This window comes from Ursus arctos, unplaced genomic scaffold (assembly GCF_023065955.2).
Source record: "Ursus arctos isolate Adak ecotype North America unplaced genomic scaffold, UrsArc2.0 scaffold_3, whole genome shotgun sequence".
NCBI lineage: Eukaryota > Metazoa > Chordata > Mammalia > Carnivora > Ursidae > Ursus > Ursus arctos.
Window position 1 is genome coordinate 91,234,056 of NW_026622985.1, and position 271,053 is coordinate 91,505,108.

The 271,053-nt window shown below is 40.4% G+C and overlaps 9 protein-coding genes and 2 long non-coding RNA genes across 18 annotated transcripts; 9 read left to right on the forward strand and 2 right to left on the reverse strand.

Moving 5' to 3' along the window:
• Positions 1 to 13,472: 13,472 nt before the first annotated feature.
• Positions 13,473 to 40,392, reverse strand: TCAF2 (TRPM8 channel associated factor 2). Of its 5 annotated transcripts, XR_008956278.1 has the most exons (9): positions 39,676 to 40,118; positions 37,209 to 37,845; positions 21,153 to 22,129; positions 20,760 to 20,857; positions 19,535 to 19,748; positions 18,976 to 19,215; positions 17,762 to 18,099; positions 17,182 to 17,387; positions 16,251 to 16,337 (listed from the first exon to the last, which is right to left on the reverse strand). XR_008956278.1 is itself a non-coding variant. In XM_026513052.4 (8 exons), the coding sequence occupies exons 2-8, from the start codon at positions 37,829 to 37,831 to the stop codon at positions 16,083 to 16,085; spliced, it is 2,745 nt and encodes a 914-aa protein (XP_026368837.2). In that variant the 5' UTR covers positions 37,832 to 37,845; positions 40,143 to 40,392; the 3' UTR covers positions 13,473 to 16,082. The 5 variants fall into 5 exon arrangements, 4 of the variants coding, with proteins under 4 accessions (XP_026368837.2, XP_057160129.1, XP_057160128.1 ...); XM_026513052.4 differs by lacking the exons at positions 17,182 to 17,387; positions 39,676 to 40,118 and adding an exon at positions 40,143 to 40,392 and having other exon boundaries at positions 13,473 to 16,337; XM_057304146.1 differs by lacking the exons at positions 17,182 to 17,387; positions 39,676 to 40,118 and adding an exon at positions 40,143 to 40,369 and having other exon boundaries at positions 13,473 to 16,337; positions 37,209 to 37,842.
• A 9,076-nt stretch (positions 40,393 to 49,468) lies between these two features.
• TCAF1 (TRPM8 channel associated factor 1) lies at positions 49,469 to 98,968 on the reverse strand. Of its 4 annotated transcripts, none has more exons than XM_026513077.4 (9): positions 98,819 to 98,968; positions 78,109 to 78,742; positions 58,206 to 59,200; positions 57,854 to 57,951; positions 56,344 to 56,557; positions 55,794 to 56,033; positions 54,480 to 54,817; positions 52,923 to 53,173; positions 49,469 to 50,294 (listed from the first exon to the last, which is right to left on the reverse strand). In XM_026513077.4, exons 2-9 carry the CDS (start codon positions 78,726 to 78,728, stop codon positions 50,285 to 50,287), a joined length of 2,766 nt encoding a protein of 921 aa, XP_026368862.3. In that variant the 5' UTR covers positions 78,729 to 78,742; positions 98,819 to 98,968; the 3' UTR covers positions 49,469 to 50,284. The 4 variants fall into 4 exon arrangements, with proteins under 4 accessions (XP_026368862.3, XP_026368871.3, XP_026368881.3 ...); XM_026513086.4 differs by lacking the exon at positions 98,819 to 98,968 and adding an exon at positions 87,497 to 87,660; XM_026513096.4 differs by lacking the exon at positions 98,819 to 98,968 and adding an exon at positions 85,264 to 85,594.
• LOC123001762 (uncharacterized) lies at positions 68,031 to 105,417 on the forward strand. The gene is made up of 7 exons (XR_006411015.3): positions 68,031 to 74,256; positions 84,287 to 84,395; positions 87,158 to 87,595; positions 88,817 to 88,984; positions 97,095 to 97,361; positions 98,084 to 98,290; positions 105,291 to 105,417. It is a non-coding gene; the product is annotated as an uncharacterized LOC123001762 (long non-coding RNA).
• Positions 105,418 to 120,701: 15,284 nt separating this feature from the next.
• On the forward strand, positions 120,702 to 228,567 carry LOC123000562 (uncharacterized). The gene is made up of 6 exons (XR_006408659.3): positions 120,702 to 120,899; positions 129,052 to 129,212; positions 130,057 to 130,192; positions 144,237 to 144,435; positions 227,592 to 227,803; positions 228,435 to 228,567. It is a non-coding gene; the product is annotated as an uncharacterized LOC123000562 (long non-coding RNA).
• Positions 124,255 to 125,208, forward strand: LOC113249592 (olfactory receptor-like protein OLF3). The gene has a single exon (XM_026491060.4). The coding sequence runs from the start codon at positions 124,255 to 124,257 to the stop codon at positions 125,206 to 125,208; it is 954 nt and encodes a 317-aa protein (XP_026346845.3).
• LOC125281082 (olfactory receptor-like protein OLF3) lies at positions 147,158 to 148,147 on the forward strand. Its single transcript, XM_048212774.2, has one exon. The coding sequence runs from the start codon at positions 147,169 to 147,171 to the stop codon at positions 148,120 to 148,122; it is 954 nt and encodes a 317-aa protein (XP_048068731.2). The 5' UTR covers positions 147,158 to 147,168; the 3' UTR covers positions 148,123 to 148,147.
• Positions 166,792 to 167,745, forward strand: LOC125281083 (olfactory receptor-like protein OLF3). The gene has a single exon (XM_048212775.2). The coding sequence runs from the start codon at positions 166,792 to 166,794 to the stop codon at positions 167,743 to 167,745; it is 954 nt and encodes a 317-aa protein (XP_048068732.2).
• Positions 194,260 to 195,213, forward strand: LOC113266677 (olfactory receptor-like protein OLF3). The gene has a single exon (XM_026514412.4). It carries the CDS (start codon positions 194,260 to 194,262, stop codon positions 195,211 to 195,213), a length of 954 nt encoding a protein of 317 aa, XP_026370197.2.
• LOC113267187 (olfactory receptor-like protein OLF3) lies at positions 216,645 to 217,580 on the forward strand. Its single transcript, XM_026515168.4, has one exon. It carries the CDS (start codon positions 216,645 to 216,647, stop codon positions 217,578 to 217,580), a length of 936 nt encoding a protein of 311 aa, XP_026370953.3.
• An 841-nt stretch (positions 228,568 to 229,408) lies between the features above and the next one.
• LOC113266687 (olfactory receptor-like protein OLF3) lies at positions 229,409 to 230,350 on the forward strand. Its single transcript, XM_026514418.3, has one exon. It carries the CDS (start codon positions 229,409 to 229,411, stop codon positions 230,348 to 230,350), a length of 942 nt encoding a protein of 313 aa, XP_026370203.3.
• An 18,764-nt stretch (positions 230,351 to 249,114) lies between these two features.
• Positions 249,115 to 250,041, forward strand: LOC113266690 (olfactory receptor 6B1). The gene has a single exon (XM_026514429.3). The coding sequence runs from the start codon at positions 249,115 to 249,117 to the stop codon at positions 250,039 to 250,041; it is 927 nt and encodes a 308-aa protein (XP_026370214.1).
• The last annotated feature ends 21,012 nt before the right edge of the window (positions 250,042 to 271,053 follow it).

The window sequence follows — 271,053 nt, forward strand, 5'->3', positions numbered from 1 at the left end:
TCTTGCCATTTGCAACAACATGGATGGACCTACGGAACATTATGCTAAGTAAATAAATCAGACTAAGAAAAACAAATACCATATGCTTTTACTCATATGTGGAATCCAAAAATCCAAACAAATAAATAAACAAACAAAAAGCAGAATCAGACTTATAAATACAGAGAACAAACTGATGGTTGCCAGAGGGAAGGGGTTTGGGGAATGGGCAAAGGGGTGATGGGGTGAAATGGGTGAAAGGGAATGGGAGGTAGAGGCTTCCAGTTCTGGAATGCATAAATCACTAGAGTAAAAGACACAGCATAAGGAATACAGCCAGTGGTACTGTAATTCTGTTTATGGTGACAGATGGTGGCTACACTCATGGTGAGCATAGCATAAGATAGAAGTTAAATCACTATGTTGTACACCTGAAACTAATATAACATTGTGTGTCAACCATACTAAAAAATGAAACAAAACAAAACAACTCTTCCCTTAATCACCTCTTTCTTTGTTTCCTTATCAAGAAAAATTTATCAAGAGCATTTTGAATATGGGTGTCTCAAATTCTTCACCTCCCACTCCTTCAACCTACCCCACTTGGGTTTCTGACTCAGCCACTGCCTCCCTTGACAAGATCATCTCCACAAGGACTGATCCCAAAGTCACATCTCCACCCTCCTTTTACACAACTTTTTCATGAGCAGTCAACAACCTATGACTGTGGATATCTCCCTCTTCCTCCACTTTAAAAAAAAAAAAATCTTTCTTGTAGTTCTGTGATACTATAAGAAGTTTGGGCTTTTATCTTACCAGGCTAGTCCTTCCTAATCTCATTCACTTGTCTCAAAATGTAGGCTGGTAGCATTCTCGATGTTTTTCATAGGGAATTCAGTGTGGTCTAAAATTTTGAATACCATCTATATTCTGATGAGTTCTAAATTTATATTTCAGACCTGACCTCTTCTCTTCTATCAAACTGCCTAGTTGATATTTTCTCTTAATCCTATATTCTCGTTTCCCACTATCTCAGTTAAAGATATGAAAAACACTGAGGGCTCCAGCCAGGAGCCCAGGTATCATGCTTGATCTCTCTTACCTGTCCCCGCCACATATGATTCATCAGCCAACTCTGTTAGGTCCACCCCCAAAATATAGAGGGTTGTATTTTCCGAAAATAATGATTATTTTATTTCTTTCTTTCCAGTTTGTCTTTTTTTTCTTATCTTCATGCATTAGTAAGGACCTCCAGGGATATGCTAAAGGTAGTACCAAGAGTGAACATTCTTCTCATGTTCTTGAATTTAATGTGAATTCTTCTAACTTTCCACTAATGAATATAATGCTTTGCCAGAGGTTTCTGGTAGGTACATTATTTGTTATAAGAAGTTTCTTACTACTATCCTGTACTGCAAATGTTTAATCCTGAGTGGGTCTTGGAGTTTTCAAGTTATTTTCTGTCAAGATCATGAAGTTTTCTCTTATAATCTGTGAAGTCAGTGAACACACTAGTTGTTCTAGAATTGTGTCATTCTGCATTCTTGAGATTTATCTGTTCCCCCAATCTACTTCCTCTAGACTTGGAGAATTCCCACGGCCGCTCCTGTATAAAGCACTTTGCGCTGAGCAGGTTCTCGGTTACCTTTTACCATGTGATACCACCTTCCTGGGTCTTTTAGGGTGAGCCATCCTCTGGCTTTCCAGCAATGTGTTGGAGTTTTAGAAATGATCTTGTCTTTCTAGTAATTTAGAGCCAGGGTTTCCGAGAGGCTGGAGGCTGTGCTTCATGTGCCATCTTGAGGACAGACAGGGAAGGACTGGAGTTATTTTGGTTGATGCTGTAAAGAGATTTGGGAATCATTCTGATTTAAAGGAATGCCTTTGATCCAGAATTTAATGACCTACAGCAGGACCAGGGAAGGTGACAATTCAGAAAAAAGAAAAGCCTCTCCAAAATTAATGTTGAAGTTCAAGTGAGGAGAAACAGGTGTGGGAAGAATGAAAGACCATAAAAATGTCAAGGCCTAAGGAATTTAATTAAAAGCTGATTATTTTGGGGCACCTGAGTGACTCAGTTGGCTAAACATCTGACTCTTGGTTTCTGTTCAGATGGTGATCTCGGGATCATGAGATCGAGCCTCATGTGGGTCTCTGCACTGGGCTCAGAGTCTGCTTGGGATACTCTCTCTCCCTCTACCCCTCCCCCTGCTCTTGTGCGCACACACACACTCCCTCTCTGTAAAATAAATAAATAAAATCTTTTTTTAAAAACGGATTATTTCCCTTGAAAGTTTCCATCATCATCCCCCACAAAATTTTTGCTGAAAACATTTTTGTCAGTACTGAATCTTGAATATATAGAAGGGGTGGGGGAGGAAACCAGTGGAAAGTTAACTTCTCATTTAATCTGACCACCAATATGACCAACACTTATGTAGAAAGGAATGAGGTAAAAAAAAAGAAGAAATACTAAAGTCATATTGCAGCTTCCCTTCTAGAGGAATGGAAGAATGCCTTTGAATTTTATTAAATACCATCGGCTTGTATAGGATATTCAGTGGAGGCGGGAGTTGGGAAACTCAGTCTTGTTTAGCTTCATCCAGTCAACAAATACCTTTTGGTGTGCCAGGCCCTGTGCTAGGAGTTGGGGGTAAAGCTCTGAGAAATGCAGACATCAACCCCACCTTCATGAAATGTACAGGCCAGTTAGGGAAGAGAACATCAAACAAACAATGCTGCAAATGTGATGAGAAGTAGGAAAGGAATCAGGGGGTATGACTGTAGGTAACAGTGCCCATAGCCAGGACACAGCTGGGTGTAGACTTTGCTCTAAGAGGTGGTTTTTAAATTGAGACCTACAAGAGGAGACAGAACCATTGGTTAGCTTTACTAACCAGACTCCTGTATCTCCAAAGCAGGAAAAAAACAAATTCTTTGCCTGTCTGAAGATTCTTTCTAACCAAGGCTACCTTTAAAATCAAGAGTGTATGGTTTCAGAATCATGGAATTCTAGAGGTAGAATCTGTGTTCATCATTGACTATCTTTACCATCAGTCGAAAACCAGCTTGTGTTTTCACTGTCCTGACTCAGGTTGTGGTGGCATCCATCCACTGTGAGTAGAGGAAAGAGATGTGACACCAGAGCAAATCCTTGGTGAGAAAAGATGGGAGTCACACTGCTCTATCAGCAAACTGGAGGAAAGAGAAAATATTTCAGTTGGACTTTTATGAGGACAGGTGATGGGAACTCAACTCAAACTGGTAGAAGCAAAAGGAAGCAACTTACTGGTTTAGGAAACAAAAAAGCATGGGAGTTTACGTAGACTACTGGCCATAGAGTCTGGAGCAATATCCCTAGGGACCCTGAAGAATCACAGCCTTATGACAAGTGAAAGTAGAGTGTCTCAACCGGCACCACTGTCGTTCTTCATTATTGCTCAGCTGTGATCAGTCTGTGTCATTAGGAGATATCTCATACTAATTATAACCAAGCATTCATTGGCCATGTACAGGGCACCACGTGCAGTGCTGAACACCGGGGTCACAGAGATGGAAAAGGAGAAGACACTGTTATATTGCCTGATAAGAGACACCACTGCTTAAACAAACAACTAATAATGTGGTGTCATTAGGACGCAAAAGTGACATCGGGGAGCAAGTAAATAATATCTCAAAGGAACACATTCAGGGAAGGCTTCTTGGAGAAGGCAAAAAATGAGCTCATCTTGAAAGATGAATGGGAGTTTTCCTGGTGTATAAAGAAGGCAAAACTATTTCAGAGAGAAAGAGCAGTATCTGTAAATATACAGAAATGTGAACCATGGTGTTGTGAAGATTAGGAACAATTTGGATTTGCTGGCAAATGAGAGGGTGGGATCTGGAACTTGAGGTAGGAAGATAAACTAGAGCCAGAAACTGAAGATTCTGGCGTTCTACCTGAAGGCAGCAGGGGGTCAGTGAGGGCCTTTAGCTGGAGTGTGTGCTTTATTTGGCAGCAGTTTGGAAGACATGTCAGCTGGGATCATGCCTACAGGTAGGGAGCCCAGTGAAGCCTGGAGGGATGGAAGTCTAGGTAGAGAGCAGTCAAGGACGTCTACCCCCAGGGGCTTTAAAGTGAACTTGCCCATCAAGCTTCTGGCTGGGACTGGGACTCTTTCCTGCTGACGCTCAGATTCTTTACTGCCAGGGGAAATGGTATAGCCCAAAGCTACCTTGCTGTCTGAAGTAATATCAGACTCTGGAATTGTGAAGGCAGTGAAAATCCAGAGACAGTTTGCTGTAAGACAAAAAGCAGGGGATCAGGAGTCAGAACACTGAACTTGAGTTCTAGGTCTGTCTCTTTCTGGTTAGCTGAAAGGTTGATGACAAACTGCTTATGCTCTTAACCTTCGGTTCCTGCTCCTGTAAAATGAGGATTGTATTTTCCACACCTGGCAAAGATTGCATTGAAAAATGGAAGGGAAGATTTCAAAATGCTGTAAAACATTGTGTACATATTATTTATTGTATAGTGAAACCAGAGTTTTGGATTTGAGTAGAAAGGTACCATTTTGAGAAACTTGCTACCAGGCCCCTCTTCCCAAAATATGCCCTTGTAATGCATTGTGCTAGTGAGGTGAAGTCATCATCTTCTGAGCTGTAAAGATAACTCAGGAGAAACCACTGATCTTGTATTTGGCAAAACTGAGAGTCTACCTCAAGGTTGTCTGGCCAGAGCTGTATTATTGTATATTTTCAATAACTCCACCCATTTTCATTTATTTCCACAAAGTTTGGAGGTAGAGGAGAGGACCAGGACACATTATCATTTTCCATTTTAGACACTTAAAACCTGGGCCACAGAGAGACACCACCATAGCATCCCTGATGAAGGGATCATAAGGTCAGAAGGCATTTGGGTTCCCTTCCACAAGCTGGACCACAACCAGCAGTGACTGGATGGGATATCTGTCCCCACACCACTGAGGCCATGGGGAGGTGGTGTACCCATGGCTGGTGTGGGTGATGCAGGAGTTGTGGGGCTCCTGGGGTCACCAGGATGTTTTATACCTTGTGTGTGGGGGGGGTCTGGTGGTCCCCATCCCTCCATTTTTACTCAATACCTGAATGTATATTTCTAGAGCTGTCCACATGTTCCATTCATGCAGGGTCTCCCTTGTCCATGTGGATTTTAATCCTTGGCTCCCCACTTAGACCTCAGAGCAGAGTTAGCCTGAGCTGGGGATGACCAGGACCATCTCATGCATATAGACTGGCCAGAGGTTGCACATGGCCTCAGTGATGTGGGGACAGATATCCCATCCAGTCACTGCTGGTTGTGGTCCAGCTTGTGGAAAGGAACCCAAATGCCTTCTGACCTTATGATCCCTTCATCAGGGAACACAGGCACTGACTGCACATGGCACATGATAGGATATCCTGAATGCAACCAACCTGAAGAAAACGATAGGAAAGAAGAGATGATGTGATGTGCATTATTCTTTGTAGAGTATATCTCCCCCACCAGCCCAGAAGACCTTAAACATTTTGAGTAATTCCAGATTAATCAGAGAAGCATTTGACTTTATCTCCCTGCCCAAGTTTACTTGCAATCTAACTGGTCTCCTTCCAAGTTGCTTAGAGTTTGATACTCTCACCCCCACTTGACTCTGAAAAGTACACAAAAGAAAGAGAATCAGAGTAAAGGAGTCAGAAACAGAAAACAGACCAACAAAAAGGAAACTTCTCTCATGCACTTTGGGTACCTGGAGGCTCCAGTTCAAACACACACGTTTATGTCCTTGATCAGTGCAAGCATCCAATAGCTACATCCTCTCAGTGTTACCATAAGCTCTAGGCACACAATCCCAGTTCCAATACACAAGGAAGGAATCTCAGTAACACCTCCCTCCTCCATGCCTGGGGCATTCACATTCCAGAAACAGCCAGAGAAGTTCACCTGGTCATCTTGTGACTATAGCTCAGGTCTAGTATGAGGGAGAAGAGTCATCTGTGTAGAAGTAGTAAGTGGATGGTCTGGAGATGCTATACACAGGGAAGAGGTATGATTATCTTTTGGAATATCCTTCTTCCTGCTTCCTTTTGGGAAAGTGGTGCTTGGCTGGACAACTTCCCCCGAACACCTGAGTAACACTCAAGTAGTGCTTGTTGAGTCTGGGTCTGTAACTTGGACGGAAGTGATTTAGGCTGAGACCTTCCTAGTCAAGTGTTCTCCGCATGTCACCATCATGCTCTGCCTGATAGTATTTCCCTGTCGTGAGCAGGGGGGGTCTCTGTAAAACTTCCGTCACTTCCAGTGAGAAACCTGAATGACCCAAAATGACAGGAAATGGTGACTGGCTGAGGAAAACAAAATGAGGTCAGCAACTGCTCATGGCATGTCCCATTAGAGAGTTTCCTTGGAGACTTGAGTCTTCATCTTTGTTCTTTGATTCTGGGTTAGGAAATTGGAATGCCACTACTGACCATATGGGGCCAGACTGGACATTCTGTGTTGGGCAGGTTCCTTCTGGTGAGAGGCAAGGCAATACGTCCTGATGCAGGTGCAGTCAGCTATGAGGCCTCACAAGATACCTGGGCTTAGTGCTGCTGATTTGGGAAGAGCCATAGAGCTGAAAGCTGATTCACCAAGAGCTAATGTTTCACTGGAAGCCAGGGTGGTGAGTGATGAGTTTGGTGAATTTATTTGTTCCTTGTAACTATTTGCATAATGTGTAGCACTTTGTATCAGATGGGGATGGGTTTTAATGGCTTATGAAGAAATCTGTCTAGTTTAAGGTTTGGTTAGTTTTTATTTTAGTTTATGACAGCATCTGAAAAAATTTTCATTTGTCCTTTTTTGCCAAAGCCTCGCTACTGTACATGGAGGGAGACAGGGCAGAGAGAATGAACTCTGCTTGGGAAAGATGGAGTGAAAAGTGATCATTAACAAATGCACATTCTTCAATGTTAATATAAGAGAAGAAAGACTGAAAATAAATTGAACTAAACATCAACTTAAGAACTTAGAAAGTGGTAGTAAAATAATGCCTCCCCTGAGAAGCAGAAGAAAGGAAATAATGAAACTAAGAGTAGACATTACTTAAATAGAAAGAAAGCGGAAATAACCAAACTTGAAAGTCTGAAAAGATGAGTCTGTGGTGAGACTGATCAAAGATAAAAGAGGTGAGTGAAGCACAAATAATAATGTCAGGAATGAAAAGGGCAACAAAGGGACAGATGATGTGGAGATTAAGCAATCACATAAGGATGTTATAAACACCTTGAAGCCAACACACTGGAAAAGTTACATACACAAATTGTTGAAAAGCAGAGTTTCAAAACTGAATTGAGAGGGAAGTTAATAATTCTGTAACCATCAAGGAAATTTTATAAAAACTTCTTATAAAGAAAATTCCAGGCACAATGTCTGGTGAGTTCTTTCAGACATTCAAGGAACAAATAATTTTAATTTTATGAAACCTTTCCAAAGAAAGAGAAAGAGGGAATGTTCAGTAACTTATTTTGTGAGGAAGGATGTAACTTTGAGAAGAAAACATGTCAGGGACACTAAAGAAGGAGAATTGTAGCTCAATCTAGTCTGTAAATATAGATGTGAGAATCCTAAAAACAATATTAAACTTATAAATAATATAATGCACGTGACTAGTTAGGTTGATACCAGGATGCCATATTGGTTTAACATTAGAAATTCAATTTATGAACCCACCTATGTTAACAGATAAAAGAAGAAGAAGTACACAGTCATTTTAGCAGTTGAACAAATGCTTTTTGTTAAACTCAAAGTGCATTCAGTATTTTCTCTTAGACAATAAGGAAAGACAAACTTTCCTAAACTGATCATCAAACCCTATTGTTAGACATTGCTTACATGAGGAAATATTCAAACATTTCCCTTTAGGATCAGAGTAAGAGAAGGATATACACTGGTACCATTTTTATTCAACATTGAAGGTCCTAGCCAGCACAGAACACTAAGGTAAAATACATAAACAAACAAATAATAAAGAGACAAGTGTTATAAGGACTGGAAATAAATTTATAAAACTTTAAGAACTTACAGGTGATATGAGTGTGTATACAGAAAATATTTAGAAATTCTCAAAGTTTGAAAGCTATGGAGTTCAGCAGTGTTGCTGGAGTTAACACAAATATTAATATTTTGTGATATTGCTGGAGTTAATATATAAATATTAACTGCATTCCTATATACAACCAATATTCCAGTTGTGAAATGAATACTTTATTCACTTGGAATAATGGAAAAATCCACTTATATTAAAAATTATTCAAGGAGCACCTGTGTGGCTCAGTCATTAAGCACCTGCCTTCGCTCAGGTCATGATACCGGAGTCCTGGGTTCGAGCCTATGTGGGGCTCCCTGCTCAGTGGGGAGCCTGCGTCTCCCTCTCCCACTCCCCTTGCTTGTGTTCCCTCTCTCACTGTCTCTCTCAGTGAAGTAAGTAAATCAATAAAATCTTTAAAAAGATTATGAAGGATTCAAGAATGAAGTAAAGTATCTAGAAAATGTTCTACAGCTTATGGGAAAAATTGGAAAAGTATACAGAGAATCACTAGGAATACCTAAGGAGATGCAGAGATAAAACATGGTCATAGACTGAAAAATTAATTTCTTAAAAGATGTCAGTTCCCCACAAATTGATCTATATTTTTTAAAAAATTTCTTAGAATCAAATCACAGCAGGGTTTATTATAGTAGTAGTTGTTTGCTTATTTGTTTTGGTGGAACACAGTGAGCTGATTTTAAAATTTAAATGGAAGCAACAAAGAGCCAAGAATGGTTGAGTGTTCTAGAAGAAAAATAAGAATGTAAAAAATATTACAGTATTGTAGCATTGACACAGAGATAGAAAAATCAATAGAAAAAAACAGAGAGTCTCCAAAAACCCACAGTATACAGACACTTGACCCAGCAGATGAGAGGAAAAGAGTAGACTTCAGCGAACAGTGCTATGGTAACTGGGAATCCATATTTTTAGACACTGAAGTTGTGTTCCTATGTCACGTGACCCAGAAAACATCTGAACTTGAAAGGAAAATTGCAAAACTCTTGGAAGATAATATAGAAAAGTATCTTCATGGAATTTGGATAAACAGAATGATTTTTAATCAAGATACAAGTGGCATTAACCATAAGGAAGAGATTAATAACTTTGACTTATAATGTTTATCAGAAAAAGTAATCTTTATCAGATGATACCAGAAGAAGAAAGAAGGGGCAACCCAGAGTGGAGAAGCTGTCGGCACACACGTAACTGACCACGGTTATATAAACAGAATATCAGGACATGCAGAAAATCCAACAGAAAAATGCATAAGAGGAAAAAACAAAATCTAAATGTCAAGTTAATCTATGCAAAGCTGCCTAACCTCAGTAACCAGGACAGCATCAATTAAAACCACTATAATATGCTATTATGCACCCATCATTTTGGCAGAAAGGGGGGGGCACTTCTATTAAGTGTCCACAGGATCGAGAACAATGGTAGCTTCTCATATATTCAAAGTGCTACAACTTGAACTCGCTATTGTTTGTAAGTTGTTTTCGTCTGGTACAGTTGAAGCTGTGCGTGTTTATGGCGTGGCAGTTCCATTCTCAGGGTATACCAAGAGAGACCCTTTCACATGTGTGTACAGAGACCCATAGAAAGAAGTTCATGGTAGCAAATGGACTCCAAATAAAAACAATCAAATATCTATCAACAGCAAAGTAGATTATGTTTCGTATACTATATTCGTACAGTGGACTATTAGGCAGAAATAAAAATAAACTATAGCTGTAGATATCAATGCAGATGAATTTCACAAATATTGTACGAAAGAGAGAATCCATAAAATATTACATAAAATACAATCTTATTATATTTACATAAAGTTCAAAATCAACTAAAACTAAACTCCCTCTCTCCCTCTCTCTCTCTCTCTCAGATGGAGGTGGGGGGAGGAGTAGGCTGGGGGAAGGGCAGAGAGAAAGAGAATCTTAAGCAGTCTCTATGCTGAGCACAAACCCGACGCAGGCTTGATCTCACGACCTTGAGATAATGACCTGAGCTGAAAGTAAGAGTTAGACACTTAACGGAGGGAGCCACTTAGGCTCCAATAAACTATCTAGTTTACGGTTGTGCATAAAGGGCAGGAAAACTGTAAAGGAAGGCAAAGGATGATCGCAAAGGTCAGGTTAGTGTTCCATCCTGAGGCAAGGGAGGGGCTATGTTCTTGGAAGGACGCGTGAGGGGCTTCAATTACTGGTGATATTCTATTTCTTAGCCTGGTGCTGGTCTGAGGGTTCACTTTACAATTATTACTTACATTGTACATATCTTTTGTGTACGTTTTTTCTGAACATGACATATTCCAAAATAGCAAGAATATTGTTGGGTTACATCTTCTGTCTCTAAAAGGCCCCACTTCAGTTATTAGAGCACATTATAACCTGTGTAGATTATAACATGACAGTGGTCCTAAAAATACTTCCTTTTTTCAGTTTTAAAGTCGATATTATAACAAATGGATTATGGCAAGTAAAGTTCAAAGTTCTGCCTGCTTCTGAGTTGTAACTTATTGCTTCTTCCTTCAAATTGGCTTTAGCAGAGATTCAAACAACTTCCATGTTTCCTTTTAATTTGATCTTTAAAAGCCGTAAGCCAGTGTCCCAACTCCTACCCCAAGATCTCATTATCTCTGGAAAGGGTCCAAGAGGATGAAATCTTTTTGATAGAAAATCATAATATCCTAGTCACGTTAATTTAAATCACTTATTACTTGTGACTCAGAACTGGAGTCACACCAAGTAATCTTGCTTCAAGTAAAGGCAAAGAAAAGTAGGATGAGAATCTCCCTCAACACTGTTTTTCTTTTGTTTTCTTCTAGCTGAACATAGGATTTGAATATAATTAAAGAGATATACTGGCTCAAATCCTTTTAAGGGCAACCACCTATCCACATTCATACACCAATTTCCTGCCATTATAGGAGTAGCTAGAGCTCCCAGCGGAACATCAGCTCTAATTAAGGCATCCACTGCATAATTCTGCTTAGAGTCTTTAATACTCATGTACACACACACACACACACACACACACACACACACACATTTGGTTGGCATCTATATGTGAGACTAACATTTTACTTTATATATTTGGCCAACACTTTTCAGATTGATTTGCTCTGTTACTTTGGATCCAGTATACCAGTTCCCATGGCCGAGTGCTTGACCCCAGCCAAGTTATTGGAAGTGGTTCAGGAATTGTGTACTTAAGTATTTTATTCTGGAACCTTTCAAGACCTTCAGGCCTGACATAGTTGCTGCCTTTAAGAGCCCTCATTTAGTCCTACAGCAGGCTCAGAGTCCTTGACAGGATGTTTGAGAACAGAGATTCAAAAGAAGTAAAGATCCATGAGGTCCAAGACTCTGGTCTTCAAGGTACAGTCAGAATTCCCCGATTGTGGCCCCCATCTGGTGACGTGATTTTGACCCCAGTATGGGTGAAATGCCTGGTAAATTGAGTTTTATTTCCTAGTATCCTTTTTACATTTTTTTTTGGGGGGGAGCTCTTCTTAGTCTTAACTATCTTGTGACTGACTATCCTATCATTATTCAATTTTTGATAAGTAGTTTGTAGCACTTGATATTCTTCTGTGAGTAGACTTTTTTTTTTTTAACCAAGTGGCCATGTTTCCTTCTCTGTGTGGTATGTGTCAAGTGGAAAGGCAGAGTCTGTACAAGGATCCAAAGAGATCTTATTGCCTCTTTTCCCCGGTGGGTGGTCACTAGTTCATGTATGTCCCCAGTGATTCGGCTGAAGAAGCCTGCCCATATATTGAGTGGCTTGACTCCATCAGTTAAAAAGAGTACTCATCTCTGAGCTTCTTTCTTAGAAGGGGGGTTTTAAGTGAGTGAAAGGTAATGTTTACTTTGGGAGGATATTTCTCAGTGGTCTAGATATCTCTATGGCCAAAAGGGTATCTTTTGGGAAGGTTCTTGGGCTTGTTTTAATGATCAGCTATTTTATGAAAGTCATAGATTTAATAAGAGGTATTAATTAAAATTTCATATGTGTGATTGATAAAGGCAGTGACTCTGTTTAATGTCAAGAATCTAAATCCATTCTAACAATATTATGAGCGAAACAGTAGAATGAATTTGTTTCTATTTGTGTAAGAGCAAATTGATTTGGGAGATTTTTCATGGATAGTACAAGTGAAACTTGGCCTCCCTTGTGTATCTGTATCCAAAGATCAAAAGCCATGGGGTCTTTTGCTGAGATATTTGCCTTCATGATAAAGGCAAACTCTCAAAGACGTTAAAGTTTTGGATAGTAGGTTTAAATTACCCCTTCAGGGAATTTGTGTATTTGTCCTCTTCTAAAAGTTATATTTCTTCGCTTTAAAAAGTTCACTTAGAATATTTTTTAAAAAGTGAAGAGCATATTGACTGTCAGTTGTTTTATGGGAAGAGTAGCATGGATAGCTCTTGTAAACAAAAACTAGGGCAGGGACTGAGTTTGCCACTATGGGAACAGTACTGTTAATAGTCAGGAGTTGTAATGTTTCGGCGTAACCACAAGGAGGAGACAAAGAACAATATAGGTGACCCCAGAATCCATGACAAGAGGGAAATTAATTTAATTCCCTTTAGCGGGCTTTGTTATTTCATTTTAAAAATATTTGCCAGAAGTAAGAGGTTTTATGGTTCCATTCAGTGTGACAAACCACTAGAGCTTTAATGGTTTTGAAATTAATTTCCTATTCTTCTAATAAGTCAGTGGCTATATAGTGCTGAGGGGAGATGTAGGTAGAGTTCTTCTTACTGCCTTTAAAACTGTAAGGCAGCCATTACTATTTCCCTAAATTACTCTAGGGTGATGTCTTTCCTTTGAAATTTGTCCAATTTTCTAGGAATGTGGGTATTTCAGATACTGGATCTTATAGCCTATAAGAACATATGTGGTTCCTTGTCCCACACTCTGAGACATGAAGATGGAAGTTTGGGTATCCCTCAGAATGAGCAAAGGACACTTGGATACAAGTCCTGTGTTTAAGACAAGCTTCTAGGACTCCGCCAAGCTGTTATTTTGAAACATCGGATCTTAAAATCCTCCAGACTAGGTAGGGCAGGGTTGTGGTATTAAAGGATGTGTGCCTTGGATGAATGACCCTTATCGTTAAGAAATTTCTTTTGAGTAACTAGAAGTAACATGTTGGGTTTTTAGCAGTTTGGATCAAGTTGGCCATTTGTGGTCAGTAGCCATGTACGTGTAAATAGAGCCGCAGGTTGCAGCAGACCTGGTAAGTGTCTGTAGTGTGTTGGCTCAAAGTGTGGGTTCTGGAGTCCCAACAAACAGCGTTGGAAACGTGGCTTCACCACTTACCTTTGTATCTCTGCTTCCTTCTCTGCAAAGTGGAGACAGTAATAATACTTATTCTGTAGGACTGTTATGAGCATAAATAAATAAAAGCACTTATAACAGTTCCTGGCAAACAGCATTTATTTTACTTTTTTGTTTTGTTTTTTATTTTTATTTTTTGGCAAACAGCATTTATTGATGATTCACCATGCTACATTCACATCCTTGTGAGCAAATACACCTGGACTACAGAATGCCCTGAGACAGTCACAGTTACAACTAACTGTGGACTTAGAAACAAGCAGCAGAGCCACTTGTAAGAAGGGGAAGCCTCCAGTTTCCACTTACAGAGAGTGTGGGGAAGAGTCAGGTTTTGTCTTTGTCTCTGTGGCAACCTTTTAAACCCAGTATTACCCATCCATGTTCTCCTCCTTAACATCATGCTTAAGAACACCACTTCTGAAGTTGAATTTCCTGGGTTCAAATCCTTCCTCTACCTATAAGGAGGGTAATCATATGCTGAGACAACCAGAAAATCAGGTACCAATATCTTTTTGGAGGTTAAATTTGATATTTAATAAAATTTCAGTAGTTAACATGAGATAAATCAGAAGTTTGGTGAGCTTCCATTTTCTAGGTGAATTTTTGTTTAAATTCTAAATCTTCATGGAGGATTTTTTTCATTGCTGGGGGTTTCACTCAAGCCCTGGCTCTCCCTCTTCTTAGCTTGGTTACTTCAGAAGTTATTTAATATCCCTCAACATCCGTCTCCTCAACTATGATTTGGGGATAATAATAGTACCTACTTCAAAGGTCTGTTGCGAGGATTCCATGGCATAACTCACAGAAAACACCCCACACAAAGCCTGGGACAGAGTGACTGTCATTGTGTGCTAGGTGTCATTACTGTTCTTTCCATTCACAAATGTTTATTGAGTGCCTTTCATGTGAAAAGCACCTGGCAAAGGATAATAGTGGAATAAAAGGAAATTATCGTAGAATTAGGAGAAGGAGGATGGGATTCAGAGAAAGACATTCCCTAAGTCACTTCTCTTTCTGGGGAGTCACTCTGCTCTGAACACAGCTCATGGAATGATATTCAACACAACAAAAATATGGTTTAAAAGCAAGCTAGAGAAAAATGGTCACACCCCATCATTAATCCTGGAGACTGAGCTCTAATGAGAACTCCACCTAGCCAAAGAATTGGGATGGGTCGGAATGGATTATGTGAAAGCTCAGGGAGGCTGCATTGTGGGTTAATTTGGTCTGCTGTACCCAGTATGATCCTGATCCCCAGTGAAACCTGTCATGCAGGCGGACTTCTCGTCATGGCTGCTGTTAAGACCAGACACTGCCTTGATTCTGTGGTGACCAGAGGGGTCAGTCACCTATTCTGTGCAAAGAACAAATAGGCTGGTGGACTTGGTAGGCATTGCTACTGTGACACTTACTTTTGGTTGAAACAAAAGTACTAGAAGATGGAACTAACCAAGAAGACTAAGTGCTTTGTAACATCCAGTTTGAGTTTATACCATCTCTCTCTCTCTCTCTCTTTTTTAAGATTTTATTTATTTTGGAGAGAGAGAGAAAGAGTGAGTAAGCAGGGGGAGGAGCAGAGGGAGAGGGAGAAGCAGACTCCATGCTGAGCGTTGAGCCTGACGCGGGGCTCGATCTCACGACCCTGAAATCACGACCTAAGTCGAAATCAAGAGTTGGACACTTAACCAATTGAGCCACCCAGGTATCTTCATACCATCTGTTTTGAGTTTACACCATTCTTTGGGTTAGGTCATACCCAAGAATCCTGCTAGAGGGGGGAGAAGGGACAGAAGACAGGCTAGGATCTCAATAACTATCAGCGTTATCATGTCTGGAACAACACTGATAATGCATTAAATACTCTTAGAGACTTCATGCCCACCCCAAGGTGGCCAACTCTGAAGTGGGATTCAGTTTTCAGGGTGTCCACACAGGTCGTCCACCCAGACAGGCCACCATGGGCCCTGGCAAAAGCTAAAGAATACCCTTGCATATGTATGCATATTGCAGGGGATGAACACGTTTACCATTCTCAAACAGTAGACTTTTATCCCCATGTCAGGGATGACAATACAGAAACACAGAGACCTTAAGAGATTTTCCATAGAACCAAAGCAAGTTCAGGGCTCTCTCTACCAGCCTGTCTCTTGCTATTAGAAAACTTCCCAAAGCATAAGAAATTGACAGCCGTGTTCAGGGCTGGCAGGGGTGAGGGAGTGATATCAGACTATTTTGGCTACCCATAGTCTTTAGAACTGTTGGTCAGGGGGCGCCTGGGTGGCTCAGTCAGTTAAATGTCTGCCTTCTGCTCAGGTCATGATCTCACGGTCCTGGGATCGAGTCCCACATCAGGCTCTCTGCTCAGTGGGGAGTCTGCTTCTCTCTCCACCTCTCCTTCTGCCCTTCACCCCTGCTTGTGCTCACTCTCTTGTGCTCTCTCTCTCTCTCTCTTAAATAAATAAAATCTTAAAGAAAAGAAAGAACTGTTGGTCAAAAGTAGAAGCTGAGAGCTTGCAGGACTTTAGGATGCACAGACGTAAGATTCTCCGCTGGAGGATTTGGATGAAGCAAGTCGGTGAGAGCAACAGTATAAACAGGGGAACAGAAACAAGGGCATTTTCCTGAGGAAGTTGGTGTCATTTTGTCTTATGACTTAACTGCCTCTCCCCCCACCACCTTGCTGCACATCATTTACTCCTGAGGATGCGTGTGCACCCGCATGGGGTTTTCCTGCCACTCAGGCAGACAGGCCAGGCTGTTCGCCACTTCCTTCTGGACAGGCCAGCCCCAGGCCTCAAAGAATGGAGCCAGATTCCTCTGCACCTTTTCAGAGAACTTCTTCACCCATAGGTTCATCTTGCCATCCTTGTCTTTGGGGATGCCAGAGAGCGTCTGGTACTCAGCAAAGAGCTGGGTGAATGGCTCCCACCCAAAGGCCTCCTGGAGCTGAGAAGAGAAAGAAGGGACAGGATGAGGAACCAGTTTGTGGAAGTACCTGCCAGATGCACGTTCAAAGTGTATTTCAGTTACAGTGATTCTTTCCCCTTGATCATTCATGAGCTTCCCTCCTATGATTTGCCCCTGTGTGCCCACCCTATCCCTGCACATAAATACAATCCTGTTGGCTCATTCCACCTCTTGGCCACAGAACCTATACCCCTTGAGTTTAGTAGGGCACTTCACAGGGAAGCGAATATCTCAAAAGACATAAATACTCAATAAATGACAGTTATTATAATTATCTCTAATTTAAAAAAATTATATGCCCAGGTCCCAAGTGTTTTTCTAGGCATCAGACAGGTCTAAGCCTGATTGAGATGGGAAACCCTCATATCTCACGTGTTTGGCCTTTGGGGCTCTAAAGGCTGGGAACTTCCAACACTTTCCAGACATAATAAAATCCCTGGTTTTGTACAGCCATCTCAGATCTGTAACTATTTTCAAGGCTACTATTTTGCTCTGTGGAACACTCCCTTTGGGGCAAAACAAGGAAGAAGCAGGCACATCACAAGGGGTTCAAAAGGAGAGTGACTCATGTACACGGAGGGGCAGCCCACCTGAAAGCCATGGGCAGGAGGCCCTTGTCAGCTAAGATAATAGAGGTGTAGAATGAGCAGGGATCCTGGCATGTCCCAGACCTCTCGCCCTTTTGTGGAGAATTCTGACTCTGGAGTGTAAATCCTAATGACAGATGACATCTGGGGAACAGCTTTGACAACTCGGAAACGTTAATGTTCGGAGCAGTTTGGGAGGGGGGCAGGGCTTCGTGTGTATTTCTCGGGAAGCCCACCTGCTTCAGGACTTTGGTGTTCTCCCATTGGATTGGTTGGTTAGTCATTTATTCATTCTAAAACATTTCAGGTTCAAGTAGGGTGACTGAAGGCAGAGAACCTTGACAACAGTTATCTCCTAAAAAGCCTCTTGTAGTTGTCCTGGAGACACACCACTGTTATCATGAAGGGACGAAGGAATGCAACACTCACTTGATCCACAGAACTAAGGTGAAGAGAAACAAAGCACAACAAAACAATACCCATTTCTGGAGCACTTATTAGGAGACCATGGTCAAGACTGGTGAGTGGAAGTGCTGGGCTCCAATCTCAGGAATGACTAACTCAGAACTTCTGCTTATGACCGGTAGACCAGTAAGCTGAAATACTTGGTTTCCAGATACTTTTCATTTCCTCTTACTTAACATCACGAAGTATAGGGAGCCAGTGGGACAGGTGTTATTTCCTCCATCTTAGAAAAGTCCCATTATGCAGTCAGGTCCCCTGTGCCCAGGCCGGAGGGGGTGGTGAAGGGGGTCCAGGATGCTACATGATGGAGGGGTCTGCTGGCCCTTACCTCCCCGCTTTTCTGCTTTGTACCTGTAGATATGTTTCCAGAGCTGTCCACACATTCCAGTCATGCAGGGGGGCTCCCTTTCCCAGGTGCGTTTTGATTCTCTTCTCTCGTTCTGGAGGGCTCAGAGCAGGGTGGGCCCGAGCCCTGGGGATGCCCAGGACCGTTTCATGCACGTAGACAGACCAGAGGTTGCAGGTGGCCTCAGTGGTGTGTGGCGGGAACTCCCACTCTTGTCGCTGCTGGTTGTGACCCAGCTCGTGGATGGGGCCCCACAGACCCGTGCTCCTTATGCCTGCCTCATTGATGAGCTCTTGCACCGACTCCAGGTGGCACATGATGGGGTATCCTGAGTGCATCCAGCCTGGGAATGCAGAAGGAAGAGATGAGGCATGGTGGAGGCTGGGGGCACCCAAACTATCTCCCTTCATCCCTCTCTGCTAGGTAACTTTCCTTCACCATCCTGGTTGCCCCCAGTAATGCCAGAATCTCCATGCTGGTTGGAAAGTAGATGGCTTTTCTGCTTGGTCAGAAACTGAACAATCCCCAGCCCCCTTCCCAGCCTTTCATGCCAGGTTATGCCCTCCTCCCCACTCTGGCCCTGAACAAGACAAATACACTTGACATAAGCATTCTCGCTACAGTTTAGTGCTTCGTTTTGTGTGAGTTTCCTATTGTGTGAGTCTCTGACACTATGTCCTGTGTCTGGATTTGGGATCCCTGAGGCTAGAGCGATGTCAGTTCTTCTGCAATGTAAGCCCCTGTTGTAGAGATTTATGCTCTTTAGCAGAGATAATCTTCTTTTTTAAGGAGAAGAACTCTGAGCTCCAAAGGAATGTTCTCTATGTCAGAACCATGTTTCCTTATTTTTCTTTCATGTAAACCACTCAATACTTAACATAAACTTCTTTCCTTACTCCTTCCTTCCATTGCCAACTCTGACTTCTGTTTGAAGGAATATTTTTGTTTCTCCTTAAAACAATGAAGAGATGGCTCATTGCTGTCTGTGAACTCCTAGTAGCATTTTTTTTTTTTTGAGATTGTTCCACCATCCTGTGAAATCTCACCTTGTATATGTAAATGATTCACCTTTTCATATGGGAACATCTTTGCACCCCCATCAAGGTCTATGTCTGTTATGTCTTTTTTCCTTTACTGGTGAGATTATGCCTTTCACACATAGGGCATTAAAAAACCACAAAATAATGAATAATGGTGTCCACTGACTAGGAGCACCCACCAGCTGAGATCTGCACATCAGCAACGATCCTCTCGGGACGGCAGAAAGGGAAAGGCCGGGCTGCTAGCTGGGCTATAGCGCCCATCATCTCATCCCAGAGGCGGAGTGCAGGCTCGGGGTCCTCCAGGTCTTTCAGGTTTGCACTCGGCACCGTCAAGATGATATTGTCTGTTGCCAGCTCTCCCCAGGGAGCCTGGCTCTCCTGGATACAGTTCCTCCACTCCTCCAGAGATGTCTTACCTGGGAATAAATATCGTGGGCCTGTCACCCATTTCCCCAACTTACCTTGAACTCCAGGAGGAGGACACTGAAATAATGAACTATTAACATGTGGGTCTACCTGGTATGAAGTGAAGGACAGGCCTCTAGACCCTCCCTTCAGTTCTGCCCAGAAGTCTCCATGGACATGGTATTTCATAGCTCCCGCCTCCAATTACATCTTGAACAGTTCTTCACTCTTCTCTCTGCCAATCCCTACCCTACCCTTCCTTAGCAACCGGCCCATAACTATGGTGGCATCCCCGGCGCCCCCTCTTCCCTCAGCATTCGGTTCACTCACCCAACTTGTAGTATGGGGCAGGCACAGCCCCCTTGATGGTGATAGATATGGGGCCCAGTTTGCTGCCCGTTGGCACGATGACATAGAGAAGGCCACCCCAGAGGCAGGAGACGGATCGTATGGCCCTGTCCATACAGCACTGATGCGTCACCACAGGGGCTCGAGACAGCTTGCTGGCCTTGGTCAAGTTATCGGTGTGGCAGCCAATCTGTACCTGGGGAGGTGATTCCACCATGTGTAGGAGGAACTAGGTCCCCTTAGTGTGTGTGTGTGGAGGGGGGACAGGGGTCTGTGCTGTTCTGGGTGAATGGCAGGTACTAGAAAAACACCAGCCTCTTCCTTTGATGAGCTATGCATGGAAACCTATGAAATTTTAGTACTCCAAAAGTCATCGGGACTGAAAGGTATGTGGAACCATTCTTCCAGGGATTTAAACAGCTCCACAGTGGATTGTCACCAGACAGACCAGACAGGTTAACCCTGAGGCCGAAACTGACTAGGGCCCCGCGGAGCCTCTGTACTGGGTGGAATCTGGACTCTCGTGGCAGGGCCTACGCCAATGTGGTGATTCCAAAGCCAGGATCAGCCAGAGGGGATCCTGGTCACCCTCTGTGCGCAGATAGGAGGCCACCCATCCAGAGGCAGCAGGATCTGGCCTGAGCGGGGAGGACTGATTCTTGCTTCCCCCTTTGTCGAGGGCTCCCCTTCCTGGTCAGGTGGGTTGAGGGCTGTTTTGTCCGGAGTCCTGGGGTTACTTTTCTTAGGTTTAATGTAAAGGAGCTCCAGAAAGGAAGTTGACACAGAAGACACCCTGTGACAGGAAGTGACCCTCAGAGCTGACGCAGGACAATTTTAATTCTGCCTCTAGGGCCTATTTTTGTGGTCAGATGAAGCACACCCTTCAGGTGTGAAGGTAATGACGTACACCGCAGAAAGGCCGTGTGCTGTTGGCGATGCGGCAGGTTCTCCTGGCCCCCCTCACATGCCCGTGGGGACGTAAAATCACCATATGTGGATATCCAGGGGCTTAGGTTCGAGTACCTGATATTAGCTCTGGCATCTCAGTCCCTCCTTTAGGCTCCCTGAAATTGAGCTGCTTTGTCTATGAAATCTGTGAAATGGGCAGAATCATCCCTTCCTGGCCCCCTGGTGGCACTGCTGAGAGCTGAGGAAGAGAAAGTGGCTCTGTGGGTTGGGGTGTCAGCAGGGGCGGTTCTGGCCTTACCTTCAGGCCGGCACAGGCCGCAGCGTCAGACAGCGAGACCTCTGCACTCTGTCCACGTGGGAGGTAGAGCCTGGTGCTCACCCACGCATCACAGGGGCCTGACAAAAGCCAGAGGAAAGGCTGAGTTCTTCACCCACCTGCCTCTGCTGCACCTGGAGCCTCACAGCGCCCCCCCACAGGCACAGCCCCTGCCCTGCCTACCTCAGCTCATCCCTGCTTCAGGCGTGCACCCCTCCACAACCCTCAGCAGGGCCCCAACTCCGTCTTCCCAAAAGTACGTGACAGAGACTGAAGCGGGCCCACGTGAGCTGTAGTACCTGCACTGTCCTGTGAGCCCGGGAACCCCACCGTCCCCCGGGTTCTGATGCTTTGGCTACACTCCTCACTCCGTACCTGGGTTGCTCCCATCGATCTCCACAGTGATGGGCTGTCCGGAGCTGCAGCTCCAGGTTCCGAGCTCCTGCACCAGCTGGGAGCAGTCGGTCCCAGAGCGTGCCAGCTCCGTGGCCAGGCAGAGCGCTGCAGCCTCAAAGGAGTCACCAGGCACAGGGTACTCCCGGCTCACAGCTGGAAGGCCCGACACACGCAGCATCTTTCTCAGGAGTCGGTGCAAGGATATGTAAGCAGGGACCCCCTCTGCAGGGATCTGTAGGAAGCCTGCGCCATCGGCTCCCAGCTTCGCCAGCCAGTGCTTTTCCAAGTTGCCAGCCCCGTGATTCAGTGCAGATTGGAATTCAGAGAGTGCCTTGCGGAAGTGGTAGCTCTGCATCTCGGGGGTAGGGACGGGGAAACAGCCCGCATCCAGAGTCTGAGCTAGGATGCTGAGGCCGAAGCCATTGAGGATGACATTACCGGGGAAACTAGCCAAAGCAGAGCGACCTGGGTTCTGGGAGGCCCACCACCAGGCCTGGCCCCCGATCAGCAAGCCCCCGCCCTCGGCCACAAACTCCTGCAGCTGCTTGGCCTCCTTGTCACTGTAAGCCCCACAGCAGTAGACACGGACGTCAGGCGTCAGATGGGGCTGCAGACTGCACTCCAGGCCGTGCTCTGACAGGAGGGCACACAGGTTTTTTAGACCTGTGTTCACCCCAAATTTGCCCGTCTGGCCTTTGGCCAGCCAGCGCACAGCATTGAGCAAAAAGGGCCCCAGCTTGGGAGCACAGAGCATGCTCTCGTGGGCAGCCAGGACCACCCGGCCCCGGCCACAGCGGGCGGCTGCCAGGAAGCAGCGGAGTGAGGCGTCCAACCCCAGAGGGAAGGCCAGGGCCCCGTGCACCAGCAGCTGTGAGGGCACTCCGCCCGTCTTGATGTCCAGCTCTGAGATCCCTTCCAGGAGCTGCTGCTGGTCCTGCCTGAGATCCTCCACACAGCTGCAAAGTGACAGGGGGACATAGGGGTTCTGGTCAGTCAAAGCAGCACTGAAAGAAGCTCGCTGGCTGGGGAAATCTGTGCGGGGTGCAAAGACGACCTCGTTCATGCCCATCTCCGCGCTCTCACTAATAACTGCTAGGGCTGGAGTATGTGATGCCATTGACTTTATTGAGTCTGAGGCAGGTTTTTTCACCTTTCCACAGCTAAGCGATGGGATATCATTGTCTCATTGGCAGTGTTTGCTCTTACTTCGTGACACACAAGGTAATGGTGCTTCTTATAACCGACGTGGTCACAGACTTGATGAGATACCGAGGAGTGTGGTAGCGGCCTTACGCGCACATCTTAAAGCCCATGTTCTCCACGTGAACCCTTCCAGGAGTTCTTCCCATGCTAGTCAACTGAGTGGTGGATATTCTGGCTTGACTTTCATGTCTTTTTTAAGTAATTACACATATAAACAAGTTAGGAAAAAATAGTCCATTCCTATAGAAATTAGTCCTACGTCTACATGTCTCAGAGCTAATTTTCTGCCAAAAAAAAAAAGGAGCTGTGAAAACATCAAATTGCTAGCTCTGAGGTAGAAACACAAGTAAATTGTTTAATACTGCACTTAAAGATTTATGCAAACACATACTCTTTTAAAATTCTCACTTAAATCTGATGAGAATATTTACCACTTTTATTAAGAAATGGTCTAAGCGTAATAAATTCAGAAAAAGTTTGTATTTCAAGATTTTTAAAAAAGATTTTACTTATTTATGAGAGAGAACAAGCAGGGGAAGGGGCAGAAGGAGAGGGAGAAGCAGACTCCCCACTGAGCAGGGAACCTGATGCAGGACTTGATCCAAGGACCCCGGGATCATGACCTGAGCCAAAGGCAGACGCTTAACCAACTGAGCCACCCGGGCACCCATCAAGATTTTTTTAACCAATTTGTAGGTACTCTAAATGTCAAACAATGGGAAATTGGTTAAATAAGTTACAGTTAACTATAGATGGCATACTATATAGTAATTAAAATAATTATTAGATAATATTGGAAAATGCTTAATGGAAAAAATTTCAAAATCAGATTCCAAGATACTGTACTCTAAATAAACCAAATTTTGTGAAATGAACCATCAAAAACAAAACCCAAAACAAACAGAAAACACAAAACCAGACATAGAAGCAGAATCTAAAGAATACTTATCAAAATGTCTTCAGTGACCATCTTGGCTAGTGTGATTATACCCAATTTTAAGTAGCTTTATAAAACTGTCTCATACTAAAAAGCAAATGTTGTTAAAAAATAGTTTATTCAAGTAACAAAACATTATTGAAAAAAGTACCTCTTGTACAGTTTCTCCTTAATTTCTCTTCAGCATAAAGGAGGAGCAAATAAAAAATTGGCATTAATCATACCATGGCTTGGTGTTTATCGATTAAAAACAACAGGTAGATGCATGTGAATTAATGTGGACAGGTGTCCAGAACATTCTGCTGAGCAAAAAAATGTCTAAAATAGCATAACTTGGTGATGCAGTTTATGTAAGACAAAAATAAAAGTTAGTATATGTCAATGTAAATGTCAAAAAGTCAGGGTGAAACCACAGTAAACTTTTGGATTGTGGAATAGAGAGACATTGAAAGAGTATTGAAAGAGATGGTCAAAAGAACTTTAGCCTCACTGGTATTTTTTTTTTCAAACAGGGAGAATGTACGAATGTAATTTCTCAGGTAATTAAAAATTAAAAATGAAATTTAAAATGTTAAGGTAACGGCTGGAAAAATAGAAATAAAATGTATAATCTACAAATGTGTTGGGGAATTTAAGAATAGAGAAAACTTTGTCAAGAAAGAATGTAGAAAGAAACAAAGCATAAAAACAAAAGAAAAAAGGCAACAGGAAGAGATACACTGAAATTATCACTATATATAAATGGGTTAAACTTCTATATAAAAAGACAGAGGCTCTTGAATTGAGCTAAGAACATCTAGGCATAAGCTGCTTGTAAAAGACAGACTTGAAACTCACACAGAAGCACTGAAAATGAGGAAATCTATATATCATCAAAGCTGTGTCTGAAAAACACAGCAAAAAGAAAGCAGAAGTACCAGTATTAATATGAGATGCAACTGAATTCAAAGAGGAGAGAATTAAAATACACAAAGATAAAAGGGTATTTTTTTCCATGGGTAAAAGTTACACTTTACCAAAGATATAATCATCATTGGTTTTTAGGGTCCTAAGAACAAAGCACCAAAAGCAAAAACTGCTACAAAGCAAATTAAAATTTGATGAGCCCATAATTGCATGTGGGATGGTAATGGCTCTGTCAGCATCCAGTGGATCAGTGACATTTAAAAAAAAAAAAAAGAAGAAGAGATGATTTGAACAGAAAGAAAAACACACTTGATTAGAATCAGAGGACAATGGAGCAATATTCTCCCAGACTCTGAGGACAACAGAGAGCCTGGATGCCATATTCCACTAGTTTGTGGCGTAAATATACAGAAAAAGCAGACTTTCTCAAACAGGATACATTAACTAAAATACCAGTTTTCAACTCACACACATGCACAGATGAGCAAATTAGATGATCTGTATCAGGCTTCTCAGAGTGGTAGCTTCCTTAGTCCAGAGGAGTGAGACTGGGGACAGTGGTATGGGATGGAGCACAACTGGCCTTTCTCCTCTGTATATTTCTCTGTTGTCTGTATGTTTTCATGGTAAGCTTTAATTCCTTTAGAAATATTTTTGTAAAAAGATGGGATGTTTCTCAAAAGAAAAATGAAGGAAGGAAGTGGAAGCATAGTAGATCACAGCAGATGGGACACCAAGTAATTCTCAACAGATGGACAATGTTTTAAGGGCAATATTAATGATCTCCGATATCTATTTACCAATATTTAAAATCTTGTATACTATCTATTTACAGTATTGAAGCCTGAAAAATAATGAAAGTAGCTATTACTTAATGAGACTTAATATATGCTAGGTATTTACACATATGGATTATGTCTTTTAATCATTATGATAAACCTGAACTATATTATTCTTGCTTTACAAATGAGGCTTAGAAAAGTTAGGCAGCTTGCTCCATGGTTCTTAGCTAATAACTGGTGGGAATGGGAAGCAAATCCAGGGTGGTTTGCTTCTAAGGCCAATGTTGTCCACACAGCAGAAACTTTCCTTCAATTATTGAGTCTTTGGATTAAGCCACAAGTGGGTATATGGCAAGCAACACATATAGGTTGTGCAAAGGAGCCTTTAAATAGATGTGAAGGTTGGGGAGCCTGGGTGGCTCAGTCAGTTGTGCATCTGGCTCTGGATTTCAGCTCAGGTCATGATCTCAGGGTCCTGGGATCAAGTCCCACGTTGGGCTCCAGGCTGAGCAGGGAGCCTGCTTGGGATTCTTTCCCTCTGCCCCATAAATAAATAAATCCTTAAAATAGATGATAGATAGATAGATAGATAGATAGATAGATAGATAGATAGATAGATAGATGTGAAGGTGCTAATAATACAGCACTTATGAAAAAGGAAACACATGTGTCTCTTCAGAGTGCAGGAGGCACTGAGGAAGAAGGGCAGCATGAGGGGCTGGTGTTCAGGAAAGACACCAGATTATTGATGTAGGAAAAACGTTAGGGTTCGAAGCCCACGGCCAAGAAAGAATTCTTGAGATGTTTTTGGTGCAAAAAGTTGGTTTTATTAAAGCATGGGGACAAGATCGGTGGGCAGAAAGAGCTGCACTGGGGTTGTGAGAACCAATTGATTATATACTTGGAGTTAGGGGAGATAAGGGAAAAGGGAGGGTTTCAAAAGAACTTTCATAAGCTCAAGAAGACCTACCAGATACCAGAGGCCTTGCCATTGTCAAGTTAAGGTTATTTTTCCCTCTAGTAAAGCAGTAACATTAAGACAGTTGGGAATTTCCTTGCGGAAGTTACGTTATTGACAAGAATGCTTTTTTCTTGTAAATCACTAAGACATTTGTAAATTGAGGGAGACTCTTGTCCTGTTGGACTGAGATCTCTATTCGTTAACCATTTGTTTTTCCCTTACCTTAGTTTTAGGGCAGGCAGGAGTGCCTGAGGAATGTCACACAGATCCCACCTGGGAGTGGGGAGGGGGGTGGTGGGGTGTCAGCTTGAGCTTTGTCCTCAGCATGCCTTCTGCTCCTTCATCATAGATCACGTCTGAGCAGCAGGAGACTCGGGGAATGACTTTCTAAAAACAGCTTAAAGAGCCCTCCCAGTCATGACAGCCATGACTCAGTGGGAAGTGAGCCACTGTCCCGTCACCATACCCTGGCCTCGCCTATTCTATTCCTTGTGGTGCCTAATTGGCTTATTTTTCCTGAGGTGTTTGGTTCTTAATTGGTTTTCTTTGCTCTGAAATCCTCCTTTTCATCTCATTCTGTTGCTTGTTTTATTTAACATATATTTTTAAATAAAACTGTCATGGCTTGAACCGTTCTAAGGAATCTGCTTCTGTTCACTGGGTCACATGTTTCTTCCAGGCATGACTGATTCTGTTGTCTTTCCATACTAAATTTCTGTCTCTCTTATACTTCCCTTTCAAATTTATTAGTGTTTTTATAGTTATTATATGGATTTCTTCCCAGTTAGGGTCCGCAGATCTTTTCCATGTTCTGCAATAGTTCTGGTCAATTCTCCTTCCTGTGCTTTCTAACTTACCTGTTTGTTTGTACACACACCCCACATCCATCCATCTTCCCAGATATATGGAGGTTGATGTATTTCTGCTTTCCACTTTGTCGCTTGAGGTTCGTAGCCTGAACTGAAGGGCAAAGGTCACCTGGGCCTCCTGCTGTCCTTGCTGGGAGCTAGTCGGGGAGCTGAGGCTAAGCCCACTCCACCCTCCAGGGGTGGAACACACCGGAGGGGTTCCACCCACCACTGTGCAGGGAAGATGGCCACTCCAGCATCCTTTTCTGCCTCCCTCAAACACTGAAGTAGCTTTGCTGCTTTCGTACTTGTGTTTAATCTCACCCAATGTGTTCATTCTTCTAAAACATGCAAAGGCATTAATGATAGTTCTTGGATTTGTGGTGTCCACTGTTTTCTTGCATCTGGGGTGGGAGTGGGGTCAGGCGATGCCACGTGCCTGCCACATGTGTCACCTGTCAGCCTCAAAACCTCCACATTCAGCTCTTTACTTAGCATTTTTCATTCATCTGGTCAGATTGGTGGAGAGGGCAGCTCCAGGATCTAGTCTCATTTCACACAACCTGGAAACTCTCTGGGATTGTGGTGAGGATCACATGACTGAACATGAAATCTTCAAGAAATGCATAAGCTGCTAGCATATGTTTACTTTCACGTGAGCCGTTCCTAATATATTCTAGACCTTAGAGGTGACAGCATGTGTAAATGTATTGAGCTGTTGTTCTGGGAGAAATGTTTTCGCTAGATTCTTCTGTGTCTTGATATAAAAGCAGTGAGCGCCTTTGGATCTGACTTTGCATGTTAAAGCAAGTGCAGTGTCCTCTTAAGCACAGAAGCATAGGTGTGCTTCATAGAATGCCCCTCCCCTTGGCAGACAGAGTATTTCCTGCCTCCAGCAGGAATTTGAAGTTAGCAAACCTGCTGGGTCAGTCCAGGAGCATTTGACCAAGATTTGTTGGCAGGAAAGTTCCCTAAAAACCTCTAAGGGAATGCCAGGTGAAGAAGGAACAAATCTGAGCTGAGGGCCTAGGCTTAAAGTAAGCGGGCCTTCTTAGACTTTACAGCTGACCTGGTCAGCCAGCTTCAGCTCAGTTTTTGGCTGAGTTCTCCTGGCGGAACATTCCTTAACGTGAAGTTAACCGTGGGGTTAACACTAGTATAAGAGGCCACCCTTTCTTTTTTATGGTTTTGGATATGTATTCACTTATGTATTCATTAACTTATACGATGTACAAATTATCTCTTGATCTCTACTACATTTCACACAGCAGGCACTGAGAATAAAGCGGCAAACAGGACAGGCAAGATCAAGGCATTCCTGCAGCTTTAAAGTCTGGCTGGCTGGACAGGCCTTAGCAAATGCACAGGTGGGATATAATGTACAGATTGTGGTCACTGATGGTTAGGCTATAAATGGGGGAACAGTGACACCGGAACGTCAGTCCTAGATTCAATAGGGTCATCAGGGAAGACTCCTCCGAGAAGTCTGAATAAGGAGAATAAATTGGCTTTTCAAAAGCTGAGGGAAGATCCAAAGTAGGAAAAGAAATTTGCAAACCAGGGTTTGAAAATAACTTTGCCATCAAACTGCCAGTGTTATTTTTCTGAGTCACTGGATTTGCAAAACTCTTAGAATTTTATAAGACAAGAAGCCTAAGGTTACACTTGTGGTCTTTGAATTTGGGGGGATTTCTAAAATATTTTATTTTTTTATTATTTTTTAAATGTTTTTTAATTATGTTAGTCACCATACAGTACATCCCTGGTTTCTGATGTAAAGTTCGATGATTCATTAGTTGCGTATAACACCCAGTGCACCATGCAATACGTGCTCTCCTTACTACCCATCACCGGTCTATCCCATTCCCCCAACCCCCTCCCCTCTGAGGCCCTCAGTTTGTTTCTCATAGTCCATAGTCTCTCATGCTTCATCCCCCTTCTGATTACCCCCCCTTTCTTTATCCCTTTCTTCCCCTACCGATCTTCCTAGTTTTTATGTTCCATAGATGAGAGAAATCATATGATAGTTGTCTTTCTCTGCTTGACTTATTTCACTTAGCATTATCTCCTCCAGTGCCGTCCATGTTGCAGCAAATGTTGAGAAATCGTTCTTTCTGATAGCTGAGTAATATTCCATTGTATATATGGACCACAACTTCTTAATCCAGTCATCTGTTGAAGGGCATCTTGGTTCCTTCCACACTTTGGCTATGTGGACATGCTGCTATGAACATTGGGGTGCATATGGCCCTTCTCTTCACTACGTCTGTATCTTTGGGGTAAATACCCAGTAGTGCAATGGCTGGGTCATAGGGTAGCTCAATTTTTAACTTTTTAAGGGACCTCCACACTGTTTCCCAGAGTGGCTGTACCAACTTGCATTCCCACCAACAATGTAAGAGGGATCCCCTTTCTCCACATCCTCTCCAACACTTGTTGTTTCTTGCCTTGTCTATTTTTGCCAATCTAACTGGCGTAAGGTGGTATCTCAGTGTGGTTTTGATTTGAATTTCCCTGATGGCTAATGATTTTGAACATTTTTTCATGTGTCTGTTAGCCATTTGTATGTCTTCATTGGAAAAGTGTCTGTTCATATCTTCTGCCCATTTTTTGATTTGTTTATTTGTTTCTCGTGTATTGAGTTTGAGAAGTTCTTTGTAGATCTTGGATACCAGTCTTTTATCTGTAGTGTCATTTGCAAATATCTTCTCCCATTCCGTGGGCTGCCTCTTAGTTTTTTTGACTGTTTCCTTGGCTGTGCAGAAGCTTTTTATCTTGAAGTCCCACAAGTTCATTTTTTCTTTTGTTTCTCTTGCCTTTGGAGATGTGTCATGAAAAAGGTTGCTTTGGCCGATGTCGTATAGGTTGCTGCCTATGTTCCCCTCTAGGATTTTGATGGATTCCTATCTCACATCGAGGTCTTTCATCCATTTGGAGTTTATTTTTGTGTATGGTGTGAGAGAGTGGTCAAGTTTCATTCTTTTGCATGTAGCTGTCCAATTTTCCCAGAATCATTTATTGAAGAGACTGTCTTTTTTCCACCGGATGTGTTTTCCTGCTTTATCAAAGATTAGTTGCCCAAAGAGCCGAGGGTCCATTTCTGGGTTCTCTATTCTGTTTCACTGGTCTGTGTGTCTGTTTTTGTGCCAGTACCATGCTGTCTTTGTGAATACAGCTTTGTAGTACAGCTCGAAATCCGGCAATGTGATGCCCCCAGCTTTGTTTTTCCTTTTCAAAAGTTCCTTGGAGATTTGGGGCCTTTTCTGGTTCCACACAAATTTAAGGTCTATTTGTTCCAGTTCTTTGAAAAATGTCATCAGTATTTTGATCGGGATAGCATTGAAAGTGTAGATTGCTCTGGGTAGCATGGACATTTTAACTATGTTAATTCTTTCGATCCATGAGCATAGAATATTTTTCCATCTTTTTGTGTCTTCCTCAATGTCTTTCAAGAGTGATTTGTAGTTTCTAGAATATAGACCCTTTACATCTCTGGTTAAGTTAATTCCAAGGTAACGTATGGTTTTTGGTGCTATTGTAAATGGGATGGATTCCCTAATTTCTCTTTCTTCAGTCTCATTATTCGTGTATAGAAATGCAACTGATTTCTGAGCATTTATTTTGTATCCCGCCACATTACTGAATTGCTCTATAACTTCTAATAGGTTGGGAGTGGATTCTTTTGGGTTTTCCATATAGAGTATCACGTCATCTGTGAAGAGAGACATGTTGACTTCTTCTGTGCCGATTTGGATACCTTTTATCCCTTTTTGTTGTCTGATTGCTGTTTCAAGGACTTCTAGTACTATGTTGAATAATAGTGGCGACAGTGGGCATCCTTGTCGTGTTCCTGATCTTAAAGGGAAAGGCTTCCAGCTTTTCCCCATTGAGAATAATATTTACTGTAGGATTTTCATAGATGGCTTTTATGAGATTGAGAAATGTACCCTCTCTTCCTACACTCTGAAGGGTTTTAATCAGGAAAGGATGCTGTATTTTGTCAAACACTTTTTCTGCATCAATTGAGAGGATCATATGGTTCCTGAGTCTTTTCTTGTTCATATGATGTATCATGGTGATCGATTTGCGAATGTTGAACCACCCATGCATCCCAGGGATGAATCCCACTTGGTCATGATGGATAATCCTTTTAATGTACTGTTGGATTCTATTAGCCAGGATCTTGTTGAGGATTTTGGCGTCCATATTCATTAGGGAAATTGGTCTGTAATTCTCCTTTTTGTTGGGGTCTTTGCCTTGTTTGGGGATCAAGGTAATATTGGCCTCATAGAATGAGTTTGGTAGCTTTCCTTCTGTTTCTATTTTTTGAAATAGCTTTAGGAGAATAGGTATTATTTCTTCTTTGAATGTTTGGTAGAATTCCCCAGGAAAACCATCCGGGCCTGGAGTTTTGTTATTTGGAAGGTTGTTTATCACTGACTCAATCTCTTCATAATTAATTGGCCTGTTTAAAAAATCAATTTCTTCCTGTTTCAGTCTTGGTAGTTTATAGGTTTCCAGGAAGGCCTCCATCTCTTCCAGATTGCTTAATTTATTGGCATATAGCCGTTGTTAAAGTTTCTAATAATCCTTCCAATTTCATTGGTGTTGGTCGTGACCTCTCCTTTTTCATTCATAATTTTATTAATTTGGGTCCCTTCTCTATTCTTTTGGATAAGTCTTGCCAGCGTTTTGTTAATTTTATTGATTCTCTCAAAGAACCAGCTTCTAGTCCTGTTGATCTGCTCTACTGTACTTCTGGTTTCTAATTCATTGATTTCTGCTCTAATCTTGGTCAACTGCTTCCTCGTGAGTGTATTAGGCCTGTCCCTCTGTTGCTGTTCCAGCTTCTTGAGGTGAGAATATAAAAACTGTATTTTAGATTTTTCTGTTCTTTTGAGTGAGGCTTGGATGGCTATGTATTTCCCCCTTAGGACTGCCTTTGCAGTATCCCATAGGTTTTGGACCGTTGTGTTTTCATTCTCGTTGGTCTCCATAAATTCTTTAAATTGATTTTTGATTTCCTGATTTATCGAGTCATTCCTGAGCAGGATGGTTCTTAGTCTCCAAGTGTTTGAGTTTCTTCCAAATTTTTCCTTGTGGTTGAGTTCCAATTTCAGAGCATTGTGGTCTGAGAATATGCAGGGAATAATTTCAGTCTTTTGGTATCGGTTGAGACCTGTTTTGTGTCCCAGAACATGGTCTATTCTTGAGAATGTTCCATGGGCATTAGAATAGAATGAGTATTCTTTGGTTCTGGGGTGTAGTGTTCTATATATATCTATGAGGTCCACCTTGTTGAGTATGGCATTCAAAGCTCTTGTTTCTATGTTGGTTTTCTGCTCCGGTGCTCTGTCTTGCTGATAGTGGAGTGTTGAGGTCCCCTACTATTAACGTATTTTTATCTATATGTCTCTTTATTCTGGTTAAGAGTTGGCTTGTGTATCTTGCTGCTCCCCTGTTGGGGGCATATATATTTATAAATGTCATATCCACTTGTTGGATACATCCTTTAAGAATAATATAGTGTCCTTCTGTGTCTCTAACTGTAGTCTTTAGTTTAAAATCCAATCTGTCTGATATGAGTATTGCTACCCCAGCTTTCTTTTGAGGTCCATTGGCATGAAAGACTGTATTTCATCCCTTTACTTTCAGTCTGAATGTATCTTTAGGTTCAAAATGAGTCTCTTGTAGAGAGCAAATGGATGGGTCATGTCTTTTTATCCAATCTGCAACCCTGTGGCGTTTATGGGACCATTTAGGCCATTTACATTGAGACTGATTATTGAGAGATATGATTTTAATGATGCCATGTTGCCAGTAAAGTCTTTGTTTCTATAGATTGTGACTTTCTGTTCTGTATCACTCTTGGGGCCTTTTTACTTTTATAGAACCCCCTTTAGTATCTCCTGTAGGGCTGGTTTCGTGGTTACGAAATTGGTCAATGACTGGCAATTCTGGAAGGTCTTTATTTCTCCATCAATTCTGAATGACAGCCTTGCTGGATAAAGGATCCTTGGCTGCATGTTTTTCTCTGAAAGAGCTTTAAAAATGCCCCCCCCCCAACCCTTTCTCTCATTCCAGGTCTGTGTAGACAGGTCTGATGTAATTCTGATACCTTTGCCTTGGTACGTGAGAAATTTCTTTGCCCTTGCCGCTTTCAATACTGTATCCTTGGATCTAATATTTGCGAAATGCACTATGACGTGACATGGCGTAGGTTTGTCATGGTTCAGCTTGGGAGGGGTCCTCTCTGCCTCTTGGACATGAATGTTTGTTTCCCTTGCTAGATTAGGGAAGTTTTCAGCTACAATTTGTTCAAATATCTCTTCTAGACCTCTGTTTTTCTCCACCCCCTCGGGTATGCTGATGTTTCTGATATTGGAACGTTTCATTGAGTCAGTAATCTCCCGTAACCTACATTCCTGTGCGTGGATTTTTTTGAGTCCAGATTCTATTTTAGTTTTCTCTTCTACTAACCCATCCTCCAATTCGCTGATTTGTTCCTCTGCCTTTCACCCTGGCCGTGAGAGTCTCTAGTTTTGACTGCATTTGGCTCATAGAATTTTTAATTTCTGCCAGATTCGCTCTCATTTCCGCCCTTAGAGATTCTATATTCTCATTAACATTTTCATTAATACTTTTTCCAAGTCTACACATCATCTTGACCATTGTTACTCTGAATTCCATTTCTGATTATTTGGTTATATCCATATCCATTAGTTCTGTGGCAGAGGCCACAGACTCATTGTCTTTTCTTTGCTGGGGGGGACTTCTCCTTCTCGTCATTCTGATGAGGAGAGGTTACGGGGTTGTCCAGAGCCCAAATTATTGACTGAGACCCAGGCCGTGCGCCCTTGTTTTATAGGGATCTTAGGGATGTGGTGTCTTCTTCTTCTTCTTCTTTTTTTTTTTTTTAAGATTTTATTTATTTATTTGAGAGAGAGAGAGAGACAGCCAGCGAGAGAGGGAACACAAGCAGGGGAGTGGGAGAGGAAGAAGCAGGCTCCCAGCGGAGGAGCCCGATGAGGGACTCGATCCCATAACGCCAGGATCACACCCTGAGCCGAAGGCAGACGCTCAACCACTGTGCCATCCAGGTGCCCCTATCTGCAGCAATTCTGTTGGTCATTCAAGTTTGGACTAAACACTACTATAATAAACTATATATAGTTAAACAGTACCGTAAACCCCCAGGGCCCAAAATAGTGTCTAGAACTTAAAGTTCTATCTATCTATCTATCTATCTATCTATCTAATCTATCTATCTAATTTTTATTTATTTTGAGAGAGAGTGTGTGCGTGTGTGGCAGTAGGGGCAGAGGGAGAGAGGGAGAGAGAATCTTAAGCAGGCTCCATGTCCAGCAAGAGTCTGTTGTGGGGCTCGATTTCATGACCCTGAGATCATGACCTGAGCTGAAATCAAGAGTCAGAGCCAGCCAGAAGCCCCAGAATACATTTTAGATGAATGAAGGAATGGATAGGTACTAGAAAGAGGGAAGGAAAATTGATATGTTAAGGAAATTTACTTCTTTATCCATTTCATTGCCAAATTAATAAAACAATAGAAGATGTGAGGTTAAAGAAAGACATCTTAGTGTAACCTGAGGAAATTTTTTCCATTGTTTAAGATTTTATAAAAAGGCAAAAAAGTAATGTAAAGAAGTTTTTTTCAGGTTATAATTATAGATAATTTGGAGATTACAGAAATGTTTAAAGATGAAAATGATAATCAACTATAAACCTGTCCCTAGAGATACACTATTAATAGTTCATTTTATTTTCTTCTAGTGTTTTTTCTACTTATATACGTAACATGTTTTAACAAATTTGGCATCATTTAAATATAGTTTTATATCTTACTTTTGTCTATTGTATTATGAGTATTTTCTTATTTCTTTAAGTAATGAGTCTTTAAGGAGCTGAAGAGTAAGATATACCATAATAATTAAAGCAGTGTTCCATTTATTAGACACTTAGAGTTTTCCCAGTGTTTTACTTAATAGTGAAAATACCATTAAAAATATTTGCTACTAAATATCTGCCTCATGGCCCAATCTCTCCCATCCAACCCTTCCGTCTTCCCTTCCCCCACAGGTGTTGATTTGGAGAGTCCCTCCTAGTAAACGTCCTGTACACTGTGTCGGTCTTTGAGTTGGGTTCCTGGGGAACCCAATTCTGGGGAATTTGGTAATGTTTAGCAGAAATTACATTTGCATTTCTCCTTTGACTCACCAATCCCATTTCCAGCGATATGCAAAAATATGAAGACCTATGCACATAAGCATTTTTGTAGTACAGATGTAATAGTAAGAATTTTGGAAAAACATTTTAAATACTAGAAACTTGAATGTCTGTCAGTAAAAAACTAACTGGATAGACTACACTGCATCTGTACATTTCAGTGAAATAAACTCTGTAGTGCGTATCTATGGGCTGGTATGCAGCCATATCCAGAAAACAATGTGGGCTTTTTAAAAAGATTTTATTTATTTATTTGAGAGGCAGAAAGACAGAGAAAGAGAGAGCATGAGCTGGGGGGAGGGGCAGGAGAGGTAGAAGAGAGTGAGAAGCAGATTCCTCGCTGAGCAGGGAGCCTGATGCAGGACTCGATCCCAGGACCCTGGGATCATGACCTGAGCTGAAGGCAGACGCTTAACTACTGAGCCACCCAGGCGCCCCCAGAAAGTAATGTTAAGTAAAAAAGTACGGTGGAGAAAGTATGTATAGTATACTATTATCTTTTTCAAGTGTGTGTGTGTGTGTGTGTGTGTGTGTGTGTGTGTTTATATACGAACTAACAGTGGAGTAAAGATAATTTTTTTAAAAAAGGGAGAGAAGAAAATTATATAAAGGGAATAGGGATAGAATATTGGCTTCTTAGGATTTTACTTTAGATCCACATAGCTATGTTACATAATTATAAAATAATATTGATTCACAAAAGCAACTCCCAAAAGCGGAAGTAAGATATCCAAATGAATCTACATGTGTGTCCACTCAGTGGAGTAGCCATAAGAGGGGCGCTAGCCTAAGTGTCGTTCAAGGGTGGTAGTTTGACTTTATATACCTCATAAAACATATCATAAGGATGAAAGGAACTGAAAATAACCTTTGTGCTGGTAGTACTGTTATTTTGCAACTGTTACGTGTGTGTTGTGGCATAAAGCCAATGAGTCATGAAGGTGCTTCCTTTCAGAGCTGGGCTTTTGCATCATGGGGAAAAAAGGAGACAGACGTAAGATTTTTAAAATTATTTAATTTCGGGGGGGAGAAGCCTGAAGGCAGGCAGGCAAGAGAAGGAGCCAGGGTCTTTGTCTCTCTCTTCAGGCTGTGTTTCTGACAATCACTGTGCCTCCTCTGCGACCCCAGGTCCCACAGACAGGCCCTCCATCGGGGGTCCCAGCTCCTGCTAGACAGGCCTAGCTTGGCACCTGCATCCAGCAGGTGACTCAGCACCTGGGCTCCAGGGACACTCTGACCTCCCTCTGCTGGTCGGGCTATTGCTAAGGCCTCGGTTACCCTGCTGTCTCTCCTACAGGTTTTCAGCCCTTGCACCACCTGCCTGGTCAGTTCCTTGTGTTAAGTGTCTCTGTTTGGAACACCAGCCAGTCCTGACTGGGCCTCACTGATAAGCCTTCCCGGATGACCCTAAATACCCTCCACTCCCTTCCCTGTCACTCTGGTCACTTTTCCTGCTTTTCTTTCCCTATAGCTCATATCAACACCTGCTAGAGTTTCTATTTATTGGTGTCCTCAATTGCCTAATTCTCACTGGATACAAATGAGCAGGTAGCAGGGCTCGGTCTGCTGAATGGGGCCTGGCACACAGCCGGGCTCACAAAGAAACCAATGTTCTTTCATCTGTTTGAGAGACACCAATAAACACTCTCGCCGACCCCGGCATAGACACCGGAGACAGAGACGTGAGTAAGATAAGCTTTTCTATTTGGCCCAGGACAGAGTACTACTGAGAACCCAGCTGCCTTTGGGCCTCGGTGCATTTTAATTATCCTGTTTTTGGTTTGTGGTGCTTCCAAAGTAGAGTGGGGAATCACGCGTATTAAAATGGAAGTACAATTGAGAGAACCAAGCAGACTCCATGCGGAGTGCAGAGCCCAACACTGGGCTTGATCCCACAACCCTGAGATCATGACCTAGCTGAAACCAAGAGTTGGACGCTCAACCGACTGAGCCACCCAAGCACCCCTGAGTGTCCGACTCTTGATCTCAGCTCAGGGCTTGATCTCAGGGTTGTGAGTTAAGCCCCATATTGGGATCCACGCTAGGCATGAAGCCTACTTTAAAAAAAAAAACAAAAAGAGGAAGCTCATTGAAGAGGGAGATGGAATCAATTGTTAACAAATGTCAGACTCCCTGTTGGGAAATACCACTCACCTGACATGGAGTGGGATCTTGGGTATCTTCTTAGAGATCTTGAACCGGGCTGTGTCCCCACAGATGTCGGTGAAGTACACTCCAGCCACACTCGTCACCTGGTTCCCAGGAAACCTGGACAGCACGTTGTCATGACCGTGCTGACTGGCCCAATACCAGGCTTGGCCTCCGATGAGCAAGCCGCCTCCACACTTCACAAACTGGATCAGCTCTGCAGTCATTGTATCATTGTAGGCATTGATGCAGTAAACCCCGAGGGAGGCCCCCAGTTCTGGCTGAACTTGTGCCTGAACCCCACAGCCCTGCAGGATGCTTACTAGTGATGCCAGGCATGGGTGCACTCCGGTGGGAGCCCCAGGTGAGGGACAGAGCCAACCCACTGCATTACGAAGAAATGGAGCCAAGCCAGCATCCAGCAGGTAGCCCTCATGGGACACCACCACAAGGCGGCCTCGGCCATAGGTGGAGGCAGCAATGAGGACCTGGCCCTTGTCATTCACCATCACTGGGAAGGCAGCCTCTCCAGTAAGAAGCAGTTCACATGGGATGGGGCCTTTGGGGACATTCCAGCTGGTCATTCCGTCCATGAGGGCCTCGAAAGCACTGGCAGGAGTTGTCGCCATGGTTCAACTAGCTGCTGTAGAGAAAATCAAAGACTCAGGTTGGTCAGAACTGATGAAGGGCTGAGTGAAAGCACAGCAACTAAATGCATGCGAACAAAACCCATTTACTGGGTTCCCCACTGTGCGCCAACCACTGGGGGTGCTGCAAGGAACACAGCAGACAAGGGCCCCACTTTCATGAATCTGATATTTCAGAAGGGAAAGGACAATAATAGGGAAACAGTTAAATGAAATGCAGTAATTAATAACTTATGAAAATAAACCAGTGATGTGTTATCAAGCAACTGGAGAATTTGGATTAGATGACAGGAAAGGCCTAGATGAGGACATGACCGCGAAGATGGAACTGACATTTCAACTGAGATCCGAAATGCTGCAGGAGAAGAGCACACCCAGCCCAAAGAAGCACCGGGCAGGGCGGCCGGCGAGCGCCCGGCAGGGCAGCCAGAGAGCACCGGGCCGGGCGGAGCAGGCCCTGAGCGGCCAAGGGAGGGGCTGGGTCCTGCAGGGCCGGTCAGAGGTGAGAAGTGGTGTGTAGGAGTTGACTTCGTATTGTGCTGCAGCTCTGTGGACAAAAAGGTCAGGTGACCTTTCAGAAACTGCATTTTTGGGGACAGTTTTGACAAAATGAGTTGAAACCCCTCCCAATTTATCATGTCTGTCCTGACCTGTATGTGGGTAGCTTTCTGTGGTTTCCAGAGGTCTTTTAAAATTCAGTGTGCCTAAAATTGAGCTTATTATTCCCTTAAAGCAGCTCCTTTTGGATAAATGACTTAAGCCTCAGTTTCCCCATTTATAAAAAGAGAGTAATACACCTCTTGGAGGATAGTTTTTGAAGATTAAGAGAATGTGTATAAACACACCCTGTTGTGAGTACACAGTGAGCACTGAGGAAACACGAGGGTCTGCCCCTATGCTGACCTTTCTAGCTCCCCCATGACAAGGGCCATGCCCTGGGTCCCCTGTTGACTCCCCTCGGCCCACCTCTGACTTCAGCAGCTGCCATGGAGGAATTTCCTGAGCACTCAGATGCCTTCTCACTTGGGCAGGTGCACAGGGGCAGCTCCGAAGTGGCAGAGAGCTGACAATGGGGAGTGGGGGGCGTCAGGGACACATGCCACGGTGGTGGACCTCAGGTGCGTTCTGGAGTTCCTCACAGGAGGAGCTGAGCTCCAGCTGCCCACAGTGGTAAACAGCTCAGCCATGTGCCCTTTAATGCCTCCTCTCCTTCCTGGTCTCTCCCTCCCCACATCCTCAATCTGGCATTCTGGGCTCATTTCCCAAACAAAGTACCAGACTCAAGTTCTTGTAGCAGACTTTACTTTGGAGAAGAAACTAAACTAAGACACCAAAGCTCTCTTCTATCTTTGCCTCTTTTCTCCCTCTCTCCTGTTTCCATACACAGCAGCCACCTGCCTCACTTTGTTCATCATCTGTCATCGGGGTCTCTCAAACATCATTGCCTTCAGCCTGTATTCACATCTAGACTAAATGAGTTTGTCTTTAGTCCCAGGATGGATTTTCACCCACAATCTTCCTCAGCCACCCTACCCACTTTTCTTTGTAATAAAAACCCTCCAATTTCATCCACTCTCAATAAGGTAAAAGCTGAGTGCCTCGCCCTAATCTTAAGGCCTCTGGGGTCTGGGCTCTCCCCTGTTTTCCAGACTTTTTTCCTGCTAAGTTCCCCACAAACCTCTAGCAAGCTTGGCATCCCTGAGCATGCCCTGTATTTTCTGTACAAGGCCAGCTCCTTTCCATCTCCTAACTTCCCTCCCCATCTAACCACTCGTTTCTCAGCAATGCTCCCAGGAAAGTGAATTCCCAAGAGAACCAATACTCACATGGAGCATCATGGGGCATGTGGGTGATCTCAGCTTTCTGGTGTAGCAGTGGGAAAAAAACCCAGCGAGGTCAAGATCATGTTAACTAGCTTTGATAGAGAAGTCTTTCACTAATCTGGTCCTCTATAGTTGAACAGGAAAACAGACACCCCCCCCCCCAGGAGATGAGTAATAATTCCTCTGAACTCTGACTTCCGTTCTCTAGAAGTAGGTGAGCGCGTGCGCGCAGACACGCACACATCCATCAGATTCCTGACTAACAAGTTCAAAGAGGCAAAGAAATGTGTTTTGAGACAAATAGCAAATACCACCAGACCGGGTAAACAAAACGAAACCCTGGACCTAAGAAGAGAGAAATACGCTAAGGACACGTCCTTCCGCAGGCTTCTGGCACCTCCGGGCGCGCCACTGTGCCCAGGTCCTCGGTCCCCGCCCCAGCCGCAAGGCTCTCGGATTGGCAAACTCACGATCAGTAGTCGGCTTGTACAGCGTTGGCTCCGGGCGCGGTGGACTTTTGCAGTGGCGCAGCGGGCGGTCTGGGGGCTGGGTGAAGGGGTGGGGCGGGGCGCAGTTGGGGACGTCCGGGTGCCGGGTGCAGGGGGCGCGTGGGGCAGGGCGCGCGAGGGCGCGCAGTCTAGAGGTGGAGCTGGCGGGGCGCAGCGGGAGGTCTGGGGGGCCGGGTAGACAGGGTGCGGCGGTAGTCCGGGGCCTGGGGGGGGGGGGGGGCGGAGCGCGGCGGGAGGTCCAGAGGCGGGCGGGGCGGGGCGCGGCGCTGGTGGGGCGGTTCAGGGGCGGGGCGCTATTCCCCGGAGTCGCCTCCGCTAGGCACCTCTCGATCGGACGCACTTGGGGCGGTGTCGCGCCTTGCGGGGCTCCTTCGGGTTGCGTGGCTAGTCCTCCCAGGAGGCGGGGTTCCTCAGTCTGCAGGGGTCGGGGCCGAAAGCGATTCTCTCAGGCCTTCCGAGGGTTCCGGAATATGAGCGGGAGCTTTGCAAAGTTGCTGTTATACTTGATGCGAAAAGCAAACGCCAAGTCCCCAGATTCGGGATGAATAACGCTCAACCGCAACGTAACCCGTGGCCGAGAGTTCGTCGCGTGGAAATGCGCCCCTCCCCTCCGGTCGTGGGGTGCAGCTCCGGAGACCGCGCCTCCTGCGTTGCAGGGCTGCCCCCTGGTGGTCAGCATCCGCCTGTGCGCCCCATGCGGGCGGAGATTCGAAGCTGTCTAGGGAAATCAAGTTAGGGAACTGGGCCTGGGAGATGGAAAAGATACTCAGTCAATAAATCTAAGAAGACAGTAGACGTGAAAGAACCATAATACCATCAGGATTTATGCTGTAAAATAAGTACCAGGGAAGAAAGGAATGGGTTCTAGTCATCAGAGAGGAACTTACAGGGAAGGGAACACTAAAACTTAGCTTTGAAAAAACGTAAATGTTGTTCGTAGGCAGAGAAGAGTAGAGGGCATCACACCATGAGGCCACATCATGGTCCACAGTGTGGAGATGTCAGTGTGAAAGCTTGATTTGAGAAAGACATGAAAATGTTCACCGTGACCGAAACTTGTTAACAGGACTTGCGGGAGCGAATTTGGATGGCATCCAAGGAGTTTGAATTGGAGTCTGTAGCCTGGAGGAAGGTTTTTAAGAAACTCCAGGTAGTAATCACTGAGATTCCCTCCCCAGCATCTATTCCCTACCCCACTTCTACTGTCCTTTCTAAGCAGATCCCAATTTTGTTCAGATAATCTTTCCCTTACGAGATCCAGTTCCAAGGGTAGGTGTATATTAGCTGAAGCCAAGCATGCAAATCCCTGTCCTTCGTGCTGCAATGATTGGCTCTTTCTGGGTTATACATAATAAATATTCATGAACAATATGATACTCAATTGTCCGGCCTATGCAAGAGGCATACACAAATCACAACTGTTACTGTTATCAGTGGTACATCAGCCCATTTTTGTCAAACAGGAAAATCCTTGCAGTAATTCCACTTTCTCACTAAACCAAATACAGGGGTTACTTCATACGTAAGCTTTCTAATTATGGGCTAGCATTAATAGCCACTGACTTCCTTCTTCAATTATTTTTAGTTATGAGTTAAACTTAATGTGGTCCCATTTTTCTTTCCCTGAAGGGCCTCAAGAATCTGGAAAGGATTAGCCATGGTCTAATTTAGGACTAGGGATGGTTGAATCTACCTATGTGCATTTACTGGTATGAGTCACTGGCGAGGTTTACTCAGTCACTATTTAAGATGATCCAGAGCAGGTGTCTACAGCTGTTTTAAGACTAAGTACTGTGGTGGCCATGGAAATGCTCCGCTCAGATCTCCGACTGCAGGGAGCGGCTATGCACTTGACAGACAGCCCCAGCTGGTGCCTCTGGAATTCTGGTACTGGGCCATGCTGCGATTCTCCTGGCTTCCCTGACTGGTGATTAAGGGGACTAAGGCAGGCCCATTCCTGGGAGACATGGGACTCTTCTGGTGGGCGACTGTGGCTCAAGGACTCCCACTGGCCTTGAAGAGATTTTCTGAGACCTGCCCTGCAATGTAAGCCTTTCTTCCTTTGCTCTCTCTTTCATGAGGGTTACACCGACCTCGAGGTCTGTTGGCGCCCCCAGCCTCCTCTGGTCCCTCTCTGTTTTCTCTTACAGATGTTTTCCTTAATAAATCTCTTGCACATCTGATCTCATCTTGGCTTCTGCTTCTTGGAGGATCCAGGCTAACACAATCTTACAATTATGTCTCCTCAAGTTCAAATACTCTGTGCATTTATTAAATTTGTGTTATAATGGAAGTCAAGAGCAAAGTCATTCACTTGAGAGCATTTAGGAAAGACTCACTCACTACATTTTTCATTCTTTAGTACATTTTTGACAACCTTTGTTCAAATTATAGCATGGTCTTTCTCTAGGGCAAGTTCCTGCCTGCCTGTTTATTTAAAGCAATGAAGCTGGAGTTTGCTGCCACTCCTGACAGGTGGCCAGTGCTTAATCAGAGTTAGAAAAGCTTTCGTATTCTCCTTTGGTGTATTTATGAAATTAATCTGGAACTCTGGTTTCTTTTTGGATCATAAGTACATGGAACACATACTGTAGGAGTGGGTGATATTGCAGTGAGGAACAAGCAAGGAGTCTTAGTTTCCAAACTTGGCCCATCTCCAGGTCAGACGTTAATTTGGTTTTGTACTGAAGAGTTCAGTTGTCTGGGAGCCAGGGGAGCTTAGTCCAAGGCTGAGTGTGGGTGTTTTTCCTCTGGCTCTAAAATATCAGACCCATTGGGTAGACACACCACAGATCCTGTTTCTATAATTGCACCCATACCAGCGTGGTTTATATGTCTTCACACACAAATTTACAAATGTTGTCAGGATGTCAGAGGGGCTAGTGTATGGGAATTGGGAGTGAGTAAAGGCCGATCTCTCTACAACAAAATTCCTACAAAGAGTATCAAAACTCCTAGTCCTATGGGACCAGCAACATTATTTTTTATGTTTCTCTACAAATGTACACAATTATTTCCAAATTGATTATTCCAGAGCTATGTAACATCAAGGTCTTCCTTCTCAAGGCTTTTCATTTTATGTTGAGACCTGTGATCCAAGCATCTTTTAATTTTAATTGAGGTCGAATAGATACTATGTATTTTAGTAGGGGAAGAGGGAAAATGGAGTAAGAAGCCAAGGATACCTGAGGCTGTTTCCCGTGACTCCCTGCAGGTTTGTCCTGATGGACGTGTAAGTCAGAAACTTTCATTGCTGTGCAAATTTAGTCAATTTTTTCCAAATCAATTTTCTCCCTATAAACAAGGTTCCAAATTCTACTTGTTACTGGGTCTATCAGGCCATCAACAGGGGCCCAGAACTTAGAGGCATGTCTTCACACAGTACCTTTGGTAGAGGTCACAGCAACTACTGAGATGAGCCCCTCTTCTCCTAAATTTCAGAGGGACAAGCTCCTGTGAAGTGCACCTTGACTTTGAAATTTGAGGAGAGATAGTCAAAAGTTGTGAGTTTCTATTAGGTCAGTAGATCCTATCATAAGGTTAAGGTCAGAAATCAACACTTATCTCTGAGAGAGTAACTATTGGCTCCTATAGGGATGAAGCTCTTGTCTGTCTTGCTGCTGTCAACATGCCAACTATAGTTTTACCTCTCTTTGCCTTGAGTTGTCTGCTTGGTTTGCTCCATCATTTCCTTCAAGGATTTGCCAAATGTCCCCTTACCAAAGAGGCTTTCTAGGACCTCACTACATAAAATGCCAAACATACCCTTTGTCCAGTCCCCCCACCGCCCAGAACACTCACTTCCCTAACTTTACTTTGTTTTATATTCCTTCATAGTGCTTATCATACTTGATATATGTTTATTTGCTCATTTTATTTTATCTATTTTTGCAATAAATGGTGTTTTATTTTTTTTAATTAAAAAAAATTTTTTTGAGAGAGAGAGCAAGTGCATGTGTGTGCATCGGAGTGGAAGAGGGAGGAGCAGAGGGAGAAAATCTTAAGCAGGCTCCATGCCCAGCACAGAGTCCAACACAGGGCTCAGTCTCATGCCCTGAGATCATGACCTGAGCCAAATGCTTAACCAACTGGGCTACCCAGGCTCCGCTATTTATTCATTTTAATGTTCAAACTGGAACATAAGCACTTTGAGGGCAGGTGCTTTATTATGTTTATTGTGTATTTCCAGCCCTATAACAGGAACTAGCATTGTAGTAAGTGTTCAATAAATGTTTATTGAATGAATTTATAGGTGACCCAATGACCCGATTGGAAGGGGATGCCCAAATGTGGAACATGCATTTTACAGATTTTATAAAAATTTTATAATGATTTTATGAATGTTTAGGAAACTTTTCCATGAGCATTTCTTAAAAGAGGGCAGATAAAACATGAAGGATTTTAATTTAACGTAGTAAAGTATTTTTCTAGTGACTTCATCTAGTTTTATGCTTAAAAATATTTAAAATTCAGTGAGTCCACAGATCTTTACTACCTTACTCTCCGTCTCACAGAGACCATAAATTCAAAAGGGGGAGTTTGAGCGCTGGAGAAAATAGTTTCCGCTACTCCTTTTATCAAAACATTATATATCTAATGTAAAGGCATCTTTAGTTTCTGTTTTAAATTCCAGTTTTTTTCTGTGTGGCTCAATTAGCAAATGCATTTACACAGATTGTGAAGGTATATTATTGTTGCATTATTCCTGCGAGGTAAAAACAAACTGCTGCCCTAATGCCTACTTTCTGTTCCTCCTGGGAAGGGCTCAGGGAACCTACATTTCAGAAGCGGGGATGTTTCAGACAATAAGTAAGTGACCTGTTAGTATTGACTTGTGGTCCCAGCTTCATTTTGAATTACAACCAAGACTTCCATCCTGTCTAGGGAAGCATTAGGGAGTCATCCTTTCCAGGGGTCATTCTTGGGTACCTTGTGATACTAATTTTGCCCCAGTCTATCCCTATGTTCAGTCAAGAGGAGTGCATGTTTTAATATTGTGTAGGAGCAACAAAAGCTCTTTATCCATTCTTCTGGGTTGAGAAGGAAAACAAAAGCAGGTCTTGGCATGCAGGAGCTTGTCTGACGCACTTGCAGCTGCCACTGTTTCTCCCCTTTGTACGTAAACAATCTCATAGAACATCCACATCAAACAAGACAAGGACGAGATCCCTGGACAACCACGAAATACCAAAAATTCCTCTTTTTTGTCTATAATGAGGGCCTGCTTTTTCAGAAACCAATTATGGGTTTATGGTCACTTCAGTCATCCCCACCAATAGATGAGATTTACTGAGACGATCATAGAATTGCCTTTGCTTCTTTAGACCGTCACCAAAATTATCCTCAAAAAGCCCAAATTCTCTGGTAGTTTCTTTTAACACCCTTTTCCTGAGGTGCCCGGTTTCCTGCAGTGTTTTACTGTCACTGCAATCCAACTTGTTCAACTACAGGTGTATTGCTAGTGGTCTTTGGCTGGAGGGCACTAATACCATCATCTGCTTTCCCTGAGGATATTCTCTCCTCCCCATCCCATTAGACTCTTTATCTGTACCAGAGATCCACTAGGCCTTATCCAAAGGTCACTCCAACACTACTGACACGAGTCAGCTGTTTGCCTTTTTATAGTTTAATCTCAGTTTCCTATGAGGATTGAGATTTAAGTCTGCTCTAGGTTTTGACTGTTTGTTACCAATGGACAAGCTCACAGTGCCGCAGATCTTGTGAATAACTGTCAAAAGCCTTATTTGAGGCTTATTTTTGTGTCCTTGGTAACAGTTTGGTCTCAAGGCTGCTCTGACGGTAAGAAAAAAAAGGAGAAACTTGATGTCAAAAAACAAAACAAAAAGTTGGAGTTGCCTCTCTCTTTATCTTGATGGACGCTGTGGGAAGAGTTTATGAACTCTTTCAGGTACCTGGCTCTTATTTAAAGCACAGACGCTTTGTAGATAACAGCTTTGTAGATAACAGGACCAGGCATAGGTAGAGCCTGTTTTACATATATTTGGGCCCTGGATTACAGGTTGTGTTGAGGAACGGAGAGATGTCTTCTGTGTCTGTGGGGACTCTTCTGGACCGCGTGATTTCATTGTTTTTATGTTGTACATTTGATCATTTTGCCCTCCTGGCTCCCACCCTTACTGTCTCTCTCCCACCTGCACTATTTCAGATCTCAAATTATACTAAATAATTTTGGCAGTCTGTGAAAGTGAATTTTATGACAAAATTTTGGCGGTTCATGCAAAGAAATTTTTAGAACCTATATGTATGTATTCCTTAATTATGTATATTTGAGTTCCTTTATAGTTCAGATGAACGGAAGTAACATTTTAATGGCCCTCATGTACACATATTTGTATTAACATAATCCTTGGCTCCTGGTACTGTCATCACTGGTCAATGCATGGTTTGTTTTTAATTTACTCATTCATTTATTCTATTTTTTCCTAATATACTGAATACCTATAAAACCATCCAACATGCAGATAGAACATTGATAATAACTTAATCTTTACAATCTTTCCTCACAAAGAAGTGCTTCTTCTTTATAGTGTTCAAATGTACAAGAATCCAAATGCATAAATAGCATTCCTATAGCTCTCTTGAATTAGATGTGGAATGTGTGTGTGTAGTTAGAAGATGTCTGAAAAGTAGAGGATCACCCACCACTCCATCTCTACCACACTTGGAAGATTGACTTCAGTGATTAGGGTCAAAGAAAGAAATCCTTTTCAAAATGGAAGCTGAGCAGGGGACCAAAAGCTTTGAAGGAATAAAGAACATAGATATGATACAGTCTTGAAAGAAAGGATAGCATGTGTTTTGTCAGCAAAAATAGTCAACATCTAAGGCCGTATCTGGTTACCTGTTGGCTTGCTAGGCATATACATTAGGTGAGGTTGGGACATCAAGTGGGGACATTGGTTTAGGGACTAAATACATCAGACTGATCCGTAAAGCCAATATGTAAGGATGTAAGGCCAATATCCTTAGGGAGCTCTATCTGGCCTTGGGAGTTAGACAATAGAAGAAAGTAAACTAACAGAAAAGGAAGAGCCACTGAGAGTAGGAATAGCATGACACAAGAAATCTGGGAGCCTGAAGATCTTCCCTAGATAGCTGACTGCTTCTCCAAAATAATGTAGGAGAGGAGAGGGATAAACAGCAGAAAGCAGATTATGATGTTCAGGCAAAGAACATAACAAGGAGACTGACAGAAATCCTCTGACTCCATCTGGTCTCATATAGGACTAAAACTTTCTAAAATTGTCAAATGAATAGGAACAAATATCATACGCCTTTTTGGGAAAGAACACTGGTTGGCCATCTTCATGCAACACCTGTTGAGTGTTCCTTCACTCAACAAACATTGAAAATCTGCCCGAGAGTAGGCTAAATCTCAGATACATGGTGAGATCAGGGCAGGCTTTGCTTTTTGTGGAACACTCGTAGAAATGAGAAGGTGAAGTGTGAATAGCTGGAAGGTATTTAGTATGGCTAGAACCAGAGAGTAATGGGGCTATACGATGAACCGGGACACATCAGGTAGATGCAAATATTGGAAGGCATCATAAGCCATTTTAAGGATTTTGGTTGGAGCATATCTTAGTCAATATGAGGTCACTGGAGAATTTTTATTTGAGTTTATTAAAAATTTTTCAAATACATGCACAAGGTAAAAAATTAAATAGTACAGAAGGACTTGAAATGAAAAACACAGTTTCCCACCCCACCCCCTTTAACCCTAGACCCATTCCCTAGAGGCAATGCATTTAACAGTTTCTATTTTTAGATCTTCTGTTGACTAACTTGCTAACATTAAATAATATGTCTGAACAATAATTTTTGACTTATTAACTTTAGACAATCTTTAATAATTCCCCATTATAAAAGATAAGGATTTAACTTACACTATCCCCACCTTTCCTTTGCCTATCCTTTCCCAAATTTTTGATAGATATGCCATTTTTAAGACTTCTATTGATTTAATTTATAACTTTGGACAGTATCCTATCCTTCAGTTCTTGTTCCATTAACTGCAAACTTTATCTTCTCATTCCCATCGTGAATATCTAAGTAGCCCCACTCTTCCTGCTACATCTCTTCCCCCAACCAATTCTCAACCTCTTTCTGCTCTCGTTTCTTAACTTGTCAGGATTAATTATTTTCAGTTTCAGTTCTGAATAAAACAGTAAGCCTTTCATGTTTTGTCTCTAGGCTGGTCAGAACACTGAATACCAACAAACAGCATCCACATTACTTTGGCTAAGTAAATCCTGTTTACTGAGAGCTGAGTAGAAGCTAGGCCATTTTCTCCCATACATATCCAGTGTTCATGAAGCCTGTGCCACTTCTAAGGAGAGGTACCTACCGCCAATGTCCATTGAGTCACTTCTTACATCCCATGAGTTTTTGTTGTTGTTTCACAATTGGACCTGAATGTCTTGATATATTTCTGTTTTCTTTTTGCTGACTAAAGAATGTGTGTCCTCCATATATTCAAACACCCCAGCTTCTCAATGAAATTATCTATGGAACAGAATGCATACTTTCCCCAAAGAGCCTGAGACTGTGTACTCTTATCTGAAATGGGTCTGGTAGAGTGACACATCCTGGGTGGGATCCACTGTTTCCTGGATTCTATTTTTTTCCTCTTCCCCAGTTTTCCTCCTCATTTTGCTGGAGAACTTCCTTGAGGTACTTTCTCAGAAAGGGTGCAAAGTAGGTAGACTTTCTGAAAACTTGCATGTCAGAAAATGTCTTTATTTTGACACTACTCTTGACAGTTTGGCTTGCTATGTTATTCTGAGTACGAAGATTTTCCAAAGTGAAGAAATTGTCCCACTGGCTTCTAGCATTCAGTGTTGCTAATGAAGAATCTGCTGCCAGTCTATTTCTTACTCCTGTTTTAGTCGAGCTAATTATGATGAATTGACTTTATTTTCTCTTTGGGCACTTATAGTATCTTCCCTCTATCCTTAATCCAAAATTTCACAAGATTGTGTCTAGATATAGGTTGTATTGGGAGCCCCTCAATCTGGAGACTTGGTTCTTTATGTTCTTCATTTTTTGTCCTTTTTACTTCTTCACCTGTATTTTTTTATGTTCTCTTTTCCAGAAAGTCCTAATGCTTAGATATTGATTGTCTAGATCTTTTCCTTTTTTTTTTTCTTCCCGTTATTTCTTTTTGTTCTATATCTAAGGAGTTTCCCTCAACTTTATTTTCCAGCTTGTCTGCTGAACATTTTGGGCAGTTTAATTTCACTTTTAAGGGCTCTTTTTATTCTCAGTTTTTCCTTTCTTTGTAGCATTCTGTACTCATCTTACAAATACACCTCAAATCTCTCTGAAGATACAGATCTTAAAGTTATTCTTTCCATGTTCACTTTGTTTCCTCTAGAGTTTGTTGTATTTTTCAAGTCTCCTAATTCTAGCTGGTTATTTTCTTACATGCTCCTCCCCTGGTGCTCCCCCTCCACCCCCCGATGCCCAAAGACTGGGGATTCCTAGCTGACTGTTTGCATTTAAGAATCAATGTAACCGTTAACTTTTATAGGAATTGGTGTGGTTGTCCTCTGCCAGTGTATGGTTGGTTCTGATTCTCCAATAAGCCTCTTCTAGGACTAGATGCACTTGGGTTACTTGAGGAGGAGTTTCAACAGTCAGAGAACTACCTGGTAAGCTACAGGGTCACTTATTTCCACAAAAAGAGAAATTTTATTCTGGGGCACCAACTCCCACCTCTCCCCAGGCAGTTTATTCCATTTCTATACAAACAACAAGAACAATCAATTCTTAATGGATACCAATTATAGACTGCCTGTATTCTATGCACAATGGTTGGGGCAGAATAGGATAGGGTTCAATTTTACAACTGGTATAACTCTTTACAGATTTTTCAGGTGCTCATGTTTCTTTGGGATTATGTTGTTCAGATCAGCTTCTATTCTGTCTGAAAGATACCTTCACTCTTTCATTCATTCTCGTGCTTCATCCACTTTCTCTCTTCCAGACATGTGTTGAGATCTTCTTCAGTGAAAATCAAATCTGTTCATTTTTCTTTGCTGAGATGTGTCAATTCTCTTTTGCATTTCTTGACTTCAATTTCAGTGGGGCCTGGGGAGGGAGGGGAGGTAAACTTATATGCTCAGTTCATCATCTTATATTCAAAGTCCCACTGGAAGCTTTCAGACAGGGGAGTGACATGAATAGCTTCCTATTTTAAGAAGGTCCCCGGGGCTATAATGCTAAAAATGAACTAAAGAGGGCCAGGATGGATACAAATATTATTGCAAAGGACCAAGAATCCGATTTCCTTGCTGAGAACATGCAATGTCTGGGACTTTTGGGAGTCAGGCACTTTACCAAAATAACCCACCATTCAAAACCCAGTACACTACTAGAATGCTTTCATGGTGCCCTAGAGATGATAAATGAAACCTGAATAGACTGGAATCTAAAAGACCTGGATGATGCTAAAGGACTCACTGTCTTTGGGATGTACCTTAGGAGCCTACCTCACGTTCTTCCTTTGAACTGGATTTGGGAGAAACAAAGGGACTTTCTGTTCTGATAAAATTGGATGAGGGGTGAGTACAAGCAGGCAAAGAGCTGGCAAGTAGGGACATAGAGGTCCTTCTGTTTGCTGGCTGACTTCTTCATTTTCTTATTTATTTGAGTATTCAAAGCACTGTAGTTACTAACACCCATTCTGTAATCAGAGTGCCTGGGTTCAAATCCCAGGTCTACCATTTATTAGTAGTAGAACAGGGTAGACTTAGGCAGTTTACTTGATCTCCATAAAATTCAGTTCACTTATTCCTAAAATGGGAATGATAAATTTCCATCTCATAAGATTATTGTGAAGATTAAATCTATATAAAAGAACAAGTATAGTATTTGGCACATGCTATCTAATTGATAGAATTCTATCTAATTGATAGAATTTTTTCAAATGTTGAATGCATGTCCAATATCATCTATATTTAAAGCATCTAGATGATACACATTCATGAAATAAGGGAAAAGAATTCTAGGATTAAGAAATGACAAAATAAAGGAATCCACAGAAAAACACTCTCTAGGTCAAATCTTGTTGTCTCTGCATCCAGCCAATTCTTAATAAGGCAAACAGAATAGTGTATTAAAACAACTAAATAAATAGAAGTGGTCTAAAAGGAAACTGGCTGGATGTACGCATTATTCCCAGAACCTCAACTCTAGTTAAAATTACACAGAAATGGGAGGTTTTGAGTAAGATTAGAAGAAAAGTTATGAAAACCTTTGCATTGTAATTAAATAAAATTTTTTGTCAGTCGTATCCAGTTATCTGGTTCTGAAGTCAAGATTTCTCTCTGTGTGTGGACTTTACCTGCCAAACTGGTAAGGAACTCTGGGCAGTGATAGGGATCTGTGTCACTACAGAAACATAAACACCATCTCTAAGCCGGATGCCCACTGTTAGCTAAAGACAAAACGCCCTCATGGGTTTGTTCTGATTTTTCAAGTGACTTACACTCTTGATTTAATCAAAGAAGGAATTTTACCTGAAAGATGGAACTGAATAAAGAGCCCAAACCCCAGGTAGCTGTTAAGACCCCCACTATGAATTTAGAGCCCACGGATTCTGTAGCCCCTGTAGCTCATAAGGCAGTGGACCCCAGTCCTTTGAGAGGCTGGTGTCTGAAGTGTAGGATGGGACGGGGTGGGTCACACCGCCTCTGTAAATGCCGTCTACAGGGTAGTCTAGCTCTGAAATGATCAATACATATTCATTAGAAATAATGGCAGCTGGCATTTTCTCAATACCTTCCAACTGCCAGGCACTGTTCTAATTCCTTTTAGAGGGACTAGAATTTAATCCTCACAATCGTTCTATGAAATAGATACCATTTTATAAGGAATTTGCCCAGAGTCATATGACTAACAGGTGAAAGAACCAGGCTTTGGATGCAGGGAGTCTGCTGTGAGAGATGACAGTCTTAACCTCCAGGCTACGGCAAGAGAAGGGGAGTACTCAGCTCACTACTCTGTGGACCAGTGGAACATGGAAGAATCGCTTAGATGTGCAAGCGCTGCATTCGCTAACCTCTTCAGAGCTATCCGTTTGAGTCTTCACGACATCCCTGTGAGGCAGGGATTTCTGTCCTCATCTCACACACAAAGAAATGTGAGCAGAGATACAGTGACTTTCCCAAGAGCTAACACTAGCTACGGGCTCTTTCTACTACACCAGATTGCTTTTCAAGCTCTTTGAAAACCACCTAAGACAGAATATCAGGGAACTGTCTGGTTATCCTGGTAAATTTGTGTTTCAGTGGATTCTGTGCTCAGGTTTTTGGAACAACCGGTGAAAAACAAAAGCCCAGAGAGTCCTCAAGATGTCAGGGTGAGAACCACCCCCAAGGGCCATGGCCCATAATGGTGAACCAAAGGCTGGCATAGAAGCAGATGCCAAAGCTCTCAGAACCAGGCCAGTATAAGGCCAGGAGGGAATGTGATAGCTGAGAGCAGAGGAACGAGACCCCTAAACAGAAGGCCCTGCTCCTAAGAAATCCTGATTCCCCTTTTTGCTGTTTTCTTAACCCACTTTCTAGAGATGGAACTACTAGGTATTAAGATATGGGGGTAATGAGGCAAGAGCACAAGGCTAGAACCCTAAGAGACAGAGGTCGAGGAGTGAATCCCCATCTCTGCCTACCTCCCCAAACCTCTCTACCTGCCACCTCGCTGGGCACTCCTTACATCTGTGTGAGGAGGTATAATTTCATAATATTTTCCTTCCATTCAGGCAGATAGGCCAGGCTGGTAGCCACTTCCTTCTGGATAGGCCAGGCCCAGGCCTCAAAGAACGGAGCCAGATTCTTCTGCACTTGGTGGGAGAACATCTTCACCCACAGATTCATTTTGTCAACATTGTCTGTGGGCAAGTTGGTCTGGTTCCTATACTCAGTGAAGAGACGGATGAACGGCTCCCAACCAAAGGCCTCCTGTAGCTGGGAGAGAAAGCGGCAGCAGGAGGAGACATTTAATCACAGAAAGGAGATCCAACAAAAGCTATAATAAATTTATGTAATGTATTTAACCCCTAAAACATTAGTTTCATTTCTGTCACTGGCCCTCTCTCCCGTTCTAGCTGCTGGCCTCATGGGCTACTCTGTCTTCTCTTGACAAGGGCCTGTGAGCTATTGCGGTGCTCAGTGCAGAGCAGACACTCGATAACGGATGACTGTGGTAATCACGGTCATGAATATTATCAGTATTTCCTACCAATGTCATTCATGTAGCTCTCTCCATCGTGAAGGTGTCAACAGGCTATCACACAAGGATTTAAAGCCAGCTGATGTGAAAAAATCCTTGTATTTTTCACAGCTGCAAAGCTGAGCCCCAAGAACTGGGGAATTCCTCCCCTAACCCTGACATAACCTGCATCGGTCAGGTCTGTGGCAATCTGCAAGGCTACTAACATGGCCTTTAGGAATAAAAGTGAGTCCGGTAGAAACAGAAGATGGAAGGTGGTTGGAATGAAGTTAAGTAAGGCATAATTTTAGGAAAAGGCAGCTGTCCCGAGGCCACGGGAAATAGCCCGTGTGAGGCCGGGTTATGGTGCTTTAAGGTTAGGACGGACATTGGCAGTTCTCTGAGACAACCTCAGCTGGATTTCACAGGTGAACAACTTTTGTCCCTGGAGTGAAATGGCCCCAGCGATGAGGTTAGAGCCTCTGGGCAGTTTTGCTATTGCTCTTGGGGCAGTGAGTACCACAGAGAGGAATTCGGGCAGGTGGAAGAACCTAGCTGGAGACTGAGTTCCAGAATCCTAGGAGGTAAGACTGCACGGTGGCCTGGGAGCTGCTCTAGGGACTCAGGGGAGGGAACTGGGGTGCTGGACAGTTGTTCAAAGGCAGAGGCAACCTCGTGTGCAGACCAGTGAGGCATCTTGGATTGCCTCTGAGGGAAAAACTGAGGCAGTTTCTAAGGAAAACCATGAGTCCCATCCCATAACGTGTGTGTGTGTGTGGGGGGGCAGGGTGTTTGGTGTTAAGGTAGCTATGTCATGACATGGTTTGGCTTCTGTCTCAGGCACGTCTGGGTTTAAAGCCAGCCATGGTGACTGTAGAGTACTGCCTTCGCCTCTGCCTTGGTGCTTTCTATCTACTCTCCTGAGTCTTCTCAAAATCATGGTGTGAGGGTGCGGCTGAGGCAATTAAGTTCACTTTGGAGTCACTAGAGTGTCCCCTAACGAGGTTGCGCTGGCGGTCCCCGCAGTGGGGGTTCCCCTCCCCCTCCCTTCTTGCCCAGTACCTGTAGATATGTTTCTAGGGCAGTCCATGCATTCCAGTTTTTCACATTGGGACCCTTGCCCAGGTAGATTCGGACTCTCTTCTCCCGAACTGGAGGCCACAGAGCAATGTTGGCACGGCCTCGAGGGATGCCCAAGACCGTTTCATGCACGTAAACACACCACAGATTGCAGGTGGCCTCGGTGGTGTGCGGGGGGAACTCCCACTCCTGCCGCTGCTGGTTACGGCCAAGCTCGTGGACAGGGCCCCACAGCCCCTTGGTTCTGATGAGCTTCTCATTGATGAGCTCCTGCACAGATTCCAGATGGCACATGATGGGGTACCCTGCATGCATCCAGCCTGGGAACACAGGAGGGAGGAAGAGGGGTTAGAACGCTCCCCACCCATCTTTACCAGGACTTCCAGAACCCCGTAACGCTCAGAAGGGCAATCCACATGAGACCCACGAGGCTCTCCCCCATCTTCTTTCTGTAACTCCGCCTCCACCCTCACTCTGGCCCGACAGTAATGGGACTAACGCACGTGACAAATAGCCCTTCATGTTACTCTTCAGCTTTTCACTTTTGTGAGACTGCCCTGTCGTGTGAACCTGTCTCATTATACTCTTTTCTCAAAATGGAGAACTCTTGGATGGTGGTTCCCCTTCTCATTATTTAGATACGGTGTTGCCCACATTGACACTACTTTATAGTGATCTCTATAAGGTAAGAAAATAAATTTCCATCATTCTTTCATTTCCACACACCCCCTGACTTGTTAGGCTCTTGACCCACTGGCAGAGATCTCTTCATTCAGTGTCTTCTCAACATTGTTAAATTCTTTCTCCCAACAACTGTGACCTGGGGGGATACCCCACACCACTTTTAACTTTCTCCCTGAAGCCCCCGATGGGACCCCTGTGAAAGCCTAGCACTTGGTTCCTGCACTGTTCTGGCTGTTGGAAGACAATTCTGGACATGCTGACTTAAACTGTTCATAATTTCACATACAGTTCCACAGCCTACTTTTCTCGTGTCCCATAATCCCATCGTATTTCCTTATGCCATCAAAATATCACTTTAGAAGTTTTCCTCAGTGTCCGTTGATATATTACTTAACCATTCCATACTACTGGACACTTAGGTAGTTTCCAATTTTTTCTTGGGGGATATGGCTGAGTCTATTTTTTTAAAATACATATTTCCCCCCTTTCGTTTAAATAGCAAGACTTATATCTTCTAGTCTGCTAGAAAAACGTTTTTACCATGCTGGCTGCCCACTGCATGGCTGTGGAAAAAAAGGAAGGCCGTCAGGGCAGCATGCACAGAGCACCTACCAACTGAGATCTGCACGTCAGCCACGATCCTCTGAGGCAGGCGCAGAGGGAAGGGCTCGGCCCCCAGCCGCGCCACAGCCTGCATCACCTCGTCCCAGAGGCGAAGCAGCGGCTCGGGGTTCTCCAGCGTGCGGAGATTGGCAGTTGGCACTGTCAGGATGATGTTGTCCGTAGCCAGCTCTCCCCAGGGACCTGGATTCTCCTGGATGCGCCTCTTCCACTCCTCCTGGGAGGTCTCCCCTGGGAAGAGAGTCCATGGGGCTTGAAACTCACTTTCCTAAATCCCTTATGTTGAAACATTCCACTTGAACCCCAGAAGGAGAACACCGAGGTCATGAGTGACCATATCCCCCCCTTTATCCTTCTTCTAGGAAGTCTCCAAGAATGTGGTTTGGTCTACATCTCTTTAGCCCAGTGCTGAATCGAAGGAAACTTAGCTTCCTTCCCTCTACCAACCCAGAGTTTCTCTCTTCCTATACCAAACAGTCCAGATGATCTCCTGACCCAGTTCTCACACTCCCCTGGGGTTCACCCCATGGCTCCCACTCACCCAGCTTGTAGTACGGGGCATGCACGGCCCCCTTCACAGTGATGGGCACAGAGCCCAGTTTGCTGCTCTGAGGCACGATGATATAGAGCAGGCCGCCCCAGAGGCAGGTGATTGACTTGGTAGGTTTGTCCAAGCAGCACCGGTTAATCACGAGCGGGCCTCGGAACAGCTTGCTGGCTCTGGTCAGGTCATCCGTGTGGCAGCCGATCTGTATCTGGAGCAGAGAGATCCCCCCACCCCCCCCCAGTCACCTTGGGGTGTGTGCAGGTAGAAAGGGAGGGCTCCCAGGAGCTAGGGACAGGAAAGGTCACTGAGCCTTGACCATGCAAGCCCACGCCATTCCATCATTCCTCGGGGCTATGTGGACCGAATCGTGTGTAAATGTCCTCCCAGGGGAGTCAGCTTCACACAGGGTCACGTTGAGAAGCTGAAGTGATGCGCACCAGGTGTAGCCCATAGGCTAATGCTGAGGAGGGCTGACTCCCACAAAGGGCCCCTGGGTGTCTCTGGAACCCACAGAATCCTGGGTTGCCTATATCATGGTGGTGACTCTGGCCTTGGAAATGGGGCAGAGGGGACCTTGCTGACTTTGGCCTTTTGCTGACTGGAGAGGAGGCCCAGGGGGAGGCAGTGGGACCGGCTCATGAACTGGAAGGTGGATTCAGTCCCTCCTGTTCTCCAGGGGTCCCCTACTGGGCAGATGGAGCGGCTCCTGTACTGGGTGGAGTCCTGGGATCGTTCTCCCAGGTTTATGCTAAATAAGTTCCAGAACAAGGGCACAGAACAGGCCCTACCTGTCACAACGACTCTTCAGGGGGACAGAGCAGAATGGCTACTTAATTTTCAAACAGAGAGTGTGTGTGTGAAAGTGACAGAGCCGGAGGGGGACCAAGGGGAGCAAGGAACAGTCTTCGGTGTCACAGGACAGAGGCATTAAGACCTTGCGCTCCAGTGGGATATTGGATGGGCACAGAAAGGGAATGGAGATTGAACACTTCTGCATGCCAGGGCGCCCTCCATTTGGTGCCTTTTGTTTTTTTAGTTTTAAGAAAAATTTTTATTATTATTTTTTTAAAGTAGACTCCACACCCAACATGGGCTTGAACTCACGACCCTGAGATTAAGAGTCGCATGCTCTACCAAACTGAGCCAGCCAGGCGCCCGTGTTTGGTGCCTTTCTTACTCCCCACTCTAGGACCGAAGCGAAAAGCAGAAAACTTAAGAGCCAGGAGCTGGGTAGGTTTGAGTCCTGGGCTCTGAAATGTATCAGATCTAGGGGCTGATTGATCGGAGTATGGTGGACACACAATGTTACATTAGTTTCAGGTGTACTAGATCGGTATTTTCAATCCACTTGCATCTGCAGCTCTGTTGCTTCATCCTTAAAATGGGGTGAAAGTACATGCCCCACGTTGCCAGTAGGGTTTTTTATGAGGATCAAATAAGATGGCGACCGTGATAGCAAGAACATTTGGGTTCTGTGCCACGAGGAGATGGGGTACGGCCTTACCTTCAGATCAGCGGAGGCAGCAGCTTCAGGCAGTGAGACCTCGATAATCTGCCTCCCGGGAATGTAGAGCCCAGTGCTCACCCAGCAGTACCGGGTGCCTGCCAAAGCACAGAAGGGCGGGCTTTATCCCTCCTCCCCAACGCCATCTCCGTGCGGCGTATCCATAGCCCCTTCGGGAGCTGGGCACACCTCTCTCCCTTCATGCTGCCCTGACTCAACCCTTGCAAACGTTACCCAAACCCCTCATGCTCATCTCCTTGCAAGGGCACGGCCAAGGGTGGAGACGGCCTTCTGAAGCCCTCCACCCTGTTCCTGCAGCCCCCACGCTGAGTGCTGCGCCCCTGTTCCGTACCTGGATTGTTGCAGTTGACCTCAACGGTGATGGGAGACTCCGAGGGCCGCAGATAGGGGCTGCTGTACATGTCTTCGATTTCCGGCACTAACAGAGAGAGGTCACTTCCAGAGTGGGCCAGACCCGTGGCCAGGGAAAGCATAGCACCCCTGCAGCAGTCATTGATAACGGGGTTCTCTCGGGTTGCGACGGGGAGCCGGTACCGACTGAGTAACTTCCTCAGGAGCCGATGCACAGACATGTAGGCAGGAATCTCCTCTGCGGGGATCTGGAGGAAAGCTGCCCCATCCGGCCCCAGCTTGGCCAACCAGCCCTTTTCCACGTTCCCTCTCTTCCTGCCCATTATGACCTGGAATTCGGCCAGAGTGGAGCGGAAGTGATAGGTCCTTATCCCTGCTTTAGGCGTACGGAAGGGCCCTGGATTGAGGCTTTGGCTTGTGATGCTGATGCCAAAGGGGTTGAGGAGGAGGTTTCCTGGGAACCGAGCCAAAGGGGACACTCCAGGGTTCTTGAAGGCCCACCACCAGGCTTGGGCTCCAACAAATAGTCCCCCGCCCTCGGCTACAAACTCCTGCAGCTCTTTGACCCCCACATCACTCACGGGTTCAAAGCAGTAGACACTGGCATCACTGGTCAGGTGGGGCTCAATGCTGGTGTCTATGCCTCCCACCGCAAGCAGGCCACTCAGTGTCCTCAGTTCCGTCTGCACCACGATCTTGCCTCGGCGGCCCCCGTCCAACCAACGCACGGCATTGAGCAGAAAGGGGCCCAGTTTGCCCACAGTGAATAATACCTTGTGGCCAGTCACGACCACCCGGCCCCGGCCATAGCGGGCAGCCGCTATGACACAGCCATGGTAGGAATCTAACCCCAGGGGAAAGGCTAGAGCCCCGTGCACGAGCAGCTGAGACGGGAAGCAATCCGAGTTGCTGATGTCCAGCTCTGAAATCCCGTGCAGGAGCTCCTCTCTGTCCTCGGAGAGATCATCTTCACAGCTGCAAAAGACACAGGTGTTCTCTATTAAAGGAGTGGCCACAGAAAGCTCAAAACAGCACCCTCCATACAGCAAGAGTCAGCTTGACTAATATGATCGTGTTTAGCTCTCGCGGAAGAGCCGGGAGAACAAAGTAGACATATCTGACCTCACTGGGTGGGCAGGCTGGTCCGAGGGAAGACAGAGGGACATTCATTCTGGTCTGCTCATTCTTGGAATGCAAAGTCTCCAAAGGAAATCTCAAAGGAAGCCCTGTGTGTTTACCCAATACCATGTCTTAACTATTCTAGATTTAAGTGTTTATTTCAGCCTTTTGGGCATTATATAGATAACTGAATGGGCAATCATGTTTTCATTCTTATAAAGAGTCTTATTTATAAATTTCATGCTGCCAATTTTCAAGTAAAGTCAAGGGAGGACTGGGCTGGTGGCACCACTGAAGAATCACTATTATCTCAAAAGGTGGGGCAGGGGAGCTGGCCAGCTTCAACTCTAGTAGAGACCCTCTTGTTACCTGAACCCAAAAGGATTGACTGTCTACGTCCAACACTCCACCCATTTCTTGCTGGCTTCCAGGAGGCACATATCCATGCTATAAGGTGTTTCTCAGCACCATCTGGACATGTCTGTGGGCATCAAACCCCTGTAAGACCTCAGGACACCCATATCCTCCAAATGGGAGATGTGGCCCTGGGTACCTAGGGGGATCATTAGCAGGGGGAGGTAGAGTGACCTCTAGAAGCTGGAGATCCCAGAGCTGGTAATGCCACCTTTGTTAAGTAAAGATTGGCGACTATATGGTCAGAAGGCAATGCACGCACACACTGAAAAACTGGGAGTCAGGTAGACAGCGTGTCTGTGTTGTGCTCTCTGCAGCTGCAAGAACTCCAGTTAACTGATGGGAGACTGTGGTGCTCTTCGTAGGTACGATCCTTTTCTGAAGACAAAGGTTATCACCTTACTAGTGACTCTCCAGCTCCTCGAAGAACTAACCACGGAAATCATTCAACTAGCTCTTCTTGCTCTGATTCCAAGTTTACCAAACCACCTTGTGATGATAATCTTGCTTCCGATGATCATCTGCCTACACAAAGAAGTCAGGGGCCAGGCCAGGCAGAATGTTCTAGTTCCGTGACATATCTATTTCTCAAGCAATATCTTGCACAGTCTATCTTTAATTTGGTGATTCTAAAATTAAAAATATTAATTGTTACAAGTTTTTATTACTTTATACCTGTATACAAAATTAAATGGAAAATATATTTTAATTCTCATAATAAGGAGTTCTGTTTATAAATTTCACGCAATTAATTGTTTGACAAGTGAAGTCAGTGAAAAGGTAAGCTACTGTGTTTAGATTAATACACTGGCATCAAGGTTTATACACTAGCCTATTATGATAAGATGGGCGATACTGAATGTGCGAACTTGAGGCCCAGACACTGAATCACTAGCATATCGTCTAGACAATGACCCTAGGTGAGGTCCTGCTAATGCTTAGCCGAGACATCTGTTATTTCTAAGAGCTATGACTTATGAACAGGAGGAGATAAATTTTTGTTTCATAAACTGAAAAAATAATATGAACTGGATTTTTATTTTTCTTTCCCATTCTCTTCTGAAATGAAACAAAAGTTTTAAAATCAGAATAAATCCATGATTGCACTGGGTTTTGAAAAGAGCACAATCAGTAAACTGGGCTAGTGAGAAATTTATCGAAAATATAAATCAAATGGAATCAGACTGGTCAGAAACCCATGAGCACAGAAGAATCTGTAACTGCATATATGTGAAAGAAAAAGATCAAGAAAAAAGAATAGGATTATCATTTGTCCTGAGAAAATACACTTCAGTAACCGATAATGATCAATATAGAATTTCAATGCCATTTAACATTTAAATAAACAAGAATTGCCAAATATTTGAAAGAGAAGCACCAAACTAACCAGAGAAAACCAACACCCAAGGAAGTAACAGTGATAAATGGAGAAGAAAGTCCTAAATAAATATTGTATATCATTGGAGAGTTTTGAGATTACATATTATCTCTCTCTTCAAAAGGAAAAAAAAAAAATAAATTCCTGCTATAAATAGTTACTCTTTAGAATAACAATATAATCGCCAAGCAGATCATCTCAATTTAATACATGGACAGAAAGCAAATCTTGATGGAGATAAACACTATGAATAAGTCAATGGGAAAACTGAGTCAAGTGATAATTCCAGAGAGCAGTGTTAAAAGGCAAAAAGATAAACATTAGCAGACAAAAGTTAAGAGAGAAGGAAGGACAAAGGAGATCTAGCAAGTAGGAGTTTAAAAAGGAAAGAAGAAAGAGAAAAAAGCAGCAACAAACCTACAATTACATTCAACTTCCTTGGACTGAAAAACAGATTTTCGTTCTTAAAGTGATAGGACTCCCTGAAGGCAAAGCAGGGAAAATGAGATGAAGTGCAGGATCTAGCTGATGACTAATACGCTAATGAACTTCAAACATAAAGAAAAAGCCTTGAAGGCCCCCCGGAAAGAAAACAAAGCAAAAGAGAACAATTTACCCACAAAGACACAAGTGTCCTAAAAACAAAGGATATGAGAGCAGTGAAGACACTGTATGACAATTAGCCACCTAAGATTCTGTGTTGGAACAAGGAAATACTGAATGCAATCAAGGGCTTAGAAAATGCACCACTCATGAAAGTTTTCCCAAAAAGTTACTTGAGGTTTCCCTGTAGGTCTAGAGAAAGGAAAATAAATACAGCAGAGGAACAAATTGGCGTCATGAAGCAGTGGCGGGCAAGGATACCAGTATCATTTATAGCTAATGCTGAGAAACTGCTGATAAAGGTCGAGTGACACTTGCACCAGTTGCTGAGAAATAATTCCAAGCTAGCAGAGCCATGATATTAACACAGAGGAACGAAACTCGGGCAAAACCAAACTGGAACCAAAATACCAGATGATTTCAACAAAACATGGAAGGTAGGGGGTGAGCATGGAAAGTGCAAGAAAGAGACAAATGAAGTTCTTAATTTGAATTGGAGATGGAGATTATAAAAACTAGTTAATTCTCAACTCAGATCTAAAACTATAAGCTTATTAAAAAAATAAAAAAAATAAATAAAGGCATCACAATAAATATGGCTATTAGTGTATAATAAAGGTGGCATCTTACTGTGAATAGACAGATACTTTCACAACTGTTGTTGGGATGACTGGATAGGGATTTCAAAAAAGATAAACTGGATACCTGACATCATGTAACACACCAGACAAGATTCCAAATGCATCAGGAGGTAAATTTTGAAAAGGAAACCACACAAATACTAGAAGAAACCAAGAGTGAAATTTCATAATCCGGGTTTGAGGAAAGGCTTTCTAACTATGACTCCAATCAGATGTAATAATAGAAAAGATTGATAAAATTAGCTACATAAACATTTTTGATTGGCAAAAATACTAAGCACATTCAAAAGGCAAACACATTATAAATCACAGGTAAAAGATGAAATTTCTAATCAGCGAAGAACTCTTAAAGTGGGAATACCAAAAACACATCAGAAAATGGGCAGAACATGTGAAAAGACAGTTGGCAACCACAAAAAACCACAAATGACTCTTGCACACACTGTTTTACTTAGAGAAAAAATAATGCAAATTACAACTACATTGGAATACCATTTCCCAGTTATCAGACTAACAAAAATTCAGAAGTCTGATAACTGTTCCGTTGGAACTGTGTGGGGAAGTCGGCATTCTCTTTCCATTGCTGGTGAGAAGGCTAAATGGTACAACCCACTATGGAGATGAATTTGACAATTTCTAACAAAAGTATACATATATTTATTCTTTGACCTAGCAATTCTACTCTAGAAAATTAGCCAAAAGGCACAACTCCAATAAAATGAAAACATGCAACACAGAGTTACCCATTGCAACTTTATGATAGCAAAAAAATGGAATGCAACATGAATGCCCATACATCTGAGATTGGTTGAATAAACTATGGTATACTTGCAGAGAGGAACAGAATGCCACCATGGGAAAAAAAAATAACAGAGGGTTCTAAATATTGTCAAAGAATAATTATAAAGATATATTAATTGAAAAAAGCAGGATGCGAAAGAGTTTTCATAGTATGCTACCTTTAATTTGTAAAATACTGGGAATGATATGTATCCACACACATACACTGTTGCAAAAAGAAACACAGAAGAAATAATCAATAAACTAATTAAATTGGTTATCATACAGGGGTGGGAACAGATTACACACAGAGGGAAAGGGAATGAGAGGGTTTTTTTTTTTTCCTGGATTTAAACATGTTTTCAATTAAAAAATTAGGCTTTATTCTTTTAGAGCACTTTTTTTTTTTTAAACTAGTCTTCATGCTCCTTATGGGGTGCAGACTTATGACCCTGAGATCAAGAGTTGCATGCTGTACTGACTGAACCAGCCAGGGGCCCCTAGAGCACTTTTACATTCACAGCAAAATTGAGGGGGAAGGTACACAGATTTCCCAAATACCTTCCGCCCCCACACATCCATAGCCTCTCTTGTTACCAACATCCCCACCAGACTGGTACATCTGTTACACTCAAAACTACAAGAAAACATTATCGCCTAAAGTCCATGGTTTACATTAGGGTTCACTCCTGTTGTACATCCTGTGGGTCTGGACAAAGGTATAATGACATGCATCCATAATAATGGTATCACACAGTATTTTCACTGCCCTAAAAATACTTTGTGTTCTGCCTATTCATCCTCTCATCCCACCCCTAGCAACCACTGATCTTTTTACTGTCTCTGTACTTTTGCCTTTTCCAGATGTCATTTAGTTGGAATCATACATTAATCATGCATTTAAGGTTCCTCCATGTCTGTTCATGGCTCATTAGCTCATTTCTTTTTAGCACTGAATAATAGTCCATTGTCTGAACGTACCACAATTTACTTACCTGTTCACCTCCTGAAGGACATCTTGCTTGCTTCCATGTTTTTGCAATTATGAACAAAGCTGCTACAAATATCTGTCTGCAGGTTTTTGTGTGGATATAACTCCTTTGCATAAATAGCAGGGAGTGTGATTGCTGGATCCTGTAGTAAGAGCAGTTTAGTTTTGTAAGAGACTGTAAGAGACTGCTAAACTGTCTTCCAAAGTGGCTGTACCGTTTTTGCATTCCCATCAGCAATGAATAAAGAGTTCCTGATGCTGAGGATGTGCCTCATCAGCATTTGGTGGTGTCTGTTTTGGATTTTCAGTTTAGTGACATCTCATTGTTTTACTTTGCATGTCCCTGATGACACATGGTGTGAAGTGTCTTTTCATATGATTATCTGACATTTGTACATCTTGTTGGTAAGATGTCTATTAAGGTGTTTGGACCATTTTTTTTTAATTGGATTGTTTTCTTATTGTTATTTTAAGGGGACTTCTTTGTATATTTTGGATAATAATCTTTTATCAGATGTGTCTTTTGCAAATATTTCCTCCCAGTCTGTGGCTTGCCTTCTTATTCTCTTGACTTTGTCTTTTGCAGAGCAGAAGTTTTTAATTTTAATGGAGCCCAGCCTATCAATTATCTCTTCCATGGATCTTTGGTATTATTTCTAAAAAGACATAGCCATATTCAAGGTCATCAAGGCTTATTTCCTGTTATCTACTGGGAGTTTTATAGTTCTGTTTTACATTTAGATCTGCGATCTGTTTTGAGTTATTTTATGAAAGCTATAAGGTCTGTGCCTAGATTCACTTTTTGGCTTGTGGATGTCCAGTTCCATCATCATTTTTGAAGACTTTCTTTACTCCATTGTATGGCCTTTCCTCCTTTGTCAAAGATCAGATAACCATATTTACGTGGGTTGATTTCTGGGCTCTCTATTCTGTTCAACTGGTCTGTTCTTTCACAAATACCGCTCTTGATTACTATAGCTGTATAGTGAGTCTTAGATAATGTCAGTCCTCCAACTTTGTTCTCCTTTAATATTGCGTTCAACACGCCAATTTTGAAAAATCAACTTCCCACTGACATGTGGTAAAATTCATTTAAAGTGTACATCTTTATGAGATTTTGTTACATTTATATGCTTGTATAATCACAATAAAAATATATAACATTTTCGGGGCGCCTGGGTGGCACAGCGGTTAAGCGTCTGCCTTCAGCTCAGGGCGTGATCCCGGCATTACGGGATCGAGCCCCACATCAGGCTCCTCCGCTATGAGCCTGCTTCTTCCTCTCCCACTCCCCCTGCTTGTGTTCCCTCTCTCGCTGGCTGTCTCTATCTCTGTCAAATAAATAAATAAAATCTTTAAAAATATATATATAACATTTTCATCACCTACAGAAATATACCTTTGCCCCATTTCAGTCAATCCAGTCTCCAGGCAACCACCGACGTGCTTGCTTTCAGCATAGATGAGATCTGCCTTTTCTAAAGTTTCATATACATGGAATCACAAAGTACATACTCTCGTGTTTGGCTTCTACTCAGAATACATTTTTGAGAGCTATCCATGTTATTGAGCCTATCAGTAATCCATTCCTTTTTATTGCTGAGTAGTATGCCACTGGGTAGATATCCCACATTTTGTTCATCCATTCATCTGTTAATGAACGTTTGGGGCTTGCTGCCATGAACACTCACACACAAAATTATTGTGTGGACATGTTTTCCTTTATTCTGGGTAAATACTTAGGAATGAGATGGCTGAGCGGTATAGTGAAAGTAGGTTTCAATTTATAAGAAATTGCTAAACTGTTTTCCAACATAGTCATATCATTGTACATTCCCAACAGTAATGTAGGAGAGTTCCAGTTGCTCCACATTCTTGCCAACACTTTGTGAGCCTTTTTAGGAACAGTTCTAGTGGGGGGTATGTGGTATCTAATTGTGATTTTAATTTGCATTTCTCTGATGACTAACGATGTTGAGAATCTTTTCATGGGCTTATTGGCCTTTCATCTTTTATCTTCTATGAAGTATGTTAAAATATTTTTTCCTTTTATTTTGTTTTATTTTTTACTGGGTTGTTTATCTCATTGAGATGTAAGAGTTCTCTGTGTATGCTGAATGCAAGTCCATTGTCAGATGTAAGTACTGCAAATAATTTTTCCAGTCTGTAGCTTGCCTTTTTGTTTTTTTAATACTGTCTATTGAACTGCAGAAGTTATTAAAATTTTTTTTGATGAAGCTCAGTTTATCAATCTTTTCCTCTTATGGCTCATGTACTTTTTGTGTCCTATCTAAGCCATCTCTGCCTATGCTAAGGTCACAGATAATCTCTCCTGTGCATTCATTTAGAAGTCTTTAACAAACAAACAAAAAATATAGAAGATTTTGAATTTTAGCCTCTGCATTTAGGTCCAGATTTTTTAAATTATTTGTTTAATGTGGAGTGGGATGAGTGTCAGGATTCACTTTTTCTCCCTAAGGGTGTCCATTTATTCCAGAATCAGATGTTGAAAAGTTTCTCTTTTCCTCATTGAATTACCTTGGCACCTTTGCCAAAAAAATAACTGAGCATGGATCTATGAGTCTATTTCTGAACTTTGTAGTCTGTTTCATTGATCTGTATGCCTATCCTGCCAAAACCACAGTATTTTGATTACTTCAGCTTTCTAATAAGTATTGAAATTAGGTTGTTAGTTCCTTTCATTTGCATTAATTTTAAAGTCCACTTGAACTTTGGTTGGGATTGCATTGAATCTATACGTCATTTGGGGGAAAACTGACATCTTAAAAATACTGAGTGTTCTGATTCATCAATGTGGTGTATTTCTCCATTTCTTTAGGTCTTAATTTCTGTCAGTGATATTTTATAGTTTTCAGGGTATAGGTCTTGTAATATATTTTATTAACTTTATTCATTAGTATTTCACAATTTTGTGTTCTGTTTTAACTGATAATTGTATTTTTAATTTCAATTACCAATTTTTGGCTGCTAATATATAAAAATGTAATTGGAGCACCTGAGTGGCTCAGTCAGTTAAGCGTCTGCCTTTGGCTCAGGTCATGATCACTGGGTCCTGAAATCAAGCCCTGCATTGGGCTCCCTGCTCAGCGGGGAGCCTGCTTCTCCCTCTCCTGCTCCCCCTGCTTGTGCACATGCTCTCTCTCTGTCAAAAAAATAAATAAAATATTTTAAAAATGTAATTGATTTTTGTATATTGACCTTGTATCCTGCAACCTCGCTAAATTCATTATAGCAGGTTTTTTTTGTAATTTTAAAGAATTTTTTACATAGATGATCATGTTTTCTGCAAATAAACATAGGTTTACTTCTTAATTTTTCATATCTGTGCCATTTTTTGCCTGCCTTATTGCACTGCCTGGAACCGTCAGTACAATGTTGAATAACAGCAGTGAGTGCAGGTATCCTTCCTTGTCTTGTTTTCAGTCTTAGGGTATTTCACCATTAAGCATATTCTTAGCCATAGCTTTTTCAAAGATAGCTAATTATATGGTAGAAGTTCCTTTTTATTTCTAAATAAGATATTATCATGATTTGGTATTGAATTCTCTCAAATGCTTGTGTGTGTGTGTGTGTGTGTGTGTGTGTGTGTAATGAATTATATGGTTTTCTCATTCATTCTGTTAATTTGGCGAATTACTTCCACGTTAGAATGTTTAAACAGCCATGCATTTCTAGGATAAGCTATACTTGGTCATGATGTAGTATCCTTTCTATATATCACTTTTATTCTTTTTACAATATTTTATTGAGAATTTTTGCATCTTTGTTCATGAGGGATATTGTTCTGTAGTTTTTTTGTAGTGTCTTTCTCTGGCTTTGGTATCAGAGAAATACTGGTTTAATAAATCAAGTTGCAAAAATTTTCCTCCTCTCCTATTTTCTTTAAGGGTTTATGTAGGGTTAGTATTATTTTTTCTTTGAATGTTAGATATAATTCATCAGTGAAGCTATCTGGATCTTAAGTTTTCCTTATTGGGATTTTTTTTTTTGCATTGTTGATTTTAAATAAAATTTTTATTTTAAAATAAAAAAACCATAAAAATTGCAAATGTAGTACCAAGTTCTATAAGTCCCTCACCCAGTTTTCCTAATGTTAACATGTTAACAATCATGGTACATTTGCCAAAACTAAGAAGTTAAAACTGGTAAAATGCTATTAACTCCAGACTTTATACAAATTTCATCAGTTTTCCCACCATTTTCTAGGATCCAATCCAGGAAACCACATTGTATTTAGTGTTGGGATGTTTTAAATTACAATTCCAACTCATTTAACACATATTTTCTGTTTCTTCTTGTGTCAATTTTAGTAGTTCGTCTCTCTCTGGAAATTTGTCCGTTTCATTTAAGTTGTCAAATTCATTGGCATACAGTTGTAATATTCCCTTATTATCCTTTTAATATCTGTAGGATCTGTATTAATCATCCATATTCCATTCCTAGAATTTATCATTTGTATTATCACTCTTGTTTTTATGATCAATATAGAGAGAGATTTACCACTTTAATTGATTTTTTTTTCAACTAAGCAGCTTTTGATTTTATTGATTTTCCCTATTGTTTTTCTTTTTCTGTTTCCTGTTTCATTGAATTCAGCTCTCACCTTTATTATCTTCTTATTCTTTCCACATATTTTGGGTAAGGTTTTCATTTTTTGTTTAGCTTCCTGATGTGGAAAACTTAGGTCACTGAATTTAAACTAATCTTTTCTAATAAAAGCACTTAAAGGCATACCTTTCTCTCTAAGCACTACTTTAATTGCATTACACAAATTTTGACATGTGTTTTCATTTTTATTCAGGTCAAAATATTTTCTAATTTTTTTTGTAATTTCTTTTTTGACTTATAGGGTATTTACGTATTTTTTTAACTTACAAATACTTAGAGATTCCAGATATGTTTATGCTACTGATTTCTAGTGTAATACCACTGTGATCAGAACATACTATATATGATTTCAATCCTTTTAATCTTGTTGAGACATTTTATGGCTCAGCATATGGTCTATCTTCATGAATGTTTCATGTACACTTAAAAAGAATGTGTACTCTGCTATTGTAACCATGCTAATAGTTTACACATTCAAAAAATAAAGTTAAATAGACAATATGGGCAAAAATCCACATTAAATGAAAGTAGGACCAAATGATAAAAAAAACACCAAACAATCCAAGTACCTTTTGAACATAGTACTCAGACTACGTTCAGTGCAGTATATTCTGAGGACAAAACTAAATACAAATAAATCTTTAAAACTTATTATTTGTGCTGTTGGTAATAGTATGGGGACAGTAGTCATGAAATTATTTTGTGTGCAGTGTAGGACTGAGCAAATGAGTGAATACTAAAGTAGTGGAAACCAGTATTCTCATTATGGGAGATGGAAGATACAAATCAGGAATGAGGGAAGAAGAAGAAAGCCTGTGGTTTTGGGGTAAACTGGGGGTATCAGTCTGAACTTATTAAAAGATAAATATTTGCTGGCTGTCTTCTGAGGAGCCCAGGAATGATGACAGTCCAATAGCAATGAGCACACTGAGGTGATCCTCGTTTCTAAATACCATTCACCACTAAAAGGAGCTAGGACTCCTGGAAGAAATGGCCAGATCCAGGTTTTGGACTAGAAAAGAACAAGATAAACTTGCAACATCTTATTGTACCAGACATTGAGTAAACACTGAAAAATGATGGGTCATGTCAAATGATTTAGCAGTCAGCTTAACAGGGCTTCCACTTGCCAAATTTGAGACAATATGACCTTCAAAAAACACTGACTATAAATAAATTATAACACATTTGATTTTTTTTTAAAGGGTCCATGACATGAGTACAGAGTGATACTAAAACAAAAATTTAAAACCACCACAAAATCAACAACAAATGTTGTGGGGGGTGGGGAAGGAAAGCTCTTCTTGAAAGAAGGATCTCAGCCAATTCTGGGAGAAACCTACAAGCAGAGCTGCACTTAGGTAGAATGTCAGGTGGCTATAGGTGCATGGAAGAGAGGCATCCATATCAGAATGGGAGCGGCTGGAGGAGGTGACATGTCACATGAATCTTTTAAGAAAGGAGCAGGAGCTACCCAAGTGCAATAGAAGTAACCACTTTCGTAAATATCGACTCAGGCACAGATCATCAACAAATGGTAAAACCAGTGGGTGGAAGGTTGTTGGTGAACAGGACATTAATACTCTCAAATTATCACACCATAGATTAAACTAGTTAAAAAAGGGTGAAAGGCACTGTTACAATAGGAAAATCTGGCTAACTCCAATTTAACTAAATGGGCCAACTCTATCATCACCAGTAACAGTAGAACTGATGACACATGCCTCCTGATTTGATATATTGTAATGAGCACAATTTCACCTATATAGTTTTCTTGCCAAAAATGTTTGGACTGAATACAATCATGAAAAAACAATTAGACAAATCCAAACTGAGGGGCATTCCATAAAACAACTGGGCCAGATGCTTCAAAAACACTAATGTCCTGAAAAACAAGAAAAAATGGCAAATGTTTTGGTGGGATCCTTCCTATATTTAAAAAAAAATCTAAAAAAGACATTGTTGGGACAATTGCAGACATCTGAACATGGACATTAAATAATAGTGTTGTATCAATGGCACATTTTTTGAGATCATTGTATTATGGTTATATTGGAAAATACCCTTGTCTTTAGGAGATGCATGCTGAAGTATTTAGATGTGAAGTGTTACTTTGTCTATCGCTTACTCTCAAATGGTTAGCAAAATAATTATTCCTGTATGTTTATATAGTATATGTGACAAAATCTAAGCACTGATGTATGTAGGTGAAGGGGGTGGTAATCTTTACATTATTCTTGCAATGCTCCCATAAGTGTGAAAAATTTTAAATAAAGATCTGGGGGGAAAAAATGAAAGAGGACTACAGGAAGAATAGAAAAATCGTGTGTAATTTCTAAACAGTGAAAAAAGATAAATAACTCAACCAATGGAGCAAAAGGCGTAAAGGGAAAAATTTTAAAAGAAGCAATAAGAAAGTATAACAGAAAATGTTGAGCAAGATGATAGCAACCGGAGCATCAATTTTCTCGATTATATAAATGGACGATTTCCCTTGTAAACAATGGCAGAGGCTCTCTGATTGGTTAAAAAATCAGATTTATACTAAGGGACAAATCTTTTGAAAAAGATACAGAAAGAGTGAAAGGATCAACAAAGAAACAAAACAACAAAAAAATAGGAATAGCAATTACCATATTAGACAAAATAGAGTTCAAGGTGAAAAATACTAGTTGCAGGAAAGAAGGATACGTTTAGACTGACAAAACATACACACCAAGAAAAAGTTCATGAGTTTTTAGGATACCAAAATATAGCTTTGATATTTGGAAAGTAAAAGCCAAATTCAATTCTAAAATCACAGTGGGAGTGCGGAACAATTGTTTCAGAAATCTCTTTTAGATCAAATATATAAAAATTAAGTAATTTATGGAAAATATGAATAATCCAGTTGATCTAAGCAGTAAGTTTAGACATAGGTACATAATAGAGAATTTACAAATGCTCTTAAAAAAAAAACAATACTGTTATTGATATTTTGCCAGGTCAGAAAAAATAATGCTATTGAAAATACGTGGTAACAGTATTGTGGTTATATTTAGAGATCTACCTTATCTTTTAGAGATACACTATTTTATGGATGGAATGATACAATCTCAGGGACTTGCTCAAAACAAACCGGAAGAGGGAGGGAAGGGTAGGTGATGAGTTGAGACCAGTTAGCATGAGTTGATAATTGTGGCACCTGGGTAACGGGTACATGTTTGTTCACTGTTCTAATTTCTATTTCTGTATATGTTTGAAGATTTCCAAAATAAGTTTCTAAAAGGAAACTGACAAGTGTTAAAATGAATAGGTATACATCTAGCCTGTGTGGGTTTTAGTGACAGGATATTCATTATTTATAGGAGGAAAATTAGAAAATAACTTTATTATGTACTAATAGGTGAATGGTTAAGTAACTTAAGTAACTGTGAAATGCTATATAGCTGTTTTGAAGGATGATGTACATTTATTAGGTGCACATGGAAAAATGTTCAAGATACATTAAGTGAAAAATCAAGTTGCAGATCTGTTTCTCCTTCTCCTTTCCCAGTTCTACCCCCCCCACCCCGTACACACACACACACACACACACACACACACACACACACAGAAGAGTAAAAGATAGAGTGCAAACACTGGGGAAAAGAACAAATTAGCAGGGACAGAGAGGGAGGTGGAAATGAAGATCTTTTACTTTTTCCTTTGCGTATTTCTGGATTATTTCAGTTATTTTTCAACAAGCATGAATTTTGAAACTAAAGAAAGGAAAATGTTCATAAAAAGGGAAAGAGATCTGAATTGTGATTGAGCAATTACTCTTCTAAAGTGCCCTGTCTTCCCACTTGGATTCATTCTCTACAACTTCTTGTTTATTTTTTGAGAACCAGTTGATGCAATTTTAGTCTACAGAACTAAGCATGCAGTGAGAAGGGTGGAGTAGGAGTTAGGTCATTATATTTACCCCCACCATGCCTGGTCATGATCCTGACATAAAATTCTGTAGTTAGCATTCTGAAAATTCCTAACATGTAACAAGCAGTGACCTCCATCGATTTGTGGATCCTTGTTATAAATAAGCTTATTAATTAATGTTTTCCAAACCACTTGGGAAGTCATATTCATGATTATCTTCCATAAACTGACAGTTTCCTTGCTTCATTTGCAAGTAGATTTACTTAATTTCAAGTAGATTACTCAATTTTCAAATTCTGAAATTTTAATGATCTGTAATTCTAAGACTTTATTGTGTGTAATATCCTTTCATGATCTTTCAAGATGAAGGGAATATAAATTGTTATCAATGTGTGATGTTTGTCAATTCAGGTTTCACAGGGGTGTTTTCAAGCCAAGGAATTTGGAGCACGCAGGCATTTCAGGGCATGACCATTTGTACAACATTCTTTTCTATGCATCTCTGATGACTTTGAGTATATATAGAGATCACTGTAGACAGAAAACCACAGTTTCAATGGTGTATAGCCAAAAGAAGGACAAGGATGTTCTATGCCAGTGCTTTCCATTTAGAGGGAAAAAGAGGTGGAAGGATATGCCAAGGTCACGCTGCATTTACTGGCAGTAAGATCCTGGGTTTCCAGGTTCCAGTGAAACTCAATATCACAGCCCTCTTCCTACAACAGTTGTTCGGTTTTTGTAATTCCTTCCAGGTCTGGTTACTGGAGATGTTTATGTGCTTTTAATTCTCAGGTCTTCGGAAATCATTTTCTTGACATAAGACATAATGTCTGGGATATAGAACATACTCAGTAAATGCTGGCTATATAAATGGATGAATGAACAACAGAGTTGAAGCCTGAAATTTGTGTAAAAATGAGACAAGGGACTTCTATGCAAAAGAGGGACTAGACAAACTATTCTGGTTGATTCTCCTAAAACCTCCCTAAGATTGATCATCTAATGATGCATTTTATGTGCATCACATCTCTTATTGGTGGAACCCATTCGGTCTCTGGTGCCTGTTTTATTAAATGTATAAAGAGGGTAAAATGTGGCAGCTGATCATGATGATGCTGCCTCATGTAAAAACATGAGCTGAAATGCCAACACTTTACACAACTGGGACAACATACATGATCTGAAGTAAGGCACCATAATGATGGATGCGAGGTAAGTTTCAATGGTTGGGAATGATATTCATGACGTCACACTCTTATATACCATAGTGTGGAGGCTGGATGTGAAAATAATCCAAGTGTTTTAGGTATTTGAGTGTGTTTCTTAATTCACTGAATCCTCACAACCAGCCTGAAAGGTAGCCATTATTCATCCCACTTCAGAGATGAGGCTTAGAGAGGGCAACTATGACACCAGGTTATAGAGCACACACTGGACAGAGCGTGGCAACTTACTGAAGTCTTCCTTCTCAAAAATCTGTGCTTCTTCCAGGTTATATGAATCCTGGGTCCTGCAGTGAGACTGGGAGTAGTTTACGACAACGGACCCCGTGTTTCGTCAATGACATACTTCATAGAAGGTGAGTCCCCTTTTGCACATAAAGTACAATGCCATTGGCCTCCGAGCTGGAGGCCCAGTAGAGACACTGAGGATGAGGCTGATAGGAGAGTAGAAATCGCTCAGGGAACAGACTACAGGTGGCGTGGTCTCAGAGGGCATGGAGGCTAGCGTTCTAAATGCAGATGATGACGCTGTCCAGGCAGGAAGTGAGGGCAGTGACTAGGAGGCTCATGTCCTGGCACCTGTAGGTATTCTCACCAGGCTAAAAGTAGATCATCTGGTTTTATTACTTAGGGATTTGTTTTTCTGATCATAAAGGAGACTTCCTTTAATAAAAATTTGATTCATCTTGATAAGACCTGCCAGTTTACTCTTAGAAGGGTGAGAGGATTCCAAGATCTTATTTAGAATTTAGTAAGAAATATGCAAGTAATAAGATTATCTAGCTAATAAAGTTATCTTAATTCAGACTCTCATGTGTAAGTGAGGGTTTAAAAATAAATAAGATCCTTTGACAGAGTGACTAAATCCATAGGGGTTTTCAATCTGAACTTCGCTAAGCATGTGATGGAAATCATCTTCCTTCTTGAATTCTAATAGAAGCATCCTGGTGTCTTGCATTGTCTAATGTTTCTCAAACGTTCTGCAGATATTCTGTATAGAACCACCTATTCCAACAAGAGTGGAGAAAGATCCACATGCAGGCAAATGATTAAATGAATGAGGCATTCTCATGAAGTGAATCAAATATAACTCTGAAGATTATATAGAATAAAAAATACTTGTGACTGGGATTCAAAATAGTATGTATACTAAGATGATAACAATGTGAAATTATGGATGAATGGGGAAAATAATATGCAAAAATGAAAAGAGTTGTGCGTTTATGACCTATTGCTTTTTAAAATGAACATTTAAAAAAATAGGAGATATTGAAAAATATTGAAAAAGTGGTGTAAAAGAGTACCCCGTGAAGAAGAATCATAATTCAAAAGTATTGGCAATTGGTAATACACACACATAGACATATTTTATGTATATCAGAGATGTTAAAAAGGTGAATGAGAAAAAAGTGAATCATTTGGAGAGTCAAATTTGGTTTTACATTTTCTGTTTATGTCATAAAAAGTATTTATGCATTGACAGATGTGGAAGGTCTTTAATGTGACTTGTGAATTATTTTTCTTGTCTTTTAATGTTCTTACGTGTGAAGTGAGGTAATGAAATATATACCTTATTAATAAAATTTGGTAGAAAGTTTGGAAAATAAAAGTTTAAAAGTAAAAATCATCTACCATTATTCCATGACCCAGAGTTCTACCCATTACTGATATTTTGACATTTTCCTTCTATAATATTTTCTACACATAGCTCTATTTTTTAACAAAAGTGGGAACATATTAAACAACAGGTTAGCATCCTACTTTATTTCATTTAATAATACCTCCTAAAAGATTTTCTCCATGCCCTTCATTATTCTTGAAAGCATAGTTTTAATGGTTGTTTAATAAATCTATAATTTTTTAGCCATACTACTCTTCCCTATTACAAATAATGCTGAATTGCATATCCTTGTACATGAATCTGATTATATCTGATTCTTTTTTTTTTTTTTTAAGATTTTATTTATTTGACAGAGATAGAGACAGCCAGCGAGAGAGGGAACACAAGCAGGGGGAGTGGGAGAGGAAGCAGGCTCATAGCAGAAGAGCCTGATGTGGGGCTCGATCCCATATCGCCGGGATCACGCCCTGAGCCGAAGGCAGACGCTTAACCGCTGTGCCACCCAGGCGCCCCTATCTGATTCTTTTTTAAAGTCCTATTAAAAGACGTATTAAAGGTCTATTAAGGCCTAATTCACATAAAGTAAAATTCACTTGATTTAGATTTATAATTAATGGATTTTGATATACAGTTTGGCAACTGCAACAACATCAGGTGGGAGAAAGATCGCTCAATGTCTACCTTTCGGTATTTGCTATGTGAGAGTAAATTTTTTTTTTTAAGATTTTATTTATTCATTTGAGAGAGAGATAGAAAGAGTACAAGCTGGGGGGAAGGGCAGAGGGAGTGGGAGAAGCAGGCTCCCTGCTGAGCAAGGAGCCAGCCGGTGCAGGGCTCGATCCCAGGATCCTGGGATCATGACCTGAGCCACCCAGGGGCCCCCGTGAGAGTGAATATTAAGAAAACTATGGGGTGAGGAGAAGAGGGTTTTTTGCTTTCTCTTTTTCCATACTAATCTCAACCCATGCATTTAATCAGTATTTCACATCTCTTTCTCTTTCACACACACACACACACACACACACACACACACACGCACACCCTCTTGTGCCTTTTACTTTCTCCTCCATACTTCAAGTCAGCCAGTCAGCCCAGGAAAATCACTACTGCCATCTTCAATCCATACACAAGTCAAAAAATGACCCACCTAACATAGGAGCAATGCTATGCTATACCTACCTGTATAAGCAAAGACAGTCAAGAGTTGTGATGCAATCTTACCTAGTAAATAACCAATACTAATAACCCACAATCTCCACAACAGAGTCTGCATACTTCCCTTATTAAATCTGATTTTTCTCAAGCATTAGTCTTCAAGTTGATTTTACATGTGTGCACACATATACATGAGTACACGTACACACACACGTACAGCCTAACACCCCCAACCCCCCAAGCTGAGAATCATTGATGATAAGAGAGGATTTAGGCATAACCAAAGAAAAAAGAGGTATGGTTTTGGTAGAAAAAAACATCTGTGAAGGCAAGTAAGGGGGATTAGGTTGTTTAGAAATAGAATTATTGTCAAGTCTTACCTCCCTATTCCTTAGGATGAAGATCATTGGTAAGCTGAAAAGTTGATCAATTTGGTCAATCACTATGCCTCAGAAAACTGTGTCTTTCCTCATTGCACATGTGGGGTTTTGTGTCAAAAGTTCCATGGCAAGAAGAGGCCAGAGCCCATTCCCTATGTGTCTATACTAACCCTGGTATGCCTTCCTCACCCAATCCTACTTTACTCTGCTCCTGCCAGTCAGAAATTCCAGTGCTCTCTGCTCCAAGGATGCTGCAAGTTTTAATGTACAACAGGGCATAGCCTGGTACACTTCTTATACTCCTGGGACTACTCCAGCCTCTAATCTCCCTCATTCCTCCATCCAATCACCAGCCAACAAATGTTTCCTGAGCACCTCCTCACCTGCCCTACATTCAGCATTGTATGAGATGCTGGAGCACAGTGTGAACAGAACAGACTGGGCAATGCTTTTAAAGAACTTCCATGTAGCCTGTCTCTGTACCTGTCGCCTGTCTCCCTCGTTCTCCAACATCAGGTCTTTTGCCTGTAGACATAAAATCCTCCCCTAACTCCAAGATTTAGCACAAACAACTCATGCTATCTTTTCTTCTGTATCACCTTCTGAATCCTCTAGTTCTTATTTCTATCCCAATCCCATCTGGCTGGACATTTCAAAGCCTTTCCCACAGCTTTTTAGACTTTGTCTTATGGGGTCCCTCATGTCTGTTTTCCTTTTCCTCACATTTCATTTGAAAGCAAACTTCTGCAGTGACCCTTCCTGGATTAGCAATGCCAGCTCTGGGATTTAGCAATATATTTTAAGCTAGACACCAGGGAACTAAGAAGTTTCTCTGCTCAAAGAGCTGAGTGGTCTAGTCTGGGGAGGCAGCAGCAATGGGGACCTTGATTGATTTATGGTAATCTGGCTGACTTAGGGGGAAATCTGCTTGATTTAGGGTGAGTCCATGCCTAAGTGCCAAGTTCTTTTCTGCTAGCCTAGGAGCAACCTAAAGACAAGAACCGTGTATTTTTTAACGTGGGACCAAATCTCCACTGGGGTAATGGACTCACCTAACTAAGACTGGAATCTTGGGCATCTTCTTGGAGACTTTAAAGAAACTTGTGTCTCCTTTGTTGTCAGTGAAGTACACGCCGGCCACGCTGGTCACAAGGTTGCCAGGGAACGTGAAAAGCACCCTTTCATCATCACCCTGGTTGGCCCAGTCCCAGGCCTGGCCTCCAATGAGCAAGCCCCCTCCACGTTTCATAAACTTGACCAACTTTTCCGTCATGGTTTCGTTGTAGGCATCAATGCAGTAAACCCCCAGGGAGTCTTTCACTTCCGGCTCAATCTTCGCCTCCATCCCAGAACCCTCAAGGATTTTGGCCAGGGGTGCCAAGGATGGGTGTACACCAATGGGAGCCCCAGGGGAAGAACAAAGCCAACCCACTGCATTGAGGAGAAAGGGAGTGAGCTGGGCTTCTACCAAGTAGTCCTCGTGGGACACCACCACCAGGCGGCCTCGGCCATAGGAGGAGGCAGCAATGAGGACCTGGCCCATGTCATTCACCATCACTGGGAAGGAGGCCTCTCCAATTAGAAGCAGTTCACATGGGATGGCATCTTCGGGGACATCCCAGCTTGTCACTCCATTCATAAGGGCCTCAAAGGCAGCAGAGGGAGTCGCCATGGCTGGATTGACTTCTGTAGAGAAGAAAGCAAAGACTCAGTTTGGTGAAGAATAGATAAATAAATAAAGGAGCCGAACAGTTCGCTCCTCCCCTAGCAGGGGCAATTCTTCCCACGACGCAGATGAGATTGACTCTGTGAACTGACTCAGGGACTCACCAGGGATGTCAAGGTGCCCAACCCAGGAGACCCCCTCACATCCCTCCTGGTCCTCCTAAACTCTTGTGTCCAAACTAAAAGAATGTGACACTTTTCCATCTCAGAAGGAAACAAACAGAAGTGGAGAATGTGGGCAGAATTGTGCCCCCAAAGAGTTAACTGTAATCCTAACTCCCAGTACCTGTGAATGTGACCTTATTTGGAAATAGGGTCCTTGCCAGTACAATCAAGTTAAGATGAGGTCATGGTGGATTTGAGTGAGCCCTAATCTAATGACTCGTATCTTCTAAGAAATATCTGGATGTAGACACAGACGCACAAGGGGAAATGCTAAGAGAAACTGGAGCAATGCATCTATATGCCAGGGGAGGCCAGAGGTTGCTGGTAAGCACCAGAAGGTCTGGAAGAGGCATAGGAGAGATTTTCCTTCAGAACTTCCAGAAAGAACCACCTTGCTAACACCTGGACTTCAAACTTCTATGCCCCCAGGACTGTGAGAGAACATATTTCTGCTGTTTTTGGTCACCCAGGTTGTGGTCATGTGTTACAGCAGCCCCTGGAAACTAATAGAGTGGTGCCACATGCTGTCCCCGCCCCACTCAGCACCCACATTGATCTTATTAGTCCCAGTCTGGGGATCCCAGAATTTCAGTCTGCAAAGTCTGGGTCCTCAGAGAAGATTCTTTGGTCGCAGTCAGAGGCTGCGGAAGAGGAAAACATAAGTCCTCTGTGGCTTGAACCCAGGTCCCAGACAGCCAGAAATTATGGCAGATTCTTACTTGTACCTGGACAGTGGAGAAAGGTGTGTATGTCTGTGGATGCATACTCACATAAATGCTTCTTCACCATGGGCTCCCTGCTCAGGATGCTTGACGTCTGACCTCCACTATACACACTTTACTGAAGCAGTTCCCCCAAGAGCAGATGTGTTTTCATAATCAGGACATCCGGGGGTTCTCACTGACCACCCGGTGGCACCGGCCAGTGCTGCTCTCCTGGTCCCTGAGGCTATCACCACCAGTGACATTATGGCCAAAGCCAACCTCTTCATCTTCAACCTGCTGACCCATTCACTTTCTACCCTTCCCTTACCTCTTCTGAAAATGCAGATATTCCTTAAGTTTTTATCTGTGGTGCTTCACGTCTTTCCTTCTATTTCCCTTGTCAGAGAATATGCTCACTGTCAGGGTAACATGGCTAAGCAGTTACAAGCTCAGGCTCTGGAGTTAGGCTGCCCGGGCCTGAATCTTAGCTCTGTTTGCTCACTAACTGTGAGATGGGGCAACACATCTCAGACTTCATTTCCTCATTCATTCAGTAGGGATGAGAGTGTCTAGCACGTAAGGTTGTCCCAGGGACTAAAGGAAATAACAGGTTAAGTGTCTTTCAATTATTTATTATGTACACTTATCAGTGTACGTATGTATGTATGTATGTTTACTCATAATTATTTGGTTAAGAGTAAGCTATTTAACTTGCAAATGTGCATAATAGAAAATTCTTATTTTTAAAAAAGATTTATTTTAGAGAGTGAGTGAGTGAGTGGAGGGAGGGGCAGAGGGAGAGAATCTTCAAGCAGACTCCCAGCTGAATGTGAAGCCCAACATGGGGCTCGATCCCATGACCCATGAGATCATGACCTAGAGCCGAAACCAAGAGTCAAACGCTCAACAAACTGAGCCCCCCAGGAGCCCCATAGAGAATTCTTGTAAAGTGAACAAAAACCAAACCTAATGTCAGATTTTATAAATACTGCACTAAGCATTTAATGATTCTGATTTTATAGTTTTCACATTTTGGAGCCCATGCTAACACTAATATTAATTATTATTACATTTAGCTCTCAAGTGTTTCCTTGGGCCCTTGAGAAAGTCCTGCACACAGGCATTGTGCCTTCCCCAGGCACAGATGAAAAGGCCCTGGTTCTGAGGTAATGAATAAACTCAAGATCGCTCCTGAAAGAGCACACTCTACCATTTGCAGTGGTCTCTAAAACTAAAGTCTAAGATTCAGTCTGTCCCTTCCAAACTAGCTCCTCTTCGGCACGTCACATGAGCTCAATGTCCCTAGCTGCTAAGGAGGGTGACATTTACCTCAGAGAAGCTTTGAGATGATAGAATCAGCAGGCAGCTGGTTCACAAGAGCTTGTCCTTTCCCTGCTCCTCCTGGTGTCCACAAATAGCCAGGACGGCAAACCGCACAGAGTCACAGTTGTGCCCCTTCTTCCTCCTGTCCCATATCCAGCTGGTCACAGTCCTGTCAATGTCATCGTTCTCGGTTTCCAACCACACTGCCAGGAACCTAGTTCAGACGCTCAGTATTTCATTCCTCGACTAAACTGACCCAGTTTCTGAGTCACCAGGGTCTGTTCTTGCCTCTATTCTTCTTAAGCCACTGATAGCATTATTTCCCAAAAGAGAACCCCCTCCCAGAGCTTTACTTTTTCCCACAGGGTTAAATCTGACACCTTCATCCGGGGTTTAAGGTCTCCAGAGCTGGCTGCTGCTTATATTTTCCAGCCATGTCTCCGGCCACCTAACCTCTCTGCAGCTTCCAGAACACTTGACATCCCTGGACATGCCCTGCTTTCATTTTAGAGTCCCTTTCCATTCTGTTCCCTTTCCCATCTCTTTCTATCTGTTGAAATCCTACCCTTCTAAGAGAAGATACTCACAGAAGAGGAAATTTAAACGCTCAATTAGTCTATGAAAATATGCTTAATCTCACTAGTCAGGCAATTGAAAATAGAATGCATGATGTTGCCCACAAGATGGTCAAAAAGGAAGAAGGCGAAGGAGGAGAAGGTGAAGAAAATGAAGGCAGATAATAATGCCCAATGTCCAAAAGGCTAGGAGGAACACAACCACCATTTGCTGGAAGGGCCGAGAAGCTGAGAGCTAGCTGTCTGACAGTGGCAGCTTCATTTCAGAGGTGAGCAGCAGTCCCTCTTCTGATTACCTTTCTTACAGAAACAATAGCAGCAGTATTAAAGAATGCTCACTGCCACACGAAACTACAAATGGAGACAGATAAGTGCAAACCTAGAAATGGAGATAGATAAACGACAAGGAGTGTTTTCCATAACCATCTATGACTTCTGTGGGTGCAGCTCTCTATCCCAAAGCCATACCTATCCCACTTCGCATACTACCCCACCCCACAGCCTGTTGTTACAACTTGCTAAGACCCTGGGGCGTAGCCCCCAGCCAGCCACGCACCCCCTAAAGAACTGCCCATCAGAGCCCTCCCCTCTGGGCCCTTGTCGCTGCCAGGGCTGGTACTCCAGAAACACTCAGAGCAGAGAACTCACATTTCTGTCTCACTAGTTGCCTCCTTCTACCTGCAGGGGTTTGGTAGGAAACACTCAAGCTCTCCCGCCTCGGTCAGTTTCCCTGTCCTGCACTACCAGTGGGCGAGCGACGCAGCCTCAGTCTGATACCAATGCTGCGTGTGTGGCAAGCCAATGTCTGAGAGGGAGAATGTTTGGATAAAGGATGATAATCTATATTACAGAATATCATGTCACTATTACAAAGAATGAATTAAATCTGTTTTGCATCTACATAGAAAACCCTATATATACTTTAAGTGGAAACCTCAAATCACCGTAATATATAGGACACAAACCCATTTTTGTAGGGATGAAGATAGAAACAGTAGTACTAGTAATTTTAGTAGGAGTAATAACAATACGCTGCTTTCCAGGTACCAGGAATTATTATAAGTTTTTTTCCTAAAGTATTTAATCCTGACAACAAGCCTGTGAGGTATGTAGGTGGTTTTATAGGTGGGCAAAAACAAACAAAACAAAAAAAGTGATGGCCAGAGAAGGTGTTACTTGCTCAAGTCACATAGGAGTGAGTGGTGGATCCAGGATTCAACGCAGGGAATCTTGTACTGAGTCTACATTCTTAAGTACCACAAATATATAAGCCTGTTAAGGATCAGGATTTTATACACAGAGAAAAATCCATGGAGGCCCCATTTCAACATGCTGACATTAACTGCATTAGGAAGGGAAGAGGTGAACAGTATTCTTTCTCTTTTTACAAATCTGCATCCTTTGAATTGTATATATTACAGTTACAGTTAAAAATAACATAGGTAATATAACTTCAAACAAGCAAGTAAACACACATTAAATGATTGAGTATATGTATTACTGGATTGCTCAATCTCACCTAAAACATATTTTTTTCATCTCCCAATCGGCTGAGCTTTTACCCACTAAAACTTTTGATTTCCTCTTCTGTGCGATTCTTTGAACTTTGCAGCTGGTTCTGTTCCCACTTTAACCAGCTATACCCGTGACTCCAACACTTAACTTTTAAACCAAGTGCTTCCTGTTTATGCCTGAATCCCTGTTTGCTCTGCTAGCTTGGGGAATGCAGAGGGACAAGCCGGGGGGCGGGGGCGGGGCGGGGAGGGGAATCCTTTCTCTTTCTCTCCCTAAGTTCTTCATCCTCGGTGCTCCTTCCATGGCTTCTGCTTTCTCTCCTCTGGGTCAACTCTGGCCTCTTTCAGCTTGCTGGAACCCAAGGCACCTCTAACGCAGAAGTTACCTCCAGGCCTACCTTGTAACTCAGGCAGAGAGCTTTACAAACCTCCTACTCCTATCACGAAGAGGCCCCATTAGCAAGGGGTTTCCCTTTAAGAGATGTATTTGGAAGGGCAGGAGGGTAGCAGGCCTGTCTTGAATACTGCACCACATCCTGCATTATAGTTTGATTTCAAATCCAAGTAGGGTAAGGGTCTGAGATCAGGGGTATGCGTGGTTCTTTGGATTCTCAAGGAGAATGAAGAAGTGCTCTGTGGGTGACTAACTGAGTGATGGATGTGGAGGTCAAGGGCAGACCTAGGATCACTTTTTCAGCAAACAGCTACCCTGGCCTTGACAAATCATTAATAGCACAGACATCCAGTCCTATAGGTCTTCTCTTCTTCCTGCCATTTTCTTCCATGACCCCCTTGTTTCTTTTTTCCTTATACATCCAATACCCTGTCCCATGTCCGTCAACTTCTACTAAGCTAGAACTGGGGTGGGTTCACCCTTCTTTTGCATTCTGTCCTAAATATTCCCAGATCTGTTATTTATTTTTCATTGAAAAATGGTTTAATTAATATATTTAAAAAGAATATGAAATATACGTGGAAGAACATTAATGTAAAAAATTTAACAGATTCCTATGTACCTACTACCCAGCTTAAAAAACAGACCATTACCGATATTTTTGAAGGCCTTCTTGTGATCTCTCCAATACCTCCCCAAAAAAGTAAGCACAATTTTAAAATGCTGCTTTTCCATTCCCCTATTCCTATCTTACTACACTCCCTTCTCAATTCTTGAGTCCCCCAGGGGCTGTCTTTCTCTCACTCATGTTTGCTCATTTGTCTCGCCAGGAAACTCCCAGGAGAAGAGTATCACCAACAGACAAGCCCCGGAGTGTTGACGAGCCTGCCTCCCATCCCAAATCACAGCGTTCTAGGAAATGGACAACGTGTGACACAGGTCGTTCTTAAATTCGAGGGCCTGTCCATACTGAGTTCTGGTGCGGGATCCTCTCGGTTCCTCTCCAGGCCCTCACCCCAGCCAGACTTTCCTACACAGGCCCAGAGCCAGTCCGCAAAGAGCTTGTCCGTGACGTCAGAGGAGGAATGGAGAGGGGCTGGGGGTGGGGGCAGTAGGGAGAGGCGGGGAGCGAAGCGGAAAAGCTCTGCCTGCCAGGGAATGCTCCAGACCCGTTGGCACGGTTTGGGTGAGGTAGGGGTACACAGACCACTGGCGCCTCTTGCGTGCGCGCGCGCGCACACACACACACACACACACACGCGCGCACACACACACACACACACACACACACACACATCTCCCGGCGGCTAGTGAGAGTGGGTAAGGGAACTCAGTCCCAGAGCCGGTGTTTGCAAAGATCAAAGGGCAGTAGGACAGAAGTGATGCTCTGTCCCCAGCCACCTGTGTGACCCTGAGCAAGCCCTGCCTCCTCCCTGGGCTGCGGCATTCGCATCCCACGAAGCTGCGGAGGAGATGCTGCTCTCCCGGTCGGGCCCATGCGTATCTCGACCACACAAAGCATGCAAACACAAACGTCAGATGTCAGAACCCGGAGAGGGGTAGCAATGCGGCGGCGGCGACGCGGAGCCCAGTCAGCAACAGGGGCTAGGACACAATCAGCGAGGGACCCATCCCAGATCCCGGCGCCCCCAGCCCGCTGCACGCCCCTCCCGCAGGTCCCGCAGGTCCGCCCGCTCCCCCCTCGCGCCCCCTCAGCCTCCGGCACCGCCCTCCCCCAGAGCCAGGCCGAGTTCCTCACCAGCCGCCCCTTCTCCGGCCTGCGGGGCTTCCACCGAGGGCCACTCACCGGGTCGCGGCGGCCGCTGGAGGGGGCAGGGCTAGGTGCAGAGGGGACGCACAGTGCGGCGGGGAAGGGGCTTCCCTGCAGGCAGCGCCCCGGCGGCGGGTGGGCGAGCGAGCTGGTAGCGGGGAGGAGGCGTAGCCGGGATGAGGGGTGGGTGGGTAGGAGGGGTTCCCGAGGAGTCTCCTCCTTCCCACTTCCTCCCGGGCGCGAGCCCGAGGGGCGGCGCTTGGCAGGGGACAGCGCTTCTTTGTGTCGCCGGCCCTGCTGGCTCGGCATTGCGGCGGCCCCCATCCTGGCAGAGTGGACGGCCGTTCTAGTAGAGATGTAAACTGCTCTGACTATTCATTACCAAGGGAAAGACTGAATAAATGACAGGACACCTTCCGTGCGATATTATTCAGTTCTTAGGAAGACCTTAGATGTCCATTTGGTTGGGAGCGATGTACCTGACATACTGCGGGGGCGGGGGGGCGGAATACAAATTGTAGAAAACTGTTAGCTATGCTTTCATTTTTATAATTAAAGATAGCCCTTTACGTATTTGTACTATGATGGGAGAAGGGAAGGCTACATCTCTACCTGTTAATATTGTTTGACCTGAGGAGGAGTGCAGGGCAACTTTTATATAGCTCTGCATTGTTTTGCATTGTTACATATGTGACTTTTTAAGTTAAGAATGTATTATATTTGAAACAGACAATAGATAGCTAGCTTCTGTGTATATTTCAGTTCCTATTTCTTTCTTGAAGTCTTTTCCCATCAGCAGTTGACAGTTGCTCCTCCCTTCTGTGAATTGTGAGTTCTACTTTGGTGACTTCACCGTCCTCAGGTGCTAGGTCTAGCGTGGGAAATGCAGGCTAGGAGAGCAGGTAAAAACTCAGACTGTCACCAGATGTCCTGCATTCAGATCTCAGGGCTACAATCTAGAGGCGGAGTGACTTCTGGCAAGTTGCTTAATTCCTCTGCCCCTCAGTTTTACCTGTACAATGGGAATGATAAAATTAGTGCCTATATTACAGATTTATTGTAAGGCTTAAATTAGGTAAGTGAATACTTGTAAAGTTCTTAGATCAATGATGGGCATACAGTAAGGCTGTATCAGTGAAATAAAATAAATATTCAGGCTGTCCTAAGATTCAGTACTTCGTATTCCAGGAAGATGCATGCCTTTGAATACTGACTAGAGTGTTGGTCCAAATCCAAGTCATATTTCCTTTCTCCAGCCCCCTTCAGCCTCCTTTCCTCTTTCCTTTCTTCTTTAAATCTTTCCCCAACTTGAATCATATAATTAATAGCCAATAGGAGATGTGGGTAGGTGAGCTCAGTGGCATAAAACATAGAGGGAACACCAGGAATAGAAATCAAGAGAACCTCAATTCAGGATCCTGCCCAGTGAAGGACCACCTGAGCGACAGTGAGCGCGTCCTTTATCTCCCTTATGTCCCGACAGGGCTTAGGGTTCTAAGCTAATAAAGAAGGAGGGCAGGAGACTTGCTTGCTAAGTCCCTTTCCAGTCTGAAATGACAAGACAAATAGCACCGCAAGGCAAAACCCCCCAAAACGGAGTTGCGTGGAAAATTTTAAAATGCAAAACAAAAATGCACCTATTGCTTATGTAAAAATAAATAATAAAAGGACAAAAATATACATGAGAAGGATAGACCCTAACTTAGTATCTGAGGATGGTCATGAGATTTGATGGGGAAAAGATTTTAACTATCAGGTTTTGTTTCTTAGAAAGGAGAAGACACGTACAACATATACACATAGGCGCGGGGGGTGGGGGGAGACACACACACACCCACGGGTGGGGGGGCGGGGAGAGCAAGTGCGCTGAAGCGAAGGTAATAAAATGCCCGCATCTGATAATTATATTATTTCCTGTATGTATCTGCAGCTTCGAAACATTTCATCATGAGAAGTGCTGTAAAAGAGCAGAAATTCCTGGAGAAGAAGAATGAAGCACGAAAGAAATAAGAGCCAGAGTGGTAGAAAAAACAGAACCAGACACAGAGATGGAGAGACTGCAGGGAATCCTCTTTGGAAGACATCTGCCTCCTTAGGCCGAAGCGGTCTCAGGCCCAAACCCAGACTACCTTCGCAGCCCGGCAGGCGCCCTCTCCCCCACGCTCCCCAGGACCCGGCCGGGTGTTCCTTCTCCCACCCTGGCTGCGCGGGCTTGGTTCGTGCGCCGGGGCCTGCTCCGGTTCCAGAACGATCTTTGGACGATACTCACCCGTTATCCAGCAATTTTCCCACAGGGCTACTCTGGAGGGGGAAGGGACTGCTCTGCAGAGACGTGACAAGGAGACCCGGCAGTCAGCCTGCGGACTCGGTAATTGGTGGAGGTGGCGGCGGGAGGCGTCCAGGGGGAGATGGGCCGCAGTGCAGAGAGGGGCTGGGGGTGGGGGTGGGACAACCGGGGAGCTGATTGGCGGCTGCGGCGTGCGGGGGGGGGGGGGGGGGCGGAGCCTGGCCGGCCGCCCCCAGATCTCAGAGGCCCGGCTTTGTGTTGGTTTCTGCGACAGGATGCAGCCCCAAATCCTGGATGGAGTACTGGAACGGCTCCGGGAGTGCGCCAGGGCGATTTGTTAAAAAAAACAAATCCTTAAGACTATTTACCAACAAGGGAGGGGTTGATAGATAAAGATTTGTATATAAAATGATACATAACTATTTACAAGGATATTTATATATTTATGTGCCAGGGGTTAGGCTGTGTCTATATTCACATTTTTAATGAACATTTAACATGATATAAAAATAGCTTGCATTTTTTGTAGGAAAAGCTTTTAAAATATTTATATATGCTTATATAAACACAGAAATTATATGGCAAACATAAATCAAACTATTAGAATCAGTTACTTCAGACAGTTAAGAGTAGATTATTTTTAAGTATGTTTTCTTCATATACCTCATTAACATTTCAGTAGAAATATATATTATTTTGTGATAAAAATTTATAAATTTAATGAACTAGAATAGATAAAATATCCTTGCTCAAATAGCTGGTAGTGACACATCTGTAAATATGATTTCTCTCTGTATGGGGGATTCTTGAACTTTGTCCCTAGTCCTGTCTCATGTTAGTCAAGTAAGAGCAGGATATTAACAGTTGACTTTTGAGCCATAACCTGACTATATTGTCCCACCTAGAACCCATGTCTACTCATTTAGCTCGGTGAGCTCAACTTTAGAAGCTGGGGGAAAACCACTTGTCCCTTTTATGGCTGCTTCCAAAGGCCTGAAAGCTTTGTGTGGCCTCTGTACATTCTGCTGTTTCCTCACTCCTCACCCATCACTGCACTGGCCCCTATTCTCTGGGTGCCTAAGGAGAAGGAGAAGGTGTCCCTGACCAAACTATTCTCAAGAAGTGACCATTAAAAAGCTTTCTCCCCTACCACAAAACAGTGTCCAGGCTGGACCTTCCACAGGAATGTGGATTCAGTGGTAAGCGGATAGATTACTACATCCTGTATCATTTCGGGGTTTCATTACAACTCCCCAAACTGGAGTAAACATAAGTCAAGAACTGTGTTTTATTCTTCTTTAGATTCTCCACTTCATGTGGCCCCAAACAGGTGCTTGGTAATGTCCATTTGATGGATGGCTGGACAAGATACGTGACTGTGGGGTGAAGAAGGTAATCTTGGCATACTCCTCCACAAGACAAAGACCTGCTTAACAGTGAAAACCAATCAAATCACAGCTTTCCTATGTTGTGAGTTTTTTCCTCTTCTTCATATTCTTTTCTTTTCATCTTCTCCCATGAGCCTTTTGTTTTCTTCCTTATATCTGTGAAAATTTCAGCTATTTGTAGCCTCTCTCTCTGTTTCAGACTTCACATCACTAGCTCAGTTTTAAATCCTATATCCTTCTAGAGTTTCTGTTTTTCTTTCCAGTTTCTACCTTGGGACTGCCATGAAATTCTGAACATAATGAAATAACTTTTGAAATATTACATTCTGTAAATACTCAGCTAAATTGGAATGAACAATTTATTAAAAATCCGTACTATAAAATATTACGCAGTTCTTAAAAAGGATAAGATTAAGTCATACCTTGAGGAATGCTCTCAATATATATTTTCAGCAAAAAAATTGTAATGCTCCTAATGTGTGTTTGTTTATCTAAGCAGGAAAAATAAGGACATATTTGGCTATCTTAGGAAGTGGAGCAGGTTGACCAATAATTTTTTCTTTAGACATTTTGTATTTTTAAAATGTTGCAAACATAATTTTGGGGGAAAAAAAGGACTATTTAGTAATACCACTCTTAGGTATACACCCAAGAGAAATATATATATGTGTCACCAAAAGACATGTGCTAGAATGTTCAAGGCAGCACCATCCATAATAATCTAAAACTAGATGCTACCCAATACTACCCTCCCTTCTTTCTTACCCCTACTGCTGCCCTGGCACTATCTTCTATTACAGGTGTCTTAAAAATGTTATTTTCAGATAAATTTGAGAATTTATTTTCAAAGAATCTTTAAGGAAATTCTAAAGAATATCTCAAGAAGGAATAAAATAATCTTAGATAAATTATCTGAAATGTAAGACAAAATGGTAAGAGACTTCTAAATCTGGCATTGAGAGAATATCGTATTTGGAACAACCCTTCCATTGAAAATTCACATCAATAAAAGTTGGACAAAATATAGAAAACAATGGAAGACTCTGAAGAGCAAACAACACCAGGAGAACTTGAGAAGCTATAATCCCAAGGGAAGAAACACACAGGACATGAGTTCTACATCCACTGGGGATTTTCTGTTTAGGGCATTTTCCAGTTTACAATGCAGAAAAAGTGAGGCCAAGCAGAAAGTGTCAGTCTTACTGATTCAAGATTCTCAAACCAACTGAACTCAGAGGACAAAATTTCAGACAAGAAGGTATCTCTGAGAAGTGAATATAAAAAAAAAAAAATCTATGTACAAATTCCCCTTAATTTGTCACTGGCTGACTCTTAAACTGCACACACAGAGAAGAACCACCACCTCCAAAAAAATCCACCAAAACTTGCTGAAAATAGCAGCTAAAATGTTAAACAGGTGACAGTTATTTCAGTAGCTGTACTGTTCTAGGAATAAAGTGGAGGTCAAGTCCCACAAAAACAATACACTCTTATCACCACATTCTGCTTTCAGTTGAGACGTGAGAGAATCCATGGCATATCAAAAGAATGACACCTTTCGAGTAAGGATTATGGTCTTGGGTAAGGAAAAAATTAAAATGCACCAGTTTTAAGAAAGATTAAAACTAACCTTTGATAGCATGAAAGTAATCTTCTGGTACTTTATCCATTTCTCACCCCCCAAAAAATCCTCTTTGAAAAACAGTAACATCAACCATACTTTATAATTTTTCATTCATGATGTCCTTCACCCAATCAAAAATTTAGGGGGAGGCTAAAAAATCAGATTACATTGCCAAGAACTCAGAAGAAACAACAAATAATAGAAACAGACTCACAGGTGGTTTGGACATTTGCATTCTTAGGGACTTACTTTAAGATAACTGAGTCAATATGTTAAAAAATTATAGAAGCAAGGCTGGAGAATTTCAGTATAGAATTAAAACTCAGAAAACTCACATATAGAAAACCCTGAAGACTCCACCAAAAAACTGTTAGAACTAATAAGCATATTAAGTATATTCAGTATGGTTGCAGGATACATAATCAAAATACAAAAATTAGTTGTGTTTTTATAAACTAATTATGAAGTATCTGAAAAGGAAATTAAGAAAACAATCCCATTTTCAATAGCATTAAAAACAATAAAATACTTAGGAACCAATTTAACCAAGGACCTAAAAGATCTATACACTGACATCTATAAAACATTGAAGAAAGAAATTGAAGACACAAATAAATGAAAAGATATTCCATATTCATAGATTGGAAGAATTAATAATGTTAAAATGTCCTTACCAAAATTACCTACAGATTTAATACAATCCCTATCAAAATTCCAATGGCATTTTTTACAAAACTAGAAAAAAAAAAAAAAACCCCAATCCTAAAATTCATACGAACCACAAAAGAACTCAAATTGCCAAGGCAGTCTTCAGCTAGAAGAATAAAATTTGAGGCATTACAAATGCCTGATTTCAAACTATACTGTAAAGCTACAGTAATCAAAATACTATGGTACCTGCATAAAAACAAACATATAGGCCAGTGGGAAAAAATAAAGAGCCCAGAAACAAACCCACACATTTACATTCAACCTACTGTCAACAAAAGTACAAAGAACACACAACAGGAAAAGGATAGACTCTTCAATAAATGGTGTTGGAATAACTGGATATCTACATGCAGAAAAATGAAATTGGACTCTTATCCCATACTATATATGAAAATCAACTCAAAATGTATTAAAGACTTAAATGTTAAGACCTGAAATTGTAAAGCTACTAGAAGAAAACATAGGCTTCTTGATATTGGTCTGAGCAATAAATTTTCGAATATGACCTCAAAAACACAGGCAACAAGACCAAAGTAAACAAGTGGGACTACTTCAAACTAAAAAGCATCTGCACAGCAAAAGAAACAATCAACAGAGTTAAGAGACAACCTATGGAATGGGAGAAAATATTTGTAAACCATATATCCCCAATAAGGGGTTAATAAGGAATTCAAACAATGCACTAGCAAGAAAATAAATAATCCAATTAAAAAAAATGAGCAAAGGACCTAAATGGACATTTCTCAAAAGAAGACATATAAATGGCCAATAGATATATGAAAAAGTACTCAAATCCATTCATCATCGGGGACATACAAATCTAAACTATGACATATCACCTCACACCTGTTAGAAGGACAACTATCAAAAAGATAATAAGTGTTGGTGAGGATATGGGGAAAAAGAAACACTTGTGCACTTTTGGTGTGAATGTACATTGGTAAAGTCATTATAGAAAATAGCACAGAATTGAAAATAGAACTGCCATATTATCCAGAACTTCTGGGTATATATTCAAAGAAAATGAGATCAATATCTGGAAGTGATATTTGCATTCCCATGTTCATGGCAGCATTATTCACAGTCGTCAAGATATGGAAATGACTTAAGTGGTTATCCAATGAATGAATGGATAAAGAAATTGTTGTATGTATATACAATGGAATTTATGTAGCCATAAAAAAGAAGAAAACCTGGCCATTTGTGACAATATGGATGAATTTTGAGGGCATAATCCTAAGTTTCAAAATAATTCAAAGACAAATATTATGTGATCTCATTTATATGTAGAATCTAAAATAGTTGAACTCAGAAGCAGAAAGTAGCATGGTGCAGGGAGATGGGAGATGTATAGGTCAAAAGTTGCAAAATTTCAGGTATGTAAGATAAATAAGTTTTGGAGATCTAATGTATAGCACAGGGACTATAGTTAATGATATTGTATTATATACTTGAAATTTGCTAAGAATAGATCTCAATTGTTCACACACACACACAAAAGGTAAACTATGTGAGGTGATCAATATATTAATTAGCTTGAAGTGGTAATCATTTCACAATGTATACATATATCTAAACATCACATTGTAGATCTTATATATATGCAAGTTTTCTCAATTATATCCCAATAAATGTTATGAATTAAATATGTTATACAACTAGAGTATTCCTAAAACATTCAACCTAAAACATTACAACATATAATTTCCAAATAAGAAGAGCAATAAAATGGGGAAACAAAGGAGTAAAAAGGGGAGGGGAATGAAAGACTGAGATAAAGCACAAAAAAATAATAAGCAAAAAAAAATAATAATAAATGAGAGAGAAATAAATCTATTTGCATTACTAATCACAATAATATAACTGGAATAAATTATTCAATGGTAAGTTATAAATTGTCAAACAATAATTTTATTTTTTTATTTACTTATTTTTAAAGATTTATATATTTGGGGAAGGGAGGGGTTGAGGGAGAGGGACAGAATCTCAAAGAGAATCTCCGCTGAGCATGGAGCCTGATGTCAGGCTCAATCTCATGACTCTGAGATCCTGACCTGAGCCAAAATCAAGAGTCAGATGCCCAACCAACTGAACCATCCAGGCACCCCTCAAACAATAATTTTAAAAGCAGCATTTAAAAAATACAGATAAGTTTATGACCTATATATGACTTAAAACATAGATTTAGAAATATTTAAAGTCAAAGGATGAAAGAAAGATAAATCTTTCTCGGAGGTAAACACCAATCAGGGTAAACACTAGTCAAAAAAACCTTGATTTGATAGCTGAGCAAATTAAGAATTTAAGACAAAACGCATTAAAAGGTAGCCATAATATTGAATCCTTACATTATGTTAAAATTTTCAATTTACTCCAATTCACTAATAACATAGCCTCAAAATATATGAAGTAAAAATATACAGATCTACAATGAAAAATATCAAAATATACCATCATAGTGAGACATTGTAGCATACCTTTATTGTAACTGATAATTCAAACAGAAAAAAAAATTGTAAGGATATGGCAGATCTGGATTGTATAATTAACACACTTGTTTTAAAGATGTATATGTGACATTATATAATTAGACACTACACATTATCTTCAAGCACACAAATGAAACTGACCATGTGCTAGGTCTTAAAGCTAGCTTCAGTAAATCCAAAGGAATTGATATCATACATTCTCTGACATCAGACATTATGAATTAGGTAACACTTACTGCAAGATAATAAAAGAATCTTCATGTGAGTAACTGGAAATTAAAATACACTGTTCTAAAATATGCATGGCTTAAATAAGAAACCATAATGAAAATTATAGATACTTACAGCTACATCATAGCAAAATATTCATATCAAAACTTGTGAGATATAGGTAAAAAGTAGTGACACAAATTTAAGAGCCTAATGAGCTGAGCATATGAGCTAAGCATATACCTTAAAAGCTTAGAAAATAACAAAAATCTAAAGAAGAACTAATAAAATAAATAACAGTTAATGAAAAAAAATGAAGTTTCGTGTGTGTATGTGTAAGTATATGAAAGAGCTAATAAAGTAGTCCAAATTCTGGCAAAATTAGTCAAAACAAAATGAGAAAGTATATCTACATACATTAATAATAAAAACAGGTCATAATAATAGATGATGAAACTAAACATAATGAGAGAATATTATGAACCATTTTCTATTAAGTTTGAATTATATATATATATACATAATATATATGTATAATATGCATATATATGTACATAATACATATACATATGTATATATATATAAAACAAATATCTTAGAAAATAAATTCATGAGAGTTGCTTCATAAGGAAACCTAAATAGTCCTATAATCCTTAAAGTAATTGAACCAACAAGTTTTATACCTTTTGATAAAATAAACTCCACACCCTGGGTTTTTGCTGGTGATTTGAGAAAATATTCAAGGACCAGATAATTCCAACCTAGCCCGAATTCTTACATAGAATAGCAATAGTGAGAATACTACCCATCTTATTTTATGAGATGACATCAACAAATAATAAAGTTAGAATCAAAAAGGATAATTACATGCCATTCTCAATTCACATATATAAATGCAAATATCTAATGCTTATCTTTATATCTTTATATAAAAGTTATTGCATATTTACCATAGACAGTTTATTCCAGGAATGCAAAGTTGATTAAATATTAAAGATTGAACACTATACTTCATCATATTAACATATTTAAATGGAAAAAATATGAGAAAATCAATAGCTACAGAAGAAGCGTTCAATAAAACATCTACTCATATTAAAAGCACTTCCTCGAAGAAGAATCAAACTTTCTTATCATGGGACAGAGCATTTACAAACTAACCATTGCAAATGCAATATTTAAAGCTGACATAATGAAATCTTTCTCTTTATTATCTTAAGGATGAGACAAGATGCCCTTTTCACCTTTATCAGTTTTATACTGAATGTCCTAGCCAATGCAGTAAGACAGGAAAAAGAAATTAAAGGTATAAGGATTGGAAAGGAAGAAACAATACTGTCGATTTTCAGGTGTTATGACTGCCTGTGTAGCAAATCTGAAAGACTGTACAGGTAAGAATTATTAATGGAGTTTGTCACATTATAGAGTCAGTATATAAAAGGCAACTGAATTTCTATACACCAGAAAAATAAGCTACAAAATATAATTTTATAAAAGAAAACATTTACAATAGCAGTAAAAATATAATGCATTTAGAAATAAATTTAATAAACATAAGCAGAAGGAAAACAATGGAAAATATTACAAAACATTAAAAAACATTAAAGTTGAACTAAATAAATAGCATTATATATCAAGTTGATAGACGGAAAACTGTAACATCTTAAAGAGGCCTTTTCTCCCTAAATTGATACATAAAATTAATGCAATATCAAGCAAAATTCCAGCGGGTTTGTTTGCTTGTTTGTTCCTTGTTTTGGAGAATTTGAAAAGTTTATTTAAATACTTATATGGAGGCGCCTGGTTGGCTCAGTTGGTTGAATGTCTGACTCTTGGTTTTGGGTTGGGTCATGACCACAGGGCCATGGGATTGAGCCCCACATCAGGCTCCATGCTCAATGCAGAGTCTGCTTGAGAGTCTCTCTCTCCCTCTCCCTCTGCCCCTCCCCCTGCTTGCACTCTCGCTCTCTCTAAAACAAATCAATAAAATCCCTAAAAAATATATTTACATGGAAAATCAAAGATCCAAGAATTGCTAAAAACTCTTGAAGAAGAATTAAAAAATGTGAAGATCTTTACTACCGTATTTCAAGACTTATTATAAACCTAGAATCATTAAGGAAATAGATAACTATAGGTTTAGGAAACTTAAAACAAATTCATGCATATATGAAAAACCGAATTCTGGTAGATCAGTGGTGCTGGGACAATTGATTATCCATATGGAATAAACAATATAACAATCAGTTTCCAGGTGGATTAAGACGAATTGCCAAATGCAAAACTATAAATGCTTTTAGAGGTAAATATAGTAAAATTAATTTATTTTCTTGAGAAAACAATTTTCTTTTTATAAGAGAAAATATTGGTAACTTGAAATTAAATTTCAAAACTTAGTTCATTGAGAGAGATGGACATACAGAGAAAGAAAAACTAAGCACCACACTGAGAGCAGATATTTGCGGCATATACAGCTGACGAAGAATTGATTATTATCCACATTATATAAGGGAAACTTTCCAATGAGTCAATAAGAAAAAGACAAACAACCCAATATGAAAATGAGTAAAAGACAGGAACCAGGATTTCAGAGAGAAAGCACAGTAGTTCACCAATGTATTAAAAGATGGTCACTTCATTAGTTATCTGAGAAATGCTAATTAAAATCACAGTGGAACACTATTTCATGCCCACCAGACTGGCTAAAAATGAAATTTGATAATATCAAGTTATAACAAGTATGTAGAGTAATAGAAACTCTCATCTAGTGCTACAGGGAGTAAAAACCAGCTCAATACTTTGCAAACAGGTTGGAAATAACCTAATAAAGCTGCACATACACAAATCTTACAACCTGGTAATTGTATACCTGGGTGTGCAATCTAGGGAACCAGAGTGAGCCTGTGCCTGTGAACCAGAGGCGCGTACAAGAATGTTAGAGAACAACATTATTTGTTAATATCCCCTGTAGTAGGCGGACTTTAAAATGGCCCCCAGTGATCCCTGCCTCCAGATGTTCGTGGTTTTGCGTAAGCCCTTTTCCTTGAGTGTGAGCTACAACTAGTGATTCACTTCTAATAAATAGGAAATCACATGTCACTTTTGAAATTAGGTTACAAAAATAATCTGGCCTTCATCTTTTTCTCTCCTTCTCTCAGGTAGCCTTTATCCTGGGGGAAGCAAGCTGCCATATTTTGACTAGCTTCTAAACAGAAGCCCATTTGCCAAAAACCTGATGTGTCCAACCAAAGCCAGTGAGGCCAAGAAGCTTGCCAATCGGCACTTGAGGGAACTTGGAAGGGGTTCTCTCTACCTTCAGCCTTGAGACGACTGTAGTCCCAGCCGATATTGCTTACAGCCAGTGAGAGATACTGCATCAAACACTCCCGGATAAGCTCCTCCTGGATTCCTGACCCACAGAAACTGTGAGATAATAGGTTTTGTTTTAAGCTGCTAAGTGTTGGGGTAATTTGTTACACAGCAATAGATAACTAATATATTTACCAAACCAGCAACAACCTAAATGTAGAGTGGGTAAATTATGGTATATTCATACCATAAACAGTGAAAATGAAGGAATCATCAAGGGCGAATCTCAAAAACGTGAGTATGTACAGTATAATGCCATTAATATGAAAATTTAAAAAATAGGGAAAGCAAACATGTACCTGTATATGTTTTCGGAATACACAATCACAAAGCTATAAAGAAAAGCAAGGAAATGATTAATCCAAAAACCAGCTGTCACCTCTCATGGAAGGGAGAAGGATGGGCTTGAGGGGGACACGCAGGGGGCTTCTGTGGTACTGCAATGGCACTTTTTCCGGTCTAGGAGATGGTCAGGCATTCTCATTATTCTTTAGAATGTTCTTAGATGTTTTATATACCCCTTTCTAATAAATTTTAAAAAATCGAGCCAAAGCAAAAATAAAGCAAGGTATTGAAATGAATTCAATGAACAAATAAATAATTTGGAATATGAAAGGATGGATGAAGGGATGGATAGATGGATGGAGGGATGGTTTGCTAGACAGATCATTCGGTCTTTTATGTCTAATTGGACTTGCACTTCTTTCAAGAAGTTTCATGATTATCTGTTTCATAAATCTTTTTCTTCTATACTTAAGGCTATTTCCGTTCATTTCAGGTTTACCCAACTCAACTGGCCAGCTCGGGCTGTTTACCTGGGAACTGTATAATCCAGTACTTACAGCTTCAGGCCAAACGCATTCCAGACTAAACGTTCCGCCCGCTCACCGCACCTACTCTGAACACCACCCATTCCGCGCCCCACACCTCCCTCCACCAGCGCAGACACACTCAGAGCCCTTGGGCGCCTACAGCACTAGAGTCGGTGAGGACTTTGACCTTTCGAGGGGTTGGGGGGTGGGTGGGAGTGGTCCTGCAGAGGCCAGCAGCACCCCGATAATTTAAGAGCAAGGCCCCCGGAGATGGGGTAACATTACCTCCCGGGTTCCCTTTTGGTTAAATCTCAACGGCTCCTCGCAGAGCACACGCACAAAAAAAGCACAAAAAATGGGGAGGAGGAAGGTCATCGCCTCCTGCCAAGCAAGGGTGACAAACACTGCGGCAAGAAGAAAATTGAGACCGAGTTGCAGGGAGACAGCAGAGAAGAATCCGAGAGGTAAACAGCAAGAAATTCTGTTAAACACGTCTGCCACCCTCCCCTTGAGGACAAGTAGAGGCCCCACACCAGTCCCCAACATTCCCTACCCCACAGCACGCACGGTCTCCTCGGGCATTCCCTCTGTCCACCAGTCCCCCCATCCCACCCCACCCCCGGGCCACAGCGCTCCGGGCAGTGGCCTGTGCCGCTCCCAGGCCTCTTTGGGTCCAGAATCCATCGCTGAACCCCACTTACCTTTTGCCCCGCTTTCCCTGCGGCGCGGGTTCAGGGCAGAGAGGACCGGCTTGGCAGGGGCAGCGGCAGTTCCCTAAGGCAAGGAGCTTCTCAGGTGAGAAGGGACTGGGCGGCGGACGAGGCTGGGGACGTGGAAAGTCGCAGGCAGACGGGGGCGCGCGGGGGAAGGGGGGCGTCCCGGGAGCTGATTGGTGGCCGTGGCGCTGGGGCGGAGTTTGGCCCGCAGTCCCCGGACCGTAGAAACCTTGCTTTGTATCATTTCTGCCGGAGGATGTGGGCCCCAAATCCGGGATGGGGACCCCAGCACCAGTCCAAGAAAGTGCGCAGGGCAGTTTGTTAAAAAATAAATCTGAGACAATTTATGAACAAGTGAGCAATTGATATACAGTATTATATTTTTATATAAGACAATACACAATTATTTCTAAGAATGAGTTAAATCTACGGGTCCTCAATACATTTTTAATTAAAAGTGTCAAGTTGCATTAGAATGGAGCATATGATTACATTCTTGTAAGAAGAAACAATCTTGCCTTGCTTATATAAGGGGCAGGGCTAATAGTTGTCTATTGATACTTATCTTCATAACCACTGAGTCATTTTAAAATAGCACATGTATTGTTTTATAAGTTAAATAAAAAACAAGAAGGTGTTAAAAATTTTAATAACGAACAAATAGGTGACAGATATTGGGCATGAGAGAAAGAAAGGTGTAGCTATTATAAACCTAGATTCTGAAGCCTCTGGCTCATCTCCTTACCGTCTGGGGACTGCATTCCCTCCTCTGGCTGCATTAACAAATGACCACAAATTTAGTGACTTGAAACAATATTTATTATCATACACTTCTGTAGCTCAGAAGCCCACTGGCTGAGATCAAGGTGTAGACAGGGCTGTGTTCCTCCTGGATGCCCTGGGGGAGAATTCATTTTCTTGACTTTTTCAACTCCTGGAGGCTGCCCAAATTCTTTGGCTTTTGGGTTCCATCTTCAAAGCCAGATCTCATCACCTGGACCTCTATGGTGGTCCTCCAATTTCTCTTACTTCTCTTTCACTTATTTCTGAGCGACTTTGACCTGTTAGCACCCTTTCCACCCTGGATCCCACAGGCCACTCTCAGTTCTGAATCCCACTTCCCTTTTTTATGTTTATTTCTCTTTCTGTTCATCTTCTCTTCTGCTTTTGTTTGTCTTTGTCCCCCCAGATAATTTCCTTCTTTACAGGTAGAAAGTGTAGTGGGTAGAGCACCTTATCAACAGAACACTTGGTTGTGCCCTCTTACTGTCACTTAAAACTCTGTTGCTTTTCAGGCTTGTGGAAACACACGCAATACCCTGTGAGACAGGGCGTTCTTAACTCTGACGGCTGTCAGTCCTAGTTCTCCGCCTCTCGGCGTTCCTCTCTGGACCCTCACCCGGGCCTGATTTTCCTTCCCAGGCCCAGAGCCAGTCCTCAAAGAGCATGTGGGTGACGTCATAGAAGGAGGGGCACGGGGGCTGGGGTGCGGGGAGGCAGCTGTGGGAGGAGAGAAGCTGAGCCAAACAGCCAAGCCCCCCATTGGCAGGGAATTTGCTGGCTGAGGTCCGTGCTTGTCTGCCTGTGCTCCGGTGTTGGAGGTTTGCAGGCTGCAATGGCCCTGTCTCCTCCCAGACCCTACACACACACACACACACACACACACACACACACACACACACACACACGTTAGGAGCAGAGCCTAGAGGACTGGGCCAGTGATTTCGGCCTCTCACACACTGGCCTTAGTGGGCATAGAAATGTTAAGGTCATGCTCCATCTCCACCTGTGCTAACCCGTTCTGCTGTCTGCACTCAGTATTTCTTTTTCGAGAAAGGAGGAGATTGGACGAGATGTTTTAACTCCCAAATTCTGTGACCAATTGCACAGCAAAAACAGCACCAACTGAAAATGGTGGTTTTTGTGAGTGTCAGGGGAGGGAGTGGGGGCGGGCAGGCATGTGTGTTGTTGACTCTTCGTTTCTGAGAAGAGGAGGATATGGCAAGAGAGAAATGCAGCTGCCTTGGCAGAGAGAATGAGAAAGAGACAAAGCTCCTCGCCAAGGCACTCCGGGTCTTCTAGGAGCACTCAGTCTGCCTCCACAGAAGCCCCCGACACCCCACTCAGCTGCACAAACATGCCCAGACGTTGGCTTTGTCTTTCACCCTCAGAGGACTTTCTAGTCAGAAACTACCCCTCTGTGTCTGGGAAGCCAGTTGCTCATTTCTAGAAACCTCTGAGAACTGAGCCCCATGTCTGCCCTCCTCTCTGTGGCCAGGCCTGGCAGGGCAGTTCTGAGGGAGGCTAGGTTTCCGCAGGGAGGCGAGGAGAGGACAGGTGGCTTGCAGATTTCCAGGCAGAGGGGGACAGTGGTTGTACCAGTGAACAGAAAGGCCGACCCTCTCCGGAGGGAGAGAATTCTTCCTGCCTTTGAACTGATCCTTCTGTCCTTTTTCCTGGATCTTGAGCCTGTTGGCCTTCGGACTGGAATTCCACTATCAGCTCCTCTGTCTGCAGCTAGCTGATGGCAGAGCTCAAGACTCACTGGCTCCACCATCGCCAGAGCCAACTCCTTGTAATCAGTCAATGTCCTCTATCCCTATCTATATGATATACCTATCTGTAGCCCCTCCTCTGGGGCTTTATTTACCAGGCAGGCCTCGCTCCTCTTGTGTTTTCCTAAAGATTTTTTTTTTTCTCCTCACCACCCCTAAAAGCTCTATGTCGCATAACAAAGGGACTTCTAGGGTGGGAGGGGGACATTTAAGTACTGGATGTAACTCTTCACTATAGTCCCGTGGTAAAAGCCTCAAGGAAAAGAAATCAGATACTGGAGTGCCTTTATGGTTGATTCCATCTTTCCCCATTTTCTCCTTCATGTCCTCATATGTCCCTCCCTGTGGGCTTTAATAGGGACTAAAATCAATTTTTTAAATGGAATTATTACAAACGCAAGTACAAAGAAGAACATTTTTAAAGCTTATGCTTGGAACATTCTGTGCTTAGAAATCAAGTGTAGGAACTTCATTGAGAAATAAATATAATCAAAATAGGAACAGTGGGAGGATGGAGGAAAACCGAGGGAAGACTAGTAAAGCAGGAGATTTTTTTTTTTTTTAAAGAATGGTTAAGTGCTATCTTCTGTTTTAAGGACAATGACTTCCTTATTTTTAGGAAAGCAATACAGTGCAGTAATAGATGGGAATACAAGAAAAGAGGAACGATTATACTGCATGTTCTATTTTTATTTTTTAAAGTTTTACTTACGTAAGTAATTTCTACACCCAACATGGGGCTCAAACTCACTACCCTGAGATCAAGAGTCGCACACTCCACGGGCTGAGCCAGCCAAGCGCTCTGCATGTGCCATTTTCAATTTAAAAGGTATTTAACTTGTCCCAGTCACGTTGGGCTTCGGTAACAAAAATATCATAGCTGGGTGGCTTGAAGAACAAATATGTCTTCTCTCACAATTTTCTGGAGGCTAGGAAGTAGGAGATCAAGTTGCCAACATCCTCAAATGGCAAAAAGAGAGAGCTTGGATTTCTTCATCCCTTTCCAAGGGCACTAATCCCCGTCATGAGGGATCCACCTTCATGACCTATCCCCTCCCCAAGGCTCTCCCTGCCAATATTATCAACATTAGGTTAGGTTAGGATTTCAACATATGAATTCTGGAGGGACACAAACATTCAGTCCACAAAAGGGTCACTTTTTTTTTTTTTTTTAAGATTTTATTTATTTATTTATTTGAGAGCGTACAAGTTGGGGGGAGAGGACAGCAGAGGGAGAAGGAGAAGCAGACTTCCCGCTGAGCAGGGAGCCCCACGTGGGATTTGATGCCAGGACCCTGAGATCATGACCTGAGCCAAAGGCAGATGCTTAACCTACTGAGCCACCCAGGTGCCCCGACAGTGTCATTTTTAAGTTAACTCGAATTCAACTAAGAAGCCAAAGAATTGCTGAGGTAAATGTTTCTCCATGAATATCTGAAATATTGCCAAGTGTTCTGAGCCAGAGTTTTCTGCATTTGGTTGGATGTATCCTCTTCTTGGGGTGCAACACTTTTGAACCCCAGGAAGCTGCTAGTGCTGCAGGTTTCTTTGGTCTCTGTGTAGACTAAGCTGGAGGTAGAGAGATGTTTCTGCGTTGAAGGATTTTACTCTCTTTTTCCAGGGCTACCCACCTTGTCAGTCCATTATCTCAGGATTGGCCAATAACAGCAAGAATTCTTAGCATTTTATCAACTCACCTTCTATGAAGGAGCCCTTGGCAGAACCAGTGGGGGGTCGGGTTTTAATATCATTCCAAGATGCAGAATCTTATTTTTTGCAGCGGATTTGGGGCCAAGCATCCTGGCTTCAGATACTCATTCTTACATAAGACATGGTTTGAAGAGAGCCTAGTACATAGAAGGTCTCAGTAAATGCCATGCATTTATTAAATTATATGCACTTTTAGGTTTTATGGAATGATGTTGTGCCCCATTCCTTCTTTGTTTTATGCCAGAAGTATGTTTTTTATGCTCTTTACAATTTTCTTTTTTCTTTTTCTTTTATTTAAGTTCAATTAATTAATATATACCGTACTATTAGTTTCAGAGATAGAGTTCAGTGATTCATCAGCATCATATAACACCCAGGGCTCATTACATCGCGTGCCGCCTTAATGCCTATCACCTAGTTACCCCAACCCCCCCACCCATCTCCCCTCCAGCAACCCTCAGTTTGTTTCCTATAGTCAAGAGTCTCTTATGGTTTATTTCCCTCTCTGATTTCGTCTTATTTTTCCCTCCCTTCCCTTATGATCCTCTGTTTTGTTTCTTAAATTCTACATATGAATGAAATCATGCGATAATTGTCTTTCTCTGATTGACTTATGTTGCTTAGCATAATACCCCTAGTTCCATCCACGTGGTTGCAGGTGGCAAGATTTCATTCTTTTTTTTGATGGCTGAGTAATATTCTATTTCACACACACACACTCACACACACACACACCCCAAATCTTCTTCACCCATTTATCTGTCCATGGACATCTGGGCTCTTTCCATAGTTTGGCTGTTGTGGACATGGCTGCTATAAGTATTTGGGTGCAGGTGCCCCTTCCAGTCACTATGTTTGTATCCTTTGGGTAAATACCTAGCAGTGCAATTGCTGGATCATAGGGTAGCTCTATTTTTAACTTTTTGAGGAACCTCCATACTATTTTCCAGAGTGGCTGCACCAGCTTATATTCCCACCAGCAGTGTAAGCCCTTTTTCCACATCCTCACCAATATTTGTTGTTTCCTGAGTTCTTAATTTTACACATTCTGACTGGTGTGAGGTGGTATCTCATTGTGGTTTTGATTGCTCTTACAACTTTTTTAAAACTAATTTCATTAGATGTTGATGGAAGGGAATTTTGTGACGGCCTCCTTCTGCCATCTTTACATGGAAATTCCTGCTTGTGCTTTCTAACAGAAGCAAGCATTTATGCTAACCAGCATGTTCCTGGAAGGATTTCACTTATTTTCCTTTATAGAATTATCAAATGTTCAGCTTTTACATTAACCTAAAAACATTCATAGACCTTTTTTCCTCCTATTCACTGAAATATATAGCCCACACACCCTAAATCTGTGGTCTCTCTGTCTCTTTGTCTGTCTCTCTTTAAATCCCATTTAGGAAATGCAGATAGGGTGGTTTGAAGAAAGAAAAGCAAAATATGCTAACATGTATCTAAAAGAAGAAAAATAAGCTATTTTAAGGGATCCAGAAACAAGTCTTGACATGTCTGACACAGGCCTAGACACTCTTAGGGGGCACTTGTGGACACTCCTTGGCTTACATGATGTTCCTTGGTGATGACACCAACAGAGCCTGGGGGCAAGGTAGCCTCCAAAGCCACCCATTTCCTTCAGCTAGCCTCCTGCTGGGCCCCCTTTCCCTCAGATCCAGGGCCTGGAATTCAGGTGTATAACCCTTGAGCAAGTCAGATATAGGCTGGCCATTTGTGGAGGAAGCTCCCATATCCTGAAGACACTAGGGGGCAGCCCCAACAGAGCCAGGGGCAGCAGAAACCTCCCAACCCACCTACCCCTCCTTAACCAGCTAGGGGTTCTGTCCTCCTGTTCTCATCCCCTTTTTTTTTCCAGGGCCTAGATGCTAGGCTGGAAGTCCCCAGAGAGGCTGGAAGCTGACCTAGGTTCCTGCATTCTGAAAGGCAATAATAGATCCTTGGGTGTGGGGAAAGCCTCTTTTCTCAACCCAATCACACCCATTGAGCTAACTGCCAGTTCTGCTCCTGACCCACTCGAGGGCCTCTGTCTGACCTACAAGCGGTCTAGCTATGGCCAGGCGGTGCTCATAGAGATCTCTCTGTCTGTCTAGAAGGTACTGGGGCCTGTCCTCCACCTCTGCTATTGCCAAGGAGTGAACAAAACACCACAGCCCCTGTGTTTTATCTGCTTGTAGATAGAAGAATAAACGTCCCCACGAAGTTGGATACCCACTGGACTACTGAAAAATATCCTCCAGAAATGGACTGGTGTACTTTCATCGGCAAGTGCAGCAGGGCTGAAGAAGTCAAACGTAAACACGGGTATGTAACCACTGTGATTGTGTGAGGTTTTGACATTAGAACTGATATAAATCCTATTTATAGTCTATTTATTTTGTTTACCTTAAATATCATATTTTTTCATTACATTCATTACATTTTCCAACTGATCAGATCATGCTGGTCTGAAGGAATGCTACTGATCTTTTTTTTCCCTGAGATTTTATTTATTTATTTATTTACTTGAGAGGGACAGAGACAGAGAGAATGAGCACAGACCTGGGCGCGGGGGTTGGGGGGTGGTGGGCGTGGAGGGAGAAGCAGACTCCCCGCTGAGCAGGGAGCCTCACATGGGGCTGATCCCAGGACCCTGGGATCACGACCTGAGCTGAAGGCAGATGCTTAACCGACTGAGCCACCTAGACACCTCTCTACTGGTCTTTGTTTAAAGAAACTATTAAGTGTGTTGTTAGCTATTGATTTAAAATGGAGAGATAATACTTATCATGTTAAGGAAGTATATTTTTATTTCTAGTGTACCAAAATATATAAAATCTGGAATGAACAAAACATCTTACTACATTTCTTCTTCTTCTTTTTTTTTTTTGAGCCAGTAGGTTTTAACTTCTTACATTGGTGGAATTCGTGGTTTTGATTATGGGAAATTATGTTTTTATTAAGGTGTTAAAATTACTTTAATGCTTTATTTAAGAGTTTTGATCTATTTCTTTTTTTTAAATAAACTTCATCAATACAGCAGTCCTAGGTTTTTATTCTATGGAACATTGGTCAGGAACATTTTAGTAAGTGAACTGCTCAAATAACTTTGAGAAATTCCATATGCTACATCTATTTTTGCAGATTCAAAGTCATATCAGCATATTGAAGGCTCTGAGCAGTCCTGCAGTAAATAGTACTCCTTACATTTATTTAATGTAATACTACTTCTATTTATTTAAAAATGAAACTTTTTTCCTGTGATATTTATTAGCATTCTGATCAGTTATTATACATCTATATCTATAAAGTATTTATATATTTACATATATTCAGGTATTTGTAAAATTGGCATGCTTTTGTATATTGTATACAGTTCCAGGTTGCATTCTTTTCCCCATGACTTATATCTTGAACATTTTATCATGTTCTTAAACATTCAAACATGGTTTTTTAACGGCTGTATAACGGTTCACCTTATTTACTGAAATTATATTTGGTCGTTTTCCATTTTGGAAATTAGATTATTCCAGAACTTTGCTAATCACAATAATTGTGTTAAAAATACCTGTTTTACCTACCTCTTGATCTGCATTTCTGGTTATAGGGTGGAGTCCTTGAAGGAGAATGGAAACAAGCCAAAAGATTAGCATTTAGAGGGTTTTTTGATACATAGTAACAAATTATCCTCTAGAAATGTTTTGTACATTTATACTCCCGGTTCCTGGATATGTGTGTACCTATCTGAACTTCTGATGGACTCAGTATCTTCTTCTTTTCCAGACATTATGCAGGCTGTCCACATGTTAACTGAAATCCTTTTTGGTACAGATCAAAGCATGTGTGGCAGAATGGGTTTTTCTCTCCTTTCTTTCCTTCCTGGAACCTGACACATATAGAGCCTTCAATGAGAGAGAGGCATATTTTAAAAATATAAGCCAGGGTGTGGGGAATTTAGGAAGATTTACCAGCTTAAAACTAGTATCTGCAGTTTATAAGTCCATATATCTCCTAGACAGTCCTTGCAGAGGCTGCTCTTGTAAGGATCCCGCTCCCTGTCCTTTCTCATCTCCTTCCTGTCTCAGCCTTGGAATAAGTAGGGGAGCTGAATGGAGCAAGAGAAATGACTGGAAACTCAAACTGAAGACTGGGCACAGAGGACTTGTGGTGGGCGGTTGCAGGGAACAGGGCCAAGGTGCTGGGAAAGAAGAGGAAGAAGACCTAGGAAGAAAGTTCGTGCTAATTACAGGTGCTTGCTTAGGATAAACCTTGAGAATATAGGACTAAAGCCCCGTGCTCATGGATGGAGTTTGGAAACAGGCTGAATACAAAAAGTTGCTCCAAAATCTCTGCATGGATTGGAATCTATCGCACACACTTGTAATAAGAAGTGATTAGTCTTTCTCTGGGATTATGAGTGTGTGTTGGATAGGTCACATGAAGGCTGCTCTCTTGTGCATTGCCCTACAATGTTTGAATAGCATCAGGTCAGAGGACTGAGCCAACGGCATTGCTTAACCATGGCTGCTAAACTGTTAGAAAAATAGTTTCAAGAAGCTGAAGTAGACCCTGAGAAAATGATAATGGTACTTAAAATGTGTTCTGAGGGGAAAAGAGGATGCTGTGCTCTCATTTCTAAAGATTAAGTCTGTAATTTAAAACCAATGGTTCAATTGAAGAGTCAGGATTATTCTGTGTTGAGAAAGATGCCAGGGAATGATAGCTCGTAGCGTCGTGGGGGATGTGTGCTGGTGAGGACAAGTCCATATCGATTAACATATTTTGAGGAAAACGTTAGATCGATGGGTAATATGACAAATCCAAACAGAATGAGATTTGCTGATTTCTTTTCCAGAATCCTGGGCTTTGGGGCTATGATGGGCAACAGGACAAGCAATCCCATCCACATGGGATCACATCCATGTCTTTCTACCAAGTCCAGAAAGCCAAGGATGTTTTTAGGGTACAGAAAGGCAGAGCAGAAGTAAGGAGTTTAAACTATGGAACAAATACAGTAGGGGTCTGAGAGACAAAGGACTCTTCTGGCAGAATCTAGAGGTGATGCCCGAGTTGAAAGCTGTGCCAGCAATAGCTCAGTGCGTTACTGGGTGCTGGTCTTAGAGTCTTTGGAAGGGTGGCGAGGGCTGAGAAAATGCATGCCAGATTTCTGACTATCTATCAGGGGATGAGCAAAAAATTTGAACTATCTGATGAGATTGCAAAAAGTTTTCTGTAAGGCAATAATAAAGACCCTGGAACTATGGCCCGGTTCAGCCAAGCACAGCGTCAAGCTTGACTCATGACTCTGCTTGCATAACCAGCCTGAGAGCTGCCTGGAGTTCTTTTTGCTGATGTGTAATGGAAGTGGCAGAAGAGGAAGACAGAGCCAGGGAGAATTACAGGACTCAGGATGGAACAGCTGAGCCTGCATCTTGGACCCTAGCTCACGTCTTGGAGTGTGATGAACGAGCTGACAGGTGGAACAGGTGGCTCTTCTCTTTTAAGGACAGAGAGCCCTGAGAGGCAGCAAACCCCATTTTGGCCCAGGGAGGATGAGGTGGAAAGGACACCTCAACTTTTGTTATTGTTGAAAACTTGATGGGCAGGAGATCACAAACTTTACTCTCCTGGAGGGACTTCACTTCCGTGTTGAAGTTAAAGAAAAAGTGTTAATAGCCAGTTGGGTGATTTCGGTAAAAAGATGTTGGACATTTGAGTCAGAGTCTTGCCCGACTCATTATTGATCCCACAGCCTCCCTGACCTCTGGAGATCCCATGATCCCCCTGGAGGACTTCGCAGTGCCCACTCCAAGGGATCACACGTGTCGTATTTGTTATTGTTTTAGTCTTCTTCAGTCTTTCCTTCGTGTTATAACCTTGACACTTTTAACGACTACAGTCAGTTACTTTCTATATCCTCAATTTGAATTTCTCTGCTATTTCCTCATCATGAGTTTCAGGTTATGCATTTTGGCCAGAGTATCACAGAAGCGACGTGGAGTTCTTCGTTCTATCAGATGTCACGTGATTTCATCTTCTCCCATTACAGATGATGTCCATGCCCATTACTTGATTAAGGTGATGTCTGCCAAGCAGTTTCTTTTGCAAAAATCTCTCATTTAGCTCCTCTATAATACAGTCCTCCGGTGCTATTTTAATTTAGTGTATAACCCCATAAACTCACTTTTCCGGATGTGGTAGCGATGGCATACCTCAGGCCACTGACCTGGCTTTATTTGTATCGGCATAGTTGTCATATCACATTAGCCTTTCTTTATTTGATTATTTAGAACATTTCTCTTAGCTTTTTTAATGGGAGGGTAAGGAGAAGGTGGGATGGCAAACGCGGATGGGAGAGGAAGGGCTGTGTCTGCATCTGCCGTCATGAATCAAGCTTGCATCCAAGCCTGGGTACCAAGTGTGTGAGTGCTGGCTGGTGGATTGCCCTTGCCTGTCCCCTCAACACGTGGAACCGGTGGGTGAGTTGCTGAGCTCCAGAGGTTGTGCCACAGAAAGAACAGATGGAAGGCAGGGCATCTGGGGAGCTGGGCCTGAGCTCTGTCATTAATTTGTTGTGACGTGGAGCAATCCTCGTTCTTCCCTGGAGCTCAGTTTTCATGTCATGGAAATGAACAGAGACTGTTTCTTTCAACACAGCTAAAGAAAAAAGGAACGTGTCGGGACCGTGAGATTCTGAGATGAGAAATACGGCACGAGAGTAATACAAGTGGAGTAAAACAGAAACAGATAATCCTCAAGGAAACTTTGGCCCCTTTGGGCTCCCAGAGAGTCTCTAACTCATAAACCTACTTCCTATGCCTCACGGTCACAAAGATCCACCATTGCAACCACGTGCACCGTCCATAACTGCGCCCCCCTCCCCGCCGCCCCACCCCAGGGAAGGGCCTCCTGCCCTCTCATCCTTGATGCCTGGTAAGCTAACCTTGCATATTCCAGAAACTTTGAAAGGTAAAAACTCCCTCATCTACACAATTTAGGATTTCAGCTCAGAATACGCTTAGGAAGAGGCTCACCCTCAGAGAAGTGATAAGGAGACAGATAAACAGCCAAGAGTTTTTAAAGTAAGAAAAGAAAGTGAAAAGGAGAATTATTGTCCATAAAAGCTCCCTTTCTTCCTTCTGGGCTTCACTGGAGGCCCGAGGGGCTGGAGAGCTTTGCAGTGGAGACGCTCCTGACTCAGTAAGATTTATAGATGCAGCTTGTAGAGCTGCTAGGCTCGGGCAATTCACAGAGCTGGGTGAAAAGAAATTACAAAATCACTTAAAAATCTTTTAGTCTTGTTAAAAGGTACTTTTTTTTTTCCCCTTTAAAGAATCAGATTCTTTCTTAGCTGTTGGTTCTGACACAGCTTTCTCACTGAAGTGCTAACGGAGACATTTTACACAATTGGAGGTTGCTAGTTCCAAAGGCTTCTGAAAATTATTACCAAGGGGCTATCGGGTAAAGAAGCATAAAGGAGAAGGAAGGAGGTTGTTTTGCATTAAAATAAAGAAGTGCAAATTAAAAAGCTAAGCTGCCTTCTAGGAATGGAAAGAATGAGTCATGGGCATGGCTTTCCAATGGCATTAGGAGCCCTGTGCCCTTACATGCTCACAAAACTTCTCTTTCTGCTTCAGGTGGGAGGGGCGAGGAGAAAATATTTCCATTAGGCCAACTACCTAAAAGCTACAAACCAGATCTGTTCTTTCCTTGAGCTTCCAATGCCAAGCAAGACAAATCGACTACTCCGGTGGCAGAAGGCAGCACGCAACAGAGAGACTGGCTGGAGAGACCATGGCTATCTAAAGCCCAGAACAGCTTTGCTAGCCATCCACGTGGTTCACTGTGTTCCAGGGACATGTTCTCACCTTAGGACAAACTGGGAGCTCGGCTTAGGGGGCTGGGAGTGAGGCAGGGTTGATGCCTTTACATTTCAAAGATTGTTTGAAACCTCTTTCTTTCTGTGCCAGGAGACTCAAAGAATGTCTAAAGGAAAACAAAAACAAAACTGAAAGCCTGAATTTTTTTCCATTAGGAATTTAAACATCTAGATAGATAAAAATAAATCTGCCATCATTACTAGATCCAAAGAAAGCTGCTCTTAACATTATTAAATATTTTCTTCCTTTTTCAGCCCCTATTTTTAAAAGCATAGCTGCATGTTGTGCTTAATTAAATCGTTCAACAATTTGAAATAATTATAGATTCACAGGAAGTTGTTAAAAAAAATGTACAGGGAATTCTTGTGTACCCTTCACCTAGTTTTCCTGAATGGTGACATCTTGCGTAATTATAGTGCAATATCACAGCCAGGAAACAGACATTGGTTCAAGCCACAGAGCTTGCTCCGATGTCACCGGTTTTATATGCACTCCTGTGTGTGTGTGTGTGTGTGCGTGTGCAAGAAGACTAGTATCTCTTGTGATAAAGATCCGAAAGTGTTTGCCTCTGTGGGAGTATATTGGCTACAGAGGAGCACGAGGCACAAAGGGAGTTTCTGGAAATGTTTTATATCTTGTTTGGGTGCAGATTATATGGGTATATATGTCAAAACTCACAGCACTGAACATTCAAGTCCATACATTTTATTGTATAAAAGTTAAATCTCATTTTTAAAAAGTAACATACAGTGATAGAAAATATTTGGCTAATATTAATCCTCAAGCCACTGAGCATATCAGATTAGAGTGTTCAAGGTAATCAGTTCTAGGCAAATGATTAGTCTTTTGGTCAATATTTCTATTCTAGATTCCAGAGGCTACAACTTACCTTTCAGGTGTGTCTTGATTTCTGACCATGAAAAGCAGGATGATACAGTTTTTGCAGTATAGTCCCCATGCATATGCACATTTAAAATGACAGTTTGGATGTCTTCACTCATGAATGGACTTGCATTTTGACCTTAAGTCTCCTTTTAGGATGCTTTTCATTACCATGTTCCTCAAGCTGTAGATTAAAGGATTGAGCAAGTTGAAAATGCTATAGAATTTGAGTTTGTCATTTTAGTTCAGAAAACATAAGCAGCTGGCTTTGACATGTACAAAATTCAGCAACATGAAAACAAACACAGAAAGTTCACATGAGACACGAAGATAAAGAAAGATTTCTTTGGTATTTGGTGAGTCTCATCATCAGGATAATGGTGATAATTAATATATGCCTTCTTCATTTATTCATTCCTCCATCGACTACTTATTGTGAACTTATGTATTCTAGGAGCTGGTGATAGATCATTGCATGAAAGAGACTAAAATCTTTTTCCTCATGGTGCTTACATTCTATTGGGAAGAGACTTAATAAACACAATAATAAAAAAAGGATATGTTAATTTTAAGGGTTGTTCAAAGATGATCAGTCTATTGAAAAAAAGGAAAGTAGGAAGATCAGTTGTGTGGATGAAAGGGAGATCGTGGTTGTCTCAGTGAGAATACGGTATTTGGGCAGATCTTTGAAGGAGATGTGGAATGAGCCATGTGGGTATTTGGAGAAGAGGGTCCCGGTTGAGAGAGCAGCCCAGGCAAAGATCTGAGGTAGGAAGTGCCAAACATGGTCAGGGAATAGCAGGTACTGAGAGGGGGAGATAAGATCCATTCATGAGGGTGCCCGAGTGTGTGCAGAACCATCCAAGATGAGAATCAAGAACTCAATAAAGAATTTGCTGTGAGTGTCACGTCAATGCATAATTAAGCCACATCAATTTCACCTCCTAGATTTCAAATTCATTTCCTTTTCTCCATGGCCATATCTTGCCCTAATCCAACCTGCTCTCAGTTCTCCCTAAGAATGGCCATACCTCTCACCTGGTTGGCCCTACATCTATTCCTGTATCCAACAATCCTTTCTCCATACTACAGCCAGGCACATATAATTATGTCCTTTTTGGTTGTGAGAGACTAATATTTTTTATGGCTTACAAGTTTTGATTTCACTCACCTATCCAGGCTCCTCTGGTAGCACACAGCTCCGTAACAACTCCCACAGCCAGAGCTGTGCAGAGACACTTCTCTTTCCCAGAGATCTTGTTCACTTCTCCATTCCCCAGGGCACCCTCCCCACGCACCTCATATTAACTCCTGCTTATATTTTACATATCAGCTCACAGGGCCATTTATCAGGAAAAACGTCCCTGCGCCCATCAGGTGGACGTGCGGTTTGTATGTTGTGGCTGTTTCACTGACTGTAATTGTGCTAGATCATTAACTTAAGGTTTATAGATGCACTTCCATGAGTTTCTGTTCTTAAAAAATTTGGGGAGCTAAAACTGAACCTGCTAATTCAAAGGTAGTATTTGAATATAATGCTAAAATGTTTTGGTTTTGAAGGGATCCAAACTTTTAGACACATCTCTTATAGGAGAACTATGGTGAAGAATTTGCAGAAGTTGTTGGTTACTAATTCCAAAGGTTTTTGAGTTATCTTAAATGCCAAGGAACTTTAAACCAGGGATAGTCAGAAAAATCCATATGACAAAGGGAAGGGAGTCGCATCTCATTGCTTCAAAAAGGAAATAGAAACCCAAAGGCCTTTACAACTGGAAAGAGCTAGTCAGGGTGCTTTCATGATTTGCAGAATGGCATGCCTCTACAAACCTAACAAGCTTCCCTCTGGGTTTCAGGTGGGTAGGACAAAAAGATTGAGCGGATTGAGAGAGAGGGAAATACTAACGGTTTTCCCAGAGAATAAAGATAGCTAGAACGGCAAACCAAATACATCTTTTCAATTAGCTCTAAATGCTTAAGCTAGGAAAATTGACGCTGGCAGGGACAGAAGGCTGGCTTTGAAGGGTGTCCAGAGAGGCAACTGCCGACAGATAGCTTGAAGTGCTTTTCCTGCTTCTCTGTGGTGAGTCATCCTTTTATAGGGCAAGACTATCATCTTGGTGCAAAGCAGGTCATGGCAGGTGAGTGAGTTGAGGTTGGTGCCTTGAAGCCTCAAGAGTTAATCTTTTCCACCATTCTTTGAGGATCTCCCCCTGTGGTTAGAGCCTTTGCCAAGCTTTTAAAGGAAAAAGCAGATAAGCAAACACAAAAGGAAACCCATTTTTTCCCCTTCTTCTGTTATGATAGTGAAACAGAAAAGTGGAAAGAAGAAAAAACCCCACTCATTGTACTATTCCTATTATTTACCAGATTTCCATATATCCTCATCCAGTGATCATAGTTGTAAGCAGTAGAGGAAAAGTTTGGCTAATGTCAGCAGAAAACAGTTATTAAAGGGCACTAAATAGTTCACAAAATCTCTGAAATCAGCAAGGAGTTGACCAACATTATGAAAAATGGTCAAAAATCCTGCAGAAGCGATCCCTGGCAGACACCACTGCAGTCTTTCCTGGGTCCAGGGAACGTAGTGTGTGCTGCGGATACCCCATAGTGCACCGTTACCACTGCTGATTCTAGAAGCCACACTTGCTCTGCCTCAAGCGCCAGCCTCACCACGTTGAGTTCTGGGCAGTTCCTCCCTTTTTGCGCTGTTGATTCCTTGTCCCAAATCTGGCACAAGAACCTGGGTCACACCCTGTGCTCTTGATGCAAGGGATGCTGAGAGCATTTTAGCCTCTTTTGGGGGGAGGATACCCCAAACACAGAAGGAAGGTTCAGACACTGGTTGAAAAAAAATCACGACAAGTGATTCCATACATTTCACAACTTTGGCTGCCCAAATCGATGTATCACCTTCTTCCCATATTTACTCCATTCTTCCTCTAGAATGTTAATGTCCTGCATGGCTCGTCTGCTACCTGTGTGCTAATGTGCAAAATATGACACCATAACATACCCTGTGTAACGTGGTAGAGGAAAGGAGATGAAAGAAGATAATTAGCAACAGCCAGGAAGACGCCGTACTCCATTTTGTGACTGGTGTGTGGTCCCAGTGTGACTTGTCCACTTCCCATCCCTTGATGCCTCACCCTCACCCAGTTGTACATTATGTGGGCATTCTTCACCCACAGGGTCGTCCAGTCTTCCTTCTGAGAAAGCAGAAATGTTGAGCATGGGCGTTAGGTATGTGGAAACACAGTATGTACCTCCGAGGCTACCTGTTAAGTTTTTGTTTTTCTCCTTTGCATTGCATTGACTGTGTATTTTTCAGGGCGACATTTTCTCAGCCAGTGCCAATACATTAAATTCTAGCGGGCCACCTGGAGACTGCAGACATTCCCAATTAGTAGATGCTTACGAAGGACATTCTGGGCATGCAGGAGAGAGGAAAGGGCTGTCGGTGCAGGGCAACATGAGAGAGAACGCTACACTAAAGCCATTAAGGGGAAACTTGTTTTTAAAGTTGGGCACTGAGAAATATTTGAGAATAAAAATCTGACTCAGTATTTAATAACCATAAAGGCATCCTTAAGGTTTGTCTGTAATACAAGCCCACTGGGGACATCTGGGTATGAAAGGTTGCCCTGTTTCTCTGGTGGACCGTAACATTTAATCTCCACAGGGCTTTAGGGTAATTAGTCACCATGGATAGTGATACTTAAATGCATGTGTGGAATGTTAGAACATCTATGAACACACGTCTTTTAGGAAAAAAAACTTGATTTATCTATTTTCTCTATGCATATAAAAGCAAATAAAGAATTTTGGTAGATTTTTAATCTTAAAAGGGATGCATTTAAGTGGTTTTTGACTTGACAGGTCTAACCGTGAAAAATGCTGCTCTCCAAATTTACCCTTTGGAACTTGGATCTGACTGTTGTGACTCTGGAAGAAACAGCACCGCATGCTGGTCACAGATTAGAGCCGTTTCTCAGCCTTGTTGCTGTTGATGTTTTGAGCCATATAATACTTTGTTGTAGGGGACTGTCCTGTCCATTGTGGGGTCTTTGGTAGCACCCCTGGCCTCTACCCACTAGACAACCAAGTGTCCCCTAGTGGACCAAAAAACCCAGTGGAGAACCACTGGGTTAGGGCGTATCCAACAAAGCGACCCACAAGATACTGTGTCCTAGTGGAAGATATCTCGACTCTTCAGCAATTTATTCTACCTGAGTGATGTGTTAATGTGGCGAGACTTGTGAATCCTCAAGTATTAGACCATTTCTTATTTCTTTTTCTCAACAACACAAGTAAAATTATGAGACTTGAGTTCTTGTAAGCGAGGCAAGAAGCACTTTTCACTCGTTAACTAATTTGGTGCTCAGTGTTAGCCTTGGGGGAAAGCACTTTTATTAGCCCTATTTCATAGAAGAGGAACCAGAGCCACAGAGAGGTTAAGAAACATCCTAAGGCCACACTGCTAGTAGGGGATAAAGCCAAGATTTTTGAAAATTGATTTTTAAAACATATTTTGAATTACTTGTGCCTGGCAAAACTTTTCCGATAGTACAGGAGGGTACGTTACAAACTATAAATCTCTTCACACACCTACTGCAGTCTTCTTTCAAGGCACACATAGTGTGTGTGTGTGTGTGTCTGTATAGTCTCCTCAAACATAATTGCTAGTATGCCATACAGACTACTTTAGATCTTGCTTTTCTTACTCTACAACATATCACAGAAACCATTTTGTGCCATTAATATAGAGAGAGCTGCCTCATTATTTTTTACCTTGAAACAATCAGCTCGTGGTAGAATTACAAAACATTTCTGTTATAAAATTTCAAAAACCTACAGAAGAGGAGGAAGAGTAACACATCTCCGGGTATCCATGCATACAATGCTCAGCTTCAAAATGATCAAATCATGGCCAATCTTGTTTTATATACAGCCTCACCATTTCCCCTTCTCTCAATCATTCTGAAGTGATATTTTACTATGAACTTCTAAAAGATAGAAACTTGTTAAATTTAAAACCAAAATACTATTCTTACACTTAATAAAACTTAAAAAAATTCCTAAATATCAATTATTCACTAAATGTTCTAATGACTACTTTTTTCCCACTTGCATCCTGATGTTTTAAAAGGGTATATATGTCACACACACACACACACACACACACACACACACATAATTTAGAGGGAGTGCATGGAGTGGGGAGGTGCAGAGGGAAAGGGAGAGGGAGAAAATTTCAAGTAGATTCCTTGCTGAGACTGGAGTCCAGTGCAGGGATTGATCTCACGACCCATGAGATCATGACCTGAGCTGAAACCAAGAGCCAGATGCTTAACCAACTAAACCACCCAGGTGCCCCTTGCATACTGATTTTTAAAAATATTCTTTGTAGTATGTATCTGCTACATCAGGAGCAAACCAAATTAAAACAAAATTAGAAGCAAACTGAATCTCCAGTCTGGATCACGTTCTGTGGTCTGGTCTGTTGAAGCTGAAGACCATGTGCTGCTCCTGGTCCTTCTTGTGAGATGACACTAAGCAGCCTCTACTTTACACTGTCTATTATCTTGTTGTCTGTAAAATCTTTAAAAAATGGGTTTTTTATTTATCTTCAATTTTACCATTTCTAGCACTTTTCACGTCTTTTTGTGTATCCAAATTCTGTCCAGTATCATGCTCCCTTTGTCTGAGAAACCTCTATGAAAGTTTTTTGTACTGTGGATTTTCCAGCAGTAAATTCTATTTCTATTTGTCTGATGAATTCCTATTTTTCCTTCATCTTTGAGAGATATTTTCTCTGGGTATAGAAATTTGATTTGACAACTGTTCTTTTTTTATCAGCACTTTCTAATTGTCACTCCATTGCCATCCAGCCTGCATAGTTTTATTTTTTTATTTGTATTTTTTAAGATTTTATTTAAGTAATCTCTATACCCCGTTTAGGGCTCGAACTTACAACCCCAGTATCAAGAGTTGCACAGTCCACCGACTGAGTCAGCCAGGTGCTCCCCCCCTGCATAATTTTAAAGAGAAGTCTTTTAATTCATATTTTTGTTCTTCTGCATGTAACATATCTGTTTTTCTTGTTACTTCCAAGATCTTCACCTTTTTTCTTTCAAGCAGTTGGAATATGTTATCTCTAGTTGCTTTTATTTGTTTGCTTATTTTTGTAGTTATCCTCCTTAGTGTTCTCTGAACTTCTCGTATCTGTGGTTTGATGTACTTCGTGATTTATGGAAAATCTCCCATCATTATCTATTTAGATATTTACTCTTTGTTCTTTTATTTCTGTTCTCCTCCTGAGATTCCATTTGTATATGTGTTAGTTTGATTCGTACCTTCCTATGGGCAGCCACTGCATTGTTGGCCATTTATCCTAATGAAATGAACATTTATTCTCACACAAAAACTTACATGTGAATGTTTATGGCAGTTCTATTTATAGTAACACCATCAGAAGCAATCTAGATGTCCTTCAGATGTGGGTGATTAAGTAAAAGGTGGTACATACATCATAGAATACTCATCAGTGATAAAAAGGAATAAACAATTGATAGATACAACCTGGATGAATCTCCAGAGAATTATGCTGAGTGAAAAAGCCAGTCCGAGAAGAAATATACTATATGATTCCATTTACATTCCATTTTAAACTGCCAAAATTCTAGATATGAGGAACAGATAGTGATTCCCAGAGGTCAAGGAGAGGGTAAGGGCTGCACAGAATTGGTGTGGCTATAAAAGGACAACATGAGGGATTCTTGTGGTAATGGAACATTCTCAACTATATCAATATCAATATCTTGTGATATTATAATATCACATTGTCATATCATGATTAAAATTTAATATGTACATAATTATATCCTATTATATATCATCTTATCTTATGACTTGGCAATATAGCTTTGCAGGATGTTACTTACCATGGGGGAAACTGGGAAAAGGTACAAGGATACTCCTGATTTATTTCCTAAAACAGCATGTATATCCACAATGGTCTTAAACCACAATGTTTAATCAAAAATAAAATTTGAATCCCTCCACAACATATACACATATGAAATCATCATGTTGTACAATTAAATATTTGGCAATTTTATTTGTTTGTATGTTTATAAACCTAAATTATATGTTTATATACCTAAAAAAGAGTTTGAAAAGGGATAGAAGTTTCACCCTTCTGCGTTAAGGATCTTGGATGATCTTAATTCTTTCCATTTTTTTTCAGTAGTTGGTAATGCTTCCTTTATCAACTTTTTGTACATTTAGATTTTTAAATCTATCTGTGTGATGCTGTTATTTTTGGAGCTTAAATAGTACCATGAGGAATGTGCTAGGGTGTCCATCATACTTGCAATGATCACAGAAGCCCACTGGACACGGTGTGTACATCGAGGGAGGGAAGCACATCTCTTCTGTCTCCAGAAGGAGAAGTAAGGGCATCTGAAGCCAAAAGGGGAGAATTGGTGTTTCCACCAGATTTAGATGCAGCCCCAGTCACTGCTCCCTGGATGGGGGCCTTGAAGTCTAAAGTCTGGTTTGGGCCCTAGGAGGACATCCTCCAACCTCAGAAGGCTGGCTTCTCTGACCGCTTGGAATGGCCTAAGGCTGAAATGGAGATGTGGGAGGCAGAGGGATGGAGAAGAGCCTTCCACAGGGAGAAGGGCAGGGTGGAGGCTCTGTCCTGTGCATTGGGAGTGGTGGCAGCAATTAACGTTGTCATGCAGGAGGCTCTTGGGGGATGTGTCAGTCCTCCCCTGCAAATGCAGCTACTTCCAAAGCTCATTAGGTCTGTGTGTGAGCTGTGAGCTCTTGTCCCTGTCCTCCCAGTAGTGTCCCTAGCAATGGCAACTAGTCCCGGGTGATTGAGGAGCCCTGGGGCCCAAGGAATTTGGGGTGTCTCTTCTATGTGGTCCATCCCTGTGCTGGAGGGAGAGCTCTTGAGACCAGGTTAAACGTAGAGGAAAGCAGACACATCTCTTTGTCAGCACTGATGAACATCTGAGAGGCATCCACAGCCTGTGGAAGTGTGGCCTTAGCAGGGACAGACACAGAAATGATGGGACTTGTTAGGGACTTGGATCAGGCGCAAGAAACGTGACTGGTGAAATCTTCTCGTTTTAAGTATTAGAGCAAATGTGGTAAAGTGATTGTGTTCTGCAGGAGCATGAGGCCTGGGAATAATTTTACAATAGGCTTCTTAATTCGCAAGCTTAGTACTAAGGTAGAGAGGGAAAGAAAGAGGGAAGAACCCCACAAGTATGATGATATCTTTTGTTAGGTTGATATTGACTAGCAGGTGGTGGTAATATGAGAATATTACATTTCCAGACAAGAAAAGATACATTATCGATTGCTTTAAATTCTCCTATCTCAGTTATTTCTGAAGAAATTGGTTCTCACAATATTGTGATTTTCTTTTTTTAAAAAAATAGATAAATGAAGATGTAAGACAATTAAGGGCTTATTCAAGGACACTTGACACTCAGAGAATGAACTGGAGACAAGATTCAGGTGTCCTAACTCATCCCAGGGTTGGTTTTTCTAGAACTGGCTGTGGGATTGCACCATGGAGACTTGCCAGACAGAGGGAATTATATTGCCATGAAAACCCTAGTCTTAGCCACAGGGAACAAGAAGTATAAAGAAGACAAGAATTTACATGAGGCCATAGTACAATATGTCACCAAAAGTGAGTGTCAGGTTCATACATGTTTGAGAAACTGGGTCTCGGTAATTAGTCTCAGATTCAGTGAAAAGTCAGGTAACCAAATCTGGCTAGAAGAAATTAAGAGGATCACAAAGAGAATGAAGTAATTTTCTTTCAGGAGGTCAAACCCATGTTTGAGATACCAGCCAGCCAAGCCACCCGTGGGTTCTCTGTTTTCATGCATTCGGATGTTGCAAGCACCCCTGCTCGGGATGGATGCTGTCAGTGTCTGCATCACCCAACTCTTCAGTCACGAGTGAGAGAAACCTCTCTCTAAATGAAAGTGCCATTTCCATGGACAGGTCACCTTGTTGAAGGTATGGCTCTGACTTATTTTGAGCAGCATGAGGGAGCTACGTGCAGGTTGGGGGACCTACCTTCGTGTGTTCTGCTTCTGTATTTGGAACTTTCACTTGTCCCAGCCAAGTCTGTTTCGCTCCCCAACACTCAAGGTCACGTAGGTTTCAGGGAAATGGACGGATATTCTTTATTTAAATAAAAAGCCATAAGTGACTGAAGTTGAGCTTTTGAATTAGTTGTATTGAGTTAGATAAAAGGTGTTGTATTAGGAATCAGAACACTTGTTTTTTGTTTGCGTATCTCTGTCCTAGAGAGAGAGCATTTTGGTTCTGTGTGCTGTTTGTATAAATAACTGGATAATGAGAGAAGGCACATGAAGGTACTTTAATTGGGGCCAAAGTTTCTGTTTTAGCAATGAAGAGTTGATGTCTGCATCCATGCCTGGGACCTGATTTTCCCTATAATTTCAGTGTCATTCCTGATCCCTCCTCCATCTGTAAGGGTCTCAGTTCTCTACTGTTATGTGACCTATTTTAAAGGTCACAATAAGGTCAGGTAATTTATATTTTAAAAATCCCATTTAGAATAATTACATCTATAAAATTCACAAAAAGGATAATTTTACACAAAAGGAATAAACACAGATGTTATTTCTATTTTCTTAATCTACCAGGTATTCACAAATGGACTTTATCACTGTAGAAAACAGAAATATTTGGATGTCAATTAACTAAAATGTAAAAATTTTAAATCCAAGGCAAAGGACTTTTTAGAAATATATATACTGTATGATGGGTTAAAAGTAATTAGCTGATGTATCCATGAAAAGTATTTAAGTATTAGCAGCAGTGGACAATGGCCGGATCAGAGAGATTCAAAAGCAAGTATTTGCACTGACCAGATGCAAGGAGATAAGGCTGTGGTGGTATATTAGCAGCGTGAATGAAGTCGAAGGGAGAGATGGGAGATTCGTAACCAAACAATGAAAGAAGAGGATTTATTCTGTGGAGTATAAGGAAGAAGGAAAAATTAAACATGATGTCCTGGGAGAGAGGAGGAATTTTAGTCCATTGCTAGAGATAAAGGAGTCTGGAGGGCATACAGTTTGTGGAGATATGAGTTGAATCAACGGTGGGTTATTTAGGAATCATTCATTATGCTGTTGGAGAAACATCTGGATTTCCAGTGATGTCTAGGAGGTCACTGTGGGCTTGAGATGGAAGACCCAGTGTTAGAGACAAGTCCTCCAAGCAGAAGCTATAGGAAGAGCACAAGTTCTGTGCACAGAACCTTAGAAAATCCTCACAGTAATGCAGCAGGAGAGTTTAAAACAATTATCGAAGACTACAGACAGAAACATTAGTTTGGAAGAAAATCAGGACAGAAGAGCATCACAGAGTGGAAAATTTGAAGGAACAAATAGTTCAGTTGCTTAAACAATAACGAAATAAAGGAGGATAAGATCTCTGAATCTGAGGATTGGAAAGCCATGAGTGCCCTTCAGGAATGCAGTGTTCATGAACTAGTGAAGATGGAAGCCAGATTTCCATGGCTTGTAGGGTGAATGTTGTGAGGAAATAAATCCTGCAAGTGGACACCAATCATCTCAGCACTCTGGATGTGAAAGGAAGAGAGAATCAGAATGGTAATCATGTAGCAAAGATTGGGTTTTTATAATGAGGGAAAAGGAATCAACCAAGAGCAAGAGAAACCCAGGATGGCTGAAAGAGACATGAACAAAGGAATAAGATCCCAAATGTGATCAGTGGAAAATGGAAGGTCAACCAGTGCCTTCACTAGATGATGGACGCCTGCCTATTCAGTCACTAATGGACCAACTGTAGATCTTCCAAACATTTGAGTTCACCAATGACCCTTTCAGTTGGCCAATATTTCCCACATTTTACAAATTAAAAAATACAAAGTAAGAGGGGCTAAGTAGCTTGCTCTCGCCTTCAGTAAGCAGGAGAGAACAGAGTTAAAGCAAGAACTTCTAGGCTCTAAAGGTCCTGCTTTCTCTGGGATGTGACACTGTTGCTCATTTGTCATGAGACAAAGGCTGTAGTAGGGAGATGTGCAGGGTGGGCGAGAGGAGCAGAGTGAGTCATGGGCTGTCTTGTCGTCCAGGCAGCTTGTACAGGCAACAGGGGGACAGTGATGGGAAGACAGTCTGTTCTGTGTCTTTTTCTTCCACTTGCGCATTAGGAGCACAGGAGAGTATAATATCGCCCTTGAAATCCCAGCATCTGGCAAAGATGGCACTTAGAGATATTTGCCAAATTAATCAAAAACAAATGTCTACTTCCTCTGCTAAGTAGTCAACAAAAGTTAACAGATTTGTTTTCTCTTCCTCTTTTTATACTAGTAAGCCAAAGCAGCCATTTCCATACTGTCCTTTTTACTGAGACCATACACAAGGGCTAGAGTTGTAGAAAAATAAAAAGCAATTTCAGAATGAGTGAAAACACAGGTAGCAAAATAAAAAGAACAAGATAAAATTACCACTCTTCTCCCTTTCCTTCCAGAGACCAAAGACACCAAATTCTCAAAAGACCCATATTTTCCTACCTTGCAGATTTCAAATTTACTAAAGGTTTTGCTTCCGTTTTTTATGTCTGAAATTGTGGGCAGGATATGAGAGGAGAGCACAACACTTGTTTCTCCATCTCTGCCAGAGTGGGGCTCCTGCTATAACTCTTACCCATAGACAGAGTGCCACTGCCAGGAAGAGTTTATGAAGTACTTTCCCCAAAGTTATCTACATTTGAACTTAAACATACTTGAGAATTATGCAGTGTTGCCCATTTTGTATGTAAAAGTTTAAATGTGTAACTCAATCTCATCTCTGTTAAGTCATTAAAACAAGATTCATATTCCGGTTCTTTAATCCAGATTTTTCCATAAGACACCAGCCTTATTTGCAGTATATATATGCTTCTTCCAAATCTTTTTTTTTTTTTGTAATTTTTAAAATACATTTCATCATGTTTTGTGCAACAGATACGTGTAGGGTTGTCCTCGAACTTTGGCCCATGTTTACCATCATTATTATTTTGCCTCCGAATGTCATCTACAATTCCCTCCTGCCCTGGAAACTCAGGTAAACTAGAGAGGTAATAAACTTCCAAAAATTGCACTGTTTTATCTCCAGGCTTTAACTGACGCCCTGAGATCCCATCATGCCCTTGTGACAGTGCTAGGTCCTCTCTTATACAGAGCAGGTGCAATGGGTATTAGGATCAAGCCGATAGGCTTGGCCCATATGGCAGATCATTAGGTTGAGCATTCTCTTAAGTTATTCTTATGGCTCCTTAATTCAACAGCTTCTGTTCTCTCTGACTCTCTGCAGATTAATAATCTTCACATTTTTTAATGGAAACAGATAACCAGACATGGGTGAGAGAGTTTATCCTCCTTGGCCTGTCCAGTGACTGGGACACACGGGTGTCCCTCTTCATCCTTTTCTTGATCACATACATGGTGACAGTGCTGGGGAACGTCCTCATCGTTCTTCTCATCAGACTGGACAGCCGACTCCACACTCCCATGTACTTCTTTCTCACCAACCTCTCCCTCGTTGATGTCTCTTATGCCACAAGCATCGTTCCTCAGATGCTGGCGCATTTTCTTGCAGCACATAAAGCAATCCCATTTGTGAGCTGTGCAGCCCAGTTATTTTTCTCCCTAGGCTTGGGCGGGATTGAGTTTGTTCTATTGGCAGTGATGGCCTATGACCGCTACGTGGCTGTGTGTAACCCCCTGCGATACTCGGTCATCATGCATGGAGGCCTCTGTGCTAGGTTGGCCATCACATCCTGGGTCAGTGGCTCTGTCAACTCTCTCATGCAGACTGTAATCACCTTTCAGCTGCCCATGTGCCAAAACAAGTATATTGATCACATATCCTGCGAACTCCTAGCTGTGGTCAGACTGGCTTGTGTGGACACCTCTTCCAATGAGATCGCAATCATGGTTTCTAGCATTGTTCTGCTGATGACACCTTTCTGCCTGGTTCTCCTGTCCTACATCCAGATCATCTCCACCATCCTAAAGATCCAGTCCACGGAAGGAAGAAAGAAAGCCTTCCACACCTGTGCCTCTCACCTCACAGTGGTTGTCCTGTGCTATGGCATGACCATTTTTACTTACATCCGGCCCCACTCCAGCCCCTCTGTCCTTCAGGAGAAGTTAATTTCTGTCTTCTATGCCATTTTAATGCCCATGCTGAACCCCATGATTTATAGTGTAAGGAATAAGGAGGTGAAGGGGGCCTGGCAGAAGCTATTAGGGCAATTATCTGGGTTAACATCAAAACTAGCAACTTAATGAACCCTGAGCATTACTTAGAGAAAGGAGCTTTGCCTGTGTTTTTTCCCACTTGACTCAGATATGGCAGTCATCATCTGCATTGCCCTGGCAACCGGGAAGATGACGACACATGTACTGGTGATGCTGGGTGGGAGGCAGGAGGTTGGTTGGGTTGGGTTGGGGTGTGGGTGTATTTTTATGTCACAGCAGCGTGTTCAGTGGAGTTGAGCACTGCTCTAATTGGACTTCCCACCCTTAATCTCCGTTCATATGGCCTGAGAGTAATGAACAAAAAGTACATTTGCTGTTTCGATTTGTCACATTGTTTGTAATCATGGACCTATTCATGGATCTTACTTTGGACCACTGCTTCTTACTCATCCAAATTTTGTATGAAGTTACTGTGTTTCCACTGGGGGGAAGAAGCATTTTCACATTTTAGACTCAAAATACTGCACAGCATATGTACCCACATCCAAAAACCATGTGAGTCCCTGTTGTGAGGAGACAGATGCCATCAAGGCTGTTAAGATGTCTTTGTGCTGGACCCGTGACTGTGCACATAGTATCTTGTCGGAGTGCTGCAGGCACCTCAGGAGAGGAGCGTGAACTGAAGGTCTTGTTTTATAGTGATAGGAATAAAACTAGAAGTGTTTGTATAAGGCAAAGCCATGGAAAAGCCACATCTGGGGCACTACTTGACAGCATACAGTTTGAGAGGAATTTATTACATATATAAGGAGTACCACTTAAATGTTAAAACGATCCCATTTCTGAAATAAGAATTAACTATTTTCCTAGACTTTAAATGCAGAATAACACAAAATTTGACATAATGTATAAAATATAAAAGATGTAGTTAATCTCAGAAAGTACGGATTGCTCAGCCAAAGCCAATGAAAGATAAGATAACTTTATATGCATTCAGTGAATCAGGGTAGCTATGCACTGTCTCCTTCTAGTCTCCATATTGAACACCTTCTCCCATCTCTCCTCCCATGTACAACAGGATTCTAGTTGGTCCTTGTACACTAGTGAGGAATAGTCAGAGAGAGTAAGGCTTTGGGGGTGATTGCAGAAGTCTTCCTGTATGAAAGGACCAGGAAAGGTCTAGCTGGAGACCAGAAAAGTAATATAGGTTATTGAAATGACAACAACCCAAAAGAGGACAGCCAGTGAAATATACAGAGCTGGACAAGAGCACAAGAGTTAAAAAATTCCCTTACACCAGGATTGCAGGGCAGAGAAGAGGAAGTAGTGAGGATGAAACAGGCAGGTAAAGAGGGTCAGAACACAGAGGGAACTGAATGCCAAATTATATTTTAACTTAATACCAATGTGTAGCTGGGAAGGATTTTTAAGCAGGGATATGACAACAAAATTTACATTTTAGAATTATTACTCTTGCCAATGATTCAGAGGAAGAAGAGGTTAGAGGCTGGGAGACCAGTTGGCTGACTGCTCCAGTGACACTATTGAGAAATTGGAGGAATCTGAATGAAAGAGAAGTTAAGCCAAGTCACGTGATTTAAAAGACATTTCAGAGGGACATTGCACTTCTCCGAGATTGCAATTCCTATATGGACCCTGTATGTCCTCTAAAACGTTATCCTGCTGTAAATATTATGTAAATCAAGGACTAAAGTGAAAATTTTACCACCATGAACAACTGTATATAAAATGGTAGGAGAAAGAGACGAAAGAAGCAGAAAATCAGTCACAAATAGAAATATACCCGTGACACACAAAGGAGGACATTGCGAAGATGCTGTTGCTCATTTCTGCATCTGGTTAACATGTTTGGACTCTTGCTCACTGTTCATCCTGGGATCCCTTTGCCTTCCCCGACCCCCGTGCCTTTGCTGTTGCCCCTTCTCCCCCCTCTCCAAGGTCAGCGGCCCAGGTGACCTCTCTGGACCTGCTCCTCTGCTTCCATGCTCTCTGATTGTTTCTCAGCTCAACTGAGTCAACTCATAAGCAAACTTTATTTCTGTTTCTGTGTCCTTCGTGTCCAGCACGTTTACTTAATTCCTCCACGTCGCTTTCAGTCCTTATGGAAATTCTCACGCACTCATGACACTGTCCATCTCTTCTACTAGACCCTTACGCTGATCTGTGAGAGTGACTTTATTTTTTTTTTTTTATGGATCTGTTTTTATTTTTTATTATTATTTTTTTAATAATGATTTTTTATTATATTATGTTAGTCACCATACAGTACATCCCCGGTTTTCGATGTAAGGCTCGATGGTTCATTAGTTGTGTATAACACCCAGTGCACCATGCAATACGTGCCCTCCTTACTACCCATCACCGGTCTATCCCATTCCCCCACCCCCTCCCCTCTGTAGCCCTCAGTTTGTTTCTCATAGTCCATAGTTGTGAGAGTGACTTCAAACCCCTGTGCGATAGTTCCTATGAGCAAGTACATCTGATTCTGGTTGTGTTAATTTCTTTGTTCAGTGACACTGATACTTTTTTGCCTTTTCCTCTGACCTTTGGTTTTGACTGGCAACTGAACCTTTTGAGTGTGGGGTAATAAAGTGAGATGAGGAACATTTTGCCTTGAAATGGACACATCCCTTCTGTCTGTGCTGTGGTCTTGCTTGGTGAGGAGAGTGGGGGAATCAACGCACGGGTGGGTTGAGCGGGGCTTGAGTTTTGGGTTGCTGTGATCGTCCCCATCTACCAACTAATTAATTTTCTGTATCAGGACTTGTGCTTAGTGTGGGGTGTCCGGGGTTGGAGGGCTCTTCCCAGTGTCACTGACCCACCCTGAGTTGTAGGCTCTGCTGTGAGGCTGCATGTGGAGAGAGTGTCTGTCTGTCCACAGGCTGCCCGAGCCCCCGGGCTCACAGCTGTGCCTTGTTTCTCCATCTTGCTGGCCTGGGGATGGAGCCTGAGGCTTTATGCCTTTGTCCTGGCTCCTTCTCAGGACAAAGGCACATCTTTTGTCCCTGTGTCTCAGGGTGGGGGCCTTCTTGGTGGTCTTTCCACCTCAGCAGCCTGAGGAGATGGCTCACTGTCTGAGCAGAGTGGTTTCCTGCCCCAGGGACCCTCGAGAAAGAATGTGTGGTTTTGCTTTCTGTTCTCCTCCCTCAGTAATGAGTCTGCATGTGTCTCTGAGGGAAACAGTTTGCTGCCCTTCCCCCAGTGGCTCAGGCTTTTGTTCCAGGATGCGGGGGCACCTGTGCCCAGAGCGTGCCTTCTCCCGCTGACAGCTGTGCTTGCCTTCGCCGAACCTGCACCCCGCAGGAGGCTTTCTCTGCTCTTGCACTTTTCCCTGAACATCTGTCCCATGCGTGTGGAGAAGATCTTGAGAACCGGCGGGCACTGCTGTTTTGCTGTGGCTCTCAGCCGTTCTATGCTTCTAGAAACCCACCCTCACACTTCAGCCATTTGTTAAGGCAAGTCTCATGGGCTGGTTTGCTGGCCCTGTTTTCCTCCCAGGCTCTGGCCCAGGTGAGTAAGAGCTCACATCCTCTCTCTCTCTCTCTGGATGTGCTGATCTTTCCTGAGAGTTCTTGCTTTTGGGTTGCCCTGTAATGTCAGCTTTCTGATGATTCTGGGAATAGTTATGATTCTGTGGTTTAACTTTTCTTGTTTTAAGGGGGAACCAATGTTCTTTCCAGCTTTTACAGCCTAAGTGGAAGCTGGAACAAGCTCGGGTACTTTATATTTTTTCCTTTAAATGAGACTGTGTTCTTTAAAGCAGTTTTAGATTCATAGCACAATGGAGCAGGAAGTACAGAGAGTTCCCGTATATTCCCTGCCCCCCTACCACTTTGCCCCCAGAAACATCCTATACCAGAGTGGTACATTTCACTTACCTTTATTTTTATTTTTTAAATTTTCTTTTAGGTAGACTCCATGCCCAACATGGGGCTTGAACTCATGACCCCCAGACCAAGAGTTGCGTGCTCCACTGACTGAGCCAACCAGGCACCCCCATAATCAGTTACGTTTAAAGGCATGTTTTAAAAGACAAAGTATAAGTGGGATATGTCAGTGATAATTTATAGGTAAGTAAACTATAAAATGGCAAATAATGATTTTGAAGCCAAGGAATTTAAGGCAAATAATCTGCTTCTCTGAAAAGAGCTTACCCAAATTATATGCATAGTGTTTAGCGCAAATAATTCATTATATTCATGTTTATCTTACAAACCAAGCCTACACATTTCTAGTATATGTTATTGCATTTGTCACAAATGCTTTTTGAGAAAACTATTTCAATTCCTAGGCAGACACTGAGGAGAGGTGACCTTACTGGGCAGAAGAGAGCATTTCCTGTTTGGGAAACAGCAGGATTCAGAAAATGGGTGGGGGCTCACAAGGAAGAGAAGTGAGGAAAACTGAGATTGTGGTTGATTTTGAACCTCTTCTGTCTCAGTTCGTTGAGATGTGGCATTGAAGTCATTGGAGACTGTAGGTGAAATGTTTGTGAAGTGAGTAATGGTAAAGTGTTATAATGAAAGATTAATGTGACCATGGTTTACAGAATGAATTGTTCTAAGAGTTCTCAAATTTATTTTATGAGAAACACCTGAAAGACTCATTAAGCCACAGTTTGCTGACCCTCCTGTGTAGGGTCTAATTCAGTGAGTTTGGGTAGAGTGAAGGCTATCGTACTTTGATGTGCCGTGAATTATTTGGTGCTTTGGTACAAATACTAAAACAACAGCATTAACCATGGAAAGGAAATATCTATGGGACAAATGTTTTGAGTAAGACTGATATAACTTGCTGAGTGATGGCAGTTGAATGACACGGAAGTTGCCCCAGGCCTGGAGCAGGAGCAACTGAGAGAGCTGTGGGATCTTTACCAAAGCTTGAAATTTGGGAGTTTCCCTTTGTTGTCTGCAGATGAGTGGAGAAGAACAACAGTGATGTGAGTGTCTGGACACCCTGACTACCTTCTCCCAGCCATGGAATTTTTCCAACTTTCCTCAGAGAAAGTATTCAACTAATTCTGTCAATCTACGGGTGTCCAGAAATTCAGGTGAGGAATGAGAAGCATCTCTACTTTCCCTTTCTGTTGCTTGGAATATCACAGAAACATTGTCACAGTCGCTGGTTGCTGTAGTATCAGACACTATAGTAACATGGCCGAATGAATGAGAGGACAAGCAATGATATTCACATTGGTGAGAATAGAAGATGTGAGAGTAATTATGGGACATTAGGGAAATAGATAAGGTGGCATGTGGATGATGAGGGATGCATACATGGGTGGCTGAGCAGATAAGCATGTGGCTGAGTGAGCATGAAGATGGTTATAGACAGTGGGTGAGTGTTTGGTTGTGTAAATGGTGGTGCTGAGAGTGGGTATTTGACTGGGAGATAAGTGGACAAATGATTCACTTACAGGGTTTATGATGCCTGGAGAGTATATTAGAGATGCAGTGTGACAGCAATCTGCGAATTTTACATTTGATCTATCCACAAAATTAAAGATTTGGAAAGGTATAGAAAGCTAACACTTCTATACTTCGTGTTGAGAATTTCAATGATGCTTTTCCTTTCCTTTTTTTCCCTCAACATTAATCTAAAGACTTTCTACTCCCTCCTTTTGAGATGTTATTTGAAGTCTTAAATCTTGATAGGTGATGTTACTGTTCCTAAAACTTGAATAGTACCATGAGAGATGTATTCAGGTGTGCATCCATCCTTATAAAGCTCACAGCAGGACCAGTGGGTCTTTGCACACATGTCAGGGGAACGAGGCACAATGCTCCTGTGTTCAGAAGAAGAGATGAGGGTATCCTGGATCCAAAGGGGATGACTGTTTTTTCACCTGGTTTGGTTGCAGACCTAATAATCACTGCTCAGGAGAATATGGACATGAGTGCTAAATGTCAGGTTTTGGCTATAGTATATCCTAGGTCCTCAGATGGCTGGCATCTCTGGCTTTTTAGAATGACCTTTGGCTTCAGGGGTTTACTGTGGTTGAGGAGGATGGGGAAGAACAGGCTTCACAGGGAGAAGAAGGGCAGCATGGAGGCCCTGCCCTTGAGAACTGGGAGTGGTGACAGTGATGGACACTCTAATGCATAAAGCGCCTGAGGGGAGTCTGTCAGCCCCACATTGCTAATTCGGACACTGCTGCACCTCACTAGGTTTGTGTTGGAGCCAATTGTGGGGCACCTGTGAACTTTCTAGCGGCTGTTTCTCTCATAATTTTAACTAGGTGAGTACTTAGCCAGGAGCCCAAGGAGTCTGGGACTTTTCATATCTCTGGTCTATGATTTTGTTGGAGGAAGCATTCTTAGAATTAGCATAAACTGAGACTGCAGTAGATATGTCTATCTGTCAGGCACTAATCAATGCTTGAGAGCTCGAATGGAGGCACCAACAGAGGGTGGGTATACACAGGGGTGTCTATACACAGGGGTGTCTAGAGGAGCAGAAATAGAACTGATCTGACTTGTTGATTGACTTGTGAGGGACTTTGGATCATGGATGTGACCTATGGATGCTGCGGTCTTCTCACCCTAAATAGTATGGCATATGTTGTAAAGTGATTCTGCCTTCCTGAAGCTGGGGGCTCAGGTACATTTCTGTTCTAAGGTTCTCATATCTGAATTACGTATTCGCAGAGAGAGAGAGAAAGTGAGATGGGGGAAATGCAGAAGAAGATGATTAACATTTGGGAATTGTAATAATCGATACAGTATGGTGCGGGCACAAAGACGGACACATAGATCAATGGAACAGAAGAGAGAACCCAGAAATGGACACTCAACTCTGTGGTCAACTAATCTTTGACAAAGCAGGAAAAAATATCCAATGGAAAAAAGTCTCTTTAACAAATGGTGTTGGGAAAATTGGACAGCCACATGAGGAAGAATGAAACTGGGCCACTTTCTAATGCCATACACAAAAATAAACTCAAAATGGATGAAAGACCTAAATGTGAGAATCATTGCACCTATGTCAGGGGACTGAGGCACAATGCTCCTCTGTTCAGAAGGAGACATGAGGGTATCCTGGAGCCAAAGGGGATGACTGTTTTTTCCCCATCCTCCTCAACCACAGTAACCCCCTGAAGCCAAAGGTCATTCTAAAAAGCCAGAGATGCCAGCTGTCTGAGGTCCTAGGATATTCTATAGCCCAAACCTGACATTTAGCACTCATGCCCCTATTCTACTGAGCTGTGATTAGGTCTGCAACCAACATCCATTGAATGGAATCCATCCATTCCTAAATGACAGGATCCATCAAAGTCCTAGAGGAGAACACAGGTGGTGGCAACCTCTTTGACCTTGGCCACAGCAACTTCTTGCTAGAAACGTCTCCAAAGGCAAGGGAAACAAAAGCAAAAATGAACTATTTAGACTTCATCAAAATAAAAACTTCTGCATGGCAAAGGAAACAGTCAACAAAACTAATAGGCAACCTATGGAATGAGAGAAGATATTTGCAAATGACTTATCAGATAAAAGGCTAGTATCCAAAATTTATAAAGAACTTATCAAATTAACACCCAAAGAACAAATAATCCAGTCAAGAAATGGGCAGAAGACATGAACAGACATTTCTCCAAAGAAGACACACAAATGGCTAACAGACACGTGACAAAATGCTGAACATTACTCAGCATCAGGGAAATACAAATCAAAACCACAATGAGATACCACCTCATACCAGTCAGAATGGTTAAAATGACTCAGGAAACAACAGATGTAGGTGAGGATGCAGAGAAAGGGGAACCCCTTACACTGTTGGTGCAAATGCAAGCTGGTACAGCCACTCTGGAAAACAGTATGGAGTTTCCTCAAAAAGTTAAAAATAGGGCTACTCTACAACCCAGCAATTGCACTGCTAGGTATTTACCCAAAGGATAAAAACATTGTGACTGGAAGGGGCACCTACACCCCAATGTTTATAGCAGCAATGTCCACAATAGCCAAAACATGGAAAGAGCCCAGAGGTCCATCAGTAGATGAATGGGTAAAGAAGAGGCGGTATATAGGTACAGTGGAATATTACACAGCCATCAAAAAGAATGAAATCTTGCCATTTGCAACCATGTGGTTGGAACTAGAGGGTATTATGCTAAGTGAAATAAGTCAGTCAGAGAAAGACAAATACCTTATGATTTCACTCATATGTGGACTTTAAGAAACAAAACAGATGAACATAGGGGAAGGGAAGGAAAAAATAAAATAAGACAAAAACAGAGAAGGAGACAAACCACAAAAGATTCTTAACTATAGGCAACAAACTGAGAGTTTCTGGAAGAGAGATGGGTGGGTGAATGGGGTAACTGAGTGATGGGCATTAGGGAGGGCACTTGATGTAATGAGCACTGGGTGTTGTATGCAACGGATGAATCACTAAATTCTACCTCTGAAACTAATAATACAGTGTATGTTAACTAAATTGAATTTAAATTTTAAAAAAGAAGACTGAATATATTCAGGAAGACTTCTGCACCATATTTGGAGAGCACCTAGGGGACAAGCCCAGATCTGTAAAATGATAGTTAGGTATTAATATTCATGAACATGTAGTAGGAGTCTATTAAGTTTCCAAAAAAGATAAATTGTTAGTAACTATGAAGTCTCTTTTCTCAATTTTCCTGAAGAGTTTGTATACCAAGTATTTTGATTTTCCTTTCAGTGTTAGGAAATGTAAGATGAGTAAGTGGATTGTTCAAAGTTCTACAATACTCAGAATGTGAACTGAGACTAGAATTGAGGTCTCCTGACTCATTTTTGGGATTTGTTCCTCTAGATTGGGCTGTAGGGTTTGCACTGTGAGAACAGTATAGATTGAGGGAATTATACTGCTGTAGTCTCACTCTGGGGCAAGTCATACAAAGAAGCTGAGCATTTACTGAATGAAATCATGATAAAATATGTCATCAAGGTGATTTGAGGATTTCATATATCAGAGAAACTGAGCCTCAATATTTGGCGATTTTGTGAAATGCCAGGCACCAAATCCAGATGGGAAGTAGCAAACTGGTTGCTTTATGAGGATATAAAACCATTAAAACATAAAACATTAGTTTGGTGCAAATATTTCTGCCCATGATGGATATATTAAGGATATACAACAACTAAGTATTTGGCCACAGCTCAAATGAATCTTCCTATAAATTTAAGTGCCATTTCTATTGATAGTGAAGTTAAGGTTCTTGTATATTTTGACCACCATGAGACAAAACATGTCTGTAGGTTGTGGGACCCAACTTCATGTGCTTTGTTTCTGTATTCAGGACCTCTATCTGCTGCAGCGAAATTGTGGAGGACTCCAAATAGGAAGCCAATATGATTAAGACTCGATGGAGTTTGCAAAAGATGTGCATAAACTTTCAGAGCAGAAAAAGCTTTCCCCCCCTTAGCTGTAGGGCTTTATTGATGTAATGACTGGGGTGGGGGTGGAATATGGGTAGTGGGTTTACCCATAAGCCTGTGTTCCAGATTGGATTTTTGAGGCTGATCCAATGTTTTGTCCATTCATGTGGTGCAGACTTCCTGAGTCTGTTAAAATCAATTATTCTCCCTCCATAATGTAGATAAAGAAGGCAAAGATAATTTCCTGAAGCAGCCAGCCAAAAGAACTGAAAAGTTGGATAGTTTTAAATGTATAAAGCACTCACTAGGGCAGGAAAATGTGATGAGGCAATGAATATTGCAAGTAGAAAAGAGACCCATGTGTTAAGTCCTAAATACTTCCATGTTTGCAGAGTGTAATCGAGTATTTTGGAGTGTGTGTCCCTAGAGTAACAATGGAAACTAAATGCAATTAAACATGATTTTAAAATGGAAACAGCAGCAACTGCAGACATCTCCAGAGAACCACAAGTAATGCTTGTCTGTGTGGCACAGCATAGTGAAAATTCTGTTAGTTCTTGTTTGATTTTGTCTGTGGGTCAGGTTTCTTGTCTTACTTGGTGAGCAGTTGCTCGTAGTTCTTCAAGGCCTTATCAGTTCTATTACAGCAGGAATCTGGGGAGGGTCTGGTAAAAGGCTAAAAGGTCCTTGACTACATTGAAAAGTCATATCGTTACTTGGGGCAACACCCTCTTAGGCATTCTGCAGAGCTCTGTGAGCTCAACATGGAAGGGGCTCCCCTCTAGGAGGTCTACTAGTCAGAGTTTAAGTCAATTATGACAGATGAGTTGGAGATGCCTCAGTTCCATGACTCCCAAGTACCACGTGTTTACAAATTTTGCCAAAAATTATTGCCTGAGAATTAACCATTAGAAATATATTTAACTTGACTTAAGATCTCGACTTCACTGACATTCTTTTTCAGATGGGGAGAGAAGAGGGCTATTTTATTTTTTTTTGTTTATTTGGGAAGAGCAATTTTAGAGCGTGGACCATTTTACTGGAAGTCAGACCCTGGTGTAGGGAGTTACAGAGACAGCATGAAAGTATTTGTTCATAGATGAAGCATTAGAAGACAGACACAGGATAAAGGGAGGCAGGAATAAGCTAAGGCTAAATTATATCTACCCCATGGACATAAAAGCCAGTCCTGGTTTTAATATCAGCAAGCGCATTGTCTGAATTGTTTACTGTTCATCTTGTTCAGGTGACATACACTTTCACCTGAAAATGTTATCAGGTGGTAGGAGATTTAAACAATAGGAAAAATACTTACAGTTGTATTTATAGAGGTAGAGATGTTGAAAAACATCAGTTTCATAATCCAGAAAGTGTATCCATGGAATTATGAATACCTTCCTTTTTTAAAAGTAGTTTATAAAGGTTGACTAAAATTAAGCTTTAAACTAGGTGTATTTTCTCATATAATAGGAGTTGTGGGAAAAAACTCTAGGTCTACTTTTATTTCTTTGTTATGAAGAAAAGAACATTTTAGTCTTGATATTTGTATAATTAGTAGATAATGAGAGCAGGCACATGGAGGTAGTTTTAACTAAGGTCTAAAAAGATAATATTCCAGCTGACAGAAGTTGGTCTTGCTTTCCATACCTCACCCCTGACGGTTCCTGCACGTTCATGCCATTCACGTACAGTTCACAGTAAGATTTGGTACTTTGTAATGCCAACGCCCCACTTGATATCATTTTATATTTAAACATTTCACTAAAAGGACGATGTTCCACATAAAAGTAACAGATTTCAGGCGTTAGTAACTGTACTTTAAGGAGATAATTATTCATGGAATATTTCTATGGCACCTTTCCTGTGAAGTCACGTAGCGTGCTCTGTTGTTATGGCCACTAATTACCCTACACCCACCATAATTTGTAAAACACAGACATGAAAAAGTCCTTCCATAGGGAGCTGAACCAACGAGTAGGTCATTCTTTAATACTATGTTCAGAGCAAGCAGCACGGATTGCTTGTTTGTGAGTAGACAATGGTAGCTCAAAACCTATGTACAGGTGTGGTTTCAGATTTGTTGAATAGGAGCAGGATAGGACCCAAATGATGTAAAATAGGATTTCGTTGTTGGTTAAAGGAATATTGTGGACTTTCAAAAAGGTAAAGTAGCCAGAGTTAGGACAATTTCTCAGAAGAGAGCACAAAACACACTGTGCAGGAGGAAGAGCTAAATAGATGAGCTCTTAACTGGGGTCGTTGTTTAACACTGGTTTTGGACATCAGCTGCCTGCCTAGCCCTGTCCTAAAAGGTTTCTGTTGCCTTATTTATGCAGACAAATGGAACAGATATTCCCACATTTCCCCTTTGTTTTTTGACCTCAGTGAAAAATACACGTTCAGGAAGAGCTACAGATCCTACAAATTAGTTAGATCGGAGAAGACCAAGCTCCGGCGTTCTGATAGGAGTGCTGAGATCTGAAGTCCTCATCTGGCACTGAGTCCATTTTCCACCCTAGGTCAGGACAGGAACGCAGCTAAATTTAAGTGGAGCTGCTCCCAAAGCAATACGGTGATGGCATTAACTGCAGGCCATGCTAAAAGCATCTGACGGACACACGTTTCCTCCTGCATTTGCCTTTCCAAAGGCCGATCTATTTTCTTTGTCTGCCATGAGTCCCAAAAAGGACTCTAGAGTGTGGACAAAAGGTGTACTTGGATATTAATGATTTTGAAATAAGGCAGTGGTCTTTGGAAATGAAGAGCAGCCTCAGTGGCTTAAAAATAATCAGTTAACATATCCTCCCTGAAAGTTACTTCAGTGTTAACAGCTTATTTTAACAAAATACTTTGCTGTAAAACACACAGTATGATAATAAATGCTAGCGATAAGAAAATAAAATTTAGAGATAGAGCAGGACCAGACTGAAGATTGTGTGGAAATTCTTCTGTGCAGGAAAACCTTAATTCTGTGTACATGTAGGATCTGTTTGTGTGGGGAAGTGATGGGGAAACACTTGTATCTCCTGATGAACTTGGAGGAGCGTGTAGGCTGTGGAGTGGGTGGAGGTGGCATCAGGGAAATTTACAAGGACGCCCTGCACTCCATGGGGTGGGGTGGTGAGGGCAAGTGCGAATGACATTATGGGGAGTTGGGGAATATGCAGTAAAGGAATGAAGAAAGAGGATTTATTCCGTGGATTGGGGAAGAGGAGGGAAAAGTCAAGTGTGATGTGGGAGAATTTTTGTTGCATTGATAGAATGAAGGAGTCAGGAGGGATCCCGTGTGTGGGGAGGTGAGTGGAGGCCTTGGTGAGACATTTATGAGACAGACATTCATTGTGGTGTTGGGGAAAGCAGCTGGGCCTTCAGAGGGAAGCCCAGGAGACAAATGTAGACTTGAGGGTGAGCTGCACAGAGTTGATCACAGTTATTGTCGTTAGAAATTACAAGCCCTTCAAGGGAAAAAAGCCATAGAAGAGTACAGTTGGTGAGCACAGAACTGACCGGATTTTCCCAGCGGTGGAGCGGGAGGGTTTGGAGAAATCCCCCAAGAATGCAGATAAGGAATAACCGGTCAGAGGCAAGTCAGGACAGAAGCACAGGACAGAGTCAAGGGTTTGAAGCAGCAAAACTTGACACTGTCAACATGAAGAATGAAATAAATAAAAATCTGTGGAATTAGTGATAGCAGCTTATTAGTATCTTTAATTTGATAATTCTATTGTCTAAGAAGGGCAGAAATTTCCATGATCTGAGGATGAATGTTACAAGGAAACTAATTTAGAAAGCGGACAGCAAAAGTTTGAGATGTGAAATAAAGTAAGATTTAGAAGATTTAGAATGGTACAGAGGATATAGTTCTCTCTCCATTTTGGTGGGGGAATGTCTTTTTTTTTTTTTTTTTTTTTTGGTAATAAGACAAGAGTCCTTCAGGCACAAGAGAAACCTGAGGATGGTAGAGAGGGGAATGAATGAAGGAATAAGATCCAGAATGTGATCAAGAGCGTGAAGTCTACTGAATATCATCACTACATGATAGGCACCTGCTCTGGTTCAGGCTCTCATGCAGCAACTCGACCTTCAACTCCTTGATTTTTACTAACGCCCCTTCAAACCATCTGTATTGACCACATATTATAGATGAAGAAATACGAGGCTCACAGAGGCTGAGTAGCTTGCTTCAGGCTTCAGGCAGCAGGAGATGTGGATTCAAAGTAGGAATTGTTTTTACTATGAAGCTCATAGTTTCTCTAAGATGTGACACTGTCGCTCATTTGTCATGAGGCAAGGGCTGTAGTAGAGAGATGTGTGGGGTGGGCGAGAGGAGCAGAGTGAGTCATGTACTGGCTTGTTCTCCGGACGGCTTGTATTTGGAACAGGGGGCAGCGAAGAGACGACAATCTGTTCTATGTCTTTTTCATCCACATGAGCTTAAGAGTAGGGAAGTGTAATATTCACTTTGAAATCTCAGCATCTAGCAGCAATGGCACTTCACGAATGTTTGCCAAATGGGTGGAAAAAGAAATGTCTACTTTCTGTTGAAGATTTGTTAAAATTCGACAACAGTTAACAGATTTTTTTTTTTTGAGGTTTTAGAGTTAAATCTGAATGTCATTTTTGAGGCAAGGAGATGTTTTTTTGGTCTGACCATGATTGAAGAAAAGCCAAGTGAGGGGTGGGGTGGAAGGATCATGATAGAGCCAAAGAGGAGGAACAGTTGAAAGGGGCAATCAGGTTAAGAGGAGGACACCGGCGGAACTTGTGAAAATGTATGTGGCTGAACCATGAAAGAGATGGGCGTTTTGGGACTACCTGTGTTTGTTTGCTTTTGTTTATGCTTTACCAAGTTAGAGAATAGAACTATAGACAGTCTTCCTCTTTCTGCTCAGAGACCCTAGCAGGATACCCACGGGTTCAGGGATGAGCAAGGAGCTCTGTTTCTGCCCTCATGCCCTCTTGCCCCCTTTATCCTCTCCTTTCCCTGATTTTGCACATGGCAGGAAAAGATGGTTAGTGAATAGGCAGGCATGGAGTAATAATGAGAATGAGTCCATCTTAGAGAAAGCTTTTAGGAAGGAAACTGTTCTGTTTAAATTTCAAAATTGATATTATACTATCTAGGTCTACTGAAAAAGTACTTCTTGAGCAAAAGAAAATGAAGAAAACTCCACTGTAATATATAGCTACATGAATTCTTACCCTCCTCTCTGCCAGTGAGGAAGGTCCTTAAACACGTGCTTTCCCTGTCTCTTTTGTCTGGAGAAAGTCTGTGCATCCATACTCTTACTTCCCTTCTTTGAATCCCATATACAAAGGGTAGATTCTTAATAGCAACAAGTTAAAAAGGGGGGGAAGAGAAGAAGAACAAGATACAATTACAATCCCTACCCCATCCTATCCGTCTGAATGCGGAGATCAAATTTTATCAAAAAGACAAATGGCCCCAGGTCCTCAAAGCTTCCCAGTCATCCCTAAGCCCTCAGACCTATTAAAACTTGTATTATTTACATCTGAATTTTCAGAAGGCGTGCATGGGGAAATCCTGTTTGCTAGTTTCCCCCAAGGCAGAGGTCATGTTAATGCTCATACCTACACTATTACAGCAGTACCGTCACTAATAGTTCACAAGGTTGTTCTCCGTAAGTTTCCTACATTTCAGCTTAAATGTACTTGTGAGTTATGTAACATTGTCTGTTTCATACATAAAATTTTATCACTGAACCAAAATAACAGAGTTGCTAAATAAAATCAGATTTTAAATCTAGTTTCTCTGATTCCAGATCTTTCCATAGGGACCTGACTTTTCCCAATATTTTCTTTTGTAATAAATTCACCCATTTCATTATGATGGGTCTAGTTGACCTATGTAAAGTAGTTTTTTAAAAACTTTCCAACCAAGTTTTCTTCATCATTTATCATTTTACCTGCAATTGTCACCTACCATTCTCTCCTTACCCTTCAGGTAAAAATGTAAGATGTGAGCTCCTAGAATTGCACTGCATTATTTCCAGGCTTTCACTGGGTCTCCCTGAGACCACCACATGTCCTTATGAAGGTGCTGGCCCGACTCTGATGGAGAGTGGATATAGTCCCTGTTGGGATTACATCTGCCATTTTGGATCATGAATGATCTGAAACATCAGATTAAGCCTGGCCAGAGGTATACACTACGTATTCACAAGAAGTTACTTTTATGTAACTGTTATATCTGACTCTCTCTGCAGATTAAGAATCATCACAATTTTTAATGGGATAGAAAACCAGACGTGTGAGAGAGAATTGATTTTCTCGGCCTGTCCACTGACTGGGACACACAGGTGTCCTTCTTCGTCCTTTTCTTGATCACATACATGGTGACAGTGCTGGGAACTTCCTCATCATTCTTCTCATCAGACTAGACAGCTGACTCCACACCCCCATGTACTTCTTTCTCACCAACCTCTCCCTCATTGATGTCTCTTATGCCACAAGCATCACTCCTCAGATGCTGGCGCATTTTCTTGCAGCATATAAAGCAATCCCATTTGTGAGCTGTGCAGCCCAGTTATTTTTCTCCCTGGGCTTGGGTGGGATTGAGTTTGTTCTATTGGCAGTGATGGCCTATGACCGCTATGTGGCTGTGTGTGACCCCCTGCGATACTCGGTCATCATGCACGGAGGACTCTGTATTAGGTTGGCCATCACATCCTGGGTCAACGTCTCCATGAGCAAGCTCATGCAAGAGCTCAAAAATAAAATAATGTGCAAACCTGACTATGTATAGAATTTGTATGCCAAGAACAACTGCATCTCATAGTTTATGAAAAATCACCACCCAAAGCAGTACAGACTTATAAAATATTAGACTATAAATTTTTAGAAAAAACATAGGAGAATAATGTTGTAATCTAGGGCAGGCAAAGTTTTCTTAGGTGTGACACAAGCATGTGTTATAAGATGAAAAGTGATAAACTGGATTTCACCACGCTTATAAAATTCTACCCTGAGAACGACTCTGTTAAGAAGATGAAAAGTTAAGGTACAGGCTGGAGATAATATTTGCAAACCACACATTCAACTGAGGACTAGTTTCTAGAATACATAAAGAATATTCAAAGTTCAACAGTAGAAAAACAAACAATCCACAGTGACATAAAGATCCATTTTACTGAAGCAGGTAGACGAATGGCAAATAAGCATGTAGAAAGACGTTCAACATTTAGAACTGTTAGGAAAATGCAAATGAAATAAAAATAGTGACAATGCCAAATGCTGATGAGGATGAGGACAAACCGGACATTCATACATTGGTGACAAGAATGTGAAATGATACAGACACTTTGGAAAATGCATTGGTAGTTTCTTAAGAAACAAAACAAAGCAAAAAGCTCAAACAGTAAATATACAACTACCGTGGAACCCCACCATTGTACTCCTGGGGGTTTTCCTATTCAAATGAACACCATACTCACCCAAAAACCTAAACGTGAGTGTTTATAGCAGCTTTGTTGATAATTGTTCAAAACCAGAAACAATCTGGACGTCTTTCAACCTATGAATGGTTGAGCAAAAGGCAGTACGTACACACCATAGAATACTCATCAACAATAAAAAGGATTGAACAGTTGATATACACAAAAACCTGCATGAATCTCTAGAGATTTATGCTGTGTGAAAAAGCCAGTCCCAGAAGGGATATCCTGTATTATTCTATTAATACATAACTCTTCAATTGCCAAAATTATGGAGAATAGATAGTGATTACCAGAGGTCAAAGAGAGGGGTAGGGGCTGCATAGAAGTGGGTGTACAACATGAGAAATTCTTGTGGTGATGGAACATTCTGTACCTTGACTGTATCAATGCCAATAGCTTATGATATCATAATATCACAGTAATATATTATCATATCATTAATTTATACAATTATAACCCATTATGTATCATGTTATCTTATATTGCACTATAGCTTTGTAAGTTGTTACCATTGGGGGGAAGTGGGCAAATGGCACAAGAGTTACTTCTGTATTATTTCATTCAACAGTATATAAATCTACAATCTCTATAAGCACAAAGTTAAACTAAAAATAAAGTTTGAAGAGGGACAGAAGTTTCACCCTTCTGTATTAAGGATCTTGGTTGATTTTAATTCTTTTCCACTCTTTTTTCAGTAGTTGGTAATGCTTCCTTTATCAACTTTTTGTACATTTAGATTTTTAAATCTATCTATGCGGTGCTGTTATTTTTGGAGCTTAAATGGTACCATGAGGAATGTGCTAGGATGTCCATCATACTTGCAATGATCACAGAAGCCCACTGGACATGGTGCATTCATCAGGGGAGGGAAGCACATCTCTTCTGTCACCAAAAGGAGAAGTAAGGGCATCTGAGGCCAAAAGGGGAGAATTGGTGTTTCCACCAGATTTAGATGCAGCCCTAGTCACTGCTCCCTGGATGGGGGCCTTGAAGTCTAAAGTCTGGTTTGGGCCCTAGGAGGACATCCTCCAACCTCAGAAGGCTGGCTTCTCTGACCGCTTGGAATGGCCTAAGGCTGAAATGAAGATGTGGGAGGCAGAGGGATGGAGAAGAGCCTTCCACAGGGAGAAGGGCAGGGTGGAGGCTCTGTCCTGTGCATTGGGAGTGGTGGCAGCAATTAACGTTGTCATGCAGGAGGCTCCTGGGGGATGTGTCAGTCCTCCCCTGCAAATGCAGCTGCTGCCAAAGCTCATTAGGTCTGTGTATGAGCTGTGAGCTCTTGTCCCTGTCCTCCGAGTAGTGTCCCTAGCAATGGCAACTAGTCCCGGGTGATTGAGGAGCCCTGGGGCCCAAGGAATTTGGGGGTGTCTCTTCTATGTGGTCCATCCCTGTGCTGGAGGGAGAGCTCTTGAGACCAGGTTAAACGTAGAGGAAAGCAGACACATCTCTTTGTCAGCACTGATGAACATCTGAGAGGCATCCACAGCCTGTGGAAGTGTGGCCTTAGCAGGGACAGACACAGAAATGATGGGACTTGTTAGGGACTTGGATCAGGGGCAAGAAACGTCACTGGTGAAATCTTCTCATCTTAGGTATTAGAGCAAATGTGGTAAAATGACTGTGCTTTGCAGGAGCATGAGGCCTGGGAATAATTTTACAACAGGCTTCTCGATTCCAAAGCTCAGTACTGACATAGAGAGAGAAAGACACTTAGGGAAGAAACCCGGAAATATAGACTCTCATTAGGTATTGATATTGGTTAGCAGGATGTGGGGGTATTCTATTACATTTCCAGGAAAGATACATTATCAATTGCTTTAAATCCTCTTATCTCAAATATTTCTGAAGGGTTTGATAATCACAATATTATGATTTTCTTTTCTAGTAATGGATAAATGAAGATGTAAGGCAATTAAGGGCTTATTCAAGGACCCTTGACACTCAGAGAATGAACTGGAGGCAAGATTCAGATGTCCTAACTCATCCCAGGGTTGGTTTTTCTAGAACTGGCTGTGGGATTGCACCATGGAGACTTGCCAGACAGAGGGAATTATATTGCCATGAAAACCCTAGTCTTAGCCACAGGGAACAAGAAGTATAAAGAAGACAAGAATTTACATGAGGCCATAGTACAATATGTCACCAAAAGTGAGTGTCAGGTTCATACATGTTTGAGAAACTGGGTCTCGGTAATTAGTCTCAGATTCAGTGAAAAGTCAGGTAACCAAATCTGGCTAGAAGAAGTTAAGAGGATCACAAAGAGAATGAAGTAATTTTCTTTCAGGAGGTCAAACCCATGTTTGAGATACCAGCCAGCCAAGCCACCCGTGGGTTCTCTGTTTTCATGCATTCGGATGTTGCAAGCACCCCTGCTCGGGATGGATGCTGTCAGTGTCTGCATCACCCAACTCTTCAGTCACGAGTGAGAGAAACCTCTCTCTAAATGAAAGTGCCATTTCCATGGACAGGTCACCTTGTTGAAGGTATGGCTCTGACTTATTTTGAGCAGCATGAGGGAGCTACGTGCAGGTTGGGGGACCTACCCTCGTGTGTTCTGCTTCTGTATTTGGAACTTTCACTTGTCCCAGCCAAGTCTGTTTCGCTCCCCAACACCCAGGGTCACGTAGGTTTCAGGGAAATGGACGGATATTCTTTATTTAGATAAAAAACCATAAGTGACTAAAGTTGAGCTTTCAAATTAGTTGTATTGAGTTAGATAAAAGGTGTTGTATTAGGAATCAGAACACTTGCTTTTTGTTTGCGTATCTCTGTCCTAGAGAGAAAGCATTTTGGTTCTGTGTGCTGTTTGTATAAATAACTGGATAATGAGAGAAGGCACATGAAGGTACTTTAATTGGGGCCAAAGTTTCTGTTTTAACAATGAAGAGTTGATGTCTGCATCCATGCCTGGGACCTGATTTTCCCTATAATTTCAGTGTCATTCCCGATCCCTCCTCCATCTGTAAGGGTCTCAGTTATCAAATGCTATGTGACCTATTTGAAAGGCACCATAAGGTCAGGTCATTCGTGTTTTTAAAATCCCATTTAGAATAATTATATACACAAAATTCACAAAGAGGACAATTTCAACATAAAAGGGATAAATTACTATAATTGGAGTTTTAAGCATTCGTGATAGGGCAAGAAGGAGAAAATTCATAGCAGAATATTTCAGTGGCACCTTCATATTGTATCACTTTGTGTTCTATTTGTTATGGTCCCAATAATTATCCTATATCCAGCACAATTCATAGAACCTAAGAACCTGAAAATCTTTCCTGCATAGTGCTCGTGTCTAAGGAGATGAACTTCATAGGTATATCATTTTTAAATTCTACGTTCTGAACAGGCAGCATATATTGTTCAGTTTTGAGTAAACAAATCTCAAAACCTACATAGAAAGGTGTGGTTTGAGGATTGTTGAGTATGAGGAAGATATGACCCAAGGATGTAAAACAGAATTTTTAAATTACTTACTTACTTACTTACTTATATATTAATGGAACAGTAAGTGCCTACAGAAAGAGCAGCTGGAGTTGAGACAAATTCAGAGAAGAAAACACAAAATAGTCTTGTACGGGAGGAGGAGCTCTCCAGACTGGTTCTTAGCTGTGTTCATTGTTCATATCTGGCTTTAAACAAGAGTTGTGTCTCCTGTCCTATATGAGAAGGATTTGGGCATCTAGTTTCTACTGAAAAAATGTAACAATCTCAAAAGTGTGTCTTACCCGTTGAATGAATAGCACAAGTTTGGGGATAGTGTGATATCCCCTTCATCCATTAGAGTTGAGAAGACCAAGCTGTATCTTTCTAACACAGAAAGTTTAGATGTGTAGCACACTGTCTACCAATTATTTCATTGTGCATCTGAGGACAGACTAGGAATCCAGCTCTATTTAGCTGAAAGCTGATCCAAAGTAATGTGAAAATAGTGTTTTCTGCAGGTGTTAAAATCAGCTGACCGACCCTTATTTCCTCCTTCATTTGGCTTTTCAAATATAGATGCTATTTCTATCTTCTTAATCTCTCAGGAGTCCAAGAGGAGACTTTCTAACTGTAGAAAACAGGCATGTTTGGATATCAATTATTTTGAATTTAAAATATCTTAAAATCAAGGCAATTAATTTTAGAAATAAATATACTATTGATGGGTTAAAAATAATTAGTTGACATATCCAATCAAGGCATTTAAGTATTAGCAGGATACTTCAGTAAAACACTTTGCTCTAAAACACACCTGTAATAATAAATGCTAAAATTCATAAAAGAAAAGACAGAGCAGGTCCTCCTTAATGAGTATTTGCATACTCGTCTATGATGTTCGTAATTCTGTAGGCAGTTAGACATCCCAAATCTGTATGTGCACGAAAGTTGTCTGATTAAATTTGCATTTAATTAATTTTAGGATGATTATTCTAGTGTTGAGCATAGGATGGAAGGGATGTGAGGACAAGTACATTTGTTTTTCTCTTTCTCCCGGGGAGGAGTTCATGTTACGATACCTAGCACTGAATACTGCTGAAGTCCCATTACCAGTAACAGTTTATAAGCAACTTCCTAATAAATTATCTACATTTGGCCTTAAATCTACTTGTGAGTTATGCAACATTATCACATTTTGTATATAAAAACTCAAGTCTCTAACCCAATCACAAACCAGTATGTCATAAGAGAAGATTCATATCTGGGCTCTCGAATTCCAGATCTGTCCATGAGACACTAGCTGTATTTACATCATACATCTGCCACATCTGAAACTTTCTCTCACTTTTTTGGTAAGTTGTCTATTCTTTTTTATCATGTTTGGTGTAGTAGAGATATGTAAGGTTGTTCTTGACTTTGAATCATGTTTGTCTTCATTGTCAATCACTTGATCCCCCACTGTCACCTATAATCCTCTCTTGCCGTGGAAACTATGTACGTTAAAAAGATATAGAGCTCCTAAAATCACACTGCATTATCTCCAGGCCTCCATGAAATCCCTAAGACTATCTTCTCATTTTAAAGGAATGGCTTGTATCTCTTATGTAGAATAGATATAATGCATATTAAGGTCAAGCCCGTCATCATGGTGCATGCATGATCAGAAGCATCTGACTAAGGCTGACAGGTCTAATACAATATGCATTCTTTTAAGAAGTTATTCTTATGGTTCTTTAATTGAATAGTTTCTGCTATTTCTGTCTCCTTCTGCAGATTAATAATCCTATTTTTTAATGGACACAGATAATCAGACTTGGGAGAGAGAGTTTATTCTCCTTGGCCTGTCCAGTGACTGGGACACACAGGTCTCACTCTTTGTCCTCTTCTTGATCACGTACATGGTGACAGTGCTGGGAAACTTCCTCATCGTTCTTCTCATCAGACTGGACAGCCGACTCCACACTCCCATGTACTTCTTTCTCACCAACCTCTCACTCGTTGATGTCTCTTATGCCACAAGCATCGTTCCTCAGATGCTGGCGCATTTTCTTGCAGCACATAAAGCAATCCCATTTGTGAGCTGTGCAGCCCAGTTATTTTTCTCCCTGGGCTTGGGCGGGATTGAGTTTGTTCTATTGGCAGTGATGGCCTATGACCGCTACGTGGCTGTGTGTAACCCCCTGCGATACTCGGTCATCATGCACGGAGGCCTCTGTGCTAGGTTGGCCATCGCATCCTGGGTCAGTGGCTCTGTCAACTCTCTCATGCAGACTGTAATCACCTTTCAGCTGCCCATGTGCACAAATAAGTATATTGATCACATATCATGTGAAATCCTAGCTGTGGTCAGACTAGCCTGTGTGGACACCTCCTTCAATGAGATCGCAATCATGGTTTCTAGCATTGTTCTGCTGATGACACCTTTCTGCCTGGTTCTCCTGTCCTACATCCAGATCATCTCCACCATCCTAAAGATCCAGTCCACGGAGGGAAGAAAGAAAGCCTTCCACACCTGTGCCTCTCACCTCACAGTGGTTGTCCTGTGCTATGGCATGACCATTTTTACTTACATCCGGCCCCACTCCAGCCCCTCTGTCCTTCAGGAGAAGTTGATATCTGTCTTTTATGCCATTTTGATGCCTGTGCTGAACCCCATGATTTATAGTGTAAGGAATAAGGAGGTGAAGGGGGCCTGGCAGAAAATGCTAGGGGAATTATCTGGGTTAACATCAAAACTGGCAACTTAATGAATCCTGAGCATCTCTTAGAGAAAGGAGCTTTGCCTGTGTTTTCTCCCACTTGACTCAGATATGGCAGTCATCACCTGCATTGCCCTGGCAACCGGGAAGATGACGACACATGTACTGGTGATGCTGGGTGGGAGGCAGGAGGTTGGGTTGGGTTGGGGTGTGGGTGTATTTTATGTCACAGCAGCGTGTTCAGTGGAGTTGAGCACTGCTGTAATAGAGCTTCCCACCCTTAATATCCGTTCATATGGCCTGAGAGTACAGTTTGCTGCTTTGATTTGTCACATTGTTTGTAATCATGGACCTATTCACGGATCTTACTTTGGACCACTGCTTCTTACTCATCCAAATTTTGTATGAAGTTACTGTGTTTCCACTGGGGGGAAGAAGCATTTTCACGTTTTAGACTCAAAATACTGCACAGCATATGTACCCACATCCAAAAACCATGTGAGTCCCTGTTGTGAGGAGACAGATGCATCAAGTCTGTTAAGATGTCTTTGGGCTGGACCACTGACTGTGCACATAGCATCTTGTCGGAGTGCTGCAGGTACCTCAGGAGAGGAGCGTGAACTGAAGGTCTTGTTTTATAGTGATAGGAATAAAACTAAAGTTGTTTGTACAAGGCTACTACTGGCCAAGGAAAAGCCACATTTGGGGAACTACTTGACAGCATACAAGCAATTTGCGAGGAACATTACTGCATATGTAAGAGGTACCATTTAAATATTAAAACTGTCCAATTTCTGAAAAATCCATAACCTCTTTTCTGAGACTTTAGAAACAATAAGCACATAAAATATGAATTAACATATAAAATATAAAAGATACAGTTAATCTGAGAAAGGACAGATTTCTAATCAAAGCCACTAAAAGATAAGACAATGTCAATATGTATTTTGGGAATCAGGATAGTTGGGTCAACTGTGCAGTCTCTAGTCTCTGTCTGAACACCTCCTCCCATCCCTTCTCCCACACACAACAGGGCTCTAGCTGATCTTTGTAAACTAGTGAAGTTGAATATGTGAGGCTGGACCTCCTCTCTGAGAAAAACCTAAATAAAGAACAAAAGGGGGAAGAAATATTGTACATGGGTAAGGAAGGTGAAAGAGGAGAAAGGATGGGTAGTAGATCATCTTCTCACTCCCTTGAAGAAATCTCAAAGTCCTTTCTTCTGGTGTCTTGTGTAAACCAGTGGATTTGTAGTTCTCCCCTTCTGAACACATTGTCACACAATCTCAGTGACAGAGTTTGAAGTTTCATTTAATCCAGAGCCCATTTGATATTTTAATTTAATCTAAAATAGTCCAGTTCTAAAATGTGTGATATAGGCAGATTGTCAAAAGATGTCAATGCTAGTGGGCTAAATTTCTCCTGGTGTTAATTCAAGAAGTATTAGTGGAGAATCTAGTATGTATTTGTAATGGTTTTTGAGACATAATAGTGAATGGATTCATATTCATGTTATTTCTGACCATAATATAACTACATAGCAGGGATGATAGAAGATGAAGCAATTAAAATGCAGTGTGATAAGTTTCTCAGGTAATGAGCCTTTGGGGTGATTGCAGAAGTCTTCCTGTATGAAAGAATCAGAAAAGGTCCTTGTGGAGATCAGGAAAGTAAGAATGAGTTATTGAGATGACAACAACTCAGGCAAAGTAACAACTGGTGACAGGTGCTGAGCTGAAAGAGTACACAAGAATTAAAAAAATGTCCTGAAGCTGGTTTACAAGGCAGAGAAAATTGAAAAATTAGTGAGGATGAGGCAGGCAGGTAAGGAAGGGTCACATTACTGAGGGCACCAAATGCCAAACTATCTTTTAACTTTAACAGTGTTATGGAGGTAGTAAAGATTTTTAAGTAGGGGTATGGCTTGCTAGAAACTTACATCTTAGAATTATTACTCTTGAAAATGATTCAGAGGAAGAAGAGATTAGAGGTTAGGAGACCAGCTAGTTGACTGCCCCAGTGATACTATTGAGACATTAGAGGAATCTGAACTGAAGTAGTGGCAATGGGGAAAGAGAAAAATCATGTCAAATCACATGATTTAATAGATTTCAAAATTGGTTTAGAATTGTTCAAATTTAATTGACTATCAGCTGAAAATAAACTGATTTTATGTGTGTGTGTGTATACACATACATACATATGTATACATACCTCATGGTAGCAACAAACCAAAAACCTATAATAGATACAGAAAAAATAAAAGAGAAAGGAATCCAAACATATCAGTGAAGAAAACCATCAAATTACAAGGAAAAAGACTAAAAGAATAAAAAAAAGGAACAGAGAAGACCTACATAAACCAGAAAATAATTAACAAAATGGTGACATATACATATATGTCAATAATTACTTTACATGTAAATGGACTAAATGTTCTAATCAAAGGACATAGCGTAGCTGAATGGATTAAAAATCAAGACCCATCTTTATGTTGCCTACAAGAGACTCATTTTAGATCTAAAGACACATGCAGTGGCATCGGGGTGGCTCACCCAGTTAAGCATCTGCCTTTGGCTCAGGTCATGATCCCCGGCTCCTGGGATCAAGCACTGCATTGGGTTCTCTGCTCAGAGGGGAGCCTGCTTTTCCCTCTCCCTCTGCCTGCCACTCCCCCTGCTTGTGCTCTCTCTCTCTCTGTCAAATAAGTAAAATCTAAAATAAAAAAAAAGAAAAAGAAAGATGCATGCAGACTGAAGGTGAAGGGATAGAAAAAGAGATTCCATGCAAATGGAAATGAAAAGAAAGCTGAAGTAGTAACAGATTTTAAAATAGATTTTAAAACAAAGACTGTAACAAAAGACAAAGAAGGGCATTAAATAATAATAAAGGTGTCAATCCAAAAAGAGAATGTAATCTTTTAAAATATTTGTGCTCCCAGCATAAGAGCACTTAAATATATCAAACAAATATTAATAGATATAAAGGGAGAAATTGACATTTATACAATAATAGTAGGAGACTTTAATACCCACTTACATCAATGGATAGATTATCCAGACAGAAAATCAATAAGGATACGTTGGCTTTTAAACAACATATTTGACCAGATGAACTTAATAGATACATACAGAACATTCTCCCCCTAAGCACCAGAATCTACATTCTTCTCAAGTACACATGGAACATTCTCCAGTATAGCTCACATATTAAGTTGAGAAACAGGTCTCAATAAATTCAAAAAGATTAAAACCATATCAAACATCTTTGCTAACTACAGTGTTATGAAACCAGAAATCAGTTATGAGAAAACTAGAGAAACACAAACACATGGCGGACACTAAACAGGATGCTAGTAAACAACTAATGGGTCAGTGAAGAAATCAGAGAGGAAAACAAAAAATATCTTGAGACAAATGAAAATGGAAACACAACTTTCCAAAATTAATGGAATGCAGCAAAAGCAGTTCTGAGAGGAAAGTCTGTAGTGATACATGCCTACCTTAAGAAACAAGAAAACACCCAAATAAACGATCTAAATTTATACCCAAAGAAACTATAAAAAAGAACAACAAAAAAGCCCAAAGTTAGTAAAAGGAAGGAAATAATGTAGATCAGAGGAGGAAAAATAAAATAGAAAAAGTCAATTGAAAATATCAATGAAAGTAAAATCTGATTCTTTGAAAAGATAAACAAAAATGACAAATCTCTAGTCAGACTCATCAAGAACAAAGAGGACTCAAATAAATCCAAATGAAAGACGAGTTACAACTCACACCCCAGAAATACAAAGGATCATAAAAAACTACTACGAACAATTATATGCCAACAAATTGGAAAACCTAGGAGAAACGGATAATTCCTAGGAACACAACCTTCTAAGACTGAATCAAAAAGAAAGAAACAATCTGAATAGATCAATTATAAGTAATTAAAATGAACGTTATTTGAAAAACCCCAAGAGTACAGAACCAGACAGCTTCACAGGTGAATTCTGCCAAACATTTAAAGAAGAATTAACACCTATTCTATTCAAGTGATTCCCCAAAAAATGAAATGGAAGAAATGCTTCCAAACCCATTTTGTGAGGCCAACATTACCCTAATGCCAAAAAGCAGACAGACACCACATGCGCGCGCGCGCACACACACACACACACACACACACACAAGCCAATATACCCTAAGAACATAGATGCAAAAGTGCTCAACAAAATGTTAGCAAACTGAATTCAACAATACGTCTTTTTAGAGGGAGAGAGTATGTTGTGGGTGGACAGAGGGAGAGGGAAGGAGAGAGTCTTAAGCAGTCTCCATGCTGAGTGTGGAGTCTGATGCAGGGCTTGATTTCATGACCCTGAGATCATGACCTGACCTGAAATCAAGAGTCAGACACTTAACTGACTGAGACACGCAAGTGCCCCAAGTTCAGCAGTACATTAAAAGGATAATATACCACAATCAAGTGTGATTTATTCCAGAGATTCAAGGATGGTTCAACACCTGCAAGTCGATCAATGTGATATACCACATTAACAAAATCAAGAATAAAAACCACACAATTATTGCAATAGAAGCAAAAAAGAATTTGACAAAATTCAACATCCATTTATGATAAAAACTCTCAACAAAGTGGGTATAGAAGGAATATACCTCAGCATAATAAAGGCTGTATATGACTAACCCATAGCTAACATCATACTCAGTAGTGACAAGCTGAAAGCTTTTCTTCTAAGATCAGGAATAAGACAAGGATGCCCAGTCTTGCCACTTTTATTCAACACAGTATTAGAAGTCTTAGTCACAGCAATTAGGTAGGGGGAATAAAAGGGCATCCAAATTGGAAAGGAAGAAGTAAAATTGTCACTATTTGCATATGACATGATACTATATATAGAAAATCCTAAAGACTCCACCAAAATCCATTAGAACTAATAAAAGAATTCAGTAAAGTCACAGGATACAAAATTAACATATGGAAATCAGTTGCATTTCTTTATACTAACAATGAGCTATTAGAAATAGAAATTAAGAAAATAATTCTATTTGCAATTGCATCAAAAAGAATAAAATTGCTAGAAATAAATTTGACCAAGGAGATGAAAGACTTATACTCTGAAAACTATAAAACACTGATGAAAGAAATTAAGATGACACAAATAAGCGGGAAGATATTCCATGCTTATGGACTGGAAGAATTAATATTGTTAAAATGTCCTTACTACCCAAAGCAATCTAGAGATTGCTATCCCTATCCAAATACTAATGGCATTTTTCACAGAACTAGAACAAAGATTCCTAAAATTTGTGTGGAACTACAAAAAACCCTGAATAGCCAAAGCAATCTTGAGAAAGAAGAACAAAGCTGAAGGTATAACTGATTTCAGAGTATACTACAAAGCTATAGTAATAAAAAAAAATATGGTACTGACATGAAAGCAGATACATAGATCAATGGAATAGAAGAGAGAGCCCACGCATAAACCCCTACATATGTGGCCATGAAAAAGGGGGCAAGAATGCACAATGGGGAATAGACAGTCTCTTCAATAACTAATGTTGGGAGGCCTGGACAGCCACATGCAAAAGAATGAAACTGGATTACTATCTTACACCATATGCAAATAAATTCCAAATGGTAAAGATTTGGAGGTAATACCTGAAACCATAAAATTACAAGAAAAAAAAAGGCATTAAGCTCTTTTGTCTTGGTCTTGGCAATACTTTTGTGGACTAGTCTCTTTAAGCAAGCACAACAAAAGCAAAAATTTTAAAAATGGGACTACATCAAACTAAAAAGCTTCTGTACAGTGAAAGAAACCATCAACAAAACAAAAAGGCAGCCTACTTAATAGGAGAAAATATTTACAATCATACATCTGATAAAGGTTTAATGTCCAAAAGAAATAAGACATAATGAACTTCTACAACTTAATGTAAAAAAAACCCCACAAACAACCCATATAAAAATTGGGCAGAGGACTTGACTAGACATTTTTTCAAAGAAGACAAAAAGATGTCAAACAGGCTCATGAAAAGATGCTCCACGTCACTCATCATTAGGGAAATGCAAATCAAAACCACAATGAGATATCACCTCACACTGGTCAGATTGGCTAAAATCAAAAGCACAAGAAACAACAGATGTTGACGAGGATGTGGTAAAAAAGGAGCCCTTGTGCACCATTGGTGGGAATGTAAGTTGGTGCAGTCACTATGAGAAACAGTATGGAGATTCTTCAAAAAATTAAAAATAGAAATATCGTATGACCCAGCAATTCCACTTCTGGGTATTTATCCTAAGAAAACAGAAACACCAACTTGAAGAGATATATGCACCCCTATGTTCATTCAAACACTCTTTACAATAGCCAAGATATGGATGCTACCTACCTGTTCACCAACAGATGACTGGACAAAGAAGATGTGGTACATATGTGCCTTGCTCAGCCATACAAAAGAATGAAATTTTGCCATTTGTGACAACAAGGATGGAACTAGAGAGCATTACGCAAGTGAAATAAGTCAAAGACAAATACCACATGATTTCACTTCTGTTTGGAATCTATAAAACATAACAAATTAACAAACAAAACAAAACAGAGCAGACTCATACAGGGAACAAACTGTTGGTTAATGGAGGGGGGAGGGATTGGGGGGTAGGTGAAATAGGTGAAGGGGATTAAAGGGTACAAACTTCAAGCTATAAAATAAGTCACGGAGCTGTAATATAGAGCGTAGGGAATAGTATCAGTAATATTGTAATAACTTTGTATGGTGCCAGTTGGTAACTGCATTTATTGTGGGGATAATTTCATAATATATAAGTATTGATTCACTATGATATACACATGAAACTAATTGGATATTGTATGTCAATTATACTTCAATTAAAAATATAAGAGATTTCAGAGGAACACTTCATCTCTCAAATTGCAATTCTTATACAGACTCACCACTTTCTTTAAAATGTCCCATCCTGTCTGAAGGTTCTGTAAATTGTGGAATAAACTGTAAAATGGACCACCATGGACAGTCCTTTATATATAATAGTAGGAAATGGAAAGAAGCAGAAAATCAGTCACAAATAGAAATATACCCGTGACACACAAAGGAGGACATTGCGAAGATGCTGTTGCTCATTTCTGCGTCTGGTTAACACGTTCGGACTCTTGCTCACTGTTCATCCTGGGATCCCTTTGCCTTCCCCGACCCCCGTGCCTTTGCTGTTGCCCCTTCTCCCCCCTCTCCAAGGTCAGCGGCCCAGATAACCTCTCTGGACCTGCTCCTCTGCTTCCATGCTCTCTGATTGTTTCTCAGCTCAACTGAGTCAACTCATAAGCAAACTTTATTTCTGTTTCTGTGTCCTTCGTGTCCAGCACGTTTACTTAATTCCTCCACGTCGCTTTCAGTCCTTATGGAAATTCTCACGCACTCATGACACTGTCCATCTCTTCTACTAGACCCTTACGCTGATCTGTGAGAGTGACTTTAAACCCCTGTGCGATAGTTCCTATGAGCAAGTACATCTGATTCTGGTTGTGTTAATTTCTTTGTTCAGTGACACTGATACTTTTTTGCCTTTTCCTCTGACCTTTGGTTTTGACTGGCAACTGAACCTTTTGAGTGTGGGGTAATAAAGTGAGATGAGGAACATTTTGCCTTGAAATGGACACATCCCTTCTGTCTGTGCTGTGGTCTTGCTTGGTGAGGAGAGTGGGGGAATCAACGCACGGGTGGGTTGAGCGGCGCTTGAGTTTTGGGTTGCTGTGATCGTCCCCATCTACCAACAAATTAATTTTCTGTATCAGGACTTGTGCTTAGTGTGGGGTGTCCGGGGTTGGAGGGCTCTTCCCAGTGTCACTGACCCACCCTGAGTTGTAGGCTCTGCTGTGAGGCTGCATGTGGAGAGAGTGTCTGTCTGTCCACAGGCTGCCCGAGCCCCCGGCTCACAGCTGTGCCTTGTTTCTCCATCTTGCTGGCCTGAAGATGGAGCCTGAGGCTTTATGCCTTTGTCCTGGCTCCTTCTCAGGACAAAGGCACATCTTTTGTCCCTGTGTCTCAGGGTGGGGGCCTTCTTGGTGGTCTTTCCACCTCAGCAGCCTGAGGAGATGGCTCACCATCTGAGCAGAGTGGTTTCCTGCCCCAGGGACCCTCGAGAAAGAATGTGTGGTTTTGCTTTCTGTTCTCCTCCCTCAGTAATGAGTCTGCATGTGTCTCTGAGGGAAACAGTTTGCTGCCCTTCCCCCAGTGGCTCAGGCTTTTGTTCCAGGATGCGGGGGCACCTGTGCCCAGAGCGTGCCTTCTCCCGCTGACAGCTGTGCTTGCCTTCGCCGAACCTGCACCCCGCAGGAGGCTTTCTCTGCTCTTGCACTTTTCCCTGAACATCTGTCCCATGCGTGTGGAGAAGATCTTGAGAACCGGCGGGCACTGCTGTTTTGCTGTGGCTCTCAGCCGTTCTATGCTTCTAGAAACCCACCCTCACACTTCAGCCATTTGTTAAGGCAAGTCTCATGGGCTGGTTTGCTGGCCCTGTTTTCCTCCCAGGCTCTGGCCCAGGTGAGTAAGAGCTCACATCCTCTCTCTCTCTCTCTGGATGTGCTGATCTTTCCTGAGAGTTCATGCTTTTGGGTTGCCCTGTAATGTCAGCTTTCTGATGATTCTGGGAATAGTTATGATTCTGTGGTTTAACTTTTCTTGTTTTAAGGGGGAACCAATGTTCTTTCCAGCTTTTACAGCCTAAGTGGAAGCTGGAACAAGCTCGGGTACTTTATATTTTTTCCTTTAAAGGAGACTGTGTTCTTTAAAGCAGTTTTAGATTCATAGCACAATGGAGCAGGAAGTACAGAGAGTTCCCATATACTCCCTGCCCCCCCCCCCCCACTTTGCCCCCAGAAACATCCTGTACCAGAGTGGTATATTTTCACCTACTTTTAAAGGTGTGTTTTAAAACATAAAGTATAAGCGGGATGTGGGAGTGATAATTTGCAGGTAAGTAAAATATAAAATGACAAATAATCACTTTTAAGGCAAGGAATTTAGGTCAAATAAACTGCTTCTCCGAAAGCAGCTTACCCAAATTATATGCATAGTGTTTGGAGCAAATCATTATATTCATGTTTATCTTGCAAACCAAGCCTACACATTGATAGTACATATTAGTGCATTTGTCACAAATGCTTTTTGAAAGAACTATTTCGATTCCTAGGCAGACACTGATGAGATGACCTTTGTGAGCAGAAAAGAGCATTTGCTGTTTGGGGAACAGCAGGAACTGGCTCACAGGGAAGAGCAGCAGGGAAAACGGAGATTGTGGTTGATTTTGAACCTCTTCTGTCTTAGTTGAAATGTGGCATTGAAGTCATTGGAGACTGTAGATGAAATATTTGTGAAGTGAAGAATGGTAGAATAAAGTGTTATAATGAAAGATTAATGTGACCATGGTTTACAGAATGAATTGTTCTAAGAGTTCTCAAATTTATTTTATGAGAAACACCTGAAAGACTCATTAAGACACAGTTTGCTGACCCTCCTGTGTAGGGTCTAATTCAGTGAGTTTGGGTAGAGTGAAGGCTATCGTACTTTGACGTGCCGTGAATTATTTGGTGCTTTGGTACAAATACTAAAACAACAGCATTAACCATGGAAAGGAAATATCTATGGGACAAATGTTTTGAGTAAGACTGATATAACTTGCTGAGTGATGGCAGTTGAATGACAGGGAAGGTGCCCCAGGTCTGGAGCAGGAGCAACTGAGAGAGCTGTGGGATCTTTACCAAAGCTTGAAATTTGGGAGTTTCCCTTTTTGTTGTCTGCAGACGAGTGGAGAAGAACAACAGTGATGTGAATGTCTAGACACTATTTCTACAGCGCTCTCAGCCATGGAATTTTTCCAACTTTCCTCAGAGAAAGTATCCAACCAATTCTGTCAATCTACGGGCGTCCAGAAATTCAGGTGAGGAATGAGAAGCATCTCTACTTTCCCTTTCTGTTGCTTGGAATATCACAGAAACATTGTCACAGTCACTGGTTGCTGTAGTATCAGACGTTATGGTAACATGGCCGAATGAATGAGAGGACAAGCAGGATGATAGTCACATTGGTGAGAATAAAAGATATGGAAGATAATTACTGGACATTAGGGAAATAGATGAGGTGCCAAGTGCTTGATGAGGGGATAAGCAGGTGGCTGAGTGAGTATGGAGAGGGTTATGGACAGTGGGTGAGTGTGTGGATATGTAAATGATGGTGCTGGAGTGACTGTGTAGTGGACTGGGAGATGAATGGACAAATGATTCACTTATAGAAGCATTGCCTGAAGAATGTAAGAGATGTAATGTGATTGCCGTCTGCCCAAATTACATTCAATCTTTTCATAAATATTAAAAATTTGAAGAGGTATAGAAAATTGTATTAATGATTTTGGATTTCCTTTACTTTTCCCTTTTTTTCCCTGGAGACCATCAAACTATTTCTATAGATCCTATTTGAGTCTTAAATCTTTTTACACAGTGCTATTTTTTTTGAACTTGAATAGTACTATGAGAGATGAGCTCTCCATACTCTTCATCCATCCTTGCAAAACTCTCAGCAGGTGTAGTAGGGTCTTTGCACATCTTGGCACCGTGATCCTGTGTTCAGGACAGACAAGGGTATCCTGGAGCTGAAGGGGATGACTTTTTTCACCAGGTTTGGTTGCTGACTTAGTCACTGCTCAGTAAAAAGGGGGCAAGCGAATTAAATGTCAGGTTTGGGCTACAGGAGAATATTCTAAAACCTCAGACAGCTGGCATCTTTGGCTTTTTAGAATGACCTTTGGCTTCAGGGGGTTACTGTGGTTGAGGAGGGTGGGGAAGAACAGGCTTCACAGGGAGAAGAAGGGCAGCGTGGAGGCCCTGCCCTTGAGAACTGGGAGTGGTGACAGTGATGGACACTCTAATGCATAAAGCTCCTGAGGGGAGTCTGTCAGCCCCACATTGCTAATTCGGACACTGCTGCACCTCACTAGGTTTGTGTTGGAGCCAGTTGTGGGGGATCTGTGAACCTTCTAGCAGCGGTTTCCCTCACAATCTAAACTAGTCCCAGATGAATTCTTAGCAAAGAGCCTGAGAAGTCTAGGACTCTTCACCTCTCTGGTCCACGACTTTGTTGGAGGGAACCTTCTTTAGAAACCAACATAAACTTAGGCTGAAGTAGACTCGTCTGTTTGTCAGACACAAATCAGAGCTCAAATGGAGGCACCAGCAGAGGGTGTGTGTACACAGGTGTGTCTAGAGAGGTAGAAATAGAATTGATCTGACTTGTTAGGGATTTGGATCAGGATGTGACCCACAAAGGCTGTAATCTTCTCACCCTAAATAATATGGCAAATGTTGTACAGTAATTCTGCCTTCCTGAAGCTGGGGGCTCCGGTACTGTTCTAAGGGTTCTCAGTGCTGAGCTTATGTACTAACAGGGAGAGAATGAGAGAGAGTGAAACAGGGGAGATGCAGAAGAGGATGATTAGTATGTGGAAACTGAAGATAGTAGGGAGGATTTCTACATCATATTTGGGGAGGACCTAAGGGACAAACCAGATCTGTAAGATGATAGTTACGTATTATATTCATGAACATGTAGTAGGAGTCTATTAAATTTCCAAAAAGATAAATTGTTAATAACTATGCACGCTATAGTTTTCTTAATTTTCTTAATTTTCTCAAAGAGTTTGTGTACAACGTATTTTGATTTTCCTTTCAGCGTTAGGACATGTAAGATGAGTAAGAGGATTGTTCAAGTCCTACAACACTCAGAATGTGGACTGGGACTAGAATTGAGGTCTCCCGACTCTCATTTTTGGAGTTAGTTCCTCTAGATTAGGCTGTAGGGATTGCACTGTGGGGACACGGTAGATTAAGGGAATTACACTGCTGTGGTCTCCCCACTGGGGACAAGACATGCAGAGAAGCTGAACATTTATCGGATGAAACCATAATAAAACATCATTCAAGGCGATTTGAGTATTGCATAAATGGAGAAACTGAGCCTCAATAATTGCGGATTATGTGAAATGCCAGGCACCATATCTAGATGGAAAGTAGCAAACTGGTTACCTTTTGTAGATATAAAACCTGTTTGAGATCACCCTCCCAAGTGATCCTTGGGTTCTCTGTTCCAAACATTAGGTTGTTGCAAATATTTCTGCTCACAATGAATGCATTAAATGTATACAGCATCCAGGTGTTCAGCCATAAGTCTGATGAATCTTTCCCTAAATTTAAGTACTATTTCTATTGGCAGTTCAAGTATGTAATCGTATGTATGTGGTCTGGTTTATTTTGACCAGCATTAGATGAGACATGTCTGTAGGTTGTGGGACTCCCCTTCACGTGCTTCGTTTCTGTCTGTTGCAGTGAAGTTGTAGCAGATTCCAAATACGAAGCCAATATGATTAAGATGCAGTAGAGGATTGAAAAAGATATGCATAGACTTTCAGAGGAGAAAAAGCTTTCCCCCCTTTAGCTATAGGGCATTATTGATGTAATGAATGGGGGAAAAATATGGGTAGTGAGCTTACCATAAGCCTCAGTGTTTCAGATTGGATTTTTGAGGCTGCTCCAGTGTTTTGTCCATCCATGCCCTCTTCGAATTGACATGAATAGTGGGAAGAGATATGGTTCTGAAATATAATCCTGGAAAGTGAGGCACTGAGGAATCCTATAGCGTGCATACATCCTGAGTCTGTTCAAATCAATACTTACTTGTCTCTTCCTAATGTATGAGGAGAGGGAGAAGATAATTTCTTGAAGAAGCCAGCCGAAAGAAGTGGAAAAAAGTTGTTAGTTTAAAATGTTTACACATGATAGTAAGATAGTGAATTTGGCAATGAATGCTGAGAATAGAGAAGGTATATGAAACCTTTCACCCATTTGTGAAACTCTGAATAATTCCATCCTTACAAAATTTAATCAAGTATTTTGGAGTGTGTGTCCATAGGGTAGCAGTGGAAACTAAATGCAATTAAAAATGATTGAAAAACATGAACAGCAGCAACTGCAGACATCTCTTGAGAACCACAAGTAATGCTCCTGTCTATGTGGCACAGCATAGCGAAAATTCTGTTAGTTCTTGTTAGATTTCGTCTGTGGGTCAGGTTTCTGGTCTTACTTGAGCAGTTACTCATAGTTCTTCAAGGCCTTATCAGTTCTATTACAGCAGGAATCTGGGAAGGCTAAATGGGCACTTTACTACATTGAAAAGCCATACTGTTACTTGGGGGAACACCCTTCCTCTTAGGCATTCTGCAGAGCTTAGTGAGCTCAACACGAAGGGGCTCCTCTCTGGGAGATCTACTGGTTAGAGTTAAAGTCAATGATGACAGACGAGTTGCAGATGCCTCATTTCCATGACTCCCAAATACCATGTGTTTACAAATTTTACCAAAAATTACTGCCTGAGAATTTACCATATTTCTAATGGGCAATTTTATTAGAGCATGGACCGTTTTAGTGGAAGGTACACCTTGATATAAAGAGTTACAGAGATGGCGTGAAACTATTTGGCTTGTAAATAAAGGGTTAGAAGCAAGAATAAGATAAAGGGAGGCAGGAATAAGCTAAGGCCAAACTTTACGTACCCCATGGAGATACAGGCCAGTCCTGGTTTTAACATCAGTAAGCATTGTTGTCTGAATTATTCACCGTTCATCTTGTTCAGATGACATGTACTTTCAGCCAAAGATATCATCAGGTAGTAGGAGATTGAAACAATAAGAAAAATAATTGTAGTTGAATTTAAGGAGGTGGAATAGGTTGAAAAATAACATTTAACTTGTTACAATTTACATCATTTATAACAGAAAAAATAACCGTTTCCATGGAATCAGTGAATAGATTTTTTTTTTTTTTAAAGATCATAATGGTTGGCTAAATTTTAACTTTTAAATTAGGTGTATTGTGTCATATAAAAGGTGTTGTGTGAGAAATTTGTTCACCTACTTTATGTCTTCATTTCTTTGTCATAGAGAGAACATTTTAGTCCTGATATTTGTGTAACTAATAATTATTGGATAATGGGAGGAGGCACTGGGAACTAGTTTTAGCTAAGGTCTAGAAAGGTAATATTTTAACTGGGAAAATTTGATCTTGCTGTGTGTACTTCACCCCTGACTTTTTCTGCAACGTCAGAATCATTCACATACTAGTTCACAAAAAGATTATTTGCTTTATATCATAAACCTTCCATTTAATATTTTTCATATTTAAATATGTCTTCAAAAGGAGATGTTCCACATAAAAATAACACATTTCAGGCATTACTATCAGTATTTTAAAGAGAAAATTTTTCATAGACTCTTTCTATGGCATCTTTCATACTACGTCACGTGGTATGCTCTCTTTGTTATGGCTCTAGTAATTATCCTACATCCACCCTACTCCACAAAACACTGGCATGAAGTCCTTCCTGCAAGGTGCTCATGTCCAAGGAGATTAACCAAGGGAAATGTCATTCCTCAATACTATATTCTGAGCAGGCAGCTGGATTATTCATTTGTGAGTGGACCATCATAACTCAAAACATATAGAGAATGGCTGCAGATTTGTTGAGAAAATATGTGAAATAGCATTTTGTTGTTTATTAAAGCATACTGCGGACCTGGCAAAAAGGTAAAGTAGCCAGAGTTAGGACAATTTCTCAGAAAAGAGCACAAAACACATTGTGCAGGAGGAAGAGCTAAATAGATGAGCTCTTAACTGGGGTCGTTGTTTAACACTGGTTTTGGACATCAGCTGCCTGCCTAGCCCTGTCCTAAAAGGTTTCTGTTGCCTTATTTATGCAGACAAATGGAACAGATATTCCCACATTTCCCCTTTGTTTTTTGACCTCAGTGAAAAATACACGTTCAGGAAGAGCTACAGATCCTACAAATTAGTTAGATCTGAGAAGACCAAGCTCCGGCGTTCTGATAGGAGTGCTGAGATCTGAAGTCCTCATCTGGCACTGAGTCCATTTTCCACCCTAGGTCAGGACAGGAACGCAGCTAAATTTAAGTGGAGCTGCTCCCAAAGCAATACGGTGATGGCATTAACTGCAGGCCATGCTAAAAGCATCTGACGGACACACGTTTCCTCCTGCATTTGCCTTTCCAAAGGCCGATCTATTTTCTTTGTCTGCCATGAGTCCCAAAAAGGACTCTAGAGTGTGGACAAAAGGTGTACTTGGATATTAATGATTTTGAAATAAGGCAGTGGTCTTTGGAAATGAAGAGCAGCCTCAGTGGCTTAAAAATAATCAGTTAACATATCCTCCCTGAAAGTTACTTCAGTGTTAACAGCTTATTTTAACAAAATACTTTGCTGTAAAACACACAGTATGATAATAAATGCTAGCGATAAGAAAATAAAATTTAGAGATAGAGCAGGACCAGACTGAAGATTGTGTGGAAATTCTTCTGTGCAGGAAAACCTTAATTCTGTGTACATGTAGGATCTGTTTGTGTGGGGAAGTGATGGGGAAACACTTGTATCTCCTGATGAACTTGGAGGAGCGTGTAGGCTGTGGAGTGGGTGGAGGTGGCATCAGGGAAATTTACAAGGACGCCCTGCACTCCATGGGGTGGGGTGGTGAGGGCAAGTGCGAATGACATTATGGGGAGTTGGGGAATATGCAGTAAAGGAAATGAAGAAAGAGGATTTATTCCGTGGAGTGGGGAAGAGGAGGGAAAAGTCAAGTGTGATGTGGGAGAATTTTTGTTGCATTGATAGAATGAAGGAGTCAGGAGGGATCCCGTGTGTGGGGAGGTGAGTGGAGGCCTTGGTGAGACATTTATGAGACAGACATTCATTGTGGTGTTGGGGAAAGCAGCTGGGCCTTCAGAGGGAAGCCCAGGAGACAAATGTAGACTTGAGGGTGAGCTGCACAGAGTTGATCACAGTTATTGTCGTTAGAAATTACAAGCCCTTCAAGGGAAAAAAGCCATAGAAGAGTACAGTTGGTGAGCACAGAACTGACCGGATTTTCCCAGCGGTGGAGCGGGAGGGTTTGGAGAAATCCCCCAAGAATGCAGATAAGGAGTAACCGGTCAGAGGCAAGTGAGGACAGAAGCACAGGATAGAGTCAAGGGTTTGAAGCAGCAAAATTTGACATTTTAAAAGTTAAACAGTGAAAATCAAATGAAAACCCGTGTCTTTGATACGAGAAAGTCACCAGTGATCTTTAAGACTATAATTTCCTTGATTTAGTGAAAGTGAAAACCACATTTTTATGGCTCAAAGGATGAATCCTATGAGGAAATAATTCTAGCAGGTGGATACTAATCATTTGAGAACTCTTGTTGTGAAAGAGGAAGTAATTTGAATGATAAATAGCAAAGATTCTTCTCCCCATATTGAGAGATTGTATGTATTTTTTTTTTAATGAGGGAAAAGTGGTCAATGAGAGACAAGAGAAACGCAAGGATGGCAAAAAGAGGGAATAAGTGAAAGAATAAGATAGTTATTGAAAGACATAGGTGAGAAAGATAATGAAAGAGATAGAGAATATGAAATCGAAGGTTTAGGTCAATTATCATTGCCAAATAATGGATACCTGCCCTGATTCAGTCATTAGTATAGGAAGGTTGGATCTTCGACTCCTTAATTTCAGCAATGACCTTTTTAGTTGGCCAGTATTATCCACATTGTGCCATTGAAGAACTGTGAGACAGGGGCAGCCGGGTGGCTTGCTTTGGGTCCCAGGAAGTGGAAGAGAATGGATTCAGAGCACAGACTGTTGAGTTCTGAAGCTTGGACCTACAGTGAGAAGCAATACTGTTGTTCATTTGTCATGAGACAAGGGCTGTAGTAGAGAGATGTGTGGGGTAGGCAGGAAGACCAGAGTGAGTCATGGGCTGGCATGTTTCCAGGCAGCTTGCACATGCAACAGGGGGACAGTGATAGGATGGCAATCTGTTCTGTGTCTTTTTCATCCACATGAACTCTAAGTGTAGGGAAGTGTAATATTTACTTTGAAATCTCAGCAACTAGCAGCAATGGCACTTCATGGATGTTTGCCAAATGAGTGGAAAAAGAAATGTCTACTTTCTGTCACAGATTTGTGAAAATTCAGTAACAGTTAACAGATTTTTTTCTTGAGGTTTTAGAATTAAAATTGAATGTCATCTTTGAGGCATTTGGTCTGACCATGATTGAAGAAAAGCCAAGTGAGAGGTGGTGGTGGAAGGTTTATGATAGAACCAAAGAGGAGGAACAGTTGAAAGGGGAGATCAGGTAAGAGAAGGACACCAGGAGAGTTTATGAAAATGTATGTGGCTGAACCGTGAAAGAGATGGGCATTTGGGGAAACTGCTTGTTTTGTTTCAGCCTTTATTGGACAAGAGAGTAGAGGCATAGACAGTCTTACCTTTCTGCTCACAGACCCTAGCAAGATCCCTTTGGATTCTAGGACAGGCAAGCAGCTCTGTTTCTGCCCTCAAGCCCTCTTACTGCCTTTATCTTTTACTTTTAAAAAAAATTTAAAAATTTGAACAGTTTCTGTTTAGTGTTCAACATTGATATTGTAACATATAGTTCTACTTAAGAACCTTTCTGGGGTGAAAGAAAACACAAAAGAAATTCCATTCCAGCATACGTCTACATATATTCATACATATATTGTACTCTGCCTTGGTCAATGATGAAGGTTCCTTAAACAATTGCTTCCCTTCCTCTTTTGTAAATAGAAAGTCAAACATCCATACTGTCATTTTCTTTATTTCGAGCCCATATGCAAAGGATAGATTCTTAAGAACATCAAGTTGATAAGAAAAATGAAAAGAACAAGGTATGATTACAATTCCTTCCCTTCTGATCCCAGTGAAGGCTGAAGAGATCAGGGCTATAAAAAATGCAAATGGTCCCCATGTCCTCAAGGTGACCAGTCATCCTGAAGCCCTCAGTTCTATTACAGAATGCCTCCAATTTCATTTATATCTGAGTTTGTGGAGGTTATACATGGGAAAATCCTTTGTTATTCTATCTACTCTAAGGCAGAGGTCATGTTACTACTAATACTCAGACTAGTATGTAATATTGTTACCAGTACAGTCTACAGGGTACTTTCTCCAAAGTTACCTACATTTCAGCTTGAAAGTACTTATGAGTGGTATAATGTCCTGTTTCATATATAAAAGTTTGTCACTAAACCACAATAACAAAGCTGCTAAATAAAATCAGATTTCAAACCTATCTTCTCTGATTCTAGAACTTTCCACAAGGCCCTGCTTCTTCCCAAAGAGTGAGTGCCTGCCTCTTGTAATAGATTTATTCATTTTATCATGATGAAGCTAGTTGACACAATTAAGGTAGTTTTTGTAACTTTCCAACCAGATTTTTTTCCATTGTTTTTCATTTTACCTACTACTGTCACCTACCAAGCTCCCCTCACTCTCAATCTGAGGTAAGTTGGTAAAGATGTGAGCTCCTAAAATTGCACTGCATTATCTCCAGCGTTTAACTGGGTTATCTTGAGACCACTTCATGTCCATATAAAAGTGCTGGCCTGACTCTGATGAGAATAGATGTAATACATGTTGGGATAAAGCTTGTCATCTTGGCCAGTAAATGGTGTGAAACATCTGGTTAAGGCTGGCCAATTGTATACAATATGTATTCATAAAAAGTTTTTTTTTAATAATTCTTTGATTCAATAGATTCTATTGTTTCTGACTTTCTCTGCAGATTAATAATCTTCAGATTTTTTAATGGGAATGGGTAACCAGACTTGGGAGAGAGAGTTTATTCTCCTTGGCCTGTCCAGTGACTGGGACACACGGGTCTCCCTCTTTGTCCTCTTCTTGATCAAGTACATGGTGACAGTGCTGGGGAATTTCTTCATTGTTCTTCTCATCAGACTGGACAGCCGACTCCATACCCCCATGTACTTCTTTCTCACCAACCTCTCCCTCGTTGATGTCTCTTATGCCACAAGCATCGTTCCTCAGATGCTGGCGCATTTTCTTGCAGCACATAAAGCAATCCCATTTGTGAGCTGTGCAGCCCAGTTATTTTTCTCCCTGGGCTTGGGCGGGATTGAGTTTGTTCTATTGGCAGTGATGGCCTATGACCGCTACGTGGCTGTGTGTAACCCCCTGCGATACTCGGTCATCATGCACGGAGGCCTCTGTGCTAGGTTGGCCATCACATCCTGGGTCAGTGGCTCTGTCAACTCTCTCATGCAGACTGTAATCACCTTTCAGCTGCCCATGTGCCAAAACAAGTATATTGATCACATATCCTGCGAACTCCTAGCTGTGGTCAGACTGGCTTGTGTGGACACCTCCTCCAATGAGATCGCAATCATGGTTTCTAGCATTGTTCTGCTGATGACACCTTTCTGCCTGGTTCTCCTGTCCTACATCCAGATCATCTCCACCATCCTAAAGATCCAGTCCACGGAGGGAAGAAAGAAAGCCTTCCACACCTGTGCCTCTCACCTCACAGTGGTTGTCCTGTGCTATGGCATGGCCATTTTCACGTATATCCAGCCCCGCTCCAGCCCCTCTGTCCTTCAGGAGAAGCTGATCTCTCTCTTCTATGCTGTGTTGACACCCATGCTGAACCCCATGATTTATAGTGTAAGGAATAAGGAGATGAAGGGGGCCTGGCAGAAGCTATTAGGGCAATTATCTGGGTTAACATCAAAACTGGCAACTTGATGAATCCTGAGCATCACTTAGAGAAAGGAGCTTTGCCTGTGTTTTCTCCCACTTGACTCAGATATGGCAGTCATCATCTGCATTGTCCTGGAAACCAGGAAGGAGATGAGGACACATGTACTGGTGATGCTGGGTGGGAGGCTGGAGGTTGGGTTGGCGTGTGGGTGTGGGTGTATTTTATGTCACAGCAGCGTGTTCAGTGGAGTTGAGCACTGCTGTAATAGAGCTTCCCACACTTTTTCTGTGTCCGTTCATATGGCCTGAGAGTAATAAGAAGAAAAAACACACTGTTTTGATTTGTTACATTGTTCGTAATCCCGGACCTATTTGTGGATCTTACTCTGGATCACTGGTTCTTATTCATCCAAATTTTGTACAAGGTAATTGCGTTTCCATTGGGAACTAAAATATTTTCATATTCTAGACTCACTTAAAATAATGTGTGACGTATGAAGCCACATGCAGTAACTGTGTGAGTCACTGTTCTGAGAGAGATGCTATGGAGGCTGTTACGATGTCTTTGTGCTGGACCACTGACTGTGCACATAGCATCTTGCCTGAGTGCGGAAGGTACCTCAGGGAAGGAGCATCAACTAAAGGTCTTGTTTTATAGCAACAGGAATATAACTAAAGGTGTTTTTGAAGGCTACTACAGGCCAAAGAAAAGTCACATCTGGGGAACTACTTGACAGCATACAAGCAATTTGCGAGGAACTTTACTGCGTATGTAAGAGGTACCGCTTAAATGTTAAAACTGTCCATTCTGAAAATTCCATAACCTCTTTTCTGAGACTTTAGGAACAATAAGCACATAAAGTATGAATTAATATATAAAATATAAGAGAGTTAATCTGAGAAAGGACAGATTTCTGAGCCAAGGCCACTGAAAGATAAGACAATTTCAATATGTATTTTGGGAATCAGGATAGTTGGGCCAACTGTGTTTCCCTCTAGTCTCTGAATGCCTTCTCCCATCCCTCCTCCCCCACACAACAGGGCCCTACCTGATCTTTGTAAATTAATGAGGTGGAATATGTGAGGCTGGACCTCATCTCTGAGAAAACACCTAAGTAAGGAACAAAAGGGAGAAGAAATATTGTACAACGGGTAAGGAAGGGGAAAGAGGAGAAAGAATGGATACTAGCTCATCTTCTCACTCCCTTGAAAAAAACCTCAAAGACCTTTCTTCTTGTGTCTCATGTAAGTCAGGGGATTCACAGTTTTTCCATTTGTGAATATGTTATCACACATTCTCAGTGTTCAAGCAGAGTTGAAGTTTCATATAATCCAAAGCTCATCCGACATTTCAAATCTACCTAAAAGTAATCAATCCTAAATTTTTCAAAATTGGCATGTGTCTCGATAGATGTCAGTGGTACTGAGCTAAATTTCTCATTAGGTATTCAGATATCAGTGGAATATCTACTGTGTATCAGTGACAATGAATTGTTGAGACACAATAGTCGATATGAATGAGTCCTGAAAATATAACGGCATAGCAAGGATGACAGTGAAGCAATTAAAATGCAGGGTGAGAGGAGTCACAGACAGTAAGACTTTGGGGGTGATTGCAGTAGTCTTCTGTATGAAAAGACCGGAAACTATCTTGTTGGAGGCCAGGAAAGTGAGAACAAGTGACCCAGATAACAAGCAACCCAAGCAAAGGAGCACCTTGTGAAGTGTGCTGAGCTGGAAGAGAGCACAAAAATTCAAAAAATATCCAAGGCTGGGCTTATGGGGCAGAGAGGCTGAGGAACTAGTGAGGCTAAGGCAAGTGGTAGGCCAGGTCTTGGAGGGCACTGAATGCAAAATCCAAGCCAATAAAGATTTTGTTAAGGCAGTGGTAGCTTGATAAAATTTACATTCTTGAGATATCATTTTGGCAAACAAGTCAGAGGAAGAAAGGATTGGAGCAGAGGAGACTAGCTAGGGGGCTGCTCCACAATCATTATTGAGACATTAGAGGAATCTGAATTAAGATAGTGGCTATAGAGAAAAGAGAAAAGTCAAGTTCTGTGATTTAAAAGTATTTCAGAGGAATAGTTCATCTTCTCTCAGTTTGGAATTCCCATGTGGATCTCATTTGTCTTCTAAAATATCAATATCCTGTCTAAATATTCTATAAATTGTGGAGTCAACTGAAAAATTGACCACTCTGAACACATCCTATATACAGTGTAGGAGAAAGATATAAAAGAAGGAAATGAGCCAAATATATACAGGACACCTCAAGGAGGAGAATATGTGAAGGTGCTGTACCTCATTTCTGTGACTGATGGGTGGGCCCAGCGTGACTTTTCTCCGCCTCCCATCCCATGATCCCTTTGCCTTCATCCAGCAACTTAGCTTGTTTGGGTTCACCTGAAAGGTTTTCCAGATCTGCATTTCTCAGGAAGCAGAAATGTTGAGAGTGGGCTTCAGATATGTAGAAACAGACGAGTGTAATTTTATTTTCCATGTGTTAAATTTCTACTTTTATCTTTTTCATTTTATAGGCTTTTTTTTCTAGGACTGCCTTTTCTCAGAAATTTAAATTCTCATTAATTAATATACATGAATACCTTGAGACAATAGACATTCCTAATTAGTAGCTGTTTGTGAACGACATTCTCAGTATAAGGGAGGAAAGTACTGTTGATTCAGGGGCAAAATAAGATGATATTCTAAATAATAAAGCCATTAAATATTTCTTCCTTTTTTTTTTTTAAAGATTTTATTTATTTATTTGACACAGAGAGAGAAACAGCCAGTGAGAGAGGGAACACAAGCAGGGGCAGTAGGAGAGGAAGAAGCAGGCTTCCAGCGGAGCAGGGAGCCTGATATGGGACTCGATCCCAGGACCCTGGGATCACGCCCTGAGTTGAAGGCAGACGCTTAACCACTGAGCCACCCAGGTGCCCCTAAATATATTTCTTTTAAAAGAGTTGGACACAGAAAAATATTTGAGAATTAAAATCTTGTTCATTATTTAATAACCATAAAAATATCACTGAGGTATTTTATAAGGAACAAAAGACCTAATACATATAAAAATTGCAGTTTGTTCAAATAGGAATCCAAATAAAATCCATACATTGCCATTGTCTACTATGTCTCTGAAGACCCACTTAATGTATAGGTTCATCTTCAATTTCCTTTTTTCCCCTTGGAATTACTTGTTGAATAAAACAGTGTTGTTTTTCCCAGTTGGATTCTCATGCAGCTTGGATTGTTTGATGACATCCCTGGAGTGTAATTTGCATGTTCCATTGACCCTGTATCTCCTTTTAGATCTGAAGGCTTGATCATATTTAAATGTATTTTCTTTTCTGGCAAGATTTTTCAGATGGTGGCATGTGCTTCTATCAAGAGGGACACAGTGTTCAGTTTCTGTTCTCTAGGGTTTATTACGGTTATTGCATTGCCTAGGGTTTCTCAACAGCAGCCAATGTCTATGGACATTTAGGGCTAGATAGTTGTTTCTTGCGGGGGCTCTTCTGCACATTGTAGGGTATTTTTTCAACATTCCTGACCTCTACCCACAAAATGGGATTTGTGTCCCCTCCCGACCTCCTCCAGTTTTGACAATCAGAAAAGTCTCCAGATGTACCAAATGTCCCAGGGATGGCAAAATTACCTCTGGTAGAAAACTACTAACATAGGTCCATTAATTTATTAGGAGTTGCAAGGTGGGGATATTCTGTTGTCCCTTTCTCTTTATTACTTGAAATGCATTTACAAGTAGAAACTTCCTCCTCGCCACCATTTTATCTTCCTGAGGTATAGTTAGTAGAGGAAAGGCAGGGTAAACGTTTTACTTTTTCCCTTTCTTTATCACTTTTTTAAAAAAATACAACAAAAGAGATGTTATAAAAAAAATCATGATGAGCTCATCAATGTAAACTTATTTGCTGTATTTTTATTTGTTACAGTGATTGTCTTTATTGATGTGCAAATTGTCTTGTATTTACTGAGTGGGAGTCTATTTTAATTTCCTTTTAATGCTGTAACAAATCACAAGTTCTGTGGCTTAAAGCAACACAAAAATTATTATCTTACAGTTCTGGAGCTTAGAAGTCTGACATGGGCTTCCCTAGGCCAAAATCCAGATGTCCTCAGGCTGTATCCCTTTCTGGAGGGCTCAGGGAGAATCTGATTTCTTGCTTACCCTAGATTTCTAAGGGAGCTTCCACTCCTTGGCTCATGCCCCTTTCTTCCACCCTGAAGGTCAGCACAGCACCTTTATGCCTCTTTCTGACTCCGATTCTGCTTCCATCGTCACATCTTTCTCCTGGCTCCGAGTCTTTCTCCTTGCTTCTACACAGACCCTTGTCTGGGATCACACAGATTATCCAGGAGGATCTCCCCACTTGAAAATCCTTAATATAAATGCATCTGCAGGTTCCTTTTAACATGTAAGGCAGGTTCTGGATATGAATATGAATAACATATTCATAGGTTCTGGAGAGTAGGACATGGGCATCATTAAGGGGTCATTACTCTGGCTATCAAAGAGCCTATTCAAACTGGCTACTTAGGTTTTTTGTTTGTTTGTTTTTTTGTTTTTTCCCATATGACCCTAGTATCTTCAATAGCTCCCTTACTTTCTGGTGTGACACAACATTACAGTCCCATCTTTTTCTCTTTTTTAAGATTTTATTTATTTATTTGTCAGAGAGTGCACAAGCAGGGGGAGCAGCAGGTGGAGGGAGAAGCAGGCTCCTTGCTCAGCAGCCCGATGCAGGACTTGACCCCAGGACCCTGGAATCATGACCTGAGCTGAAGGCAGACGCTTAACCGACTGAGCCACCCAGGTGCCCAACAGTCCCATCTTTTACCTTTCTTGCCTTAGAATTGGAATGACTGCTTCAAGAAGCACTGATTCCTTTTGATGGGGAATGGAATTTAGAGAGCACGGTCTGAGTACTGTATTCTACTAGAGGTTTAAGGTTGGTTCTGCTGTTGGTAAGATGTATAGTCAGTAATGGTTGTAATTGAACTAGTATTGCTAAATGAAATCCAGTATGTTGAACCCGTAGATAGTCATCATCATCACCATGATCACTGGTGTGCTTGGGAAATGAGGCTGATTGACTTCTGAAGTATGCCGGTATTCTTGTCCACATGGAAACTGAGAACTTCCTTGGTCATGAGAAATCCTACGGAACACACATGAATTTACTCCCATTTCTTCCTTAAAGCTCTGTGTCCCAATCCTCTAAACATTGTCTTTTATATAGAGGTTAAAGATTATATGTGGTATTTAAATCAGTGCTTATCCTGGCTTCTAATGATCTTCCTTCCATGCTAATTTGCAGTGAAATATACTGTATAAAATTCTCCACTTTAGGAAGAGCACTTTCTCCATGGTCTTTCAGGACCACACCTTCTCAGTTAAATAGTCATAGAGATTACATAGGAGATCATATTATGGGTTGAAGATTCAATGGCAGGAAGACAGGAACAGACATGGTGGAAGTATAAATTGATTGTTTATGACAGTTGTTTGAGTCTTCAGGACCTGCTCAGGCCTAGTCTCACATATACTACTTTATGATTTGTTCCTCAGAGCAGGTTTTGATGGACAGCTCCAGGTTCATGGTGACCTGGTTTCCCATGGCCAGGCATTCCAGTTGTCTAGGTAGTTCTCATCCAGTCATGTAAAGTCAAATAAAAGTTGCTTCTCAAAAGAACAGGCAACTTGACAAAAGCATTTCCTCCCCCAAACCCTATGGACAAGCACGTTCATTCTCTAATCAAATCTTCCCATAGGCTCTATTCAGCATTTCAGTCTGCCATAGATATTTCAAGGTTTAGTGAGAGGATGGGGTCATAAGTACCAAATAGAAGATTGTTCTATTGTTCACTGCAGATGAATCATCTGGAGAGTTTCTTTTGGGCTGCTCTTGAAACTGGCATTCATGGTACCCTAACCTGATTGACCTTCTAGCGGTAAATCCAAAATGGACAAAGATGGAAAAAACTGAGTCTTGAAGAAGCAGGTGCAGCTAAAGAATAAATAATAGATTGCACTGGTGTTACTATAATAGAAGCTTCCAGGCTGGATACCCAGACATTAGGCCTCAATGACATAGTTCATTGATTAGAGAAGTTATTTCCTTATATGGTACAATGTTGTGGATATTGACTTGATGTCCCACTGCATGGGATGTAGGGATCACTGTCTTACAACGAGTTTCCATATGAAATGTAACCTGTTCTCCACCTGCTCCTAAAAGTATTCTTTAGGGGAGCCTGGGTGGCTCAGCTGGTTAAGCATCCAACTCTTGATTTTGGCTCGGGTCGTAATCTCGGGATTGTGAGATTGAGCCCTCTGTGCTAGGTGTGGAGACTGCTTACGATTCTCTCTCTCTCTTTCTCCCTCTGCCCCCCTCCTCTCGCTTGCTCCCTCTCTCTCTCAAAAAAAAAAATAATAAAATAAAAATATTCTTTGTACTATTTATTTCTTGGATCAGAGCAAACTGCTTTAGAAGCAGACTGGATCTCCAGTCTGGGTCAGATTCTTTGGTCTGGTCTGTTGAGGCTGAAGACCACATGCTGCTACTGGGTCCTTCTCCTGAGAGACACCAAGGGGAGGAAATGATTAAGCTAAATGCTCTTGAGTGCATACTCATTAACATGATTTCAGACTTCTTACTATCAAGGGCTTTCTTTTATGGGGTTTGAAGACTCTAAATATCCCTTTTAAATTTTCAAGTTCTGAAATAAACACATGATCTCAAATGTAGTCTAATCAAGTCAGAGTCCAATGCATGTGGCAGAAACTGGCTAGTTGCTCATAAAACATTTTTCTACTTCACAGTGAGGTAAACAATGGAACCAAGTTCTAACTTCCTAAATGTAGATGCAAAGAAAGACAATATGCCACTACCAGGCCTGGCCTGTTGAAATCTCCCAGCCACCAGCCTCCATTATTCATTGTTTTGCTCTGAAGTCACCCATATATGGGGGATCCAGCACAGGACTCTAGGGGTTCAGAGGGCAGAGGAGGATGGATCCTGAGTCAACGACTGGATGAAAACTACCCAGAAGAGCCATCCCCACCAGTGTTACCCACATAGGAATATGTATAAATAAGAAATAAATTTTACTGTGTTAAGCCATGGTTATTTGGGAACTGTTTGTTTCAGCATCTAGCCCACTTTGAATAGTACGAGATTATTATTTTAATATGATCATTTCACAAATATTCTGTGTACATCTAATTATTACCCTGCTACTTATAATTAACGAATGATCTTTGCCTTCAGGCTGCTCACAGTCTGATCAATTTCCAGTAATTTGGACTTTTTCATAATTATTACAAATGTGTTTAAAATTGCTCTAGCTTTTGAAGTTTTAAGTAGATACAAAGTATTGAAATGTGACAGTTAAAAGCTTCATGTCTTTATCATATAAACTGATGTTGAGCCAACACTCCAAATTCCTTACTACTTGATTTTTTGTGTGTGTGCCTAAGTGCTATGCTAAGATTAATAAATAACAAAGACTAATTCCTTATTTTATTTTTTATTGAGGTGTAACTTACATACTGTAAATTCATTCTTTTTTTGTGCAGAGTTGTATGAGTTTTAAAAATGTATACAATCATATAAGCACCACCACAATCAAGACAGAAATTGTCATCATCCAAGCATATTCTTGTGCCCCTTTTTAGTCAAATGATTTTCTAAACACCATTAATGGTCAGCCACCAAACTGACTTCTCTATTTGTCTATTGCAAAATATCATGTAAGTGGAATCAGTAGGATAAAGCCTTTGAGTATGACTTCTTTTCCTTAGCATAAAGCATTTGAGATGCATTCATGTTTTTTCATGTTACTCCATTCTTTTTAATTGTGGAGTAATAGTTTAATTGTATGGATGTACCACATTTGTTGATCTACTTTTTAAAGTGCATTTGGATTGTTTCTAATTTGGGGGAATTAGAAACAAAAACTATTGTAAACATTCAACTACAAATTTTTGGGTGAACATAAATGAATTCAGTTGGGTGAAAAGAAATCCCACATAGGAGTTCTATGGTGGTTATAAGAGCAAGTTTTATCTCATAATAAACTGCCAAACTTTTTAAAAGTGGTGGCACCATTTGCATGTGCACAAGCAATAATGAGAGTTGCAGTTTTTCCACATGATTACCAGTGCTGGCTAGTGTCAGTTATTATCATTTTTTTTAAGGTTAGCAATTTTGATAGATGGCTAGTGATGTCTCTCTGTGGCTTTAATTTGCATTTTTGGGGGACTAATGATGTTGAATATCTTTTCTTGTGCTTTTTTGGCCATCTGTGTGCTTTTGATGGGATGTCTGTTCATGTCTTTTGCCCAATTTTCACTTCATTGTTTATTTTCTTACTGTTTAGTTTTGAGGATTTGTTAAATATTCTAGATACGAGTCTTTTATAAGATATGTGTTTTGCAAGCATCTTTTCCTAGTCTGTGGCTTGTCTTTTCATTTTCTTAACAGTGTCTTTCAAGAAGCAGAGGTTTTACTATGGACTATGAGAAACAAACTGAGGGCCTCAGAGGGGAGGGGGGTGGGGGAATGGGATAGGCTGGTGATGGGTAGTAAGGAGGGCACGTATTGCATGGTGCACTGGGTGTTATACACAACTAATGAATCATCGAGCCTTACATCGGAAACCGGGGTGTACTGTATGGTGACTAACATAATATAATAAAAAATCATTAAAAAAACCTGTTATAATAGGTAATAATAGGGTTTTGTGAAAATTAAATGATTCACGTGCATAAGTGAGCCAGCATACTTAGGACGCTGCCTGGTACCAAATAGGTGGCTATAGTTACTCCCACATGCTCTTCCAATATCACTGATCTTAGTCTGCATTAAATTTAAGACGGATCATTCTATAATTAATGACTCAGTTTTATTTATAAATGATTTAATCCTAAAGTATTGACAAGGGATCTATTTTGGCAAAAGAGCTCAATAGATACAGCTTTTCTTTTGCATATATGTATGTGTCTGTGTATATGTATATGTGAGTACTTGTCTATCAAGTGTGTGAGAAATAGGATATGTATGCTGAAAATTAGGATTTCATAGTTGTAAAACTATAGTCATAGGAGTCATCTAGTAAAGTAATTTTTTAAAATGTTGATTTGGACAAACTAATATAATACAGAAATATTAGTGAAATATATATATTTAAAAGAGAATTTAATTAAATAATTCCACTCATTTTACTCCATTATAGGTATTTCTACTAATTTTATTCTTATAGTGTTATGAGGGTGAATATATTTAATGGAATTTTTATTGTATTATGATTATGACTTTACTACGTTTTCTACTTTTTCTACTTTTAAACAACAGTGTCTACACATGCAAAGTACAAGGGATAACTGAAACAAGTGTCTATATATTCTAGATTTAAAAAATCCTTTGGTTTCAATTACCTAGATCTCTGTTCTCCAACGCAGTAGCCATAGGTTACATGTGGCTGTTGAACACTGAAATGTGGCTGGTGTGAATTCAGATGGGCTGTAAGTGTAAAATAGCTATGAGACTTTGTAGATTTAATAGGGAAAAATGTAAAATGTCTCATTAATAGTTTTAATATTGATTAGATATTGAAATCACATTTCAATATATTTGGTTACATAAAATATATTATTAAAATTAATTTTACTTTAAAAAAAAAGAAGCAGAGGTTTTAATTTTAAAGAAGTCAAATTTATCCATCTGTTTCATTATAGATTGTGTTTCTGGTGTCCTATCTAAAAAATCTCTGCCTAATCCAAGGTCACAACGATTTTGGTCAGTATTTGAGACCCTGATCCATTTTGAGTAAATTTTTGTAAGTATAATTGAAGGCCTGCATCCAAGTTTCTTTTTTTGCATATGGATATCCAGTTGTCCATCACCATTTGTTGAAAATTCTGTTTTTTTCCTCCATTAAATTTTCTTTGTGCTTTTTCCAAAAATAATTGACCATGGGTGTATATATTTGTGGACTCTTCTGTTCCTTTGATCCTTTCATCTAACACTGTGACTTGAAATTTGTAGTGTAAGTTATCCAACTTTGTTCTTCTTTTTCAAAATTTTTTCAGTTATTCTAGAGCCTTTGTTTTTCCACAAACTTTTAGAATCAGATTAATTCTTACAAAAATTAGTTTTGCTTTGTATCCACAGATCAGTTTGGAAGAGAATTAATATTTTTAAAATATTGTCTTTCACTCCATGAACATGGTAACTTTCTCCATTTATTGAGGTGTTCTTAGATTCCTTTCATCAGTGTTTTATAGTTTTCAGCATACAGATCTAGCATGTATTTTGTTAGTTTGCACCTACTTCTTTCATGTTTTTATGCACGGTTGTAAACAGCACTGCCTTTTAGATTTTTTAATTGAAAATTTTTTATTGCTTGTAATTACAAATACAACTGATTTTTGTATATTGCTATTGTGACTAGTGAACTTGCTAAACTCATTAGTTATAGTAGCTTTCTTGTAGACTAGTTAAATTTTCTACATAGATAATTATGTCATCTGTGCATAGAGACAGAATTATTTCTTCCTTTCCAATCTGAATTCCCTTTGTTTCTGCTGCCTTATAAAAGGCACTGGCAAGGGCCTTTAGTACAGTGTTAATAGAGTGGTACAAAAGGGCACCTTTGCCTTATTCCCAATTCTAAGGGGAAAGGATCTGATCTTTTACCATCTAGTATGAACCCAGTTGAAGGTTTTTTTAGATGCCATTTATCAGGTTGAGGAAGTTCTCTTTTCCTAGTTTGCTGACAGTTTTTATCATGATTGAATGTTAAAATTTTTTTATTTCAAGTTTTTATTTAAATTCTAGTTAAACATATATGGTAAAATTGGTTTCAGGTGTAGAGTGTAGTGATTCATCACTTACATATGACACCCAGTGTTCATCACAAGTGCCCGCCTTACTAGAGGGTATCATGCTAAGTGAAATAAGTCAGTCGAGAAAGAAATTATCATATGATTTCACTCGTATGTGGATTTTAAGAAACAAAACAGGAGCATAAGGAAAGGGAGGGAAAAGTAAAATAAGATGAAATCAGAGAGGGGGATAAACCATAAGAAACTCTGAATCATAGGAAACAAACTGAGGGTCGCTGGAGTGGAGGGGAGTGGGAGGTAACCGGGTGATGGACATTAAGGAGAGCAAGTGATGTAAGGAGTACTGGGTATAAGGCTGATGAATCACTGAACTCTACCCCTGAAACTAATTAATTAATTGAATTTAATAAAAAATGAAATTAGGTTACTAATTGAATTTATTAAATTAATTAATTAGTTAATTGAATTTAAATAAAAATGAAAACAAAACAAAATAAATAAATAAGCTTATTATTTGTTCAGAAAAAAAACCAAACAAGTACCCTCCTTAATCCCCAGCACCCATTTAGCCCATTCTCCACCTGCCTCCCTCCATCAACCCTCAGTTTCTTCTCTATAGTTAAGAGTCTCATGCTTTGCATCCCTCTTTCTCTTTCTTTTTTTTCTCTTACCCTATGTTCATTTATTTTGTTTCTTAAATTCCACATATGACTGAAATCATTTGGTATTTGTCTTTCTCTGCCTGTTAGTTTAGCATAATACACTCTAGCTCCAACCACATCGTTGCAAACGGTAAGATTTCATTCTTTTTGAAATGAAAATATTCCTTTGTATATGTATACCACATCTTCTTTATCCATTTATCAGTCAATGGACACTGGGATCCATAATTTGGCTATTGTTAATACTGCTATAAACATCGGGGTGTGTGTGCCCCTTCGAATCTGTATTTTTGTATCCTTTGGGTAAATACCTAGTAGTGCAATTGCTGGGTCATAGGTAGTTCTATTTTTTAACTTTTTGAGGAACTTCCTTATTGTTTTCCAGAGTGGCTAACCAATTGGCATTCTCACCAACAGTGTAAGAGGGTTCCCCTTTCTCCAGATCCTCCCCAATATTTGTTATTTCCTGTGTTCTTAATTTTAGTCATTCTGACAGATGTGAGGTGGTATCTCATTGTGGTTTTGATTTGTATTTCCCTGATACTGAGTGATGTTGAGCATCTTATCATGTGTCTGTTAACTATATGCATGTTGTCTTTGGACAAATGTCTGTTCATGTTTTCTGCCCATTTTTAAAACTGGATTATTATTTATTTTTTAGGTGTTGAATTTGATAAGTTCTTTAAAGATTTTGGTTACTAACCCTCTATTGGATATGTCATTTGCAAATATCTTCTCCTATTCTGTTGGTTGTCTTTCGGTTTTGTTGATTATTTCCTTCTCTGTGCAGAAGCTTTTTATCTTGATGAGGTCCCAATAGTTTATTTTTGCTTTTGTTTCCTTTGCCTCCAGAGATGTGTCTAGTAAGAAGTTGCTAGGGCTGATGTCAAAAAGGTTACTGCCTATCTTCTCCCCTAGGATTTTGATTATTTCCTGTCTCACATTTAGGTCTTTCATCTATTTTGAGTTTATTTTTGTGTATGGTGTAAGAAAGTGATCCAGTTTCATTCTTCTGCATGTAGCTGTCCAGTTCTCCCAACACCATTTGTTGAAGAGACTGTCTTTTTTTCCATTGGGTATTCTTTCCTACTTTGTCAAAGATTTGTTGGCCATACAGTTGTGGGTCCATTTCTGGGTTTTCTATTCTGTTCCATTGATCTATGTCTGTGTTTGTGCCAGTACCATGCTGTCTTGGTGACTGCAGCTTTGTAAAATAGCTTCAAGTTTGGAATTGTGATACCTCCAGCTTTGCTTTGTTTTTTCAGGATTGCTTTGGCTATTCAGAGTCTTTTTTGGTTCCAGACAACTTTTAGAATTGTTTGTTCTAGCTCTGTGAAAAATGCTGCTGGTATTTTTTTATGGATTACATTTAATGTGTAGATTGCTTTGGGTAGTATAGACATTTTAATAATATTTGTTCTTCTAATCCGTAATCATGGAATGTCTTTCCATTTCCTTGTGTAGTCATCTTCAATTTCTTTCATTGGTATTTTTTAGTTTTCAGATTACAGGTCTTTCTCCTCTTTAGTTAAGTTTATTCCTCAATATCTTATTATTTTTGGTGTAATTGTAAATGGGATTGTTTACTTCATTTCTCTTTCTGCTGCTTTATTACTGGTGTAGAAATGAAATAGATTTCTGTAGATTGATTTGTATCCTGTGACTTTACTGAATTTATCAGTTCTAGCAGTTCTTTGGTGAGATATTTTAATTTCATGTATGTTAGCTCTTGTTTGATATTATCCCATACTCTCTTCTCTTTGTATCATCATCATCATTATTTGTTCTCTTTGTACTTCACTTTTGCTAATTTCTATCAACTCTATCCTCACTGATTTTTTCTCAGTTCTGTTGAGTTTACCCATAAGCAATCTTCATCTTTGTTACTGTGTTCTTGAGTCTAGTATTTCCATGTGATTCTTCCATATATTTTTCAATTATCTACTGAAATTCCTCATGAGTTTATGACACTGTCCATCTTTTCCACTATATCCTTTAATGTTTTAATGATAGTGATTTTAAAGCCCTGTGTGATGATTCCTATATACAGTTCATATTTAATTCTTGCTCTGTTAATTGCTTGGCCCAGTAACAGCATATTTTTTCTTGATTTTTCTCTGATCTTTAATTTTGGTTAAACCCAGATGTGTGTGTGTAGGATAACAGACAATGAGATAAATAGTATTATACTTTGCAGTGGACACATCTCTTCTGTTTACTCTGTGAGCTATGGGGTGTGGAATCAGTGCAACCAGGACTGCATTGGGTTTGAGTTTTATGTTGCTATGGTGAACCAACAAATTCAATTTTCTCTATCATGACTTATTCTTAGTTTGGGATGTTCAGTGGTTGGTGGGCTTTTCCCAGTGTTGCTGAAGCACCCTGAGTTTTAGGCTCTTTCTATTAGACTGCATGTGGAGAGTGTGTCTGTCCACAGACTGCCTCTACCCCACGGTAATAGCTTTGAGTTGTTCCTTAATTCCTGCTGGCCTGGTGATGGAGGGTGAGGCTTTATTTATTTTATTCTGGTTCTTTCTCAGTCTTGGGCACATCATTTGTCGCTGTGTTTCAGACTTTCTTAGTGATCCTGCCCTTCTGTGGTCCTAGGAGCTGGTTCATGGACTGACCTGGATTGGTCTCCTGCCCAATAGAGGAGACCTAGAGAGTTTTTTGTTTGTGTGTTTGTTTCTGTTCCCCCTTCCCTCAGGAATGAGTCTTTACCTGTCTCTGAGGAAAACAGGGTTTGGTACCCTTCCCCAGTGGCTTCAGGCTTTTGTTCCATAACAGAGATGATTTGGTGGTTGGAGGGTTCCTTATCTTACTGTGGCAGATGTGGCTGCCTTCACCTAGACATGCACTATGAAGGAGACTTTCGCTGGTTTTCTACCACCCTCAAACATTCTCGTGAGGATGGGTTTAAGTATGTGGAGAAAATCTCGAGAATAAATGTGAATACCTCTATTTTTCTCTGGCTGCTAGCCATTGTATACTCATAGTACTCCCACATTCAGCCTTTACCAATCTGATAAATCAATTCTTACAGGCTTTCATGGTGCCCCACATTCCTCCCATACTCTGGTTCAGGTAAGGCAAAGCCTGTGTCCCATGTCTTTCTGGACGCAACTATCATTCTTGAGATTTCATTTTATTTGGTTTCCCAGCAACCTCAGCTTTCTGGTGATTTTAAAAATAGTTATGGTTTTGTAGATTATCTGCTCTTTTCTTGTTTGATGGAGGTGATGTTCATTCAAGCTTTCTACAACCTAAATGGAATCTGGAAGAAACTAAATTACTCTTTAAAGTCTGTTTTAACAGATAAAGTAAAAGAGGGAAATAGATGCTAATTTTCAGCTAAGTACTAGTAAAACAATGGCAAATAAAACTCTTTGGACCAAGGAATTTTAAGTCAACAAATCACTTACCTGGAAGCAGCATACCCAACTTAGATGCAGTGTTTGGAGCAAGTATTTGTGTTCTTGCAAACCAAGTCAACACACAGATAGTATATATTATTGTGTTCATCACAAGTGCTTCTTGAAGAAGGTATTCCAGTTTGTAGGCTGATACCCATGAGATGACCTTCTTGGTCAGAAGAGAGCATTTCCTATTTGGGGAATAGCAGGAATTGTAGGATGGGTGGGGGCTTATAGGGGAGACAAACAGGGAAAACTGAAATTGTGGTTGACTTTGAACTTCTTTTCTCATAATTAGTTGAGATACAGCATTAGAGCCATTAAGATTAAATATTTGTGAAGTGAGTAATGGTAGAATAAAATGTTGTAATGAAAAATTAATGTGACAGTGGTTTACAGAATGAATTGTTCCAGGCGTTCTCAAATGTATTCTATCAGAAACACCTGAAAGGCTCATTAAGACATAGTTTTCTGGACCCTCTGCAACATATCTGATTCAATAAGTTTGGGTAGAATGAAGTCTATCATGCATTGAAATGAACTGAATTGCTTAGCACTTTGGTACAAATGTTAAAATAGCAGTCAGCAGTTTTAGTAATGGAAAGAAAAGATCCGTGTGACAATGCTTCCAGTAAAAGTTGATATAACTTGCTGAGTGATGGAGGTTGAATGAAAAAAAAGGTTCCCCAGGTCTGGAGCAGAAGTGACTGAGATTGCTGTGGGGTCCTTACCAAAACTTGGAATTTGGGAGTTTCCCTTTTTGTTGTCTGCAGATGAGTGGAGAAAAATAGTGATGTGAACATCTGGATGCTGTAACCACAGCACTCCCAGCCATGGAATTTTCCCACCTTTCCTCAGAGAAAGTATCCAGGCAATTCTGTCAATCTAGGGGAGTTCAGAAATTCAGGTGAGGAATGAGAAGCATCTCTGCTTTCTCTTTCTATTGCTTAGAATATCACAGAAACATTGTCAAAGTCACTGGGTGCCGTAGTTACTATACCATGTTACTATAACATGGCCGAATGAATGAGGGGACAAGCAGGATGATACGTTGGTGAGAATAGAAGATGTGGGAGTAATCATGGGACATTAGGGAAATAGATGAGGTGGCATGTGGATGATGAGGGATGCATACATGGTTGGCTGTGCAGATAAGCAGATGGCTGAGTGAGTATGGAGATGGCTATAGACAGTGGGTAAGTGTGTGGATATGTAAATGGTAGTGCTAAAAGTGACTGGGTATTGGACTTGGAGATGAATGGACAAAGGATTCACTTACAGGGTTCATGGTGCCTGAAGAATATATCAGAGATGTAATGTGACTGCATTCTGTGAATTTTGCATTTAATCTATTCATAAAAATTAAAGATTTGGAAAGGTATAGAAAGCTAACACTTCTGTACTTCTGTGTTGAGAATTTCAATGACCCTTTTCCTTTCCTTTTTGCCCCCATGTAAAGCTTAAGATTTTCTACATCCCTTTTCTGGGATCTTATTTGGAGTCTTAAGTCTATTATGTGATATTAGTATTTTCAAAACTTGAATAGTACCATGAAAGATGTACTCAGGTGTGCATCCATCTTTGCAAAACTTGCAGCGGGTCCAGTGGGTCTTTGTGCATATACAGGGGAGTGAGGCACAATGCTTCTGTGTCCAGAAGGTGAGATGAGGTTATCTTGGAGCTTAAGGGAACAACTGGGTTTTGGGTTTTTTGTTTTTTTTCCCGCTGGGTTTGATTGTAGACCTAGTCACTGCTCAGTAGAATGGGGCATGAGTGCTAAATGTCAGGTTTGGGCTACAGAGAATATTCTAAAACCTCAGAAAACTAGTATCTCTGGATTTTTAGAATGACCCTAGGCTTCAGAGAGTTGCTGTGGTTGAGGAGGATGGGGAAGAGCAGGCTTCACAGGTAGAAGGGCAGCATGGAGGCCCTGCCCTCGAGAACTGGGAGTGGTGACAGTGATAGACACTCAAATGCATAAAGCTCCTGAGGGGAGTCTGTCAGCCCCACATTGCTAATTTGGACACTGCTGTACCTCATTAGGTTTGTATGGAAGCCAATTGTGGGGCACCTGCGAACTTTCTAGTAGCTGTTGACCTCACATCTAAACTAGTCCCAGATGAGTTCTTAGCCAGGAGCCTGAGGAGTCTAGGACAATTCATCTCTGGCCCATGACTTTGTTAGAGGGAAGCATTCTTTAGAAACCAGCATAAAATTAGACTGAAGTAGACACATCTATTTGTCAGGTACTAATCATTGTTTGAGAGCTCGAATGGAGGCACCAACAGAGGGTGGGTATATACAGTGTCTAGTGGGGCAGAAATAGAACCGATCTATAGAACACCTTCCCAAGTGGCCCTGGGATCTTTTGTTAACTGACTTGCTAGGGAGTTTGGATCAGGAATGTGACCTATGGATGCTGCAATCTTCTCACCCTAACTAGTATGGCAATATCCTAAAGTGATTCTGCCTTCTTGAAGCTGGCGGCTCCGGTACATTTCTGTTCTAAGGGTTCTTAATTCCAAACTTGTGTACTGACAGAGAGAGAAAAAGTCCAATGGCAGGAAATAGGATGAAGCAACTGGTTAATAATTAAAAAGTGGAGTTCGTATGGATGAATTCTGCATCTTTTGGGGGGAAAGCACTTAGGAAACAAGCCCAGATCTATGAAATGATTAGTTAGGTTTTGATATTCTTTAATATGTAGTAAGAATATATTATATTTCCAGACAAGATAAATTGTCAATTGCTTTAAAATATCTTTTCCCAGTTACTTGTCTAAGGGTATATATACGAAGTATTTGGATTTTCCTTTCTACAGTAGGGATTTAAAATGTAAACTGATTAAATTGATTGCTCAAATTCATATACACTCAAGAATATGGGCTGGGACTAGAAATAAGGCATCCTGACTCTCGTTTCAGGGTTGGTTCCTCTAGAATGGGCTGGAGAAATTGTATTGTGGAGACATAGTTTTTTGAGGGAATTTAGTCTTGCCTGCAAAGCAGAAGACATATAAAGAAGCTGAGCATTTATAGAATGCAATTACGATAAATTATATCACAAAAGGTAAATTTCAGGATTGCACATGTTGGAGAACCTGGGTCCTCAATAACTGGGCTCTGTACATGTGAAGAGTCAGGTACAAAATCCAGATATGAAGCAGAAACAAGATTCCAAGGAGAAAAATTAATTGCCCTCTCAGGATTAAAAATTATCTTTAAAACACCTTCCCAAGTGGCCCTGGGATCTTTTGTTTCCAAATATTAGGATGATGCAAATATTCCTGCCCATGATGGGTATATTCAGTGTATGCAACAACTAAATATTCAGCAACAGCTTAGAAGACTCTTTCTTTAAATAAAAGTGACATTTCTACTGACAACTCAATTGTATAAAAGTGTGGTCCGGTTTATTTTGACCAGCATGAAAGAAAGCATATCTGTAGGTTATGGGACTTACCTTCATGTGCTCTGTTTCTGAATTCAAGACTTGTAATCTGTCTTTGCTAAGACTGTAGAGGACTCCAACGAGAAGGCCAAATATGATTGTAACTCCGTTATGACTTACAGAAGATGATGCACAAACTTTCAGGGGAGAAAAAGCTTTTGGTATTTTATCTCTTAGCCATAAAGCATCATCTTGATAATGAATGGGGGGCAATGTGAATGAGGGGCTCACCCATAAGCCTCAACTGTGTTTCAGACTGGATTTTTGAGGCTGATCCAAGGTTTTGTCCATCCATGAACTCTTTGAATTGGCATGGATAGAGGAAGGCGTAATTATTCTGAAATATAATTCTGGAAGTTGAGATACTGAAGAATCCTTCTATAGTGTGCATTCCTCCTGAGTCTTTTCAAATCAATACTTTTCTCTTCCTGATGTGGGGGAAAGGGAGAAGATAATTTATGAAGCCATCAGTCAATAGAAATGGAAAATATTATTTGATAGAATTAATTTAAATGTATTTAAATGGATAACATTTAAATGGATATCACATTCACTGGTGGTGTAGGATATTAAATGTGGCACTGAATGTTGAATAGGTAAATATACCCATGTGTCAAGCCCTGGATACTTCCTTCCTTGTGAAGGAAAATTGAGTATTTTGGATTGTTGGTCCATAAAGTAGCAATGAAAACTAAATGCAACTAAAAATTGATTAATAAATGTGGACAGCAACATCTGAAGACATCTCTAGAGACTCACCAGTGATGATCCTGTCTGTGTGTACCAACACATGAAAAATTCTGTCATAATTGTTTTATTTGTCTGTGGTATGGGTCAGGTTACTCATTTAGTTCTTGAGCAGTTTCTCAGAACTCCTCAAGGTTGTATCATATTGTTAGAGTAGGAATATGGGGAGGATGTGGTAAAGGCTAAAAGGGTACTTTATGTTGAGAATTGCTACTTGGGGCAATACCCTTTCTCTCAGGTGTACTGCAGAGCTATAGGAAAAGTCGGGATGGAAGGGGCTCCCATGTGGGAGGTCCACTGGTCAGAATTTAAGTATATTATGATAGCTGGGAAAGGTCTCATTTTTAGGACTCCAAAATACCAGATGTTTACAACAAATATTACTAAAAATCACTGCCTGAGAATTTACCATTAGAAATATATTTAACTTGGGGACCTGGGTGGCTCAGTCGTTTGAGTGTCTGCCTTAGACTCAGGTCATGATCCCAGGGTCCTGGGATCAAGTCCTGCATCGGGCTCCTTGCTCAGTGGAGAGCCTTGTTCTCCCTCCCCCTCTGCCTGCCATTTCCCCTGCTTGTGTGCACACTCTCTCTCGCTCTCTCTCTTTCTGTCAAATGAATAAATATCTTTAAAAAAAAAAAGAAATATATTTAACTTAAAGATCTTGATTTTGCTGATATTCTTCTTAGGATGGGAGAGGAAAGGGCAATTTTAGGGCATGGACCACTTTACTGGAGGGCAGACCTTGGTGTAGGGAGTTAGAGATGACATGAAAGTCTTTGTTCATAGATGAAGGGTTAGAAGGCAGACTCAGATAGGGGGAGTTAGGAATAAGCTAAGGCTAAATTTTATCTGCTCCATGGAGTTAAAGGCCAGAGAGAGAGACAGCGAGAGAGGGAAAACAAGCAGGGGGAGTGGGAGAGGGAGAAGCAGGCTTCTCGCTGAGCAGAGAGCCCAACGTGGGGCTCGATCCCCGGACCCTGCGATCATGACCTGAGCTGAAGGCAGACACTTAATGATTGAGTCACCCAGGCGTCCCGAGGGTAGCTCTATTTTTAACTTCTTTAGAAACCTCCATACTGTTTTCCAGAGTGGCTGCACCAGCTTGCATTCCCACCAACAGTGTAAGAGTGTTCCCCTTTCTCCACATCCTCACCAACATTTGTTGTTCTTGTTAATTTTAACCGTTCCTTCTGACTGGTGTAAAGTGGTATCTCATTGTGGTTTTGATTTGTATTTCCTTGATGGCTAGTGATGTGGAGCATTTTTTCATGTGTCTGTTGGCCATTTGTATGTCTTCTTTGGAGAAGTATCTGTTCATGTCTTCTGGCCATTTCTTGACTGCATTATTTGTTTTTTTGGATGTCAAGTTTGATAAGTTCTTTATAGATCTTGGATACCAGCCCTTTATCTGTTATGTCATTTGCAAATATCTTCTCTCATTCCATAGGTAGCCTTTTAGTTTAGTCAACTATTTCCTTTGCTATGCAGAAGCTTTTCATTTTGATGAAGTCCCAATAGTTCATTTTTGCTTTTGTTTTCCTTGCCTTTAGAGACGTGTCTTGCAAGAAGTTGCAGGCGCTGAGGTCGAAAAGGTTACTGCCTGTGTTCTCCTCTAGGATCTTGAGGGATTCCTGTCTCACATTTGTCTTTCATCCATTTTGAGTTTATCTTTGTGTATGGTGTGAGAGAATGGTCCAGTTTCATTCTACTGCATGTGGCTGTCCAATTTTCCCAGTGCCATTTATTGAAGAGACTGTCTTTTTTCCATTGATATTCTTTCCTGCCTTGTTGAAGATTAGTTGACCATAGAGTTGAGGGTCCATTTCTGGGCCCTCTATTCTGTTCCATTGATCTATCTGTCTGCTTTTATGCCAGTACCATGGTATCTTGGTGATCACAGCTTTGTAAAATAGCTTGAAGTCAGGCATTGTGATGCTCCCAGCTTTGGCTTTCTTTTTCAACATTCCCTTGGCTGTTCAGGGTCTTTTGTGGTTCCATACAAATTTTAGGATTGTTTGTTCCAGCTCTGTGAAAAATGTTGATATTTTGATAGGGATTGCATTGAATGTGTAGATTGCTCTGGGTACCACAGACATTTTAACAATGTTTATTATTCCAATCCATGAACATGGAATGTTTTTCCATCTCTTTGTGCCTTCCTCAATTTCTTTCATAAGTGTTCTGTAGTTTCTATAGTACAGATCCTTTACGTCTTTGTTTAGGTTTATCCCTGGGTATCTTATGGTTTTTGGTGTGATTGTAAATGGGATTGATTTCTTAATTTCTCTTCCTTCAGTCACATTGTTAGTGTATAGAAATGCACCCACCTATTTTGTTTTTATTTCTTTGTTATAAAGTTAAGAACATTTTAATCCTGATATCTGCAATAACTAAGAGAAGATTAAGAGAAGATAAATTAAGAAATAAAGAGAGGATTAATGGAGCTACTTTTAGCTAGAGTCCAACAATGATAATATTTTAATATTTTATTTTTTATTTATTTACTTTTAAAGATTTATTTATTTATTTTAAAGAGGGAGAAAGTGGAGGGAGGAGGAGGGGGAGAGAAACTCAAGCAGACTCCATGCTTAGCACAGAGACTGACCCTGAGATCATGACCTGAGCCAAAATCAAGAGTTGGATTCTTAACTGACTGAGCCACCCAGGTGCCCCCAACGATAATATTTTTTTTAAAGATTTTATTTATTTATTTGACAGAGATAGAGACAGCCAGCGAGAGAGGGAACACAAGCAGGGGGAGTGGGAGAGGAAGAAGCAGGCTCATAGCGGAGGAGCCTGATGTGGGGCTCGATCCCATAACGCCGGAATCACACCCTGAGCTGAAGGCAGACCCTTAACCACTGTGCCACCCAGGTGCCCCCCAACGATGATAATATTTTAAATGAAAAAGTTTGTCATCACACTCCAGACCTAACTTTTCCTGCAACTTAGTGTTATTTACAAAACTTACCGTTTTCTACTCTTTTTCAAAAAAGATTTTATTTATTGTGACGCCTAGGTGGCTCAGTTAAGTGGCTGCCTTCAGCTCAGTTCATGATCCCAGAGTCCTGGGATGAGTCCCGCATCAGGCTCCTTGCCTGGCAGGGAGTCTGCTTCTCCCTCTGCCTCTGCCGGCCACTGCCCCTCGCCCCACCCCACTTGTGCCCTCTCTTTGTTTCTGTCAAATAAATAAACAAAATCTTAAAAAAAAAAAAGATTTTATTTACTTTTGTTTGTTTGTTTGTTTATTTTTTTATTTGACACAGAGAGACAGAGAGGGAAGAAGTGGGGAGAGACAGGGAGGGAGAGGCAGGCTCCCCACTGAGCAGGGAGCCCTACACAGGGCTTGATCTCAGGACCCTGAGATCACGACCTGAGCCAAAGGCAGACGCTTAAACGACTGAGCCACCCAGGTGTCCCCGATTTTCTACTCTTACATGACTTATTTTTAAGGGTCAGCCGTAAGCTGGTACACTAGTTTATAAGATTAGGTACTTCATATAAAACTCCCATTTAATATCATTTCATTTTTAAAATATTATTTCATTTTAAATCATTTCACCAAAAGGACAGTGATCAACACAACACTAATAGATTTCAGGCATTAGTGACAGTGCTTTAAGGAGATAATTTTTCATGGACTATTTCAATGATACCTATCATATTATATCACATATTGTGTTTTATTCGTTATGGCCCAAGTAATTACCCTACATCTACCACAGTTCATAAAATACAAGCATGAGGAATTCCTTCCTTCATGGTGCTCTTGTCCAAGGAGGCATCGCAGGGGTATATTGTTGTTTAATATGATGTTCTGAGAGGGCAGCATGGCTTATTTATCTTTGAGTAGACAAATAAAGCTCAAGAGAGGTGTCACTTGAGATTTGTTGAGTGTGAGTGTAATATGACCCAAAAATGTAAGTAGGATTTATTGTCTGTCTGCCTGTTTTTTCATATAAAAATCATATTTATTTAAGGTGTACAACATGAAGATTTTATATACATATACACAGTGAAATGATTACTATTGTAGGGGCAATTAACATGTTCTCTCTCATAGTTACCTTTTCTGGGTGTGTGATGAACACCTAAGATCAATTCTCTTAGCAAATTTCCATTATAAGTATTACTATCTATAGTCACCATGATGACATTAGATCTTAAGACTACTCATCCTAAATAACTGCAACTTTGTACCCTGTAATCGACATCTTCCCGTTTCCTCTTCTCCTGGTAACTAAGTTTCTACTCTCTTGTTCTACATATTTGACATTTTAGATTCTGCATGTAAGTGAGATCATGCAGATTTTTTCTTTCTGTATTTGGCTCGTTTCACTTAGCATAATGTCCTCCAGGTTCATTCATGTTGCAAATGGCAGGACCTTTTTTATTTTTTTTAAGCTGAAAAACATTCCATTGTGTGTGTGTGTGTGTATCAATCATAATTTCTTTATCCATTTAACAGATACTAATTTGTTTCCATATCTTGGCTGTTGTGAATAATGCTGCAATGAACATGGGAGTGCAGGTATCTCTTCGAGATACTGAGTTCATTCCTTTGGGTATATACCAAAAGTGGGATTGCTGGATCCATGGTGGTTCTATTTTCAATTTTTTTGAGGAAATGCCATTCTATTTTCCATATTGGCTGCACCAATTTACATTCCCACAAACATGTACAAGAGTTCCCTTTTCTCCACAACCTGCCAACACTTATTGTTTTTTGATAATAGCCATCCTCACGTGTGAGGTGGTATCTCATTCTGGTTTTGATTTGTATTTCCCTGATGATTGGTGTTGCTGAGATAGCTTTTCATATACCTGTTAGCCATCTGCATGTCTTCTTGAAAAAAATGTCTGTTCAGGGCTTTGCCAATTTTCAAAATCTGGTTGTTTGTTGTTTTGCTACTGATTTGTATGCGTTCTTTATACAGTTTGGATATTAACCCTTTATCAGATATATAGTTTGCAAATATTTTCTCCAAATCCCTAGGTTGCCCTTTCATTTTGTTGATTGTTCCCTTTGCTGTGAAAAAGCTTTTAGTTGATGTAGTCCCACTTGTTTATTTTTGCTTTTGTTGTTTGAGTTTTTGATGTCAGTATAAAAAAAAAAAAATCACTGCCTAGACCAATGTCAAGGATGTTTTCCCCATGATCTCTTCTCGGAGTTTTCATATCTTACAATTTAGTCTTTAATTCATTTTTGAGTTTATTTTTATATATGTGTAAGATAAGTGTCTCTTTATTTTCTGTGGGCCTGGGGGACTCTTGAATGCCAAGCCCTGTTGGATCAGAGAGCTAGGGAGTCAGTCCCTCAGGTGACAGCCATAAAAGTTGTGGTGCTGGATATGCAATCCAATTACTTTATCCTCAGAGAGAAGCTGGGAGTTGTGGGTTCTCTCCCAGTTATAAGGAATTGTGCTAGTAGTGGGGATTGTGCCACTCATGTGTCTCAACATTTTCAGCCTGTTTTGATGTGGGTATTTTCTCAATCATCCTATGTGTAGGAGTTGCTCAACTACTTTTTGGATTTCTCTTAGAGGGATTTGATCTGTATATAGGTGTTCATTTGGTACATTCATGAGAGGAGAGAAAGTCAGGAACCTTCTATTCTGCCATCTTGCTGACCTCCTTTCCCAGATTTCATTATATACTAAAGGAGCATTACGTACCTGGCAAAAAGTTCAAGTAGCCAAAGTTGTAACAAATACTGAGAAGAGAACACAAACAAATTTATATTGGAGGGAAAGCTAAATAGGATTAGCTCAGCTGTGCTCATTGATCAACACTGGTTTTGAGGCAAGTAAATGTTTTCTCAGACTAATCATGATTAAAGAAATGCAAAGGGAAGGGTGGTGGTGGAGGTATCATGATGCAGCAGGAAAGAAGGAACTGTTGAAAGAACAGACCAGGTTTTGAGAAGGAAATTAAAGAAATTTATAAATGTATATGTGTCTGAATCACAAATGAGAAAGACATTTCTGGAATGACTTGTTCTGTTTTAGTGTTTAAGAGATAAGAGACTTGGAGAATAGGGAGTCTTCATTTTTCTGCTCAGTGACCCTAACCTGATACCTGTATGGGTTCTGGGATTGGTGGTTAGCTCTGTTTCTGCCCTCAATCCCTCTTGCTGCCTTTAGCTCCTATTTTCCCTTATTTTGTATACTACAAGAAAAAGAAAGTTTGTGAATCACAATATTTTTTTAAGGCAGTGAATCATAGTATTTTTTAAAATTTAATTATACTTGTTTACATGTTCACAACAGATATAATAACAAATTAGTTCCATGGAAAAAGCACTTCCTGAGTGGAGAAACAGGAGGAAACTCCAATCCAGTGCACATCTACACAAATTCATACTTTCTTCTCTGCCTTGGACCATGAAGAAGGGCCCTTAAACATTGGTGTTTCCTTCTACTTTTATATCAAGTCTTTGCTTTCTTTTGAGCCCGTATATGGAGGGTTGATTATTAATAGTAGTAAACTGAGAAAAATAAAAAGAACAATATACCATTACAATACTTTTCCCTTTGTGATCCCACTGAAGGCTGAGAGACCAAAGGCCAAGAGGATCAAAGGCAATCAAAAAACCAAGAAGTCTTCAAAGCCTCCCATCCATTCTTAAGCCCTTAGTCCTGTGGAAGGTTGCCTCCAATTTTATTTATGTTTGAATTTGTGGAGGGGCAGCATGAAGAAAATCATCTTATCTACCCCAAGGCAGAGGTCATGTTACTATTAATACTCCTACTACTATAGTACTACTACCAGTATTCGTTAACAAAGTACTTTCCCCATAAGTTACCTACAGTTGAGCTTAAATGTACTGGTGAGTTTTATGATATTCCTCTGTTTTGTATATAAAAGCTTGTCACCTAGCCCACATCATATAGCTGTAAATAAGTAAAAAACAAAATCATTTTTGAAGTTTAGGCTCTCTGATTCCAGATCTTTCCACAAGGACCTGACTCTTCCCAGTATTTCCTTTTGTAATAAATTTACCCTTTTCATTATGATGTGTCTAGTTGACATAGGTAGCTTTTAAAAACGTTCCAATCTAGTTTTCTTCATTGTTTATCATTTTACCTGTGATTCTCACCTACCAAAGTCTCCTTGCCCTGGAATCTGAGGCATGTTGGTAAAGATGTGAGCTCCTAGAATTGCACTGTATTATCTCTAGGCTTTAATGGGTCTCCCTGAGACCATCTCATGTGCCTATGAGGGTGCTGGCCTGACTCTGATGCAGAGTGGATATATTGGGATAAAGCCTGTCATCTTCACCCATAAATGGTCTGAAACATCTGGTGAAGGCTAGCTAGTTGTATACAGTATGTATTCACTAAAATGGTTCTTTGCTTCAACAACTTCTGTTATCTCTGACTCTGCAGATTAATGATTCTCACGTTTTTTAATGGGAACAGATAACCAGACATGGGTGAGAGAATTTATTCTCCTTGGCCTGTCCAGTGACTGGGACACACAGGTCTCCCTCTTTGTCCTGTTCTTAGTCATGTACATGGTGACAGTGCTGGGGAACGTCCTCATCGTTCTTCTCATCAGACTGGACAGCCGACTCCACACTCCCATGTACTTCTTTCTCACCAACCTCTCCCTCGTTGATGTCTCTTATGCCACAAGCATCGTTCCTCAGATGCTGGCGCATTTTCTTGCAGCACATAAAGCAATCCCATTTGTGAGCTGTGCAGCCCAGTTATTTTTCTCCCTGGGCTTGGGCGGGATTGAGTTTGTTCTATTGGCAGTGATGGCCTATGACCGCTACGTGGCTGTGTGTAACCCCCTGCGATACTCGGTCATCATGCATGGAGGCCTCTGTGCTAGGTTGGCCATCACATCCTGGATCAGTGGTTCTATCAACTCTCTCATCCATACCGCCATCACCTTTCAGCTGCCCATGTGCAAAAACAAGTGTATTGATCACATATCATGTGAAATTTTAGCTGTGGTCAGACTAGCCTGTGTGGACACCTCTTCCAATGAGATCGCAATCATGGTTTCTAGTATCATTCTGCTGATGACACCTTTCTGCCTGGTTCTCCTGTCCTACATCCAGATCATCTCCACCATCCTAAAGATCCAGTCCACGGAGGGAAGAAAGAAAGCCTTCCACACCTGTGCCTCTCACCTCACAGTGGTTGTCCTGTGCTATGGCATGGCCATTTTCACATATATCCAGCCCCGCTCCAGCCCCTCTGTTCTTCAGGAGAAGCTGATCTCTCTCTTCTATGCTGTGTTGACACCCATGCTGAACCCCATGATTTATAGTGTAAGGAATAAGGAGGTGAAGGGGGCCTGGCAGAAGCTATTAGGGCAATTTTCTGGACTAGCATCAAAACTGGCAACTTGAATCCTGAGCATTACTTAGAGAAAGGAGCTTTGCCTGTGTTTTCTCCCACTTGACTCAGATATGGCAGTCATCACCTGCATTGCCCTGGCAACCAGGAAGGAGATGAGGACACATGTACTGGTGATGCTGGGTAGGAGGTTGAGTGATTGGGTTGGGTGTGGGGTGTGGGTGTATTTTTATGTCACAGCAGCGTGTTCAGTGGAGTTGAGCACTGCTGTAAGAGAACTTCTCACCTTTGGCAAAGCATAAGAGACTGTTAATCATAGGAAGCGAACTGAGGGTTGCGGGAAGGGAGGGGGATGGGTGGAGGGGGCAACTGGGTGATGGACATTAAGGAGGGAACGTGATGTAATGAGCACTGGGTATTATATAAGACTGATGAATAGCTGAACTCTACCTCTGAAACTAATAATACACTGTATGTTAATTAATTGAATTTAAATAAAAAATAATGAATTCTAAAAAAAAAAGAAAAAAAAAGAAAAAAAAGAACTTCTCACCCTTATTCAATCTTCTTTCATATGGCCTGAGAGTAATTGAAGACAACACCATTTACTCTTTTGATTTGTCACATTGTTTGTAATTATGGGCCTATTCATAAATCTTACCTTGTAACACAGTTTTTTATTCATCCACATTTTATAAAAGATTATCATGTTTTCACTGGGAACAAAATCATTTTCAATTTGAAGACTCACTTAAAATGTGTGGTATATGTAGCTATATTCAGTAATTGTGTGAGTCACTATTCTCAGAAGAATGTTGCTATCAAGGCTAATGAAGATATTTATTTGTGCTGCATTCATTCCATGTGGATATAAAGACTATCTTGATTAATGGAAATAATTGGGTGGAGAAATATCAACTAAAATTGTTGTTTTCCCCTAATAAGGATATAACCAAGGGTTGTTTGTACACAATGACATTATTGGCTAAGGAAGATCTGAGATCCAGTTACTGCTAATTTATTGTGTATACATGGGCATTCATTCAAAGGCAAAAATTCTCTAAATCTGAAAGTTCAGGCTTTTTCTCTGAAACTTTAGAAATAAAGTAAGCAAATAAGCAATGAGATAAATACGTAAAATATCAAAGATGTAGTTAATATAAGAAAAGCAGTTTCCTTAGGCAATCAATGAAAGATAATGCAGCTTTGATGTGGATTTTGGATTTTCGAGATAGGTCAGTCTGCTGTGCAGATGCTACTTGCAAGTCTCCATATTAAGAGCCTTCTTGTATCCCCCACCCCAACACACACGAGGTCCTACTCAACCTTTGTAAATCTAGTAAGTTAGTATCATCTGGGAGTGTACCTCACCTCTGACAATACACCTAAAAAAGGTAAAAGAGGGAAGACATGATTAAACAAGGCATATGTAGGAGATGGAGGAAAAATAATATGATAATTGTGGGTCTTCTCACTTTTTTCAAGAACCTCAAAATGGCGCCCTCTTTCTGTCCCTTTGTCTCTCCAGAGTCTGTTAATTCTCATTTGGTTGATCAGTATTTGGGAGTTAGTGATCAGGAGGTGAAGGGCTTCCACTGGCCCCTGTTTTCTCTGTGAAATAAGAGGAGGTGCCCATTGCTGAGGAGGAAAGGCAGGAGTAAGAGGTGTGGGAATGATGAAGGTTAAAAGCCCATTTGGGGTCTAGAATAATGTGCCGCATTAGCTGTCGTTGCCACTATCGGGCATTTCATGCAATATCAATTACAAGGCCAATTTTCCCTCTGATATGAGCAACTTTATTCTTAGCCTTCTCTAACATAAAGTCACAGATGATCATTTTGTGGGCATCAACTTTGTTAAAGACACTGCTATAGGCATTGTGGGGCACCAAAGTTGTGTTTAGATATGGCCATTGCCTCTGGAAATTTATAGTCTTTTAGGGCAGGGGTTGGGAAACTTTCTGTAACTGGCCAGATTACAATTGTTTTAGGCTTTTTGGGCCACACAAGTCTCCTTCACAGCTACTCTGCCACTGCAGCACCAAAACAGCCATAGACAACACATAAAAGAATGAGTGGGGCTAGTATAAATAAATCTTAATTTTTGAACACTGAAATTTGGATTTTATGTTATTAAAATATTATTCTTCTTTTGATTTTTTTCAACCATTTAAAAATGTAAAACACATCTTTTTCTTGTGGGCCATACAAAAACAGGCAGCAGGCCAAATTTGGCCTCTGGGCTGCAGTTTTCTATAGCGTTATAGAGGAATTAGTATAAAAATGTAAAATTATAACACAAGGTATGCACAGAAAGAGCTCTGGAAATTCAAAGAGAGAGGACATTTTTTTTCCTGGATGTGGAATGAGGGTCATATCGGAGAAGGCTTTTGAGAGAAGATGAAGTAGTTTTCATTTCAGTTTCCATTTCATAAAGCATCTCATGTCTCATAGTCATTTAGGTTTAATTACCCAAGATCTAAGGACTCCATACTAATGGGTGAAAGGAGGAGATGAATCATGCATCAAACACCATCTTAGATAACTGTTGATTACTAACTGGATGATGTGTATTACTTCTTAGTCCTTGAAGAATTTAACAACAGTGGCAGGTCTGTAGTGAGCACATTCTCTTACATTCAAGCTGAAGCTTTCATTCTGTTCTTCCTTATCCTGATAAATGGGACCATCAAGTGTTCCCATGTTCCATTAAAATCCAGTATTTTAAGATCTAAACCTGCCCCTCTTAAATGTTGATGCACCCTACCAATTCAGTGTCCATATGGTTTGGTTGTCCTTTCTGCTCCATCATTGGGTTAGGCTGCTCTCTGTGAAATCTGATCTTCAATATCATTTTCCCTCATCTTACAGAACATTTCTTTTATCACTTGTATGTACATTCTTCCCTGACTCCTTTGAGCCTTCTTTATCTTCCTTAGCAAAGTGCAACAGCATATTAAATAATAAGTGCAATCTTGGACAAGTTACAAAACTTAAATAAGACTCAACTTTATTTTTTACAACATGAAGAATAATAAATCCATAGTGAGAAGTTTGAGAGGATGGAATGAAATACATGTAAAGCACTTAGTAAAACGTCTGACACACAAAAAGCACCTGATAACTGTTAGCTACTGTTGTTGTTTTTTTCTGATAGAGCATCTTTCCCATTGCCTCCCACCTGCTGTCCTCTCCAACCCTCTAAAAATGTTTTAGGCTTATTAGCTAGCCCACCCAAAGCAATGTAGAGTCTGACACAAAAGTAGGTACCAGAAAAGTGTTTAGAAAACAGACATCTGATTTTTGGCAACAAAGATTGAATTCTGTCTCATGCATTCTTAATGTGGGGAATATTATCCCCGAGGGGGTGAAAATTAGTCCTTATAGAGGGAATACAAATATCTTAATTATTGTAATGATTTATGGTCCTTCAAAGAGCCATGGTACATAAACAGACACCCACTATGTCTGCGGTGTTAAAACTTCATGGGGATGAGTGGTTAAGAAAAAGATATCTAAAAACTTTCCCTCCTTAGGTGAACAATAGTGAATAAAAGATTGAGAAATGCCGCTCTATCTGTAGAGAACTATTGCTTGTTTGGGCACAAATATTCACAAGTGAATCATAAGCATGAAGGACAGAAGACAAATAGTCTAGGGTTAATTAACTACAGACTTGAGGACTGCCCCATCTGTTTTTTGCCTATTTTAGTTTCCATTCCTGGACCTTGCCTACTCTATCTAAGCAAATTCTTCTACCCAGTTGGTTCCTATACCTATTTTGGGCTTTTATAACCTCGTGGGTATGGACAATAGGATGGTGCTGAGTCAGTTCATCCTGCCTGGGGACCTGAGTCACTGGAGAGTCTGTTATGTTCCTGGCCATGTGCCTGATGGCAGTGCTGTGATACTTCATCAAGCCCTTTCTGAGCAGCCTAAACACCTGGCCAGCTATTCTACACACGCACGCACACACACACATGCACACACACGCACACACACTCACACACACACACACACACACACACACACACGCAATGGCTATGTTTTGTGGGGTTCTGTTTTTTGAGAGCACTGTTTCACACATGCTTAATCACTTTTTGGGATCCCAAATATCTAGCAAGTTTTATAGGGCGTGTTAGAATTCCTATATATATAATATAGGATTTAAGTCAGATTCATAAAATGCTGGAGGAATAGAGCAATCTTAGCTAGCACCTGTGCTATGCTTACAAATTCTAAGTTTTAGAGGTGTCCTAAGTCTCATAAGTTTGTGTTGACACCTCTCCTCAAAATATGGATATTAGTATCCACATGGTACAGAGGAGGAGGTTGGGATTCACGTATAAGTAACTTGTGCAAGTGTAGACAACTAGCAGTCTATGCTTAGAGCCTGGATTCAGTGCAGATGTGACTTGTCTGATTCCAAAGCCATCGTAAATTTCAACAAGGACACCCCTCTTGGGATATCAGCTGCTTGTGGATTAATGTTTAGTTGAAGATGTGAAAAAGCCACAGAGCCATCCTAGTCACAGAGCAAGGATGGTTACAGTTCCAAGTAATAAAATCCCAAACAAACTGATACATGCAAAATTAACAACTAAGTGTAATGAACTGGTATCTGAATAGTGAATCTAGAATCCAAAGTTTTTTTGAAGTCTATCTCTTTGTTTTCTCCTGTCTCTCAGCTTTGCTTCTTTCTGTAGGCCTTATTCTATTCTATGGTTCATAGATTTCCTCCATGAGGTGGAAAAAGAAACCTTGGAGACCCCAGATATACATTATGACATGAGAAACAAAGTCCTACCTTGTCAGCCAGCTCCAACAGAAAAGTCTCAGAGATGGGTTTGAATTGGCTTAGCCTGAATCACGTGGCCCTCCCTCAACTAAGCTCTCTGTCAGAGTTAGGAGGCACTTTGACCAGGCCTTAACATATTTTGTTGACTTGAATTATTTTGACTTATGGAAACTTGTATTATCTCATCATATACTCTATTTTGATAAATATTCCATGTACCCTTGAGAAAAATGTATTTTCTGTTACTGATTATTCTATAAATGTCAGGTTGAGTTTGATACAATGTTCAAGTTTTCTATTTCCTTACTGATTCCTTACTATTCCCTTCCTTATGCTTGTTTTATCAATTATTAAGAGACAAGTATTGAAATCTCTAACTATAATTGCGGAGTTGTCTATTTCCTCTTGCATTTCTATCAGTTTTTGCTTTACGTGTTTTGAAGCTCTGTTGCTAAGCATCTAAATATTTATACTTGTTTTGTGTTCTCCATTAATTGAACCCATTATCATTAGGAAATGCCTTTCCTTGTCCCTGGTAATATTCTTCGCTCTGAAATCTACTTTGGCTGGTATTAACATCAAAACTCCAGGTTTCTTTTAATTAGTGTTAAAATGATATTTCTTTCTCATATTTCAGGGATCGCTGTGCTTCATTGCCCGATATCCAGTGAAAATTGTTGTTTTGTATATTTTGTCTTTTTTTAATAATAATATATTTTTATTATATTATGTTAGTCACCATACAGTACATCCCTGTTTTTTTTTAAAGATTTTATTTATTTATTTGACAGAGATAGAGACAGCCAGCGAGAGAGGGAACACAAGCAGGGGGACTGGGAGAGGAAGAAGCAGGCTCATAGCAGAGGAGCCTGATGTGTGGCTCGATCCCATAACGCCAGGATCACACCCTGAGCCGAAGGCAGACGCTTAACCGCTGTGCCACCCAGGCACCCCTATCCCTGGTTTTTGATGTAAAGTTCGATGATTCATTAGTTGTGTTTAACACCCAGTGCACCATGCAATACATGCCCTCCTTACTAATATTTTGTCTTGATCTGTAGTTGTTCAGATGGGAGGGTAAATCCAATCCCAGTTTCTTGTCTTGGCTAGAAACAGAAGACTTTTCTTAGGTTTTTAAAGCCTACTAAAACTAAATTTGTGTTTGGATTCTGGAGTCATTTTTCTTATTGTGACAAATATCATGAGGAAACATGTCTGCGAACTCAAAATAGTTATCAAGATTCTCTCACTTTTCTCTGTTGGAACACAGGGTATCTGGCTCTGGAAGCCATGCTCTGAACCATTGTCCCACACTGCTTCTACAATGTTTTACTACTTTTAGTGGTGAGAAGATAGAGGTCTCACAGGAGAACCTCTACCTTCCAGGGCTTCACAAACCAACCACTTTCCAGAGATTTTTTTTTTTTTTTACCTTATCTGAAAGGTGAGGAAACTGGAGTAGGAGGGAATCACTTCCATAAAGCTATGTTATTCTGAGAATTTGTGACTCATATTTACTGCAGAAAATTAATATATCAGATAAGGTTACCCTAAAAAGTTCACCATTACTTTTTGAAAAACAAATTCTATTTGCCTTTGATTTTCTTAAAAATCAGAAGCTGTAACTGTAATAAAGAATATTTAGAAACACCAAAACTTTGACTTGATTTTATTGTGGTACAACAATAGAGAATTTTATAGTGGGCAAAGATATCGTGTTGTTATTTGGGAATTTTTAATAAAGTTCAGCATTTTAAATAAATGCTTCTGTTGTCAATTAACAATCATTACAAAAAATAAAGTATTATTTTTAAAATAGTGTGTTCTACAAAACCTATGATTCAAAAAAGAATGGTGATGCTGGAGCTGGCTTGATCTAAGTCCCTAAATCCCTGCATGATTAGTGGCAAGGTTTTGCATCTCTCTAAACTTTTGTACAGAAAACAACTTTTAAGAGAAAAATCAGTGCATATAGATATGGGTATCAGCATTATATTTGTTACTGTTAATTTGAACAATATTACTTTGTGTTAGAGCTTTAATTTTTGAAGTGTTTTTGTAACTATCATGTCATTCTACTTTTTTTTTATTAATTTGCTGTAAGTACTACAATTACAGAGTACCACAAACTGGGTGGCTTAAACAACAGAAATGTATTTTCTTATAATTCTGGATTCTAGAAGTCTGAGATCAGGGTGTTAGCAGGGTTGATTTCTTATGAGGCTTCTGTCCTTTCTGTAGGTGGGTGTCTTTTCCCTGTGTCTTCACATGGTCTTCCCTCCCTGCCTGTCTGTTTCTTAACCTTTTCTTATAAGGACACCAAGTCATATTGGATTAGGGCCCACCTTAATGATCTCATTTTAACTTAATTACCTCTTTAAAGACCCTTCTTCCAAATATAGCCACATTCTGAGGTTTTGGAAATTAAGATTTCAACATATGAATTTGGAGGTGACCCAATTCAGCTCATAACATTCTCATATTCAACAAGGATTATTACCATGACTATTATAGCCCCATTCCTTTATACTTTATCCACTAAGGTAGGGAGAGCTGGCATTATTATTCCCAATCTAAATATGAGGAAACCAATATCAGGAGAGAATTTGGAAAGGCCACAAAGAATTTAATTTGATTGGTACTTTATTTTCTGTAAAATTACTGAGGCTTATAATAAGATAAGAAAGGTCTCTTAAAGATAAGAAAGGTCTTATAGATAAGAAAAAGTCTTTAAAATAAATTTTCATTGCAGGCAATTTTACAGAAATGCAATTCTGCTAAGGGCTATCATAAGTACTAAGCACTATCTAACTATTCTTTAGGTATTTTCTAGAGGTCAGGTGAAAGTCAGATTTGTGATAATCTGTGAGCACTTAGAGATCTATAAGAAGACACTTAAGAGGAAGGAGACAGTGTGACTGAACGAGTCCCCTGCACTTCTTGATTTTTCTTATATTTTTTTAAAGGAAAGGGCATGATTGAATGGCACCTGCATATAGAAATTAGGAAGAGCCAGTTCGTGCAAACATGATAATTTGATAGATTGTCGTAAACTTACGTGTTGTAAACGTGGGATAAATGTAGACATCATGTGACCCAACTTTCTACTGTTGGTAGAAGATTGGTAACAGGGCTTATAGGTCCGGAAGACAACATGGTCTTTGTTCCAAGTAGAAAAATGCATCCCTTTGGGATAAAAAGTCCCATATCAGGGCACATCCTTTGCCAAGCAAAACATGGGTTTGATTATATTTTCTTACTACCTCATCTCTCTATGTTTGTGTAATGCACAACTACATACTTCAGCTCCAGAGTGCAGTACGATTGAAATGATTCTGTTTCATGGAAATTTGATGGAACATACCCACATAGTTTATCTTTGAGGGAATACCTTTAATACAGATTTTATTTCTCTAAGGCTTTAGGATTTTTTTTCAGGATATTTTATATTCCATCAGTTTTTCGTAAGTTAAATTTTAACGGAAATTTATTTAACAGAAATTTTTTATTTAACAGAAATTGTTTACTTAAATTATTTATTTAACATAAATTTAACAGAAATATCCTTTGATTTAAGTTTTCAAATTTATTGGCATAACTATATTCATAGTTTTGCTTATTGTCCTTTGAATGTCTGCTGAATTTGTACTTATATCCTTTTTTCTTTTTTCTTCTTTTTTTAAAATTTCTCAATGTTTATTTATAGTTCTTATTTTTTTTATTATATTATGTTAGTCACCATACAGTACATCCCTGGTTTTTGATGTAAAGTTCGATGATTCATTAGTTGTGTATGACACGCAGTGCACCATGCAATACGTGCCCTCCTTTCTACCTATCACCAGCCTATCCCATTCCCCCACTCCCCTCCCCTCTGAAGCCCTCAGATTGTTTCTCAGAGTCCATAGTCTCTCATGCTTCATTCCCCCTTCTGATTACCCCCCTTTCTTTATCCCTTTCTTCCCCTACCGATCTTCCTAGTTCTTATATTCCATAGATGAGAGAAATCATATGATAATTGTCTTTCTCTGCTTGACTTATTTCACTTAGCATTATCTCCTCCAGTGCCGTCCATGTTGCAGCAAACTCGTTCTTTTTGATAGCTGAGTAATATTCCATTGTATATATGGACCACAACTTCTTAATCCAGTCATCTGTTGAAGGGCATCTCAGCTCCTTCCACGATTTAGCTATTGTGGACAATGCTGCTATGAACATTGGGGTGCATATGGCCCTTCTCTCCACTACGTCTGTACCTTTGGGGTAAATACCCAGTAGTGCAATTGCTGGATCATAGGGTAGCTCAATTTTTAACTTTTTAAGGGACCTCCACACTGTTTTCCAGAGTGGCTGTACCAACATGCATTCCCACCAACAATGTAGGAGGGATCCCCTTTCTCCACATCCTCTCCAGGATTTATTGTTTCTTGCCTTGTCAATTTTTGCCATTCTAACTGGCGTAAGGTGGTATCTCAGTGTGGTTTTGATTTGAATTTCCCTGATGGCTGATCTGAACATTTTTTCATGTGTCTGTTAGCCATTTGTATGTCATCATTGGAAAAGTATCTGTTCATATATTCTGCCCATTTTATGATTTGTTTATTTGTTTCTCACGTATTGAGTTTGAGAAGTTCCTTGTAGATCTTGGATACCAGTCTTTTATCTGTAGTGTCATTTGCAAATATATTCTCCCATTCCGTGGGCTGCCTCTTAGTTTTTTTGACTGTTTCCTTTGCTCTGCAGAAAATTTTTATCTTGATGAAGTCCCACAAGTTCATTTTTTCTTTTGTTTCTCTTGCCTTTGGAGATGTGTCATGAAAAAGGTTGCTTTGGCCGATGTCGTAGAGGTTGCTGCCTGTGTTCTCCTCTAGGATTTTGATGGATTCCTGTCTCACATCGAGGTCTTTCATCCATTTGGAGTTTATCTTTGTGTATGGTGTGAAAGAGTGGTCAAGTTTCATTCTCTTGCATGTAGCTGTCCAATTTTCTCAGCACCATTTATTGAAGAGACTGTCTTTTTCCCACCGGATGTTTTTTCCTGCTTTATCAAAGATTAGTTGCCCAAAGAGCCAAGGGTCATTTCTGGGTTCTCTATTCTGTTCCATTGGTCTATGTGTCTGTTTTTGTGCCAGTACCATGCTGTCTTTGTGATCACAGCTTTGTAGTACAGCTTGAAATCAGGCAACTTGATGACTCCAGCTTTGTTTTTCTTTTTCAATGTTTCCTTGGCGATTTGGGGTCTTTTCTGGTTCCACACAAATTTTAGGATTGTTTGTTCTAGCTCTTTGAAAAATGTCATTGGTACTTTGTTGGGGATGGTGTTGCAAGTGTAGATTTCTCTGGGTAGCATAGACATTTTAACTACATTTATCCTTCTGATCCATGAGCATGGAATGTTTTTCCATCTTTTTGTGTCTTCTTCGATGTCTTTCATCAGTTTTCTGTAGTTTCTAGAATATAGATCCTTTACCTCTCTGGTTAAGTTAATTCTGAGATATCTTATGATTTTTGGTGCTATTGTAAATGGAATGGATTCCCTAATTTCTTTTTCTTCAGTCTCATTGTTCGTATGTAGAAATGCAACTGATTTCTGAGCATTGATTTTGTATCCTGCCACATTACTGAATTGTTCTATGAGTTCTAGTAATTAGGGAGTGGAGTCTTTGAGGTTTTCCATATGAAGTATCACCTCATTTCTTTTTATTGCCAATTAGTGTCCCATTACATGGATGTACCACAATCTGTTTATTCATTCAGCAGTTGATAGATATTTCTGGATTTTGGTGATTATGAATGAAATCTATATCTATATCTATATCTTTGTGAACACATACTTTTAATTTTTCTTAGGTAAATTCCTAGAGATAGGTTTTGTTTTTATCCATTCTGATACCCTATGTCTTCTGACTGGAGTATTTAATCCATTTACATTCAAAGTAATCATTGATAGATATGTATTTGTTACCATTTTATTGCTTGTTTTGTGTGTGTTTCTGGAGATTTTCTTTGATCCTTTCTTGTATTTCTCTCTTTTATATTTTGCCTTTTTTTTAGTGTTGTATTTGGATTTCTTCCTCTTTATTCTTTGCATGTTTATTAGTTTTTGATATGTGGTTGCCATTAGGTTTGCATATATGGTTGCCATTAGTTTTTAATCTGTGGTTGCCATTGGGTTTGTATATAATCTCTTCTGCAAATATCTGGCTATATTAAGCGGATGGTCATTTAAGTTTGAACCCATTCTTTTCTCCTCCCCACATTCTATGTATGTGTCATTATACTTTATATCCTTTTTTTGTTTGAGTTCCTTGACTGATTTTTAAAAGAAATATTCATTTTTACTGCTTTTGTGTTTCCTGCTTTTATACTATTACTTTTGGTTTCTCCTTTCCACTCAGAGTCCCCTTTAACACTTCTTTTCTTTCTTTCTTTCTTTCTTTCTTTCTTTCTTTCTTTCTTTCTTTCTTTCTTTCTTTCAAGAGAGCATGAGCAGGGGGTCAGGGGCAGAGGGAGAGGGAGAGAAAGAATCTAAAGCAGGCTCCACACTCAGGGCACAGCTGGATGCAGGGCTCGATCTTACAACCCTGAGATCATGATCTGAGTTGAAATCAAGAGTTGGATGCCTAACCAACTGAACCACCCAGGTACCCCTCCCTTTTAATATTTCTTGCGGGGCTGGTTTAGTGGTCATGAACTCCTTTAGTTTTGTTTGTCTGGGAAACTCTTCATCTTTCCTTCTATTCTGAATGACAACCTTGCTAGATAGAGTATTCTTGGCTGTGGATTTTTCCCATTCAGCACTTTGACTATATTATGCCACTCTCTTCTGTCTTGCTAAGTTTCTGTTGAAAAATCTCTGGCTCTCCTTATGGACTTTCCCCTTGTAAGTTAATGACTTCTTTTGTCTTGCTGCTTTTAATAATTTTTCTTTATAACTATATTTTGCAAATTTAAGTACAATATGTCTTGATGTAGACCTGCTTTTGTTAATTTTTATGAGAGTTCTCTGTGCCTCATAGATGTCTCTTGACTTCCCCACCTTATGGAAGTTTTCAGGTATTATTTCGTCAAATAAATTTTCTGCCCCCTTTTCTCTCTCTTCTTATTCTGAGACTCCTATAATATATGTTATTACATTTGATGGAGTCACTTAGTTCCCTAAGTCTAATCTTGTTTTGCATAATTCTTCTTTCTCTTTTGTTCAGCTTCATTGCTTTCCATTATGTTGTCTTCTAAGTAATTAATTCATTCCTCTGTTTCTTCTGGCCTGCTGTTCATTGCATCAAGCATATTTCTAATCTCGTTTATTGCACTCTTCATCTGATTGATTTAATAACCCTTTTATCTCTGTGGTAAGAGTCTCACTGATGTCTTCCATTCTTTTCTCAAGTCCACTGAGTATCCTTATGGTCATTACTTTAAATTCTCCATCAGTCATGTTACTTATATCTGTTTTGCTTAGATCTCTGTCTGTGGCCTTATTTTGTTCTTTCATTTGGCATAAATTCCTCTGTCTTGTCATTTTGTCTAAGTCTCTTCCTGTTTCTCTGTGTTAGAAAATCCAGTTATTTCTCTTGTTCCTGAAAGTAATGGCTTTATGAAGAAGAGGTGATGTACTGCCCAGGGCTTGAGGCTTCAGGGAGTATCCCCTGTGTGTGCTGCATGTGTTCTGCTGTTGTGTTCTGGCCCATTGTCTTCAGAAGCTCTCCTTGCCTGCTAGTGGCAGTGTTTGGTCCCTGGCCTGAATGTGGTGAGTTTTAACTAGGTGTGCTGTGGTCTGCTTGTGAGATGAGACTCATCACTACCTCCACCGTAACTGAGGCCCTGAAAAGCTCTCTGGTTGGGAGATGTGATGTGGGAAGGGGTTTGTGCTGGTCTTCTGGAGGAAATTCCCCCCAGGCTGGGACTGAGGCAAGTATGACTGAGAAGGGCATTCCTACCAGACTGCAGTGGCATGGGGCTTAGTGTAAGCAAGTTAGGAAGCCAGTAGGTTGGGGCTGCACTGCTTCCTGAACATGGCTCTGTGTTTATACTGAGGGGTGGGAGAGGGAAATGGCACCAGCCAGCTCCTTTGTTCTCAGAGAGGTTTGTCTGTAAATGCTGTCTCTCTGGGGCGTGCTTCTAGAAGGGCAAATAATCTCCACACTGTGTGCCCCAGGCTCTTTATATCACTGCTTCCATGCTGTCTGTCTCCAGGTTGCTTGCCTGCCTTCTCTCCAAGAGCAGTGCAATGCCCTCAGGGCTCTATCCCAGCCAAGCCTGCTGACCTTTAAAACTCCCGGCTTTAAGCCCCACTGATCATAAGAACTCATGAAATTCAGCCCCTCTTGTTTTCCAAGCCAATAGCTATGGGGAAGTGTTCCCCTTGTGCATTCCCGTGTGTGCTTCTCTCTTTCTCTCTTTCTCTTCTCTGAGCCCATGATTGCCTTCCCTCTGCAGCTGCTGTGATCTGTTTCTCTTCTAAGCCCTGTCTCCACACTTCCTACCTTCTTTGATGTGGCCTCTTCTCTCCCTTTAGTTGTGGAGTTTGTTCTGCCAGTCTTCAGGTTGATTTCTGGGGTATTTAGGATGATTTGATAGTTATCTAGTTGCATTCATGGGATCAGGAAAGCCTAGGGTCTTCCTACTCTGCTGCCATCTTCCTCAAGAGCTTTCTATTTTTTTTTATATAGGTGGCTACATTTTGCTAATATTTTAAAAAGTATTTTTGTATCCATGATCATGAGTAATTTTGATCTATACTTGTTGTTTTTTTCTTTTTAAATATGTGATGTTTTTGTCTTGTTTTGTTATCAGTGTAATGCTTAAGTAATTAATTGGGGAAAGTTACTTCTGCTTCAGTTTTCTAGAACATTTCTTCCTTAAAAGTTTGGTACAGTTCACCAGTGAAGCCATTGGCCTGTTGTTTTATTTGTGGGGAGGTTTTAAATTGTTTTTATTCTTTTGATGTGTTTAAGATCAGTAACGATGTCATCAATTTCATTTTTTAATATTGATAATTTGTATCTTCTCTCTTTCTTGATTGGTTTGGATAGAAGTTTATCAATTTTATTGATACTCCCCCCCAAAAAAAATCAGCTTTTGTTTCCTTTTTTATTTTTAGTTTCTGTTTTCTTTGATTTTCTCTATTATTTTTGTTTTCTATTTTTAATTATCTTTATTATTATTTTTCTTAGATGTATGTCCTTAACTTTGCTTGAAATGCTTTTGTCTACTGACTATAAATACTTTTATCATTTGCATGATGAATACATCTTTATTTATCTTTCATTTTTTTGAAAATTCTTCTTTTTTCATTTTTTTTTAGTGGCTTGGAACTCTTGGTTGGCATTTTTTTTCTTCAGTTCTTCTGTTAGTCTTTTCTTTTTTTCTCTGTATGTAATGTGTAAATTTTTCTACAATTGCTTTAGTAAGTTTTTTTAAATTAGGTTGCTTTATTAGATGTGGTACTTTTTTTATTAATAATATTTTTTATTATATTATGTTATTCACCGTACAGTACATCCCTAGTTTTTGATGTAAAGTTCGATGATTCATTACTTGCGTATAACACCCAGTGTACCATGCAATACGTGCCCTCCTTACTACCCATCACCAGCCTATCCCATTCCCCCATCCCCCTCCCCTCTGAAGCCCTCAGTTTGTTTCCTGGAGTCCATAGTCTCTCATGGTTCATTCCCCTTTCTGTTTACCCCCCCCCCTTTCTTCTCTAGATGTACTACTTTAGTATTTTTTTAAAATAATTGGGGTTTGTTGAGCCACTTGAATATATAGATTCATTCTTTTCATCATATTTGTAAGTTTGGGGTTAATATTTGTAAAATATTGATTATGTCTTTCCCTATACCTCATCTTCCCCTTTTCCTTTTGTAACTCTGATCTCATGTTTGTTATTTCTTATAGCTTATTGAAACATTATTCAATTTTTTTCAGTCTTGTTTTTTTTCTCTCTTCCATTTTGGGTTGTATTGCTATGTCTACAAGTCCTCCAACTTCTTCTGCGGTGTCTAATCTGCTATTCGTTGCATCCAGTCTATTTTTCATTTTAGATATATATTTCATCACCTTATAGTTTGAATTGGGTGTTTTTATGTCCTTGGTTTCTTTTCTCATTGTGCTTGGGTTTTTCTGTCTTCTTGAACATGGGAAGTATATTGGTAATGGTTATTGTAATGTGCCTGTATCCTAGTTCTATCAACTGTGTCATTTTTTTATGTGTTTCCACTGACTGATTTTTTTCTCCTCATTATGGTTTGTTTGGGTTTTGTGCTATGGTCTGGAGACTCTCCTGCCTCTTTGCATGCCTGGAATTATTTTTATGAATTTTTATGAATTACAAGCATTGTGCATTTTATGTTTTGGGGCATTGGGTAGTTTTGCTTTCTTTTAAATATCTCTGCACTTTGTCCTGGGAAGCAGTTCAGTTGCTGAGAATTTGTTTGATCTTTTGAGATTTTCTTTTAAGAGTTGTTAGGTTGTATCCAGAGCAACTGAAGTGAAGTTTGTACCATTACCGAGATTATATTTTTCTGAAGATTCTACTTGATATCTTGTGTGTTAGACATCTTTCCATTTGGCTGGTGAGAACTTTCCTGGGCCTTGTGTCACCTCTAGAGATCATTCTGTTTACTTCTTTCTGGTGGTTCTTTCCTTGGCCTTTATAGGTTTCTCACATTCACACAAAGATCAATAATCGGCAAAAGATTTAAGAACACCGATTTTCAGAGACAAGCAGACTCTGCACTGAATGTGGATCCCAACCTGGGCTCGATCTCACCACCATATCATGACCTGAGCCAAAATCAAAGCTGGACTCTTAACTGACCGAGCGACCCAGTTGCCCCTATTTTATTTAGTTATTTTTTATTTCAAGTTTTTATTTAAATTCTAGTTAACATATGGGTAAGCTAGTAAATTTTAGAAGTAAATATTTAGATGAAATAGACAAATTTCTAGGAAAAATAAACTACCCAAATGGACACATGAATAAAAAGAGTAGTCCTATATACTAAAAACTTTAAATCTATATTTAAGAATTTTCTACCAAAGAGTATTTGGGCCAAGTGGCTTCACCAGTGAATTCTACCAAATATATAATGAAGAAATGGCACCAGTCATTCATAAAACTCATTTCATGTATGCATAGTTAATATATAAAAGCCAATTATATTTTTATATAATTTAAAAGATACTAACTAAAGTAGCCTTTCAAAGCTTCACTCCTGGGCATAAATCTAATCAGAGATATACAACACTGCTACATAGAAAAAAAAAAAGAACAGATATTAAATAAATGGAAGAATATATCTTTTTAATGGATTGGAATATTTAAGAGCATAGAAAAGTCACTTCTCAATTATTTAAAAAAAATTTTTTTAGGATTTTACATTTAAGTAATCTTGACACCCAACAAGGAGCTTGAACTCACAACCCTGAGATCAAGAGCCACATGCTCTACTGACTGAGCCAGCCAGGTGCCCCTCCCCAAATTTATTTTTACGTTAAATCCCAATTAAAATTTCAGCAAATTTTTTCCCTGAAAATTTTCAAGATAGTTTTAGAATCAGATTGAAAATTCAAATGGCCAAGAGTAACCAAGAAAAAAAAAAAAGTAGAATCAAGTTGGAGGATTTACCCTATGATAAAAACAAGTTTATTATAAAGCCACAGGAATTAAGGCAATGTAATATTTTTATGACAACAGACAATAGACCAATGGGTCAGAAAAAAGAGTCTAGAAATCAGCCTACACACATAAATCAAAAATTGATTTATGGCAATACAGGAGAACAATGATGAAAGAATGGTCTCTCAATAAAATTGGATAGCCACATAGAAAAACAATAAATTTGGGCTCCTATTTCATAAAATACACAGACATAAATTCCAAATATATTATTGTTTTCAATGTGAAAAGTAAAGTATTAAAGCCCCCAAAGATTACATTGAACAATAACTTTATGATTTGCGATAGACAAAGATTTCTCACTCAAGACACAAAACAATATGAAAAACAATAAATAGAACTAAATTAAAATAAGGGCATCTCTTCATCAGAGGCACCATTATGAGAATAAAAAAGCCACAATGTGGGAGAAAATATTTGTGATCCATATAAACGACAGACTCATATTAAAAATACACAAAGAATTAAAATCAATAAGAAAAAGAGAGATAACCCAATAGAAAAACAGGCAAGAAACTTAACACACCTCAGAGAGTGGAATCTTCAATGTCCAATAAATATTTTAAAATATGCGCAACCTCATTAGTCATCAGAGAAATGTGGAATATAATCACAATGAAATACTACTGTTGCCCATCACAATGGCTACAATGATGGAGACTGACAATCTGAGGATAAAGGCTAGAGCAAAAGAAGTCCTCATACAAACGTAGTTCATGGGAATATAATCAGCACAACTATTTTGACAAACTGACAATATTAGCTGAAGCCAGACCTGCATATGATCTTTGATGAAGCTATTCCACTTGTAGGTAACAGAAATGGATATATATGTCAAAAGGTTGAGTGTGACTGTGTGTGTGAGTGTGTGTATGTGTGTGTGTGCCACAAACTAGAAACAACCTAAATGTCTATCAGTAGAATTAATATGTCATTTATGTAATTTGAGATGCTCAAACTGGCTCATAAATTTGTGTTGTATTTATAGGATATGAGGACAAACATCTAGATACAAAAGTAGTTAAATAATTGGATAGTGTCCAATTAAAACCCTTCCAATAGTGAGAAAAGTCTCACCAAAGAGCTGTATCAGTTGTGAAGAGAATGTCTGAGCAACAAGAGAATCATGTTACAGGAGATGTTGCCTGAAGGTGATCCCTGAATAATTGGGCACTTTGGATCAAATGGTCACAGTCTTGAGTACACGGACAGAAAGTCATGGGCAAGATCACAGGCAAGATTAATTTCTCAAAGGGAAACTTCAGGAGGCTGTCTCCAGGGGAAACTGGGGCTTCAGATTCTCTCATGGTTCTGGGTCAGGAAAAACTAAATTCTGATTCATAAATCCTTTTAAAAATAGGTGAGAGTTTCAGGTGAGGAAATCACCGTTCAGGGAAAAAGTAACAGAAGCCTAACAAGCACAGCGTAATTGGTCTGCGGAGATTGTCTCTCTGAGGGAAAAGAGTTACTTCTTCCAAATCCCACATCTTGCCCATCTCTGCTCTTCCTGGGGCAATGATGACCTCCTGTCCTGGAGGTAAGGCAGTCATGCTCAGAGTGCTCCCCTGGGTTCTTAGGACCAGCAGTCAGGAAGCCAGAGTTTCCTTCACACACAACTTCTTCCTTGGCTCATGTGGCAATTGGATTGAATCTGGTTACTGGAGAGATAAATGTTCCATTCTGGCAATTGCTTTAAAGAAAACATATATATATTTTAATTTTATTAAGTTTTTTAAAAAAATTATTAAGTTCTTAATTTAAATTCCAGTACAGTTAACATACAGTATTATGTTATCTACAGATATAGATAACATAAAGAAAACATATTTTGGGCAGCCAGACTGGGGAGAAAGCTGTTTTGGATACCTCTGAGAAATGCAGCACCTAGCACAGGGCTTTGGCTGCATCCGTAGGAAGCACTGGGCTTAGCCACTGCAGGTCTGGTCCCATCCACCACTCTGTACTCCTCCCCACCTGCCCACTGCTGGAAATCTGCACGGCGGACAGGTTTGTGCCGACCAGCATTCTCAAATGATGATGGTCACAAGGTGACTTTATCTGGAAAGCTGGCTTCAAACTTTCTGTTGCCCCGAGCAGTGTAGATATGCATAAGGAAGTGGAGATGGGGTGGTGAGAGCAACTTAGTCAATTAACAACTTTAGGAAATACCACACTTTCCAGGTGCTGCTTTTTTGAGAAGAATACGTGTGATGTGTAACCTTAGGGAGCTTGAACCACAATTCCAGGAAGAAAAGGTGGTGCATGCTTGCTTTTAAATCAGTTACAACATCTCCACCTTACTTTTGAATCTGCTTTAAACTTTTATTTATATATCAAATTTTCAAAAACATTTTAAACTTTTATTTATTTTTACCCTCTTTTTTTGTGTTAAAATCTTTCCTTTTCCTATTGATTTTATGTACTTTCTCCATTCTCATCTCTATTTCCCTTCCTCTGGTGAATTAGGATAAACTTGAATGTCTGATCCCTTTAGACAGATGGGGAAACTAGGTAATGAGAATTGAACTGGGAAATGCATGTTTATTGGCAAAGCAGTTCACTCATTCCCAGAGACAGGCGCTTTAAAAACCATGAGGGTGATATAGAAGCATGATATGCTAACCATGAGTGTTTCTTTTTTCTTTTTTTAAACGATTTTATTTATTTCTTTGAGAGAGAGAGAGCAGGAGCAGGGGGAGAGGGAGAAGCAGACTCCCCACTGACCAGGGAGCTTGATGAAGGGCTTGATCCCAGGATCCTGGAATCATGACCTGAGCTGAAGGTAGACACTTAAACAACTGAGCTACCCAGGCACCCCTGGGTGTTTCTATTTGTAACCCATATCTTTCTGGGCCTTTAAAGGGAATTAATGACCTAAAATCAGGCATTGCTACATTTTAAAATCAAGCCCTTCAGTAGTTATTAGTTTTTGAGAAGTGAAAGACTCAAAACTCTACAAGATTATTATCAGATTTTTAAACAAATTCTTATTTGGTACCTGAGAATACATTCATCATCAGCTACCTCCAGCACTGGTTGGGTTTTGTTTTGTTTTGTTTTGTTTTGTTTTGTTTTGTTTTTTCCCTTGTAGCTCCTGCTGGTCATGGTCCTTTACCTGACTTGTTTCATATAGTTCAGCATCACTAGAGATTCACCTGTTCACCTTCTCAGGACTAGCTCATGAAATGCATCAAGTTCCATTGATGGTCCTAGACACATTTCCCTTTTAAGGTCACTTGTCCCTCTCCTTTGTACCTGAGTACTTTGGCCCTGATACTTTTGTATCCCAACTTTTCCTTCTTCATTAGGGATAAAGAGGTAGGTTTCCTCTTTCTTTGATAGAAATGTAACAAAGTGACTTGCTAACCTTTTGAAGCTCTAGAGTAAATTCTAAAGAATTAAAAAACACTTTGTACTTCTATTGCTCCCCCCTTGTTGTAATTTACATAATTTATCTTTTGAACTGAGTATGGTTTATCAAGTTTGATTTATTCATTGATAAAGGATTATCATATGCAAATGGCCATAGACCCTTCTCTGCTGGCTAAGCATCTCAGGCACCCTATTGATCTGTGGTTAGCTGCCCTTACTGCCATGAATGCCCTCACACAAAGTGGGATTTTCATAACATATTCGATGGCACTATCTGATCACAGACATCAAGCAAATAATATCTCCTTGGGACAGCTGTGAATGAGTTTCACTTTCTCTATCCAAAGGGCAGAGTAATTAGAGGATGTGGGAAATTGAGAGTGGACTTTATTTAGTACATGAGTTTTTTATAAATCGTGATTTGAATAAGGTGCAAATAAGATTACTAAGAATTCTAAAGATAATTTCTGAATACTAGAGCCTTTGAGCTTTCTGAAATACTAATACTTCAGTAGGATCAGAAAGCTTGGAGATATTATTGAGCAGACTAAGGTATCACCTTCTGGTCATGTAAGTTATGGTAGAGGGAGCATTAGCACAAGGATGGAATATAACAGTTTCCTAAGAGGGGAAATAGTCAAATATTTCAGATGGAAAGAGAAGTAAAGGGAGATGAAAGGAAAAGATCATCAACAGTCTTTTCATTGGGTTAATTCCAGTTAATGATGTTCCATCACACTGTCGTCTCCAAACCATAACTCTCACTACCCAGGATATGGACAGTCAGCAGAATGTGCAGCCAGTTTTCCATTTTGTCTTAGTTAATATGCAAATATGTGTGGCAAGTATTTGAGCTCCTATCATTTATTAGAGAAGCTAGTTAATGCATCTTTGATTTGTTTCTTCACAGACATACCCTACCTATCAGAGCTACGCTGCTCTTCCAAAGGAGGATGAAACAAGCGTTACAGATTCTTTCCTCTTACCTCTCACACTGATAAAAGACAAGCAGGTGAAGATTTTTCAAAACAGAGGCTGATCGCCCCAGGTCTTCATTCTTTACTTACCTGACCCTGAAATGTAATTTTGAGTTTGTTCCTACCGACAAATCTATTTTATATTTGCTACCTTCTAACTTGCAACCTAAAATTTCTGATTTTAAAGGGGTAGAAATTTAGTATTTCACTTTCACAGAGACTCCAGAAGTAAAATAGTAAATTAAAAAAAAAAATCAGTTAATGCCTGTTAGGCTCCATTCAATATGGATTTTGAGGCAGTGAGGAGGGAAATACTTGCATCCAACAAAGAAGTAAACAAACTCCGTGCTTTGGAACTGGCCCTAAATAAGAGAAGCATATTTTACAGTTAATCATTTCATCTCAAATGTCTAAGCATTTTCATAAAACCTTTCCTATTTAAGGAAGGAGAAGAGATTTCTCCTTCCTTGAATCTGAGCCGTATCAATGGGGTGTATTGTGGTCCCAAATCCTGAAGGAGACGTATAATCTGGGAAAGCACACAGTTCAGTGTTGCGTGACTGTTTGATCTAAATGACCTTGTCAGGCCCCCTGCCACCTTACGTATCTGGTGTTCACTGATTCATGACTTGGTTTTGGTCCTCAGAGACTCATGGGCAGAGAAAACCAGACATGGATGAGTGAGTTCATTCTGCTGGGGCTGTCCAGCTTCTGGGACACTCAGCTCTCCCTATTTGTCCTTTTCCTGGTCATGTATCTGGTGACCATGCTGGGGAACTTCCTCATCCTCCTCCTCATCAGACTGGACAGCAGGCTGCACACACCCATGTACTTTTTCCTCAGTGCCTTGTCATTTGTGGACATCTGTTATACCAACAGCACCGTCCCACAGATGCTTGTTCACTTCCTGTCAGCCCGGAAGTCCATCCCATTCCACAGCTGTGTGCTCCAGCTGTTTATCTCCCTGGCCATGGGCAGCTTGGAGTTCTTCCTGCTGGGGGCCATGGCTTATGACCGCTATGTGGCGGTGTGCCACCCGCTGCACTACACGGTCATCATGCATGGAGGGCTCTGCCTGGGGCTGGCTGCCGGGTGCTTGGGGGCTGGTTTCATGAATTCAGTGATGCAGACAATCATCATTTTCCGGCTACCTTTGTGCCATCATGTTATTAATCACTTTGCCTGCGAGATGTTGGCTGTGCTGAGGCTGACCTGTGTGGACATCTCCTTCAACAAGGTCATGGTGGCCATCTCAGGATTTCTGGTGATCATGCTTCCCTGTTTCCTGGTTCTGTTCTCCTATGGTCAAATAGTTGCTGCCATTCTGCATATTCGCTCTGCCCAGGGACGCTGCAAAGCATTTGAGACCTGTGCCTCCCACCTCACTGTGGTTTCCATGTGCTTTGGAACAGCCATCTTCACATACTTGAGACCCACTGCGGGCTCCTCAGCAGAGCAAGAGAAGATGGTTGCCCTGTTCTATGCTGTGGTGACCCCAATGCTGAACCCCTTAATCTACAGCTTGAGGAACAAGGAGGTAATGAGTGCCCTGAGGAGACTTTTGGGAAAATTTAGTGAAAAAAGGTAAAGATTCAAAAAATTTCTCCTCCCTTCCAATAGCCCAAAGAACAATATTTCAAACAAAGAGGGATTGATCAATGAGCCCTTTTTCCCGGATTTGCAGATAAGGTAGATGACGGTGAGCATGTTTTTGAAGACCAACTTTTCACATTAGTCCACATTTCGACTATGTATTACTGCCCTATTATACATATGGTAAAAAAAAAAAAAAAAGCTTCAGTTATTAAGCTGGGGTCTGCTGGGTTAGCTGTCCTTTTAGAGCTCACATTCCCCCATTCTCCTTTCTTATTCATCCTGCATTTGCCCTTAGGAAATGCAGTGAAAAGTTTCCAAGTGAGGACAGCCACGCTTTATATGTTGACCCACCCCTCACCAGCAATGTGGCTTTGACATATGAGTTTAATACCTCTGACCTCCAGTTTCCTCAACTATAAGAAGTAACAATATTCAGTATGTGTGATTATTCTGAGTATTATAGATAATCTATGTAAAATACTTGGTAGAGTGGGGGTATAGATATTCAACTATATTTAAAAATAGTTTTTAGGACACCATTATAGGGCTAAGCATTATGCAACCTTCTGTCCATATACAATTATTAAAAATGAACTCCTCCTCCTCCTCCTCCCCCTCCTCCTCCTCCTCCTCCTCCTCCTCCTCCTCCTCCTCCTCTTCTTCTTCTTCTTCTTCTTCTTCTTCTTCTTCTTCTTCTTCTTCTTTTTCTATTTAGAGAGAGAGAGCATGCAAGTGGGGAGGGGCAGAGGTAGAAGGAGAGAGAATCTTAAGCAGGTTCCACACTCAGCATGGAGCTCAACTCAGGGCTTGATCTCAGGACGTTGAGATCATGGCCTGAGTGGAAATCAAGTGAGATGCTTAACTGACTGAGTCACCCAGGCTCCTGCAAAGTGAACTTTTTTTCTCTATTGCGTGGCTTTAGTAGATCCCTGTGCTATGTCTGCTCCAGGTTATCAATCTTACGCAGAACCATGACATCTATCTATAGGTCTCTCTCTCTCTCTGCCAGTCTCTGATCTCCAAATATCTCAGCCTCCATCTGATATATATATTTTTTGGCTCCAACACAGACAAGACCTTTCTCATGAGTTCCAAACACATATATCCAATTGCTTGCTTAATACCTTCACTTACATCACGTGAATTGCATTCTTAACAATAGGATGATTGTGCTTTCTTCCTCTATCCTAACCTCCTCCTTTCCTCTTGCCCTAATACACCTTCACTGTACTAGCAAAAGGAACCATGCACACTCAAAATAATTCTCGATTCCTTTCTCTTATACCCGTCCGTCAATAGAATCCATCAGCTTCATAGACAAGATATATGATCAGTCTGGTCTCTCTACACCTCTGCCTTCTCCTTTCCTGTATAAACCATTCAAGCCAAAAAAACAGAGCTACCAGCTACTGAGGAAGCCCCTCCATGCATCCCATCCCAAGCATGACACCTTTTCCCCCAAAGTAGCTACTATCCTGACCACTGCAGCAATCGCTTTCCTGCATTTCTGATGACACTGTGACCCAAGCAAACACCCCTAGTCACTATAGTTTGGTTTTGCCCATTTTTCTTCAAGTTGGTATGTCTTTGAAGTCTCTTTACTCTGTAATTTTGTCCAACTCTTTCTTTATCCTGCAATTTATTTGAATGGCCCAGGCCATTTGACCTGCAGAAGGCACCTTTGTCTTAGAAAATATATCTGGTTGCATCTTTATCCTGCTTAGGACAAAGTCCAGCTGCACACATGTGGGGCCCGACATGGTCCAGCTGCTTCTGCAGAGGTAGTTGGTAAATAATGTTCCTTAGTAGATGGGACATTATCTCTTGCAGAAGGACCCTGTTATTAATTGTTAAACAATTAATTCTCTGCAGCCACTGTGGAAAACAGTATGGAAGTTCCTCAAAAAATTAAAACTAGAACTACCATATGATCCAGTAATTCTACTACTGGGCATTTACCCAAAGAATATGAAAACACTAATTTGAAAAGATATATGCAACCCTAGCCAAACTATGGAAGCAACTCAAGTGTCCATTGATTGATGAATGGATGAAGAAGATGTGGTGTATATATATATACACAGCCATAAAAAAGAATGGAATCTTGCCATTTGCCACAACATGGATGGATCTAGAGGGCATAATCCTAAGTGAAATAAGTCAGTCAGAGAAAGACAAATACCATATGATTTCACTCATATGTGGAATTAAAGAAACAAAATGAACAAAGAAAAAAGAGAGAAAACAGACTCTTAACTCTAGAGAAGAAACGGATAGTTACCAGAGGGGAGGTGGGTGGGGGAGACGAATGGATGAAATAGGTGAAGGAGAATAAGGGTACACTCATCATGATGAGCACTGAGTAATGTACAGAGTTGTTGAAGCATTATATCATACACTTGGAACTAATATAACGATGTAAACTGTATTACAATTAAAATTTTAAAAATTAATTCTCTTTCTTCTCATTCTTTATTTCTTCCTTGCTGTGTGGACAACTATTCTAATATGTTTAATGTACATAATTATATTTGAGAGTGTATTTATGTAGTTTTAAAAAATGCATCATATTTTTAACTACTTATACTATGTCTTAGTTTTTTTTCACTTAACACTGTATCTTTAGGATCCATACATATTGCTAGTTTATTATTTCTGACTGTTCATAGTAATCCATAGGAAACTATATTCTTTTTTTTGTAATAATTTTTTTATTATATTATGTGAGCCACCATACAGTACATCCCTAGTTTTTGATGTAAGGTTCCATGATTCATTACTTGCATATAACACCCAGTGCACCATGCAATACGTGCCCTCCTTAATACCCATCACCGGCCTATCCCATTCCCCCACCCCCCCCTCCCCTATGAAGCCCTCAGTTTTTTCCCAGAGTCCATAGTCTCTCATGGTTCATTCCCCCTTCTGTTTACCTCCCCTTTCTTCTTCCCTTTCTTCTCCTACCAATCTTCCTACTTCTTATGTTCCAGAAATGAATGAAGCCATATGATAATTGTCTTTCTCTTCTTGACTTATTTCACTTAGCATTATCTCCTCCAGTCCCATCCATGTTGCTGCAAATGTTGTGAAATCGTTCTTTTTGATGGCTGAGAAACTATATTCTAGCTATCACTCTGTTATGGCACCCAACACCACACCACACACATATAGCCCTATGATGAACATCATGAAAATGCACACTTAAAGAGCTGTGTGAGAATTGATTTAGGGAATATATGTGGGAACCAAGATGCTATGTATTAGATAATGCTCTCCGGAATGGCTTTGTAAGTCTATACTCCTACTACAGTGCATGAGGGTCCTTATCTATCCACAACCTGCATGGTTTGAATTTTTGTAGCCCTGAAAGATATAAAATTATTTCATTTTTCATTACTCTGATAGGTAATCCATATGATTATGTCTTCATATGTGGACCCTTGATTCCCATCTATCTTCACCCCATCCTGTTCTGTCCATACCTTCTGGGGGAAGTCATGAAGTTCACAATAAATCCATCGTTGCAGTGGTTAGACCATCTACCACTTTTTTTCCCTCATATCTGATTCAAATCTGCAAGAATATCCTGTTGTTTCTACATCCGAAATATATACAGAATACAATCACTTATCATCTTCACTCCTGTACCCTGGTGTGAGCACCGTCATCTCGCACTTGGGTTACTACAAGAGCCTGCAGGTTTCTCTGCTTCTACTCCTGTATCACAGCACTCAGAGTGATCCCTTTGAAACAGAACTCAAATCATGTCATTCCTCTTTTCAATCCTGCAATTACTGAGAATAATCCCTACAATCTTTATGGTGGACGCAGGTCTGTTTTCTAACTATACTCTGCCTGGAAGTCTCTTTATTCATGGCCACTTCCTCATCCCCTCCAATTCTTCAGTCAATTATCATCACTGCCCCAATTGATATGCAAACTTTCTCCTTGTCCCCTACTCCTGTTCCCTCTTACCTAGTTATTTACGTTTTCCAAGGAACTTATCTTTTCTAACATATTTGCAATTAACTCATTTTTTACTGTCTACCTCCCACCCCAGAACATGAGGCCTCTTGAGAGCAGGGCTCTTTGTTTTGCTCATTTATGTATACCAAGTGTCTAGAATAGTGCTTGTCTCCTAGTGGGCACACAATAAATATTTTCTGAGTGAATAATATTGTCCACCGTTGGGTTTCTATTGCTGTGTACTGAGTGTTCATTGCCTTTGGGTCTTTTGCCATTTCCTTGTTGGTGTGTGTATTATAAATATTAGTCCTTCCTGTTACAGCCATTGCAAATACAGATCTCCAAGCAGTCACCTCTCTGTTACATTTACTCATGGAATCCTTTGTTGAACAAAAAGCCTTCATTTTGGTATGACTTGATTCATCATATTTTTGTTCTATGATTCATGCTTATCAACTTTTTCTAAACGAATTCCTGCATCAGGGTCATAAAATATTTTCCTATATAATTAAGTTTTCTTTTACTTTTCACAGTTATTTCTCTAGTTTACGTGACATTCTCTTTTGCATATGTTGTCAAATGTGGATCTGGTGGGTTTTCTTCCATGCTGTGGTCCATTTATTTAAACAGTCTATTCTTTAGTCATTCATCTGCTATAACTTCAATGTACATTGAGCTCACCTATGTATGGATCTGTTTTTGAACTCTATTATTTTCTCTTTGTTCATTTGTTTGCTCTTGCATCAGATAATTCTATTATTCTATTTTTAAAAGTCATTTTTGGTTTGTAATAAGTCTTCATTTGTCATGTGTAGTTTATCAAGTAAGATGGGCAAATTCATCTTCTTTTTCAAAGTTATTAAATATATAGCCAAAGTAGTCATCTAGTCTATTTATATTTATTGGCCTATTTTATTTATAGTCAATCTATAAATAGTCAGCTTTTTATAAAGTGATGTATTTCCCATAAATTTTGGAGCAATTTTATTAAGTTCCCCAAAAGGTTCTTATAAAAATTTGATTAGGTTTGCATTGAATATGTAGATTCATTTTGGAGCATTGACATCTTTATAATAAATTGTCTTATCCAAAGAATGTCTTTGGGGTTATTCAGATAATCTTTAATGTGCTATTTAAAGTTTTAGTATTTTCTCCATATTCATTTAACAAATATTTGTAAAACATATTATATGGCAGACATTCTTTCAGGTATTGTGGATACAACAGTGAAAAGCAGGCAAAAGTCTCTGCCTTCATGGAGATTACATTCTACTCAAGGGAAATAAACAATAAATATAAGAAACAATACATATAGTATGATATAGGTATTAACTGCTACAGAGGAAAATGGGATAGGAAGAGGAAGAATATTGGAAGGACTAAAAGTTTTGGCAAAGAACTCCATAAAAATCATGTATTCTCTCTGCTGAGAAATTCCTAAATACTTTATAATTTATGTTGCTATTATAAACAGAATATTATTTTTCTCATTGGTTATTGCTGGTGTACAGAAACACTATTGATTTCTGTGACGTGGTCTCATATGTAGTTCTTTCTTATTAAATATCTAATTGTTGAAAAAATTTTTCTAGATATATAATATCATCTGTAAATAATGATAGTTTTCCTTATAATCTTTGTATGTCTCAGTCTATTTCTTTTCTCATATCATAGCTCAGGACTGCTAATGTGAGGTCAAACAGTAGCAATGATAGCAAGTATCCTTCTGGTTCCTGATCTAAGGAAAGCATCTACAGATTCTCCACTAGGTATAATGTTTGCTGTGGATTCAGGGCATTTAACTTTTATTAAATTTAGTTTTTAAGAAAGAAGTGTAATAAAGGGAGAGAATCCCTTCCCTAGTGTATATCAAAGCAGATTATATGTAAGTACAATTAAAGCTGTAGTATTGGTGTGGAAAAAAGGCACGAATCAAAATACAATCCCAAAAGAAATTTTGCATATATGAATTTAGTATATCATAAATATATAATTTCAAGGCAATATAGGAAAATATGTACTTCCAAATAAATGATGTTGGGACACATGGCTATACTAATAGGACAAAGAAATGTCATCTTTCCTATTAATATGCCATGAAAAATTAATTCCAAATATCTAAAGGTGAGGAAGTGATTTTACAAATGAGTTTATATCTGCTCCCTCCTAAAAATGTACTAAATGTACTAAATGTACTAAATATGTACTAAATGTACTAAAAATGTACTAAATATGTACTAAATAATGGTAAAAGGATAAGAAACAAGATAATAAATCCACAAAGCAAAGAGGACAATAACTAAAAAATATATATATTTTATGAGAAATGCCAGCAATGTTTTGGAAGCTAGAAAGCAACTTTTTTTTCTCTTGTCTTTTTAAGGCCCAGAGCTAACAGGCTGTGCTACACTTGCCCTCCAACTCCAGCACTCACACAGGCAGCACGCTGCCAGGAGATTGTTTTGTGTAGAAAGTGGGTCTCAGGAGCACCTGGGTGGCTCAGTTGGTTGAGCGTCTGACTCTTGATTTCTGCTCAGGTCATGCTCTCAGGGTCCTGGGATGGAGCCCCATGTTAGACTCTGCGCTCAGTGTGGAGTCGGCTTGAGGATTCTCTCTCCTTCTGCCCCTCCCCCTGCTTGCTCTCTCCTATCTCAAATAAGTAAATAAATCTTAAAAAAAATACAATTCCAAGCCTAGACAGCAGCCCCACCACAGGCTGCATCTGTCTAGGGACTGGCATAAAAAAGTCTCCCTGCCCACGCTCAGAGCAGACAACAAAGCACAAAGCATCCTGACGGCCCCGAGTTGCCTGGCTGGGAGCTATTGCTAAAGGAATGTGGAGATGGGTGCACTGCAGTGATGAATTTGAGATTTAATCACATCTTCATGTTCATAAAGTGGCATAAAATTTCCACTATGCAAAGTCACACCCTATCCCCTTGAGAAATTAAAGTTTGGAGAGCTCCTTTCCACGCTCTGGGGACAAGGAAACAAAACTTGGATTTGCAAAGTTGAAATGTAGGTTAGGATGTTTGGTGCAGAAGTGACCAGACAGAGAGGGAGGGAAAATAAATCTAACAAACAAAGCATAATTGGCCCCTTGAGATTTCATCACTAAAGTTAAAGAAAGTTACCTGTTCCAGTTGCACTTGCCACAAATTTCACAACTTGCCCACCCCTGCCATCGCACAGGATGGCCTCCTCCACTCTCCAGAGGTGAGTCAGCCATTGTCAGTCTCCTTTTAACACTTATTTAGCAGCATGAGTTATGAAACCAGGTTCCTGTAATCCGTAGACCCTCCTGTATTCTTTAAGCCTAAGAGCATGGCGGCTTGACACAGTTGTCCTCTTCTGGAGATTTGTCCTAAGAACGTGTGTTCTGGCTATTCAAATCAGGAAGCCAGAATTTTCAAGTGATTTAAGGGTCCCCCACCTGTGGTGGCCTGAGCCTGCTGACAAGTTGGCACCACTCTTCAACTCTGCTTTTCACCCACCAACTCCTGGAAAGAGGGGCCAGGTACCAGGTCCGTGCTGATGGGCTTTTTCTTTGCTGATGCCAGTAGAAAGATGACTCCCTCAGAGACTAGCTCTTTCCCCTCCACATGGAATTTCTGTTTGGGGAGCAAGTCTTTAGAGTAATATCCTTGTCTGAAATGCTTCCCACAACTGGCCATCTGGGGCTGGTCAGGAATCTAATATAGTTTTGCTAGTTTCCACTGTCCACACTCGCACCCTGAATAGGCTACTTCGCTGATGCATGTTGTTAAAATAGTAATTTTCAAGTTTATTTCCATTTGTTTATTAATTTAATAAAGCATTTTTGTTATTTTTTATTGCTGGATAACTATGTGTGTTTTTCCTCCAGGAAAAGCATAGTTTATGCCATTATCTTTATTTTACTGATATGAAAACTGATGTGCTAGGATTTTAGGGGAATATATGCTTTTCCATAATGCTTCATTCCAGTGGAAGGGGTCTTTCAAAGTGAAAATCAAATGTTCAAGATGCATGAAAATGATCCAAAGATACAGAGCTGTTGGTAATGATAAATGCAACTATTCTACTTGAAATAAAAATTTGTGTGGACTACTCACCATGCCTGGTTCTAGCTTAAAGCTCATTCTCTAAGTAGTCTGGGGCAAGGCAGAGCAAACAGTAACACTGGAGCAGGGCTAGATGGGAGCTGAGCAGAGGGGAGGGGCGGGAAAGGATAGGGAAGTGTGGGGAAAGGAGTCCTTACCTGCAGGAGGCAGCCCAACCCAGGAGTCCTACCTACTCCTGTTCAAATCTGTGCCATCCCCCCTCTTCCTTTCTGCTCTCTATGCATTTTACTTCATCTTCTTTTCTTTACCCCATGTCCCTCTCCTTTCAAAACTATTCTAAAAGCTCAGAGGAAAGGGATCTGGGTTTCTGATCATCTCTCGTGTGCTTTGGCAATGCAGAGATGATTCTGGTAAAGTATTTGCTCCTCTTTGCAAAGCAGCTGATGATAAAGTTGTTGAAGGACAGAAATACTTCAATAATGCCAACTATATGTACCTTAGCTAAGTGTTTTTGAGTCTTCCATCTTTTGGTGAGGAATTTGGGGTTTTTCAGTAATGTAACTGAGAAAAAATTTGTCCAAAGATGTGTGTGTGGGGGGGAGGGGTGGGTAGTAGGAGGCAAGATCTCACTGTTCATATTTTCTGAGAATTCATCAATTTCCCTGGTAAATCTATTTTGAGTAGGATTTCTACCGTGATGGAACCAAATTCTAGAAAATTTCACTGCAAAGGACTAAAAATAATACTCTGGGATTAAACACTAAGATAAATATGGGAAGCTCTGGTATATAAAATATTGGATAATTTTAGCAATGTGTTAATTGATTAAATGTGTTATATGCAACTAATGAATCATCGAACTTTACATCAAAAACCAGGGATGTACTGTATGGTGACTAACATAATATAATAAAAAAACATTAAAAAAATAAATGTCAAGAAAAGGACATAGATATTGAATTTTCTTTTCTCCTATTTTCATTGTTCCATTTCTTCTTCATTTGGTTTCATTTCAATTTCCTTGGTTTCTTCACTGTACTCTTTTTTAAAAATTTTGTCTTCCTTTCTGTTTTTTTTGTTTTTGTTTTTTTTTCCTTTCTGACCATTAATTCTCTCTGATTTTTTTCCTTTTTCCCTAGAGAGTTTTTCGGTGACTTTGCTCACTTATTTATTCTTATTTGCCTCTCAATATCGTCTCTTCTTCTGCTGCATATCTTTTGCATACCTTTCTCTTTTAGAAATTTATTTACTACTTGTTTATTTAAGTTTGGGCTAGTTTTAATTTTTTTAAAAGAAGATATTTAATGAAAGACATTTAATGAAGATTTAAAAATTGAGGTATAATTCATATCACATAAAATTAAGCATTTCATAGTGCATAATTCAGTGTCAGTACATCCCAGAGTTGTGATTTTATGTTGTGAATGTACAGCTAAGCAGTCATGAAAGAGCCGCGAACAGCTTGGGCCTGAGTGAGTGTGTTTGTATATGGGACCACAAGGGGGCGCTCTGGAAGCATTCCTTTGACTTGAAAGAACTGTGTCTCTTCACCTGTATCATGATTTGGGCTTCCCCTCCACGGCCCTCAACATTTTTCCTCTCTGCCTTGGGTGTGATTACCAAGTGACCTGGAAATATAGTCCACTTTTTATGTTAGTGTGACAGTAACTATTTACACAAACAGAGGGGGGATATGTTGGCACTATGCATAAGCACTCACCACTAAGGAAAATAGAGTCCAAGTTCCTTGTGGGAGACAGATTAGAAGGGACAAATCTCCCAGCAAGACAAGACAACCCCACAGTCCAGGATCCTTTGTCGTGACTCATCTTTTCCTTGTTAGGGATAATCTTTTGGCTAGACAAACCTCCTTAGGTTTAATCTTTTGAAAGCTGATTTTTAAAAAATTAACGCATACCTTTATCCATTTCTGATATTAGGTCATTTTTGTTTCCATTCTTGTCCATAATCGTAGCCCTTCATTTGTTCTAAAGGGAGGAAGAAAGGACTCCCTACCATGGACCCATCTTGCAGTTGTCATCATATGAAACACAAAGTAGAAACATGATCGTCTTTCCAAGTTTGTAAAAGAGGCCAGTGAATCACATTCTGCAAGAAGAAGAGAGTTTCCTAAATGAGGGAGATGTGCTTTTTTTCTCCTTGTCCTGTTGTTGGCAAAGCCTGAAAGTGGACTTCAACTTCACAGGTAAGCAGGAGACACCTACTCTGCTCTACCATGCCTTTTGGGGGTGAGTGGGATCAAAAGTAAGAACTCAGTCCTCTTGATATGTCTCCTGATTTTTTCTTTTTTAAGATTTCATTTATTTGTCAGAAAGAGAGAGAGTGCACAAGCAGGGGGAGCAGCAGAGGGAGAAACAGTTTCCCTGCTGCAAGGAGCCCAATGCAGGACCCTGGGATCATGAGCTGAGATGAAGGTGGATGCTTAACCAACTGAGCCACCTAGGCGTCCCGATATGTCTCCTGCTTTTAAAGTCAGGTGAATTCACAGCCTTTACACAATGACTGTCGCTGTGCAGCACACGGGACATGCTGTGCATAGGAACTCTAGGGATGTGCGCCAGGTTATCAGGAACCCTGTTTACCTGCTGACTCCTCCTCTGTCTAGTCTCTTTACCACCTTTGCCGCCTGCAAATAAGAGGCCAAAATTCAGAGTGTAGCTGTAAAGATTACTGTATTATATTAATTGTTAGATATGTAAAGTATTTAGTATAATTTGGTACAGAGTAAGAATTCAAATTTTCACTTATATCAACTTGGTATAGAAACAAGTGCAGTTACAGTTTTTACTATTTCTCATAACATTTTTCCCTTCCAGTGAATTTTTACACTCTGGATGGGCAAGAGTGTTTCAGGAGCTTGGTTTCTTCCCACCGTCTGCCCCCAAAAGAACAGAAAAGATTGAGATTTTCTGAAGCTGAACTGACTGACTATTCAGTGATTCACAGGGCAATTGACTTGGGTAAGTCGTTTGAAACAATTTTACAAAGAAACAGGATTTACTTTGACTTTAACACATCACTTTTTTTTTTGACACATCACTTCTTTAAAATATCAAAAATATTTTACTAAAAAAAGCAAAATCACTCATAGAAATTGTGTATCACTTAGAGATGCACTTGCCTGACTGTGTTACTGAGCAAGCATAACAGGGCTGTAATAACACATGCCCCCCTTTTGGATATGTTTTTGGAGACAGCTGGGAAAACACTGCTTGTTTTGTTATTGTTTGTTTGATTTGTTAAAACTGATATTTCATGTCTTTTTGGTGAGAAAGTTTTTGGTTCACAGGAAAGATATTTTTCTGAATCCTGAATGATGTCCAGTCCTTTTAGCTCCCTTTTGTTTATTGAGTTTCCCCTCTAGATATCTCAGACACAACCCTACTTACCCTTCCTCTGTGGAACATTTCCAAAAACTTTCTCACCAAAAAGGAATGAATTCTCAAATAACTACTAAATTGAGTAGGATTTTAAGTCTAAACACTTCATTAATTTCCTTCCTTCATTGAAGAGCAGATGTTTCAGAGAAGAAATTATGATCCAATAAATTGAACTGTAAGAATGTAACTTCTTTACTTCTTGATTTCCAGCTGCACAGCTGGGTCCCATTGTGTTCCTCATCTGTGGATGCGTTCAAGCAGAGTTCGGATGATGACTTGGTTGAGATGTTCTAGCAGAACTTTTGGTTCGGACGGGTGGGCTCTCCATATGGTCTAAAAGCCACCCTTCCAATCCTGAGTTTTCATGATTTGTTTTTTCAACATCTTAAGAGTTTGGTCATCAGAAACTCATGGGCCAGGAAAATAAAACCCAGACATGGGTGAGTGAGTTCATTCTGCTGGGGTTGTCCAGTGACCTGGAGACTCAAGTCTTCCTCTTTGTCCTGGTCCTGACCATGTACTTGGTGACTCTTGTGGGAAATGTCCTCATTCTTCTTCTGATCAGATTGGACAACAGACTTCATAACCCCATGTACTTCTTTCTTAGTCTTTTATCCTTTGTGGACCTTTGTTATACAAACAGTATTGCCCCACAAATGCTGGGCCACCTGCTCTCAGCCCAGAGGTCCATCCCGTTCTACAGCTGTGTGCTCCAGCTCTACACCTCCTTGGCAATGGGTGGGTCTGAGTTCTTCCTGCTGGGAGCTATGGCCTATGACCGCTATGTGGCGGTGTGCCACCCGCTGCACTACATGGTCATCATGCATGGAGGGCTCTGCCTGGGGCTGGCTGCTGGCTGCTTGGTGGCTGGTTTCACAAATTCACTGATGGAAACAATCATTACCTTCCGGCTTCCCCTATGTCACAATGTTATTAATCACTTTGCCTGTGAGACCCTAGCCGTGCTGCGGTTAGCCTGTGGGGACATCTTCTTCAACAAGGTCATGGTGGCCATCTCAGGGTTTCTGGTGATCATGCTTCCCTGTTCCCTGGTTCTCTTCTCCTACGGTCGTATAGTTACTGCCATTCTGCAGATTCGTTCTGCTCAGGGACGTAGCAAAGCCTTTGGGACTTGTGCCTCCCATCTCACTGTGGTTTGCATGTGCTTTGGGGCTACCATCTTCACCTACCTGGGTCCACGGTCAGCCGCCTCAGTGGAAGTGGAGAAAATTGTCGCTCTATTCTATGCTGTGGTGGCACCTATGTTGAACCCCTTGATCTACAGCTTGAGGAACAAGGAAGTTGTGAGTGCTCTTCGAAAGGTTCTAGAGAAATTCAGAGATGAAGAGTAAAGACTATAAGAACTTTTCATTAGCTATCATCAAAACCAAAAAGGAGATTGGCTGAGAATATATAGGACTCCCACCTGTACACTAAGGAAGACTAAGATGGCCTTGCATTTGGATAAAGCATCCCTTTACCTGATTAATGACTTTCCTTATATAGGCCAGTGCAAGATAAGTCACATGTCAGTAATCCATGAGAGGACCTCTTCTTAGATCATCTTCTCTCAGATATCCAGTGGTATTCAGACTTCATCTGCCTATTTTTATTTTATTTTATAAGTATATCAGTGTATAAAGAAATGATCTGCAGCTTTGTCCACAGACCTGGTATGGAATGAATAGAGAGATGAATTCCACCAATTAGGTCTGCTTGTACCTGGTAGGAGCAGAATGGAGAATGTCTGTTCCTCTTTCTACATGACAATGCTCCATTTATTTGTAGAACAACCTTATTTCCTCCAGGATAGTCACAAATGGTTTCTTTAACTCTTTCTCAAATGATGGTCATTTTAGAACTTTCAACACCATTTATGCCTTAGTCTAGAGTGTGGTATGATATTCTGAAATAAATAATATATGGTGCTATATTTGTTCACCCCAGTATGTTGGCTTTCGTTTGCTTTTCAAGAATCAAATTTGCTTGTAATACGCAAAGTATCTGTGGCTTCACTATAGTCTTTTTTTATTGTATCGATATATATATATAAAACATAAAATTTGCCAGTTTAACCATTTTAAGGGTACAATTCAGTGGCATTGATTACTTTCTCAAAGTTGTGCAAACATCATCATTATTTCCAAAATTATTTGTAACTGTAATTTTTTTATTTAACTAATTCCCAAGACCTATTTCCTATAAACTGTTTACAGAAATCTCCATACCCACTGCATTCTTTTTTATTTTTTTTATTATATTATGTTAGTCACCATACAGTACATCCCTAGTTTTTGATGTAAAGTTCCATGATTCATTACTTGCATATAACACCCAGTGCACCATGCAATATGTGCCCTCCTTACTACCCATCACTGACCTATCCCATTCCCCCACCCACTCCCCTCTGAAGCCCTCAGTTTGTTTCCCTGAGTCCATAGTCTCTCATGGTTCATTCCCCCTTCTGTTTACCCCCCTTTTCTTCTTCCCTTTCTTCTCCTACCGATCTTCCTACTTCTTATGTTCCATAAATGAGTGAAATCATATGATAATTGTCCTTCTCTGCTACTTATTTCGCTTAGCATTATCTCGTCCAGTCCCATCCATGTTGCAGCAAATGTTGAGAAATTGTTCTTTTTGATGGCTGAGTAATATTCCATTGTATATATGGACCACATCTTCTTAATCCAGTCATCTGTTGAAAGGCATCTTGTCTCCTTCCATGATTTAGCTATTGTGGACAATGCTGCTATGAACATTGGGGTGCATAAGGCCCTTCTCTTCACTACGTCTGTATCTTTGGGGTAAATACCCAGTAGTGCAATTGCAGGATCATAGGGTAGCTCAATTTTTAACTTTTTAAGGGACCTCCACACTGTTTTCCAGAGTGGCTGTACCAACTTGCATTCCCACCAACAATGTAAGAGGGATCTTACATCCTCTCCAGCATTTGCTGTTTCTTGCCTTGTCAATTTGTGCCATTCTAACTGGTGTAAGATGGTATCTCAATGTGGTTTTGATTTGAATTTCCCTGATGGCTAATGATTTTGAACATTTTTTCATGTGTCTGTTAGCCATTTGTATGTCTTCATTAGAAAAGCGTCTGTTCATATCTTCTGCCCATTTTATGATTTGTTTATTTGTTTCTTGTGTATTGAGTTTGAGAAGTTCTTTGTAGATCTTGGATACCAGTCTTTTATCTGTAGTGTCATTCGCAAATATCTTCTCCCATTCTGTGGGCTGCCTCTTAGTTTTTTTGACTGTTTCCTAGGAAGAAATTGATTTTTTTTAAACAGACTGATTAATTATGAAGAGATTAAAGCAGTTATCAAAAGCCTCCTGAAAAACAAGACTCCAGGGCCTGATGGATTCCCCGGGGAATTCTACCAAACATTCAAAGAAGAAATAATACTTATTCTCCTGAAGCTGTTTCAGAGAATAGAAACAGAAGGAAAACTACCAAACTCATTCTATGAGGCCAGTATTACTTTGATCCCCAAACCAGGCAAAGACCCCATCAAAAAGGAGAATTACAGACCGATATCCCTGATGAATATTGACACCAAAATTCTCAACAAGATCCTAGTTAATAGGATCCAACAGTACATTAAAAAGATTATCCATCATGACCAAGTGGGATTCATCCCTGGGATGCAAGGGTGGTTCAACATTTGCAAATCTATCAGTGCGATACATCATATCAACAAGAAAAGAGTCAAGAACCATATGACCCTCTCAATAGATGCAGAAGAAGCATTTGACAAAATACAGCATCCTTTCCTGATTAAAACACTTCAGAGTGTAGGGATAGAGGGCACATTCCTCAATTTCATAAAAACCATCTATGAAAAGCCTACAGCGAATATCATTCTCAATGGGGAAAAGCTGGAAGCCTTTCCTTTAAGATCAGGAACACGACAAGGATGCCCACTCTCACCATTATTATTCAACATAGTACTAGAAGTCCTTGAAACAGCAATCAGACAACAAAAAGGGATAAAAGGTATCCAAACCGGCAAAGAAGAAGTCAATCTGTCTCTCTTCGCAGATGACATCATACTCTGTATCGAAAACCCAAAAGAATCCACCCCCAAACTACTAGAAGTTATAGAGCAATTCAGTAATGTGGCAGGATACAAAATCAATGCTCAGAAATCAGTTGCATTTCTATACACGAACAATGAAACTGAAGAAAGAGAAATTAGGGAATCCATTCCATTTACAATAGCACCAAAAATCATATGTTATCTCAGAATTAACTTAACCAGGGAGGTAAAGGATCTATATTCTAGAAACTACAAATCACTCTTGAAAGACATTGAAGAAGACACAAAAAGATGGAAAAATATTCCATGTTCATGGATCGGAGGAATTAACATAGCTAAAATGTCCATGCTACCCAGAGCAATCTACACTTTCAATGCTATCCCGATCAAAATACCAATGACATTTTTCAAAGAACTGGAACAAACAGCCCTTAAATTTGTATGGAAACAGAAAAGGCCCCGAATTGCCAAGGAATTGTTGAAAAGGAAAAACAAAGCTGGGGGCATCCCATTGCCAGATTTCAAGCTATACTACAAAGCTGTAATCACAAAGACAGCATGGTACTGGCACAAAAACAGACACATAGACCAATGGAACAGAATAGAGAACCCAGAAATGGACCTTCGGCTCTTTGGGCAACTAATCTTTGACAAAGTAGGAAAAAACATCCGGTGGAAAAAAGACAGTCTCTTCAATAAATGGTGCTGGGAAAATTGGACAGCTACATGCAATAGAATGAAACTTGACCACTCTCTCACACCGTACACAAAGATAAACTCCAAATGGATGAAAGACCTCGATGTGAGACAGGAATCCATCAAAAGCCTAGAGGAGAACATAGGCAGCAACCTCTATGACATCAGCCACAGCAACCTTTTTCATGACACATCTCCAAAGGCAAGAGAAACAAAAGAAAAAATGTACTTGTGGGACTTCATCAAAATAAAAAGTTTCCCCACTGCATTCTTATCTTGTTAAAACTTAAATGAAGACACGTATTTTTAGCTCTGCAATTTTGATTATTGATTTTCATGCATCACACCAGCCTACCAAGAATATTTTGAAACTTGATTCTCAAATTTATTCCATTAGTTTGCTTTCTCTTTCTGTTTCATAGACATAATAAACACGAAAATTATAAAAAGAATTACCTAGTGCTACATGTCAATTTTATATCACTATGAACCTACTTCCACATTGAAAGCCTTCATTGGGCAGATTTTGTGTATGCTCTTAAATCTATTTTAAAATAGATTATTCAAGCATATTTTAATCATTTTATCTAGGGTGATATAATAAGACTTTGTCAAATACCTTTTTAACTGTTATATTCTGGTCCTCGCCTGCTTGCATGTAAGTGTGCTAAATTTACATAATAACAATTCCTGATGCTCTGAGCTCCATCTGATTGTTATCTGGAAGTGGAGTCTATTCTTGTGCTTCCTATGCCCAGATCTTGAGCATCCCCAGGGATGTAAATGTGTAACTTGAAAGTCTTTATATTGCACTAATCTTTGGTTCTCTAGAACCCCTGCAAGGATGGCTGTCAGGTGACATAAAAATGACCTCACCCATCAAAACCAATGCCTATGCCTCTGTAAAATTCCTCTAGACTCATCTTTTAGTGATAGATTATCTTCAGCTTCTCAAGAGTATGTTCTTCAAAGCACAGCTGTAAGATCCATAATGAATCTAGTTCTCTCTTTTATGCTGGAGCTCTGTACATTTATTGAGGGTGGAATAAAGGGAGAGAGGGAAGGGGGGAAAGACTGGCAAGTGGTCAGCCATCACCTGAAATGGCTGAATGTGACATTAGTATAGACTAAGTCAACTATAGTAAAATTGTTTACCAAGGGAAAATCAAAGACTAAGCCTGGGTATTTGTGTCTGTGGCATTGAACATCCCATAGCAGTAAATAAGTCCCTCCAACATTCTTTGATGCTCAGAGACTGGTCTGTCCAGGCTTCCTTGAATGACATCTAGTGAGCAGGAGGTGCTGTATTAGTTTGCTAGGGCTGCCATAATAAAATATCACAGCTCAAGTGGTTTAAACAACAGAAGTGTATTTTCCCACAGTTTTAGAGGCTGGAAGTGCAAGATCAAGGCATTGACAATATCATTCCCTTAGAGGCCTCTCGGCTTGCGGATGGTTGCCTTCTTGCTGTGTCCTCAGATGGTCTTTCCTTTGCGTGTGCGTGTCTGTGTCCTAATCTTCTCCTCTTATAAGGGCACCAGTCATATTGCATTAGGGCCTGCACATATGACCTTATTTTACCTTAATGACATTTTTAAAGGCCTTATCTTTAAATACAGTCATATTCTGAGGTATTGGGGGTTTGGACTCTAACATATGAATTTTGGTGGGTCACAGTTAAGGCTGTAACAAATAGTAACCCCACATTCTGAACTATCAGCCTATCCCGTCTGGCCTAACCAAAACTAACCTATACACTGTGTTGTTAAAAACAAACAAACAAACAAACTTTTTGTATCAAGCTACCAACCTATTGATGTAGAAAGCATAGGTAGTATGCATTATTTGTTCTTATCGAACTTCAACTTGTTCCTGTTGAGTGCTCACAATAGGCTACCAAATGTTCACGAACAGTGCTTGATAGTTAATCCTAGAAAGTTGCCATGCTAGTATGCCTGTGTTTTCAAATCCTTCCTCCTGATAATTTTGAAAATTTTAAGTAAAAGTACTCTACATTTGTTTGTCCTTAACTTCCTGGTACAGATCCTGTTCTCTGTGGTTCCCCACAGATTACAATAGGGGCCAGTGAAATAATGTATACTAGTCCAGAAGATTCTCTTGGGACAAAATTCAGAATCCAGATGAATGCAATTAATTTAAAATAGCTAGTTCGTTCTTTTGTGCATTATGGGAGGAAATCATTTTCTTGTGCTGCTTTTTCTTTTCTTTATTACACAAAGGTCATTTCATTTGATGAAAAGATTAGTCTAGCCTTCCGTCTCACCCCTTTTATCTGTGCATTAACATCAGATCTTCTCTAAAGGGAGGCCTGGTTTTTTTTTTTTTTTCTAGGTCCTTTACTTAAAATAATCACGAACTTCTTAAATTCTTCATTTTGTTTTTAGCATTTTAAGTCACACCTTGCTTACTTTTCCTGTTATTAACTGTAATTGCTAAAAACTTCATTTAGAAAACCTATTTACAGGAGGAACTGATGTTGTAGATGAAAGAGTCTCACCATATAAAAAAAAGTCTATAGATGCATTGGTGAAATAACTGAATTTCAAGTGTAATGAAAGTTTACAAAGATCTAGAACATAAACAAAACAAAAGGGTCATTTAGAAAATATTTTTCTATTGCTGTGTAACATATTACCACAAATTTGGCAGCTGAAGGCCATACAGATTTCTGTTTCTGTTGGTTGGAAGTCTAGGCATAGCCTAAATATGCTGTCTGCTCAGGATCTGACTCAGCTCAGGTCAAGGTGTCAGCCAGAGCTATGACCTCATCTGAAATTCATGATCCATTTCCAAGTTCACTCTCTGTTGGAAGAATTCATTTTCTTGCAGCTGTCTGACTGAGATGCTCATTATCTTGCTTGTTGTTAGTTGGTGAAAATTTATAATAAGCTCCTAGAGGTCACCTTCATGGTTTTGCTACATGTCTCTGTCCTCACAACATGGCAGTTTGCTTCTTCAAGAGCTACAGGAGAATCCACTGTCTTGGATCTCTGACTTCTAGGAAAGCCTGCATACCTTTAAAGGGTGCACCTGATTAGATCAGGCTCACTGAGGATATCTCTCTTTTGAATAAATAAAATTCAACTGATTAGGGATCTTAATTACATCTTCAAAATCCCCTTTTCCATGTGGTGTAACATGATCACAGGAGTGAAATCCCATCATACTCACAAGTCGTATTCACACTCAAGGTGAGAGAACTCTACAGAGCATAGACACCAAGAGGTGGGAGTCCTGGGGCCCAAATTAGAGGTCTGCCTGTGACAGCTGGAATCAGTCTTCGCAATTTTAGATGATAGGAGATGATGTAATAATATCTATTTACAGAATCCTGAGAGTTAATGTTAGTAAGGAAAAATGCTATATTAGATCAAGGCATTATTCACTATTTTTGAATAGGCTTTATTGTTTAGAGCAGTTTTAGGTTCATAGTAACTATGAGCAGAAGATACAGAGGTTCCCCATATCTTCCCTGTCCCCTGCCATGCATAGCCTGCCTCATTACCAACATCCGCCACCAGAACCGTGCATTTGTTACAGCTGATGAACCTATGTTGACACATTATTACCCCAAATCCATCATTTACATTAGGATCTCCTCTTGCTGTTGTACATTATGTGGGTTTGGATAAATTTGTGATGACATGCACCTGCTATTATAGGATCATGCAGAGTAGTTTCACTGATCTAGAAATCCTCTGTACTCCATCTTTTCATCCTTCTCTCCCCCCAAGTCCTGACAACCATTGATTTTCTAAATCATCTCTATAGTTTTGCCTTTTCCAGAATGTCATAGTGTTCGAATCATACAGTATGTAGCCTTTTCAGATTGGCTTCTTTCACTTAATAATATGCATTTATGTTTTTTCCATGTTTTTTCATGGCTTGATGACTCATTTCTTTCTGGAACTGAATAATATTCTGAATATTCAGAATAATAACTTGGAACTGAGTAATTGTCTGCATGTACCACAGTTTATTTATCCATGCACCTACTGAAGAACATCTTGGTTGCTTTCAGATTTGGACAATTATGAATAAAGTTACTATACACATTTGTGTGTAGGACATACGTTTTTGACTCCTTTGGGTAAATACCAAGGAGGATGATTGCTGGATTGTATGGTAAGAATATTTACTTTTGTAAGAAACCTCCCAACTGTCTTCCAATGTGACAGCATCATTTTGAATTCCCACCAGCAGTGAAAGAGGATTTCTGTTGCTCCACATCCCCGCCAGCATTTGGGGTTGTCAGTGTTGTGGATTTTGTTTGTCAGTGTTGTGGATACATCCTAAGAGGTGTATAGTGGTATCTCGTTGTTTCAATTTACATTTCCCTGATGATATATGTTGCAAAGTATCTTTCCATATGCTTATTTTCCATCTGGGTATCTTCTTTGGTAAGGTGTCTGTTAGGGTCTTTTGTCCACTTTTTAATTGACTTCTTTGTTTTCTGATTATTGAATTTTAAGAGTTTCTTGTACATTTTGGATAATAGTTCTTCATCAGATGTCTCGTTTGCAAAAATTTTCTCTCAGTTTGTGACTTGTTCTCTAGTTCTCTTGACATCATTCACTTTTAAATAATGACAGAAATACATATTTATGTATGCAAGAACTCAAAATTGTTACCCATTCCTCCTGAATTAAGACTATCACAATTACAAAAAAGAAAATGTGAAAGCAACTTCAGGGAACAAAAGATGACTTAAAATAAAACCGGAGGCATGAAAGTGAAGTTGTAATGAAACAGGCAACAAGCCAGAACCTTCTAAGTATAAAATTAACTTTCAAAAGCTGTAATTTCTATGTGTTGAGAGTGAAGAAATAAAGACCAGAGTGTTAAGTACAGAATGAAGCTGCTGCCCCCACGGAGAGTGAGGACTTGGATAGAGCCCAGTGTCTAGAAAGAGGTTTTAATTAACTCTAATTAACCACTTTCCCTTAAGAGACGATCCCAAGCGATTCCTTCATTCCTCACCACCCTGTTCAACCGAGGCTCTGCGGGAAGCCCATGCTTCACCAGTTGTCCATCACCTGGTCTACATGTCTGACCAGAATACTTCCAATACTTCCAATACTACATCCATTCCAACTGTCTCCTGAAACTCATGCTCTGTTATCAACAAAATACTCTACATTCTCAGTGTCTTTTTTGATTGCGTTCATCTCTTTCTTGCTTGAATTCCAACCTGACTTTTCTTGTGAACTCTGATTCCCCTCTGCTCTCTCAAGTACAGTCTAGTTTTCTCCCATTTTTTCTCTAATACTGGGTAGGAAGGTGAAGAGTGTGTCTCTCTTGATCCTCTGCCACTTCCAGACCATTGTTCTTTACTTTTGCCTAAATAACTTGAGTTCCTTTGAAGCATGTCCTGTCAGTCTATAGCACCATCACCCCATCTTTTTTTTTTCTTCATTTACTACCCAGTCTCCTCATTTTACACTGGCTTACCACTAATTCAGTCGTGCGTGTAAATATTTCAACATCTATGCGGAGCATTCAATGTCCTGGCCTCTCAGTTGACTTCCTGTCTTCTGCTAATGTTTGATTCCCTAACTCATGTCTAGCCATCCTCTTTTGTGATTGTATCCTATCCTCTCCATTGTCAATAATTGCACTCCCTCTAACACCTCCATCTGAGCACCCCACTCACTCACCCGTATTTCTTTTTTCTTGTTCACACCATCTAATAAAACTCCAATAAATTTTGACCCCACTATGACCCCATTACATTAACTCTATGACATTTTCCTCATCCATTACCGACTGCCTCAGCCTAGTTGGTCTTATTACCTCTCTCAGCGTGGGTTCCAAGCCCACGTGTATGATCATTCCTTACATACACCCCATGGTCATCTCAAGGACCCTGACCTTGCAGTTAACGCTCCCCTCCTACATTCAGGAGTGGATTTACCATGAAGCTAAAGAAGTTTAAGCTTCAGCGTTCCTTATTTGCATGGGGTCCTCCAATGTGCCTGGGCATGTATGTTTTTGTAAAGTATCCTTAATGAAGTTTTTCAAAATTAAGAATTTTAACTGAAATTGGTTGAGCTGATGTCACTTTCCATTCTTGTTTACCATCACTCACACTTACCCTAGTGGCAGGTACTCAAGGGGCTGTGAGCATTTTGGGGACCCAGCTAAGGGAAAATTGAGTTGGGGTACTTTGGTCATTTCCTAAGGCTTCTGTAATGAAGGACCAAAAACTAGTGGCTTAAAAACTACAGAAATTTATTCTCATACAGTTCTGGAGCCCAGAAGTTCAAAATCAAGATCTTGGTAGAACCATGCTCCCTCTGTGGATTCTAGGAAATAATCCTTCCTTATTTCTTCCAGGTTGTGGTGGCCCCAAGTGTTGCCTGGCTGTGTCAGCATAACTCCTTTCTATTACCTCTGTCATCGCAAGGGCATCTTCTCCATGTGGCCCTTTGTGTCTTCTCCTCTTCTTACAGAAAGAGTATTGGATTTGGGGCTCAGTCTAAATTCAGGATGATATCATCTCAAGACCTTTAACTAATTAATTACATCTGCAAAGATCCTATTTCCAAATATCACATTCCAGGGCTCTGGGTGGACATGTATTTTGGGGGGAGGGCGTACACTAATCAAACCAGTTTAGGTATATTTAGTTTGAACTCAGTGGGATGCATTTTAATGTCATTCATAGTCACTCCGATGTATAGTTTAGTTAATGCTAGTCACACTGGTTGGCTTTCAGGAGTGGCTTTCAAGAATACCTCTACTTTCCACTATGCTGACTCACCCAGGGTCATTTGTGGAAACAGGAGCTAGTCTGTGGAAACTTCTTCCAAAACTTATTGCTCACTTGAAAGAGGTTTAACTGATAAGCCAATAAGTGTAAAATAAAATAATTAATATAATTAATATGAAAAGGCAGAGAAGCAGAAAGGGGAAACAAAAAAATGAGATAAAAATAGTAAGCAAATAGAAAATCAATAGATTTAAATGTATGTTTACTCATAATAATATTAAATTAAAATGGCCTAAACACAGTTATTAAAAGACAGAGAACACGATGTAGGATAACAAAGAAAGACCCAGGTATGAGCCTTCTGAAATCAATTCATTTTTAATATAAAGACATAAGTGGATTCAAGATAAAAAGATGAAAAGTATATACCTTGCAGCACTAAAATCAGAAAGCTGGAGTGACAATATTAATATCAAATTAAGTAATCAGCACAATAACCAGGGGGAAAAGTATGGCATTATTTATTAAGAGTATTGATTAATCAAGAGCACATAAATATTCTAATAATCTAATAACAGAGCTACAGATACATAAAAAATAAATAGACAAATCCACCACTATTGAAGACTTCAACATCATTCTTCCATTATTTGATAGATCAATTAGATAAAAACCAATACATATATGCAGAATTGAACTAACCTGACCTAAATGACATGTTTAGGACAGTCCATCCAGAATATAAATGTCAACACATTTAAATAATTGAAATCATGCAGAGTATTTTCTTTAAACATAATGAAATTAGAAACAAGTCACAGAAAGACCATAGGAAAATCCCAAAACATGTGAAAATTAAACCCCATTCTTCTAAATAACCCACAAGTCAAAGAAATCACAAAAGAAATTAGAAAAATATTTTTAATTGAATAAAAAGAAAATGCAATATATAAGAACTTTTATCTGGCAACTGGAAAAGAGCTTAGAGGAAAATTTTAAACATTAAATGTTTATGTTAAAAATGTCTCAAGTCAATGACTCAAGTTATCACTTTAAGAAACTAGACAGAAAAGATCAAATTAAGCACATAGAATGCAGAAGGAAGAAAATAAAACAAAAAACAATCTAAGAAATTCTCAGAAAAAACAACTGAAAAATTCAATGGAACTAAACATAGTTTCTTTGAAAAGTTTAATTACATTGAAAAACCTCAAGAAACAAAGAGGAAAAACACAAATCACCATATCAAGAATTAAAGAAGGCATATTTCTACAGACCCATTAAACACTGAAAAAATATTATGGCAATATTTTTAATAGATTTATACCAATCATTTCAAGAAGACTGTTTCTTGGATGAAATAGATGAACTTCTGGAAAATAAAAAACTACCAAAGACCTCGTAAGAAGAAACTTTCCATCTTTGAAAGAAATTGAACATAGAAACTTTCTGCAAACTTTCTATCCATGAAAGAAATTGAACATAGAGTTAAAAATCTTTTCACGTTGAAAACTTCAGGCCCACTAATAAATTATGAAACATATAAGGAACACAAAGTATTAGTGCTATACAAACTCTTCCAGAAAATAGAAAAGAAGGAAACATACTTTGGGCAAATGCCATCATGAATCCAGGATTACCTTCACACCAAGACCAAACCAAGACACTACAAGAAAAAAAAGTTACAGAATGATAACCTTCATGAACAGACACACAAAAATTCTAATAAATTATTATCAAAATTCAGTAACTTACAAAAATGTAATAGATCATGACCTTGGGGAGTTTAAGCAAGGAATGCAAGTTTGGTTCAACAACCAAAAATAAACCAGTGTCTTTCATTATATTAATAGACTAAAGGAGAAACCCAGTTAATCATCTTAATAGAAGCAAAAAAGCTAGTTAATATAATTACAAATTAATCATAATAAAGGTCTTTAAAAACTAGGTATAGTTGGGAACTTTTTCAAGCCTAACCAAGTTATTCAAATAACTTAGAGCCAGCATCATACTTAATGGTGGAAGACTGAATGATTGCCCTTCAGAGATTGAGAACAAGACCTGAGTGTCCATATTCATCATTTTCCTTCAACTAGAGATACTAGTCAAAGTGGTAAGGCCAGAAAAAAAAAAAATAGAAGGACGTAAATTAGAAAGAAACAAACAGAATCATTTTTATTCTTAGGTAGCATTATAGTCTGCATAGAAAATCCCCAAGAATCTACAATAAAGGTCCTAGAATTAATAAGGGAGTTTGGCAAAATTGAAAAATGCGGACAATACATAAAGTACATGTATATCAATATACTTAAGTGTAAATTTTTACTTTAAGGTGATGATGTTTCAGTAAACATCACTGAAAATGGTGGAGCAGGGAATCCTGAGACTCCATCCCTCTATAAAAATAGCTAATAAGTTATCAAAAAATTTCAGAATTGCCTTTTGTAGGACTCTGGGATCTGGTATAGAAGTGGCAATGATGGGAAGGATTATGAAGTTGTCATATTGTGGTACCATGGGGCTGGGGCATTCAAATTGCCCGCCTATCATCTCCCACCTGTCTGACCATGACTGATTGTGGCCAGAAGGTTACAGCCCACACCCCTGGTGCAGGTTGTTAGCCAAAACCAGTAATATAGACCTTATTTTCAGAGAATTTTGGCTGAATGTTTCACCCTATATGGCAGCTATCTGAAGGATTGACATAAAGGCTTACCTTTGCTTTGCTGGCTCAGAGCATTCTCAGGGCTGGGATGGCTTCCCAGGTGGCATTTGCCAAAAGTATTCAAAGGCAAAAGAATTGGCTACAGCAGCTTGAGGCTAGGAATAACTATTGAGATGAGCAATAGGTGGACAGATTGGGAAAGTAGAGGTTGGGGAAGGACATACATAGCAGAGCAAGCGCTTTTAAAACCTCAGGTCTATACCAGGGAATTGAGAAGAATACACGCATGCCCTGGACTGAACATATGCTTAGAAAAAGCAAAGACCCTAAGATTTTACCTCTGGGTGACCTTCAGGCTCTGTACGTGAGGGAATGAAGGTTGAGGCAAAGTTGTACATGGCCTGGGTAAGGGTTAAAAGAGTGCTCCAAATAGAACAGTCCATCAAGAGGTGAATAGATAACACACTAACACGCTGTGGAAATATCCATATATTGGAATGTTACTCAATAATAAAAAAAAATGAACAGTCCCTTACAGTTACAAAATCTGGATAGAACACAACAGATACAAGAAGACTGATAAAAGAAGGCAGATAGCCAAGGGACCAGGGACCTGAGGAACAGCACAACAGTGAGTTTTTTGGATTTCCTTATTGCTTCCCAACATATCCTAGACTGGAGTTTGCAGAAATCTCCAACTTGGATCTGCCAACATGTACAAATGAAAAAAAAAAAAAAAAAAAAAGCTCCAAGAGAAGCCTGTATAGCTGAATTCTAGGATGAGATAACGCCAGCATGTTGTAGAATAGACCATTTGTATCAGCTGATCATCTCCAACCTATTTGGGGGATTATTTGTAGGAAATTCGGACCCCAAACCTCTTGTATAAGGGATCACGGTCACAGTGGTTCATAGAACCCACTCACTAGAGATGTGCATTCGCTGTCTTTGAGGGAAATTAGGGCTCCCCCCCACCTTGTTCAATCCGTCTAGCACACAGCCACCACAACAGGTGACCAGAAAAGTTAGCGCAACTGTTTTTGGACGGGCACTCTGTCATTTCTGTTTCACAGTATATTAAAAATCCATGTTGGGAAATTGTGGATACTATCAAATTATACATTTTAGGGGAGGTCAGAGTTTTGACAGAACTTTGAGATAAATTGAGGCCAGTGATTTGAAGGGCATGGTTTAGTTTTATTTGCTACAGTAATTTGTTTTACATTTCAGTCCTATAAGGAAACTATATTAAAGAGTGCTTATGAGTCTTTTGGTAGAGAGTTCTTAATTTTAAAATAATAAAATTTATCATTTCCTTTAAAAAAAGGTAATTACCATAACCTCGTGTTGCAGACTGAATTACTTATAACTGTCAATATCTCCATTTACCATTTCATGAAAGCATGGTGAATTGACAAGAGCTACTTAAGATTTCCGCAGGCTGCAGAGAAGCTATGTTCAGTAAAACAGAGTTTGTTTCAGAAAGTGAAGTATTGGTCAAGGGGTTCCCAAAGGCAGCCGACAAAGTAAGGATGATCACATCATGATAAACATATTTGTCACACAATTATGGCATAAGCATTTAAAACAAAAACTTCTACTTAAAATTTTACTGAAGTGTGGAGCGCCTGGGTAGCTCAGTTGGTTAAGTGACCAACTCTTGATTTTGGCTCAGGTCATGATCTCAGGGTCCTGAGATCAAGCCCTGTGTCGGGCTCCATACTCAGCACATGGAGTCTGCTTGGGATTCTCTCCCTCTGCCCCTCCCCCCAGCTCTCTGTAAAATAAATCTTTTAAAAAATTTTTACTTTAGTGTAGCAATGTGAGTCTACTTTGGGTACTAATATCTCCCTTGAGGCACTGATCGATTGTCTTGTTTCAAGTAACCTGAAGATTGGATAACAGTTGTAAATCTGCAAAGAGATTTAAAAGTAGTAATTTTTTTCTTCATGTTTCAACAAGGAATAAATTCAAATCTGGTTCTTTTCAAAGTTGTGTGACCGTCAGTGGATTTTTCCCCCTATGGAACTACTATCATATAAAACAAATAAGACTGCCACAGTAGGAAAACAGAAATTTCTCATGGTTCCCACAAGAGACCTGAACTGGCATCATCAAGGTACTTTTCTCCTGGGTCTTGGCAGAGATGTAGAGAAAGTCTTGATACCCTTTAAAGCCCTCAGAATCCGAAGCTCTTCACAGCTTGGTGGGTCTAAGACCACTGCAGCTTCCACCAGGAAGGCAATGGGTGCTCTGGCCCTGGGGTGCTGGGAGAGCCAGCCTGGTGACACATCAGGCACGGATGTGATCCCAGAGCCTGGGGCTCACCTCTGTTTTAGTCCTGGCTCTCAGTCTGGAAGCATTTGGGTAATCTGTGCCCATTTACTTGTAGGTTTGGAGAGTGGGTTCCTCACATCTATTCAGTACCTGAATCTTTCTTTTGTACTTCTTCCTATTTTAGAATCAGTGAAGAATTTCTTTTCACATTCCACCCCAGCAGAGGCTGCTGAGCCAAGGTAAGGGTCTCTTCTCAGAGCATCACTTTCTAACTATGCAGGCAGCTACCTGTCAGTCTCCCACGGCACAGCAATGCTTAAATCCCAAATATTTAATACTATTGTCGTGCCCCTCTTGTACTCACCCCCAATTCCCATCAACTGGTCACGGTGATACTCCCATGTGTCACACTGTAAGTATAATGAGGCATGCAGTGAGCAGAGAACACACTCCCCCTGCTGCTTTTGAGAGATATCTCTTGGATCAGAAATAGGCACCCAGATTCTGACCCCAACCTGCAAAACCTGACCATACCTCCTGGGGTCCCTATGCTGCTGTCTCCTCCCAGTCATTCGTTTATGAAGGAGGTTACGAAGTCACTGGGCTCTTGGCAGGGACAGAGGTTATGTTTTCACCAAATTTTAATTACTGAAACCTACAGTTATAGGAATCCAAGCAAAATTAAGGGAAAGTCATACACAGCAGGCACAAGAATGGAGAAAGAAGCTAAGATGCTTGATTCTAAATCGATGGTAAAAATCTGCTATGAGGGATCACTCTCGTGGAGTAGAAACTATTATGAATGAAAGGTCACAAATCTTATGGTGAAATAATACATTGACAATAAATACGGCCAGCTCAACTTACTAGTACGCCATAAGTACTGCCTATATACTCTTCCTTTAGTTGATGAGAAATAGGATGAGAAATAGAAATAGAAATTTTGGGGGTGAGAGGAGTCGAGCTTCCTCTGGGAATCCAGTTACTTGTGTAATTTGTGAACAGGTGTGTCTACATGTTAACTTTGTTTCTTTGGCAAACATTGTAAGTGGGGTAATTGTTCTCTTGTGTGTCTTCAAGTGTCCGCTAGGAGGGTGTCTTCCAGCCCGTCTCTTGATCTCTGGTTTACCAGCTCTGTGCCTGCATCGAAAACCAGGGTGAAATATAAGGATGCTATCAGCTGCTGAAAACATTCAGCAACTATTGGTTGTTTATCCTACAGGACACTTTTTAAATGCCCTAGTATTTCACATGGAGGGCTCCGTGGTCTGGCCCTTGACACTATTTCTCTCTGTCTCTGTTTCTCTCTCTCTCTCTCTGCATCCCTTTTCTACTCTCATTCTCTCATAATTTTCCCATCCACACAGCATTTAGGTCTTCATCAGCTGCTTCCCTGAAAATGCCAGGCTGTTTCATACTCCTATGTCTTCGTTCACTCTGATTCACCTGCCTAAAATGTCTCTTCCTCTCACTTACTTTTGTTTTAAGTCTTAGTCCAATGATTGTCTCTTCTCTGATGCATTACCAAGCATTTCTGTATGTTTATTTCTGGTTTTGTGTGTGCGTGACTGAATATGTATTTATGTCATATTGTTATTTTTTTTAAAGAATTTGGGTTTATCTCTAATAGCCAGTGTCTATAATAAAGTTTCAGTAGAATTAGAGAATATTTCCTAAAACAGGCAGACATTTTAAATATAAAAAAGGTGGTGATGAGCCTCAAATCTGGTATTCTGTCTGTATGTGAGTCAGCCTAGGGGACATGCCTTTCCTGTCAGACAGGCCTCAGCTTGGCCGTCAGGCTGACCTCATCACTCTCTAACTTGGAAATCTTTCTTACTCTGTCTAAACTGATGTCTTCAGGGGAATTAGAATAACACTACCTCATTAGTATTGTTTTGTGGATTAAATGGGATATTGTATGAAAAGTACTTAGAACTGAACAAACTTCTCAGCAGCTAATAAGTGCTCAATAAATTATTGTTAGAGAATCTTCTGAACTAATTGCTTAAGCTTCACATTAAAATGAACCAAAACACAACCCTACCTCATTCTTGCCCACTGCCATTTCTCCAACTCTGAGGAAAATGCCTGTAAACATCCCAAGTTTTCCCCATCTTAGTAAATGGCGTCCCTTCCATGTAACCAGCCATATATCTGAGATTCCAACTATATTTCCCTCTTCCCCTTATCTTCCATATTCAACGCATCAATTACCATTAAAGATTCTTCTAAATGCATCTGAAAACTGCCTACCTCTCTGAAACCACCGTATTCAGAGCTACCACCACCTTCTCTGAATAGCCTGCAACCAGGCTCCCCACCACTCTTGCTTCCAGAGACTTGTGCACTGACAGAGTTATCTTTGCACTCATAAATCATATACCTTACTGTGTCTCTCCTGGGCTTTAGCCCTTCTCATGCTTCTCATTGTATTGAGATCACCATTCAGAGGCCTTATTATGACCTCCAGGGCCCTGCTTACCTTTCCCACTTCTTGTGTCCCTTCCCTCACCAACCACAGCACACGGTGGTGGCCCCATTTCAGACAGCACTGTCCCTCCTCAGCAACTCAGAGGGTAGGGGTCCTGGAACCCTTCTCTGCCCAGGTCGCCTCCTCAGAGGTCTGAGTGAACTTCCCCGATCACGTTCATATCACTTTCTGTTTTGTAATCTTCATAGAAAATGTCTCAAGTTTTATTATGCATTTCTTTTTGTTTGCTTATTTTAAAGACTCTTCCCAGAGACTCCCAGCCCACCTGAGAGGACTTACAGCTCCCTGAGAGCAAAGACCGTGTTTGTGTTATCTCCACTCTGCTTGGCTCACAGAGCTCCTCTCCTCCCCCTGTTAGCCCAGGTTCCCTTCCTAATGCCCTAATAATAGGGGGTCAGAGCCCCTTTCACACTTGTTGTCATTTACAGTTCATATAAACATTCATTCACATTTTTTCATTTGGGTTTTGATCCACGGTGACATAAACTGAATGAATATTAATATTCACGTTACAGAAGAGAAAATTGGGTTTCAGAGAGCATAAGAGGTCAAGGTCATATAGCAAACCAGGGCAGACCTGGTACTTGACTGAGGTCCAGGTCTTTTACATGGAAAGCCTAACTCTCCTGATCTCAGTGCTCACATACCTCATGTGATTGTCATCATCAGCTTGTGACAGCTGCACTCCATCTCCATGGATGGTGCAGGGAAAGGATGTAATGGTATGTGAGGGGTAAGTGAGTCATAAGGAAGAGCTTCCAAAGCACTGTGTAGACATGGGCCAGGAGTACCATGCGTATCCTTTGGAATTGGCAGTGGTAACATGGAACATGGAGACTGGATATTGTTTAATTTGGGGGTGGTTGTGAAGGCAGCATAGAATATTAGGGCATGGGCTTTGGATGTAGACTTCAATGTGATCCCTGCCCTATTACCGGTGGGAAGTTGGTAAGTTGCTTAATGTCTTTCAGAGGCTCAGTTTCCTTATCACTAAAGTGGGCATAATAACATGTAAAGAGGCTATGTAAGAGTTAAATTACATTAGTGCATACCATACCCAGTGTATGGTCTAGCCTATAATATGTTATGAATATGTTACTATTATTGCTAGTCAGAGAAGGTAGAGGATGGAAGATTCTAACTGAACCATGGACTCTGACCAAGTGATTTTTTTCCCCAGGAGATCTAAGTCCTGTATCTCCAGTATGGAAGTGGAGAACCAGACCCAGGTCACCAAGTTCATTCTGGTGGGGTTCCCTGGGAACTGGGGCATGCGGGTAACAGTGTTCCTAGTGTTCCTCATGGCCTATATTCTGATAGTGGCCGAAAATGTGGTCATCATCCTGCTGGTGCAGCAGAACCGGCCACTGCACAAGCCTATGTACTTCTTCCTGGCCAACCTGTCTTTCTTGGAGACCTGGTACATCTCTGTGACTGTGCCTAAGTTGCTGTTTAGTTTTTGGTCTGTGAGCAACAGTATCTCCTTCACTCACTGCATGATACAACTTTACTTCTTCATTGCCCTCATGTGCACAGAATGTGTGCTCCTGGCTGCCATGGCCTATGACCGTTATGTGGCCATCTGCCGTCCACTCCACTACCCCACCATTATGAGCCACGGGCTTTGCTTCCGCTTGGCTCTTGGTTCCTGGGCCATTGGCTTTGGCATCTCCTTGGCTAAGATCTACTTCATCTCTCGCCTCAGCTTCTGTGGCCCCAACGTCATCAATCACTTCTTCTGTGACATCTCTCCAGTACTTAACCTCTCCTGCACAGACATGTCTGTAGCTGAGCTGGTGGACTTCGTCCTGGCGCTGGTCATCTTTCTCTTCCCCCTCTCTATCACTGTCCTGTCCTATGGATGCATCCTCGCCACCGTTCTGCGCATGCCCACCGGAAAGCAGAAAGCGTTCTCTACTTGTGCCTCCCACCTCGTGGTGGTCACCATCTTTTACTCAGCCACGATTTTCATGTATGCCAGGCCCCGAGCCATCCATGCCTTCAACATGAACAAAGTGATTTCCATCTTCTATGCCATTGTCACCCCTGCTCTCAACCCTTTCATTTATTGCCTAAGGAACAGAGAGGTCAAAGAGGCTCTGAAGAAACTGGCCTATTGCCAAGTTATCTGATCGGACTAGTCACTTACAAATTATTAGAAAGAAATGATTTGATTTGGTGCCTGCTCTTCCATCCTCGGTCCTTTCTCCTTTAATGCCTGCTCTCATAGGACTCATGCCAATATGACATCCCCACATCCACATCAACCACGGGCTCTTGGCTATGTTGGAAGGTCTGCATCAGCACACGTGGTCTGTGGTCTAAGGCCATACACCTTGTAGAGAGAATTCTCTTTGGCTGAGACCTAAAATAGAGTTTCTGACACTATGAGTAAATCCCTAATGGAGCAAAGTGGGTGATCAAGTTAGTAGCGTCTGAGTTAGCTTTTTTGGGGATCTAGCAAGCATTAAGGGTTGTGGGCCACAGATCTGCGATGGCTTCCTGACTGAGACAGAGGTAGCAGCGTCCTCAACAATCCCATCCCGGATGTTGTGCTGGCCATCAATCTTGGTGGCAGAGACTAGCGACTGCTCCTCTAGTCCCCCCAACACTTTCTGTAAGTAGCTGGTTCCCTGCATTATAAACATTTCTGCTTCAGGTAGCTAGAGTGCTTTCTGTTATCTGTATGTGAACTGTACCTAAAACAATTGTAATTTGTCTTCTGACATAACTTATACTGTTGGTTTGTACCAAATTTCACATTTCCCTTCCAGATGTTCCAATATGTTTGTATCCTCTAGTGGATGAGCACAAAATAACTGATAAATAAATAAATATCAGCAAATATATTATTTGCTGAAGGAAACTTTGCCCTCGTTAATCATCTTTTCTTTTGACCTCAATGTTCTCCTTCCTCTTTAATCTACTTTTACTCCCCCGGCCTTCATCTCTCAACACCTCATCTCAAATACAAGCAACTAGTCCAAATTTAGGATTTGACAGATTTCCATCCTGTGCCACAGTGATTCTCAGCTCTCCTACTTGTTTATCTGACACCCTACCTATGAACACTAGACTTGCTGATCAAATGTGCCACACAGAAGTGTATAGGTGTGCCCACTCTGGGTTCACAGTTTTGTCAATGGCAAAGTCCTTTAAGCTGTATTCAATATAATGTGCCAATGTCAGCAGGAATATAAATCTTCCATTAGAACAGTTGAAAATAGAATGGCTTTTAGCATTTTCAACATCTTTTACCTAAAAACAAATAACATTTTCAGAAATGTTTTCTCTCTCTCTCTCTCTTTTTTTTTTTTTTTTTGAAGTAAGAGGCATTAGGAAGGATTCTTTGCTGCATATTACAAACTTGTGGAACAGAAGCTTGGGAAGTAAATAATGTACAATCACAGATAGTAGGGAGCAGAGGTCAAAAGCCCAGGTTTCCTGACTCTAAGCCCTGGGTCTGTCCTTAGCTCATGGGATCTTTCTAGAGAGAAAACATGCTTCTTCAGCAGACTAAGTGTGTAGGGGTTTGGTTAGAATCATCAACTGCTATACCTGGAGAAACTGTTAATAAAATAAAAATGGAAAAAATGTGGAATATATTCCTCAGGAAAGCAAAGAAACAAAGATAAAATGCAAGCCTACTTTACTTTAAAGAATAAACATACAAAAAGAAATGACCCTCATGATGGAAATGATTTAATATTTGCTCCTAGAACATACTTTGGTTCCTTCATGCGATTAAGAAGTGATTATACACATATTTCCATTTCAAACCAAACATATAAGGGAAAGTGGTTATTTTCTGAGATAATTCAGATGAACCAATCACAATGTCACAGGCAATTAGGGCTATGAAATACATGCACTGAAAAACAGGAAGTAGTGAATGGGGGATAAAAATTACCACCTGGCTGCTGACGATCTGCGTTCTAGTTCTGGATACGTCTTTGTCATGTGGCATGGGACAAACCATCTAAACTCTCTGACACACTGATTCGTCACACGTAAAACAGAAATAATAGTGCCTGCTTTGCCTCCCTTCCATGATGGTTATAAGGATAAAGTGACATGATTCCAAAGACTTTGTCCAAGATCTGGGCCAGTGGAAGATCTAAGCAGGCCAAAACTCGGTTATAGTTTATTGGGAGAAACTAGCTGGGAAGTCTCTGTAGACCTCCAAAACCATCCTGTGCTGACTGAGCTCCACGTCCCACAGTCTGGGAGACTCCAAATATAAGGGCTGTTTGCTTGCTTTATTATTTCTCATAAGTATCTGGGTGAGAGAGAGTGTAGAAGTAGGATTTCTTCACAAGTTCTATTCGATTGTGTTTCAAACAGCAGATGGGAATCAGTTCTGCAATCTTGAGCTCATTGTGAGAGTAACACCCAAATGCATGAGCTGAGCAAATTAGAGGGTACAGATCAGACCGGTGTAGGAATCAGCCTCAACAGAGGAAAGATGACGTACAGCAGTATAATGGATAAATGCACCCAAAAGACTGTAAAGTGAGCCATGTAAAGCAAGGCAGACATTTTGAACAAGACTGCTTGGGGGTAGGTAATCACCTTGTAGACTCTGGTAGTCAGTTTTAGCAGTTTACTTGGAGCCCAAGCCTCAGGATTCATTTTTGACCAACCAACCCATAATGGAGTTCATCAAGTCAATGAAAATGTATTTTTATAACAAAATAGAAAAACTTGTATTTAGGAACAGATGGCAGACAATATAATTGGACATACAAAATGCATACATAATATACATAATGTAGTGGGTTGAATGGCAGCTCCCAGAAAGATTTGTCCCACCCTCAAGCTGGAATTTGTGATTACGAACTTATTTGGAAAAGGGGCCTTGGAAATGTAATTAAGTTAAGGATCTTGGGGTGCTGGGTGGCTTAGTTGGTTAGGCATCTGCCTTCGGCTCAGGTCATGATCCCAAGGTCCTAGGATCGAGCCCCACAGCAGGCTCCCTGAGCTAAGTGGGAAGCCTGCTTCTCCCTCTGCCTGCCACTCCCCCTGCTTGTGTTCCCTCACTCTTTCTCTCTCTCTCATTCTCTGTCAAATAAATAAAATCTTTTAAAGTTAAGGATCTCAAAATGAGGCCATCTTTGATTATCTGTATGGGCCCTAAATCCAATGACCAGTTTGTTGTAAGACAGAGAAGGGGAGAAGGCAGAGGTGAAGGCCGTACAAAGATGGATGTAACATGGACTTAAGCTTCCACAAGCCAAGGGATGCTCGCAGCCACCAGAAACTGACAGAGCAAGGACTGATTCTCCCCTAGGGCTTTCAAAGGAAGTGTGGCCCTGCTGACACCTTGATTTTGCATTTCTGGCCTCCAGAATTGTAAGAAAATAAATTTGTTGTTTTAAGCCACTGAGTTTGTTGTAATTTGTGGTGGCAGCCCTAGGAAAGCAGTACTTGTACCAGTTCCGGTGTCAGTAAGTCCAATAGTGTCCTGAGGGAAACAGGGAAGAGTATGACAAGTGCTGGTGGAGATTTGAAGTTTTAAATCTGGTGGTTACAAAAGTCCTCACTGAGAAAGTGAAGTCTGAGCAAATGAAGAGGAGAAAGTCGATGGTCAAATATTCATCAAATGAAGGTTTAAGAGCCCCACAGCATTTGAGAGGACTGAGGTGGCTACTACCTCTTAGCACGTGGGTGGCTAATTCAGTTAAATGTCCGACTCTTGATTTCGGCTCGGGTCATGATCTCAGGTCTTAGGATTGAGCCCCAAGACAGGATCTGTACTCAGCAGGGAGTCTGCTTGAGAATTCTCTTGCTCTCTCTCTCTCTCTCTCTCTCAAATAAATAAATAAATAAATAAATAAATCTAAAAAAAAAAAGATCAATGAGTGGTAAATATATACAGAGCGATTTTGCTCTTTTACTTTTGTTCACTGCTAGATTCTTCCAAGGTCCAGAAGTATCAATGGATTGAGCCAGTTATGACCCCATAAGTCTCTATGTAGGGAAATGTTACACTGCACTATGAAATTTAGGTCATTTAAGATTTTCGATGTATGACAGAGTGTGCACAAAGGTTGGCTCTGGTTTATTTGATATTAAAAGTTTTGAGGCCTCCAACAGCAATGCAAAGCTTCTTTCTGGATCAGAGCAACTTCATCAACCTCGCCTTTTGCTGGGAAGGTTGTCATGGTAACAGTAGGACTCAGCCGCAAGAGCAGGCTAACGCAACTATTACAACTCTACACAAAACGTATTAACACTTGGAGCATTTCCCTTTTGATTCATGGCTAGCCTGGGACATTGAAAGATTCCATGTGTGCTGAGACCATGTAGTCAGTAATAATTTAATAAGAATAAAATCTGAAGATACAGACACAAAATTTAGGAAGTGTTTAGGAGTGCATGGATTGCAAGTGTTTGTCTTTCTTCATCCTCACCCGATCTTCCTTCTCCTTTTTCACTTACTAATACTTTCTACTTTTTTTCCCCACATAAAAATGCTGTATTGCTAGTTTCTAAGATAAAATAATTCCTCCAAATTAAAATGCTGCTGTGTTCCTGTCATACTCCTCTTTAAAACAGTATTTCCCTCCATGGTCTGCAAAGACGTGGTCCTTAGTTTTGTCAGAGGCACTTGTGCTCCTGCCTCTGCTTCCAGCCTCAGCACCTGCTTCTCCAGGATCTTTCCCCGGTTCTCCCACCTAGCACTTGATGTTTCTCAAACTTCTTGTAGTTTCTACAATACAAATGCTATTTCAGGCACCCCATCTTTGCTCCAGCAATTTCCTGTGCTTACAACATCTTCTTTCTCCAGCTTTAAGATTAATGTGTGTTTGTTTGTTTCCCTTTCTTCTAATTCAGCTTAGACATCACCTTCTCCAGGAAGATTACTAAATCGTGGCTTCCTTTCCTGCCTGAGTCACAATCAGCTGCCTTATATTCTCTTCTCTGAGCTCAAAGGAGTAGGAATCGTGTCTTATTCATTTCTGTGTCCCAAGAGTCTACCACTGCACCTGGAATATAGTTGGTGCTTCTGAGAAAAATGAAAGGAAATAAGAAGTTTCCCAGGACCATGCATGGTATTTCTCTCCAACTAGTCTAAATGTCTTGAAAAGATTCCTTAAGAATCCCAAAGATTGGGACACCTGGGTGGCTTAGTCAGTTGAGCATCTGACTCTTGGTTTTGGCTCAGGTCATGATCTCATGCGTGATGATCTCATGGGTGGTGGGATCCACCCCCATGTCAGGCTCCATGCTCAGCAGGGAGTCTGCTTGAGATTCTCTCCCTCCGCCCTTCCCCCCACTTTCGCGCACTCTCTCTCTCTCCGTCAAAAATAAATAAATCTTAAAAAAAAAAAATGAATCCCAAAGATCTACACATTCTGTAGCTATTACTAACAGTCTCAACAAAGACCAAGCTATGAGTTATTTGCATTAGATGGTGCTGCAACCATAACATTTATTCATCTGATCTCGGAGCTTTTTAAATCCTCAGCAAACGTGTACCATGCTACTAGAACAGAAATTGGGAACTGCTGCTGTTGCTGAGCAGAAGCTGGGGTCACTGAGAGAGAAGCTGTAGTGCCTGCTTCTAAAACTCAAGATGTTCAAATTAACCTTTGCAAATTCCTTCATAACCCACTGACTCCAAAACTGACTCCAGTTTTCTCCAGTTGTTATCCACTTATTATCTTTGTTCTCATTTTTCTTCTCCTCCATTCCACCCTGTCCTTTGCTGTGTACCCTGCCTGATACGTTTCATCACCTTGGCCACCATTGACCTTTGAGCTGTGGTAACCCCTCCTGTGAATGTGCTGGCATATCCCTTCAGCCCTTTTCCATCCTCCTATTCTCACCAAATAGCCGCAACCCAAGCAGATGCATTTTTTAAAAAATCACTTTATTGAGGAATAATTGACATGTAAAGAGCTGTACGTAATTAATGTACACAACTCGATGAGACGGGGATAAGTATACACCTGAAAGTATACCACCATCATGGCTGTAGACATGTCCATCACCTGCTAGTTTCCTCCCACTCACCCCGTTTATTATTGCTATTATTATTAATTATTGTTATTTTTGTAACAATATAAGAGCATTTAACATAAGATCGATCCTCTCAAAAACTAAGTATCAATGCAGTATTGTTAGCTATGGGCACTGTGCTGTGTACTAGATGTCCAGCATTTATTTTTGTTGCCTAACTGAAATTTTGTACCCTTTGACTATCACTTCCCCATGTCTCCTGTCAATCACCACTCTACTCTGTGCTTCTGTTTGTCTATTTTAGTTTCTCTATACAGGTGAGATCATGCAGTCTTCCTGTGAGCACATACAACTTAAAAAAATTGCTCTGATCATGAAACTGTGGAAAAGGCTTCAATTTTGTTTCATTATCTGCTGAATGAAGGTCACAGACCTTAGTTTGAAATTCAGTATCCTTCGCTCCCTGCTTCAACATGCTTTTTATTTTGTGTGACACAATAAATCGAACCCATAACCCAAAATTAATCTAAAATACCCCAGTTCCCTTGAAGACCATTGCTGATTTCTGTAGCTGAAAGTAGTATCTGGACCCTCTGAATGTTCTCATTTTTTATTTTCATTTATTTATTTCTTTGTTTTAAATTTTTTGTCTCATTTTCCTTTATAAGAACATCCATGCATGGTTTGTCTTTGTGTGGCCGCAAACAGCTCTCACACTGTACTCAGTAAATATTTGCTTAATAAGGAATATGGAGTTGATTTAATAAATATTACTTCAAATAATATTTCCTCGGGGATATGTGTTAAGCTCTTTATTAGCAAATATCTGTCCAGTTTTAAAAGTGGGAAAAATCTGATTTTCTATAATTTATTTCACAAATTATAACTATTACACTTAATAGGCTACCTGTTCTGATTATTCATTTCTCTAACTCACTTTAAAAAAAAAGGTCAGTTTTTTCCCAGTGGTGTTTCTTTGGTGTTGGTACCATCTAGTGGGCAGTATGAGTAATGCTGAACAATTAAATCGGCTTTGGAGAGCTAGTTCTGAGCCCAGCTTGAAGATCACCTGGTCTAATACTCTTCATTGTACAAATGATAAACTGAGATTTTGAAGATTTAAGCAGTTTCTCACAGTCTGCGCATGGCTGAGCATCTATCATGTGAAAAGAACTTACATGGGATACTAAGAATCCTAAAGCATGCTTCCTACCTCCCATCATTCACCACCAACACAGCAACATAGAACATTAATCTGTAAAAGGTGGCAATAAAAATATTTGAATTATTCAGTGTGAGTGAAAACTGCTTGGTAAAATATACAGACAAAAATGCCTGTAAGAAAAATGTGCTAAGAGCACAGTCTATTAAACAATAAAGTTTCTAGAAGAGGTGGGGTTTGTGCTGAAACCTGAAAGTTGTGTACACAAGGATTTGGACAGCGAGGGGAGCAAGGGAGGAGCATTTAGTACAATGGAAAGGATAGAACAAAGACATATTTAGGGAACACTGAGCATGAGAATAGACGAGGTAATAACAGCATTAACTGCTTTAAGTAGAATGGAGGCTGGTACAAATAAGATATAAAGAAATGCTTTGAATCAATTTGGTGTGAGAAGGTAAACAATAAACTGACAACTTGAATCACTAAATTGATTCAATCTTGTGAATATACTCAAAGGCAAAATCTCGAAGTTTGGAATTTAGATTCCTTTAAGTAACAGTGGTTAGATTAAAAAATTATATGTAAAGAATAAATTAAAGGGGTGCCTAGGTAGCTCAGTTGATTGAACGTCTGACTCTTGATCTCAGCTCAGATCTTGATCTCAGGGTTGTGAGTTCAAGCCCTGCATTGGGGCTTGACAGGGGATATGGGGAATCTCAAGCCCCTACTTAAAAAAAAAAAAGTAAATTAAAAAGACAAAAATCCTAAGTTATATGAAAGAGCACTTGTAACTTAGAATGAGATTCCCTACAGTATAATACATTGATCCAGAGATGTTGTATTTCAAATAACCCAGAGGAAGGTAAAAATGGTGTGCTTTAGAAAATTGTTAGATGATGCACTAAGTAGCCCTGATGACGGATGCTGGTGTTGAAGACACAGGTGGAGAGTTGAAATAAAATCGGGCATGAATTTACCACAACATGGATGGAACTAGAGAGTATCGTGCTAAGTGAAATACATCAGACTGAGAAAGACAAATACCATATGACTTCACTCGTAATGTGGGATGTAAAAACAAATGAATAAATAAACAAAAAGCAGAATCAGACCTTTGAATACAGAGAACAAACTGATGGTGCCAGAGGGCAAGGAGTTGGGGGATGGGCAAAGTGGGTGAAGGGGAGTGGGAGGAACAGGTTTCCAGTTACATAGTCAGTGGCATTGCAACAGTGTTGCATGGTGACAGATGGTAGCTACACTGGTAGCGAGTGTAACAGTGTATAAATTGAATCACTATGTCGTACATCTGAAAGTAATGTAATGTTGTATGTCAACTGTACTCAAATACAAAAATTTTTAAAAATTGGGGCATGAAATTGAGTCGAAGAAGTATTATGTCTAAAATATTATAAATGACTTAAGTGTAATTAAATAAGTTAAATATCACACAAAGAAAGGAAAAGATAACTAAACTGCTTTCTTTTTGCATTATTGAGATTGTTTTTTATTTTATCTTGACAATTTCCTATCTGTTTTATATTCCTCACATTTTTACAACATATGTTCCTTTTATAGTCAGAAAAATACATGATTTCAAAACTGAATATAGCAAAAGGCTCTTTGTATTTCATTTTTTAAAAAACGTTTATGCATTTATCATGGTTTCAAATTGAAGAGTATGTGGTGAAAATGTTTCCTTTGCCTCCCCATGTCTTGGGAATGAATTTGGCTTTCTGGGAGATATAATGGTGCAAAGCGATAGACATAAATCCGATTTTATTATTTTCCTCATACATTTAGTGGGTTCAGTACATTTATTGTGTAATCCATCTTTGCATCACTGATTCGAAATGCCATTCTCATCATGAACACCATCCAAAATACATTTGTTTATTTACGGTTTCTTTATTCTGATCCACTGGCACATCTTCTAGCCATGTGCCAGTAACACATGGTTTAATGGCCGTAATTCTGTGAAGTTTGAGAATACAGAAATGTGAGTCATCCTCAACTCCTCTTTTTTTTTAATCATTTTATTTTATTTTATTTCATCATGATAAGTGTACTCCTTAATCCCAACCCCTATTTAAAGTATCCACCCCCACCCCACCCCCACTCTGGTAACCATCAGTTTGTTCTCTGTAGTTAAGATTCAGTTTCTTGGTTTGTCTCTCTCTCTTTTTTTTCTCCTCCCGTTTGCTCATTTGTTTTGTTTCTTGAATTCCACATATGAGTGAGATGATACAGTATTTGTCTTTCCCTGACCGACTTATTTCACTTAGCCTTATACTCTAGCTCTAGCCATGTTGTCACAAATGGCAAGATCTCCTTCTTTTTATGGCTGAGTAATATTCCATTGTATATATGGACCACATCTTCTTTATCCATTCATCAGTCAGTGGACACTTGGGCTGCTTCCATAGTTTCGCTATTGTAGGTAATGCTGCTGTAAACATTGGGGTGCATGTATCCTTTGAATTAGTGTCTTTGTATTTTTTGGGTAACACCCAGTAGTGTGATTACTGGATCATAGGGTAGTTCTATTTTCAATTTTTTGAGGAAATGCCATAGTATTTTCCACAATGGCTGCACCAATTTGCATTTTCACCAACAGTGCATGGATGTTCCTTTTTCTCCACATCCTCGCCAACACCTGTTGTTTCTCGTGTTGTTGATTTTTAGTCATTTGAACAGGTATGAGGTGATATCTCATTGTAGTTTCGATTTGTATTTCCCTGATGATGAGTGATGTTGAGCATCTTTTCTTGTGTCTGTTGGCCATCTGGACGTCTTCTTTGGAGAAATGTCTGTTCATGTCTTCTGCCCATTTTTTTAATTTGATTATTTGTTTTTTGGGTATTGAGTTTTATAAGTGTTTCATATATTTTGGATGCTAACCCTTTTTTTTTAATGATTTTTTATTATATTATGTTAGTCACCATACAGTACATCCCCGGTTTCCGATGTAAGGCTCGATGATTCATTAGTTGTGTATAACACCCAGTGCACCATGCAATACGTGCCCTCCTTACTACCCATCACCAGCCTATCCCATTCCCCCACCCCCCTCCCCTCTGAGGCCCTCAGTTTGTTTCTCATAGTCCATAGTCTCTCATGTTTCATTCCCCCTTCTGATTACCCCCCCTTTCTTTATCCCTTTCTTCCCCTACCGATCATCCTAGTTCTTATGTTCCATAGATGAGAGAAATCATATGATAGTTGTCTTTCTCTGCTTGACTTATTTCACTTGGCATTATCTCCTCCAGTGCCGTCCATGTTGCAGCAAATGTTGAGAAATCGTTCTTTCTGATGGCTGAGTAATATTCCATTGTCTATATGGACCACAACTTCTTAATCCAGTCATCTGTTGAAGGGCATCTCGGCTCCTTCCACGATTTAGCTATTGTGGACATTGCTGCTATGAACATTGGGGTGCATATGGCCCTTCTCTTCACTACGTTTGTATCTTTGGGGTAAACACCCAGTAGTGCAATGGCTGGATCATAGGGTAGCTCAATTTTTAACTTTTTAAGGGACCTCCACACTGTTTTCCAGAGTGGCTGTACCAACTTGCATTCCCACCAACAATGTAGGAGGGATCCCCTTTCTCCACATCCTCTCCAACAATTGTTGTCTCTTGCCTTGTCTATTTTTGCCATTCTAACTGGCGTAAGGTGGTATCTCAGTGTGGTTTTGATTTGAATTTCCTTGATGGCTAATGATTTTGAACATTTTTTCATGTGTCTGTTAGCCATTTGTATGTCTTCATTGGAAAAGTGTCTGCTCATATCTTCTGCCCATTTTTTGATTTATTTGTTTCTCGTGTATTGAGTTTGAGAAGTTCTTTGTAGATCTTGGATACCAGTCCTTTATCTGTAGTGTCATTTGCAAATATATTCTCCCATTCCGTGGGCTGCCTCTTAGTTTTTCTGACTGTTTCCTTGGCTGTGCAGAAACTTTTAATCTTGATGAAGTCCCATAAATTCATTTTTTCTTTTGTTTCTCTTGCCTTTGGGGATGTGTCATGAAAAAGGTTGCTTTGGCCGATGTCGTAGAGGTTGCTGCCTATGTTCTCCTCTAGAATTTTGATGGATTCCTGTCTCACATCGAGGTCTTTCATCCATTTGGAGTTTATTTTTGTGTATGGTGTGAGAGAGTGGTCAAGTTTCATTCTTTTGCATGTAGCTGTCCAATTTTCCCAGCACCATTTATTGAAGAGACTTTTTCCCACCAGATGTTTTTTCCTGCTTTATCAAATATTAGTTGCCCAAAGAGCCGAGGGTCCATTTCTGGGCTCTCTATTCTGTTCCATTGGTCTATGTGTCTGTTTTTGTGCCAGTACCATGCTGTCTTTGTGATCATAGCTTTGTAGTACAGCTCGAAATCCGGCATTGTGATGCCCCCAGCTTTGTTTTTCCTTTTCAACAGTTCCTTGGTGATTCGGGGCCTTTTCTGTTTCCATACAAATTTAAGGACTATTTGTTCCAGTTCTTTGAAAAATGTCCTCGGTATTTTGATCGGGATAGGATGCTAACCCTTTTTGGATATATCATTTGCAAATATCTTCTCCCATTCCACAGGCTCCCTTTTAGTTTTGTTGATTATTTCCTTTACTGTGCAGAAGCTTTTTATTTTGATGTAGTGTTCTAATAGTTCATTTTTGCTTTTATTTTCCTTGGCTCAAGAGACATAAAAAAAAATGTTGCTATGGCTGATGTCAGAGAGATTACTTCCTGTGTTCTCTTCTAGGATTTTTATGGTTTCAGGTCTCACATTTAGGTCTTTAATCCATTGGAGTTTATTTTTGTGTATGGTGAAAGGAAGTGGTCCGGTTTTACTCTTTTGCATATGGCTGTCCAGTTTTCCCAACACCATTTGTTGAAGAGACTGTCTTTTTTCCCATTTATATTCACTCCTCCTTTGTCAAAGACTGATCATATAACCGTGGATTTATTTCTGGATTTTCTCTCTATGTATCTATTTTTATACTAGTGCCATACTGTGTGTGTTTTTTTTTTAAGATTTTATTTATTTATTTGACAGAGATAGAGACAGCCAGCGAGAGAGGGAACACAAGCAGGGGGAGTGGGAGAGGAAGAAGCAGGCTCATAGTGGAGGAGCCTGATGTGGGGCTCGATCCCGTAACGCCGGGACCATGCCCTGAGCCGAAGGCAGACACTTAACCGCTGTGCCACCCAGGAGCCCCCAAACTGTTTTAATTACTACCACTTTGTGATATAACTTGAAATCTGAAATTGTGATAACTCCAGTTTTGTTTTTCTTTTTCAAGATTGCTTTGGCTGTTCGAGGTATTTTGTGGTTTCATACAAATTTTAGAATTGTTCTATTTCTGTAAAAAATGCTGTTGAGGGGCGCCTGGGTGGCTCACTCGTTAAGCGTCTGCCTTCGGCTCAGGGCATGATCCCAGGACCCTGGGATCGAGCCCCGCATCAGGCTCCTTCAGTGGGAGTCTGCTTCTTCCTCTCCCACTCCCCCTGTTGTGTTCCCTCTCTCACTGGCTGTCTCTCTGTCAAATAAATAAAATCTTTCAAAAAAATGCTGTTGGTATTTTGATAGAGTTTGCATTAAATGTATAGATTGCTTTGGGTAGTATAGGCATTATTACAATATTGAGTATGGAATGTATTTTCATTTCTTTGCATCTTCTTCAATTCCTTTCACCAGTATTTTATAGTTTTCAGAGTACAGGTCTTTCACCTCTTTGGTTAAGTTTATTCTTAGATATCTTACTATTTTTGGTGCAGTTTTAAATGAGATTGTTTTCTTAATTTCATTTTCTGCTGCTTCATTATTAGTGTGGAGGAATGCAACAGATTTCTGTACATTGATTTTGTATCCTGGGACTTTACTGAACCCATTTTTCAGTTCTAACAGGTTTTGGTGGGGTCTTTAGGATTTTCTATAGGTAGTATCATGTCATCTGCGAATAGTGAAAGTTTTACTTCCTTACAAATTTGGATGCTTTTTTTTTTCCTCTATGTTGTTGAATTGCTGTGGCTAGGACTTCTAGTACTATGTTGAATAAAAGTGACAATAAAAAGACATCCTCGTCTTGTCCCTGACCTTAGGGGAAAAGCTCTCAGTTTTTCACCATTGAATATGATGCTGTCTGTGCATTTTTCATATATGGCCTTTATTATGTTGTGGTGTATTCCCTCTAAACCTACTTTGTTGAGCATTTTTATCATGAAAGGATGTTGTACTTTGTCAAATGCTTTTTCTTCATCTGTTGAAATGATCATATGAATTTTATCCTTTCTCTTATTGATGTGATGTATCATGTTGTTTTATGAATATTGAACCACTCTTACATTGGGGAATGCATCCCACTTGATCATGGGGAATGATTTTTTTTAATGTATTGTTGGATTCAATTTGCTAATATTTTATTGAGGATTTTTGTGTCTATGTCATCAGAGGTATTGGCCTATAGTTCTCTTTCTCTCTCTCTCTCTCTCTCTCTTTTTTTTTGTGTGGTTTCTTTATCTGGTGTTGGTATGAGGGTGATTCTGGCCCTCATAACTCTTCTTTTATAGATTTTTTCTGGTGATTCATGCTTTTTGCTTTTCCATATGATTTTAGCATCACCCTATCCAGTTAGAAAATAAATCCTATTGCTGCTTGGGGATTGCACTGTATTTATTGACTTGCTTAGGGTAATTGGTGAATTTCTGATGCTCAGTTTTCCTATTCAAGAATATTGTTAAGTTCTTCCATTTGATTAAGTTTGCTGCACCAAAAGGGCTTCAAAGTTTTTTTTTCACAGAGTGTTTATACACTGTGTTAAATTTTTAAGATACTGTGGAATTTCAATTTTCCTATTTTATTAGTATTTTCTATTTTTTGAATTGTTTAGAAAATAATACCTATATTAGTTCTACTTTTTAAAATTATTTTCTTTGATATATGGCCACCCCCCCTTTTTTTTGAGAATGTCTATTGGCATTTGAGAATGCCAAATCCTAACCATTAGACCACCATGGAGGATCTATCGGTATTTGAGAGAAGGTTAATTTTTTCAGAATTCAGAATCTGTGAAATGTTAATGAGATCTACTTTATTAATTATTCTATTTTTAGTCATGTATATATTAAATTTTTCAATGATCTGGTATGAACTGAGAAAGATGAATTAATGTCTCCCACTGCTTGTTTTCCTTGTTTCTGTTCCTTATTTCTCCTTATATAGCCTGTAGTTTTTGCTTTATGAAGGTTGACCTTATTTCGTTTGAAGTTACATAGTTATAACTATTTTATCTTCTGTGTTAATGACAGTATTTAGTGTTATTAGTACTCTTATATAACTTATAGTGCTTCTTTTTGGTTTGAATTAAATCTTGACTGATATTAACATTACTGTACTTTTGTCTGTGTTTGCTGTTTGCCATTACCTACACTTTCCCCCTAAATATTCTGAATCCCTTTGCTTTAACTGAGTTTCTTGTGAACAGCATAGAATTGAGCTTTTTTTTTAATTCAGTCTCTAAGCTCTTTTAATATGTCAGTTTAAGTCTATTTGTATTTATTGTTATAATTAAAATGGTCTGGATTCTATCAGCTGATTTTATGTTAAGCTTGGTGTATTTATAACTTCATAGAATTCTGTTGTATATTTTTATGTACTTTTCTATTAAAAGTAGGAGAATTGTAGTTTCATTCTGGAGGCTATGTTTGATATCTATAATTTTCTATAATGTTCTTAATCTTCTACTTCTTTATATTGAATTTAATATACTGCCATAGGTAAGTAATTACCTGGTATGGGCAATAATGAAATTTGTCTATGTACTCTTTATCCTACCTCCTTTCTCTCTCCTCACCACCTGGTTTTACTTAATCATATTATCATTCTTGATAATTACGCTCATCAATTAAACGTACTTATATCTCTTTCATTTGATCTGTCAGATTTAAGTAAAACACTTTGTTGCCAGATATTAAAGATGAGGAAGTCAGCATTAACAATCTACTGTCTTTTTTTCCTCTCAACTTTTGTTATTTATAATATGTTCCTTCAGGGCATGTTTTAGGCCTTTGAATTCTGCTCTACCACCTTAATCTCCATATTTATATTCATCATACACCCACAATGAAAAAAGATTCCATGCTCATTGCCACTTCTTTTGCCATGGATTTTCTAGGACTGATATTCTTTAAACTCCTTCTATTTCTACAGTATTTGTGCCTTTGTATTTGTACAACCATTTGGCTGGGTATAAAATTTGGATGATACTTTCTTTCCTGGAGGACTCTGTATGAGTGACTTCACACACTTTAGCATTGAATATTGCTATGGAAATGTATAAGTCCAGAGTGATTCTTTTTGCTTTTAAAAAAGCTTTAAATGGCTTTTTTTTTTGTCTTAGCTAACCACATGATCCTTTATCTTTTAAATCTAGTAACATTACTAGAATATTTCCTTATATGACCACTTTGTATCAGTTTCTTAGGGACACGGTTTGCCTTTTCAATTTCTAGATTCATGTCTTTCTACTTTGGGAAATTTTTTAGACTATATATAAAAAATGTGTGTTTTATTATTTAGATTTTCTAGAAAATGAATGTGTTAGGCCTCCTATGCCTATCTTTGATACCTATCATTTTACTACTAATGCATTTTAATTCTGTATTTCAATTTGATTATATTTGCTTTGATTATTTTTATGCTGTTTTTCTTAATGTGCTTCCAGCTGTGTCCCTATTCTCTTTCCCCCCTTCTAATCTCAAATTCATTTCTGGGGTATTTTTCATACTCCAGCTTTGTTTTTTCATACTTTTTTTCTTTCTACTACATTAACATACCATTCCTAAATTCTGGATTCTTTGAAAAGTCTTAAGTCTCTGCAAAGTCTTCTTGCTTTGTAAAGAAAATTAATTTTTTAAAAAAATTATTGAGAAATGTTTGGTTACCACTGTCACCTGTTATGTGGGAAAATTTCTTTTGAGTGTTCTCTACCAGCCATTAAGTTTCTAGTTCCTTTCCATTTTTCTTGCAGGGTATTTTCAAAGATACAGTTTATTCTCATTATTTGCAGATTCCGTGAGTTTGTCTACTTGCTAAAATTTATTTTGTACCTCCTAATCAGCACATGGGATGCTTTCATGGTCATTCATGAGTATGTGCAGGACAGGAAAAATTGCAAGTCTCCCGATATGCATGTTTCCAGCTGAGGCTGAACAAGCTGATGTTCTGTCTTCTTGTTTCAGCTCTCATGTTGTAAACTAATGTCCTTTTCATAGTCTAGTTGATGCCACATTTTTCCATTTTGATGTTTTTTTTGTTGATAACTGCTGTTTCAAATGGTCCCTGAGTGTAATGTAGCGCTGAAGTACTGTGTAGGGTTTCTAAACACAACGAGATTGTGATGGGCTTTATGGAGAAAATAACCGTAAGTCTGGTTGATGAAGACTAGATGACCTTCTTTAGGCATGATTTATAGTGCTGTTGGCCACGAGTCCAATCTTAATGCATCAACGGTACAATACATCCTGAAAAGGAAGAGGAAATATGCCATCTGTACATGAGAGCTCTCCAGAAAGTGCTAACGTAACCACTGTAGTGCATGATAAAGCTATGGAAGAGATAGAAAAGTGGCTAAATTTGTGCATTCATGAGATGACAACTGATTTTTAAAAAGTATAATGGACAGCATTATTGCAAGGCTGGCAGCCAAATAAATTTATGATCATGTTACCCCAAATCAGGAAAATGTTAAATACTTCTTTACCCTTCTCAGCTAGGCTGGCTGGCTGACATTTTAATAAAGGCGATATAGCTTGGGAAATGTTAAACTTGCAGGCAAGATGTCCTGCAGATAAGATGGCTGCAGAAGAATTTTAAAAATACTTGCTAAGTGTTATACAAGAAAAGGGTTATGTGTAAGAACAGATTTTTCAATGCCGATGAGATGGGCTTGTTTTGCAAGGATGTTGGTAAAGTACCCCATATAATGCAAATGACGTTTTGGTTAATTAAAATGTTGTGACCAAAGATTTGCAAGAACCTAACTCTGTATTTTCCCTAGGAGCAATAGTTTAGTATTTGTTAATTCAGTGCTCAAATCAACTTTGTAGAACAAATAACAAGAATCAGCTGCACTATTCTGTTCTCTTTGACTGTCTTTGAAGCAGATGAATTTTCTTAGACAAGCAAAGGAAGAGGCAAACCCAGTAGGAAATTTCCTTATGAACCAGAGTAATAGAGTTAATTTCTGTTATTTGTGGTAGTTATGCTCTGTAAAGTTGCTGTGAAGACTGAATTAACAGATACCGAACCATTGCTCCTATGGGAAAAACAGAGTTAGGTGTTTTTTGGACTTGCTTTAAAATGGTTTTTCTTTTCTATTTTTTTTTTTTTGAGTTTTATAGCAGTTTTAGGTTCACAGCAAAGTTGAGCAGAAGCTGCAGAGATTTCCCATATACTCCCTGCCTCAACACATGCATTATCCCTCGTTATCAAATTCCCCAGCAGAGTGATATAGTTGTTATAACTGATGAGCCCGTGCTGACATATCATAATCATAGTTTATATTAGGGTAGCTCTTGGCGTTGTACATTCTATGGGTTTGGACAAATTCATGATGACTCGTACCCACTATTATGGTATCATACAGAGTATTTTCACTGCCTTGAAAATCCTCTTTGCTCCGCCTAGTCATCCCTCCCTGCTCAACCTCTGGCAACCACTGATCTTTTCACTGTCTCCACAGTTTTGCCGTTTCCAGAATGTCATATAGTTGGAAGCAGACCATATAGAGCATTTTCAGATTGTCTCCCCTCATTTACTAATACACACTTAAGGTTTTTCCATGGCTTGATACCTTGGTTTCTTTTAGTGCTGAATAATATCCCACTGTCTAGATATAATACCATCATTTATTTACCCATGCACCTGCTGAGGGACATCTTGGTTGCTTTTAGATTTGTGCAATTATGAATAAAGCTGCTATAAATATCCATATGCAGATTTTTTGCATGACGTAGGTTTTCAGCCAAGTCTGGTAAATACCAAGGAGCATGATTGCTTGATAGTATGATATGAATATGTCTGTTTTGTAAGAAAACATAAAACTGTCTTCTAAGATGGCCATATCATTTTGCATTCTTACCAGCAATGGATGGGAGTTCCTGTTGCTTCACATCCTTACCTGTATTTGTGTTGTCAGTGTTCTGGTTTTTGGCCATTCTAAGAGACACATAGTGATATCTCACTGTTATTTTAATTTACGTTTCCCTGATGACATATGCTGTGGAGCCTCTTTTCATATGCTTACTTGCCATCTGTGTATCTTCTTTGGTGAGATGTCTGTTGAAATTTTTGGCCCATTTTTTAATTTCATTGTCTGTTTTCTGATTTTTGAGTTTTAAGAGTTCTTTGTATGTTTTGGATAAGAGTTCTTTATCAGGTGTGTCTTTTGCAAATTATTTTCTGCCAGTCTGTGGCTTGTTTTCTAATTCTCTTGATATTGTCTTTTGCAGAGAGAAACTTTTTAATTTTAATGAAGTCCAGCCTATCAATTATTTCTTTCATGCATCATGTCTTTGGCGTTGTATCTAAAAGGTAAAGGAAACTCATATGATCATCTTAATAGTTGCAGAAGGAAGTTTTTAAGATCCATTTATTTATGGAGTGCTTGGGTGGCTCAGTTCATTAAATGTCTGCCTTTGGCTCAGGTCATGACCTGGGGAGTCCCATGATCGAGCCCTGCATTAGGCTCCTTGTTCAGCAGTGAGTCAGTTTTTCCCTCTGTCTCTCCCCGTACTCAAGTGCTCCCTCTCTCTCTCTCTCTCTCTCTCTTTCTTTCTCTCAAATAAATAAATAAAATCTTTTTAAAAAAAGATCCACTTATTTAGGAATAGATAGGAAATTTTCAACCTGATCATGGGTAACTACAAAATACCTACAACTAACATAATGGTGAAAGACTGAATGATTTTGCTGAGCAACAGGAGTAAGGCAAAAATGACTACTCTCACCACTTTCACTCAGTTTTGTACTGAAGGTTCTAGGATGTGCGATGAGGCAGTAAAAGAAAATGCGTATAGATTGGAAATGAAAAAAAATGTCATTATCCTCAGATAACGTAAGTGTGTGTGTGTGTGTCTGTGTCTGTGTGTCTGTGTGTCTGTGTATGTGTATGTAGGCAGAAGGAGGGACTACAAGAAAAGCTGCTGGGACTAACACATTACTTCAGGAAGGTCACAGGACACTAGGTCAATATACAAAATCAATTATATTTCTAAATACTAACAATAAAATCTGAACTTGAAAACTGAAACAATTTACAGTAGTAACACAGCTATGAAACACTGGAGGATAAATCTGACAAAAGATGTACGAGACCTCTATTCTGAAAACTATGAAATATTTTTGAGATCGCTTAAAGAAAGCCTTAAAAAATGGAGATTGATATGCTCCTGTAAGAGAAGATTCAACATTGTTAAAATGCTAATTGATTTTTTACAGAATTGATGTATTGAGATTCTGAGTCCCCATGTGATGGTGTTAGGAGGTGGGGCCTTTGGGGGGTGGTCAGGTCATGAAGGTGGAGCCTCATGATTGGAATTAGTGGTGTTATAAAAGCGGCTCCATAGTGATCCCTGGTCCCTTCCAGAATGTAAGGACAATGCTAGAAGGTACCTGTCTCTGAACCAGAAAGTGGGCCTCACTCCATGCTGGATTTGCTGGGACCATAACCTTGGACTCGCTAGCCTTTAGAACTGTGGGAACTAAATATTTGTTGCGTATGAGCCAGCCGGTCTATGGTATGTTATTATAACAGCCTGAACAGACTATGACAAATGTATACCTCAATATTAAACTGGAAGTCCCCCTTTTTACTTCTGAGATTTGGGGATTAAAAAAATCTAAGATCTAAGGTGACATCTAAAACGTGTAAGATTTTAATTGATGTGAAATTCACTAGTAACTTATTAAAACATTTTTAGTGGTATTTTAGTGAAAAGTTGGGTTTTAGGGTACATCAAAGGAGGGAGAGCAAGGATAGAGTAGTTCTTCCACAGTTCTGGCAATGCAGGAAAGGACAGGCCAGGAGCTGGTGAGACAGGTTTGCTTGTTTGTGCTCTTTGGGAAGAATGGCATCAAGAGCCAATAGAGAGGAAATGTGGAAAACGGAAATCATCCATTTCTTGGGAAAAAGAAAGGGTTGGGATCAAGAGCACCTGTGTAGAAAATGAACTTTCGTATGAAGGGAACACTTTTCTCCGTTGGTTAGAAAAAAGGAGGAAAGCATAGGTGTGGATCCAGGGACACTTGAATGTTTTGTGTTGGGAAGTGGAAGGGCATCCATGTGAGGACTTCTGTTTTGCTCTGTGAAAAGGAAGTAAAATCATCTGTCATGTGTGACATGGAATGTTGGTGAGTTGGGTGGGTGGTCCGAAGTTTGAATAGAGTGAAAAATGTTTAAAATATCAGCGTGGAGAATGATAGAAAAGATTGCTGGTCAGGGTCGATGGCCCAGATGAGGTTGGTTTTTATGGATTTTATTGCAAACCACTTCTCCAGCAATGTCGTTTTTTCCCCCAGCGGTGCTCAGCCTGAGTGCCATGGGAAAGACGGTAAGACGGTGAGTTTGAGCCAAGGATGGTGTATTTTCCTGGCAGTTTCAGTGAAATGGCAATGGAACTGAGCTTATTTATTGAAAATATTCTTCACTGATGGAACATGGAGTCTAAGCAGGGTAAGAAAAGAAGTGAAAACTAAGAAAAGAAAATGTAGGATCGGGAGACAAAAGGTTCCTATGAGGTCAAAGAACCAGTACAAGTAGACTTACATGAATGGGAAAGCTGATGAGTAGCTTTAATATTCAGAGGTTATGGGTGGCCACAGGGCTCAGGGTGCCAACCCTAAAAATAAAATAGCCAGTTGCTTTACTAGCAAAATGAATTTATTTGGGAATAGAAGAGGAATTGCAACTGGGGACAAGCAAACTATGGAAGGTCAGCTTTTATTAGGCTTGGGGGGAAATTGG

Excerpts from the sequence above, each read along its gene's own strand:
- TCAF2 (XM_026513052.4), bottom strand. The coding sequence starts at position 37,831 with ATGGCGACAACTCCTGCCAGTGCTTTCGAGGCCCTCATGGACGGAATG. Across the intron at positions 20,858-21,152 it reads GATCGATGGGAGCAACCCAG|GCCCCTGTGATGCGTGGGTG; the intron begins GTACGGAGTGAG and ends GGCTTTTGTCAG. Across the intron at positions 16,338-17,761 it reads CTCTGGAAACATATCTACAG|CTCCAGGAGGCCTTTGGGTG; the intron begins GTACAAAGCAGA and ends TTCTCTTCTCAG.
- TCAF1 (XM_026513077.4), bottom strand. The coding sequence starts at position 78,728 with ATGGCGACTCCCTCTGCTGCCTTTGAGGCCCTTATGAATGGAGTGACA. Across the intron at positions 59,201-78,108 it reads AAGATTCCAGTCTTAGTTAG|CTGTGAAGATGATCTCTCCG; the intron begins GTGAGTCCATTA and ends TGTCTTTTGCAG. Across the intron at positions 54,818-55,793 it reads TGACGTGCAGATCTCAGTTG|GCTGGATGCATGCAGGGTAC; the intron begins GTAGGTGCTCTG and ends CTGTGTTCCCAG.
- LOC113249592 (XM_026491060.4), top strand. The coding sequence starts at position 124,255 with ATGGAAACAGATAACCAGACATGGGTGAGAGAGTTTATCCTCCTTGGC.
- LOC125281082 (XM_048212774.2), top strand. The coding sequence starts at position 147,169 with ATGGACACAGATAATCAGACTTGGGAGAGAGAGTTTATTCTCCTTGGC.
- LOC125281083 (XM_048212775.2), top strand. The coding sequence starts at position 166,792 with ATGGGAATGGGTAACCAGACTTGGGAGAGAGAGTTTATTCTCCTTGGC.
- LOC113266677 (XM_026514412.4), top strand. The coding sequence starts at position 194,260 with ATGGGAACAGATAACCAGACATGGGTGAGAGAATTTATTCTCCTTGGC.
- LOC113267187 (XM_026515168.4), top strand. The coding sequence starts at position 216,645 with ATGGGCAGAGAAAACCAGACATGGATGAGTGAGTTCATTCTGCTGGGG.
- LOC113266687 (XM_026514418.3), top strand. The coding sequence starts at position 229,409 with ATGGGCCAGGAAAATAAAACCCAGACATGGGTGAGTGAGTTCATTCTG.
- LOC113266690 (XM_026514429.3), top strand. The coding sequence starts at position 249,115 with ATGGAAGTGGAGAACCAGACCCAGGTCACCAAGTTCATTCTGGTGGGG.